This window comes from Chelmon rostratus, chromosome 11 (assembly GCF_017976325.1).
Source record: "Chelmon rostratus isolate fCheRos1 chromosome 11, fCheRos1.pri, whole genome shotgun sequence".
Classification (NCBI taxonomy): Eukaryota; Metazoa; Chordata; class Actinopteri; order Chaetodontiformes; family Chaetodontidae; genus Chelmon; species Chelmon rostratus.
Genome location: NC_055668.1, coordinates 5,349,433 through 5,600,880, shown reverse-complemented (window position 1 = coordinate 5,600,880; position 251,448 = coordinate 5,349,433). Strand labels below are relative to the sequence as shown.

At 43.4% G+C, this 251,448-nt stretch overlaps 3 protein-coding genes across 4 annotated transcripts; 1 reads left to right on the top strand and 2 right to left on the bottom strand.

Moving 5' to 3' along the window:
* Positions 1-35,860: 35,860 nt before the first annotated feature.
* On the bottom strand, positions 35,861-52,816 carry valopa (vertebrate ancient long opsin a). The gene is made up of 5 exons (XM_041946814.1): positions 52,450-52,816; positions 49,913-50,123; positions 45,376-45,493; positions 42,622-42,855; positions 35,861-36,097 (listed from the first exon to the last, which is right to left on the bottom strand). Exons 1-5 carry the CDS (start codon positions 52,811-52,813, stop codon positions 35,861-35,863), a joined length of 1,164 nt encoding a protein of 387 aa, XP_041802748.1. The 5' UTR covers positions 52,814-52,816.
* Positions 52,817-85,858: 33,042 nt separating this feature from the next.
* nkx6.2 (NK6 homeobox 2) lies at positions 85,859-87,601 on the top strand. Its single transcript, XM_041948022.1, has 3 exons — positions 85,859-86,288; positions 86,947-87,119; positions 87,353-87,601. Exons 1-3 carry the CDS (start codon positions 85,859-85,861, stop codon positions 87,599-87,601), a joined length of 852 nt encoding a protein of 283 aa, XP_041803956.1.
* A 3,266-nt stretch (positions 87,602-90,867) lies between these two features.
* Positions 90,868-223,157, bottom strand: LOC121614197 (inositol polyphosphate-5-phosphatase A). Of its 2 annotated transcripts, XM_041948004.1 has the most exons (16): positions 222,693-223,157; positions 188,313-188,354; positions 175,388-175,488; positions 174,893-174,980; positions 146,758-146,821; positions 145,173-145,276; positions 138,364-138,416; positions 137,113-137,232; positions 127,595-127,679; positions 112,490-112,585; positions 111,383-111,457; positions 105,780-105,853; positions 96,535-96,646; positions 93,731-93,799; positions 92,808-92,895; positions 90,868-92,474 (listed from the first exon to the last, which is right to left on the bottom strand). In XM_041948004.1, exons 1-15 carry the CDS (start codon positions 222,768-222,770, stop codon positions 92,815-92,817), a joined length of 1,242 nt encoding a protein of 413 aa, XP_041803938.1. In that variant the 5' UTR covers positions 222,771-223,157; the 3' UTR covers positions 90,868-92,474; positions 92,808-92,814. The 2 variants fall into 2 exon arrangements, with proteins under 2 accessions (XP_041803938.1, XP_041803939.1); XM_041948005.1 differs by lacking the exons at positions 188,313-188,354; positions 222,693-223,157 and adding an exon at positions 175,910-175,930.
* Positions 223,158-251,448: the final 28,291 nt, after the last annotated feature.

Sequence of the window (251,448 nt, the reverse complement as noted above, 5' to 3'; positions counted from 1 at the left end):
CAATGAAACACAGATGATGAGCGCCTCCTCTGCAGGCACACAGTCAGTGCAGTGCTGCAGCGGTGCTCACACATGCAGAGAGCTGTACCCTTTGGAACAAATTGCTGATTATCGAATAACATTTAAGAAATTATGGTCTCAGCTCATGAGAGCCTGGACAGCTTGTTCTTCAGCTGATGACATTCAGAGCAAGCTGCTGGATACCACTCTTCTTGTTTCCCTTCCTCTGATGAATAACTGCCGCTTACTGTCTGTCTAAGCAGCTTGTTGTCTTCACCCAGGGACAACTTGGCTGTTCAGCCCTCTGGGCAGCCAACAGATGTCTCTCTCTCAGTCGCTGTTGTGCTCCCAAAGCTCAGCTCATGTAAGTTTAGATCTCAGCTTAAAGAGACCATCCATGTTTAAATAGTGCATGTGTATAGATATTTACAGTATATGTTGTAGACTTGCTTGCTTTTTATCATCAAAGCCAAATCAATTAATGCCTCAGTGCCATCAATCAAGGAATTCGTCAAAATAATCATAATCAAATGGTTTCATGAATGTGCTTGTTGATTGCAGTTCTTTAAATGACTGATGGCCTTATGAATAACTAAATCAGTGGCATGTAGAGCACCCTACTACAACACTATTTTCAGCACATTCTTACTAAAGCATTGGCACTCATGTTATTAATGACGCGTCATTACAGTCTGTTTTGACCACAGGGAAGGAGAACTACAGCCAGGGGATGTTCTTCTGCATCCTGGCGTATGACCTTTGTATACGCTGTATGTATGCAAGTAGGTCAGCGAGAGCACTCCACTGTGCTGCAGACTTATCACGCAATGGATGCAGCAGAGGCCCAAGACATAATGCTGCTACGTCTTTAGGATAAACCCCATCGTCAGAAAGCATCGTGATGATGATGTGATTCTGGATGGAGTCTCACTTGGGTAAGTAGGCATTGATATGTTATGGGACCGTTAAGAAAAAACGTGACTCTACGTTAATCCCTGAGTGATGACGTGCAAAGCATTCACAAAATACTTCACCTTCATCTTGCAAAGCTAAATATCAAGTTGTTACATCTGTCCTCTGGGATGAGTTTTACATTCGTTAAACACAATGTTAATTACAGTGTACAAAAATGGATTTCTGGCATTTGTGAATTGAATCAGAATCATAGAGGATGAGAGTTGTGATTCTCCGGTGGATCGTTTTTGCACTTATGAGGAAAAATTTGCAAAAGATTTCCCTGAACGGCCCCTTTGTCCTTCTCCTCTTGTCTGCTGGTCCAGAAACCTGAAGCAACTCAATTCGCATTAACGTGAAACGCAGAAAAGTAAACCAACGCATCTAAGAAGCTGAAACCTGAAACTGTCTGGCATCTCCGCAGTAAAAACACCCAAGTGATCATTTCTTCACTGGTTGACCAATCAGCGAGTTGACAAGATCATCCAAACCCCAAAGCGAAGTCTGATGTATGACGATCAGCACACAAGAAGGTGCCTGTGAATGTCTCATGGGAAGTAAGCTTCCCTCTCAGTGTTCAGCAGATCTATTGCTCTGAGCGCGAGTCTCTTGAGAGACCGGCTGGAGATATACTTTATTTATCCCAAGCTTGGAAATTGCAGCTCTCCTCCCAGTTCAGAAGAATGAGTCGTTTTCTTGATGAACAGCCTCGAGCCCACATTCATTCTGATATCCCCCTCTGGTTTTTGGCCAAACAGATGCAGCCCGGGCTACATGAAGTAAAACAAACGCTCTGTGACATAAGAGATATATGCACAGAAAGACTTATGGTCACTCACTTTATATAATCATTTAATTAGTCAGGAGTTGAGTTTTATGTGTGACCACAAGGCCTCATGTTTACGAGACAGTGTCACGCAACATATGTCCCCACATTTCCATTTCCTTCGCTCCCATTTCCACACTGGTTGAGCACTTAGTAATATGTAGCACCATACATCACATGAGTGCCCGTCTGCAGAGCGAGGGGGAGAGGTCCAAGAGGAACACACCAGAATTCTCCCACCATGCATTTCAGGGATGGAACAGGGAGATGCACAGAGGAGGAAGCTGTGCCACCCTGAGCCGGATTCTGTAGTGGTGTCCTGGCACTGAAGGCGGGCTCTGAAGCCTTCTGAGCAGGGACTGGAACAAGCGCAGATTCACAATAGCCGCCACCGCGCATGCACCCACGTGTTAATGCATTCACACACAAACAATGTCACATGGCATGAACAGTTAATCAACTGTCCCTTAGCTCATGACCAATCTTTCCACAAAATCTTATGCAAGTCTGCCACTCCCATTATCGCTCCCCCTTTTAGCCAACTGGTATGAACACAAACACACACCTCCAAGAAATAGTCTGGCGCATGTGTTTCCATTAAACCATTACTTTCCATTTTTATACTTTAATTCTTACATGGCTTGATAGCATTAGATGGAAAGTCAAGGGGTCACCAAAATGTGTCAGATTCACCCTCTGGTGACCATCAATATCTGTGCTAAATGTCAGTTGTTGAGATATTTAAATGCTGCATAATCAGAGGCATGCTGCATGTCTCGCAGTGCGTGCAAGAAAAGCGATACAGAGTGAAGACAGTACAGCATCTGATAAGATGCATTACTTTCAGCGTGTGGAATACTGATATCTGAAAGTCTTCATGCTGGATCTAACCAATGCTCAGTGGGCAATCCTGCCCACACTGTGTCCCTATTTTCCCTTCTTCTAATTTAAAGCCATTTTTTTTTTGGCTAATCCTGCTGTGATTGAACCTTTAAGACGTGTGTTTTCTTTACATTTTCAGATTTCCACTTTCTCAACCATGCCACTCAGTCCATGAAAGGTACTTGGGCGCCGGACGCTGCATTAAGGCTAAGTGCAGCAAACAGTGTCGAGCTTCATGACTGTGACACGCAGCCAGTCTGACAAGCGAGGTTGATTGATGTAGCCCTGTGAAGTATCCATGAAACCTCTGCTTCCTTATTCAAGGCCCGACCAGTCTCCTTGCTAACATGGATGCCCAGACAAAGCTCTGATTTATGGTAATGCTTTATCCTTGGCAAGGTTCAGGGATTTGTTGTTTTTCATACTCGAGACTTCTTAAAAGTCACTTGTTTTTCTGTCTGGCTTTGCCGACAGCCGCTTTTAGTCTTTAGAGCTCCCGCTGCAGGCTAACTTCCATCTTCAATCCATTAAAATCTCTAACTGGCTTGTCGCCCTGCAGGGGAATAACTTTCATGTGTTTTGTGGTTGACATCAAGCAAACTGAATACAATATGTGAAAAATTTGGTGGTCCGAGAGAAAAACAAAGGCAGAGCGGCCTTGAGAAAGAGGTGGGTCCTTTGATTTTAACTATGCAGTGATTTATTTATTCATTTGTTTGGTTGCTGAATTACAAAGCAGATCGGAGGATGGCTATGTGTCGCATGATTGTGGTGAGAGCTGGAATGTCATATTGTGCCTTCGGTCTTCTGAAACAAAGCCAATGAGTCACCAGTGATCGCATATAAATCTTATTAGTCATGGCCCTTTCACAAGCTGCTCTCAATTGTTGTGCTCCATTTCTATTGATTATCTTAGTTTACTGATTGCTCAATAGTGCATACCATAAGTCAAGCCGAAAGCTAATTTTATTAGCATCCTCTCTGGGACCACAAGGAAAATGACCTCTTGCGCGGCAGCTTTTGAATTCAAGCAGATCATCACACGTTAAATGTTTCGAACAAAGTTTGATCAGAAGACTCTGCCCTTAACATACAGACAACACAATATATAGCATGACGTTTTGTCTAACTCCACCCATACCTTTCCTATCTCAAAGACCAGATCATGCTCTGGGTATTGTCCCACTGAGGAATGTTCTCCTTTGTGACAATCTATGTCTACATCTATAGAAGATTTAGTCCTAATAGCCCCTCAAACATTACCACCTGTGCTTTATCTTTTCCTGACCTGACCCTATGTGGCCCTGTGAGGCCCACATATCACAACTAAGAGCGGTCTACCTTTTTTTTTTTTTTTTTTTTACCTCTGATCATGCTTAATCTGACATATATTTGATTGATCTGATCATATACCTCAGTGGTTTGGTCAGACTGGATGTCTCACAACTGTGCTTACTAGTAATTTCTGCCATTTCACTCAATACAAATATTACAGGCTAAATGAGGAGACAAATCAAATTGCATGTTAGATGGACATTGAAAGCACCTGCTTTTAATCTAATCAAAAAACACTGTTTATTTCTAACTGGTATGATTTTTACTGCAGTTTTAGGTAGAAACCACCTGAAGAAAGTGGACTGTGACTGCTAATTATTTACACACACACTCATTATGTGTGCACATGTGAAAAGGCTGGAAGTGGAACTCTGAGGTTGAATGATTTTGGGAGGGGGGCTTGGTTCCAGGCGCTCCGTCAAAATAACATAGATTTATTGAATAAAAATCCTTAAGAATTTATTGGTGACATTTCCTGGTACTGTGCTCTGTCAAATAATCCACACCCACCGACACTTTGACCTAAACCTTTTAAAATGTGACCCCTTTTCCATCATGAAGGTGGGGCTAAAAGCTGAGACCAGTTCAAAAACAGGGCAGTTGTTGTTTGTCTCCTCACTTTGAACCAGGATTGGGGCTCTTCACATGTGGTCTCCATAGCCACAATCATATTATCCATGCTAAGAAATGCAATTAGGCAGTATAATCATATCAGAGCAGTTGGTAGCTTGCTTTCTGAACACACAGGCCTTTATTATATTAATAATTGAAAGTGTTGAGAGATGCTGAGCACAGTAAGTCTGTGTCCTGATGTGACTGAAGTAGCTCCATACATGATGTGTAAGATCACATGACGAGCCATTGCAGCACGACGGCAATCAGACTTTTACATGCCAGGAGGCAGCATCGTGGTGCTTCAAGCTTCAGAAATGCTTCAGAAATGACCACAGACAGTAAATCAGCGACAAAGAAAATATCTCATTGGCACAGAGTACACAGGGATGTCATAGCTTTGTAGATTATGTTCAACAGAAAAGGGCCTACTGAGAGCACAGTCAGCTGTTCTATCACAGTGTGTGACATCCTCTGTTCATGGAAGCCTCGAATCAGAAGAACTGTTGAAGCTGCTGGATATCCTGAGAAATGTCATACTCTTACTCACCACAACATTATATATTTGCACATTTTTGGGAGTACACCAAAGCAGCTAAGTTTGCAGTTTACATGTAACATAGTGCAGCTTCTATCTGAGGAAAGGAAAGGAGTAATACTTCATTCTTTGCATTCCTTGACCTTTAGCAGTTACAGGCAAGGAACAAAATGTGGGCAGAACATTTTGTAGTAATACTCAGAGAGATCTTGCAGAGGATGAAACAGTCGCGCTGCCTTACATCTGCCACATATTCATGCACTGCTTTTGCTTATTATATTATCTTAAGTGAGCTGAAAGAAACAGATTAACAGAGACTATTATGAAATTCATTACCATCCCTTTTGTATAATTCAAAATGGTTTTTTTTGTTTGATTAGATTTCTGTTGAGCAAATATGAATATGTACCTTGCAATAGGCACGCATAATATCTGAATTGCAAATCCAAAGTGTGATTTAACAAGCAGAATGAGTGAGAGAAATCATTTAGGAAACACAACGCATAGAAGAAAAGGAAGTGCATCACATAACCAGTACTGACAGCGTTACTCTGTACTGGGCTGGTGAGTTGAGTCTGTGGCTGTCTCTGTATGGCCGCAGGTCTGAGAGCGAAGATCTATTCACGAGGAAGACTGACGAGAAGTGGAAAAGGTCACGTTCTAAAGAGCAAGAAAAATGCAGATGCTTCCTGTGCAGTTCAGACAGGTTTATATTCTCTCAGCCGTCTCTCCTTCTGTGTGTCTCCCTCTACTAAACCACCTCTTCATCTCTTATTGGCTCTTCATCGTTTCACTGTTTGATTGGTCTGTAACGTGTTCTCTTTTATTTCCGCCGCCCTTAATATTCTGAGTGCCCGTCCCTTTTCCTCTTCTAGGCCCTGGCATTTCCACACAACACTGTAGCAAAGCTCAATCCAGTTTGCATCTAATTTAGTTTGTTTGGCCCCAAGAATCTGTAACAAATTTACTGGATTTTAGCCAAATTGTGGGTGTCGTGAAAATTATTATATAAGAAATGAAATACAAGAATGTAAAGAGCAATGATGATGATGTGGTTTAAAGACACTGAGCAACTAGTCAATCCCTTTAGTGGAAAAAAAAAAAAATCGTTTGCGTAAAGCCTGTGGCCGGTGTGCATCATCGCCTTTCCCAGGAAATTGAATGTACAAAGCACTGCCTCTGTTGTTCGACAGTTCAAGGAGAGAACGGCTAATGGCGCTGATGGCTTCTTTGATATTTTTAAGGCCAAAGCTCCTGCTCTTCCTCTTTATTTTCAGTACTGCCGAAGCCTGCGTTGACCTCAAGCTTCCAAGCGCATGTGCCACATCTCATTTAATAACTGACAACAGGCCATTCTGAAGTTCTCACTCTGTTGTATCGAGACATGCTGGAAAGCTCAATCTGTATTCCTGCCGCACTCCTCTCTGCAAGCCTTCTGGCTGAAAGTCTATGGGGAAGTTTATTCTCGTGCTGGGAGGCAGAATGAACAGTAACTGAGTGAAACAATTACCGGGCGTTTGCTGTGCGGATGTTGTTGGGCTTCTCAATGGCCATACTTGCCTTATAAGTTCTGACAGTGAGGAACGTTTTCAGACAGAACGGCGCAATAATCCACCGCACAATAGGCATGTCTGTAAAATGTATTCATAAATAATACAGAAGCTGCTTCACTTCAAATTCCCTTTATGCCACTGCTGTTTACTCTCTATATCAGGCCTCTGAATTATTACACTGTGCATGGCGCAGGAAACAACCAATACTGTATTATATGCATATATTGAATGCAGAGGCTGTTCTAGTCTACTGCATAAAGCCTTAGAAAAAACCTACTGACAAACAAATCTGGATGCTTCCATGCAGGACATGAGGGGTCATTGGACACTTCGATAAGAAATGTCAATTATGAGATTCGGCCGTCACCGCCACCAGATCTCATCTCAAAAGACGAGAGATTCTGAGCAATATACCTACAGCAGAGTTTTAAAGACAATGGTGGCCCAACACCTTTAAGCCCGTTGTTCATTTTTATATGAACTGTTTTCCTGACAAGCAGCCTTGTGCGATTGTGTGAATCAAATCTGTCCTCTCTCAGAAGCTAAGGCAGAAGTGGCACGATATCGCTGTTTCACCGCAAACGTTCTTAGAGGAGACTTTGGGATAGACGGTTGGCCGTATGAAGTGTCTGATTTTGATACTGGAGACGGCAGTTTCACATCCTCTCTCCTATCAACAGTCAGCATTGATTGACCACGAGCTCAACCTTTCCTTAAAGCTGCACTGACATATTTTTTATCAAATAACTATTTGTAATGTGAAAGTCGTTGCTTGCAGTCATGAACCCACACAGAATTACAACCCAACTCTGCAGATAACCTCAGCTCTATGGAGAGCTTTACACCTTTTAAATCATTCTTCTGGTTGTACAGCCTACAGCTCTACTGTTTGGTCCACTCTCATTGCTCTCATTGGCCTTATCCAGGAGCAGCAGGCAGCTGTTTTCAGCCAAAAGGCCTTAATAAAGCAGCTGTACACTTCCTGCAGCACCAAACAGCAACTATCTGGTGGACACAGTGACGAATTTAGCAGCTAACAAACAGATATTTTGTTCTGCAGACAGTGACGACTAAAATGGAACAAAAGGAGAGCAAACATGAACTTAAATTCATCAGATCCCAAGAAATATGACTCCAAACACTTTTATGTGTTTTTTTTGCCTCAACTTAATCAAACCTAAACCAGCAGCGGTTTTGCTTAACTTGGCACAAAACACTGGGAAACAGCAAGCCTGACTTTGTCCAAAGATATCAAAATCTGCCTTCCAGTATCTCTGAAGTTCTGTAATCAACCTGTTGTATCTCGTTTTTTTAGTCCATACAAGTGTAAAAACATCAAATCACTGTTTTACATCAGGTATGGCAGGGCGATTCTTAGACCTCTTTAGAGGAGCTGTTAGATGGGTTCTGGTCCTTTGGACAGAGCTCTGTTTCTCCTGTTTCCAGTATTACTGCTACAGTAGCCAGCCTAGTCTGTGTCTGATAGTAGCTTCATATTTACCATACAGACAGGAGCGAGAAAGAGCTTCTCGTCCAAAAGCATATTTCCCAGATTGTTGAATATTTCTTATTGGAAGGAAGCACGAGGGTCCACCAGGGTCTGCAGGATATAAATGTTGTCATTTGAGGGTGTTTGTGTAGGCTCTGTGCTGACATCCCTGTGGGTCCAATTTTTTGTGAAATGAGTGGAATATGATATACAATCTATTGAGCAAGTGATCTCCAAAAAGTAGCATAAACAGAACTACAGTGTCCTCAACTGTCCATGTCCATTTGATAATATAATACAGGCTTAAAGCAACATAATGCAACTGTTTTACCTTAAAATAACAGCTTCAGAATCAATTTGATGGTACACTGGCTTGTAAAAGGGAGAATGGTGCCTCTTTCAATCCTACTCCATGCCCTGAACACTTGCTCTGGCACTATGTAGCTCAGGTTAGGCTACACCGATCTCCTGCAAGAAGTTCATAACACACTGTACTACGCCACACACCACCAACTACACCAACTATGGGTCCTTGGCTAGATATAAGAGGAAGCTAGCTTGGTATTTTCAGCATGAACATCATGGCAGAGGTGAAGAGACTACAGAGGAAGAGAAAAAGAGTGACCGAGCGAGAGACTGGAGAAGAGTAAATCTCAAAATGGCTTTTAGTCATTGGCTCCGAAACATCAGGGACACGAAAAAATAGCAGTTCTAACATAATGTTACATTAAGTTGCAATAAAGAATGACTTTTACGTCTACTAACCCAGTAAAATCACGCTGTGAGAGGATATTGGGACATTAGAGTGGACTACCATCTTCTGCAGTTTACGACAGTGTATATTGCGCAGCCGTGGAGTGGAGTCATTGTGAGCTTTCTTTTTGTGCAGGAGTCAATGCCCATACAGCAGCACAAGAGGACTGTACTGGATGAAGCCATGGGATACGCTGATATGTGGTAAAACCCTTTCTATGCATCCCCCCTTTCCGCCCTCTCCCGCCTCGATTTGGTTTCCTCAGCAATTAAACACTTATATCGACATTTCAGGGTCTCATCTGTAGCGCCTCAGTCTGGATGAGGCTTGGACTTCAGTTTCACCTTTCAGTCATGCTTTGTATGCTGCTGAGGTCTCACGAGGGTATGTCGAAGGCAGCTAGCACACACTGGTCCTCGAAGCAAGGCATTAGTGTCAGGACTGCTCATATATAAGAAGCAACTCTGACGTTCTTCCTGCCCTCCGCTCATAGTAAGAGGGATCATATAGGAGCACTGCCAGCACATGATCAGTGCTAAAAAGACCTCCTGCTGGAGAAAACACCATGCAGGAGGTTTCCTCAGTAACGCTTACAGTGCCCCTCATCCCACTGTTAGACAGCATCCCAGCTGCCTCTGCATCCAAAACACTTTTATGTTATTCTCAGGACTGTTAAAGTTTGGAATAAAACATGTAGACAGGCAGAGCCTGGATGTGTCCACCCTACACATCCAGTCTAGTTAAGTCAGCTTTAGGTATCTATTTTTAGGCATCTATGTAGCCCTGGTGTTCCTTTCTGGGACTGGTATATTGTTTGAGCCTTCTATGGCTGACATATACAGGAGAAAAGAGGCACAGGTGTTAACCTGCAACCTTACTGATGGGTGTGTCTGCAAAAACACACACAAAAAAACTACAGTATAAGTTCTTTGTGAGGGCCTGATTTGTTACCCCCTTATTCCATAGCTTCACATCTTGTTCCACAGTACCTATGTGTTTTGGTTCACACTGTACTGGTACACCTTTAACACTGTAAAAAAGGATTAGATGGCAACCCCTCAGTAATTACGCTGTACTTTGCGGCCTGTAATCTAAAACATTGCTGTTTCCTCAAATACTGCATTTGCCATTTTCATCCAGCCTACAGAGCCACAATAAGCCACAGCACATTATTTCATACAGTATGTCAATGTGACTTGATGGATTTCTTAATCTTCAAAAATAGGAGTGCAGTCACATGATTCGTGATGATATGGCCTGCAATACGTCTTGTTAATTCACATGAGGGAAGCTTATCTTCATTCTCCCTGTAGACCTGTGCATTAACTGAACCGTTTGATTTGGAACAGATGCTCTAATGTCTTAGCCTCAAGGCTTCTGTCCCGTGCAGTCACCTTAGACAAAATCCTCCCTCTCCTGATTGCCTCCATCAGCGACCTTCAGACCTGCTCACCATTGTGTTCCTGCCTTGTGTTTCTTATTACTGTGGGTGTGTTCAGGAAATTAATATTCTGACTGAGAGGGCTGAGCTAAAAAGAGTCCACCAGTCTTTCACTAGTAGTGTGAAATAGCTCCTTAGTCAAGCAGAAGAATTTAATTTACTGACAGCTGACTGTGTTTCTGTGCCCGGTGCGGTGATTGCTTTCTCATTTTGTTAAGTGTTCCCCATTGGCTGCGGGGGTCCACTGTGTTTTTCCCTCCCTTTTATCTGTTTGATCTCTTGATTGCTGGTGCACATCCTAATGGCTGCAGGTGTATTATTGCTGATGTAAAGACATCACTTCTTTTCCGTCCATTCAAACACATGCTGACTTGCAGGGAGCGCTCTAGACTTGTACTACCACAGCAGTAAAAATGAACAGTTAGCATTCATATCGGAAGCCATTTAGCTACATCGCACCTCAGCGCTGAAGAAGCTGCACTAAAAAACACTGAGGAGATTGTTGAACACAGTAAGAAGGGCCAGGCCTGTAGCACACACAGATGAGATCTCAGCAAAGACGTTTAATCCATCGCCTCATGAGTGTCTGACATTTAGGTTTTTGGATTACACGTTTGTTGTGTGCACAGCACCTTTGCAGTGCAGTGACCAGTGAAAGGTGTACAGGCAATTTAGACATTTACACTTCAGTCAGCAAAGCGTGTCAGTTCGCCTTCACGTTGTCAGCTGTGCTTTTATGCATTTTCTTAAAAAAGTCAGTAAATCAGTAAATAACAAAATACACATAAGTACATAAGTATAACATACATAGGGCTCATTTGTGCATGCATATTCATGTGTGTGTGTGTGTGTGTGTGTGTGTGTGTGTGTGTGTGTGTGTGTATATTCATTTATTTTATCTTATTTTTCACTTCCAAACCAATGATCTACATAATATACCTTTAAGGAATTAAAGATTCAGAGAGGTATCTCAAGGCCAGAACATTCAGTGCCTTAACAGTAATGAATAATTTCTTAAAATGAATTCTAAAAGGCAACTAAATGAATGATGAAATGAAATGAAGCTAAAATGTAGGTGAATTATCTATGCAGTTCTTAACATGTGAAACATGTCCAGAGTCTGATAACAGGGCTTAACTGAAATGCACATCTATGAAAAGAAATGGTATGAGTATTTATGTGTGTATTTATGTTGGTATATGGCAGACATGTGGTACTCCTCATGTAATAAAAGACTGAAAAGAGGTAAACCTATCTATCGCGACCAATCAGACACAAATAAAAAGAGAACAGATCTTTTTTTTATTGCATGCAGTTCACTAATAAGAACAATATAATGTACACAGTATTAAAAAAAATAAATAAAATCTCATTAAGCAGTTGACCAAACGGTGAATAAGAGGGACAGTTTGGATTAATCACACAGTGGACATGCCACTCATTGACAGGAAATCAGAATTCATTTTTTCATTGAAAGAATCTGTAAACTTTGTCACTTTCAAACAAGTCAGGAAGTGGGATGGCAGCAACACATATGTAGAGAGGAGAGAATAATCATCAAAATTTTGTCATTTTGTCGACCCTTTCTGCTATTGTGTGGAAAAGAGGAACGTACCCAGAGACAGCAAGGAGCCCAGTGCATCAGCGCGGTGATGAAGGCCCGCAGGCAGTGCTGACTGGCGGCCTGGGTCAGCCTCACTGATTAACCAGCAGCATGTCAGTCATGGCTGTGGAGAGACACGCTGATGGATTGTGGTCGACACTATGCGGATGGAGGAGCGGCCCTCAGGCAAGGATCTGCACTTGTGTCACCCCTCTGGTGCTTTAGTCTCCAGGTGCTGGCAAGCAGGCCGGCTCCTTCCTCCTCCAGGCAGGGAGGCAGGGAGGAGGACAAGTAATGGATCACTACTGGTATGTAATGTGAATGGTAAATGGACTGCATGGACTAGCTTTTCTAGTCCCAACCACTCAAAGTGCTTTACAGCACAAGTCGGCATTCAGCCATTCATCAATCATTATGTGCAGTGGTAGTGTCACACCTACACATTTCCAGACTTTGCGGATGTCCAGATGGAAAGGCTCGAGCGATCCAGGTTTTCCAACGTGCAGTGAAGCCAACCAAACATGACACGAAAAGTCAGAGGATCACCAAAGTTATGACAATTTATCCTGTAGGGAGCATGAATGATACTGTCCCAGATTAATCCACCTGGTACTTGTGGAGACTCGTCACTCTGAACCAGAGAAATGTCAGCTTGCTATTGGTGCTAGAGGAAAGTCAGGGATTCACCAAAGTCTGTAGTAACGATTCTTTGGGGACCATGAAAGTGCGTCTGGGCCAAACTGATGGTGGACTGACGATGAGTATATGTCACGAGCAGGCCTAAAAACAGTTTGGAAGTCCATTCTTGCAAAAATGGAAGCAACAACGTGCAATGCTGCCTGTGGTGAAGAAACAAACGTATAACACCACTTTTGTACTACTCCCTGTTATATGATCCTAAACAGAAGGTGGCAGCAGAGAGCACAGGGGGTGAGCCTCCCTGCCTCCAGGACTACATGAGGAAGAGGAGGAGGGGATGCTGTAAAGTCAGCATGGAGAGAGGTGTCCACACACACACACACACACACACACACACCACATCTTGTATGCAGGACTCAAATACAGGTTCAGAAATAAAATAGCATTTGACTGCTGGTGATTCAGAAAACATCATGCCTTTCTAGTAAAGGGACCGAACAGGCTCCTGGAGCATCTCTATGCTGTAGTCTGAGGCTTTATTAGTCCTGCTCCCAGCCTGTCACAGGTGTATTATGAGGATTACTGGGTTTATGTTTATTCAGTCGCAGCACAATGCACACACAGCGTGTAGGTTGTAAAGACATTCCCTGTGGTGTCAGGTGCGATGAAGGCGGCTTTCGTGTGCAGTGTGTAACAAATGTTAATCACCATAAAAACAAGATGCCCCATCACAGGTGGATTTTGTTTGGTGTTGGTTTTCACAGTCAATAATAATTACTGGGATCACAGTCAGTTTGAATTATTAAAGCCATGATGCATGTAAGAATATATCAAAGGTAAATCATGTGTCTTTTAACAAAGTTTCATGTTGCAGATATGATGGACAAAATTGACACTGTTACACTGTTGACAGTTCATCAGTCCATCTCTTCTTCTCTTCCTTTATTTTTCTCTATTACCCATTGCATTGCTTGTTGCAATCATTGATCGATGTAACTGTACGTCTGTTTACATTGTCAAACTCAGGTCTGCTTTCTCACAATCTGAGCCAGAGATGATCATTCATGCTTTTATTTCATCATATAAACTGCTGTCATCCGCAGCTGGAGAAATTTGGTGTTACAGGCAGCATCAATAAAAATAGCAATGAGCAAAGGGAATACAAAACAAAATATACAAAATGCAAAATCAGAAAATACAAAATAAAAAGTTGACAATGTATATACATTTTATACAAAAGACTATAGAAAATATATTGCCAATGGAAAGTACTTGAGAGATATTGAACTGCACAGGGATTGAAACACAAATTGCACGTGATTATGGATAAATTGATCACTTGCTCTATTGTACAATAGATAAATTTATATATATACATGTCACAGTGAAAATAAAAATATATATGCATAGTGTAGTATTTAAGGAAAAAGGAATGTAATATTGCACAGGTTACAGCCTGGATAAGATAGAAGGATGTTTTACAGTAGTGCAAAGAAAAACAGTATGTATGTGAACACAGTGCTACATTATACAATGCTGGAGCTGAATAGCCTGACGGCTGCTGAGATGAATGACCTGCGGTAGTGTTTCTTCTTGCAAGGTGGATGCAGCAGTCTGTTGCTGAAGGAGCTGCTGAAGGCCACCACTGTGTCATGCAGGGGGTGAGAGGGGATTTCAATGATGGATTTCAGCTTGGCTAACATCCTCCTCTCGCCTACATTCTCAATGGAGTCCAGAGGGCAGTCCAGGACCGAGCCAGCTCTCCTGACCAGTCTGTTCAGTCTCTTTCTGTCCCTCTCAGATCTTCCACAGCCCCAGCAGACCACTGCGTAAAAAGTTGCAGATGCAACCACAGAGTCAGTCCTTCATACTCCAAAGGACCTCAGTCTTCTCAGCAGATGGAGATGACTTTGGCCCTTCCTGTACAGGGCATCTGTGTTCTGGACCAGTCCAGTTTGTTGTTTAGGTGTACACCCAGGTATTTGTACTCCTCCACGATCTCAATGTCCAAACCCTGGATGCTCACTGGTTTAATCTGTGACCCCTTCCTGTGGAAGTCAATCACCATCTCCTTTGTCTTGCCGGCACTGATGTGCAGGTGGTTTAGTCCACACCAGTCGACAAAGTTAGTGATGACTTTTCCAAATCGTTCCCCTGTGATACACATCCAACGATGGCTGTATCGTCTGAGAACTTCTGAAGGTGGCTGCTGGATGTGTTGTGTCTGAAGTCCGATGTGTAGAGGGTGAAGAGGAAAGGAGAGAGCACAGTACCCTGCAGAGTGCTGCAAGTGCTCCCGCTGCTGCAAACTGCCGCATTGGACACAAAGTCGCAAAGCCTCACATACTGCGGTCTGTTGGTGAGGTAGTCGGTGGTCCATGCAGCCAGGTGACAGTCTACTCCGGAACTTTCCAGCTTCCCCCTCAGCAGTGATGGCTGGATAGTGTTGAAAGCACTGGAGAAGTCAAAAAACATAATCCTCACTGTGCTTCCAGTGCTCTCCAGGTGGGAAAGAGATCTGTGCAGCAGGAAGATGATTGCGTCTTCCACACCAATGCCCGGTCGGTATGCGAACCGTAGGAGTTCATAAATTAATTTAGCCTATCCTCCAAGTCGCAAAACATTAGATACTGAAGACATCTAAAAAAATGTTCCCTGACAACATATTTCATTCTTTTTTTTCTCTTGCAATCTGATACCTGCTTTGAGCAACAGGCTTTTTTATGGTTATGTCTAGGCGACTAAAAGTGCTGGATTAACTTTAGAGAATGACGGTATTGGCTGAATATTAAAAAGTGAGTTACAGTACGAGACACAGCACGTCTACTGTACTAACATTTAGATAAAACCACAGCCTTCCATCAACCTTACAGTGCTTGTGTTGCTGAAGGACTGCCGCATGCTTCTTCCACTAGCCCCCTTAAACCTATGGGTCTGTGGGACCCAGTCCCAATCGCTTCCTTTACACCTGCTTCCAAATCAGTCAAAAGTCCTGACTTTGCCTGACCTTTATGTCTGTACTGTAGTTTCTCCTAAACCTTGTTCAAGGGCACTTTGAAAGTAACTGTTAATGAAATAAAAGGAGGAGTATTTTTCATTCACTTCCCCCACCCACATTTTCGCAGTCAGTCCACTTCAAATTATCGACCCTCCAGTCTTTAAGTCATTAGCCCAATTGTCTACCCTTCCTCCAGGCTACAAATACCCCTATAATTACATATATTCTATTCAAACAAGAAGTGTATTACTTAAAGGAGAATGCAGGGTTGTTCAGATCGCAGCAGTGAGTATAATAATAATAATATCCTCAATAATAATTATATATACCTGCATTTTCACAAGAATGTGGAACATCTATATGAACACGAGCTTTGACGCCAGTCTTTCTTTGTTTCCAGCAAAACAGGTGCAGGTGGAAAAACTGAGCACCAGAGACAATGCTGTCAACTTTGCTCTTCCAGCCAGCAGCAGTACAAAAGCTCAGCCCCGTGTGTTTCCATTTCTGTACAGTATCAAGCACGTGTGCAGACAGCCCCGGGCATTATGAATTCAAGGACAGAGGTTGCTCATTTAGCTGCAGCACTATATGCACTTGAGAAATGTACACCTTGAATTGGAGAGTGAACACAATAGATGGAGATGGTGAAACCAAACTACCGCAACTCTCGACCACCCTGAGCCCTCAATTTAATATAAACCCGCAAGCAGCGACGTTACCTGTTTACATTTACATTTTTACTTAGATATTTATGGGGTCCTGGCCAAGAAATGTAGGCCATTCGGGATGCAATCATTTCCAAGGGCTGCACACGATAATGAGGTCATGATTTCTCCTCGAAATGAGGTCCCACGCTCAATGGCCGTAGTGCTGATCAAATCAAATCATTACATTATATTTAGAGGAGGAGTTAAAATAAAAAACATAAAGTAACAGATAGAGGACTTAAAAAGGAGGATTTACAGAGTGTGGTGTTCTCCCTTTTCCCACTTTATTCATTATTTTTGATGATTAATCACCTGGTGGCCTGTTTGGCTGCAGTCACATTGGCACTAGAGGAATTAAACTAATCTAATCTAATCAGTCTAATTGGATTTATATTTACACCCTCAGTCTACGTTGTTCTGTCAACATGATTTTTCTTTTTTCTCCTACACCCATGACATTACTTTACACGAATACTGTACAGAAAAAGTTACACAGCCCCTGAAATCTGATTAAATATGGAGCCAACCATAATGCTGCGAGTCACAAGCTTTCTGCTTCACCACGTGAAAGCAGGATCAGTGTGTGTGCGTGTGTGTGTGTGTGTGTGTGTGTGCATGTGTGTGCGTGTGCGGGTGGGAGAAGGATAAAGGTAAAGTCTTAGCTTGTAGGCACATAAAGTGTGCATTTCACAAGCCTGCTCAAGCATACTTTAAAGTTCTAATGTAGGATTTAGGGAATTACTCGTGTACTTACATGTGCATAATATGCATAACCATGACAACAGAGACAAAGAGCCACTGATCTGTTGACTCAGAGCTACTGGCTCATGTGGTAAGGTATGAACTGGGTCAGGGTCATCCTGGGACTGCTGGCTGCCCACCTTTACCTCTCTCTCTCTCACACACACACACACATGAATGATCACTGCACTAAAACGGAATTTCCATAACATCATTTGCTAAGGGATCAATATACTTATTGATTAAACTATTTTAAAGCTGCACTAATCTCCTTTTATTTAGTAAAAGGAGCCGCTCAGAGTTGTACCTGCAGAGAATCAGCCAGCGGTAGTGCTTCAGCATCTTTCAGCTCAGTGTTTCAGTGTCCAGCCACGCCAGGCAGCTACAAACATCTTCATCATATCGCCTTGCAACCTTTTTAAGGCCGTATTACGACAAATGTGATTAGAGATAATCAGCTTGCTGTGGAGTTCTGCACCAAAGTGGCCGAAAATGATGCCGCTTTAACGTTGTTACCATATGTAGAATTAAATAGTAATAATAAAAAAATGTCCTGACAGAGACGAGACACCATTTGACTACAGATGGTACATTCAGTTGCTCAGACATAACTTCGATCAAAGAAGATAAAAGTGACATCTTATTCTTCCTTGTCTTTGTCATATCTTTCTTTTTATTATTTTGCTGACTCACTTTTAAAACTGTGAGACTTTGATCTAATCATCCGTACATTTATAATGACAATACTTTTTCATCGTCACATAAAATGATTCAGAAAAGGACTCAGTTTGAGTGTTTTTACCGCCGTGCTGTCCTCTTCCACTAGCTCTGGCTTGTTGACCATGGTTCTGTTCCTGCGTCTGCTGGCGAGAAGAGAGATGATGAAATCTCATCACCTCTTCTGAGTTTCCGTTCAGTCTTTTAATTGGTGTTCAAGAATAAACCTCGGCAGCATCACAAACAAAGCAGACTATGATTAGAATCTCCCAGAGTCACTCTTACCGCTGCCTTGCCTTTCATACTTTACCCAATGTTCTCTCTATAATAAGATTCACTTTCAAAGGATCCCGTAATCAATCAATGACATTAGCTAAAGAATCCCATCATGCCACCAAGTCAAACTACATTACAATTAAACATGGGATAAAGGAGTCTGGCCTTGAGCCCGTCGTGTGGAGGTTGCATGGTACACTGTCAGTGTCCCACTCATTACACGCCTCTATCTGCTGATGAGAAATGAACACAGTGTGCAGCAGCAGCCGTTTGGCTCACTGGCCGACCATTTCGCCTCGCCTCGTGCCGTCTTCCCTGCACTTGCCATCTGTCTCGGCGGCGGCGTGGCTCTCTAAATGCTGTGACTCGCTAATGGCTGCATGTCAGAGATCACGCTCCACACCCCTACCCAGCAGCGAGTGTCAGTCTGGGGTCATAACGGGCAGGGCTCACTGGGTTTCTGATTGATCCTCTTATTCTGGAGGGAGTTTGTTTGAGCAAAACAATAAATCAATACTTGTAGGTTTAACAGGCTGGTATATAATGCTGTTCAGGATAAGGATTGGGTGATTGAATTTACATGTAGACTGTGTAATCCATTCTATATAATAACTTTTTTCTAAATGCAGAATGGAGGACAAATGTACTCATTATGCTTACGGCCATCCAATATGGTATTACTGTCAAGCCTATTTGATAAAGAATTTAAGACAGCTCGTCAGTGTAAATGTAAAGTGTCTGTGGGCTTACCCAGACTGCAACTTCACCTATTTTTATTTGTATGATCAGGATGATAGAGCCCAGAGCCTTGTGTCCTAGCATCAGTCCATCAGTGTGTGCACAGCTGAATCTTCCACCTGTGTCTGTAGGCTCTGTAGGATTACCGCTCATACATTTAGACAAGGGTTCAGACAGTGAATCCTAAAATCACCACTACGCAACCACGAGTTCGTGCACTAAGCTTGGCCGATTTGTCATGCTGGCTCACGTCGCCTCCGTGTGATACTCTCTGTGTCTCTGTTGCTGCCCTGTTTGCTTAGCTCCAAGCCTAGCCTCGCCTGCTCGCTTAGCCTGTAGTCACGCACAGCTGGCACAACCATGCAAACTGTGTGATGGTTTGTGTGAACTGTTCCGCCTTTGCAGATCAGGTGTCTCTTCTAGAGATCTATCAGTTATAACAGCTCACCTCAGTGACCTCAGTCCTAGATGTCACAGGAGTCTAAGGGAGCTTTTGAGAGACGGACAGATTTTAGATTCCCCTCATTGGCTCCTTATCCGTCAGATCAAACTTTAAGGTGCTTCTGATGACTTAAAAAATCTCTCAGAACACAAGGCTCCTGTCTGTCGCCAGAGTTTATAAGAGGTCAGCTGGCTGCAGTACCTCTTCCTCAGGAAAAACCCCTGCTGACGTCACACAGTCTGACTCTGTTGTGGCCTTTAAATTCAACTCATTCTTTATTCTTTGATTACTTCTGGCCTTTTACCTGTTGCCATTGTGCTCCCAGTAAGTCAGTGTCAGTCGCAATGAATCCATAAACCACTTATACTCTGGACATGAATGCTGGAAACTTTTTTCTGGCCTCACTGTGGGTCAGTCTCGTCCGCTTAGTGCCTCATTCCAGATGTTTGGATCTGGATCTTCAGGCTCTCCTCTTGTTTCTCTCTCCTTCTGTGTCCCTGTTTCCTACCTCCAATCTGTGAATGGTGTTCTTGAGTTTTGCCTCTTGTATGTTTTCTGTTTTCTGTCCAGGTCTCACTGGTGGAGAGGAGGTTGGTGACTCCACACCTGCAATTTGCTTGGATCCATATTCTTCATGTTATTTTGTCATCCTGATGGTCCATTCTGTAGTTTTACTATATACAGTCAGTATATACTACTTCTGTACATGTGACATACATTGCATGTGTGTCCCTTCTTGGAGAGGGATGCTCTGGTTTATTTCATTTTTCCAGCAATAGAAAGTTTCTTATGCACAGACTGTAAAGCATATTGAGGCAAATTCTTAATTAGTGATATTGGGCTATATAAATAAAATAAATCTGACTTGACACTGAAATGACAGCAAGGAGCCATTAAATGCTTTTTAAACTTGCCTACCTGATACAAGCAAGATTCCTGGCTGACAGAAGGCCTGCAGATAACTCAGTATTAGTGTATTCAGATGGCGATGATAACTGTCAGCCACAGACGTGCACACAGAGAGTGATGGAGTCAAGTTTCCAGCTCAAGCTTTTGCTGTGACTTTATTTGTGATCAAATTGATTACAGAATCATCAGAGGATAGAATTCATTTTGTAATCTGTATTTTCTGCCATATCATATGTTTCCACTAATAAAATAGGTTATAAAAAATAAGAATATTCACAGAAACATCGGAAGAACAGTGTAATTAACTCAGTAGAATAGAGTCAAGGCGCCTCCCAGCAGGTGAATGAGAATATTCATATGATCTCTCAAGACTAATTATTGTAGAGCCCAATTTAGAAAGTATTTAAATTCATTCACCTATTCCAGCCAAAATCTATCACTGACAGTTTGATTTATTTTTAGTTTCCATCTGAATCACCCAAAGATACCAACAACACAGGGCCTTTTCATTCAGGCTCATTTCATCAGGATTCACAATTTTTCTGCCTTTGCTTTTTTTTCCCCCCCGAGATCAAATATTAATGCTGAAGCCTTGACAAAATGATGACATCTTATCAATTAATGATGGGTTTAAAAGTGCAGGGGAAATAGAAAGCCCTAATGTCCTTTTTCATCTAGTAGAAAAAAGACTGATGTTGTGGAATATTTATACACCAGCAATTAGACCTAGCCTTTTAGTGAGTACCAGCTCTGACAAATCTCTAACATCCAGTGAAAACGACGTTGATAGTGTTGTTTTGTACAGCTGGGCTGCCTCCCTTTCTAACTTATGAGAATTGCATAATTTCCAGACAGAGACTCCCATGTTTTTCTGTTTCATCTCTCTTCTTTTTCATCCCACTCACCTCGAATTAGCTTAGATGAACCTCAAATCTCATATCACCCAAAAAGGGAACTTTGACATTATCTGCCCACATTCGTGTAAACTGAGTAGCTGGTGAAGATACATGTGCAAACATGTTTGTCCTACCTTTTTAAGACAATATTAGGTCAGTGCTGTGTTTTCACCTTGTTGCAATGCCCCACATAACTGTGGCAGCTAATTTGATGGGTGTTATGTGGTTCTGGTGTGTTGACACGTGAACATCTTCAGTGTGAGTGAATAGAGCCCAAATTTAAATTGGATGCATGTTTGAGGAATAAAATGAAAACGTCTCTATCTGATTTAACTGGTCAGTCTACCGCCTGCTTGTCCATTCCATAGTTATATTTCCAATATTTCGTTTTTTAATTTACACTGAGACACAGTCATATAGAGTTGACCCTTTATCTCCCCCCTTTACCTAATACTGCTCTATGTATGCATGTAATTTTAGGGGACAGTGATCCCAGACATAATCTACAGGTGGCTGACAGAATAAATGCAAAAATGCAATGGAATATGCATTATAATGCAATACCCCTGGAATAAATACTACCTTTGTGAAGCTCATAATTTTCCAGTTTGTGTCAGAGAGGTATTGAATAAATAGCACTTTTTGCTGTGAGGTGTACATAATAACCGATCGAGGGATGGAGCTGTATGCAAAACAGAAAGGTCATATATTTGTTATACATGTCAGTGCTTGGAAATGTTATGTGAATTGATAGTGTCAGTGTGTGTCTGCCTGAAATGGTTGAAATAAATACCCTTGAGTACATTTAACTCTTTTTAGACTCAATAGTTCTGCATATATTAAACTAAGGAAAGATTTCAGGTCCATTCAGCTCAGCTCATAGCCACATGTACAAAAGAGCAGTGACCTTTGGAGGAGGGATTTTTATTTATTTATTTATTTTTTTGTAATTGAAATGCAATAGCCGATTATCAAAGTGAAGACAGACACATGCTAGACCTTGCTTATCTGAACCAGATCTCAGCTCTCTGACTGTACATTAAATGAGCTGCCTCCAACTCATCTACTGCAGTAATGACTGGCTCCCTGCTTGCTAGTTAACATCAAGGAATCATTTGCTGGGGAACCGTCATCATTCATTCGTCCAGGAGTCCTGTTTCTGGTCAACTGATGAATGTAAGCGTATTCAGTCTATTTTAGCTCTTTTTTAGTCTCTACCAACTCCTGTTAATCTGCTAAATGTTCCACTATGTTCATCAGCTAGTTGCTGACTGTGTGTGTCTGCTGTTTTACAGATTTTGGTGTGAAAACAGCTGCCTGCTGTGGCCAAAAGCTTCACTATGAGAGCAGTGAGAGTGACCTGGAAAACGAAAGTTGTAAGCCAGACAGCTAATCAATGAGCTGAAACTCACGATAAAGCTCTGTAAAGCCGAGAGGAGCTGCTGATTCAGGTAACACGCTGATGTTTAGCAGGTAACTAAACATGTTCATTATGTTTACCTTTTATGTTTAGCATGTTAGCGTGTTAATTAGCACAAAGTACAGCTGGGCCTGATTCAAGATTCAAGATTCTTTATTGTCATTGAGCATGACATGTCAATGAAATTTCATTGCAACCCCCATGTTCCCTGATGAGAATGTTAGTAGTTTAAGGGAATTTGACCATATGCCAAAGTACTGGACACAACAAACAAAGTGTTGGTGTTTGCTTTAACACCAAAGTTTCACTCCATGGAGACTCATAGACAAGAATGCCAATGAAACACAAAGGGGATCATGGGAAATTAAATAATTGCTACTGTATATCACCAAAGATCAAAAACAACATGGGGCATTTTTAACGCTAACACGTGTCACATTATTGCATGCCCGTGTCAAAACAATACAACACAAGATACATTACAAATGTGATGTTTGTGCCTTATTTTGCCTCTCATCTTATCTGCTAGCTGAATATGCTTGCTTGTGAGTCTGAAAAATGCAATTTCAGCATCAGAATGTTCAGATGATACGTGGCTAGTCCGATATTTACTTTGGTGACATTGGGGTGAAAGAATTGATCAGAGTTGGTGCTCACGTTCACTTCACATCTCACTCTTTTTACTTCTTGGAGTGAACAGACTCAGGACCTGCCGCAAGCCCGCTGAAGGGGCGGGACAGTGGCAACACACGTCTGACACAGATGCAGGAAATGACTCTGAAGTGCGCCGCCTCGTTTCTGAATCTCTGACATCACTCATGCGCTTGACATGTACAAAATTTCTTTGACCATGGCAGACTTTGTTAGCAGCTGGGAATGAAACGGATGTCAGGTGGAGGTGGAAAGGAGGTACATTTTCTGGGGCTGGGTTTTGCTCTTCAAAGCAGAAGCGTGACTTTCATCTCTAGTAAATTTTTATTTATGCAGCCATGTCTCATGACACTTTCTGTATAGAGCAGGTCTATACCATACTCTCAAATGTACAGAGACCCAACTGCTAAGCAATGGCAGCAAGGAAACACTCATGCACAGTGAAAGCTTACCATGTCGGAACTGTTCTTACAGTGTGCGGCTCACGTTGTTGGACGAATACATCCGTCTTTTTCATTTTCCCACCAGTGACCTCAGTTCAGCTGCTTTGAGAGCGATGCCCCTCTTGACACGTCGGCAGCACTCTGTCATCGGCAAGACACGGTTTCATTTGGCTGGCAGTGAGGGATCTGTTGTGCTGAGCTTAGTGGGGAGATGCGCATGTGCCAGGAGGGCATGAACGCAGCATCATAACTCCACGAGGCAACCGAGCAGCCGTTGGTTATGAGTTTGATAGGGGCCAACGTTAAGTTTTCAACGATTCTTGTGTAATCAACTGAGAATTCCATTTGGGCACCTGAGAGCCGCAGTGGGAGGAAAAAACAGAGAGCGAAGTGCTTTCACTGCACCAGAAGAGGCAACACGATTCATCCTCTGTCATTCTGTTTAGAGGGTGAGTCTGAACCAACAGGGAACAAAGGGATCCTAAATCACCTGTAGACTGCAGGATTGCAAGAAAGGCTCAGGACAATAGAGCTCAATTGCTCGGTTACATCTTTGCTTCCCGCTGAGAGCATAATGACATCCACATAGACCTTAAATGCAGCTATTAATTCCATTGTTAAAGGCGAGCCCCATAATGAGTGAGAAAAGGACTCTCTATTTTCCCTTCTCCTTAGGCTTGCTGATTGATTTTATTGATTAGTGTCCAGGTTTTAACATGTGTTCTAAGAATAGCCGGGTTTCATCTCATTGACTTATCTTTGCTGTTCAACTGGGTCTTGAGGTCGAGCTCTGGTGGAGAATGATCAATCACAGAGTAGGTAGTGGCTTGTGCGCAGTGGGAGTCCCCTTGATAAACGATGAGGTATTTGATTTTGTGTCTTGACAGCCCCAAGGGTGCACCCAAGGCAGACAGCTATGACAAATGGGATGGTTAGATGTGTCCGAGAAATGAGGGAAAAGTTGGATGTCAAAGTTTTTGACCCATCTGTATTTATTACCAGCAGTAAAACATAGATGGTAAAGTTGTTTGGGCAACGCTGGAGACAGCTGAGCTTACAGTCTTGTACTCGAAGAGGCCAGACAATCCGTGCTTTATTTTAGCCATGTGAACAAGTGTGGCCCTTCAGATGGACTGCCATGAATTTTGGTACAGACATTCATGTCCCCCTCAGGATGAAGTGCAGTTACTTTGGTGAGCGCTTCACTTCTCACATAACGCCATCATCAGGTCAAAATCTGATTGTGTCAAATACTTTTGACACCGACCGTCATCGACCCCAGCTGCATGATGTGCTTAGTGCTAACAGAGCCAGTTCTAGCATGCTAACATACTAAAATAGATTGAGAACTTAGTTAATATTATGACATAAACTTCAGTGTTTTTTTTTCCTTTTTTATTTGTGAGGTTTTTACATAAATGCAAATGATCAGTCGAGACATAAGGCAGGTAGACAAATACAGTCAAAAAGCATAAAAAAGGTCCCTATCCCTTCCTCTCCCTCCCAAAGAGCAACGCAAGAGAAATATAAATTTAAAAAATCACAAGACAAAAAGGATAGAAATGAGAAAGTGCAGATGACATGGCAACACTATGACAAAAGCAAGAGAAAAATAAGTAAATAATAATAATGATGAAAGCAGGAAGAAGGGGCAGTGTTCACAGTGTTTTTTTAGCATCCTCACTGCTGATTTCAGAGACAGTACAGGGGCATGTGGTACTCAGGGGACAGTCCTATTTGTCCGTGGTGTGGTCCAACACCTCATCTTATCACATCTGGATAAGCATAGTGATCTAGGTTTTCCAAAGCTGTGAAATGCCCAAGTAGAGCTGCTTCAGGATCAGGGGCAACTGTTTGAGTTTAGCATAGTAGCTACAGCAAAACTGCAGTGACATGTCATCTGGAAAGAAATAACTTTGAAGGCAAGTAGAAGCTTTAAAATGGATGTTGTGTTTGTCAAGTAAACTGAGGCCTCAGCACATGAGCAGGGTGAGCAACCTTCACTGAAATAACTTGGAACACCGTTAGCACTACAGACAGTTGCTATTTTGCTAAGCACCGTGATCTCACCTTCATCTACCCACTTCTTGTCACTGTATTCACACAGATGATGGACAGCGCCTGTCAGCGTTTTGACGAGACGAGAGTGTGAACACTCACAGTGATTTATGAGATGGTTAAAAAGTTGTCTGTGGGTGAATTATCAAGTGAATGGAGAATGTTTGAGCGTCATCTAGAAGCAAAACACAGACGATAGCGACTGTGTTGACATTTTTACTTGCCCATGTTCATATTTACATGTGGATGGAGTACCTGTCATGTAGTGGCTCTATGTACCTTGTGTCTTTGTGTCTCCACTGTCCCCTCTTCATAAACATTTCAAGCAATAGCAAACACTATGAAAACTACACAAATGGAATATAATATTCATAATGATGTCCTCCTTGTCCTACAATCACCTGAACAAAAGAACTGTTGTGTTTTCTTTAGCTTAGAGTGAGCCCTCCATCTTCACAGGGAGCAGGTCCTTTTCCATTGAGACCGATATGTTGCACTGCCATGTTTCTGCAGATGGCCAAACCAAACACTGGCTCTAGAGAGGGCTTAGCTATTTTACGTTGAAGACCATTGTAGGCCCTCGTTATCCTCATTTATAGCCACAGCACACAGCCATTTTCAATGAAAAGTCTCTGATAAACCCACAGTGTGTTGCCGTGACAACGTTAATGATTCGCTGGTGAACACAGCGGAGCATTTAGCAGATAAAGAAAGAGATATTTCCCTCAGGAGTTGGTTGAGAGTAAAACTGAGTTAAAAAGACAGTGAAAATTTTATAATAATCAACATGGTTGTCACAACAAGTTTATATGTCAGTGTTGTATTTGCAGCGTAGCCCCCAAGAGGCTAAAACAAATTGATCAGCTGCTTTTTAAAAAAAGAGCATTTACCCTTTCACACATAGTGCCCACTGAAGTGGACAGCTCTTCAAAAGCCGTTCTCTTGTTTGCATCAGTTTTTGATTGTATAGCTGCACACCAAACTCCACAGTAGACCTGAGTGCTTTGTCCCATACACTGCCACCCACTGGCCAACTGTTGTAAGTGCAACACACATTTCTCAAACCCAAGATGACGAAAGGCTAGAAAAGCTGAGCTGCTCAGGAATGTCTCGCTAAACCTTCTATAGTGAGAGATCCTTGGAGGTTAATTTGGTAATATGAAGTAATACAATTGTTAAAAAGTATGATTTTGTGTTGAGTGGAAATTAAAATGAATCATCTGGCCACTAAATTGGACATCATGCACTGCTGGCTATATTTCAACTGCAATTCATAGTATTACTACCACTTTGTTATGCTGCAAAATGTGCAGTAGAACCGAGTGCATCTGTATGCAGTGTCTTGTGGCTTTGTGTCTTGGGTGCTCTGCCAATTTTCATAGAAGATTGACTTGCTGAAGTGATGTACAGGTCAGTAAAACTGCGTACTGCATAGTAGAGTACTGATGAATGACATCTGAAAGAGAGTATTTGGAGAGCTATGGGCATTTGTTACGTTTGTCGAAAATGTTCACCGAAAAAAAACAGACAGCTCATCGGGCGGAGAGAAGGAAGGGCTGAGGAGTAGATTCAGACAGGGTACAGGCTCAGGAGCAAGGTTCAATGTTTTTGCATCAAACAATTTTAGAATATGTTAAAACGTGTTTTACCGCAGAAAAAGTTATATACAATTTTATAGTTTTCACAATTTTCAGTTCCAAATCAGCAGTGGGCTGGGAGGCAGAGAGTAGGAACAGCTGTCTTCATACTGAAGATAGAAAAAATGTGGACTACCTGCATCTCCAACTGAAGACCAACAGCTCTTTTTAGTTACTGGAAAGTGATGAGCCGAGTTTAAGAAAATGAATACTGTACAGCAGCAGCGCGTCTGTACTTATGGAATTAAATTTTAGTGGGTAATGACTCGCAAAAAAACTTCAAAAGAGAAATTGTAATTCACTTTGTGTGCAGTGCAGGATTCAATTTAAAGCTCTAATCTACTTTACGAGAGTCAAATGTTAATTTACGTATAGTATGTACACAAGAAGAGCTTGAAAAGCTACACCTATGCATTACTTACAGTACAGTACATTCAGTGCGTCAGAGACATAATCTACCCTCAAATCATCCACTAACAACTGGAAAGCCCCCTGATGTTGCTTCTGCTGGACCTTTCAGTTTTCACACCGGGGACCACAACCTCTGCTGCTACATTTCATGTCATCTTCTTCTCCATCTTTGCAGACACTGACACTTTCATCTCAGCTGTCATCTGTGGTTTGACAATCTTTGTAAATATTTACTATGTCTTCTGCATGACAGATATGGAGTCACTGGTGTCACTGTTGCTACAAAGGATCTTCCAGTGGGTCAGCAGAGATGCTGATCAACAAAGATCTTTGAGCAAGGCACTGAATCTCAACTACTTCCACAGAGCATCTCACACTGTGCTCCCACAGAGCATCCCTTTCATCCGTGCACCAGTCGACAAACCAAAAAGAGACTCCACCATGACGTCTGTGAAGATTCTCAGTCATCCAGGTCATGGTCATCAAAGGGGGGTTGACGCTCTCATCCAACGGGCTTGAAGTGTTCTCAGTTCAGTTACCCTTGATTCAACCCTCCCTGGAAGATTCAATCAATAATTACTTGTAACAAGAGAAGCACAAAACTACAAACTCTTTTCATTTTCATCCTCCTGTTTCTGGAGTAAATTCTGATTCTTGATGGCAGAAATGTTGAGCTCTGAGACTCCCTTGTACGGAAGCCCATTTCTGCCAAGAAAAGAAAAGATGAAAAGTTATGAATGACAAAAGATAAAAATGAATACGGTGTGCTCAGGGTAAGTCAAAAGTTTGACTTACTTATGCAAAAAATGGGACGATGCAAGAAATGTGAGTGAAAATTATGAAATGGTAAAACAGAGTGTTGAGATTATAAATCAAAATGATTTATGAATCTGTCTATACATCAGTGTATACACTGCACAAGTATTATTTATGATAACATAACTTTTGAAAGAATTTAAGATGTTAATTAATAATGCTTTCAGAGATTTACATGAATACATAGACTTTAAATGAAAAAGGCACAAAAGGTAAAATCATTTACCATGTAAACACACCCTGTTATAGTTGTATTTTTACACCTGTGGGCTGAGATTTAAAAATCTATTTTTCGACTCCTGAGTAATTTGATTTCTGTCACATCGAACTTTTTGTCTTTTTTGTCATACCGGAAATGAGTTTCCACACTCTTAAGAAAACTCTTAAGAAACAGAGGAAGCTCTGCTCTTTCTCCTTTCGAGAAATAAATCTTCAATTAACAGCCCACTGTCCACAGTATATTACATGCTGCTCCAAACATCACCCTTTACTTATATTTTCGGACAGGAAAGAAGGTCACATGTCGATTGTTGCCATTTGTATTCACACTGGCTCCGGCCGTGGGGGTAGAGAAAAGAGGAAGGAAATGGAGAAGAGGGATGACATGCCTGCCTTCACATCTGTATTGGATGTAATACCCTTAAATCTACAACAATTTGGACAGTGTATTAAGGACACTTCCTAATAATGTCACCATATTAGATGAATAATGGGGTTTGGAGACAGTCCTGCTGCTCCACAGTACCTGCTGTATTACAGGGTCTGTTAGTACAGTTCATGACGTATGGCACATGCATGTGGACAAATATCCATCATCACAAGTAGGTTTCAAATATTGATCGCTTCAATGTGTAAGCCGGATAAGACCTTGAAAACACCAATTTATGAAAAGAGTGATCTTCGGGGGGAATGAAGATAGAAAATCCCGGTTAGGTTTCAAAGCAGCAACACTGTCATTTAGTTTTCTGCAACATTTCTGGCAGAAGCTGGATGAGTTCCATAGTGGAAACACTGTGCTCACACAGTTCAAATTTTCTGTTTTCTTCTATCCATGATTGATGCTTTACAACCTTGTAATGCACTGTACAAAGAGTACAGTGTTCAATTCAGGCCAATGAAATGTGAAAGGAAAAAAGCATTCATAAAGAATATATATATATAGTCAGTACCAGTTCTAGTACTATAGTTCTATCTAATATATATAGTACATAATGAGAAATTAAAGTAACTTCAGCAGTGGTCAGCTATAGTATCTTTGATGCATTCTTGCAGTTTGCCAACATTTAAGCTAACTTAATGAGGTTAACTGAGGACACAAGTTTACCTGGTTTATGTCAAAGAGGCATGTCTAGGTTGCTACAACGTGGAAAAAATGTTTGGCCTTGGCCACATTCTGCTTGTCAAACGCTGTATCAATGCATTTATCATACTGTCGGCCCCCATGGTCACTCCAAACCTTCCTTTTATGATTTCATTGCATTTTAAACTGCTCACCTCAGACTAACTTTAGAAAACTCCACACAAAATCCTATAAGGAATACTCACCTTCTCAGGAGCAGGCAATGTGAACTTACACAATGCAAAGCCTTCTGTCTGTCTCTGCTGCCTCATACCACCATGCTACGGCCCAAACGCAGGACGCGAACAGGTTGGTTTTGGTCAGGTAAGAGTAAAGGAGGGATGAGGGGCTGATGGCGGGGGATGGGATACAATGGCAGCAGGGGTGAGGGGGGATGATGGAGGAGTTCAGCTGGATATGCGCATGGAGGGAATGAGAGGAAGAGTGGCAGGCAGGGGTAGCTTGGAGGCTTGGAAGTTCAGGGGCCAGCAGGAGCAGGCAGGTGGGTCATGATCCTGGGGCACAGGAGAAGCACGTTCGTTCCACGAAACAGAAAGATACATGGTCGCTCGGAGCACAAACTAAGCTGGCCTTGAAGTGTAGCTATCACTGAGCTTCTAACAACAACCTGGCAAAGAGTGGTTGAAGAGCCGAGGCAGATATACTGCAAGTTGATGAGCTGATGAGGGGCAGATGAGCGTACTGGGAAGGCTGCTGAGCCGTTTGCAGACAGGTCTGCGGGATGAGCAGAGCCGAGTGTCAGCAGAACAAGGAAGGAAGAACACGGAACTCAGGAGAGGGGAAAACACAAGGAAACACTCGGGAAACGACAGCCCTAACAGGACGCCCCCTCAGCAGGCGCCTCCAGGCGACCTACCAGGCCTGTCAGGCTCGTTCAAGATGTTCTGACTCTCCGCAAGTCCAACTTCCCAATCCACCAAGCACCGGTAGCCTTGGCGACACACATACAGCAAGTGCCAGACGGTGTAGGCCAAGTGATCGGCATTGATGCAGGGTGATGGGGAGGCCGCAGCTGGAGGAGAGAGTGGGCTAGTGGAGGTTTCAGATGAAAGACATGAAATGAATCTCAATGTGAGGAGGGAGCAGCGGCGTTGATGGCAGATTCAGTCTCATGTGGGCCAGCATAACGGGGTGTGAGTTTCTTGGAATCAGTTTTTAAAGAGAGATACTTTCTGACCTGGTTGATAGTCAGCAGTGATTCAGTCGTGGTCAGTACCACCTCTTGCTGGTTTGTTCCACTCTGCCACCAGCTGGATCTCTTCAGGGTCTGTCTTGCCTGCCCACATTTAATCATGCACTCCAGGAAGGAAACCGAATTGACGTGGAACTCACATTTTTCTGCTTCCACAAAGAGTAGCACATCATTCATAAGGGCCTGAAAGTTGGTGGGGCTGTTGGTTAGGCCAAAGGGCATGACAATGTTGTTGGGCGTTACAGTTGGTGACATGCAATGGTCAAAATGAGTTACTTCAACCAATATTAAAAATAAATAATATTGTCGTCTGCAGCTTTAAGGAAATGTACATGAGTGTATAATGAGGCCACTCATTAATTCCCAAGAGTATGAATTCTTAAAAAAAGTCAGTACAGTAGATGACTTCAGCATTTTCAGTCAGCTCACTTGGCAATTCAGCAGAAAGGCGTCAAAAATGCCAAACTTCTGAAAGCACCTTCTGTCTTATTAGAGACATGTTCAGCTTGCAGAGACATGCTAAAAATAGTAGTAGGCAAAAAACAGATATGTGTAGTGATCCGCAGAGGGCTTTTCTTTCCTGTTTGTGTTGTCCACCTTTGTTTCACACAGCTTTAATTAAAAAAAAAAGCAACTAAATCAAGTTCTGAGGATACTATTTTACTAAACAGGAGCTGCAGTGATTCCACAGAAACATGCAGACTGTTGAATAAGAGCATAAAAGGCTACTTTTTTTTTTCTTATTATTGAGTCTTATTTTTGTGTTCTTTTGGATCGACTTTGGTGAAAACATATTTTTAAAATTGTTGTCATCATTGGACACAAAGCTCCAAACAGCGCTTGTGGGTGAGCTATGTGACGTACATAGAAGTAACAGCTTTTCATGTGTTTTTTATCTCTGTAGCTGGTGGTTCTGGGTTCCTCTGCCAAGCCTGTGTGGATTGAGGACTTATATACAGGTGTGCAGACCTCAGTAATCTATTGAATTCACAAGCACTTGCCAATACAGTGAGATTTAGTGGGAATGCATCATCTGTGAGGATGAGTACTTGGCCTCACCTCAAAATGTCCGATGCTTAATGAGTACAGGAAGAAGTGGAGTAAGTCCTATCCAGAAGCTCTAATCACACCATCAATCAAAGCAGTTCCCATTTTAATCATTAGTTGTGTAAAAAGTACCAACAGGACAACACAGTGCATAATTGCTTTTCATAAAATACATTTTAATACAGACATTTTTATAACCAGCATGCATCTATGACCTGTAAACTCATGTAAATCAAGCTCAAGATAAAAGTACTCATGACACAAAAAACATACAACAGAACAAGTACTGACATGCCTTGGTAAGTACAACACAACAAACAAGTGGAGCAGCTTGATATTCAGGGTTGGGAAGTGAGAAATAGGAGCTTTAATCCATCTATACATGTGGGAAGTGTTCAGTCCCCTTATCAGCATGCAGCGCCGTACGTAATCCTTGCACCAAAATGTAACACTGGCAGGTTTGTTTGATTTATATCCTGCCTGATATTCAAGGTGAAGTCAGTGCTTCCTGTACACACCTACTGTATCAACGCCCGTAGAGTCTATGTGTGTGCGTGTGTGTGTGTCAGTCGTGGCGAGGCTTGGGAAAGGTTAAATAAACTGGCACTGTCCGGTAAAGACGGTGTGTGTGGACATTTAAACAGAACATTTGGATTTTGTTGACACACCAGTAGACAGTCCAGCACGAGTCACCGACGAATGGATGTCAGCGTACGTAGGCAGCGCTGTGGTTGAAGATCTGCCAGCGAGACATGGCTGTGTCATCCAGAAATACGTAACCAAACATTTCAAGCCACAATATGAAACAGCATGAAAGAACGAAAACCTCTGTTGGATATCTGCTTCTCTTAGACTTCTCAGTGTCTTGAAACATTTCTTCTTAGAAACCAGTGTATTACTACACATGGAACCATGATGGACCATGAAGCATTCACATATATTTGTTGGCAGCTGCATGATGTTGTTCATTTTTGGATGCAGCCCCTGTGTCACTGGGCTGCTTATGTCCACAGTATTGATAGAAATGAAAATATCTGAACTATCCACGTGAAAAGTAATGTAAGACATGTCCAACATGGCACTTGTTTGCAATTTACAGCAGCACCAAGACACATTGGGGGGAAAAAACTTTAGGTTTAAATATTTTACCCAAACCAAGCAACCAAGTTGTAATCGCCTGATTTTTGTCCCTTGATGCTGCTGTATAAGCCTATTCGCAAGACAATTTGAGAGTGTTTGAATGTAATACGTATTAATGCCAAGACACACACATAAAAAAAATAATAGAATTTGAGAGGGAAAATATTGCTATACAACATGGCTATACTGGAACTACTCACAATGAGACTCGTGTTTCCTCTTTTACTTTCGCAAACAGTAACAGCTTATTCTGACAGACCTGAGATATGGCTTGAATATTTTAACATCAATTGGAATACGCTGGTATAATCACCACAAAAAAAAGGCCATCTTTGAGAAATCTCTACTGGCAGCTAATCCACATTTTACGTCATTGTTTACGATGTAAAAAATCTGGATTTCCTTATGGCACAGTCTTTGTGGCAGATGAAAGCTTAATATAAAGAAGAAAAAATAATAAATAAAGCTGCATTCATCAATATTTGTCCACTTGGGTTGCAAAGAAGCTGGTGGACACACAACAACCACCATATAAAACTGCTATGGCTAATGTGTTAGCAAACAGTTGCCTACTTGCATTCACATGCGGAAACGAGGAGGAATATTGGCATTTGTTTGAAATCCTGTTTCATCATTAAAGTAAGTGTAAAACTGACTCTCCTTTCATGTCTCTTTTGATCTCTACCAAGTGATGAAAAAAAATATCTGGGTCTTGGTGTTGAACTCTCTTCGCTGGCTAGTCGCTAGCTTTGTCTGTCCGCCACTTGCTGCCGGGCGGGTAGCATACAGTTTGCTCCCTTGCTAGCTACCTGCTGCTGAAATGGGGTTGAGGGGAGCAGTACGTCAGATTCCAGCATGCAGTCAGCGCGCCGCTGTACAAACAAAACTATCGAGTAAAGAAACTAAAAAGGGTTCAGCTGCTGAGGTGGGTGATTATTCTCAGTGATTGTAGCGCTGAGGGCAACTCGATCACAACACACGGAGGCACCGACTTCTAACACAGAAAATATTGATTAATGCAGGTTTAAGTTCCACAGAGGTCATCTGAAAAGTGTAGCTGTCATATGTGGCCACAAAGCAGACAGTTTCATGATAAACAAGTTGTTGACTCTTGGGAACACGTGTGATATAGAAGCTGACTTGCCATGGTCTTCACCATAGTCTCATGTGTTATGCTAGTTATATCAAGGCATCACAGTTAAGTTGGCACAGATGCACTGATGCTTTAAGATGCTAAATGTTACTCCTACCAGACTGGCCAAACGTGACTGGAACACACACTCAGTACATTGCAAACAGACACCATACTGTTACTTTTTTAACATTGTGAATCGCTGTGCAGCATAGAGAATACAACAGTGTTTTGACAAATATCCAATAATAGTGAACAAACATGCACCACAAAGTCAAGTAGAGGACATTTTAACACTCACCGCTACATCTACTGTAGCTAACACTGAAGTGTTCAACTGTGTGACAGTAATTACCTTTAATATTGCTGTTGACCTGTGCTTATAATGGGATGCTCATTGCTTTTGTACATGGTTGCTCAGGTAAGCCACTCTTGTGCTAGGATACTTATTGGTGCATTGTATCATCCTCACAGTGCCTATTGAGGGCTTATTCTTATACAGGCAGTGAACAGCAATCTGTCCGTGTGTGTGCTTATGCTGTATGTGTGTGTGTGTGTGTGTGTGCATGTGTGGTGTGTGTATACGTGCTGCTTGCAGCTGTGTGCACTTTTGCGTGTTTGTTGATCTGCTGGCACTTCATGAATATGTCGCCCTTCTGCATCCGCAGCAGAGGCAACAGGAGGCTGGCGTCTCCGAGTCCCATTGACCATCTTCACTAAAGATGAAAGCTTCGACCCAAACTAGTCTATGCGGAATAAACTAAAGTAAAAGTATCCAAATTCAGAAGACCGCTCCGTCCTCTCGACGAGTGGAGTTGAATGAAGATGCGCTGCCAAAGCAAAGTACTGAAACAGCATAGAAAAACAACACTTTCTCTGTAGGCGCCATCACAGGGCTTCAAAGGAGAAGTCGAGGACAAGATGAAAGGCTGGCTGCATTGTGGTATTTGAAAAACACTGGCGAGCCCTCAACTAACTGATGTCAAGGTTTGTGGTTTTAGCAGTCTCTTTTTTCACTGGAGGCAGACACTATCAAGTGGAATCAAGTGCCCTCTAATGTGACACACGAGCAGGTGGGCAATGATGGTCAGGAGAACATCCAAGACATCCTCCAATGATAAGACAGAATGTATTTACAAGATATCTAGCTCTGAGTATTTCAGTCCGTACAGGTCCTTCTTGTCCCCTCTGTTCTTTTTTTTATTCGATAATAAACAAACTACGGAAACATGCAGGAGCCCAAAGCTTTTTCTCGTTTTCAAGAGATTTTTGTGTGTCTTAATTTCTTTTGCAAGTGAAATATGAAGCGCTAGAGCCATCACCTGTGAAGACCCTCCAAAAGTCGACTCTCAGCTCTTCACGTTGCATCTCCGCAAGAAATGAACAAAAGATTTAAAGCTCTGTCCTTGTCCAAACAGGCTCTGAAACACACTGGATCTAGATAATTGAAGGTTATTATGGACTCTGGCGGTCAGAGAAGGCCTATTGGGATTAGTTTTACGGCTACATCGGACACACTTTGTTTTCTGGGATAGGCAGCTGAGCAAATGAGCCACAGTCGGTTGGAGAATCGTCAGACCTGGGTGACGCAGTGCCACCCACAGGGATGCGCGCCGCAATGGCCGACATTTCTCCTGTTTGACTCTCTGCAGTAATCCCAGGTCGCTCGGAGGTCTGGTTCAAGTTGCTGTCTGGGATGGTCCCCATGCCGGTGAAGAGCTGGATTAGGCACTTCCGAAACTGGACAGAAAACAACAACAACATTATTTGCAATGACAGTATTTTAGGGAGCACATATATAGGATGGATACAACTCTCAGTTGAGCTTAGCTTAGCTTAAAGACTGGAAGAACTGGAGAACAGCTAGCTGTCTGAAGTTTAAAAATACGACCACCACCCCTAAAGATAACTAATCAACACCTTGTATCATATTTACTTAATCTGTACACAAACTTAAATGTAATAGTTTAGAGTTTTAGTAGTGTTGCATAGTGTAACAAGTCTACAAAGCACGAGTAGCCAAAAGCAACACATTAAAATTTTCGGTTTGACAATTGCAGTTTGTATATGGAATACAAAAGTGAAATGCAGCATAAAAATTAGCACGTTTTAAAGGTGTTGGTGGGTATTTTTTATCTTTAGACAGAGCCAGGCTAGCTACTTCCCCAAGCTTCCAGACTTTATGCTAAGCTAAAGTAGCTGTCTACAAGCTCTCGCTCCACAGACATGATCAATCATCTCATCTAACTCTCAGCAAGATAGTGAAATGTCGAAATGAACTACTCCTTTAATAGATTCAACAAGTAAATGACTTGCATTCTCATTCTTACTTGCTCACTGTTAGCTTGCATGCCCACTTATGACCTTTAGGAAGCACAGCAGCGTCAACAGATACACATGACACACTGAAACAGTATCATTTAAAAACTTTTTTGTGCTGTCTCTGCTTTGATGTGCAAAAATCAGTAGTTACAGACTAATTTTTATAGTGGTCAAACACATTTCACTGCTGATGTTCAGAGAGGATCAGTCATTACATTACACAACATTTAGCTGTGTCTGCATTGGCCTCTCAGACACAGTGGTAGTGACAATGATGTCCTGTCAATTGGCTGTTCTTGGAAGAACATAGCCATTTTCAACCGGTCCTCCCTAATCGTCCCACAATCATTTGTTTCCACATTACTTTGAATCTAAAAACACTAATTGATCTCCAGTGTTACCGCTGCCACTCTGTGATGCCCCGGGGAGGAATCAGGACCATTCCTGACCCTTAATGGCCTGTCTAACACGCAAGCATCCTAACTGCTCCCCTCAAACCTGTGATGCTTTCAAAGCGTGGTGGTAACGCTCTGAGGTCATAAAAAGGAAAAGGATTTTTGTTCACTTTGGGACTTTAAATATGCTGTTAAATCCCTTACGTGTACTACTTGTACAACACTTCCCTCCACTTTGAACGATATAGATTTTAAAACACTTGCACACAGAAAATAAGGTAATAAAATGTCATCTTGGCAAAAGGAATAGCCTGAAACACATTTACCCTGAACATCTGCAGCAGATCCATCCGCTTCTTTAAAGCAGTTCAACACTGAATTCTAGGGTCACAAATGGCGATGGTGCATTTTCAGTCATATGTAGTCTGATTGCACCATTAATTATATCACTGCAATACCTGCACTGTAGGAATGGATATTGACAAAATAACTAATTGTCACGTGGTGTCATTGTCAGCTCTGTTTTGGACTCCTGAGGGTCATTTTTGGCTCTTCCATTCTTCAATATGTGCTCCAGCTCCAGTTTCTAACTTTGTCTGCTGTCTGGTGCCGGGTAGCTGTAGTTGTGAGCGCAGCACTCCATGTGATACTCTGTGATTTGGTCCCACAGCTTTCCCTGTGCTAGCCTTATGTTTACCTGTTATCCATCAGCGGCTTGCATCTTCAAAGTCATTTTCATTATCTCACTGACTTCCTGCCTGAAAGGATAAAATGTTTCTCTGGGGCAAAAGTATTCATCGACTGCACCGGGCTCTGCCCCGGCTTGCTATGTCTAACGCAGTGGCAGAGAAGAAATGCAGGGTGCGGAAATAGTCTTTGGAAATATTGGATTTAAATATTGGTTTACTGTCAGGCAGACAGTAAACATCTGTGGGATCATGAAAAGACCTTTGATGATGCAACCTGCTGCTGGATAATAGTCAGAAAATTTTGCTTTGTTTTTTTCCCCCTAAGGTTTGTGACCAAATCAGGGAGTGACGTATGGAGTGCTCCGGTTTATCAGAGCCTTTACGTTGAGGAAAGCTGTCTGATGCATGCCAAGAGGAGGCTGATTCAGAGAGTGAGTCACGACATCATAAAGTTCCGGGCCATGAAACACAATGATTGGAGCTGCAGAGTCAGGTGATTATTCTTTGTAGGTTTTTCACTATGAACAACACTTTTCATATTTCACATTATCATCTTTTCCATTATTGATGCAAAAACAGTATAGCGACAGCAGCTTCAGGACTCTTTTTGGGCTACAAATCCACCTTGATGCTGTACTTCCTAAGCACCATAAACATTATACAATTTTCCGGCTTCATTTCATTCCACAGACCACAGACATGCTCTGACAACCTGTGCTTGTCTCTGTGATCTTGCAGCTCTTCAGGTTCATTGAGTGCAGGCTGAGAAAAAGTGGCGACAACATGTACCTTCTATAGGCTGCATTTGAATTCAGCTGTCAGGCGTAACGGCAGTATCATTTTTCTTTCTGAATGAAGATAAGTGAATTGGACAGCGCTGAGCATGAGTGCTGTACCTTTTCATCACATGAAAAATAGTAAGGACGCAGCCCATATGTGTTCAGCTTTTAACATTTCTACAGCAGCCATACAGTCATTGACGCTGTTATTAAATACAGGTTTGGGATTTGATGGGACAATAAATATTTCCCTCTTGACAGACGCTTTCAGTGAGGCCTTTGAGCTCTCTAACAGCATCGCTTATCCACAGTAAGCACAGCAGTGATCTTGAAAAGGCTTGTGTTCCCACAGTCTGCAGGTTAAGCCCATGTGTGACCCCACAGGTCACTTTAATTACCTAAATCATCTGAAAAAATGTGAGCACGAGAAGTGAGAGAGTAACGGTTTCGCTCCTGACGCCTTGACTCCACCAGGCGCAGCTCTGTGGCGTCCACCCTCAACACAGCTTCACATCCAACTGCATGCTTCAGAAGAGGAGCCTGCCTGGTTTGCTGACTTGCTCAGATTTTTTGGTCATTTTTCCTTGATTTGTGCTTTTACTGTGGGTGAGTGGCCTGCATAGTTAAAATTGTTTCTTTTTCCTTTTTCGTCTTGTGTTTACACGATCAGGAATTTGCACATTGACCAGATGCTCCATGTAGGGCCCTATCAAACCCAAAATTTTGTTCAGAATTCGTTTTACATTTTGTCATCAGAAAGAGTGTCTAATCATTGGGTGGATGGATAAAATTTCAACAATTCAGTAAGGAAATGTAAAAAATATAACGAATATCAACAAATTTGGTGCAACACGACACTGCAGTATTCTTTATCAAACAGATCTTTTGCAGGACAGCTTCCATATGCAGCTCGAACACACCAGGTAAGTGGGTCTGACGGGGGCTACTCTCCCATTCAGGCAACGCTCCTCCATGTTTACTGTGCTTGACCAGAACAGCTGACCCCACTCATGCAGCCATAAAGTTTTTAACAAACTCCCATCTTGCATCTGCTGATGTCGTTGCATTTCTGAGTTTGTTGATGGGATGAGCTCTTGCTAGTTTACCCCCTCTCTCTTCCTCTCTCTTCCTCTCTCTCTCTCACTGTGTGTCTGTGTGTGACACTAAAACATACCAGCATAGTTTTTTCCCTATTCATTCTACTCAGGCACTGTGAAAACGCGTACAACGGTAGGGAAAACCTACCCTCGATCTTCCATGTTTTACAGTTGATTCCATTTCTTTTATTCCGTCCATGTTTTCTGCATCGTGGAACACAGGGCTAGAATAGAGTAGGCACGTATTTAAAGTGGAGCAGAGCGCAGAGCTCCTTCTGGGACGCTTCTCAAACACTCTGCAACACATCTGGTGGAATCACAAGCCATTAGAGTGAGAGCGGCCGTCACCCGGACCAGGACACAGGCGTGCCCGGTGGAATGAAGACGTATAGGTGACCATGGTTCTACTCCAGGATTGCGTTTGTGCTTGGAGTTTTGCAAAACTCTTTGTCTACGGCAGCAGGAGTAAAAGGAGAACAAAGTATATTTTCTAAAGACGTAATGTCTTTCTATGCTTCTGTTTTAAATCCCTGCTTTGTTTGTCCATATTGATCATGCAGTGTGCCTTTGAGAGATCGCAGCCTGTGTAAGCCTAACATGAAATGGATTTTGAACACTAATACTTGAGGTGATAAATGTACATCTTTAGAATGTTTTTTTCACCTTCAACCTTTTGACTTCAGACATAACAGGAGGCTGTCTCCCTCTGAAATAGTAACTCCAAGTAGCAGGAGTCATACATCACGGCAATCCCCTGAGCCTCTGGATCACCTTTCCTTGTTATGTAACTCAGAGCGACAGAAATAGAGAAAGAGAGGGGGAGAGAGAGAGGGAGATCACAATCAAGTGCTCGCAGCCAGCTGATTTCTATTAGAACTAGCAATTTGCTTGAAGCCACAGGAGCTCTGCCCAAACCAGGATAGGCGTGCTTGCTGTCCTTATTTACATCCCGACGATGTCTTAGCGGAGACACTGACCGACCCATTTCAACAGCGAGTGCAGCTCAGAACCGGGGCAATCAGATGGACATGCAGACTGCATGCAGCTCCCTGGCAATATAGGGATCGTGCCAAGCATGATATAGTTGGACTAGTGTTCTGCTATCTAAAAATAGAGGTTTCTCATAACTGATCTTGACAGTTTTAATGTTCACTTTACCGGCTGGACTGTAAAGAATCATATTGAAAAAAATAAAACCTGTCATGTCCAATAAAAACTCGGAACAGACAATGGAGCAATGTGAAAACAGCGAGGACTGCATGTTAACATGAAACGGTTGTTAAAGAGCTTTAGGGTTTCAGTTTTATATGAAGTGTGACTAGAGCTTCACTGGACCACTTTGTACAGCAGCAACTTCAAATTGCAAGAGGCAAGGACAACTGATGTGGCATCAGGAAACTGGACAAAGCAAACTCACACAAGAGCTAAAGTTGGTGAGTCCAGCATTTTTGGAGCAGGCAGCTCTGCAGGGCATCGTTGTTTGGCTAAGAACACTGGTCTACTGAAGGTTTATTACACCACTGCATGAGCTTTTCATTCAATACTGGAAAAATGGTGTCCCCATCTGTCACTTCCACACAGAAACAGGGCTCCATAAACACAAAAATATTTCAGGACACTTAAATCTACCAGGACACGTGGGTGTGGAGCAGAAACTCAGATGCATGTCACAAAGTGCCACACATTTCAACTGCATTTCAAATTTGATTTGGTTATGGAAGAACTTTTCGATCAACATTTTGAAATGGTTCTTATACGCAACATTTCTCCGGACGATGTTTAACATTAGTGATTAAATTGTGCTCAACTTTGACATGTTTTCTTACTTTTAGACTAGTCAACTACTCTAAGTTTCAACTTCCCTTCAAGCATCTGGGAAATTAGTCACGAGCAGTAACCTGGTTGTTCAAACCAGAAGCCAGTTCAGCAAGTCTGCTCCTCTGCTCTTTTCTATTCACACATAGAGCTGATCTTTATAATAACCTCATAAATTACATATGTTACATAAAGCTTTTCAACTGCAGGGAGGCGTTTACTGCCTGAGAGTGTGTGTGTGTGTGTGTGTGTGTGTGTGTCCTATTTAGACAAAATGTATTATTATTATATATATATATATTATATATTATATATAAAGTATGTAATTTAAACAACCACATTACAAACAGCAGTGACACTGTTTCAAATACATATAGGGCAGGTTGGATGGGCATATTTTGATATTTCATCAAGCGTGCACATATGTTCCTTCATTTCTAAAAATCAGATAATTTATATCATACGTACAGAATAATATATCTCGTTGCCTGAACAACCCAATTGGTTAACATGGGCACCGAAAGGCGCGTTGCATTAGCATTTGCATTATGCTGTTATATTTGCCAATTACTAGGATCGCTAGGCCTTAAATCCAGTTATGCAGATCTTCGGTGCACACTATAAATCACTCAGTAATCATCACAGGAGGAAAAAAAAACAAAAAAAAACATAACAAACAAACTATTACTTGAATAAAATAGATCTGTTTTAGAATGAGAAAGACAGAGAAACAGTTTAAGAATAGCTTGAAAAGGAATTGGAAACTTTTCTTATGGCTCCTGTCATATAGTCAACATCTGCACAGTCAATAATGATCACTCAGAGAGTCTGTGTCTCACTTACACTGAGAAAAGGAGCTAGAAAGCGCAATGTAAAATTAAACAAGGTAAATGGCATGAAAAAATGTCAGCACTGGTCCGTTCACAACTGCAAGACTCACAAGCATACCATAGGTGGCTAATGTATTTTTTAACAGAGCCACGCGTGGACAATTGCACTCTCTGGATTTCATGTTTCTTTTATTCATACGCCATGCATTATTGAGAGACAGGCTAACACCCAACAACAATAGAAAAAACATCTCAGTGCTGCAGCTCTCCTCTGCTGCTGCTCCCCTCTGCACTGCTGTAACCAGTGTTCCTTTGCAACATGTAAACTCTCAGTTACCTGCTTGTTCATGAAGACGTAGATGATTGGGTTGTAGACAGCAGCTGTCTTGGAAAAGAAGGCAGGGATGGAAGCCAGCCTGGGGTCAAGTTCAATGGTTGGATGAGCTGTGACCAGGATGGAGAAGGCCGCGTATGGCGTCCAGCCCACCATGAACGCCACGATCATCACCACCACCATACGGGTCACCTGGCGCTCAGGCTTCCTGGCGGTGGCCAGACGACCATGAGATACCTGCAGGAAACAGAGATTCATGACTAGCTGCACAGGGCTTCGTAATTTAACAAACACTTCATCTACTAGGATATGAACAAAATAGAAATATTCAGTGTGTGTCTCACATAAGTCTGAGTCTTTGGAACGTCTCAGACTACCATAAGGTGTGAACAGCTCCATTTTAGCCATACTAATGAGTTTCTGTTTTTTGGGCAGCTCACCAGCCGCTCCTATTTATTGGCATGAAGTCCCCCAGATGCATAGCTGTCTTCCTATCATGAAGCATAAGCCATTGAACTCAGTCTCCCACAATCCACCAGGTATTCACACCTATGTATGAACTTTCTCTTTGCCTATTGGACGGCTCTCTAGCCATTGCGTGGCCTGCGCAGAGCGGACGCACGGAGGAATCGGTCTGAACACACCGAACAAACTCCAGCTGGTGGGTGACGTAGTGCGAGCTGTGCGGTACGTGGTTTTAGCTCATCTGTTTTGAACACAGCGGTCACAAGCTTTCTCTCATTATAGCTTAAGAGCAAACTAAAATATGTCTCTGAAAATCCTTTCGGCAATGCAATAACAGAATCCTGATCAGCGCTGCCGAGTTTGACAGTTCAATTTGATTTTTGCAGTGGTGATTCTACTCTTATGCAACCTGTCACCGTTATCCTAAACGGATCACACACATACGCAGAATTGGTCTTTAACATAACCACGTACATGGAGAGAAAACTCAAACCTCCCACTTCACACACTTTCTTTGTTTCGTGTTACGTGTGTTCATCAGAAATAAATGCTTTTCAAACCCTTCAACCTTTACTGGCTGCTGTGGTCATTTTGGTTGGACTTGCTAATTTAATACTTAATCAGTGTTCCAAACTGATATTTTCGTATATTTGATGAGAATTAACTAATCATTTTTTTCATTTTGAATGGTGGTGCATGGTGGTGAAGTTAACTTCTACTGTTCGATAAAAACACTGATGCCATTTAAGCCAATTTTCCCCACAGTGCCTTGATTTCACTTCATCTGCACAGCTTAATTGTTGCTTATCGCACCTTGCCTTCCACTTAATGCACTATGGGTGCATTTACAGAAAATGGCCAAAACTTAGGACTGTTTTTTCCTCACAAGCAGTACTTTTACTTTTGATACTCTAAGTACATTTTGCTAATAACTCTTACTACATACTTGTACTTAAGTAGGTTTTGATTGCATACTTGTGCAGGACATGAATACTTCTTCTGCCACCAAAATTTAGGGAAATATTGCTTAATCACTTTTTTGCCAAGAGTTAGATGGGAAGATCGATACTGTGGTCACACCAGGATGGTAAGCGTAAGGCTGGTTAGCTTAGCTTAGCACAGGGACTGAAAACAGGGAGAACAGCTAGCTTGACTCTGTCCAAACGCAACAAAATCTGCATTTGTAAAGTTCACTAATTAAGCTGCTCACACATTCCTTGTGTTGTTGAGTAAAACGCAAATAAAACAGAATGTGATAACTTGCTAATCCTTTTTGACATATACTCAATTGAAAATAGTACAAACACAATATATTTTATTTTTTACCTCATCAGTTTTGTTGACTTTTATAAATATATGATTATGAATTTGATGCCAGCACCACGTTTCAATAGGCTCATTGGTATCAGGTGATGGTATCATGAAAGTCCTCGAAAGGCTCAGTCGTTCACAAGCAAGGATGGAGCGCGCTGCACCACTTCTAACGTTTCTCGACGCCAGGTTAAAAGGAATTTAAGGTTTTCACCGAAAACCAACATTGAATTCCTGTGACCTTCGATCCCTCTGGAGACACTGCTTTAAAAACCAACATGACTGTATGAAGAATATTACGACATGGGCTCAGGAACACTTCAGAAAACTATTGTCAGTAAACAGTTTGTCGCTGCATCTACAAATGCAGGATCAGACTCTACTATACAAAGTGAAAGCCAAATATTAATAACATCCAGAAACGCTGTTGACTTCTCTGGACCCAAACTCATGTGAGGCTGACTGACACAATGTGGAACAGTGATCTGTCATCTGACAAGTCCACATTTCAAACTTTTTTTTTGGGGGGGGGGGGATTTTGGACTTTGTGTTCTCCAGGTTATCCAGACTGTTACCAGCACAACGTTGGCAAGCCAGATTCTGTGATGGTCGGCGGGTGTGTTAGTGCCCATGGCAGGAGTCACTTGTTTGGATTCATTTGGGTTTTGGAGCAACATATGCTGACACCCAGACGACGTCTCTTTCAGGGACGTCCCTGCTGACTTCAGCAAGACAACACAAAGCCACATTCTGCACGTGTTCCAACAGCGTGGCTTCATAGTAAAAGACGTCTCCCACTGAAAATGTGCCTCGCATTATGAAGCACACAACACAAAGACTGAAGTATATCAGGCAGGAATGGGAAAGAATTCCACTTTCAAACAAATCTCAACATGACTGAAAGGCTGACCTATATTTATGAAGTACATTTTACAATAATTAATAAGAATGAATGATTTCCATGTGTGGGTTCATACTGACCTTCCTGAGCTTCCGCAGGAGCTTTCCATAGCAGAAAAATATAACTCCAAGAGGCAGAATGAAACAGGTGGCGAAGAAAGTGATGATGTAGCTGTGATCTATCATGTTGGTTGAACACCTGTTCAGAAGTGGAGAAGAAAAATGTTTACATTGATATTTTATGAGCTTTAAACTGGGTCAAAACACAATAGATGTAAACGTACAGAACCATTTGACAAAGTTTAATAAAGGTTTTTTTTTTTTGCTAATATAATGGCATGTATTGTAATGACCTATTAATAGCAATAGATAGAGATTCTTCAGTGGATTGATGCATACAGCCAAAAACATGCCAAACCATTAGTTTGATAACACTTGTGTCGCTAAGTGGTTAACAATCCCATAATTTCCCAGCTTTGAGCAGCCTGTGAAATGTCATTTTGACATTCAGAGGCTTTTATCTGGCTGGAGAGAAAGACAACAGTTTTGCACCTCATTTGAGCGTCAGCTGAAAGGGAAATTTCACAGCTGAGACAAATCTCTGTGACACAACTGGGGGCCTGGAGGCCACTAATTTAGTCTAATTATGTCATTTGCATGAGAATACCTGCCACGGTCAAATGAAACAAGTTCCAGATTAATGTGCAGGGAACTACCTGGCAGACAGAGATTTGATTGTGCGCTTGTGCGTTTGGTGAAGTGTTTGTATGCATGCATCTGAATCCAAGTTGACCCACAGACATTTGTGATGGGGCGATTCACACCTCACTCCTCATGAATTCATTGCCATGTGACACGTGCTGCGTAGCGATTCATGCTCCAAAAAGATTTGTTCGCTTCGTTTAATTTGCTTCTTTTTTTTTCACCAAAACAAGTCATTCGATTGAAGAGGCACAGCAGAATTGTGAGGGATTTGTTAGATGTATGCGCACAAAATAACTGTGAGGAAGCAGAAATTCTGGGCACCGTGAAAGCAGCTCACTTGATGCACTGACACTGTAAATATGTCATTTGGTTTCTTTCTACAGTCCCTTCCACATACAGAAAAAAAACATTACAGCTTAGAGGTTAGCCCCTCCAAGCTGTAATGGTAGATGCCCTAGATGCACATAGTTTGTTCATCCATTTCAGTATGTCACCAAATGTATCACTAAACCACCTGGGTATCTGCACTGAACTAAAATGTATTAATTTGTGAAACGAAGATCTGAACCAATCACTCAACCGGTGCACTCGACCAAATGATGCATTCGGTTTCCCCAGCAGCTCCATCTTCCGGTCAAGAGATTCAGTGACTTAATGAGCCACTTCTGTCTATCAGTCAGCCAGCATTTAAATCATCTCCAACAGAGCTGTCGCCAGTCATTTCTGATGAGGGGAACCACGTGACCTGGTCTAGCCGATTCTGTCAAACGATCCCCAAAAATCCCATTATTTACGAGAATCAGCCTGCTTGACTGCCAGCGTGATCAACTCATTTCAGCTGGGGAGCTCACTCTTGCTTCACATTTAACACAACTTAAGGCGACAGTTTTTGAGAGGTCTTTCTTTAAGCTGCCACAGGGGGACACAAATAAATGACGTTTAAATCCTACACACAGGGACTTTAAAAATTATGTTTATTTTGTATGTTTTCGATGAACAAGATTGTATTTATTCCCTTTAATGCTGTTTAGCTGCAAAAAATCTCACAACAGCCTCTCACTTCTTCAAGAGACAGAGTGAATATATATATTTCCATGTACATTTACAAACTTCCTACACACGACTGCAGTTTTCTTGCAATTTCAACAACAAAAAAACTGATTAAAACACATTAGCCGGAAACCTTTCAACAGCAACAATAACAACTAAATAAAAGTAACTGATGATAACAACAGTAACATTAAGGTTTAATCTATATACTCGTATGTGTGTGATATAAGTAGGATGATAATGTGAAAGCCAAATTAACTACGTTACTTTATTTTTGCATGTGTTTGTGGACACACATTGACTTGTGAGACATTATCTTCTTTGGCCCAAAACACCTCTTCTTCAAAAGTTCATTTTGCTGTCTGTGAGCGTGGCAGTTGTGCACGTCAAAGATGGCGACAGCTGCAGCCTCAGAATGCTCAGACGACAAAAATGAAAAACTAGACGAGACTACAACCGACAATAATTAAAAAAAAACACATTTTGACCAAAAGACTGCAAATAAATCAAAATCATGTGTCAAAATTCACACTGCTTAGCTGCTAGACTTAGCTAAGCTATTTACCATCTATGTTTACAGATGTTGCCACTTTTCATCTCCTCACTTTTGTGATAATGCAAGTCATATACCTAATGTTTGATAGTGTCTATGCACTTAACAGAGAAGCTAACCTCCCAAAAAATGATAATGACAGTCTAATGAGGGCGGAGTAGAAGGTCACTGATTTGTTCTATGTGTATTTGTTCCCAGCAGGTCCAGGAATTTGGATTAGCAACCTCCCTCTATATGTGTCTTTGTTACACCTAAATGTCTGACACAACACCTTTGCACTGCAAGGGATTTGAAAGAAAGCCAGAAGACTGGCGGTACATTGTATTCCAACCCCTCTCCAAGGACACAGCCACCTACTGACATCAACGTCTCCCGCACAGTCCTTCAAAACCTTGAATGTACGCTTTTTAACATTCAGAAGCCGTCCAGTGCAGCATATCTGCGTGTATCCGGAGATAAAAAGATGCACATAAATGAGGCTTTTAAAATGCATTAGGTTGTGCATGTGGCAGCATGGTGGACCTCGAACACCTGTGCTGTTTGCGCTCCTGCTGCTAACCAAATGTTTTCTGACAGAACTCATGCTGCATGCAGCCAGGGGTGGATTGGGTCATCAGTGCGCCGGGTATCTCCATAAGGTGACGTCTTAATTGCATTGTCTGAACCATTCATTCCCCCTGTGCTTCATCTAAGCAATGGTTCCGTTACAGGGCTTGAGGCAAACACTCAGCCCCCTATCTACACGCCTCTGATCAAAGCAGCTAAACAGCATTACCCAGATGGCACCCTGAGGGCCAAGGTCAGAGACGACCTCTTCCTTGACTTTTTCCACGAGACACGCTCACACAGTGTGAGCTGATACAGCTGAAGCCACAGGCCTGAGTGTGGAATGCCTATCATCTTTAACTGCGTGTGAGGTGTGTGGTAAGAAAAATAGAGGGTTATTTCTGGCTGAAGCATTGGGCTGAATCATAGGGGCGGTATTAAAGGTAGGTAAAAAGTTACTAGTTCAGTTCTGTATTGTCCCATTTGGGGAAATCCATCATGCAGCAGAGCACGGGAGCAAGATAACGATTACCTTTTGTGCAACTTAAGCACGCTTATTGTCGTCACTCATAGTGACGAACCCACAGAGAATAACCCCCCCAACCCTGCAGCTCCCCTCGGCTCTATGGAGCATTTCAGACTCCTCAGCTCACTGCTTTGGTTCAGCCTCACTGCTCTCACCGGCCTCACTGGCAGCCGCAGCAGGCAGCATGGATAAACTCACTGTGCACTACCTACCAAACACCAAACAGCAGACAAAGTTAGCGAGTAGCTGGAGAACATGGTTGAGCATTTAGAGACATTTCTCTCAAGAGTTGGTGGAGCTCAACACAGAACTAAAAGGAGAGTGCATATTGGACTTATATTGATAAGGTGGCAAGAAACATGACTCCAAATGAATGCTCACAATGCTCCTTCTCTGCTGAATGTTTAAGTGGACAAACTGTTAACACATTATTCATATCAGCTTTATTGGTGATAATATGTCAGTTTTGGTGGCACTTATAGATGCAGCAGCAGACTAGATCCTTCAGACTTTACTACACGTTTGTTGTTGTTGCTTTTTTGCCGTAAATACAGAAGAACATAAGACATATGACAGACTAACACTCATCAACATTGGAAAAGGAGGCGCAGGCATTGCATTAAGTGCTGCAGGTTTTAAGCCGATCACTGCTTACAGCATATAGCCTAACCATTGAGACCTACCAAACACACTGGCAAGCAGCACGACCACCCCAGGAAGAGGCAGGAGAGAGCCGGGCTGAGAGCTGAGCTTTCTGATTCTTGCCTGCTCCTTGTCGGGTTTGTTGCCTGTTTGGACGGACTTCTCTGGTGTTGACCTTTGCCTACCTCACCATCCCACAGGCCTTTTGTGCCTTTGATTCTGTGCATTAAATCACTGCACTGCTTCAGCTCTGCCTCTGGAATCAGCATTTGGGTCCAATCTCTTGTTTAACTGTTACCCTGCTTGCACAGCCACAACGCTGATTTTGTCACTCTTAAAAATCATAAGGAAAAATTTGTATGTGAGCATGCACATGTTGTGAGAAACAGACAGTAGGCTGCAGCTGTGACTCACAAACCACCAACAGAAATTATATGAACCAAAAGAATTAATTACAGTCTTTAGTATTCAGTGTTCACTTCATCCAAATCACACAAAAAATGTTTCTCACTTGCTCCTCTTAGTATTTATACTAAGCCTCTGACAGTTTAAAGAGAGGTAGCGCTTTGTGAGATAATAAAATGCTCATTCCTCACCAGTCAGGTTCACAGGTGGTTCCGATCCTGCTTACAGTGTATCTGTTCCAGCCTAGCACGGGAGGGAAGGTCCAGATGAAGGAGAAGGTCCACACAAACAGCAGACCCAGGATCGCATGCTTCGCTTGCAGGCGGATGTTCCCCAGAGGCCGGCAGATCACAAAGAATCGTTCGAAGGACAGAACGGCAAGGGACCACAGGGCCACGATACCTGAAGCGAACAGCAGGAGGTCAGTGTGTCGGAGCTGAGTGGGACGACAGAAACAAGCACCACAAAGTCCAAGAATTTGCTCTTGGTGACTATAGAAATCACAGCTGTGTTCTTCACTTATCTGACACAGTGGTAAACCTACAAAAAGCGTTTTCTGAAATGTCACAATATTTGAGTTCATAATGTGTGTATTTGCATCTCTTTTAGAGTGCTACCCTCTCTAACCAGAGTGTGAAATCTACTTAGTTTCTTTATATCTGTGCTTTTGGAACTTGTCCAACTGGGATCCCCTGGTGAAGACGTCTCCCCATATCCTATCCATGTTTCTTAATTTTTGACAAAGTATCTCATTTCTGCACTGTGCAGAAGTAAAAGTGATGGCACTGTTGCTAGAAATAGTTTAATGATCCAGGTAAGTGCATGAGGCAGCCTCCTAATGGGCTAAAAAAAGCCAACTATAATTATGGTAATAAGTCACTCTCACAGACCGGTTTAATTACAGATCTCTGCACAGCCAGGTACTCCTGGTGTCTGGGTACCAGGCTCACTGGAGAGGACGAGAGACAGAGAGGTGGAGACCCGGGCATTCAGTTATTTCACACATATTGTCTCTCTGTGAAGGTTCACTAATAAAATGAACACCAGTAGTTCAGTGCTGTTTTTGCAGCTTTTTTTTTTTTTTTTAAACTGACCATCAAAGGGTGTTTTTCTAGAAAATCTGCTTTTACCCAGTAAGTTTTAAAGTATTTATCTGCAAAGCACAAGTGGAGTAAAAATACATAGAAAATATTGTCACCCTGAGCAGAATATGAAGCGGGGCATCCATCCTGATCATCAGCAAGAACTACAGCAGCTTAATCTTTCTAATTTACTCAAACACACACGCCTGCACTCTCACACACAGGTAGTGATGGAGCACAGCCGTCAATCACTGAAACTGCTGTCAAGACTCCACTACAAAAGCCCCTTGAAGATGTAAGCCTCACTTCAGCGGGCTATTGATTATACATCAGCATGGCATCCTTGATCCTAATTTTGTATGTCAAACCATTTCTTTTCACACCATGCCGGCTCCTCATCCTACAAACAGACCATGTTTTCATGTTGCTGTGTGTTAGAGTGCTCTTTGCCCTGCAATATTTGTTTTCACATGCAGAAAAATTACTCTTTTGTATGGTAATTAGTGCATAAAAACACCAACACACCAGGATCCGCCATGTAATACTGTCCATAAACAGTCATACCCATACGCCATGAATTAATTGTCTTGGGGATTTCACTGTTATTTAGTATCATTAGCAGTATGTAGAGTCTATTTCCAAGGTGATATGAATTCAGCTAACACACAAGATAATGCAGATCCATGTGGGATATTATAGCTCAAAGCAATGTCCAAAACTGTCTCATTAAAGCCCCACAAGTTAAACTATTTGTGAAAGTAATTTCATAACAATCAATCGATCATCATTTCAATGATCACATCCTGTGACTTCCTGTGTCGCTGCTCTATAAGTGTCCAAGCTTCTAAAATGGGTGTGCAAACCTTGTTAGGAAACCCAGTAAGGACTCTTTGCCTGAACTAAATTATTCTCTTTTCTCTTGATTTCCTGTACTGCAGGATACTTGCCAGATGCCCTGGATCTCACTTTGGGAAGCGTCTTGTCTTGAACAATGCAGACAGAAACCAAGATGCCAATCCACTGACTTAGTTAAATGTCCTTGGTGGTCACAACGTTGGTAACCTGCTTATGGCAAGTCATGCACTGCAGTATGTGAGGAGGCTCCTGAGTGTGGCTTTGAATTCTGCCTTATTACTAGAGCTGACTGGATGAGAAAGTTTTCTTTATACAAATTTAATACAAAATAAAATCATTCATATGTGGTCAATAAGGTTTTTACTCTGTACTTAATGTTACTGCTGTATTGATTCAGTATCTACATATCAATACAGCAAGTAGTATGTTTCTCTGACATACGAAAAGATTGATTATTTTGCATAAAGAAGCTTTTCAAGGGATGAACTGTCACAGAAACTGACTGAAGTCGCTGACATCCTGCTCCCCATTCAGCTTTTCCATTTTGGCAGCAGCTGCAGTGGAATTGATTTTTACCTCCCAGATGCTCGGATTCCTGAGCAGATGTTGAAGTCAGTGCTGATGGATGAGGACGCGCCACGTGGAGCTGTTTTACAGCCATCACACCACTTTTGCCACAAATGCATAAAATGCTCCAACACTGACACCTGCAGTTATGGAAGTCATCTGATGAAGCCCTGCAATTATTAGTATTAGGGGACAAAAAAAAAAGCAAAGACAGGTAAACCTACCGAAAAAAGTAACAGCAAACCCTTCCAAGACGCAAGCCCACTTCCCAAGGAAGAAATAACCCCTGGCGTTGGTCAGGAAACTTATTACTCCACCGGTGAGGGAGACCAGAAAGTCAGCGATGGCCAAGTTAACTATTATATAGTTCAGGGGCTGTCTGAGTTGTTTGAACTTGAAAGTGACAAACATGACAAGGAAATTTTCGCTCAGAGACAGCGAGGTGACCACAAACATAAGCACGGCCAGGACGGTGAAGTTCCACGGCGCGATGTTCTTGATGGGTCCATTGAACGGGTCATCGGTAGTGGAGAGTTCAGCTGCCACCGTGTAGGACACCGCGTTCACCGACAGACTTAAAGTATCCATTGTCCATGCCCAGGGTGTGCTACTACGTGCTTGGTGAGCCTAACAGAGAGAGGAAATCCCGTAGTTTCTCTTTTTCTCACACTCACAACTTCATGCGGAGTCGCTCCTGGTCTGCGTTAGACGCTGCGCCCGCGCCGCGGAGCATCCTGCGCGCCCTGACGCTCTCCTCTGGCAAACTTCTTGTGTTGAAGTCCTCGGCTGATGGGCATGGTTGGACCGCGGCTGAGAGAAACCCGCCGGTAACGGAGATTTTTGAAAGCGCGGGTCTACATGTGGGAGCGAAGTAGCGGCGGAGCACGCGTTGCACGCTGCGGGCAGAGGGAGGCGAAGAAAGGCGCTGGCAGCAAGTACATGAATGACCGACCAGTGGCATCTTGGAAGCTCTTATATAGGCGGCTCCGGCATCACTGCTGCCCTCCAGGAGAGGCGACAGGACGCGTCCTCCTCCTGTGCGCTTCTTTGCGCGCTGCGTCCGCTGATGAGCGTAGCGATCGATTCCACAGACCTTTTACCACAAACTAATAATCACAATCAGTCAGGACTGATACACCAAGACGCGTTCCGGATTTCATTAATAGGCTCATTTTAATTCAATTCAGTTCGTTAATAATGCTTAATTAGGCCCCCAGCAGGCTGATTGTGGATATTGTTCTGTTAATCACAATTAAGGTACGCGTGCTCACTTTTCACACATTACATGCAGAACTACAATGTACTGCACGCAGGCAGCTGACACACCTGTGGCCAATTAACCTGGATGGATTCACTTCTGTGCTTTGTGCAGGTCTTTCCAGTGTAGTTATGACATACAAGTCTAAAAATGCCCTGTCTGCCTGCCGCATGATAATTACAATCAATAGCACTCCTTGCTGCAGCTAAATGTGGCACCAAGAGGTCAAGTCACCAAGAGGTCAAGTCACACAATAGGCCGGGCTTTATATATATCTTCAAAAAGTCTAATAGTGTGAATGACAATAATTTGTTGATGTGCTGCAAGCAGACTGATAAGACCTGCAGAGTAATCCTTCGTTCACCACTGTTCAGAAAGCTCAATAAGCACACATGAACAGTGAATGACATTGGTGTGCTGAACGGACGATCAATGTGCTTGTTTTTAAAGCTATTGAATGGCTGACTGAGTGCACAGTGTATTACTCTGAGTGCACCTCACAACTCGCGGCTGCACAATATAACCACAACAGTAACAGTAAAGAACAGTAACAGAAATCATTTGGGGATCTTTTGAGTCTGCCTGAAAAGAGGCCTAACACGGATACAGCTTATCATCTGTTAAACAGTTAACAGTTACATTTGGAAAAACACAGTTTGAGAGTAGAGGTTTATGCAGCTATAGTTGGTCAGGGAAGGGTTGTGGGAAACACTGTGAACAGTGAATCTTAGTGTAAATCCACCCATCTGCCTTCACATCTTTCAGCATGTTAATTCAGTGGCTGACCGCTGTGTGTTAGGATTTCATCGAAGGAGAAGAAATCATGCAGGTTAATGAGCATCACCTGCATTTCAGGTGTCATTTAAGTGCACGTCTGTTTCACTCAAGCATCTACAGTAAATTTGGGTTGTTCAGGGTAAAGGGGAGAATTTCTCATTTAGACGCCTGCCAGCATTTCCCAAATCTCCCTATCTGACGTTACAGCTACTGCTGTCCAAAATAGCTTCTTTCAAAGCAGAAAGGAAAATGCAGTGCTGGTGGAATAGGTTATGACCCTGAGACATTATTAGTTACTCAGAGGTTGGAGAAAACAGCTCCTGGGCCAGTTCAGCACAACAGTGTTGCGGTGATCGGTGCATGATCCAGTTGCACTTAAGAGCTGCTGACATGAGGCCGATATCGACCAGATGTATTTCAGTCATCATGCTTCACACTTTAAGTGACAGCGTGAAGATTCAAAAGGATCAGCTGTTTCAAAAAGGATTAGGAATTAAGGATTTGTTTCAAATGTATTCCAGTTTTTTCAGTAGTTTGTTTTCAGTTCCACTTCCATGTTAACTTTGAGCCAGAGTTTGAAGGTCAGGTCCATGTTTGCACAAAACTCTTCCTCAGAGGTGAATCACCTTCCCGCTGTCTCCCCCTCTGCCCAGCCTTTGATCTAGTTCCGTCTTGTGGAAGCCAGCTTGTCACACCTCAGTGACCATCACGTAAATGAGGATTTATTGCCTACGATGTCTGTCCAGACCTCTGTATGGCTGCTTTTTGTTTGGCAGGTGTTCTTAAGTGTCATTGCCAAGTTCAACCTTGTGCTTTGCTCAAGAAGAGTCAAAGAGCAAATCCAATTAGTTTCACTCCAAACTTCACTTTTTGCCAGAATACTTTCCACGATTTTCTTTAAACATGGCATCATTCGCTCTGAAGCAGCATTGATTTGTATTACACTTGACAAAATGGTTTTGCATGACATGGTAATTCTGACACAGTGCAATAATTTAAACCCCAAGTAAACCTAAACGCTAACAATACTGAAGCAGTCACTTTAGGTTATAACGTTATATCACCGTGGTGCATGCGGTTTGCGGCACTGATGTTTCCAACCTTGTTCTGTTGACTGACAACAGCACCTCATCTCATCCCACCTCTCTATTACATGTTTACCAGGCTTCCACCAGGGCAGTGACCTGTAGGATTGGCTGGTCTAGCTGTTTCACCGAAGGCTTCAGATTGAATGGGGATACAAGCCCGTGGGGGAAGCGCCGGCAGCTCCTAAAATTGACTAGTTAGTGGTCATTCCCACAGCACTGTTACAGTGTGGAGGTGGTGAAAATGAGAGAAACCCTTACACTTGCTGGCGGTGCATGCTTTCAATGAAAAACTGTAACTAGAAGAGAAGACTTCCAATAACTTGTTATTTGAGCTAGTGTTACGTTCACCAAACACATTGGTTCTTCCTCATCCTAAAAGCCTTTTTTCTTGTAGTGTTACAAGTGTAACACACTATTTGAAAAACAGACACCAAAGCATAAATATAACCTTATATAAGGTTATATTTATATAATATAACCTCCTATAGCTGCATCTGAAAGTATGAAAGCAGCCAAACAGGGTTATGTTACAACAAACAGTCTGAACTTTCTTTTTTCCTTATCATGCTTATAAATAATTGTAGTAAAATATCGAATAATGATCATAATATCTTAATAATCTGTTTCAAGCGCCATAACACATTCAAGTTGCTGAATGTGTGCTGTCATGTTCTCCTTTCATGGGACGGCCTTTCCACTTTGTGATCTGTGTGAACCTCTTGTGAGGTTCCTGTGTTCCCCTGGTGGACAGGAAACACAGCTGACCTTGTTTCTTTCACTTCCCATGCACCACATCACCTGCACAAACACCCTCCAGCTCTGAAGCTTTCGTGTTGGTGTGTGTGATTGCAGTCGGGATAACATCCTTTGATTTATTTAGGCGAGTTTGGACCCGTGCGCTACAGTCCGGTCTCCTACTTCATGATGTAGTAAAATATACGAAGCAGCTTAAAGATTGGCAGGGAATTGTATATCTAAAGCTTTCTAAATCTACTGTCGGACAGACTGATGATACAGTCTCATCCTGGGATCTGAAATGAAATATTAGACTATATACAGGCCCTCACACATTCATACAAATGCATACACCTTGCTTTTGAGAATTGTGAATTCAAGGAGCATCGATGGTGTATTTAAAGTTCTCTCACAAACCTGTCTGGTTATCAGAAGTTGAATAAAAAATAAAAAAGGGATTTTGTGTACTGAGATTTCAAAGCACAGGGTTATATGCAGTAACTACCAAACAAGCAAACATTTCAGCCTCTCCTCTGAGCAAAATTCCAATACCATCCACATCAGACATTTTAGACCACATACCCACTTTGAACATGCGCCTAAACAGACGGGTATACTGTATGTGGCACTGGAGCTACGAGTGTGTCTCAAATGCTGATAGTCGAGGCTCTTCACCTAGCATTTTAACATCAAATGGTGCCACGAGCGCCAACCTGAGGGTCCGTGCCAGTAATTACAACCATTGGGAGCATAAATGTTTTACATGATCTCACAGTATCTAAACAAAAAACAATGTGTTTGTATAACTACATGCACTGACCACAACGTGTGCCACATTTCTCTAGTTCATTTTGGATTTAGCAGCATGACGCCCAATTTCAGTAAATGAGCTAAAGGCTAATAAGTGAACTCATAGGCACCCTAAGGCCTATCTGTTTAATTGAGGGTTGTAACAGTTGAAAATTCTCCTGTGGCTCTGCCATCACAGGCTGTTGCCAGGTGACATGTATTGGCAGATCACACCTTTGTTATTAAGGAGACCAGAAATGATGTGTTCACAAAAGGACATTATCATACGAATGCAAAGCATGTGAGAAGATCCATGTGTGGACACTGACTGGGAATGTGTACCAAAAGGAGCCACACATCTGATCTGTCGTGTTCCTCTGTGCCATAGAGCTCCATTGTTGTCCACAAACTATTAAAAAGGCACCAGTGAGCTACAGAGCGCCACTGGGTGACACGTTCCTTCCCCACCATGAACACACACTGTCATTTATTTTCTGTCAATCCCACATTCACTGTCCTGCTGCTGAAAGTAAAGCACCCTAATTTTGTGTTATTACACGATACACCACCCAAAACACAACAATTATTTAGCCTTTTTTAAAATAAACGATACCTGAATTTGTAATGGGTTTTAAATATTTCCATCCTTTGGTAGGAACCAATGGGCTCAGAGGATATACTCTCAAACACTGGTGGCTAAGTCAGAAAGATTTGCGAATCAAACTACACAGCCCAGAGCAGCAGCATACTCACAGAACATAATTTACCCGATTGTTGGAGAGTTTCTCATACATTATTTATAATATTTCCATATCCGTATATTTTGGCTCTAACAAGAGCTTAGGAGGCTCTGTATGCAAAGGTGCTACATCATTTGCTGTTTATTGAGAACAATCACAAAGGCACCATTTTTCTAGTGAATAGCAGAACTGCAAAATTTATCCTTATGGTAAAAAAACAAAGAAACAAAAGATATCATTGGAAAAAAAAAGGCATGAACACAAATCTTCCAGTGTCACAAACAGGCAGCTGCAATGCTTGAGAAGAGAAAAAGAGGTTGAAGCTCACTTTAGGCGGGTGTGGAGTTAACCTCCTCAACAAACGCATGTATGATACTCAAAAACACTACAGGCCTCCACAGACCATCCAGAACTTCTAGACTTCCAAAAGTCAAATGGTTGGCCGAGCACTCCAGTGTCACATGTGCATGCATATCACACAATTTATTGAAAGAGTAAGACATGTATTATCATAGTCTACATGGCAAAAGCTCATCATGTCATTGATGAGAGAATTGTTTTGAGACAGAAATCTTGCCTGGTTGTGTACCTGAGGGGCTCACTTCATAATTCTGAGCTGGCTGCTTTGTTTTTTAGACTTGGTGGAACTTGGATCAACTAATGCAAAAGGTGTTACTGAGGCTCTTTTGAACTATTTAGTAAGTCGAGGCCTTGATGATTCCTTTCTCAATGGCTGTTTGGTCGGGTTTTGCTCCGATGGAGCTTCTGTGATGTTGGGTTTAAACCAATAGTAGAAATTAATAGTTTTTTGAGTGTTGTGGACATATTACTGTATATAGTCTGTACCAGCAGTCCTCCAAACATTTGAGAGAACTGAGCCTCAGAAACAGGCATTCGGATTAAAAGACTGCTTGAGTCCTCGTGTGAGATTTGTGGCCTCGCCGTGTTGTTTGGACAATGCATGGTGCTCTTTATTCTCGTTTGTGCAGGGCCCAAGAGGATAGTGGACGCAATTCAAATGACAGATGCATGTTTGAGGGACTTGCTACAAAGCCGTCTTCGGGCGACTTCGTAAAGGACACGGGTCAAAGATTTGTCTGAAAGTTTGCAGGCAAGGGACATGACATCATATCATGCTGTGAGCATGATTAAGAGCCAAATTGATGTTTTTCTGGCCAGACAACACAACCCTGGACCACACCACAGGCAGGCTGTTGAACTTCCAGTCCAAAATGACTCAAGGGAGAGCCCCAGGAAATTTTAAATTTCAGATCAACGTTCTTATGGCAAAAGTACGGCCATCACCTTTACCTAATGTTTTATGGGGAGCAGCATGTAAGCCAGATCTTTGACCTTTCTCACGTCAGCTTTTCTGGTGTCAGACCGAGATACAGAGATTTCGAAGAGCATCCAGATATTCCTGTGACTGACAGGCTGCCGAAACTGCAGCGATCAGTAAAAATGACTTGCTGTTTGCAGTGCTGATTGTGAAAGAGGTTATTCTGAAATAACAACGCCGCTGTGGACACAACAGCAAATCAACAAGGTCTGAGCACTGATCTTCAGTTCTTAGGTCGGGCCTCCTTTGGATCAGCGGGATCCATAAAAATATGTCAAAACCTTGCTTAAAAGAAGGTCAACTGATCACACAGCCTGTCCACAAAGAAAACAAGAGCTCACAGTACAATTCATTCTGGGTGTTATTTTGCAGAGAGTAAATTTAAGTCGATCTCAGGTTTCCTCCACCTGCCACATCCCACGTTAATACCTGCTTGTAGACAGTACTGAACTGTGTTGTTGGTGCTTTATTTACTGTACCTCAATGATCTGCTTCCACCACTGCAAAACACTACCATGAAAGCTTCTGGCAATAGCAGATAGGGAAACAAATGGAGTGAGTCCATCTTTTTTCAGCGCAGCCAAAGAAAGAGCAAACAAAAAATAACAACTTCCTCTTTGTGACAAGAAGCGTCAGGGCTTACACAAAATGTGGTTTAAGTTCTGAGAAATGGAAGAAGCACCCGAGGGTACCAATCATCTCACCACTGCTCTCGTCTGTTTATGGACTCAACACTAGACGTATGTGAGTCTTGAGGTGCTGCATGTACCTTCTTCAAGAAGTTCTGATTATTCATGATGAATCCATTCTTTTCCCCTCGAGAGGCAGATTAATCCTATGTGACAAATACAATGTTTCTATTGCTGGCATTCAGCTGTCAAACGGAGGTCGTGCTACTCAGTCTTTGTGAAATGAAAATCAGGCAGATCAATAGTCCCCACCAGCATCTGTGGACTCGAGGAGATGACCTGTGCCATTCTCCTCGCAGCTCTGCACTTTTCCAAGAATGCAGCTGTAAACCGACTTTTGAGTAATGACTTAGTGAAAGGTCTTACGCTGATTACTCTTGAGGCTCTGCTGGATGGTTGGCTCTGTAAACTAAAAGCAGCAGACCATCTGCAGGTCACTGGGGAATTGCATTACCCCCCCCCCCCCCCCCCAGACACAAGAAAACACAATGATTACGTACAAATCCCCAAAGCAATCCCTCCCGGGCTACCTGTTTTCTTTAGACACAAATATCATTAAGTGCATCAGGTGACACCATTTAGAAGAGGGATGATGCACACTCTGGACACTATATGCCCATGTTTGGGTGTGACTGTTCATGCATCTAACCTTGGTAAATATGTGTTCATCTTGACAAAAAAAAAAATCAATTACAGCCCAGAGAAAAGATCTGTGTAATTACAGGTCACCTACAGGCATTGATTTTTAGATTAGGCCTTACTGATTTGAAATGAGTGAGGACTAACCTGATAATCAGCAGCTGTTAGTTAGATGTGTCCTTTGCGATGCTATTGTTGCGTTATTAGCCTACTACCCCCCTTCCCAAGTTGGGAAGGAAATGCTCTCCAGTGGGGGTTCAGGTTCGAAGCTGGTGAGTCTGAGTATTTACAGTTCATACGCTGGGAAATACAGGAAATATCCAGGAATCAAAACTAATCTCTTGATGGATCCTTGAATAACTTATTTTCTATTAAATTTCACACAACCCCAAGAACTTCAATAACAGCTTCAAAAGAGGAAACTTGAAGAGTTTGAAAAACTGCCAGAAAGTGAGGATTTATGTATCCCCTCTCTGCCCCTCTGTTTGGAAAAAATAAAATGTTTTCCAAAAGAAATCTGACAGGCTGCAGCTGTACATAAAACTACAGTTAAAAGCAAGATTAACAACGTACAATAAAAAGACACAAACAGAGGAGAAAGGCTCCAGGAATGATTAATAACGTGTGTAATGTTCGGTTTATCTTGACCTAATAGATCATGTAAACTGAAAGAGTCAGCGGAGCGTTATCTAAATTTATCCTCTCTGTCATCACGTAACAATGTGTGTGTGTGTGTGTGTGTTTGTGTGTGTGTGTGTGTGTGTGTGTGTGTGTGTGTGTGTGTGTGTGTCGTACGTTGTGGGGACATAATTCTGTATACACAGTCACATTCTGGGGACTCCCTGCATTATGGGGACAAATACAAGTCTGCATGATGTCAATCCTTGAATTTCAGAGTGGAGACTTGGATTAAGGTTAGGCTAAGGTTAGTTTTACGCTAAGGTTAAGCTAAGGTTAGGGTACGCAGGTAGTGGTTAATATTTAGGGTAAGTGTCCAGGCTATGAACATGAGTCTACATATTGTCCCCCAAAGTGCCCAAAGACAAAGTGTGTGTATGTGTTTGTGTGCGTGTCTGTGTGTGTGTTCCTTTGTGTGTTCTTGAGTACTTACCATATAACACGTACTTCACAGGCCACGTCCTCTGTATTTTTTTCTGGAAATTTGGCGATTTTAGCAACACTTAAGGATTTCATATTGTACAAATAAAAACATACACAGATGTTTTACAACATGATTTCAGTACATTGAACACTGAACACCCCTGAGCTCTCCCCAATGGACCAGTGAAAGCGCATACAAGTCTAAACTTTGCCTAGAGATAAAATCATTGCCATCTCAGAGGAAGGTTTGAGAAATAATTACTTATTTGTGGTTTTCTGCTTAAGTCATACTTCAGGTCATAAATGAGGCCCCAGACATTTTGGAAAATGCACTTATTTGTTTTCTTGCCAAGAGTTTAAAGACAAGATCAATACCATTGTGCTATCTATACATGTATACATGTATACATATATCTAGACATGAGGCTACCTCTTGCAGGCAGCCAACTTAGTTTAAAAGAGGGGAAAACAGCTAGCCATGGTCTGCCCAACAAAATCCAAAAAACTGTTCACTAATTAACATGTTTTATCTTTGTTATAGGAGGTCTTGCGATGGTGTTGATAGGTGGACTTGCTACCTACAGTATGAACAAAGCCAGGCTAGCTGTTTCCTCCCATTTCTAGTCTTCTAGCTAAGCTAAGCTAACCAGCGGTTGGCTGTAGCTTCATTCTTAATGGACAAATATGAGTGTAGAAGTAATATCCTCATCTAAATTTTGGCAAAGCAAATAAGCGTATTTCACAAAATGTCAAAGTAAAACCATTGTAGTTGGTCTACTTTAACAACAACAAAAGCTAGTCCTAAAGAACTAGAGCTGTGTATTGACACTGATGCCTATATGATGCTGTACTTTGGGGAACAACGAAGCTATTTTTAATAAATAAAATATATCAAACTGCTCATAGCAGTCATGGTGAATAAAAAACATGTGCACGATATAGTTCAAAGTTAGAGACATTTTCTTATTTAAATAAGAAAATATCTGCTCAAAGAGTCAGACTGAGAATGTGATCGAGCAAGCTGAGAGTTGCATTATGGGTTTTCTGTAGCCTCACTGTTGCTAGGCTATCAGGTTTCTTAACTGTTTGTGGTGTGGTGTGTTTTCTGATGGCCTTTGAGGAATTCCAGACGAACGTCACAGCGTCAGTGATACAGTCTGAAAAATGCTAACTGCTGGGCAAATCTTCCACTTTCCTACAAAGGAAGAATTACATTTTTCACTTTTTCATGATAAAATGGATTCAGGATGAGAGCTCCATGTTAGAAAATGTCCCAACGAAACTAGGAATGATGCATGCTAACAGCTTAATTTCAACTCTAAGCGAGCTCATTAGACACCGATTGTCAGTCTGGTGGACAGTGTGCACGCAGATTGGCTAACACTGACCTGAAAACCTTGAAAACAGACCAAATAAACAATGTGACTCAATATTTGTCCTGAGTCTGAAAGTTTGGGCAGACTTAGAGGGAACTTCAACTTGGCTCAGCCCCTGCAGATCAACCAAAGGGAGTCGCTCACATCAAATTTGCTTTGTAGTCCTCACTCTGATTTCCCTCCTTTTGAATGAACACCTATTGACTTTGCAGGCCTCCAGTGCGTGAAGCAGAGATGACCTATGACAGGGTGTCAGTATCATTTCTGCACCATCAGCCTCAGCTAATTTCTTCCCACCCTGTGGACCTTTTAGAGATCAAACAGCCACGGCCCTGACCGTGTGTACGTCTAGTCTGGGAAGGCAGGGGGAGGAGGGAGTGACGGAATAAGATTTTGGCGACTTGTTTTGATGACACTCATCCTGGGACCTTTCTTCATATGCCAGTCCGCCGAATGGCATTACACGTTTCTCTCTCCCAGTTTATTTGCCTGCTCTCTTATCTGCTACATGAGAGGCCCAGACAACCCCCCATCAGGAGACGAATGATAATTGCCAGCGCCTTTCCAGGAAGATGCAGGTAAGGGAAATGGACTGGCATTTATCCCCCCATTAGTGTACTGGTCAAGCCGGAGAAGAAATCGAATGGAGTTGAGGCTACGGGCGGCTGGGACCAATCTGATTATGCCCCTCTTGCATGTCGCAGTGTAAATCACACCTCGGTAACGACGTTTCTTTCATGAATAAGAAATGAAAAGCTGTGAAAGTTCAAATTCTTTCCTTCATCTAATATTCATTCTAAACTATCAGATGTCATGTTCAGCAACATGTGTTAATTGGTCTGTGAAGCATGAAAGCAAATGGGACATAAATGAACGTTCTCATTAAGTCGCTCGTATCAGTGGTAATTAGACCTCAGCCTTCGCCCCTCCTGTAGTTATCTTAATCATATTCCATTGCCATACTTGGAACCTATATAAATGCTAATTGCTCTTTTGTAATTGTACACAATGCCAGATGGTCCCTGCACATGTTAATAATGTGCAACAGTCCCACGAAGCTGCAACAACCTTTGTGATTTGCACAGATAAATGACTTTGGTGTTAAACTGTTCATTTGTTATAACCTTTCAGCACTGTGCTGAATCAGAGAGCGCTGTTCATTTGCTGTAATGTGACACTCACGCAGGCGGGCCTCCACTGGTGTTGCAGTGGCTTGACCTTTCCAAACTACTCTCCGGGGGCATGTCTGTAAATGTCGGATCACTTCCTATTATGAGGAAAAAGTTACTCATGTCTCACTTCTTGTTATCCCTCTTTGTACAGACCAGGCACAGTGTATGCTACATGTTACAGTGTGGCAGAATTATGTGCACAAAGAAGTTATTACCTTTCTATGTAGTAGTTTTTATACGTAGTGTCCACCATTCCCTCACTAAGACTTGCCTATCTAAGCACAAGGGTTCCGAAAAGAAAACGATGCATGTAATAGGTAGAGAAAAGGTCATGCCAGAGATAACAGTAGTAATGTAATGTTGTCTGTTCTCTCTCTTTACACTGTATCACAGCTTTATTAGGTTACTGCTCATGCAAACGGAGCAGCCTACAGTCTCTGCCTCACATTCAAAACGGGTGAAACACGGGGTAACTTTGATGGTGAAGCAGCCACAGGAAATACAGTCAGTCTGTGTGTGCAGTTAACAACCGGTTACTATGGAAAGTTGGTTGTTCTTAAAGCAATAGTTAGATGTCTTGAGAAATATGCTTATTTGCTTTCTTCTTTCTTCTGACCAGAGTTGGATGTTGATACGGCTCTTCTGCTTGTACGGTTCATATGATGCTACAGACAGAAGCCAGTTAGATCAGCTTACTATAAAGACCGGGACACAGTGGAAACGGCTGGCACATAACCGACACAACCTACAAGGCTAGATATCCTCACATGTTTCCTGTCTTTATGCTAAGCTAAGCTAACTGGCTGCTAACATAAGCCTCATTTTTAACGTACAGATATGAGAGTTATGATCCCCTCGTCAAACTCTTTGCAAGATAGTGAATAAGCGTATTTTCAAATAAACAATTCACTGAGGACTGAGTCTGGACTGTCAGTCCTTTAATATTGAGCAGCCTATCTGCAGGCGAGTGTGGCTCTGCTGTGGCAGGAAATATTGGTACAGGAGTTAGATGATCTCTTTAGCACTATCTCTTTCATTAATAATATGTTTAGGTGCAGTTTTCAGCCAAGAACAGCACTTTACAGTTGTTTGGAAATGACACTGAAGCTAACTATTCCTCACCATTTTATTGACTCTGTGCATCATTTTATACACATTTCCCCACAGTTCTGACTGACACATTTGGTATATTTAGTATTTAGGATTCAGGATCTCCACTAGAATATCAAATAAGGATCTGTGGGTTTAGCAGCACAGCATGAGTTTGTAATAATTGGCCCACAGATGTGTCAGCGAGGTTTAAGTGAAGACTTAAGAATAGCTTTCACTAATACCTGAGCTTTCTTTTCCAAATAATGACTTCATGACTTCTTCACTCCATGGCGGGGTCAGAGTCGGGCAGTAAAGGCGAAAGCACCAATGAGGGGGATGTTAGCACCCCGTGTGGCCAGTTACTGTATGTCAGTGTTGCTAAATGTGTGTGGCCTCAGGTGAGGAGTGTGACGGAGCAGCTGGCCGTCTGTTGAGGCCTTCAGGGCCGCTGAAAATTCAGACTGGATGCCCCTGATGCACGTCTCAGGCCTCAGACACTTCTAAGAAAGTCGACCAGATTTATCCCCCACCCACCCCTGCTGCACGTGCGCGCGCGTGTCTGTGTATGTGCTAGTTCACGCTCTTGCACGAGAACATACATCGATGTTCTGCTTCCTGCATAAGCATATGGTGTACATGCGTAGACTGGCATTTCTAGGTTTCGAAGCTGACTGAAATGTGCTGAAAAAAAATCTGCAACTTCTACAGGGAGACTGAAGAGATATTTCTTCATGTCTTCCACTTCATGTTCTGGCCAGTATGAGTCCTTTCATGTGTGATGTGATGTAAAACATCAGAATTCCCCAGAACTGAATTTGTTTTATTAGATTAAATCTGGCAGGAGACTGTTGCTATATTTTGACTAGTTTCAAATGTACAGTAAAAGGAAAAATTAGCAGAAATATGAGAACATCATGTGACTAAGAAAAATCTAATAAAACCTTCCAGATGAATAAAATTCTTCAAGAGTTATTGCCTTAATACTCCTCAAAAGGTGCCAGGGATACAGTTGGAGCACTGTAATTCCAAGGTCACCAGTTTCTCCATTCCTCTAATGAGTCATGCTGCAAATTTGAGATCACACACAAATCACGTTGAGAGGGCAGCGGGGAAGGGCGAGGCGGGCGAAGACGGAGCTCCAGAAACGAGTCCAGTCTCAGCTGTTCGCCCGGAGACTCGACAAGGCCAGAGAGATGTTGATCTGTCTGCGCTGAGAAAAACCATGTGTCACCTCAAAAACACAGCCCTCCTCCCCCTTCATCCCACTGCGACCACATGGGGACCGGGCACACATGATGTTCTTCCTTCGTCCGTATTACACAACGCGACCCACTTTGTTGTGGTCGTCCAGATAAAGATAAGGTCATGCTGGCAACAGGCTGCGCGCTGGACATAAAACGACGGATAACATGAATTAGCTTATGATCTCTCTCAAAAGAAAAAAAAAAATCACATATATTGAGGATTTTTCAGCTATTTGAGGAACAAACATATGTACCAATCATTGTACTTCTGTGAGCTTACCTCTGTCAGATATCTCTTTAATTGTATGTTTTTCAACTGACCACGCAGTTTGTTCGTTTTTTATTATGGGCCTCTTTCAAACAGTCTATAGATGTCCATTAAAGAGGTAATCCATATGCCACTTTGATGAAGTTTGGGGGCATGTGAAAGACAGAAACAGAGGCAGAGATATCCTGACTTTCAGTCTCTGAAATCACTGGATCCTACATTTCCCATGTGGCAACTCCATCGCATTTTTACGTCCCTTTCATTCCCATAAAAGTTGCTCATCGGGCATATAAAGCTGCTTCAATCTCATTTTATGGACAAACAATATGTAAATCTTGGGCAATAAAACATCTCACATAGACCTGAAACAAACAGAAATATAAAAACAACAAAAAGCCATGTAACCTGAAACAGGTGAGAAGACCAGTAAAGGGTTAATGTTGGTCCTTTTTTCCATGTTGTAGAGAGCTGTTTTCTATGTGCACATCACTACATTCAGCCTGCAGAATAACATTAGATCATTTCCCGCTGAACAAGGCTATCTTCAGAAAAAGATGTTCTCCTCTAATCCACCAGGACACATCAGGTAGCTTTTAGAAAAAAAAATGTTGGCCTCTATTCATTCTACCGCAAAACCACTGTAGGAAAATAAAGACACATCAGCAGTCAGCAGCCGAACAGATTGGTAGGACGGGCGAGTGTCCAAGTTAGGAGTTGAAGAGAACAGCTTGAAGGCTAATGGGCCAGTCAAGTGTATATCCTCTAGAAAAATATGCAGGAGCTGCTCTCATCTCGGCAATGTGCTCAGCCGAGCTGTGGCTTAATTCCTCTTTAGAGACACAGGCCCTTCTTGGAATCTTTAGACTAACGAAGCAGAATAAACCTATTAACCTGTTGGACAACATGTGAAAAATACCACATCACTACGTTCAGCATCTATCAAACTCAGGAAAATCCCTGTAAAAACAGGAGCAGTCAGGTGTGCAAGAATTTAGAGGAAAAGTAAAGCAGGAAATATGAAATCATGACTCGTCAGTGGTACAGGAGCAGACTGGAAGGCTTGTGGCTCGACTGCTCATCGACCATTTTGATCGATTCAGTTTTTAGCGTGTCAATTTCTAAAATAAGGAGAACAAAAAGCTTTGTTGTTTATCTTTGCGTTACTGTTTCACATGACATCTTCCATTGATTGAACTGACAGCAAGCAGATCATGCTGGCCCCGTCTTGCAGATAAGTGAACAGGAAAGATGTAAACTACCCATAGTTCCTTCTGTTTGTCATCTGTGCACTCAGCGGAGGTTACAACCTGCTCTGGAGAGGACAAGAGGAAGTCTACCAATTTGACTGGCGGGCAGCGCCTCAGTCTGTGACACACGAGACGGCATATGGAAGAAAATGTCACATGACCACCTTCAATGTTCCACATCTTACAGGGTGGTTCATTTTTTTTTTTTTTTCAAGTCTATCTCAAAACAATACTCATGTCCTAATCTTGAAGCAGTTTTTGGTCACTTAAATTGTTCCTCCTGTACTAACTCTGTCTCTTTGAATTACACTGATATAGTAATAATTTGTTTTCCCAGATTATGTCCTTGGTCTTTTGGCCATCAGGAAGCAGTACATATCATTGCAGCACTTAAGCAAGAAAGAGGTGGCCGGTGTAGAAAGTGCAGGACTTTATGTCCTGATATGATTTAGGCAACAAAAACACTTCGGTTAAGGTTGAGGAAAGATCTTTGCTTCCATTAAATGGTAATAAAGTGAACATGCATGTCATGCGTTAAGCCCCTGGAGCCTTTCGGTATTCATCCTATTTCCCTGACTTGAAGGATTATTCCAGTTTATTTGAACCTGCCATATTTCGCATAAATGTGGCCCCTGTTATTCAATGGGTCGAGCCTCCTTCAGTTTTCTAAATAAGCATGATCTTTCCATGAATCCTTTCAAACCTGTCTCTGAGTCTGACCCAAAGTAAACACAGAAAGCAGGGGCCCAGAGCGTCCATCATGGCTAACAGCAGAGGGATCTACTTGCCCAGAGTCAGGTTAACATTTTAGTTCAGCATATGAGCGCAGCACTCTGCTCTGTCAGTGAATATTCCACTGATTTGTTCAGAGTCAGCATTTTGCGACGTGCCAGATATGCTAACCAACAACCTGTCCTCGTTCTGGTGACAAAATGTAAGCTGCATGGCATCATTTCATCCAAAATCTACTTGCTCTTAATTTGTAGCAAATAAATGTAATTTGTAGGGGACAGCGCACTGTTGCCACTGTCCCTGAAGAGACCCCTTCCTCAGATGAGTCCAGTGGAAGCAATGGGGGACTAAATCCACGTGCCTCGTTCTGCGCTGAATGCATTTTAAAGTTAAACTTAAGTTATAATGAGACTTCAGGGAACTGACTTCAATAAATATATTCTTTGGCACTGTCTTTTCTGTGCCAAATCCCCCCTTTGTGTTTCCACGGGCAGCGTCTCCTTCTGACTTACAGTAGATTTGCACCTGATTTGCTCTAGAATTCTAGAATTATTAGATTTATCCAAAAACTACATTTATTATTAACCATCCAGGGCTGAAATTGCGTTATTACTTCCTTGTTTATTATCAGTCTGTCAAATAAGGGATTCAGTCTTTTGCCGAGTCAGTGAGATTTTTAAGGAGTTGGAGTACTGTGGAGGCAAACTCCTCGCACTGCTCTGTGTCTGATGAATATAGTCAGTGTTCCCTAAGCAGACTCAGGCACACCGGTCTTCTCATGTGAATTCATGAGGGCAGAGGAGTGGGAGTGACTCCTCGTGGTGACAGCTCTCCTGGAGTGAATCGCTAAATGGGCCGTGAGCTCCCCGGGGAGAGTGCTCACCGAGGGGCTGCTGAAACACATCCACGACTCCCGGCAGAGGGTCACCTGGATGCGGAAATTCAATCTGAATCCTGACATTGTTTTATAGTAAAGCGGGGATAGGCAGTATAACTCTTCATGTCAGTATCAACCCAGATAGCAGCACTTGTAAAGAAAAACCTCAAGGGGGCTGAGGGAGAGGGAGAATGTCGAGGTTAATAGAGGTTCTGCATCAGAAACTTTTAGGGCTCTCTGAGCTTTCTGCTGAGGACTGTTACCTGCTCTCCTGCACTGCATCCACATGGTCAGTCAAAGCTACAACCTTGGTTTATCTCACTGTGTTTATGAGGGGACAAACAGCAGCATTTTATTTTCTTTTGTTCTCTCCCATGATTTGAAACGTGGTGCCAAGGAAAATCGTAACACTGAAGTTTAGGTGAAAGACCTAACAAGGCAACACAGATCTAGTGGCATCTAGTGGTGAGGTTGCATATTGCAATCAATTAAATACTCCTCGCCCCACCGCTCCCGTTTTCACGTGTGTAATAATGAAAACATAGTTAAGAATATATATCATATTCTGCCAATACATCCCCCATAAACCCTACACATGGGGCAAAAATGGCAGACCTACTCAGTATAAAGAGCTCCCACACACTCTCACTGCCTCCATTCTGAGGTAGCTGCAGTTGTCTGGTACAACTCACAATGATTAAGCCTGACTTGAAGTTGTTTCATGGGATCAACACTTCTCGTTCATATTAAATATGTTTTGATGGAGTCAGTGTTTGAGCTCAGTGAGTCAGGTGTGCTGAATAGCCTATGTGGCGTGGTCGACGTACAGCTGATAGCGTCAATGTCACTGACGCTATCAGCATATTTTCAGGAAGTGTCAGTGACACTGACACTTACTGAAAATATGGTGTTATTTTGACTTGATGTCGTCCACAGCTGCAGGCAAGCAGCATATCATCCTTTTGTCAGGTAATATCGGGTAGCATAATCATGCATCTGCTGTCTCTGCACTGTCTTCTTGTCCTTTCACTATGTAGCATTGCAGTGTGTTCACCACTCCATGTCCTTCCTCAGTACTCAAGCACTTTGAGAATATTGTGACTTATTCCTTCCAACTGACACTGAGACATAATATACAGTGTGGACTTTACACTTACCAGTCTCTGAAACAGTGATAGTTCAAGAAAGTTGCACTTTGTTTAAACTGGTGATTCACAGCGTCACACTGTCTCAGTCACTGAGCATCGCTCTCTGTTTATTGCTCTGATTTGTCAAATTTGGACAGCGGATGAGCGAAGATATTGTCGTAATCGTGAGTCATGTTTTGTTCTCAGCGCTGTACTGATGCCTCGCTGTGCATGATTGTCCTGTGCCTGTGCCGCTTGACTCACAGGCTTATTGTAAATTCCTCTTTATTACACTGATAATCTGAAACAAAATGAGTTTCTGATATTTGTCCACGCTGCCTTTTTTTTTTTGAATTTCCATGAAGCACTGTGTTTACCCTCGGTTTAAAAGGATATATTGTGGTATTTCTTATAGACAGCTTGAATGATTTCTTTGTCTGGATTTGTGTAAGTCACACATATTACCTCAATTTAGTCACTTTGAAAAAAGTGAACAAGTAGTGTGTATTGCATTCTAGGCTGTATTCATTCATTTTTATTTGCAAATGCTTTGAGGTAGAGACTTCATTCACAATATAGCTGAGTTAAAAACACAGGCAAAATATCCAAGAGACCAAGAAACACATGTAGGAAGCTCAGTCAATGGCAATTATAAGTGCAAATAATAAAGAAAGCCAAATCGGTAAATATCTAGGTCCAGTAAAAGCAGCCGACAGCTGCAACGTAATTCGATCATTTGAGCGTGTCCCGCGAGGTTCCCTCGTTAAAAGACAGCAAATAAAACCAAAGTGTGAGAATGACAAGTTGTGGTTTTATGGAGGCTCCACAGGTTCATATGAGGTCATTATCTTCTCATCTAACTCGATAAGAAAGCAAGGACAGTGATCAAATGCTCACAAGTAGAAGAAACCAACCACAACATTATATTGATATTTAGACATAAACAATAAAGATTATAGTGAAACTATCTAACTGGTGCTGTGATGGGGTATTTTATGAACTGGCTCCCTTCACTCTGAGCTGCTCTCTGTCACTGTTGAGGTTGAGGCTGAGTCTTTTCCAACAGGGAATCTCAAAGGGACAAACTCATTTGATGCCTGAAGCCTCTGTGTTCATGTGTGTTCTTCAGTCCATGTCGCTGCTGAATGCTGCGGTAGCCATGCTGGTAAAGCCTGCCTTGAATTTTTTCACCTTTTCCTCATCTCACAAAGACTCATCAGACCAAAGTACAGATTACCACTGGTCTATTGTCCATTCCTCGTGTTTTTTGGCCCAAACAAGTTTGTTTTTCTTGTTGTTCTTCCTCAGTCATGGTTTCTTTGCAGCTATTTGACCACGAAGGCCTGATTCACGCAGTCTCCTCCGAACAGTTGATGTTGAGATGTGCCTGCTACTTGAACTCTGTGAAGCATTTCTGTGGGCTCTAATCTGAGGTGCTGTTTACAGTTTCTGGAACTCATCCTCTAAAGCAGACGGTCTTCCTTTCCTGAACCTAACCCTCATGAGAGCCAGTTTCATCGTAGCGTTTGATGGTTTTTGCGACTGCACTTGGGGATACATTCAAAGTTCTTGAAATCTTGCGGATGGACTGACCTTTATTTCTTAGAGTAATGACTGACTGTCATTTTGTCATTTCTTTACTTAGCTGAGTGGTTCTTGCCATAATATTGATTGTAACTGTAGTCAAATAGGGCTGTTAATTGTGTACCAACCCGACTTCTGCACAACACAACTGATGGTCTCAAACACATTAAGAAGGCAACTTCTACAAACCTGTTAATTGAAAACCATGTCAGGTGGCTGCCTCATGAAGCTGATGCAGAGAGCGTGCAAAGCTGCCATCAAAGCAAACAGTGGCTACTTCGAAAAATCTAAAATATAAAACAGGTCAGGTGGTTAGTCACTACGAGCGACCCCTTTCACATACAAGTAGTCGTGTGATCCACTGTTAAATCAATTCCAAAAGCAGTCGGGACGCTGTGGAAACCGAGTGTGATGGTTGGTTTTGAGATGTACTCCAAAAAGCAGTTAAAAAAAAATGTGTTGAACGTTTTACCTTATCAATGTCATTGATTTTTGTAAATCTATGCTTATTCTGAATTTGATTTGAGGTCCACCCCTTTGTCAAACACATGCTTATATAAAGGACATTAATGCATGGACACATAGAATATTGAACAGAGCAATTTGGATTTGGTGGGAGGTGGGATGTTGTGATTTTGCTAAATTAACTCTTTACAATGATGCTGAACTCTGGGTATATATATGTATATACATAACTACGGCAAGAAAGTCTGTAGAAAAGCAGACAGAGGTATGGACTTGGAGGGAACAACATCTTTAATCGCTACAATGGATGCATTAGAGTCGGGCAATGCTTCATTATCAGCTGCACAGTAATGGCAGTTCATTGTTCTCAGATGTCCTTGAATGTATATGCTGACTGGCATAAATCATTAGGTGAATCTGATTTCTGCTTTTGAGGTTTTTGAGGTTCATCACAGTGAAATAATAATCAGTGCTCTAAAAGGCGATGATGTGTTCTGGCTCTGTGAGGGAAACTCATCTCCCTTCTTTGCCGTCACCTAGAAACATGTATTTTCATGATTATATTAGTCTCTGTGTATATTCTGAATGCGCCGTATGAATAGCAGCACTTCCATTGGTAGCGTCAAGCAGGATCTTATTAAAATATTGCAGCTTATTTCAGTCTGGACGGTTTTCATGCAGGCACATACTGACAATGCAAGTCATTCACAGCAAAGCTCAATGAAAAATAATAGTTTCACTGCTGCACCAGAGGCTGAAAGGAAGCCAGGTCACAGTGTGGCTAGAATCTAATCCAACCACAAAATCAGGTCTGAATCAAACTGAGGCTATTAATTGGTCTGAATGAGCGCGCAGTCAGTAGCTGTGAACAATACTTTTGTTCCCTCGTCTGTGTGGAAGGATGTTTACCTGTCTGATATGGTTGCGGTCTAATTACAGTCCCCATTTATACACGATCAAGCCAATCTGCTGCTTCTCTGTTCCTTTGCAGCTGGATTACCCAACGAGGCATCTACCTGAGCTCAGTGGTAATGAGAGCATATCAGCCTTTATCCTGGACCACACAGACCTCTTTCAGGCTGGCTTCTGTAATCAGCCATGACGCTGTGTGAAAGCTCATCACATTACAAAGAAAAACAATTAGTGCTGATGGCGGTCATCGTATTGATTTGTATGTTTTATGCGCAGCTGCCCAGCACATGTTTGCACACCAGCATCAGTTTTAACCACACAGGTATTGGACGTGGATGGAGATGGAAGAGTTTGGCAAGTTCTTTTTTTGCCCTGCCAGCTAATATGTCTTCATTTGAAGGCTGACATGGGTACACTAGCCAGGCAGCAGCTTTATACAGTACTGAAAGGTGCTGCGACATGCTGTGATGAATGTAATCAATTACAGTGGTGATGGTGGGCAACCTGCGGCAGTGTCCCTCCTCCTGTTACCCCTCCTGCCTGGAGAAAGCAGCATCTCCCTCTCCCTTGGACAATTCCCTCCAGTTCATCTCTATTAGGGAGCAAATGAGCTGTCGAGCTGCCCGCAGAAATGCTCAGACAAAGGAGAATGGGACTCTGGAAAGGCTCCTGTCACCCCGACGTGGGCATCTACTTTCTCCTCCACCGAGGCTACTGATCGATCAGTAACCTGGACTTTAATTGCTTCTTTAAAAGAAGTCTTTACAAGCCACTTAAGCACACTAAAAATGTAGTTCCGCAAACTTGCTCTGAATTGATGGCTTTGGTGATAGCAGTGGGCATTGCGCAAGAAAAATCCCCAATGTCTGAGTAATTGTAAATTCTGACCCAGAAACAAAAGCTTAGAAACAGACAGTGCCGCCAAGCCCGGCCACTCATTTGTCTCAATCCGGATAAACTCCTTATCCTTCATCTGCCTTTAATTCTCTCACTCCTCATTCGCTCTGTCATCAATACCTGCAACAGCCGAAGCGAGCTGCCAAGGAGAGCGGACATTAACGCCCCAGCCCTGACAAATGTCCTCAAGGACACAAAACGCTAAATGTTTTCAGGAGAGCGGAGAAAACCTGAGCAGCGGCGGCCGCTGAGGCCTTCAGGCTGCGTCAGAGGCAGGAGAACCCTAGCAGTGCTGACCTTTGGGTGTCGGAGCGATCAATCAGCCTGACCCTGTGGGCGCTCCGGCTCTCCTAAACAGCCCCGTCAGAGCCCTTGATATTTGCCTAACAGGAGGCATTACATTAATCTCACTGGCAACGGTTACGAGAGCAGCAGACGCCGCGTGGAGCTTCCTGTGTGTCCGCCGTGCAACTTCTTACCTCAAATCACTCCTCGGCTCATCTTGACAGCCAGACAACTTTTTTTTTAGCCGCACAGGCCCACGTGATTTCCATCCTTTTATTAGTGTAGAGCCAGTTCCTTACTGAAGAGCAGCCTGCTTCTTTTAGATCAATAAAATCATCAGAGTGAAGAAATGTTTTTCTTCCCAGCTGGGTTTGTTGAAACACTGTGACTCACCAAAAGGACACAGACATCATTTGTTTGAAATCGCTGACAAATGAACTTTCAGAATACTCTAAACCATGCTTTTTTTTCAAGGCGTTAACATTTCAGGAAAAGGTTAATGTTTCGTGATTGACAGATATTTCATTTGAATGCTCAACAACCAAAAAAAGCTAAATCAAGTCGGCCTGTATCCAGACACCTCGAGGGAACCTGTGTTGTAATCGTCTGACTGTTCTGACGAAGTCATTGCTGCCTCATAGCTGTATGGACATTTAAATAAGGGCTGGTGTGAATCACAGCTGTTGGTGTTCATTTGCTGGCTGTCATTCAAACAGGATGTTGCAGACAAATTTATCTCACCATGTTCGTGCCTGTGACCTCTTCCTGGTCACGTCTGCTGCACTGTTGTCTCACTGACCATATTTCCATGACCGTTTGCATGATGTTCTCCAAAAAACACACCTCTCGGCGTGATGTCGTACAAAGTGTGACATCACATTAATTTAGCTGGTGCTTTTATCCAAAAAGACTGTCAGCAAGTGCATTCAGCCATGTGGCTACAACCCAGCTACTGCTAGAATCATGCATATGCTGAATCACTTCGATGATTCGCAGCAAACTGTAACAACAAATCTGTATTTTCGTTTTGACACAAAAGTGATACTCCCTCTGTCTTTCCATTCTTCCAACAAGCATTCACAGTCTGTTACATTTATTATGTGCAGAAGCTGTATGTCATAAATGCATCTCAGTTGGCACTAGAGTGAAACAACATTCAAATGCTAAACACTGTGGCTTTAAAGCTGCACTAATCAGTATTTTGATGTTCGAAATCGTTGCCTGGGTGCAAGCGTATAATGTGGAAGGAGTCGCTTTAGTAGCGACAAACCCACAGAGAGTTATCGCCCAATTTTGCAGCTCTCCACAGTTCTACGAAATGTTTTAGCCTCTTTTAGCTTTTTCATTATTATAGCTATAACTTTGTGTTGAATCATTGTTCTGGTTCTCTGCCCCACAGCTCCACTCTCATCACCCTGGTGTGCCAGCAGCAGCACTTTTCTGCCAGAAAGGTTTGATAAACCCACTTTGTTCTGCATGCCCAGCACCAAGCTGCAGGCGGACACAGTTAGAGACTTGCTGATGGACAGAACGGAGAAACTGGCAGCTAAAGAGGGCGATATTTTTCTCGAGAGCCGGTGGAGACCAAAAAAGAGCTTAAACAACAGTGAATATTGAGCCTACATTCGTCAAGTGAACACAAACAGAGCTCCAAATGAATGCTAATGTTCAGGTCTGTTGGATGTTCAAATAGACAATAAACACATTAGCCATAGCAACTTTATGAGGGGATAAAATGTCAAAGTATCTCCTCTCCTCTATTAATGCAGCCTGTAGGCCAATCTTCCTAGTATGGGATGAGGTTATTCATGGTTCTGAGACAGCATCCGTAACTGCATCACTGCTCACATGAACAGTCCAGATTAGTTGAATCACTTTAATCTGGCCTCCAGTCTCAGCACGATTGGTCTTACTACCTTCGTTAAACAGCCATTACATACAAAGGTGGTGAAGAACTTCCTTTCTGCCCTCAGCTACTCCCTCCGTCCAGGTGCTGTTCGATCGTACTGCCACTCTCACTACAGCTGATCACAGTGCACTCATGAACCATTTAGGAAAACAGGCTGGACGTTCCGGACCAGCACTGTCTTGGCTCATTTCTCACCAATCTGATAAAATGCACTGTGTGGCTCTCTATCTGAACACTCCAAAGTTAACAAATCATCTTCATGCTGTATTTTTATCCAAATCCTACATAGCAGCCACATTCATTTTCAATGCAAAAGTATTTTGGAGACCATGAGCAAATGAAAAAAAATGTCTTCTGCAGTGACCATCATAAGCAGCATTTAGTTCTGAAGCAGATTAATCTGGTGTCCTCACCGACACAGACAGCACTGATATACTCTAAGGAAGTGCAGGTGGGACCATGGCGAAAGACCCTGTCCTTGCAGTTTTACGTCTATACTCATTCTCTGTTTGCCATCAGATCATATTCAGCCTGGTCCCTGTGTGAGCATGCACTGAAGTGACACTTTACACGATTATATGCGTGTGTGAGGGAGAGGGAGGGAGAGATCACAGTGAGGGGATGGAGGATCTTTGCAGCAGTGGCTCCCCCTGCAGATGAATGCACATCCTGGCACTGGTCCAGCTGCTACCAATCCACCAGATTAAGTGTCCCATGCGTTTATCTGTCACTGTGCTTTTTTACTGTTTCAGCGCTGCATGCTCAGCCATCCAGGTAACAGATCTCTCTAAATGTCAGGCAGATTTTTATGTCACCACACCAGCGACAGCCGCAGCCGTAGGTATTATGTTTTCATGTTGTCTGTCTGTGCGGACGTACCTGCGTCCCGTTCTCATGAGCACAACATCTCGGGAACGCCTTGAGGGAGTTTCTTCTATTTTCCATAACTGAAGACAATAGCAAAAGTTCACACAAAGGACAAAATAATGAAGTGATGACATTTTATGTCCAAAAGGTCAAAGGTGGTCTTCACTGTGAGATCATAATGTCCTGCAAAACCACTTTTGCCATCGCTTCGCTTTGTGTGAAGCTTCCACGTTTTACAATTTGTAGCTGCTTTGCAGTGAAATCCATATTTGAAGCATTGTAGTCCAGCACAAGTTCCTTTGTTCTGCTGATATTGAGCTTCAGGTGATTGTTGGTGCACCATGTGACAGTCCTCTGTGCTCCTCTGGAAAAAGCCTCTATTTCACCAAAAAAAATACACTTAGTATCTTTTATTAAACGCCTTTGATTGAGTCAGTGAGTCTGGACAGACATGACTTGGTGGAGGCAAACAACTGCCAGGTCGTAATTCAGGTCTTTTGCTTTTCTTTCCTTTCCTTTTTTCCTCACCCACACAGGTGTTTTTAATTACTCTGCCAAATAAGACCTCCAGTCAGGCTGAAGTTGGGTGGAGCCAAGGCGGGAATTACGTGATTTCAGCAAACTCTATAAACTAATAACAATAAGGGTGTAAACAGTCCTGCCTTAACACGTGCAGCACAACACACAATAACTGGGGAGCGAGGCAGCTGATAGTCATTCAGTCCTTACACGCCCACACAGTCCTGAGAGGTCTAACCTAACCTGGGGGGAGTATGGATATGAAAGGGCTTTAGGTGAGTTCTCCAGCCCAGAGTTAAGCAAACAGTGAGCACATTCTTGAACTTGTCATTTTCATGGTTTTCAGGTGAATGAGAGGTAAAACTAATACTATTGTAGTATGTTAGCATTGGTCTCAGTGTGATCTTCATCAGAGAAGCACCTGATTCAGAAGGTCTGCAAAGAACCCCTTTCACAAACCAAATACTGAGTTGGTGCTAACATGATCCAAACCTTTACAGGGGAGATCTGCAATTCACCAAATAGCAGCCATTCACATAATCAGCCATAATAACTATAATCAGTGCTTTTAGCGTTCCAAACTGTATGATCAAGTGTGCGTTGTAGAACTCTAACAGCAGCGACTGGACTCAACTAGGACACTTTTAGCAGGAAATCGACTGTGTCCTTGTTGTTTCATCCATCAATCACAGCCTGCATCACAATATGTTCCTGGAAATGTATCTTGAATTTTCTATACATCCTTAATTTTGCATAGAGCTCAAACAAACTTGATAAGCCACAGGAAGATCTGCCATAGGCTGTTGGTCAGTGCACCTCAAGTGCACACAAACGGCCAAACAGACAAAAAGATGCCCTGAACGTGCAAGAATCATAACTCTAACTTCAAGCCACGACCCCTCTGTTTCCAAACATCATTTATTCCACCACAGAGCCAATTACTGGTGGAGTTAAACCTCAATGCTTGAAGCCAAGGAAAACCTCCACCTTTTATTCTGATTAGTGAGAATGAAGTCATCTAAACTGTCATTTTAGCACATCAAGATCCTTCAGATTATTAAAGAGCAAAAAAAGAAGAAGAAGAAGAAGCTGTCAGTGGACTAGACCCCTCACACTGACCTCTTTTCAGCTCATGGCATGGTGTTGCTATTTCTGCAGAACAGCCACATCTTCAGTCATTAAACTGCATTCAGAGATGAACAGTGTGAAAAATGGACATGGGTCGCTGTATCCATGACTCCCCACCTGATTAGATCTTTGCGCAGATGACTTGGGGCAGCTGGGATGCATCGGGCTGCAGGCAGCGTATGTGTCTTATCTCAGGACCTCAAGGCGGCTGGCTTTCCCTTCATCTCGCAGGGGAATTGAATCAAACACAGATCTGTAAGGTCGGCCACAACATCTCCATTAGTGCCGTGAAATACAGCCTGCAAATGTTATTCAGACATCATTAATTTGATGCTCTTTCCCATCAGATACAATCGATTGTGTCAACTATGCGTGCAGTACATTCAGAAACACGATGGAAAGGGGAAGAGTCACGTCTGCATTGTGACCACATCACGCTGTCCATTATAGTTTTCATGAAGCTGTTTTCCTCCTCCTTGCTTGTGTTGCAAACACAAAGCAATAAACTTACCATGTGGCCTTTGTTAAGCCAGCGTTCACTGGGGTATCCAGGGGGAATTTAAAGAGATGATATTCCAAAATCCTCAAGTATCCTTGAAGGTATGGCTCCCTGCCGTCCAGCCCTGCCCGGCCTGAACAAATAGGCTGCCTGAGAGTTTGGCCAAAAACAATGTTTTTCTAAGCTACGGTCAATCAAAGGCGAAATGCACCACCCAGCGCTTTCATCCCCCCACCAAGCCCCCCAAGTTATTGCTCCCTGATCTGCGCTGTAATGCAGCTTTCCCTCTCTGACTTCTAAATGGCCACATAACACGGAACAAAGCAAACACACTGGATCAGAAACTGTTGTGCTGACAGAATGACGGTAGAGTGTCACACTGCAGAAAGCTAAATCTGAGCAAGATGAAATATCTAAAATCCAGGTGATACATGCTTCTTCTTTTTTTGTCTGGCAAGATAAATTCTCTTACCATTCAGTTCTTATGGTAGAGCTACTTGTTTCAAGCCTTTTTGTCCTTAATTGTCTTAATCAGATATCATAACTTCTTGCTGAGGTTTTTTTTTTGTGGTTCTGAGTAACTTAATGTTTGAAACTAGAATTTCCAAGATCATAAAGTTGACAAGTACAAAACTGCTTTATTAAGGTCAGAATTCTTGTATCCACACAAATGTACATGTTCTTGTCTGGTCGCACTTGCTAAGTGAAATTTTCCTGATCTAATTGTGCACTCATCACACCACAGTTCACACTAGTTACACCAGGCTAATGTAAAATTACAGTGCACACTTCACTAATGGAAAACTCATCTCACTTGACTTTTTGACCTTTGGGACAAAACTAGAGCAACCAGAGGAGACAGACCATGGTCAGGCCATGTACATATGAACCTACTTCCTGGTTCAGGGTCCTGGATGAACACAGCAGCTAGTAGCAAACACTGAGCTGTCTTATAGAGATCAAGAATTAAGTACTTGCTGGTGAATTATTATTTTGGCATAATATTTTTCAATATAACCACAAATGGTTCATAGTCAGTAAATCACACAAATGATTCAGATGGGTAAAATGTAAACCTTAAAGCATCATTCAGATGATTGATGAGAAATAAGAGACTTCTAATGAAAAAGAGTGCAGTATGTGTTTGTTTCAGATACAACCACTGGGGGGCGCTAAAGTCATATGTTCAAATTCTACACATGGTGGCCTAATGGAAAGAAGTTCTCCTTCATTGTTCTATATGGTTCTGATGACTAACCCGAGCCTAAAACTAAGCAACACATGAAATGTATGTGGCCTGTGTTTCAAATCATTGTAAATCTGTTGACTTCTTTATTGCCACTTTGTGGTAAGTTAACACTCAAGTATACAAATACAGTGCAACCAGAACATGTATACATGTAACTGTGACCAAGTGTTTTCAGCAACTACAGTCAAGTTACACCATCAGCTCCTTTATACACAATGAGCCTTTAATTTACTGCCTCAGTGCACCAGTGATGGCTGCTGGACTCCCCTCGTCCACTCAGGGCAGGAGGCTGTGCAGTTTCTGCTCCTTCTTCTTGATGCAGGTTGCCATCTAGTGGTTTTACTGGGTTAGTAGCCTTCCTCTGGTGTCTTAATGCCTCTCAGGAGAGAGAGGTTTCACAGCACACATTTGAACCATTACAGGGGAAATACTGAGTAAAATTTGCAAATAGTTTTCCTATGAATTAAAATCTTGTTACTATTTAGATAAAGACCAGCTCACTCCAATACATACAGTACAACTACTTCAATGGTTCCCAAGAGAACCAAAGCCATCATTTCCATTCATTAGTTTCCCCGGTGCTGCCCTGCTGTGACACACCAAAGTGGCAACGACTCAGGTTGCCAAGACTCAGCAAAGAAGAAACTGGCGACATTCCAGATATGAGGAGTTTACTGACGTTAAAGCAGGAGGGTGTGTGTGAAAACTCTGCCACGCTGGACAAAGATTAACCTCCCACTGCTGTTACCCATCAGCTGGATATGGTCACTCAGTCCACTGTGTCCCTCCGTGATTTGTCCATTTCTCAGAGATCTGAGAGCAGCTGCCATGTTTGGAGGATTGAACATCTTTTTACACTTAAATTCACAACCTGAGTTTTGGTTCTTAGACTATCAGCAGGCCTGTGTCATATTTGTGGAATTAAAGGATAAATTAACACATTCATGGAATTTTCACATGCAGCATTTTGAGTCCTTAGATTTATAGATGAAACATAATCCATTTGTGTTTCTCAGCTAACTCAAAAGAAGAGCGTGGACTTTATGGACATGTTGAGAGCGACATCAAACCAGCTGTGTTTGTTGCTCTAACATGCTGGATAATAGAAGTACAACCAAAGGAGCTGACATGATCCACAATTGTTATTGCTAAAGACAGTCCCTAATACAGCAAGTGTCTAATGATAACTATTAAATCATGAGTTTAAAAGCAAAGCATTAGCCAAGCAAGCATTAAATTGCATGTTTAAAAGCAGAATAAATGGGTCACATCACAGCTCAGACAATCAGGTGTCTTGTTGGATTTAAAAGAAACATATCTACATATCTGTGTGTGTGTGTGTGTGTGTACGTGCGTGTGTGTATGTGTGTGTGTGTGTGTGTGTTTTGATGAGGAACACACACACACAACTCGTCAGCAGCAGGGTTAGCCCTCATACTGTTGCTGATTTTTGTTTCACTTCACACTTTTTTATTAACCCTCCACTCTGAATGTAGGAGAATTCAGCAGATCACATGTGTTTTCAGGAACAGAAGCTTTTCCTGACAGTCTTCATCTTTCTGATAATAGAGACTGTCCTCTCGCATATCAGCACAGACACACTGGATGTCTGATGATGACTGCTGTTGCCCCTGCAGACACTGAGCTCCTCTCAGCTTCCGGGTGAGTTTCAGGTTGCGCCACTAGAGGGCGGTCCTGACCAAATTATACAGGTTTCATTCAGCTGTCCTGAGCACTAATTTCCATGTAATCACATGTTGGTAAAGGGGTCCACTCCTTTCCTTCCATTTGACTGCCCACTGGGTGTTTAAGTGACAGACTGTTGGTGTACTGAGAACAGTAGATAAATGTTTTACATTATTGCATTAAAGTGTATGATTGCTTTGAAAAGAGGCTATACTGATATTTTTAATTGTTTTTTGTCTTTGTCCGTTTCCTGTAATTCAGACTGGGCTTGTGTGTGCGTTGTATGATGATTGTGCTCATTGTTTGAAGCCAGGCACTGAAGCTGCTGCTGAAGCAGCCGAACGCCTCGGTGACTGAGCAGATCTACTGACCGCAACAAGCGTCTTTTTGTACCAACATCTGCTTATCTTTCCTGTCACTGTCGTGTCAATTCCCATTTGTGTCGGAGGTTACACTCAGATAAGATTATCTTTGCGCTGTTTATTAACCTGTTTCCCTTCAATAGCGGAACAAAGGCCTGCGGTGCGCGCCATCAGCAGGCCAACAAGCCATTATTAGAAATGACAATAGAATTTACCACATAAATCAGGCGGATACTCACCTGGACTGCAGTGTAACAGCTTACTGCTGTGAGCAACAGGTTCACATTTTACTGCAAATGTTTCAACATAGAATAATAAAATCAACATTTCCTAGAAGAAGAGAAGATATTGTAAAGGTTGACTCTTTTATTCTGGCTGTTATCATCGTTAGGCCATAATATTACTACTACTACTACTACTACTACTACTAATAATAATAATAATAATAATAATAATAATAACAGTAATAATAATAGTAATAATAATAATAATATATATTATGTATGTAGCTCTCAGTCTGTATCTTGGTGTTTCATCGCCGAAATCAATGTTATTTTTATTGGTTTAATAATTTTTCCAATAATTATCAATCAAGATTTTTACGCTCCATGGGTTTAGAGAGCGCCACGTCTATTTTTGTAACAGATTCGAGTTTAACTTTAAATTACTGTTGAATTTAGGAGATAAAAAAAAAAAGAATACAACCATTCATTATGTTAACTTGCTATTATGGTTGTCCGGTGACGGGCTGTTTGGCAGCTCTCGTCTTTGGCTGCAGATGAACTGGAAAAAGTGCCAATCTTTCTGTCACTGATCTGACACCGGGTCAGCCAGGAGCTGCTTCCTTTAACTCTGTGACATTGCACAAAAGCGTAGAGACTGACTGCTGTCAGCTTCGCTCTTTAAATATCATGGGACGATATTTATTTGTTCAATAGCTTCTCCTAGTGATCATTTTAGAAAGATTCGCAAACAAGGCAATAAAATCAATGTTCAGGGGAAATATACGGATATAGATTAGAAATAGAGGGCCATTTGCAGAATTAGAAAGCGTGTGTGCCGCATCCCTCCAACTTGAAGAAATACAGTCAAAATTGTGAATCACCTCGCGTTGAAAACCTTTTAAAATCCACAATCTTTCCCCGGTGAGCAAATGGGCAGCAAGGTGCATTTGCTGAAGCCTTTCAAACGCTAACGCGGCCATATTTCACTCTTACAACCTCCTCACATCTCCATAAAATATTGCAGCACTCAGAGTGATGACTGGAGCCTGGCGCTTTTTCTCACACACTTTCTCCGTGATAACGCAGTTTGTCTCAAAAACACACTGATTATCTCAGTCATATAAAAGCTTGCAAAGAGTTTATATCCTGTTCAGTTTGATCCGAAAGGCCACTGACTGCTAGGTTTGTCCACCTCTTTCAGATATTTGATGAAAAACATGAAGTGACACGAGACGCTGCTTTAAAGTGAGTGCAACCGAAATCTTTAACGAAGGCAGATTACATCAAGAGCAGGAATAACTCAGTTTACCCAACCTCATTCTGCAGAGTACAAAATATTGTGCAAAGGAAATAAAAAGCACGCTGACTAGTTGAAAAGTCTTAACCGCATTGCAAATTAAATTTGTCAAGAAAAACAATTTCAATTTGTAAAAATAAAATAAAATAAAATAAAATAAAAGTCAAGATGAATAGGTTTATTTGCCTGTGGACTTTAACATTTAATCTCCAGTCTCCGTCAGTTTCTCTATAAACATTAGGAGTCCATCCTTTCTCACCCGTCGAGTCCCGTTTCTACTTTGATGTACTCACAGAGTCTGCGGGAACAGCTTATCATGTAAATGTATATTCTTTGGCATATGTGGAAACAATGATTTCCACGGTGTGAAACGCATCATTAACAGCGCCACTAAAGATCTTAATAGAGTGTGGCTGCTGATGCATTCAAGTGTCCTCCGACATCCTGCTGTCCTCTATTTCATAGTCTTTAATACGGCTTTTAGCAACAATCAAGTGGTAGAAGTAGTAGTCGAGGATAAAAAAAAAAATCTAGTCTATTGGCTATAGTGGAGCTATTTGCTCCTGCACAGAAAATTCGGAAAACTGTAGCCTGCATCTGGCATGGCTGTTTAAAACACATTCAAAGTGTCGAGCACAAATGTGTTACAGCAATGCTATTAAAAAAATAATTTAAAAAATATGGAAATAATGTTTTATATCGGCCTAAAATAATAACGTATGCTACATAAGCCTACTTTTTTCGGCTGTGCACCCGCTCTGAAACGTCACTTGTCTGCAACATGGATCATCAGCTATCACAAATAAATCCAGTCACTCTTAATAAGCAGTGAGCAGCGTCGTTCACATGCAACTTCACTGGAAACTTCCATTTCCGACAGCACGTCAAGGCAGCACCCATCCAGCGAGGAAGCACATGTGAAGCAGCCGAGTTTCTGTCTCCTCCAATCAGGGCGCTGCCTCACTCAGCCCTGTCCAATGGGAATAGCGCGCGTGCAGGTGGCTGCGCTATTATCAGCGGCTCCCGCTTCGGCCCTAGCCTAGAGCGAGTCAATTTATGGAAAGACAAGTCGAGCCCTTAATGGTTCCCATCAAAACAACTAAAAACATCATCAGACCGTCCGACTTCCGCGAGGATTCCTGTGGCGGGCGCGTGCAGCCGTCTCCCAGCTGACAGACTCCGACCAAAACAAACGCACGGAGAGACGTTTTTGGGAGTTTGACCAAGCTGTTCCCGTCCCAAGAGAAAGGGGAAGTTCGGTTTCGCTCAAGTTTCCAACATTTCCAGAGTCTGCTTCTTCCTCATCCAGGATACTTTTGGCGAAGGTGGCAGAAGTGGCCTGGCTCCTGAATATCACCGGTCCGCTCTGCGCCTTTATTTACTCTTATTCGTTTGGTTTTTGTTTTTTTTTTTTCATTTCCCGTTTTTATCCAAGCGACTTTGGTGGTTCATGTTCTCAAATGTTAGCGGTCGGGCAAATGGAGGCTAACCGGCAGAGTGCTTTCGTCCTGGGCAGCACCCCGCTGGCGGCGTTGCACAACATGACCGAGATGAAGACGTCCCTGTTCCCGTATGCGCTGCAGCAGAGCCCGGCGGGCTTCAAGGCGCCCCCGCTCTCCAACCTCAGCTCCCAGCTCTCCATGGGGACTCCGCACGGAATAAGCGACATCCTGGGGAGACCTATCACCACGGCCGGACAGCTGCTCTCCGGGTTCCCCCGGATAAACGGCCTGGCCACCACCGCGGCCGCCGCAGCGGCGGGGATGTACTTCAGCCCGGCGGTGTCGCGGTACCCGAAGCCCCTGGCTGAGCTGCCGGGGAGAGCGCCCATCTTCTGGCCCGGGGTGATGCAGGGGTCTCCCTGGAGGGACCCGCGGGTTCCCTGTCCCAGTAAGTGCTGTCTGTGTGTCTGCCTGTTTGCACACTTTTAGGGTTAGCTCATGAATTATATAAACCCAGAAAAGAAAACACCTGTGTGCGGCTGCAGAATGTTGTGGTAGAGATGTGTTGCTGGTCGTGTGATTTTAGATATTACCGAGGCCTGTTAGAGGCCTGTCACAGAACAAACACACCAAGAAAAATATTATATTACATTATATTTTACAAAGCCACCACAGATCATCTAAATCTGTTCGTACGAATATTACAGCTGAACCAAAGGGATAAGATATTATTAAGCACTACGGTCACCATAAAGATTTTACTTTTGAGCATGACAGACCATGGAAGTTCTTGATAGAACATAAAATTTTAATGAGATACTTGGCAGGCTTTCAAGTTTGTAAAATAATAAGAAAACCAGCAAATATAACAGAAGCCTACAATCAGAAATAATCGGTCAGTAAACGCATCATGGAGCTCAGACACACTTCGAGTTTTTTTTTTTTTTTTTAATCTTTTGAGGCTCGTTTTGACTCAGAAGTTGCATGAATGTGTCAACTCGCAGGATCATCACATTTAAAACAGAATGTGGGCATGAGTATAAGATGCTGTTTAAACTTTGGCTCTATGGTTTATAAAACCGTACCTCCCTGTGTTTCTTTTGCAGCTCAGTCTAATATGATGATGGACAAGGACGGCAAGAAGAAACACTCCAGACCGACTTTTTCAGGACAGCAAATTTTTGCACTGGAAAAAACTTTCGAGCAGACGAAATACCTGGCCGGCCCAGAGAGAGCCCGCCTGGCTTACTCTTTAGGAATGACCGAGAGTCAAGTGAAGGTAACATCCGTCAATTCCTGCTTTTTGGAAAATGAAATAATATTTGTGGATATTTGAATACCACCTGCATATATTATCCAACTCAAAATCATTATTTTACTGATGTTGTTGCTATTCTGCCAGATTATTTCTACCTGCTGTGATTACTTTACAATAATGGGCCATTTCGGTTTTCTGCCTTTGATTGCTTGTTCATTTCTGGACCTGTTGAGCATCTGTGCGTCTCTCAACAGGTTTGGTTTCAGAACAGAAGAACCAAATGGCGGAAGAGGCACGCAGCAGAAATGGCCACGGCCAAGAAGAAGCACGACTCGGAGACGGAGAAGATGAAGGAGAGTTCGGATAACGAGGACGACGACGAGTACAACAAGCCACTGGACCCAAACTCAGACGACGAGAAAATCACGAGACTGTTGAAAAAGCACAAGGCCTCCAACCTGGCGCTGATCAGCCCCTGCAGTAACAGCTCGGACACCTTGTGATGCCCACAGCTGGGGGCCAAAGTGGGTGGCCGAAGGGTCCAACAGAGACATGTCGCACTCTTTCTCACCCCCTTTCCACCTGACATTACGAACGTGGGCCTGAGGGGATCGCATTTTGCTCAGACAGAACGAGCAAATGTGTAAAATAATAATAATAATAATAAAATAAAAATAAAAACAACCGAGCGTGTACCAAGACGCACGGAAAGACGCGCTCACCAAAACGTGGCCAGAGACGCATTTGGCTGCATCCAAACTCACTTCCAGACACTGTATGTGCGGAGATATGACTCCTGTCAGCACTGGACTTCAAGGAGACTCACGATGCCAAGTTCTTGTCAGTTGAAAGGACAAAAATAAGAGGACAGGAAATTGTTTTGGCGGCGCAAATCACTTTTTACGCATACAACTGGAGTTTTAACAACAGGTGTAAATGTAAACAAAATATATATACACACAATCCGGATCAGTGTTGGACTCATTAGTGTGACTCAGTCATTTTATTCCAGAAGCTGCTTTACTTTAGCCATGCAGTGTAACTTCTGACACGTTATTTTGCGTTGCACCTCTATCCAAAATTAACAGCCTGAGTCAGCTTTAAGCGTCAGGAAGGCAGTTCCTTTCGCTCTGAATGAGCCCGTTGAATGCTCTCATTAATTGGTGATATAATTTTCAGCAGCCATAATATTTTCATGTGCGGGAAAATGACCAGTCTTTCTTCATTCTGGAGCAATGAAGCATACACATTTTTTTATTTTCAGACAATTCAGCTTTAATATCCTTTTTAGTTTTATCAAAAGCAACAAGCTTCTAATAGAAGTGGTTTATGAGCAGCCAACACTGATCCGGATCCCAGACGCATGTTAAAAATGGCAGGTGTAATCGGGGCCTGTGATGCTTCTAAAGCTCAGTTTAACCAGGGTATCCACTGTCCTAAAAGGCGAGAGAATAAAATGTTTTGAGGGGGCGCTGGTTCGAGATGAATGAATGATTTGTGCTGTAGCCTAAAGATGAAAATGTACGTGAGATTGTATATATTTTTTACTGAATAACTTATGTTGTTTCAAGCAGTGGAAACGTGGCAGCCTTCCTCCCTCCGCAGCCCGGACGCGCTTATTCCCTCACATATTCCCGCTGCTTCCTTTTTATTCCTGCAGAATAATGTCGCCCCTTTTCTCCACGTTTTACAATTCTCAATTCACTATGGGCACACAAATGTATAGAGGCAAAATGCTGTAAATAATCACTGTAAAAAAAAAAAAAAACCCAGCTTGTTTTAACGACATCAGTACACACTTTTCCTTTGCTTTCATTTGAGAAAGTTTCTGTTTTACCTCATCATCACACAGCGGAGTAGAAATCTGGACCGTCGTTTTTGTTGGAATTAAAAAGAGTATTATTGCTTCCGGGAAGGTTACAGGAAGAAAAAAACACTTTGTATTATGAATAAATTATTTAACAAGCATTTTTGTTTTATTATGACTTTTGTTTGAATGTATGGGCTTAATATAAATTAAAGATAAATTCATGACTATCAATAACTGAATTTCATTATTGGCAACAACGATTTTAGAGGATTGGTGCTGATTTAACATGAGAATTATTTATATTGTAAAGCCTGAAGTTACAGCTGAAAAAAAGGATCTCTTAATAATAATACAAATAGTAATAATAAGGACATAATCAATTGGATTTAGTCAGCATTGTTTACCAAAAAGAAAAATGCATTTATTCATTTTATTTATTTTTGGCCACAGCTTAACTTCTATTTTTCAGTAAGGCATCCAAACAAGTTAGCTGCATCAAGGAAACGTTAGCCTACTCAAACATTATTATTACTCTTATTATCATATTGATGATGATAATAATAATACTGATAATAAGAATAATAATATTCAAAGGTTTGTCGGTCTGATCTGTCTCAGCGGATGTTTCATTTTTCAGGATTAATGAACTCTTTTGGACCTTTGGTGGTTTCCTGTGGAGCTACCCGGCAAAGTGACCCCTTAGTTTAGACCATTATTCTCTAAAGGCAATTGTTGCTCACGGGTTTCTATTCGTTGATGTTTGGTGTTGTTTCTGTTGAAATCATAGTGCTCGTCAGAAGTGCGCCCCCTCTGTCTCTCCTGTGGTACTGCACCTTTTCGTTCCTCCACATCGCTGGAATCAATGGGAGCTCTCTGCGCCGGCTCCTCTGGACTCAGCCAATCAGAAAAGAGCAGCCATAAAAATCAAACCCCACTAATGAATGTCTGACGGAGCACGGCTGAAGTGAACACCTGCTGCCACATGAAGTGGAACAGAATGAAGAAAACGAAAAATAGGCTACTTTGATCAACAATTTGTAAAAAATAGCTATTTTAATGTCCGTCTAACAGTCAACACACTGTAGCTTGAGTGTCATCCATAATAATGGGTTTACAGTGACTTTTTTGTACAAAAGCATTATTTTACTTTTTAAAACTTTCTTTTGGTGTGACTTATAGGCTTTTATAGATTTGGAAGTGTGTTTGTGTAAAACCCTCCTGAAGGTATGACATTCTGAATAGTTCCGAAGTTTCTTTTTTTGTTTTTTGTTTTTAATGAAATAAGCCACACAGGGCGGCGTTTTCGCTACATTGCGGACTTCCACACCACTTTCACCGTGTTGAAATGGATTTTCATGCTGTATTTCTACAGGAGAGCCTCTGACAACTAACCGCCTTCATTTACCTCAGTTTAGATAAAACTGTCCGTTAATGGGTTTTTTTAAAAAACGCACATTTCACAGCAGCAAGTGACCAACATTATAAAATAAAACATCCTGTGGGAATATAAGTCAATGTGGCGATACCAAAATAAATATCTGCATGAAGTCAATACTTTAAAGCTCCAGGAATGTTATTCTTCAGTGGGGCCGTCGCGGAGGCTCCTCTTCAGCCAATTAAAGCTGCTGTCAGAGCGCAGGAAATGTGTGCGTCTCATCCCCAATGGTAAGCCCTATCACTCTATAACACCGCCCTAATAATGCACTAATAATACACTGATGATGGCGTGAGGGCTAATTGGCAGAGACCTTTCCACGGAGCGCTCTTGTTGTGCAGCAAAGAGGTAAAAGCAGAGGTAATGAGGACAAACAGCCGTGGAGCTCTAATGGTTTTTATTGCTTGAGAACTGCATCACCTACAGTAGAGGCCAGGCCGTCCAGAAGGGGCTAGAATAAAATCTCTATCTGCTTTTATAAGATGGAGTGAAGAAAAACTGCGGCTTATACTCCTACAGTATACTCACAATGACCAGCAGGAACAAAAACAAGCAGGCTTTTTTTTTTTTCTCTCTTTTTTGTTTTTAGCTTTTTGCCTACGAACCAAATCACACAAGACAACATAAATTCTGCGGCAGGCACAAAATCATTTCCACTTGCGGTGATTTAGATTAAAAAAAAAAATCACGGAGGACCAATCAGACGGCTTCACACCGTCTGAAATCTGTAGTGTAGTAAATGAAATCGATAAAAGGAAACGCGGTCGTCTCCTGTTCGCCTCTTTAATGCTCAAATTATTTGCAATGAACGCTGCTGAAGGCTACATACTAAACAAATAAAAAGCCAGTCTTCCTGCTCTTCCCCCGCCTTTAGAGTTTCTCTCTTTTTACAGTTCAGAATCAATACGTCTGACTTAAGTATTTATAACTCTTACACTTCATTTCTGTGTAGGATACTTGGCACCATAATGCAGTAACAAAAATGGACAAAAAAAATCAGTTTACATTTTAAGGATACCCAAGCCTATCTAAAATATCACATTCAGAACCATAATATTATAGAAATAAGTTAGAGTAAGAATAATAATGAAATAATGTGAGAGTGCTATATATGAAACATTATCTTATATACTTGCATGGTCTATGGCACTGCTTAAAACATTCTTGGATAGGCAATAAATCACTGAACAGTATCTGTTTCTCTCCTCTTGTACTGACGATTCAAAGGTCACCGTGGCTGCAGGAACCCCCACGCAGCCGCTCCGTCTGCGCACGCTTCAGCATAAACATTTTGGTAAGAATTATAAATTATCTCTTTAAAAAGTACAGTATATAAAATGAGACTCAACCGACGTGTCAGGCATGGCAGTGTGTTGTGCACACAACGACAACTCAAAAACAACGACGACAAAAAGTAAAATAAAATAGAGAGAGGATTTGTTGAAATAAAGTGAAAAGTTCTATCTATTCCAACAAAGGGACCACAAAGTTTGGTCAGAAAAGAAAACGGCACTAAAACCATCAACAACTCTATGTTATACTGTCCAATGTACAAATAACCCTAACAATATAGATATACAACTTTTTTTGCATTGCACTTTTCTTTTTTTAAAACACCTTACATACTGTGTGAAAGTAGCTTCTATACATAGAGGCATACCTAAAAATGGCAAGTACGGTGTCTAAAAGGATGTAGTAGGGCTGATTTCAATTAGAGTTTTGGCAACGAGGCTGTGGCATGGAAAAGAGTCGTCCGTCCGTCCGTCTGTCCGACCGTACTTTTTTTTTTCTTCTCTGGGGAATGGGGTTGCATGGCAACAGTGAGGTCAGCGATGTGTGTCTTGTCTGGAGCCGGGCCCTCGGGTGCTCGTCCACGTCCACAACAAGTGTTTTATGGAGAGAAAACGGCTGTGTTTTCGTATGGATGAGGTGTCAGGACAACTGCAACTGGTCAGCACTGCTGAAAAACTTTGTCTAGGTTCTTCAGTGTATGCTTGTGCAAAGTGTGTGTGTGCATTTGTGTGTTTGTGTGCATGTGTGCATGTGTGTGTGTTGGTGTCCTGTTTGTTTCTGTGGTGTTCTCACAGAGGCGCTTCACGGAATATCTTCTCCCCCCTTTGGCAACACTTTCCTGCGGAGAGACAAAAGGAAAAGTTTGATTCCTAAACACAGAGCAGTCGTTTCAACCCAAGAAAAAATGTCCACACAATGATGTCCACTTTTTTTACTTAAAGTTAAAATACAAGATGCAGCTCTGAGCTTGTAAGTAAATGTCTTAAAATGACGGAGGCATTTTAAGCAATCATGTCACATTTTTTGCACTGATGATGTTTTATTCTGGAATAAAACTCTTCAAACGGGCGTAATTTAGAACCACGTGTGCAAAGTCATGAAAAATCAAGCAAATCAAAGCAAACAATGGCAACAATGGGGAGAATTATAATAAAGAAAAATTAATATTTACCACGACATCACTGCACCACACAACACTTGTGCTTATTTGCATTAGGTTTACCTGCCCCCGCTGTTATTCGGAAGGACAGGAAGACAGGCTGGCAGGGGGACAGAGACAGAGCACAGTTAGAGAACACAAGTTGAAGACTTTCTTGAGTCCCTCTCCGAGCAGCCGTGACACACAGGTTAAACTCACATGGCAGTGCCGTGCATTTTTGGGCCCGCGTGCTAACGACATCGGACATTTTTTAAACATAGCCAGCTGTGATTTTGGCAGCAGTGTGTGGCTGGGAGGTGAGGGCCGCTGCAGTATCTCTCAGTGTGCTCAGGTCACCTCGCACACACACACTACTGTCTACGACACACTAAGTATTGATGAAAGACCTGACTTAAGGCGCCTCTCTTTCTGTCTGACACCGCAGAGACTGAAGCAACAGTGTGTAACACCTTCTACACGGTCAGCTTTAAAAAGTGCTCTCTGTGAGGCCCTGACCTCTCTCCCACTTCTCCTTCAGCTTTAAGTGGCCGTTTTAGGGCAGACAGACATTTTTGGAAAGAAAATTTAGTAGCAAGATTGAATATATTTGTTTCATTTTTTTTTTTAATTCTTGACAGTAAAGATGTTCTTCCTGCATATCTGGTTCAGCAGCTGGAACAGCATTTACACTACTGGAAACTTTAAACTTAAACTGGGGAGAACATCAAGATCAGTGCAGATGAAAGCTAGTCTGGCACACCTAAATCAAATCTTAGAGCCTTTAAGAACATTATCAGGCCTGTGCAGTTGCAACACATTCATATCCAGATGTAGAGTGTGTAGTGTAGTCCTCTTCCACTCCTGGCTCAGGCTCACAGCCTCAGTTTACAGTGAACAGTTTAATCACAACACAGTCACACACACAGTAGAGAGGTGGGCAGAGCCCCTGTCGTTACCTTGTGGTCCCCCATGCAGACATTGGGCCCGATGTTATCATAGACTATAGACTTCTCTTCATTTTCAGGCTGCAGACACACAGAATCACATGTTTTGGGGATGAAAATGTGGTGAACAGCACGTTTCGTCCACTACATGAAACGACCGTCACCGCAGCAGCGCAGCTTCGGTCACACAGTAAACACACAGAGGATGCAGAGTCAGCAGCACCGAGCTCGTGTTTGCACAGTACAATCATTACAAGCTTGTGTCATGTTTTATAACACATTCATGGATGAGCAGTCAATGTGCCGCTCCATTAAACGCAATTAGCGGGATTACCGTGTTGATTTCAAAATAAAAGCCCCTGAGAACGTTGCAGTGGAGAGATTAAAACATTACCAGCAGTGTTTAGGAGCTTCACTCTCTGTGCACAGTTTGGACATTGAAATTAATTGTAAAAATCTGCCAGGACAATAACAATTTGTTTGAGTGCCAATAAAATCTTAATTATGTCACCAGTGCAGTCACTCTGTGCAGATCATTTTCCATTTGCATATGATTTCTGCTTAATATATTTTCATTCTGACTGAGCCCTTCAGCGTGCAACTTTATATAAACAGTTGGTGGAAATGCCGGGGACAAATTCAAAATGAGCACCAGCTGTAAGTGCTAAGCAATGAAGGTTTATTATGTGCTTGGACACTTGGTTCAGAGGATTGTAAGGGACAGCCATTAGTACAATTACGAGGATTTACAGGCACAGAAAACAAAGTGAGCGATGGACAGAAAGTGAAGGGAATATATTTGTCTCAATTACGTCGGACAAACGCTGAAGTTCACTTTTAAGATGCTGGATTTATCATTTCTGACCAACTCAGGAAACATTGCAAAGATCAGAAGTTTGCTTTTGCTCTTTAAAATCAAAGTGTTATTACAGGCTGTCGCAGAGCAGCGGCACAGCAGATTTATGATTAACACAAGCGCGCACTGAACTGGATGCACCTTTAGGGACTCGGCACAGTTTTAACTTTGAAACCTGTGCACAGCGCGGTGGAGAGAAAAGGAAAGCAGGAGTAATTTACCAGGAGGACGTTTGCCTCTCTCAGTGTAATCTAAGTGCCTATCTGAGGGAATCATGTTTCAATATCACTTTCTGCACACAAAGAAGCTGTTACCCACTCACACATGAATCTGCAGACTGGAGTATAAATCACACTTGTCTGGTTGAACTAAAGACTTTTTAAACAGCCAGCCCCAACCCCCACATACACACACACACGCGCACACACACACACAGGCTGGTGGGTGCTACCAGTTGTGACTCGGTGAGCTGCACTGGCGCCTCAGAAGAAAGAGACAGAGAGCTTGAGAATGAACCATAAAGCGAAATCCAAATTAACTTCAGACCAATCCTGCGGTGGAGCGGGGTCAGCACACGGCGTGCCTCCACCTCACTCTACCTTTTTCTAGCGGGCCACGCACTGGCACCTCTCTATTTGTCTGGCAGCCGGCCCCGAGCCGCTGCCTCCCAAAGCCTGAGATACATTCATCAAACACACACTTGATAATTTACAAAGGCAGCATAAAATTGTGGATTTTCGGGCTGCATAATCTTTAGACAGATAAACAAATTACCCGGGGCCCTCCGGCAGAGAGGGTGCGCTCGCTCGGCTAAACATTCATTACCGGCGCTCCCGGAGCTGGTGCCGCGCCGCACAGCCAGCGGGCAACCTTTGCCGTGTTAGGGCTCGGCAAGCAGAAAATAACATGATGGCGAGTTAACCGACCGTGCCATGATAGATGACGCCACACGCCGGGCTGTTTACGGGCCTATGTCTCAACAATCTGTAATGCTGGGAGCCAGAGAGTGTGTGCTCAGTGAATCATCAGCCAATCTGCGAACACACTAACTGTTCCACTCTGTCCCTGCATTACAAGCAATTAGCCTGTGCTTGAGGGGAAGAAAAGCAAACAACAACCCAGCTGTGCGAGTGTGTGTGTGTGAATCCCCTTTAACATAATTCTGACACATTAAGTGGGTGAAACAAACTGGGTGTTATCATTTTAAAAAGCTTTACGGCCCTTGCTACTTACTGTAATACAGTGATCGGAGTTATTGTTCTAGTGCAGCTTCAGTCAGTAAAGAAGAAAGATCAGGAAGGAATTTCTCAATTGTGGTGGACAAAAGAAAGCCAAACTTCCTGAGCAGCCCCCTGCTGTGGCCTGTACCTGTACAATACACTGCTGCATCTCTTTCACACACATTAACACATGAAAGCCTGCGTGTTCCAGCGCTGCACGGACTCACAAGTTCAACCTGCGTTTGGGAATCTAAAATGTTAGAAAACCTGGCAGAGCCGCATGGTGGATCTCTAAGTAATCCAGCAAACAGGCTAAGGGGAGAGGATAGGGGTGGCAGATTGGCTGGAGTTTACAATGCTGGGATGGATTTGAGGCTGAGCGGGGGGCTGCAGGGTTCCACTCTCAGAGGGAGGAGGCAGATCCGTGGCTTTATGAAGAAGATGGGGCTCATTGGGGTGAAGTGCTGGGATATATATACTCTCTGGGTGGACCAATGGCTTGGCGCTCCAAATTAATATTCACAGACACCTCATCCTTCCATCTGTGAAGTGACAGAGGGCGGGGAGGGTACTGTGGATCAAGGACGATGGAGTTGTGGAAATAAAGGGTGAGACATTTAGAAAGACGCCTGTGTTTTAGTTGAGGGAGGAGCAGTGACATTTTGGAATATAAAGGAGTGTGACTTTTAAAGCAATAAAAAGCCCCTGAATTGGATCAAAAGAGGCATGTTTAGGCTCACCTTTAAGACCAGGTCTCTGGCAGAGGCAGACAGGAGGATTCGGTCACACCAGGCGGGGCATCTGGTGTTCATGTACTCCTTCCCCTGATTGCTGTCTTCACTGTACGGATAACTGAAGAGACACACAAGCAAAGCACAAACAGTAAATAGAAAAACATGGACCCACATGACAAGCTTTTATGGTAATTTACACACATTTAAGTGCTATCCAAGTTCTAATGAACTGCATTTTCTTGTAAAGTGCTGCAGAAAGAACAAGACAACAGGGGAAAAGCAATACGGAAAGCAATAAATATGATTTGTACGAATCAACAGGGCTCCAGAGGAGTAATAAATATGAGACATCATGTCATCTGCTTTATCTCAGAGAAAGAGATCAAAATGTTTTGAAAACAGGAGGCCCAGAAGTATGACCAATCATCTGAGTAATCTCTTGAATCAACACACACGGACGGCTCAATCAAAGCAATCTCGACTTGCCAACTGTACAGGTTGTCTGTGTTTGCGAGCGAGAGAGAGAGAGAGAGGGAGGGAAAATAAAAAAAAAAAGGAGGAATGAGAGTGATTTAGGCAGAGCGAGCAGAGGGAGGTCCGGTTGCCCATATGTATAGCTACATCCCTACAGGGTCATCAAAAACAGATTAGGTGCCGCAGCAAATGGCCAAGAGAGATTGTATCTTGGAACAGCAGGGAACAATCGCATGATTTAAGCGGCGGCAGGGCTGGAGTCGGGCGGAGAGCCATCGAGCTGATACAGATTTACATTGTTGAGAATTCAATTTTGCCCTTCCGCTCATCAAACTGCTTCAGATTTACACGCCACCAATCCAATTTGTTTGTAGGCGCTCATCAGGATGTAAGAGCGGGCTTACGTACTGTAATACCAATCCAATTTGCTCCTTCAGTGCCACGCGTGCTAAGCGTAGCATAACACAAAGTGCCTCTTCTCAGAGGATGCTGATATCCTAATGATAAAATAAACACACACATCTGGTCTGCGATTCATCACACTCGCAGAGCTCCGATAGCTTGATTGGACTTTGTGCTCGGGCAGAATACATTTAATAAGCATTTGGTTGCGGTTGCTTTGTGATGTGTATGTGCGCGTTCAAAACGCTATGTGGTTGTTACTGCTGCAGCTGCAGCTACCACTGGTACTAACACTGCTACAGCTACTGGGACCAGTACCGGTGGAGTGCTACACCTTCTCTATGTGCTCGCAGCTGTCCCACAGGATTTCACCTCTGCTGACGGGACATGCACTGATGCAGAGGGCACAGTTAGCTTCGGGTTGTGTGCATATGTGTCTCTTCAGATGCCACTGGAAGGGCAAAAACCCACCAGTGCTGCTAGATTTGAATGTGTCATGTGCACAGGAATGATCTGTCTTCTCTCTCTGTTGCTGCCTTGTGTCTTATTCCTTTTCCTTGCATGTTATTCATACTTATCTCCACTGAACTGTAGATAACCACTGTGTGTTTCACTGTGGCATTATTTATTGCACTGATGTGCACAGCGCTGTATATTTTGTGCATATGCATTTTGTCATGTATCTGGATTTTAAAATCTATGTTGTTTTATTCTATTTTTGGGAGCCACACACGCACACGCACATGCACACGCACACACACAGCCAGCCCCCCCACCAGGTGTACAAACAGACCTGCAGAGAGCTACTTAGAGAAGTTCCCTGCCTCCAATTAGCATTAATAGCAGTTAAACCGTGGGGGAAATGCATGGGGGTTTTGGTATGCTAATCAAAGGGCTAAAGAAGTGATCCCGGGATAAAAGAGAGCATGAAGAATAGGATGAGTGAAACAGAGATAGACAGGGAGGCAGAGGAGAGGGGATAAAGACGGATCAGACAGAAAGAGGCAAAGTGAGGGTGGAAAAGAGCAAAGTCTTCAAAGGGCTTGCGGAGCTGCTCAACTTCAGGGTGGCCTGAATACTGCTGCTTCCTGAGGGACGGTCCCTGGCCTTAAAGAGCCTGTGAACAATCCTCCTATCGGGGACTCTGTTATAGCTTTATTGACTAACAAGCCCGGGGTCATTTCGGTGTTAAAGAGATTGAGAGAAAATCAAGTTTTCCCCCTCACCTCCTTCAAACAATGAACTCCTGCCTGATAGCAAACTTCCCCAAGCACTTCAACAACAAAACTTTGCTATCGTTCAGTCATTTCTGATGACAGCCAGCCATTGTAAACGCTGATTAAAAATACCCAACAATGGCCATTAAAGGGCAATTCTGCTTCCCTGTGTGTGCAGGTATAGGTTGTTCCCCTTTCTGTTTTACCACACCCTCCGTTGGCTCCAATGGAGATAACAAGTCTTAATGCAACAGCAAACAGTCGAATGGCGCGCTGGGGCCAAAGTGATTAATGTGTCCGATTAGCGAGCTCACAAACTTATCGGGGAAGGTAAACGGCCCGAGAGGGCGTGAGGGCTGGAGGCCGTCAGCTCATATCAGAGCCTTATTGCCCGCAGCAAGACTAATTACGCTAATTAATGGGCCAAGCTGATAACTCCGACCATTGTGTACCTGTGTAGGAGGGGCTGCACTTCAAGGTATCCACACATACACACACAGACATACATTGAAACAGCCACACACACAGCTGCACCAACTCTGGTGGCTGGGCTAATATGTTGCACTAACAGTAATGATAACATCTGCAGAATGCAAATTACTGACAGTTATAAAATATAAGGAAAAGAAGAGAAATAATCACAAAACACAGCGATGAATGACTTTTAGTTGGGGACAGAAACAGATTAAAGAACAGTTCTATGTTTTAAGATAGATTAATTTGGTGACGGTCATTCAATCAAAAGTAACAGCTGCCAAATTGTGAAAATCTATGGAGTTCCTATACAGCATGTCACATGTAGAGCTTTGTTTTTACAGCTGCAACCAATGACTACAATGGCAGAGAAAACACAGATTTGTCTTGAACAGTCTGAGACATGTGACCATCGTCACATCACATCGTGCTGACGTGTGACGGATGAAATATCGGCCTGCCAGGTGTCTTCTTCTTGGTTACTGGTGTTTACAGCAATCGCCTCTTGTGTAATGTTGATATAAGAATACTGTTCTCCTGCTCGCTCTTTCGTTCTTCTGTGTTGCTGACCACATCTCGGGCGATACGTGTGTGTGTGTGTGTGTGTGTGAGACCCTCCAGCACGCACTGAGCGCTCATTCGTTCATGCTCGGCTTGGGGTTTAATGTTTGACCCGGCCGCCGACGCATCACTCACACGTGTTCCGCTGGTGTCAGCTTGTTTATCTTGCAACAGTAAAAAATGTCCAGGTGAGCGCAGGCCCTACCTGTAGTGTGTCACTCAGCCTCGCCCATCAGAGGGAGAGGCTGCCGTCATATACATTGCTGTATTATACAAGCTGCTGTGTCTACACATGCTTTGTTTGAAGAACACTTCGGTACAAAACACATAAAGCGGTGTCTAAAATGTTTTTCAGATTTTGTTTGTAGGCCAGGCTATCAACCTGCAGGCCCGGGACTGGAAACTCAGTCCCGGCATGGGTTGCTCCAGGACAGACTTCCTTGTCCCACGTTCTCTTATCTCCCTATCAAAAGCTATTACACTGTACACAATGACAAATAAACGACAGGCCAAACAGTGGGCTATTTGGGTGCTCTGTATTTAATGAGGGCAATATAAACTTGGGAATATAGGTAGGGCAGGAAGCCAAAGATAAGAGTCATAGTATCAAGTGACATGGGGTCAAGGCTGGTAAAGAGCATCATGGGATGTGGCCACTGCTGGCTGGGATTGGCTGAAAAGTCAGAAAGTGTGGGTTTCAAACGAGCTGCCTCCTCCACAGCTTTGTTTGTTTGCCGTAGTCAGGGGAGGCTTGGCAAAACACAACACACACATACACATACACGGATTCAAAAAGATCAGCCAAACGCTATCAATAAAGCTGAATGTTTGCTTCAGTTTGTAGAGCTGGGAGGCTCGCAGGCACAACATTGGCATAGTGCAGTACAAACAGAGTGAAATGCCATCAGTAGCTCATGGCTCACAGCCTGCTGGGGTTCAGCTATGACATGTTCTGCCTTTAGCCGCTCTAAATGAAGACAAGAAGACACAGATGGCATCCGTTTAATCTTCTTCGCCTAAGATTGTTTTGAACAAAGCCTCCCTCTCAGTGGCATCATCTCGGACGAGAGGCAATGACACAAGACAGTGGACAATCTTCGGCTATTACCGCAACAATGGCCCCTCATCATTTTCACGGGCCCTCCAGTCGTTAGAATGATGGATGCGCTGATCGTTGTGAAACAATGTTGCTCTTCAGCAGATTAGCCCGTGAGGCTCAATCCCGCGGCCGTGCTCGGCCGCCACCAGCCGCACGCTCGCGGAGGCTCGGACGCGGCGCTTTAACCGAACGTTGTTGTTTAAGTACATCATCCACAAACGGAGCCACGTGGCGCTACTCCAGCGCAGCGTGGCCGCTCACAGGACAGAGAACAAGAGGCCTTGTTCGTGCGGGACGCGAACAGCGGAGCAGTCGGGCTAATGCGTTCACAGTCAAATACACAAACACACATGCGGAGAGTGACATCATTCTTAAGGGCCTTCAGAGGCCAGGGGTGCTGTGTGAAGAGTGTTATTCACAGAACAATGGCAGTCGCTGTATACAGGACAGCCATCTGTGCGAGCACTTCCTATGAGCTCAAAACGAGTCTCGAGGAATTCGCCGCTGCTCTGACAATTCTCTCATATGTGCTTATTAACAGTGATTGAGGAACTGGCAGGTAGCCATTTGTGTCACTTTTCTCTCATCTGAAGGGCAAAGTCGCTCTGTATGGCATCAGCGTTCAGACCTCCTCCTTCCTCTTTTTCATGACGGTGTGAATGTTGTAGCTTTCCCCAGCAGGCGAGTCACTTTTTGGCCCGTCCTCATAGACCCGCAGCTTTGGGAAACGTACGCTAACGTGCCAAGGTTGGTCCCACGGTGCTTCCCGAACAGTGAGGACACCACTGTTTATCGGCTTCTGCCTCCTCACCGGCCTCACCTCCTGACCCCCGGGGCCACGCTCTGCCTCTTTCCATGTCTAGACTTGACAAACAGAGACGCACGGGACTGGAGCCTTCCCATCGTCCTCTCTACATGTGTTTGACGAGAGGATCGCCTAAGCGTTGGAGTAAATGGAAAAAATACATGCCAGAGAGATACGCATGTTTGCACTGTGCTGGTGAATTCCCAACCTGTGCATTTTCAGGTTGCAGGCAGTCAAACAGGTCAACTGCTCTTGTCCAGCTCAAATTATACTTTGTGTCCGTGTAGCCACACGAGTAAGTATTGGATGGATTGCTATGACATTTTCTACAGACTGTCAGGTCCCCAGAAGATGAATCTTATTGACTTTGGTGGCTTTCCCTGTGTTAGCATTGTCATTGGGAGCATGCTGACATTAGCATTTAGCTCTAAGCACCACCAAGTACGACCTGACAGAACTGCAAGCACGGCTGCAGACTCGTACACCTGGGGCACACTACAAGTGTCATGGAGCCTCTTGCTTTTCATTTCGGCGCCCATGTTAACAGGTTAGAGTAGCCAACACAGCTGCAGCTCGCGCATGGCTGCAAGAGTGTGAGTCCCGCCTGTTTTTTCCATGTGATGCATGCGGTTCCCAGCAGAAACAGGCTGTGAAAATGATCCGTTTATAGTCAAATCGACATCATACCAGCCTTTCACTGCATCAACGTCTGTATCTGCAGAATATGTCACAGACGTGAAAAATTATCATGTGGAGGGCAGTATTTTTTTCCAGCACGCTCTGCTCTCTCTCCAAATAAAAATCATGTCACCTTCATAATTGATGGCCATTATCAAAGGCAAACTCACTGTAGAGAGATAGGGCCGGCAGTAGCGGTGCTGTGTGGACACCACATGTGTGTGAGCTGCAGCAGTTCAGAGAGGCAGCCGTCACACACAGGTAGAGGTAGGCAGCGTGTCCCAGGCCTGAGTCTTGTCCGGTTTAGTTAGCACGGACGTGGTTTTGGTTTAATCTTTTTTATTTGTCTTAACATCTTGCTTAAAATAAGTGTTCTCACTTCAACATGTCATTCCTTTGATTGGTGTGTGTGTGTGTTTGAAGAGGCATAAATAAATCAAAAGACTGAATTTCGTCATTTGACCAAGCAAGGACTGTTTATGTGGACTGCACAATATCACTCCAGTAGTTGATGAGGGACGAAAGACAACGGCTATCATGTAATGTGCACACATTTTTGTAGCTGGCCAAGAAACCCAAATTTTCAAGCTCTTCTTCCAAAGACCCACATTTAGACATGTGAACATGCATTAATAGCACCCTGTAGTGTTTCCAGGACCACTAGCTGTACCTGGATGTTATGTGCTGAATATACTTTACACTCCCACTCTACAACCAGAGCCACGGGACGGCAGCTATCTTTTCCACTCCTGACTTTCTCCATCTTTTTTCCCCACCAACGTTGCAAAAACTTCCACACCATCTCCCTCCTCTGAAATCACTCATGATTTGTCCACTGATGGAGTTGCGCCACTGGTCTGATGTCACTCAAAATCTCCCTCAAGGCCTATTCTCAGTAACCATGTTACAGGCAGATTACATTCTTCCACTGCTCCCTCATTGTCCACTGCATTTCCTCCTGAAGCTGGGGTCCCGATTCAATTTTTGCATCGATCTCGTGCAAAAAAAGGGCAAAGAAATCAGATCAGAGGAGTACTAAAAGCTTTCCCCTAAATCAATCAAAATACATGAATAAGTTACTGGTGCCTTAGTATGTTTTAGGGGATATTACCATAGTTATGCCATTCCTAATATGAAATCAAAAGTTCAATAATGTATAGTAAGGCTTACCATTATTCTCAGTCAAATGGCCATGCTGCAGCCTAAGCAAAGATAATGACCTAATGGCTTGTTGCAGTCTCATGCACTGAGCGCAGGAGAAGCTGTGTCTAAATAAATGATTGGTTTCTGATTATCAGACTCATCTATTCTCTCCCATGCACCGGTTGAGAAAACTCGTAACCACACACGGGCTCCTGTGTACGGGTGCGTATGAGTCGTCCCGCAGCAGCCGGCTGGCTCCAGGTCCGACTGTGACGAGGCCCGGGCAAATTCCTCACCCCGGTGCCCGAGCACTTAGCCTTGTCACGGCCAACTTTGACAGACGACTTTTTGAAAGTGAAGAGATGTGCGTTTTACAGCTCGCGGCCTCTGCAGCGACGCAGGGGGAAGAATTCATGCGTGCATGTGCGGGGACAGAGATCTATGTCTGATACAACTGGAAGTCTATTCCAAAAAATGAAAGGGAGCCAATGGCCAGCAGTGCTTCAGCTGTAGTTACCTGGTTAAAATAGAAAGCTGGAGATACAATGTTCTGCACTGTGGCTATGACGACGCATCAGTCACTTTGTGTTATCCAATCTTTAGTTCACCCTTGACAGCATGTCTCATTTTGTGACAACTTTTTATCCACCACGGGACAACACACAGAATTAACTTGCAGATTAAATGTTTGTGACTGGTATTGATTTATAGATCTGGACAAAAGTGAGCCGTGTGCGTGCATGAGTGTGTGTGTCAGCGAGGGTGTGTTCTGATGGCCTGCATTAAAAAGAGTAATAACCGCACAGATGGCGAGGGGCTGGTCCGGAGCAGGCTATGCGATGGAGAACAATCGCTGAGGCTTGATTGCTCAAGGAGCACAAGGCAGACCTGACAGGGGGAGGGGTGCCGGTGTATGTGTGTGGGGTGTGTGTGTGTGTGAAGTGGGAGGAGGGGGTTGTTTAAGTTTAACTAGGCCACTGCTACCCATTACAAGGCTGACAATGATGTGGTTTGTCGCGCGCGCCGAGTAGATCAAATTAAATTTCATATGCTGCTCCCGGGTTTCATCTATTTGATTCATCATCACCTCAAGTATGTGGAAATCATTTGTATTCTTCCACAGCAGCACACTCATTCCTCCCTGTGGAGAGATGATTCAGTATTATATGGATAGGTGCAAAAGTCAGCCAGTGTAAAAGGACAATAAATCCACCTGTCACTTATGCAAAGTGATGTAAATGGGGTCCCTGATTAAGACACAGAGTCATTTAAAAAACAGGGACTGGCAGAACCTTGACACATGCACTCACACACACACACACACACAGAGTCTCTCACACTCTGAGCCTCTCACACATACACACACACACACGCTTTGATAGCTCTATGTATCTCAAGCCTTCCCTCTCACACACACACTAAAATCCCCCGCCGCCCCGCGCCTGCCACTAGAGCAGTTTATCAAGTAATTATTGTTTGATTACAGCGTTTCATTATCTGCACTGATTGAGTCACAACCGGCGGCAAAGGTCAAGCGCCATTAACGCGCTGCTCCCGAAACATATTTCCACGCCGGCCGCGTGTTTGCCCTCCCTCTCCTCTGAAAGGGCTAATTGCAAATGCATTTGTTTGAGGAAGAGGAGAGGAGACCACCCGCTCCAGTCTCCCCCAAGTCCCACTGAGACGGAATATCAATGCTGCCCAAAGCGTTCGCTCTGCGACACACACACACACACGCACACACACACGAAAAGACATGCACATGGGAGCAGTTTGGGACCACATCCAATCATACTTAGCGACTGATACCCATCAAACTCAGATCCAGCAGCTTTTATAAAACCATTTTGGACAATAAGGGGGTGATTGGCTCCTTGTGATTTTACATATTAATAATGAGTCCTGATGGCCAAGATCTGATCAGCATAGTTACTGCACTTACCAACATGTGGCCCCTCCTGTGGGTTAAACCTAAGCCTTGGGGGGTTCCTCTATCTCTGTTATCTTTATTCTTATAGTTTTGTGTTTTTTTTGCTGTCCAGTGAAAACCATGAATCTCTGAACTTGGTGTTTTTCATTTTATCAATAAACTGAAGGCTTAAGTCTTCCTTTAATATTATAGAATAGAATCTTAGGATACATGAACTATTTTAAAAAACCCTGATAACTTATTTTAAAAAATGCTTTGTAACAAATCTAGCAAGTTGAGCTGCATCCTTCACCGTAAAATTTCAGAAAGATCATGAATGTCTGCACAACACTTCATGCCGATCCATTCAACAGTCAGAACATAAGACAGCAGCAGAAAATCGAGAGAAGCTTTGTGCTGCTGCTGCTGTCAGTGTTTAAATGCGCAGGCGTCAGACTTGGTTGCGTGTGATGGAAAATGGCTCCATACCTGGGCGGGAAAGAGATCTCCAGTTCATGCAGCCGATCCTTGAACACTGACAGCTCTTTGTCATACTCTAAAAGCTGTGAAAAGATAAAAAAAGAGGATGGGAATGAGGAGAGACAGATGTTTAATATAGTTTTATTTTTATTTGATTAAGGGAAAGTCAGCTGAGTCTGAATGCTTTTATAAGCTCTGCTATGCTTTAAATCCATACAGTGCACACATTCCTCTCTAAATGTTGGCTGGCACAAACACTGTAGACCGCTCATCAGCTCTACGTCCTGCTGAACAGTTTTTGTGAACACAAAATGGTACAAATGGTGTGTGTTTAGGCTTCAAACTTCAGATCTGTCCTCTGAAAAGAGACACGTGCTAAGACAATTCAAAGACCGTTTGACACCTCTTGTGATTCGGAGATATGAGTTCGATGTTACCGTCAATCATCAGGCCTCACAGGTGGGTAAGAATAAGCCAAGTGTGAGTTTGGGAGATACAATGTTTGAGTATATTTACTTAATTTGATGTTCCCCATGTTGGCAAAACCTGACAGCAGTTGACCAGTGGTGTGTGTGTGTGTGTGTTCCTAGCCCTGTCCTGCTGGGGGTCTATCTTTCCACACTGACAGTGCATCCACACACTCTTCATCAATCATGTCTCCTCACCCAGCTGTACTCACTCACCAGAGTGTACACACACACGTCCCCCAATTTCCCCCCTTTCACAAAACCCATAAATCATTAGTGAAAAGTGCAATTAGCGGCTTCTTGTACACATTAATTATCTGGGAGATGAACAGGTAGCTTTGGGCACCTGCATGACTGCCTCCCTGAGAGACTGACAGCGACGTTTCTCAGCAACCCCGGGAGGACCTGGCGCTAGCCCCACCCCTTTCCTTTCAGACAGGAAGACATGGCGATGAAGCCGAGACACGTTTGTTCGGTGGTAAATTGGGCTATTGTACATGTTTCAAACACCGGGCTACAATAACGGCCCGGCGCAGACCTCATTCTAGACGGTGTGAGCCTGACAGCACTTGTACAGGCAGCTTGATGTTAATGACATTACATTGGTGTATTACATGCAGCGATATGTTGATGGCTACATGATGAAATATCAGCGGCGATGACGCGCTGCAGACGGGTAATATTTGGAAGGACATTCTCACAAAGTGGAGACAAGGGAGGAGGGAGGTGGATGTCACATGAATATTATTATATCAGCAGAAGGTAACTACAGTCTTCCATCTACGCTGACATATTTATGTTGTGCGTGTCTGAGCGCGGATGCATTGTTTGTCTTCGCAGCTTGAGGCAAAGCGCAGCGTGCGCCTTCGCGCTGACGCTCTCAGTGTTTGTGTGTATGTGTGATTATGTGTCAGTGGTGTAGAACAGTGGCCATTACTTCCAGGCAGAGAGGCCTCCCAGACGGAGTCTCAGTGGTTCAGGAGGGCAGATGTGCTGCATTCATCAAACTCACAGTGCCGGGGTCACAGGAGAGACTCACACACTGTGGATGAGGGATGGCTGAGCAGGGGATGCAACCCCACGCTCCACTGTACACCCCCGATCCCCCCACCGATTCCTCCCCCCAGTGTGTGTGTGCGTGTGTTATAGCCTGACCGATACTGGATTTTTTTAGGCCAACAGCAACATCGATAATTTAGAGATAAAGACATCTGGTAATGATAGTGAATCTGGTAATCTGCTACAGTTACAAGCTTTCTATTCTTGCACATAACATAAGCAGTTTAAATAAAAGTGGCAGATTAACCACTTGAAAATCTTTGGATTCCTGATTTCAGGAAAAAAGCAGGCTACTCATCTGTAGCCACTTTGCAAGATGAAAAGGTGGCAGAATTTATTAGCTGTAGCTAGGTAGCTAAGATAACATTACAGGTATAATGATGAATGCTCAAATCAATAATTGACACTTTCCTACAGGTACACATGTGCATCTTGTTCGCAGGTGTGATTGACTGTTTGAGGTAAAACACGTCAGATAAGTGGGTGACACAGTTTAAACAGCAGGGGATGAGCAACATATGGCTGTGTGTATCTACGGTGCGCCTTAAGTGAATGCTGAGCAATTCATTCAGGTGGATGAAAAACCCTGCGGCTACAAATTTCACACTACATTTCATCCCAGATCAATTAAGCAGAATTCGCTGCAGCTCCGCTAGGTCGGTGGTTTAAAAAAAGAACGGCGTGTATTGGTTCAAGGCCCCACGACATTATAAAGCCAGGAGTAGTTTGTCAACCAGAAGTGACCTTGGGAGTTGTGGAGGAGGTGGTGCGAGATGATGCAGCTCCGCCAATATCACAGAGGGAAAAAGATGAGGAAGTGTCTGGGTAAAAACTACCCTGTCATGGGCTCAAATTTCTGACTTTGCTTGGATGATCAGCACGCTCTTAAATCAGAGATGCGGTGATAGTTAAGAGGCAGGAAGTTGAGCGGGGCGAAAAAAAAAAGGGAATACGAGGTCTTTGGCCCCCAACTGTCCCTATCACTGTCCCTCACACCTGTAATTGTGCTTTGATTTACGCGTTGTCAAATATCCCCTGTGACAACACCTGCTGCCATTAAAACCCATCAATAAATGTTGGGGTGAAAGGTCATTTAATTTGATTTTTACACCACACACTTGGCTTTCATTGCAGGGGCCATATTTTTCCTTCTTTTTATGGGATCTTCATTATTTTGTGTGGAAAAGCGATAAACTATCACTGACAGGGGGGGATGTTCGATTGGTGTTGGGAGGGGCCAATCCAAACAAAACACAACAGCACAGTGCAGCTCTGAACTCTCATTTCCATGTTCATTAAATTATGCAGAGAGGAAGGAAATTAGACAAGGACTGATATTTAATACAAGGATGAGAAATGTCAGAAAGAAGGAAACTGACTTGTGCAATAAGGCAAAATTTGACTTTTCTCCAGGCTATCTATGACTGTGAAAAACTCAGTAGCCATAAACACACAGTAAATAATCCCCCCTGTTTATGTATGCTATCTATTCAGATCAATACTTTCCTGAAGCATGCAAAACAGAGGCGAGCTAAACAAAGACACAACCAGGGACCCAATACAGCGTCAGTTTATATAAATCCTATAAAGTCAGATTTCATTTAGCATGGCTTCTGTATTGGCACTTAAGAGCTTAGACAGGGAAAAACTTCAGGCCGGGGGGCATTAGTTCTTTATTTTTTAATGTCCTTTCATGTTTGAAACGTCTCGGGGCTTTTGAGTAATGCTGAGGGCTACGCTGCCGGCATGACAAGGAGAGGCACGCCAGACAGAAAGGTTCATCACTTACTACAGCTAGTACACAAACACACCCTCCTCTCCTGGTCCCCCATCTGCCGACACCACGCTGATAAAGTTACAATAAAGAGATACTGAAACAAAATCAATGGGGATGGAGGAGGGGGACGGCCCCGCGGGCGTGTGCTCCGGGAGAGGAAGAAACTGCGCTGATCTACAGATGCACAGCACAAACATGCACAATACGCATGCGTTCACACACACATGAACACACACACACCGCTCCTCCCATCTCTCCACCGGAGCAAGGCCCCGCGGTGCCCCTTGACGCCACGAGCGCCCGGAAAATTTAATCTTCCCAAATACTCATCAGGGCTCTCCATCGTCCCGCCGTGACAGCGCCGGGGATAATTAATTATACAATTTCGATGGGAATATCGACTAAACAAACCTATTAATCATAGCAAAAGTCAATAGGCATGGACACATTCAATCATGTCCCGGCCAATGATTACTCCTCTCAAAATACAATAATTATTTTCAAGAGCTGCCTCGAATTAAATTTCTGTCAAGCTGGTACAAGTCTTGCAGTTGATGAAGGATGCAATGGATTTTTTTCCCCTCTCCCCTTCCCCAGTGGAGGAGTGTGAGGAGGGACATTTATCCTTTTGGAAAGGTAGTTTGTTTTATAAGGATCATAACATGGTGTGTTTAACTAGACCATGACCATCAGATTATCTCTGATGCCCCCATTATGTCATCCATCTTGTCTGACTGGGTGAGGAGGAGGAGAGGGAGGAGGAAACTGGGGGGGCTCCTGCGCCTCCAACAGCTACTGTTACACAGTTTACACATTTCTGCTGATCAGATTGAATGATTCTCAGGTGTCGGATGGTACTGTGTGTAAGGTCAATCAGCCAGAGCCATTCAAGTTCCACCTCTGCTTAAACAGCCCAATGATGCCCTTCTGTGCTACAGAACACAGATCATCTGTGATATGATCTCACAGTGCAGAAACCTTTTCCTCCTCAAATGTAAAGAAACCTGAGGGGGAGGAAGTATTGGAGCACATTCCACTACCTTTCCACATTTCAGCAAACCCACCCTGCATAAATACACACGACTTCTTTGCTTAGGAGAGCGGGGTCTGTCACATTAAGAACTGGTTCCTGTTCTAAACCTTCTGGCGTACAATAACAGGAAAGTAACCGAGGGGCCCTTTTCTGTGAGTGAAATTTCACTTTGCACCGTCAGTGTTGCAGTAACACCCCACAAACCCACCAGTCTATCAGTTTGGTTCAAGATGTGACAGAAATGTACGTCATATCACATATAAACCACTTTAATCTGCACTGTGAGAGCTCCATTTTTATTCTATTTTATGTTTTTATCTTGTGCAGTAGTTTCTATGCACATGTGCATATATTTTTAAATATATTTTCTGACATACCTTGGGTCATCTTAGTATGAGTAATGTGTGTTTTGTGATATGTGACTTGCTGCTGCAACATTGCAATTTCCCTTTGGAGATCAATAAAGTACTCTATCTATCCAGCTGTACAGTGCACTATAATTTACATTCATTTTCACCAAATGACTCGTTAGACCATGCTGGATGAAATTATGACTGGGGATCTGGATAAAATCAATATAATGATGAATTTAAGTTCATAACTACATAATACTGAATTATCCGAACTCATGTGTGTACATTATGGGGCCAATAACATAAACTCTGTGCTTTCAGTCTGGCCAGACAAGTGGCTTCACAGTCCATTCTGCTGATGTGCAAGTCTGTGTGTGTGTGTGTGCGTGCATCCTTCATGGGGTTTTTTAACAAGGTGCAACTTTGAACTGCTTAATGTAATATACAGCCATATAAAAGCAGACGTGTGTACCGGGTGTTTTTCTCCTGCAGACACTTAACGCACACCTCATCTACAATCAGTCTCATTTAAAAGTTATTCCAAAGACATTTGGGCCCCCAGAGACAAAGAGAGTGTGTGTTAGGCCCAAGTGGTGCAAGTGCATCTACTAAAGCATCTGCATGACTCAGGTCAGCGATGACTTGTTGGCGCGTGAGCTTATTTACCATTACACTACCCTTTCTGTGCTTTGCATTGGAATCAAGTTTTGAAGCTGCAATCAATCTTTTGACTGTCAGTCCCTTGTTCTCTGTCCCTTCCACAGATAATCTGAAGGGCAGCAAATGGCCTTTGTTACAACACAGTGGAAAAGACAGTCTATGAAGTTGATACAAATCATTACATCTGCAATAAATATGCTGAAGTGGGGAAAAGAGAGAGTAGATGAATGAATGAAAGGTTAGGAAGCGAAGGGGTGACTTACTGAGGTCCCATTGTTTTCCCGGAAAACGTCCTGGTTGAAATAATTAAAAAGCTTCTTTTCAAGTTGAAGAACAACCTGAATCAGTGGCGAGAGAGAAACGGTGCTCTGATTAATACCAATCCTAATGTGGACTGCACTTTGTAATTAGAGCAGTAATGAACAGCAGTGTGGTGCACAGGCAGACAGCACTGCTCACTCTACACATGTCTCACTGAGGCATGACATCACTTCACACTGCATTTTAACCTGTTATACCTCAGGGCAAGGTGTATGGCGCATAGAGTAGTAGAGAATCATGAGTATTTCAAGGTTACATTATTATTAAGTCCAGAAGTGCAATTATCATAATCTTATCAAGGCCTAGTCACACCAGCATTTCAAACAGAGGAAATGCATGATTTTTACACACTTATGAGACAGAAGTCAATGGTGCAAATACTTTTCTTGATCATTCTAAGCAAACTTATTGCTTGATCAAACTGTTTTATTTTCCCTGTAGAATAACTCTTACTAAATGAAATGAAGAGGAAGTGGCAGTACAAATAAAATAGAAAGAAGCTCTGAGCGCTAATGCGACAGACCAGTGGCTGTAAATAAAGATGGCCGACACCTCTCCACTTCCTCCAACTATTCAAAAATAAAGTCAAAAAATGTTCTGGATACAGGCGCTGCCATCTTGCGCTGGTGACGTCATTTGGGATGGTGCCACAGTATCGAGGTCCCACCCGGCTGCCGGTTAGCTGTCAATCATGATGTGAGACCCCCTTTTTATAGCATCAAATAACGAATTCAAACCACACTCCTCAGAAACATGGAACATACATTAAAAAAAAATCTTTGGGAAAAATCTACCTGACATGTACTTTTTTTTAGTTTGGCCCATGTCCCACCTGCTAACCTGGAGGGGGCGGGATTTATGAGCTACTTTCTGGTGTGACTAGGCGTTAAGCCAATTTCATTTTTACTGATATTTGACAAAAAGATGTTGTTATTTTGTTTTTTTGTAGGATAACAGAATGATTTATATGTAGTTATAAATCTGATCATTTTAATGAGGTTATGACAAGTCAGTATTGCGGCAGGCAGAATTAATGTGGTACAGCTTACCTTTCGGTCATTGTCACTTTCTCGGAATATTAGCTTGTCGACCTCATTGGTGTCTGCGGCTCTGACCGTCTGCATGGTGGCAGTGGAGCAGAGACTCTGGAGGGGAGAGAGGAAGAGAATGAGCGATCACAAAGACAGAAAGAAGGAGGAAAACACTGTCAAGGTCAAATCCTGACAGGAAGACATGCTGCAGTAGATGTGTGTTTGTAAGAAAAAAGATGGATGGAAATCAGTGATTGATTTCACTTTGTTACCCAGGTGTACATAAGAACAGCTACCCACCACAGAATCTCACACACACAAGCACACACACACACACACACACACACACACACACACACACACTTTATAATGCTCTTAGAGCAAACTATTACAGCAGCCATTGTACCTAAGAGCTTGCACTACACTGTGCCGCATTTGAATGATTTTTAAAGAACCGCCCCACAAACTACCACCTCACTGTCCCCTCTCTTTATCTGGGTCTATGTACTGACCCCATGGACTGTGTGCATGGTTAAATTCCGCTTTGTGGACTCTTTTAACAATTAGTTAAACATTCGACCATCTGTGTTTGAAGACAGTTGAATGAGGTAATCCCTCAGCCAGTGGTTCCCATACCACACGGCGGCGACTGGGCGACCTGATTGAAATTCAAAGCACAGATTAGATAATCGGGTCAAGCCAATATAGCGGGAAGAAAAAAGCCCTTTAGACTGAAATGTCACAAATCAGTCCTGCTTCGGCCACGAAGAAACGGCACACCAGATTAGAACAAACACCATGCCCTGAGAGAAAGTGGAACAACTCTCTGCAGCCCCCCCACCCCTGCCACAGCCCCATTCCTCCATGCTCACCCCCCCCCTCCCCAAAAGCAACTTTCTAAAGCCCTAACAAATCGCTCCATCTTTCACTCATTTAGGCCATCCAAATGCAGGGTCAATATGGTCCCCTGGCAGCCAAATGCTAATGCGCTTAAGTGCGCTTAAGCAGCTTTGAGCAATGAATGGGCCAAAGAAGGAGCTAGTGAGAAGGGCAGGAGATACTTTCCCTGTCAAAAAGTCATTGTAGCCACAACGAGCAAGGACAACCACACAAAGTCACTTTTTGCCATCTTTCATTAGCGCCAACTCCACCAAACGTGATCATGTGGTACACTTTCTGCACAATGCAATTTCTTCATTAACTTCAGACAGAAGTGACAAAAACTACAACCTTTCCTGACAGTCTAGTGACAGCTGTGATTAATAAATATTTTTCTTAAATTGATCTTCATGTTTGTGGATCCTTTAAGCATCGGGATCTTTTTAATTCCACCAAGCGAGGCCCCTTCTGTCGTCCGCTTTGCAAATCCAAAACTCGGTCGAGCAGAAATCCCCGGACACTTCACAGCTACCTCTGAGGCTGGGACACAAGAGGCATCAATCTCTGAAGGACAGACGTAGCCCCCCCACTCATGTTCAAATGATTCTGATTTAAACACATCATCACTGAACACGAGCGTGTCCTCTACATTTGGTAGTGGTACACCTACATAAGTACATGGGTACAGACAGATGGAAGACCTTGCATAGGTTTGCAGGATAGGAGAGGGTGACATCAGTCTCAGTGAGATAACTGAATCACAGGTTTTGTATTCATGTTAGCTTATGTCTTGTGCCAAGAGTGTCCCTGCAAGGAAGGTTCAATTAGAAAAAAAAGACAATTAGCTAATGCTGCCTTTTCTTGCGGGAAATTGTCTTTTCCTATAACTATTAAATTCTGGACCCCATGGGTGATTGTAACTATTTCAGCTTCAGGGAAACGAATGATTCCAAATGCAGATGTGGCCCCAAAGAAATTGAAGACACTTGGCTTATTTCATATGTGTTTTACATAGAGCCGAGTGTCTAACTGAACGGAATAAAGCTGTTTTTTCTCCATTATATTTGAAACAAACTAAAGTTGTGGAGTGCAGCAGATCACCACCGGTGCACACAGTGCTTTAGGTATCTTGGGCGGGACTGTTGCATACTGTTGGATGCTGACATGTTGCAGATTGATCTATTCACAAGTTCATTGACTGACCAATCAGTATGTGAGTGCAGCAGGAGGTGGCTGATTGCACCCGATTGATCACAGCTCTCCAACTGTCATCCTTCGTGAAAAACACCCCGGCTAGCCAACACACACACACACACACACACCCCTGGACAGCCATGCAAACACAAAGATGGGGAAAATGAGAACCCCGTGCTGTCACTTAAGGCCATGCAGCGATGTCCCCTTCTCCTGCCAGCAGAGCCCAGGTGCTTGTGAACAGTTGTGCCTTCAACGTTCCTGCCTCCTAACCACATTAAATGCAGACACGCGCTCACTGGCCACCCTAAATGATGTTACCATGATTCATTTGGTTGCAATTGGCTCCTTATTTAATACATGACAATTAGTCTGAGCGGAGGAAGAGAAGAAACCAGGCAGTGGGAAAATATGAACAGACAGCTGCCCTGAATGGCAGCGGCAGTCCACAGGACAGTAAGGATGTCTTCACTCCTCTGGGCTCTTTAACTGATCTTGCAAAGTGACTTGGCATCACATCTCTGCATTATGGGTCACAGGTCAACACTGAGTGTTTGTAGAGGGCAAGAGGCCGGGGGGCTGGGATGAGAGGTTGCCGAGGAAGGCGCTGCCTTTGTGCATCAATGGAGGATAATCTCATGACTGTCGAAGGAGGAAGCGGCTGTTTAAAGGAGCTCTCTATTCCAGCTGCTCTTCTTAGAAGAGAGGTTAAAGCAATCTGTCCCACTTCAAAGACCAAAGACACACACACATTCAAGCCTTCTGTCTCTGCTTCTGCCAACAGATGGAGGCCATCCACTATGCCCAACTTAAACACTGAGAAACCCGCACACAGCACCGCCGCATTCCTGACTGTGCATGTCACACACAGGGGCGTTTTAATTGTCATCATTCAGAAAAGAAAGAGACGAATGGGAAAGGTACACAGAAAAGAACATTCAATTAAAATGACACAGCGAAGACTGAAAAAACAATAAATATTCAATGTAACTACTTGCTTCCTACTGTAGATGTGAATTTTTAAAATCAGGTCACACATACACCTTTTAATAGAGTACTTCTACTTAATTTCAGGAACAATCAACAGCTGGGTGCTGCAGTTCTTGACAAATGCTATTGAAACAGGAGTAAATGGTGCACGATGAATACACGACTGGAAAACTCATGATTATTTGCAGCAGCAGGGCGATGGATGTGAGACTGACTCAAATGACAGTGTGTTAATGGTAATGCAGAAAATGTTTGGCTTATTGATGTGTTATTACAGAACAATGGAGCTCTGCATCACAGTGGAATAAGACATCAGGTTGTAGATACACACAAAAACAGTGCATTTCATTACAGCGTATGGCTTAAGCCACTTGCGCACTGGACCTAGCAACTCCAGCCCTTTGAACCAGGGCGCATATATGAGATCCTTTTTAACTTACTATTGACTGATAGAGTCACAGTGCTGATGCTGCTGATGCTGTATTTTCAATACAATCAGAATAACAATCTGCCAAACAAGTAGCAGAAATTCGTGACATAACAGCGTACCAGCCAATGCACAATTCATCCCAACTCCTCTGGGGTTTATACTGCTCCCTCCCTCACCCCAATCCCATACAATAATTCACACTATTCACTAAACTGTCATTCCACCCATATAGTCATCCATTGAGCGCATTTAGAGCTGAGTGATTAAACCTCAATTAGGTAGAGAGAGTGTAAGACTGTGTGCAGAGAGAGACGGAGGATGAGTGGACAATGAGCTAACTATTCATTCTTCATTACCAGAGGCAGGGGACAGGGGCTCCCCTATGTGTCAGCAGGGGCAGTGGCATTGTCAGAATGCGCCATTATTTTCTCGCTGCCATGCAAAGCGGGGCTGCCAGCTGAGTTAAGGTGTGCCAGCGGGGCTGGCAGGTTCAGTGTGAATCGCTTAGCGCTCCGATCACTTTTCTTCCGTTCGCCACCGTTCATCACGCCCATCCTGCATGCATGATTGCGACATCTGCCCGAGCTGGGGAAAAGGGGGCATCCAAAGGAGGCAACAACAAATTCGGCCTCCGGCTTTCCTGCCAGCTATTACACAGGAAAGCCAGTAAATCAGCTGTGACCCTCCCCACCCGATCTGACTGGACACAAGCCAGAGTTATCCACTCCTCTCTCCCGGTGGCTGGCTAATTTAATGCTTCCAAACACTGTGGATTCATCACTGACACACACAGCAGGACGGGGATTCAACATGGAGGAGAGGTGAGAGTGGACACATTATCATCCGCAAAGTTAGCCTGTGTGTGACCCGCTGGTCAACAACTGACCCTAGTAAACCTGGCCTATGTCACCCCCAACTGCAAGCAACACACACACAAACCCTCACCCCTTCCCATGAACTCGTTGAGCTGTGTGAGAGCTGACACTAAGGGTTGACGGCAGTGTGTGCTTCGTAGGAGGTCTCCTAACCTGCCACGCCCTCGCCAAAAATGAGCTTGGAGAGGTAAGAGGGCGTGCAAGGTAGTGATAATGTGCCCTATTTATCTTGAGCATTATAACATCTGGGAAACTTCTCTAAAAACAATGGCGCGCATTGAGGGCTGCCATTCTGGCTTTACCTTCAGAAACTGGCCAAAAGCATTTGTCCCCTCGGAAAGGATAATGGACAGGCCACAAATCATTCAGGACAACAGGACGGAGGGGTGTGTGTGTGTGTGTGTGAGAGAGAGAGAGAAACTGAATGTATGTGTATGTTTTGTGTGTGTGTGTGTGTGTGTGTGTGTGTGTGTGTGTGTGTGTGTGTTCCCCCCTGGTATTTAACTTCTCTGCTGGCCCATTCTGCAGGGCCCCGCAGGACAAATTGCCCTGCATGGTTGTCTTTGAGAGGCAGTGCAGCGCGCAGAGAAAGGGACAGGGCTGAAACACAGGGAACAGGCCTATAAAAATTCATCACTTTGACCCCTGCGACCTCCCACTGCTGGGGGGTTGCAAGCACACACACACACACGCACACACACACACGCACACACACGCACACATGCAAACTAAAAGTCAAAGCTGGGAGTAAACATTCAGAAATTATTCTAGTATTAATTAGTTAATTAATAAGAGAAACATGCAGTGACAGAAACAAGTTGAGCCTCAGAATTGTACTAAGCCTCCTGATCTCTCTGCCTCTTTCCCTCACACATGCACACTAGCAGACACAATGGCCATGGAAAAGCCTTCCACACAGGAAAAGGCCACCAGATGCTTCATTGTGACTGTGTCTCTGTGTAAAGTAGTGGCAGTAAAAGGAGGGTGGGTTCTCCTGAGGCGTATTAGTCCCAGTAGGAGGAGGACATTGTCTCAGGCCGGGCTCTTGACACATTACTGCCACCTGTACAAAGAAAACCTAATGGGAGATTTAATCGGAGAAACCTCCCCTGCCACTTTCAGTCAGCACTTTGAAACCAACCGCGGCAGATGTCTGCAAGACTGTTTAACGCACCGGCTTCTCTTAACCTCTCAATAAGGCCGTGCATGCTTAAATAGCCATCTTAATGTGGCATTCATTTGAATGTTGTTAGCTGCAGTTGTTATGTTTCCAAAAGGAGGCTTTGTGATGTGAAGGAGCAGCCAGCACCGCTGCGGCCATTCATGTTTTCTTTTAACACTGCAGACTTCAAAAGAGCATTTATCCTGTTAATGAGGAAACAAATTCACATCCAACCTTGAAACAATCGCTGTAGCACATTTAAACATGGCCAACAGAAGAGCTATTGGTATAGAGTATAAACACTTACTAAGCACCTGAAAACATTGCACTCTTGTTTAATTTACCTATCCCACCGTAGCTCTAGCTGGGAATCCATTACAGGAAACAGACAGTGAGGTAATTTGTCGTTGCTGAGTCAATTACAGGCTATCGAAGACCAAATCAGCGATTGGTGATTAGTGATGGTCCAACAGGAGTGCAGAGTCTGTTGAGTTCATTACTCTGGCATCCGATAAAGCCTGGTTAGCACTCTGAACAAGACAAACTAAAACTGTGCAACTGAGATTCTTTCATATGTTCCCAGACTCAGATTCAATCAATGAGCTGCTGATTTCACCATTATAACAAAGGTTTTTTCTTTTTCGTCTCTGTAGCAACAGCTGAGCTACCAAAGCGCTTGATGGCTTTTTCAGGCAGGCAGGTGACCAGCTATCATCCTCCCAGTGTGCACTGGGAGGAGAAGACCCTGGTGAGGCACAAAACCCTCCTCACACACAAAGAACATTGATTCATTTGGAGCACCACCCTTTAATTTGTTTGCACCATTTCATCTAAATGATGTGCTTGTCCGCCAGGGTGAGAGAGAGAGGTGTAATTCAGCCAAGGAAAAGGGGAAGAGGAAGGTACAGGGGGGGAGGAGGGTCTTGAAACCCCACCACAGGGCGCTAGGCAACCATCTAGTGGGTGGGCTTTGTGATACATTTTACCAATTTTTCATGCCCATCCCTCTTGATGTGACCCCACTCAGGGCCTTTTATGCCCCTGACAGCTCTGCGCAGGAAAACATGCTGCCGCTCTGATAGCATGAAATCGGGAACAAAGACCCCCAGGGAGAGGAGAAGGGGGCCACCGAGGCACGCTGTGCTCCGGTCCCGCCTGGCTCTGGACACAAACAGATGTTAGGCCAGCCCCGGCTCTCTCTGCCCCCTGAAAGAGGAGGCCCTGTCGGAGGAATGGGCCCAAAATGCATTGTTTTGGGCCTCCTCTAAGACAAAAACTGGAGCCACTCCTTCTGAAAGGGCCTGGCAATATGGCCGTCACAGATAAATCACACAAGGGGGAGTGAGAGAAAGGCCCATGAATTCTCAATGTGGCCCTTAATGGGCCCTCTTAAATATGATGGGATATTTGTGTGCGGATGTGAAAAGAGCCCAGCGACTTTTAATGTCAGAGGGCAGAGTTGTTTAAAGGCCCACGGTGCCAACACTGGGTTTACAGCAGAGTTACAATGAGCCTTTCTGTAGGAACATCACTCTGCTGCTGACAGTAAAGATCACACTGGGAAGCCTGAAGGCCAAGTTGTTTAAATAATCCCAGCACTCTGACTTGGCTTCCTTAACAACAGCAAATCTTCTTCATCATCACTTGTCTGTTGTTCTTTGTGCAAAGGAATGAGCCCGGGCAAACGAACACCACGAGTTAAGGTATCGCCTGATTCGAGCAGGAACTGCGGCCGACCTGTTGAGCCGGCAGTGAATTCAGCCATGTGCAGCCTAGAGACTGCTTCTTTGCATAGGCATCACTAACTGTAATGATTAAAATAGCAATGGAGACGGTGGGTGTGCGTGTCTGCGCACAACCCCCAGAAACGACATGCGTTATCTTGACAACCGCGCCATCCTTCAGAGGGAAAGAAAAAAAAAAAACAATTATTGTGCTCTGTTCTGCAAAGGCCGAGAACTGCATTAGTCAAAAATAGACTGACATCATACAAGCTGGACACTATGTACCAGGCACAAAGAGATGCCTATCCTTCACAGTTTATGCCACATTTCATCTGGACTAAATAATAGCATCACTGTTAGCTGTTGCTGTTCCTCCTTGTGATTTCAAAGGCAGGGAGACAACAGAAGACAAGACAAACCATCAATAAAGCAAGAGATAAAGAAAGACTGAGCTGGAAGCCAAAGTTGATTATTCATGATTTATAGAGAGATTACATTGTTTCGAAAAAGTGGTGGATTAAATAAAAAAGACACAGATAGAGTATTAAACCCATTTGAATTGACAGACTGATCGGATTATTTACTGATTCGATTGAAAAAATATTTATGTTTGCATAATCCTTGCAAGCGAATCGCGGTTACTGAAATGTACGACCCGCACAGACATATCTCGATCATTTTAAGCAAACTGTAAACAGTTTAAATGGCATTATATAAAACAGCTTCCTCGCAGTATGTGAAGGGTCTGGTATTCTTAGACAGATAAAAGGCTCAGGGATATTTCAGGAGGCATCATCCTCCAACATGCCTCTACTAGTGCAGCGTCCATGGGTTTGCAACACACCACGAGGGTCTGGCTAATGTACAGCACATAATCTGAGTTACAGAACCAAGTCAAGACAAGAGGGGTTTCTGTGAGAAACAATGGAAATGGAATGGAAAGTTAATCAGCAACAATTTTGCTAATTACATCTTTAAGCAAACCTGCCAAACATTTCCTGATTGCAGCTTCAGATATACAAATACTTGCTGGTTTTCTTAGTTTTCTGTGATTGCTGGATGACAAAAACAAGCAATTTACAGGCATCTAGACCAAATGACTAATTTAGAAAATAATTGGCAGATTAATTGACAATGAAAATAATAACATTTGTTGCAGCCCTATTTTGCTGATATATGCTTTGGAAGGCTAGGAGACATTTCTGGATAAAGAGGACATAGCTGGAGAGAGAATGTTAGACAAAGTTTTGGGGGAAAACAAGGTAAAGACAGGACAAAGTAAAAGAGGAGATTGAACATGGGAGAGTGAGCGGGAAGCACTGGAAAATTGTATTTTAGCATTTTTAAGCTACTAAGTTCTGTGTTAAGTACTTTTCTTTTTTATTTGCACATTACAGACTTGGCTTTCAGCAGAACCTCACTAACCAAAAATCAAAGAGGAAAAAAGAGCCTGATAGAAATGCTTTATAACACTTAGACACGTATGCATGGAAGAAATCTCCAAGGTCACGATAAAACTCTTCTGGGAGAAGGAGTGACGGTACAACAATAGTACCCCACTGAAGGGTAACTCAGGTTACATCCCTGGGCGGGACCAACCCCAGGGCCCTACAAGGCAACGTGTCCTTCAAGGCCCTGTTAGTGCCAGGCTCTGCGCTCATCCTTGGCTTGGTTTGTCACGCCATCCCACCATTGGCATGGTGTTCCCAGCTGCCAGTCACAGCGCCCACCCCCCCCACTCCTCCAAGTACACAATGGCAATAGCATGGCTGGCGCCGGGCTCAAACGGCCTGTTGTTAATGAGCAGGACCAACAGAAGCCACTGCTTGTTCTTCATTTGCCAGCGTTTTAATTATATGGACAGCGCTCCCATCAAAGCTGCATCGCTCAAGTTACGCCCTCATAGCTGAACTCTTTTTTCCTCTGTGTCTTCAGCGTTGTATTCATTAGCATGGAAAGCAAACAGAGAGTAGAGAGAGAGAGGCGCTGTTGTCTAGAGGGAATAGTCTCCCTCTATATCCAGATGGGGTATCTGTGATATAATAGGCCCTCATTGTGATAGATTGGTCTCTTCTAGCCAGATAATATGCTTTTATTATATGGTAAGGAAACACTGCAGGCCTCACCTGTGTGGGCATAAACAGGCGTGGGTCAAACAGAAGGTGCTAATAATAACTCTGTTTTAACTTCCATGGTGCGTAAATGGGTGGGATTTACTGCATCAGAACAATTAAGACAGTATCAGTTCAGAAAAGTATATTGATTTAGTAAGCTACAACAAACTATGCACAGGATTTGTCAATACAATTTGGTCCAGTCATAAAACAGCAAAATACAACTGCTCTCAGTAAGTAGAGCCTTGCTTTATAATACTTTATTCAACAATAAATTACGGAAAGATGGAGAATGGAACATTATTACAACACTGTCCTGAAGAATTAAGACATAAAACTGTCAAATTTATTGAAACAAGCTTCCCTTTTTAGTCAAAATCTGATTAAGCACATGCGAGCTGGGATATGTATACATATACCTACATGCACATCTGTGGCTCTCAGTTTAAATGCAAGCGTGTGTCTGGGAAAGTGAAGGCAGCCAAGGAGGGTCGTAGTCCCTAGTGTCAGGGGTTCCACAGAACAGAGGCCCAATCAGTGCTGGCCCGCTGGTTAATGGATGGATGGCCCCCAAAATTAATTAGCCTGACTAATGTAGTGTACACTTAATTACACTGGCCGCCTTTTGATTTATTGCTGGCCAGATACACACATGCTAGTCAAAGTAGGGCTAAAAAGGGAAAATTGTTTACCCTTTACTGGTGCATATTATTTATCAAGACTGGGTTCAGCAGCCAGGACAGTGGCCATCGACTATGTAATGAACGCTTGTTGGTTTCAACTAGAGGGCCAACGCAAAGACTGCAGGTGACATGTACAGACAACATATTTAGTGTTTCCTTCCACTACTTACAGCTGTGAAACCTGCAGTATAAATATCAAATTATTGAGGCAAATTACGGTGCAAATTTAGCATAAATAGAGGATCTGAAATGTACAGAACAATGCTCTCAGACCTTTACGTATAAAAGCTTGCACATACATGCAGCACCACACACAAATAAAGAAAAGATGGCATTCATGACGTAATTCATCTTAAATGTCTTTCTGTCTGTGCTGTCATGAGTGTGTGCATTGAGTAACTCCAGAGTGTGAAAAATGAATGATCTATCATGCTGGCCTGTCATTACTGAGCATTTTACAGCATTCATTAGGAGTAGGGCTAGTCCAGGGCCCCACCTTTAATTTCATGCTGCTCAAGCGAGAGAAAGGACACAGGACAAAGGAAGGAAGATTGATGCCTGGGCCGGCCCTCTGCACTTCCTGCAGACGCAGACAGGGGGTGCTAATCCAAACCTCTCTCGGTCCGTGAGAGGCCAGCTAGCCTAATGAAATCTGTCCATAGCAGCAGATCAGGCCCAATTAAAACAGCCCCACACCGTGTCACAGGGACAGTAGATCAAGTCAGCAATTAACCTTCCTGCTGGCCTCTATCAATCCTTAAATTGGAGCGGGCCGGCCAGCAGCATACAATCTCTGCAGATATTAAATTTACATTCTATTAAGTTTAATTAGGAGGGATTTTAAATATACTAGGAGTCCAGGCACGGCGCCCTGAGCCTGTCATCGACACCGCTGATTCACGGCCACCGGCCACCTCTAGGCACGCGCACACACTCTCTCACACACACCGCTATACACCTTATACCACCTTCTGACTGAAGCATGAAACCAAAAATCCTGTGTTTGCTGTGCATGTCAGTGGGTCAACAAGGGCTATGTGACCGGGCATCATGACTAAGCTCCCAGCCTGGGGGGTGACACTGCTCATCCTCAGTCTGAAAGGCTGAACATGGGCTTCAATAATAAGATTTTTTTTTTAGGGGCTTTATTAGGGGGCTTATTTTGACTATAAACATGATAGTGTTCGTGTGGCGCTATTTCTTAGATCACCTGTCTGATCCAGCAGGATTTCTGGCCATTCAACAGATTCACTGTCTAACTCCTGCTTGCTGCCACTGATTCTGATCACTTACACCTGCAACAATGACGTCTACTGTACATCTGTCCAGTTGCACTGATTTAAGTTCACCTCAAGACAGCTTTCGCTTGAGGCAGTGGGGAACAAAAGTGTATACAAAGGTTAATAAATGAAGAAATGTTAATGCTATTGTAGCAGCTACAAACCAGATGCTGCAGGGTCACACTTCAGAGCAGCGGTGACATTGTTACTTTACAAAACAAAGCTTAAGTCTTAAAAGAGAGACCAACAAAAGGACAGAATGGAAGTGGGTGAGAGAGAAGAGATCAAGGAAAGTGGAGCGTCTTTCTGTTGATTGAGGCATACAGTTTAGTTTACTGGAAGGAAATGGATTCACATGTGTGATTGAGATCGATAAAAACAACCCCTTAAATTTATGCTTAAAACATCGTCCCGCACCAAACGTACTGCTCGCTGCCCGCATCCATCTTCATCATGTTAACATTTGTCCTGAACATTTGTGATGAGGCCTGCAGGATCCCAAACCCCTCAGCCTTTTAACACTGACTTGTATTATATCTTCACTTACATGGAATTCTTTTTGACTATAAAGATGATTATGAAACAGTAAATGTAATGCAAACATTGTATTTCATGTATAGTATTTTTAACTAGCTTCTTGCTAGTGCAGGATCCTCTTTGCTTCTGTAACACTTCTGTAAATGTCCCTGCTGTGGGATTAATAAAGGATTAACTTATTTTATCTAATAAAGTGACCAAAGAAAACGACAGACAAACCCTGTCCAGTCAGACTTTGGGATGCCAACTGTCTGGAGGTGTTTGGGCCCACCTTGAAAACTTGAGAATCGGGTCTCAAGTAGGTAGGTAGGTTTTGGGGTGTCTTTTATTGCTACAGCTCTCCAGTCGCAGAAAATCGCAGGCAGCACATCAACAAGTGGACTGTGAAGCATCTGACCCGCCAGACCAAATCTTCAAAACCATTCCTTTGCGGTTTTCTGTTTTATCAGCACCGATGCAAAGCATGATCAAGCCAAAGCATGATCAGACCCATGGGAGAGGAGAGAGAAGGTTGGCGGGGACTGGGACCACCTCCAGGCTGCTCAGCCCTAGCATTAGTCTCCACGTGGCTGTGTCCTTTGTCTGCCAGTCAAAGGGCTGCTGAATGGGGGTCAATTGAAACCAATTCCCTCTGTCGGACACAATTAATGGGGTTGCCCGGATCGGGCAGAAGGGGGCTGCCGCAGGCCTTTGGTTACTGATCCTGCCGCGCAAGCATGCCAGGAATTTGCCACCTGGAATTTCCCCTGTGACAATAACAAACCCGCCCCCTTCCAAACCCACCTCCTTTTCTGTACACACATGGATACATCCTAAAATAACCCCTGTCCCATCCACCCACCCACAAGGCAGGATGGGTGACAGGGGAGTGGCTAGTGGTTGTCCACAGTCTAGTCACCCACAATGGACCAGAGACAGAGAAGAAGAGAGAAGTGGTGTAGCGTGCAACTGTAGAGAAATGTACTGGAGTATTTTCTGATCCAGTGACCCCCAAAGTGGGCCTAGTGATCCCCACGGGTGCTTGAAGGTTGTCCCTGGTGTTCAACAAATTAAAAGGCAGGTAGCTTCATTTTGCGATTATTTCATTCACTCAGCGCAGCAAAAATTCCATTCATCTACACAGCTTTTTGGGTCCTTTCCCATCCATTTAAAAGGGGAGAGAGAAGAGTGAGAAAGCACAAACATCAGAGTCTCAGACAGCGAGGGTGAGAGCCGGCCTCTCCGTGTCTGAATCAATCTTCGGATAAGTATGGACGATCGATCCACCAACGGCCCATCTACAGTTAAGCACTTCAGTGGATGTGCACTAATTGTCCTGTTGACATTAATTGTCATTAAAGGGCTTGAAACAGCCTCCCGGCTGTGAGTTACATCCCGTGCTAAGGTTGCAACCCATTTGTTTATTGGTGATATCACAGCTCTCTCCGCCGCTGACGCACAGGTCACTGTTAAATCGGGCAGGTTGACCACTGCACAGGACGGGTTTATACGAAGCAGTGCTGCCCCTCCAACGATGCATTTCACTCAGATGACATCATCACCCTTTTCTGTTGTCCCCATTAAACGCTCGGTATGTTTGAGGACCCCTCATTAAGCGGGAGGGAAAATGTCTATGTGTGTGTGTGTGTGTGTGTGGTTTATGCGCCAGCCAACAGCTCTAACTTCCTCAGGGGAAGTCTAAAAGGCCCCCCTGCATTGCTGCCACACCCCTTATAATGGGGTGAATCAATCAGATTCATTTTGCCTAACAAATTGGTTGGTGTGTGTGTGTGTGTGTGTAGCCGAATGTGTATGTGAATGGGGGCCAAGGTGCATAAGAAAGGAGCCGTGTGGAGGGGAGAGGGGGCAGAGATGGACACACACCGATGCAAGCCTAACACATCCCTGGAAAAGGGGTCACGACCCCTCCTGCACTCAAACAGCATTTCAGAGTGGTAGAGACACGGAGAGGGTGAGTGCTTACCCACCACAGAGCAGCAGAGACAAGACAGGAAACATGAGGAGAGAGTTATCTAGATTAGCTTTACAGGAGAAACACAGACAGGCTCTAAACCATCTCATCTGACTCTGTTTGATAAGATGCTTTCCTTTCAGATAAATGCATCCATGCTGCCTGTCAGACCGTTCTTATAAAACAAGCAACATTATAATATAAGTATAATTTGCAGAACACACGGTTTTCTATCACAAAAATGCTGACAAGATATGAAACGTCCTATCATATGATGTGATGATATAAAATCTGTGTGGAGAGCTAAATGTGTGTCAGGTGACGTTCAATTGCGAAAGTTTCCTCATGAATAGCCTCAGTGTTTGCACATCTGCTGTTGTGGACTTGGATTTATTATCTCCAAAGCGATCTGCATGTTCACATGATCAGGCGGTTAATGTGACCCAATTACGCATCCAAAATCAAATGTCCTGCACAAACTTTGAGGCAATCAATCAATGCCCCTGATAGATTGCTGATCCCATTTAGCAGGCCATTCTGGAGCGGTTGGTGATTTACTGCCCCCCTAGTGGCTGGATGACTAAACTAAAGGTTTCTTCTTGCGCGCCACACAGAGTGAAGTCCTTCCTAAGTCATTTGAGCAAAACCCCTCCATTCAGAAAGCCTTCCCTCCTCTTCCCTTCTCCCCTGAATGGGGTTCTGGTCGGAGTGAACAATGCCCACACCTTGAACAGGCCCACTGATTCGAGGGCCATTGTGCCAGAGAGGAGGGAGAGGATCGGCCAACAAGTGGCTCTCCCACTCTGTTATCACAGGACGCCACTGTCTGCGGTGGGCCTTTATGACTTGTTATGCCGCTAAGCCCCCCATCTCCTCACGGAGAATGCTGAATGACTGCACTACCTTGGCTCTCGCCGGCCTCATTTGCACCAAGAAAAGGAGGGGAGGAGGAAGAAAGAGGGGAGGGAGGGCGCAGGAGAGGAAGGGAGAGAGAAAGAGCAGTGAATGGCACCACAACATAACAATGCACTTGGAGGCTCAGTTGGCAAACACAGCTGGGCCAGCAACAGTGAAGCGTTTAATGAGTCATAACTCTAAAGAGACAGTGGGCTACTAAAACCACTTTTACTATATTGCAGTCTCTCTCTAATACACACAAACACAGGCACGCACACACTTTATATTACTGTACTTAACCGCATATGTTTATAGTATATGAGCAGTTGTGCATAAACTTCGCACGGATAATCTATACAATTAGCCTTCCGTCACTAATTTGTCAGGTGTAATAGAAAAACACTCACCTCAATAACCTGCTTCGAGTCCAGCCTGAAGTTAAAGTCCCCAAAGACAAAATATGGCATCCTCTCATACCGCTGGTCCGTGATCCTGAAAAACATTACAACCGGTCGTCAGTGAGAATGTTTTGAGCCACCATGGAAACCTCAGAGCTGAAAATCAGCTCATAATAAACATACACTGTAAATAGCAGTAAAGATCCTGAAAACCACGATCATGACAAGCGTCACCACGGGTTGACTTTTCAAGCTGTCATTTAATGATTCCCCTGACCTCAGGCTATTTAGTTCTTGAGGGTCACAGCACCACCTGGTGGTCTGAGCACTCTGATTAGGACATGTTCACCTTTACAGGGCAGAGACTTTCTTCTTTTAAATGCTTTATGACATATTTTCCTCACACAATGTTTTGGTCCATGAGTTTTTACAGCGTTCGTGATCTATCACAGACCACACAAGGATGGGGCAGATAGGAGAGAATTTTAGAAACATGGAATCTGAAATGCACATTTTCAAGAAAAACAGGAGATGAGGATGTATGAGTGAGGAGGGTCATACAGGTGGCTAAACAGCTTGCTTTTCGAAAAAAAACAACCCATTCTGGACAAATGATGTGCAATGACTGAGATTAAAACCTGAAACACACATGTCCCAACTATATTATCCTAATATTACTGTATTTGCCTTCTGGAAACCACATATTATGCATGTCCAGCAATATGTTCAACGTGTTTGAAACTTCCTGTGTGAAACATGTGCAACTATTTACTTACTTACTAAATCAATGAGAGCTTGAAGCAGCTCAGAGACCACACCATCCTCCTCTGGGATTTATCTGCTCTGCGTGTATCTGAATGCATGCCAGCGGTCCAAGTAAATATGCCTTCAGTACAAACTGTTCATTCTCAGCTGACACCACAATTAAATCAATAAATCTTGATAATTTCCTTTGATGATCTGCTTTGATGGCAAAGCAAATTCACTTAACTGAATTAATCAAAGGCAGACTGAACCAGGCCCAAGCCTGAGGAGATGAATCTGGAAGATATTCTCCATGTCGGTGCCGTAACCAGCGGTGACCCGGTGGCAGCTGCCTCAGAGAAAGATAACATCAACTGACTCTGTAGATTAGTTTGTGGGCGTATGGGTTTAGGCTGTGAGTGAGAAACAAACTTGCACATCCATCCACCCATGCTGCCACAGGCTCTGCTTCAGCGAGTATAACTCAAGCGACTCTGATGGTTTCCACATTTTAGTGTTTTTAATGCACTGCATGCATGCATTGCTTTTTAAAGTAAGAGTATGATATCAGAGGATTCATAGAGTATAGACCCTCTCTGGCATGGACAACTTCCAGATCTCCAGAACCTCGCCACAGCAAAAGCATCCCAGTGCTTATTAAAAAAAAAAAAAAAAACGCACCTAAGCGACATATAATTAACTCCTATGCCTCATCACCTACTTAAAAGTGGCTCTCTACAGAGCAGAGATAGGAAATTAAGGTGGACGTAGCGCAGCCTCTTGTGTAATTAATGATTCAGGATGCTTGGCTCGCTATCTCCACTAACCGTGCGGATAAATCTCGCCGTGGACTTCCCAGGCCCAGATAACAATATATTTATGGGGCTGTAAAGAGAGGAGAAGCCTCTTCTTAGTGGTGGGTCTCGGCTCTGGGCGGCTGTCGTAAAGCATAGCCACTTCTTCTCTACGAGGCAGGGACAGGGAATGGCAGGGAGGCGAAGGTGACTGGAGTAAGGAGGCGGGGAACACAGCTATTATATTAAATAGAGAGTATGTAACGTTGACATCCCATTATATTAAACAGGAACTAGATCATCTCTGTGCCCCATAGGATTTTCAAGATGGGTCAACAGAAAGATGAGAACGGCATCTAGAAGTTCATATCTTCACATCTGCTTCATTCTTTCCTTGATGGAGGTATCATCAGCTTGCAGTAACAGACTAAAGAGGTGGGACCAAATACAAATAATGAGATGCTTGGGTTACGTGTGCAAGATGTGCCTTGATAGACTCCACACAGGCAAGTGTTGTGGTTGTGCATATGGACACTTGTGGCTGATGTGACACATGTCATGCAGACCCTCGCGAACGAAGGAACGTTGAAATGGGATTTTCCTTAAGGTATTGGCATCATAAGCCTTCATCGCAGCTTAAGACAAAACAACATCCACACAATTCCTCACTGTGCATCACTGTGGACAAGATTCTGAACTGAACACTTCATGAAGAAACACTGGTGATCACATGCAAAAGTATATGCGGACTATACTGTATATGTTTGCTGTGGCTCACTTATACGCTCAAGCTGGGACGCGTGTGATTGACGACTTTACATCCCGGTGCTAAGAGACTCAGCTCTATTCAAACAGGGTTAGTGGCCAGTTTATCCCATTGGCTTGAATGGAGGGCAGTAAAATGGCTGTACACAGGCGTCAATGCAGTTGTTACAGGCGTGGGAACTCGTGTATTCTTTGTGCTAATAGACAATTTACCACATCTGCTGCTGTGAGCGAGCAACATACGCAAAGGTAAATGAAGCTCGGTTTTACTTTGCTTCGGTCGGTGATCTGCACATGTGCAGCTCAGACAACGGCACAAAAAACATAAAGTGCAAAAAAAGATAAGAGGATGGGTCAAAAGATGAATGAGAGGAAGGGAAGAGTGAGGAAGTCTCCTCAAAGACAAAAGAGCGAATGAAAAGTGAGACACGGAGATAGACAGCAAGAGTGTAAGAGTGTTTCTCCAGAGCCTGGAGGTCTTCCTCCTCTGTGTCCTGTAGCTTTATCCCTCTAACAGCCATGTCTAATACGCAGCCTGGCTGTTTTGTCTGCTGCTCCAAGGTATCAGCCACAGGTCAGAAGGTAACGCTCTGTTTACACGATCATTTCCTAAAGCACTCATGGTGACCCGCTGGTGTGAAAGTTGACTTTTCTCTTGGCCTTTGTGGGGGGAACGAAGAATTGCAACATTAGCTACAGCTACTGGGCGTGAAAGGCGCCTGAGGGTGGGGGGTCCCGAGCTTGGGGGGGGGGCCCCCCTCGCTGACCCTCACCCTCAGCGGGGGCCCCATTAGCCTCGTCATCACAGTTCATTCAAGCAAACTGTAACAGTGTCAGTGACATTCTCCCACAAAGACGCACTCCTTTACACAGTCTATAAACATGCTTCTCCTGGCCAATTCATCGCGCAGTGACACCCCTGAAAGAGCCTCTTCACAAGGGCCGTTCTCACTGAGGTTTGGGCTGGGGCCTTCCTCGGGCCTTCCTCCGGGCCGCACAAAGACAGGGGTCAGACGCTAATTTATAACATGGCCCCCAACTCTGCTCCCAGGCTCCTTAAACCACCAGCACAAAGCAACCGCAGCACATTCTCTCATTCTGATCGCACTATTTCTCTCACACACAAACACACCGAGTCAACAACAAACATGGAAAAAAAAAATCTGTGCCAAGGACTCTGAAAATCCGGACAGTCTCCCAGATAACGCTCATGTGCACCAAAATAACACATACAACACCTGCCTGCTTATAAATCCTTTCCCTTCGCCGCAGCCTCAATCCCTCACTGACTCCTCGGCAGATTACACGCCGTGATTGACAGCTAAACTGAGCCATAATAGACAGTCTATATAGGATTATGAGGGTGCAACGGGGGGCCATGTCATGATTATATTGACACGATGACTTACCATAAGTTGGCCGTTCAGATTCGACTTTGCACACAATAGCTGGGCTGAGCGCAGTCATCCATTGTAAGTAAATGTTGAGAATTCGGGAGAATGTTAACATTGTGAAGAATGTGCTGGGTGACGTCTTTCTGAATAGGCCAGGGGTGGCCGCTGACAGGACCTCTGACACCGCGGGACAGCCTTCCCCTCGTCCCCCTGTTAGCGCCCCAGCCCCTCAGTGACGCCCAGCCCACCAAGAAACACCATGCAGGAAAGATAGGGCGGCGGGGGTGGGGTGGGGGGGGGTGCAAGGATGCTGCTGCGGTCACACAGAGGTTAACAGATAAGTCAGCTTGAGCCAACAGCACTGTCAACTCCAACTCAAGATGTGGAAGATGCCTTCGAGTAAAGGTGGAGCTGACATGTTGACATAAAGTGAGGAGCAGATCTGAATCTGTGAATCTTCACTCCTTGGAAATGTGTCTAAGTGGGAGTGTGTCATTTCTGTAATTTCAGACCACCTGTACTCAAGACTGGATTACCAGAACTACATGAAAAGACAAAGATGATCAGCAAACCAGCACCAAACTCTGCCCACATGCTCTTAGAAGACACTGCTTTGTGTTGGTTGTTACTGTATTACTGAATCTAGCTTCATACAGTAGATGTAAAACTCTTAAGCAGTTTTGGCTTTGTGGCAACACTAATGAACAGAAACTGTGAGGATAAGCTACAGGTGGAAAATGTAATTGCATGAACTCTTACCACCATCTACAGTGTATGTAATGGATATGCAGTATTAGATGATCAGTAGAGTATTGACATCTCACGGGTTGTTTTCATTTTCTGGCCAACATCGGGATTTCATGTCAATTTTGCTTGTCTGCACGGTCAAAAAAAGTCAAAAAGAACAGCTGATATCCAGAGTTGAGACGGACTGGTGGCGAAGCTGTACCCGACAAACATCTCTCAATGGCCCGAGACGATCTATAAAAAGGGGGAAAAGGGGGGAGGGGAACATTCAAAGTTCTTTTCAGGTGCTGGAGAGAGATTTCTGTGTATCCCCCACCCTCTCTCAGAGTGACTGCTGGAGCTCAGGGTGTGTGTGTGTGTGTGTGTGTGTGTGTGTGAGAAATAAACAGGTTCACTATGAGCAAAGAGACACTGGGGAAGATTAACCTCTGGTCCTGCAGGCCTCCCAGGGTGAGAAGGCAGTTCAGAGTCACACAGTGACACCACATACACCCACATGGTCACATGCACGCACACACACCAAACAGTGACACTGTCACACACTGCAGTTGGTGTACGGCTGCTGCGGTGTAAGCACACTGAGGACGAACAAAACATGTGTCTGCTTGTCATTTGAAACGGACTCACTGGACACGGACATGTATGACATGGAAGTGGGGGAAGTTGCATTGAGAAATATGAACACTGAGCATAATATCTGGACACACACGCACACACAGACGCGCACACACACATGCACACACACATGCACGCGCGCGCGCACGCGCGCGCACACACACACACACACACACACACACACACACACACACACACACACACACACACACACACACACACACACACACACTAATAAATTCATTCTGGCTTTATGGAGGATCTCCCTGTGATTATCCAGTCCTCCCTCTTGCAGCTCAACATGTCTATTGGCTGGAAACTAGCCGGCCTTTCTCTGCTCTTTCAGCCTGTTGTTCTGGGAAAAGCCTAAAGGGAAACATTTAGATTGGAGGGCTCTTTGAGACGCTCTGACAGTTGACTGATGACCGTCCATAAAATGACAAAGCGTCGCTGTGTGGTGGCCAGTGCGGCCCACTGCCTCCCCATGGGAAACTAATTGCTTTGAATTGTTAACGGCAACATTATTTTTCTGCCAATCATTGCTTTTCAATGCCCCGAAAATGAGCATGAAACAAGTCTTTTCAGCGAACAAAACAGTTAAATGTCCCCAATGTTGATCAAATTAACTTCAGCACTGTGACAATGGACTATATTTGTGTGAAAATAATGGCGCGCCACAAAGGACGCCTTTATGCCAGGATTTCACAGTTGTAATGTAAAACTGTTCTCCCCTGAACCGGACCAGCCACTCTGAAAGGGGGTTGGAAAAAAAGAAACAAACTCCAATACACAAAAGGGATTTTTTTTTCTTTAAGGAAGAGGGGAAAAAAACCTGTTGATTTTATCTCATGCTATCATTTCATGGGCTCATTGAGCAGCCATGTATTCCATCCTCCAGGGAGGCCAGGGGTTTCAGCATCACTTTCATCACATCAGCTGTCTGCTGCAGAAACAAGCAAACCAGCTGAATTTTTTACTACATACAAATTTATAGCATCTTGCTCCTTTATGGCAGTTAGAGGCAGATGCTTTAACATTAATTACTTAAATTTAATTAAAATGTTCTAATTAAATTATTCTTAAAATGTTTTTTACACTGTGTGCACAAAACTGTGAAACCTTGATATAATTACAAAACAATGATTCTCCACATCAAGGCGTAGTTGAGTCAACAAGGTAAATAATGCTTGATGCAGCCCTGAACATATATGAGCTGTTTCAAAGGACAGGAAAACAAGCCGGGGATGCATTTCAAGCAGAGCTTTGCTTTGCTCTCATGGAAGTGGCCCACACATCAGCGCAGACTATAGAGCAGTGCTTTTTTGATGTGACTCAATAGTGAGGTCTGGCTGGCTAAACGCTGTTCCTTCTCAGCATTGTTCCCCCGAGGCCTTGAAGCACTTTGGAGATAAACACCGTTTAGCAGTTAAAAGGGCCACAGAGGAAAAGGCTTATCAGATGTCTTCTCAATGGGCCATAAGCTGCATTATGAGGCCTGGGCCCCAGATAAGGTGGAGGCTGAAGTTTGATGCCCTGCTGGAGAGCTCTGTCCCCAGCGCTGCTGTGTGATCAGGCTCCTGTGCCGGCTGCCTCATGGAACTCAGCTGGTGGTGTGTTCGGGAGCCCCCCTCCTCTGCTCTCCCATCCCGCAATGAGAGATTAGAGCTCAGAGACGGAGAGAGGAGAGAGAAGAGGGAAGGAGGGGGAGTTTGGCTTTAGATATTCCCCCTGTCCCTTTTCCTGCTCTGCTTTCTGGGGGTAGGAGTCAGAGTTAGGACAATGGCCAAAAAGATGGTTCCCAACCAGCCGCTGAATGGGAACACTGTTGGTGGTAGCGCTTCATTCAAAGCCCGGCCCGGGCACATTGTCCTCCCAGATCGGCAGAGGAGAATGGAGTTTGCTGGTGGCTGCCAAAAGGTTAGCAGCCTCTGTGAAAGGACCAACCCATTATTCACTGCCCTTTACAGAGCCCAAGCACCCTTTGTGCTCCTCCTCCCTTCCCTCTGCACCGCCAGCTTTTTCTCACTCCGGTGCTCCGGATCTGCACCCGATGGTTTCCCCCAAAGCGAGCGACTGAGGCGCGATGCCACCACTATCCCACCCCTATACCCCCTAGCAAGGAATACCGGGGCTGCCGGAACATACAGCGACCTCCCCACCACCACCTTGCCTCGCACCACTTTCCCCTCATCCCCACCCCTGTCAAAAAAGAAGCTTTAAATGATATGGCCCAGAAGTAACAACAGGGTTACCATTCACGACACAAGGGGATTTATAAAGCGGGAGCGTGGAAACTGCCACTCAGCCAACACAACTTCTATTCAACCCCCTCAGCCACACAACTGAACCCCAGAGATTCCTCTATTTTGGTATATTTAGAAGGGAACCTTTAAAAATTAATCAACTTAAAAAGGACAACGAAAGACGAGGAAATAAAACAAATATTCCAAAAAAACGCTGCTTTCTGTGTGAATCATCAATGAAACAGAATGTGAAAATTCACGTATAAATATCTGCTTATTCTGATGCTAGCAGCACTTCTAAAGCAAGTGGGGACAGGGGCAACAAAAGCGTCCTCGAAGGGCTCAGTCATTCACATGCAAGGATGGGACGCTCGGGACCACTTTGTAAAACCGCTGTCAATAAACACAGTTCGTTTGCATCATTTTTATTCCTGTTTAACACAGCAACAACAACTTCTTGAAATCAGGGTTGTGTGGTGAAAACACTAAAAAGAAACTCCCTTATGGCAGTAAATCCAGGTAAGTTACAATGCAATAAAAAATCCAAAAGCTGCCATATTCTTAAACACTCCAACTTCCCTGTCCATTAAAGGCAGACCATTCTTTCATCAAATCAAGAATGAAGTACAGGTAAAATATGACCTCGTAGAGAATACTTTAAAAAGGGCCTCATAATTCATGCACATCGGAAAGCCTGGTGATAATGTATGCCATCCATATATGCATGTAGTTATTCAAAGTGGAGGCGGCAGGGAGCCACGCTGTGCATTCTGATGCCGTCTGAATGGGAGGTCACCTGTTGTGAGGCTGCTTCCGGGCTTTTATTCTGTGTTAGCATGACCAGGTAGGGAGCAGGGGTTGCACTCTCTCATTCTGCTCTGCTGCAAATGGATATCCTATAAATCACATTAGCGTGGCCTATGAATGGACAGCCTGCCCTGTTTGTATAGAGGCTGGCTTTACTCAGTCCAGAGAGAAGAAATCTTTATCAGTGCTATTAAGACTCCCAGAGCCTTGCCAGCACAATTACAAATGCTAAAATTATTCTAAAAGTTGATCCCCTCGGGAGCACGAATGTGCAAATGGAATGGCAGTCTGCCTGTTGTATTATAACACATCGAGTACAGAAGTGAATGAACATAAGTTGACAAGTAGACCTGGGAGCTGAGCTCATGGAGCGTCCAAAACAGAAAGGGTTTTTCCTCTGGAGAGCATGACCGTGACCAAATTAGGATGCAGCCTTTGGGGACCAATATAATCCATTGCAAATGTAAATCAAACTAATTTCAAAATACTTGTAACTGTACGTACTGCAACGTAACATAAGTGTTTTTTTCAAGGGAAAATTTTGACCTGATGGCAGCGTTTGAGGTCACGATCGCCAGACTCATTCCTTGTGTTGGAGAATTTTGATATCACGGCAATCTGACCAGGATTTTGCACTGGACAGACCAGGCTCTGTAAAATACTTCGGTCACAAGTGGCCAATCGACAAATAGCTGCATCCGTTTGCCCACCAGCAGTTGGACAAAAACGGAGATGAATGTAGGATTACACTACAAAAAAAAGAAAAAAAAAGAAAAAAGAAAATGCTGAACAGTAAGGAGGAGCCAGAGAGAGGGACAGAAAAAGAACAGATAAAGAGTTGGGAGTTCACAGACCGTGTAGTGAGTAAGACCCCCACTTTTACAGAAAGATGTAATCCTGCTGGTCTCGGACTGAAATCTTCTCCGCTGTACCTCCACTGCTCGGTCTCACTCTAAGCCTCCATTTCAATATCAATACAGGTTTTTCGATGCCGAGCAGGACCAGACTGTGGACAGTATCTACTACATTTTTCCACATAGTTTTAAACATTGTAAAAAAACAATTTTTATATTTAAATTTGTCTTTATCTTTTGACAGCAATAATATGTAAATCATCTTAAGTATAAGGCTTCATACCTGAAACACTCATTTCTCATTTGAATTTGAGTAAATGCTTCTCAGTTAAGAAATGACATTCTCATAGAGAATAGAGAAACACTGTAAACTGTGATGAAGTCTGGCTACATCTAAGTCACAGTGGACACAGGTGTGTCCACAGCGAGGGGGCGGCTTCAACTTGCCTCTTTATGGTCGTATCTAAATAAAAAGACAACTATGATGGCTGGAGAACGTCGTCGTTCCTTGATCTAATCAAGAATACAGAGAGAAACAGAGGTGTTGGCCGGTGTGTACAGTACCTGTCTAGAACGTAGCCCAGCGCCTTCTGCCTGGTCCCAGAGTAGACAGACGGGCTTTTCTCCCAGGCCACCAAGTTGGAAGCATCGTGGAAAAGGTGGATGTTGACCAGATCAAAGGCACTGGGATGAAAGAACACAGTCTGAGTGACCTTCTTCAAACTGAACATTTGCTGGTCTGTAAATAAATTACTCATCAACTGCATTAAGCTCACTGCATGTATTTTTAATGAGAGTCTGGAATCAAACTCGTGCATACAAAACGTGTATTGACTATTGCTTTACGGCTGACCTATAATTGAATGCGTTGAGAATTAATCCCCAGATATATTTGTGAATTGAGGCATTAGATGAGCTTTTGATTAAGAGCGTAACAATTAGACAATAATAAGCCTTTTCCATCACTTCTAGACATTATCGGATATTTCCTGATGGTATGAAACACTCCTTGTAAGGGGGATAAAATAAACGCCACATACAAGAGCAGATATCCCTGCGAACAAACAGTAATCTGCTTTCTTTCAGTTAGTCCTGTCAAGGAAAAGCAAGACAGCTCAATGTACAGTGATGAACACCTCCCTGCTGATCCTATCAATCTGGGCTGTTTTGTTAGCATGGTGTCAGGCAGGGTGACCCAGAGGAATTGGTCTTATCTCAAGAGGTTTTATTCTGCAGTGACATCCTGAACAAATGAATACATGCATGGCTTTGGCTATCTCTGTCTACTCTATCTCTGATCTGATCTCCCTATTCTTCACCAGCCTCTCTCGCTCTCTCTCTCTCTCTCTGCCGCTCTTGTCAAACGCCATGCCCCTATTAAATGCTTACTGTTTCAGCTCTTCATGTCAGCCTTATATTAGATTACAATCCCCGTCTTCCACCCCTCAGCCATCCCCTCCCTCCCCGATCCCCTGCTCTGCACGCTGGAAGCCAGCGTTTGTATTCATTCCGCACAGGTTCAATTGCATGTAATGTTTTTTGTCATCTGTCATATGCAACTGCTTGACTAACGCGATTACGTCTAATCAAATCCCTGCTTGCTTCCGTGGCACACTGTCCAGAGAGGGTTCAGCTATGCAGCTCACTCTCCGTCTGTGCGGTCTATGATAACCACTGAGGCTTATGGGTAAAGCCAGACATGACTGACATGGTTAGATCTTCATCTCTAATCGTGAGACAGTAGTAATGACTCAGGGGAGGGCTGAGGTGATGAGGTGGCATGTGTCATTGCAGGGACTTATTAATAAAACTTACCAGTCAGCCAGGGCCCATCGAGTTCTGATGAATCCCTTTCTGGACCACTTGCACTGCAAAACACAGAGACTCAATTTAGCATGACAACGGCAGGGTTAGACATAGGGAAGGACTCGCCTGTCATCAGCAGGCAAATGAAGGATATAATGTCAAATGTTTCACAATAAAGTAATTGAGAGTCCATCATGTGGGAGCACAATCTCTTTTCACAACATAAAGATGAGCTGAATTTCCATCCAAAACAAGTACTTTCACTTTTGATATCTTAAATATATCAATACACACATGGCCCTACTGCTTTTAACTAAGTAAAGGATCTAAGTACTTCTTCTGCCACTGTAGGTTAGACAATCAACAACATAATTGCTTGCCAACTACTGTATGTTCATAATCAATTACATTTTTCAGTCAAAAATGCCAAACAATCCTAATTCCAGGTCCTCAGCTGTGAATATTTGCTGCTTTCCTTCTTATTGTGTGTTAATAAATAAAATATTCTTCTGTCTTGGCTGGTTGGTCAAATTTAGCAATTTAATAACATTAAGTTGGACTTGTGGTGGGGATCACTATTTTCTAACGTGTTATACCCCAAAACAATAACAGCTAAATTGAGAAAATAAATTCCCTTTTTAATTGATAATGTAAATAAATGTTAGGTGCAGCCCTAAACCAGTGGAACACACCTATCATAAATTACATGTAAAGATTCTTCATCTCAGCAGGAAGCCTTTATATTTAAAGCCAGCTAACAGAAATGTGCACATTCTTCTCCTCACACAGATTAACTTTGTCAGTGCTTTGCAACATGTCTGATAAACACTGCAGAGACATTTTTTATGGATGGCTTTTTTATACAGAACCTACGGTGACAGTCGTACAACATGCACAGCAGCATGGAACTCAGTGTGTGAACGCTGTGGACGGCTAGTATACATCTGCTTGATCAGCTCCCACCAGCCTCGAGTTAATTATCCAATCACAAGTCCAAAGATCTTTCTCAAACAGCACATGATTCACCATGAAGCTGGTTATTAAATGAGAGACAAATTGATGTTGCGAGTGTTCTCATTCTGAATAGATAAATAAGTCTCTTTCCTTCAGCCTCTCTTTTTCTGTCTGTCTCTCTCTGATACTCCTAATGGGGAGTTAACTGCAGTGATGAATAAACTAATTATGGGCCAGGTCACATAATTACAAATTGACTAATTTTATTTTAAAAACTCAGATGCAAATTAAAAGGCTAAGAGGTATTTGATTGCGTCTCACATCCTTCAATCTGCATTAGTACGAGATTAACTGTATCAAATTGAATTACATTAGCATACTTGAATTAATCCATACTGCCTCGGCAGGATGTATGGGCCCAATTATAACTCGCTGTCCAAATATTGTGACTTTGAATCGGGCAAATGGAATTAGATGTGAGTGTCACACTGCAGCATAGCAGATGGACCTCACACTTAAACAATTACAGCAATATGTTTTAAACAAACTGAACGGGAATATACCGAGAAGATCAACAAAGGCAACAAGGGCCGAGTGTTTAAGATAAGTAACCACACTAATATGTTTATGTGCACAAAATGTACATTTATATTCAACACAGTAACTATATTGCATAGAAAAGTGCACCACACTCCACATGTTTGTTGATGTAAAGTTGAGGAAAGAGAGTGAGGAGGATGAGGAGGGACAAGATGAAGAGTGAGTGTTTGGGGGTGGGGGTGGGGGGGGGTGGACTTGCTCAGTGCCCATACAAGCTCTGACTGCAGCCAGAGACATTTAATCTCGATTTAATTTAAAGAGCCATTAACTACAATCGCAGCATTAAAATCCATCACTTCCTTGACACCCGGCCCCAGATTGCCCCATTTCCCCCACGTATGACTGATTGACCCCCCGCTTCATCGCTTGCTTATAAACACGCTCACAGCACACAGCGAACACGCAGCGGCCATCCCAGTCGAGAGGAACAAGCATCTACATGCCAGAAAGTTTTAAAAAAAATACACCCCGCTATCTATTTCACCCAATTGAAGTGCTTTTATTTTGTAATAGGAGTCCAGTTAAGATGATTATCTCACACAATGAATCAAAGTGCAGAAGAAGAAAAGTGTCTGTTTCTATTGGCTGACATGATGACATCATGATTTGGTTGCTGCAGCTGATATTGGAGCAGAAATGATGACACAGATGCTGTCCAGCCCCATTTAATCTCCTGCTGAAACACCATCATCATCGCCCCTCCCTCCACACACACACACACACACACACACACACACACACACACACACACACACAAATGAATTTAGCCAATATACTCTTTGATATGTTATGTCACAGTTATTTAGAATAGAAGACATACTTGGATTAAATGGATAGGTGACATGTAATCATATCATAGATCAGGTCTGGTGGCCATAAAGACTCAGAGGGAGGGGAGGCGGGTGGGAGTCAAAGGGCAACGGTAAAAGGTCACAAGGCTCGAGGTGACCTTGGCTGACCTTCCACAGGTCAGCGATGGCGTCTCCGCCCATGACAGTGATGAACGGCGGCTACACACTGGGTCACGTCCAGGGGTGTCAGGCAATACATTTACGGGCTGACCACAGCACAAACACACACAGAGCAAGAGACAGACACAGGAAATGAGGGGAAAAAAAGACGCCATGGGGTGATGGAGGGAAGAAGAACCATTAGATTCACTGGAAACTGGAAACCACTGCATAAAACTCCCCAGTTGTGACCAATGGAAAATTACGCTCCTATAAAATGTCAGACGTGACACACACAACCCCAGTCCCAGCCCTTCTCCAAAACACCCTCCCGCCACCGTTTCCCAGTCCATCCCGTTTGATTCCCTGACCTTTCTTATATTTCAGCTCAAAGTCCGACCCCCATATATAATATTATGGCGGGGTGATGTTTGGAGGGGGGTGACAAGAGGAGTGCAGGACAGGGAGGGAGGCGAGGAGGGGGTTAAACAAAAGCCCTGTGACAGAAATGCACTGTGAGTAATAAGTAATACACACAAACGCTGATTGATTTGAGCCCTGGTAGACAGTCACATTTATCTTTATTCCATCATCCAGGGGGGCCCATCAAATAAGAGGGGGCAGCACATGGATGCACGTGTGTGTGTGTGTGTGTGTGAGTGTGTGAGTGTGTGTGTGTGTGTGTGTGTGAGTGTGTGTGTGTGTGTGTGTGTGTGTGCTCGGATAAAGATGCACCCCATGTACAGACAGCAGTGTCTGTCATTGTCACCACTCAAATACTGCAGGGAGCACAATGTAGGAATGCCAATTGCTTCAAGAATTCACAGGGTAAATTCAAGAGGACGGAAGAAAAGTGGTGGATTTAAGCAGCCAATCAGGAGCCTGAATTGGATTTTACAGTAGAGTTCAGCTGTAAAAAAAAAAAAAAAAAAAAAAAGCAAATTTTTCTGAAACTTCGACATGCAAAAAAATGAGGGTAGAACGCCTTCATTTAGCTTTCATTTCGACATTATCCCCTCGTTTATGAGCTCCTGGAAGTCTCGTGGATCACGCCTGTCACGGAGAACAGCATCTGTGTCACAGGTGTCTTGTCTGGTGATAAATGCGGGGAGCATTTTACAAGCAACGCCAGTTTAAATGACTTCATCTCCTTAACGCACGCATCCCATCTATGAATCACGTGTGGCGTTTAAATCAAAGGAGAAAAACATGAGGCAAGTTAACTTTCATCGGGGGCAGGACTTGAAGGTAATCACGGCCCCGTATCAGAGCTTACTACAGAGGGCACTAAAAGGGTATGAAAAGTCAATGCTTTTATGGACACGCTCATGGTGCCAAACAACAAATACAAACTCATATGGATGTTGATCTACAGCCTGTCCGCTATTTCCTTCCATTCTCTCTCGCTCTCTTTTTTTCCCATGGCTGTGTAAAACAATCAATAGCAAGGGCACATTAAGGTCTGGGTCGTATACTTTATTTATATAAGGCAATGACAAATCCTTATGATGCAATGGTTTTTGGAGGCATGTATTACCGCGCCAAACAAATAAATATATTAATGCCCACTGGGGAGGTGGAGAGATTGACGGAACAACGGGAAACGACAAGCCGCCAAATCCATCACGTCGACCTTTCAAAAGAAATGCGCCCACAATTTTGTCCACTTCCTTCTTATTCAGCATTTCAATTAATGTCCCGGCTTCTCTCTCCTTCACTTACAGCTATAACTCAAGGCGGGATTACGGAAAGAACCGGTGTTTTGCATATGGAGGGGTTGTCACTTAAATCAGAATCAAACTGCTGTAGGGGCAGAGAGGGCCACAAGCAGGAAGTGTGACGGTTAAGTGATTTTGCCCAATATTTTATGTTATGACACTGAGCTTTGCCACTTTTAAGAGCTGAAGCAGGAGGTTAAATGAAAATGGTTCTTATCGAAGCGGTAATTTGTGTTATTCAGAAGAAAAAGACTTGTTTGCTTTAATTTCTGATTGCTGTCTTTCTGCACTGCTTGGACATTAAGCAGCACGCGCTGCAATAGAGCTGGAGCAATTAGTAGATTAAGCGATGACAGAAAATTAACTATTCAATAATCAAGAAATTTACTTTTCAAGTAATCAAGTAACTTCAGTATTTTCTACTTTTCTCTGTTTTATAGGAGTGGAAATCTTGAGTTGTGGACAAAAGGAGCACCTTGGGTGCTGGGAAACTGTGGTGGACGCTTTTCACAATGATTTATTCTTGAATTTTTAAAATAGTTTGCAGATGAATCCATAATTAAAATAAGTGATTGTTTCAGCTCCACTCTGCACACAGAACCTTTTGGGGATTTGCACATATGGACGCACGCTTCACGTGCCTGAACCACCTCGCACCACTCAAGAGGAGCGAAATGGACTGAGTGACATTTGGTTTCTCTTTTATACACACTAACCAACACACACACACGCACACACACCAAGCCCTACCAGCATGATGTCATCAACAGCTCGCTCAGTGACACTTTATTAATGGCCGACCGTAAAGGTAAGATACAAGCAGAGAAACACACACATCCGTCTCCCGGCGGCCACCTGAGCTGTCTGCTGTCACCTTCCTCACAGGATCCCGTCTGACAAACTGCATGAATTTCACATACAAATTAGTTATTTTGTTTGTTTGTTTTTTTTTGCATTCATTACTTATGAGCATGTGAAAAAGATACCTGCCCTCTGTGTCTTTTGTTTGAGTATCTTTGCACCTTTGTTACAACAATTGCTCCACACATGCATGATCCAAAACCGAGAGCTGGGACTCAAGCAACTGGTTTGGGACTCTGTGTGACGTCCTGTCCGGTCCAAGATCCCTGTGTAATAGGATTCCTCAAAGCTGCAGATGGATGGCAAATCTAGGCGGTTTCATCTACTAAAAGAGGGCATAAATCACTAGCGGAGGAAGCGGGGACGAGGCAGGGGTTATCACCAGTCTGCCTCCCTCATGAGAGCTTTGCATTAAAGCATTAGTGAAATTAATTCATCTTTCATAAGAGGTTTGAGCAGTATCTGTGATCTATGATAACAACCAATTTCTCACTACGGAGGGGCTGGGGGAGGGGGAGGAGGAGAAAAAAAAATACTCGGCGACCCTGATAGACTACACAAATCTGCTCTTTTTAAATGGGCTAACATTATCTGGAGTGCTGCTCTCCGGAGCATCATCCCAGATTCATATCCCAGCCGGGAAAGAGGCATAAATCACGGGGCAAAACTTTTCTCATCTGCCCCCCCTGCCTCCACAGCACCTCCTTTCTCTCTACATCACGCCCCTCATCCCTCTCGCGCTGTGCCACGCCAGGTTTGTTTTGTGGTTTTCTCTGCTTGTCCTGTTAAACGCAGAACAATGCTTTTCGCTCTAATCATTTTAAATGGCTTTGCGCCTCAATCAGTGTAATTGGTTTTAGATCATCTCCGGAATGGGAAAGTGGGAAACCTGAGACGCGAAGCTGTTCGGGTGTGTGTGGATGGTTCTGTTTGTGTGTATGCCTATACGGAGGCTCAGGGTGGGCAGGGTGGGGAGTCCTGCAGTGTGTGAAAGAGACGGAAATTGGGGGGAAGTGTGTGAAGGGGCCGTATCCATCTGTTTTGCATATATTTGCAGAGGCGGCCGTCGGAGCATGGTTGACAGATGAGTGGGGAGTGCGGGGATGACACACGGGCGGTCGTGCTCTTTATTACTATATCAGCACAGCTATGCTCGGCGCTCAGCTCCCCTCTCATGGCCCAGCACGCCGGGAGCAGAAAGGCGAACACGGCGGAGTGAGCAGAGGATTGCTCCACGGGACGCGGCAGACACAACGAGGACTTTCTCCGTTTCATGATTTGAATTTGTTTCACTGATTTGCCTTGAAATCAGCCATGTGTCAGCTGGACTTCCCCCGGAGCGGAAAAAAAGACTTCAGAAGAAACAATAAAGAAAACACAGAACACTGAAAATGAAATGGCCTTTGAAAAACAAATAAAAAGTAGAGGAAAGGAAATCTATTTTGTTGTATAAATTATTATCTGAAGACTCAATATTTTATAAGATTTATCAATCTTATTCAGGCAAAAATAGCTGAAAATTCATTCTTTCTTCCCATTTTCTATAACACTAAAAGATGTGTGTGACTAAAGGCAAAGAATATGTATGTATTGACTACTTTTTCAGCTCAGCAGCTTTAATAAACCTGCATACTGTATGAAATGTAAAAAAAAGCTGAGTGTTCATTCATCAGGACACATTTCCACCTCTCATTAGGTGACACCGCCATCAGTCAGTGCTCACGACATTACCCACCTCAGGAAAGTAGTCCTGTGGAAACTTCTCCTTCTCCAGCGAGGGTGTGCTTTCTAGTGTCTCTGAGTAGGTTTCCTTCCCGACCACCTTCTTGAATTTCTTGGCTGGAGAGGAGATGGAGGGAAGGCGGGCCGAAATGGAAGGAAAAGTGGGGGAGGTAGAGAAACAGAGCGGGGAAAAGGCAGACAGACAGTTTATTGTTACAAACAGGGTAGGTTAATTCGTGGAGACCCCGTGTGTGAGTTTGAATCCCCTAATACAATTAGAGCTCACTGAGAGCCAGAGCAACTCTGGCTTCCTCAGACAACTGCACCACCTGCTGGTCAGAGCGAGGAACATCCGCATTCAGCCAGAGGGGTGAGTGTGAGAGGTCACAACGTGGGTGCAATGAAAATGCCCAGAGTCTAAGGATGGAGGGTGTTGCATGGTCTGCGTCAGTCTGCTGGGGCATGATGCTGGTTTGTGATTTTGGGCTACATAAATAAACTTGACAACAACAGCACCAAATGTGACCACAAAGTCCACATTTGAGCTCACGCACGAGCACTGCTGCCAAGAGCCACTTGGTTAAATGTCTGTGAGGGAGAAGTGGAGTCAATTAAAGGTGTAACAACAAAATCTTATGACAGTATGAACAATGTCATCGCAATATTAACCAAAACTGATCAATTTTATTCTGTTATTCGTTGAGCATTAAGGTCATCTCATGGAAAAGCTAAGTTTTTATGCCTAATGAGGAAATAATAGGAAATGTGTCGAGTCTGTTTTAGCCCAGAGTTAGTAAACTTTGTTTTTATTACAGTGTTGTTTTGGACTGAACTGTAAAAGGTGACTATTGGCTGGTCTGAATTTGTCTAAAACCAACCGGAAGAGTAAAAGTCTCTCTTAATGAGCACCCAATGAGCCTTTATCATGGAATTACGTCTGACTGGGACACTTGAATAGAACAGAGCCAATGATAATGCTGTTAGTGGCATCTGTGCTTTTTCCACTGTGACAAGTCAAAATGTCTGCTTAGAAAAAAGCCGACGACAAAAACACCAACAGAGCTGCACAGCGTGTGCGGTACTTTATGTAATTCTGACTTGAAATCAAATCTTTAAATACGTGTGTGTACATGAGGAGTGGTCCTCTCCCCCCTGACCCCTCCCCTGCCTTCGCCCTGTCCTTCACTGGGGTAACTGGTGCTAATGCTGACTTGGGTCTAATAGGAAGCGAGGCGCCTCCACATCTATATCCCTTCTTTAATTAGCGTGGCCGCCGGACCCCGGGGCCCTCTGACACCGCAGCCTGATGGGACCGCCGTAACTGTCCAATAACCCGCCACACACCATTACTGTAGGCCTGAAATCTTATGAATTAAATCCTAATATTAATAAACATTACCATTCTGTCCCCCTCCCTTTACATTAGCCTCAAAGCCAATCTTAGCTCGCTAGTTTTGATGGAAGCGGGAATAGCCTGCAAATGGTTGCGTGTGATATGCGGGGGTGGGATGAGGGGGCACCGTGTGAGGATTTCATTTCGCGACAGTGGTGATGATGTACGTATGTGGAGGTGTGTGCTGGAGTAGGGGGGGGCTCACCTTTGAAATCAAACTGGTGGATGTTTTTCAAAGACTCGTGGATAAAGTAGAAACTTCCGAGAGCCTGCAAGAGGAAAAGCGATCGTGAGATTGAACACATTTTCCAGAGAGGATTCATTCAAGACATTCATTTCTTTACTGGATCTGGATCCAGTCGAGATTTGTCACTTCACACAGCGAAACTCAAACATTCCCCACACACTTTTGCTAAATGTCCAACCAATGAAGAGCTACATTTGGCACATTATTTCTCCGGTTTCCATGAACCCTGCTCATAACCTTTTCACAACGTTGAGTGAGCTAACGTGAGAATGCTTGGCTAATAAACTGGGCTTAAAGTGGAGCCTCACTCTTTAACACACTCCAGAGCACACTTCCCATAGCTGGGCTCAATGGGACGCCACAAACACTGCACACCATCGGCTACACAACAACAGGTGCAGCGTGCTCTCAGTACAGTACGCTCGGCGCCGTCCCTGGACACCCCATTCTCGGGCTCAGAGTCTTCTAATGTGGCGAGTCAACAATTTGGGCTTTGAAAGGACACATTCAGATGGACTTTTGAATGAGCACAGATCAACTTCAATAGGCTTAAAATCTTAATTTTCCCTGTGAACAATCAGGAAACTTTCCCAGTCGGGGAACAAGCCAATCTAAGTCTGTGGGAAGAAGTGAGAGTCGTGCAGAGGGGGATTTGACGCGGTTCACAGTCCACTACACTGCTTTCTGTTGCCCTCTTTACATTTAGGGCAAATGGAGGCAAAGCTCAGGCTCAATCCTCTGTGTCTTTGAGATAGCAGACCTTTGGGTCGGGATAATTCTCCTTTCTGCCCTCAAAGAGACAGGCAGGCGGCGGCGACTAACTTTCACTACAAAGAGCAGAACGAGCAAATTAAACGTAAGCGAGCAGAGAGAAAGGATGGAGAAAGACAATGAGAGTTAGGCAGAATACAGTGAGGCTGCGAGACAACAGACGACGGGAGGTAAGATTCTCATCATCATGTAGAGTCAAAGAAAGAGGAGTGATGAAGAGAGGTTGGAGGGCTGCGATCGAAAGGAGGAGGAGACACCTGCAGAGGAAAAGGCTGCGGGCTTGAAGAGGGTTTTCCTGCGTTCTCCTATTGAGGCCGGGCGCCGACGCCTCTCCCCGGCACGCTGGGAGAGAGTTTGGGCCCGGCCTCTGCATTATTTATGAGCGCCGGCACATCTTGAGATTAAACATTTGCTGATTTGTCAAAAGCACAAACATGAGGTCCTGCCCATCTCCTTGACATATAAGTTCAGCCGACGGAAAACACTGTCGCACATTTAATTGATGAGAACAGCGGCTGGTGACCCGAACCCCGCGCTCCCCTCCCTCCCTCGTTCCCTCTCCCCTGCTCTGACGGAGGACAGGGAAGAAGGGAAGGGGGAGGCGGGGGTGCCTGTATGAGAGGGGACGGCGTTGGGCGAAGGCAGGACTCAAGGTCACAGATTCCCATTGCGAGAGGACGGCTTCCAGGAAGGCCCCCCGCACTTATTTGTGCTCACTCGTCTTTATGTTCTCTTTCACCTTAAAGTGCCAACAACAGACGCCGAGACAGAGATGGATCGGAAAACAGGCCGAGGGAGGGAAAACCACGCTATTTGTCAAAACGGTGCCACTATGCTAACTGCTGCTGTGTGTGTGTGAATATTTCAGCGGGCAGTCAAGCAAAAATGACAATTTTGAAATATGACACAGTGGAAATTATGGAGAAAAAGGGACATATTTCACTCGATTAGAAATTAAACTGCAGGGGCACAGTTTGTCTGGAAAGTCAACACGCTACTGCTGAAACAATTATGATCTGTCAATGGAAAGACAATAAAAAGTTTTAATAACTGGTGAATGGTTTGAATAAATGTATAAATGGTTAATCAAGAAAAAAAATGCTCACTTTTCACCAGATTCACTGGTTCCAGCTGCTTGAATATGAGCATTATTATAAGTCTCTGTCAGTTCAGCATTGTAAATTGTGGGTGAACTAACAATATAAAGATTTCATTGCATTGAGTATTTTTCATTACTTTTGCACTTTTTTGAGACTCATCAATCAATTAACTGGAAAACTACAGATTAATCAAGCATGAAAAGAATTATCAGCTGCAGCCCCTGAACTCTACACTCTCACTAGATTAAAGAAGAGTCAACAACTCCTGTCTGCAAATGAAAATCAAGAACCAACTAAAGGAATAAATGATTAAACTGTCTCTCTTTCAGTACGAGCTGGACCCCGTGCAGGCCCTCAATGCCCAGGAGCACGAAAAAAATAACATTAATATGACATCAAACAAATCGGCATTGAGTCAATTTTCAAATAAATGATAAACAACTATGCTTAAGTGGCTATCCGTGTAATCGCAAAAAATCTACTTAACCCTCAACCCTAATAAATATTTATTTGACATCGGGGTTCAGAAGCTAGCAGCTGCTCTGCTCTCTCTCCTCTCCTCTGCCTCCCTCCTGCACTCTTCATGAAGAAGCTATTATATTAGCAGGGCGCAATTAATCCATTTGTCTCCCTGCATGACAGCCTCAAAATATTCATTAGGGCTGGACTGCGCTGACAGGCCATGCTTATCTTTTACCAGTAGCTTTACAATGGCCTGTGTCAAACGTATGTTTGTCACGTCCCTCTTTATTGATTAGCTGCCAGATTCACTTGAAATAATTAAAAGTATATTTTACATATTTATAAACCCCACTGCCACGGCGGCTACTTAATTTTCCATTAGTAAAATGCACTCTATTAAGTGCACCGTGAGGGCCGCGGGGGAGGTAAGGGGAAATGAGTAATCACCATAATTGTAGACAGAAAGACAATAACCACGCCATAAAAGCCGGGGTTTTATGACTCGTTCTGGCAATGCTATCTCTTATCACGAGTTGTATTGGCTACAGCGCTCTCAGATAAGGGCACACTGACACAACGGCGGCTGAACTCGCAGGCCGTGTGCGTGCGTCTCTGTGTGTGCGTGTGTGTGTGTGCTGTGTGCAGTTGACATTTCCAAAACCCCAGCAGACACGGGCTGAACAAGTCCCAATAGACTGGCTGCTGGAAAATAGAGACTTGAGAGCTGCAGTACATAGCCTGCATACTTTGCTCCGCTGAATGCTTTATCGATACCGAGGGCTGCAAAAATTAGTTCTGGCCGACGAGGAGAAGCAGGAATTCTGTGACCTCTGAATAGATTTTCTGCGTTTAATGTGAAAAATGAGCCATAAAGCAAACATAAAAGTAATAATTTTTCTTCAAGGTCTCACCTCCAATCTGTGCTAAAGGAGAGTGGCCAGTCCCGGGAGAGCTGACACATACACACTCCAGTGTCATCGCGGTGTCACTGTACAACTTCCGAGGGTAATGTTCTGCTGTCCCCCCGACGCCGGCAGAGTGCGGGCTTATGGGATTGTGAAGCACAGGGATGTGCGGCCAATGAGCGACGAGGGAGGCTTACTGACTAACATGTTAACTGATGCTGAACATGATTGTTTTCACTGAGATATTATTTTTTTTAAACTGTGTGCAGGCTGTATGCCCGCAGTTAATAATAATAATAACTTTAATTATATAGCACCTTTCAAAACCCCTGTTACACAGTGCTTCACAACCAAAGACAAAACAGGAAAACAGTGAAATACATCGTCCCAGTCGCTGAGCAAAAAATAACAAATGAAACAGCCAAAAGCAAAAAATAAAATAATGGATAAAAGCAACACATAAAACAGCAGTTAAATTAAGTAGCAGAAAAATAATTAAGGGAAAGCCAAACGGTAAAAGTAGGTGTTGAGAGAAGATTTAAAAGAAGGCAGTGAAGTTTGTAGTCTAGATTTTCAGGCAGACGGTAAAAAGTTAGTGCCTCCCTGCACACCTGGGGATGAGCAGTAATTCTCTGTTAAAAAAAAAATGGAGGGTAAAATTTTTTGGTCAATGTTGCACCTTATTCTATCTGCTTTCTGAGAGCACCGCTGGTCCTGGCGGTGCTTGGCGAACCTTTAAGCATAATTATGGTTCGTTACAACTTGTGCTCTGTTTTCACAGTTTTGGACGTCATTCATGTCCACACTTGGCTCGTCCTGGAAACCCGACGGCACGGTGAAAAACACCAGCGGGGAAAGTACACAAGCAGTGAGACGGTCACTCAGGCTGTAAACAAGCCAGCATTTAACCCGGATTAACCAAACCACTTTATCTGAAGGAAGAACTGAAACGCTGGTGACAATCCCTCGTTGTACAGGAAGACTGTGTACGTGCTAGAGCTGATTTCATTAGTCAACAGAAAAACATGGAAAAACGGCAACAATTTTGGAAATTGATTTATTGTTTTAGTCTTTTTTTGTTTTAGCAAAAATCCCCCAAATTCCTTTTTGAATGGGAATATTTGCTGGCTTTTTTAGTCTTCTATGATACTAAATCGAAAATCTCTTTTTCTCTCTTTCTAGTTTTGGACTGTTCGAGCGGCGAAACGAGGAATCTGAAGATGCTTGCCATTGCTATTTTTGGCATTTTATAGACCGAACGATTTATCTAAAAAATAATCAGCAGTTTACTTGATTAGAAAAATAAAATTTAGTTGCAGCCACAGTGTGCATACAACGATGGGATGTCAGAGCTGAAACAAGAAGTCTGTGTAAAATGTGACGGATGTTTACAACAGGCAGTTTGATCATTAACTCTTCTTTTTTGTTTGTTGTTTGTTTACAACCTGTTTCATCATCTGGGCTTCTTTGAAAAAATCTTTCAAGACCTCAGAAATTGACTTGGTGGTGGAGTGTCATTATCACTGACATACAGGACGCCCAAAACTACCGAAATAAGACAAAACCAGAATTACCCTTTAACAGCACTTCCTTTAAAGTGATACAGCACTCCCTGCGTGATCAGGGTCATCTCAGCGTGCAGGCTACAGGCTTGTTACAGCCACCTCAGAGAAATATCTCCTCTGGGTTTTCTGTGGCATTTTGCCCTCCAGACAGCAGAGACAAAATGGGCTGTTTTCCAGTTTATATCTCATTGCTCAGAAATCCCTGGAGTCCCCTCATCTGTCAAATCGCGAGTGATGCCACACTTCCACATAAACCTGTACATAGAAACGCAACTGCAAGAAACAACTCACAAATGCGCACGCACGCAGGCTGACACACACAAGGTCTTATCGGAAAGGTCAATCAGATATGCTGTCGTGAAGAAATGGTGTTGCGATATATCAGTGATACACGCTATGTCAAAACAGCTTAGAGGAGGAGGCAGAGACTAATACGTGCATAATATCCTCATTAGTCACTAAGAATGAGCATTCATACATGACTAACTTCTACACATACTCAGAGTCAGACTGTAAAGGGTGAATCCTTCAGCAGACAATAGAGCAGCAGGCTATGTGCTCTGACAGCTGCTGGATGTAAGAATCCACATATCTATCTCAAGATCAGCTCTCTGTGTCCCAGCAAGGGACCCATTGATATGCAGGATCTGGGGCTGAAAGAGCACCTTCACAGGAGCCTCTCTGCACAAATCTCCAATACTGCACAAACAGCCTGTTTGTCATCCCCGGCAAGGAAAACACCCCGGCACAAAAGTGAGCAGCATCAATAGAGATGGCTTGCTTTTTTCAGCCCAGAGATACAGATGGAGAAGCCTTCGTATTTTCTACCCCTCCTGAGCCCACCGCCCACCCCGGGCTGCCATATGTGTTTGCCAAGGCCCTCTCCCAGTGCCATTGATTGAGTATTCAGAGTATTGAGCCACAGTGTCTATTATTCATCGGCTGCCTGGAAAGCCTGACTGGATACACAGACAAAACTCTCATTAAAACTTCCTCTGTCACTTCCTGTGATTTGAAAGCGGCCTGAGTGTTGGAGCCATCCGTCACGTCCTGAAGGAGCCCTTGTCTCTGGGGTTTGTGTTTGTGTGTGTGTGTGTGTTGGGGGCCACAGGTATGGGACAGAGAAGAGATTAGACTGTACAAAAATATACTGAAAGGAAACAGGTTAGCATAAATTTACTCATTTATTTCACAGTAACTAAGATTTAAGGTAAGCTTACTCTGCTTAATGCTCTTCCACAGTCCCCATGAGGGACCTCATGAGCAAACCCTAGGAGGAAATTGGTTTACATGGCAAAGCGGGACTAGTATTGATCCCTTACAATTAAAACAGGAGCAGCAGATCCAGACCACCTGAACCTCATTTTGACTGGTATTGCGGCTACAGTGGATAATACTGACCTGCAGCATCAAAATATGGTCAGATGAGGCCCTTTACATCTACATATTGCTTTCATCTGTAACGTATGCTTACAAAACCAACACGACTGAGAGTCTACAGCAGCTCTGCGAGGCGCTAATGGTCACTGCAAATAACACCGAACAGATAATTAAGTTTGACAGATAAACCAAAGTATTGAGATCAGTATGATGATGATCACCAAAAGTTCACAAACACCATGAACGTCTGCATCAAAACTCATCAAGCAGTCTACTCTAAACTACAAACGTCAACCTGCTGGTTTCAGTATAGAGGAAAAGTCACCAAAATCATTATGTTCCAGGAACCACTAATTGTCTATACCTAATTTGGTACTTATGTATCTTGTACATGTAGAGATATTTCACTTTCTACATGAAGTCAGGTGATCACCAGAATAAAATATGAATGTCTGTACAGAATTTCATGCCAATCTATATCTAAATCTATATCTAAATCTAGACCAAAGTGATGGACCGAGCGACCACCCATGGAAGATTGTGGATCTTCCCTAGATCCACAATCAGAGACCACTGTATTTGCTACATTTCCCAAACCCAGCCTCCGTCCATCCATCTATTGATCGTCTATTTCAAGTAAACCCCCACCGCCGTACGGATCAGTAATGATACCTGGATTTTAGCTCCGCAGACCCGTTTTGGCAGAGTGTTTCCGGGCTTCCACTTCATTATTCTAAAATCTCCCAGAATGCAGAGCGACATGCGCTCATGATTGATCTCAAAACCACTGATTTTATTTTCCTTTGAGGAAAATATTACGGATGGGTCTAAACAAGGCATAATTGGCCAAACCTACGGCAGCGCCTGACCTGCCAACAATCCAGACCCACTCCCAAGGTTGGCTGCCTCCCTGGGAAATATTGTGCATTAATTTCATTTAGTCTCCCCTCCGACATTCAATGGTAGAAGTTAATTAAATTGCTTGTCCATTGTGTTCATCCACTTACAAAGTTAATGATATTGTGCCGGGAAATTAAAGAGCGTTTTATAAAGCGCACGGGATGGGAGCTGGCAGGCACTACATTGCCCAGTTGAACCCTGTCAGTCGGCGGGCTTCTGGACCCCCTAATTAGCGGTGAAATGGATGCTTCCATCTGCCAATTTCCTGCCACGCTCATCAGTCGTGCAGTCACTCCTCTAACCTGCCCGGCAGAAGGGTCTAAAGCAATAAAACCATCACAGCAATGACATTCAACAAAAAAAAAAAGAAAAGTGAACACACGTATCATGATATGACTCAGACTTTAAAGGAGCTGCTTTATAATGCTTGGCCTTTTTTTTTTTCACTCTAGACCACATCGTTGGCTTCTGCAGCATAATCCAGATGGAAGAGTTTGATAACTTTGCTAAAAATGTTCGATGCACACAGCAACAGCACCTCGTTTCTTTTTTCAGAGAGGGTGGTTTGAATAAACATCTTCTGATAAAGCAGTAAGAAAGAAATGTGGTGGTGCACGTTCTGATGTGATGCTTGCTGTGCGGTGCATAACCCCAGCCCTAATTAAAGCATAACTATCTAAATTCAATTCAACGCATCATTTCTGCACACTCCTCAATTTCCAGTAAGGTAGCAGTGCCCCGTTCACTACAGAGAATGATTAATGCTTATATATATTCCAGCTGCGTTTTTACTAATACTGTGTTGCTACTTCAGCAGCTTTTAACGAGGACATAAAAACAGAGGATCAAAGTAAATGGGATTACACCTGTGGGGCCTGTGCTGCTGTTGACCTCGTAAGGAGGCTGAGCAAGATGCCCTTTGCATGGCAGAGCGGTCTGTAAATTCATAGTGAAAATGAATTAAATGAAGCCATGGCGAGAGCGTTTTGCTTGCAGCTTGACAGACGTACAGCTTCCCTATAAGACGCAGGCTCGAAAAGCAGCAATCAGACAGAGCCGGTGGTGACGCAGGTTAGCCAGATTAGGATGTCGTTCCTTCTGGTGTCAGTCAAGTATCAGGTGACAAAAAGGAAATGTCCAACAAAGGACCGAATGCATATTTGCTTTATTCGTGTGAATGATGTGACTTTGAACCTGATTTTAGCCTAAATGCAATCTTCAGGGCACTCCACCAAATACCTAATGAAGCTCAGTTTACGCGTCACAAGAAGGAAGCCAGATGATCTCATCAGGGTTATCTCTTCTTAATCTGTAACACAATGCCTGGATTACAAATTGGAGGTGTGGAGTTGGAAGAAAGAGTGCATTTAGAAGGTGTGTGTGTGTGTGTGTGTGTGTGTGGGGGGGGGTCTAATAAGGGATGCTCTTGAGTTGCATTGTGGGAAGTGTAGGATCCAGTGTTTCTGGAGCTAGACCAACACCAGAGACTAAAAGCAAGGATAGCTTGGCCTCTGCTGCTTCAATTTTGACCATTCTGTTTTAAATATGTCTTGTGAGTCCTCCAACATTGTGTGTGTGTGTGTGTGTGTGTATCCCACACCCCTGATTCCAAAAAAGTTGTGCCACCGTGTAAAGCATAAATAAAACAGAATGTAATAGTTGGCTAATCTTTTTTGCCATATACTCAGTTGAAAACACAATAAATGTATGTTCAACCTCATCAACTTCATTGATTTTTGTATTGTTCTATTTAAGTTGGGCCAGGAGCAACAAAAGATTGGGAAAGTTGTGGAACGCTCCAGAAACACCTGTTTGGATCATTCCACAGGTAAACAGGTTGATTGGTAACAGGTGATGGTGTCATGATTGGGTATGAAGGTCGCTCAAGAGCAAGGGTGGAGCGAGCTTCACCACTTTGTGAACACATGACTGTATAAAGGATGCTACTACATGGACTCTTCGTTGAACCGCTGTCTGTAAAGACAGTCAGTTTGCAAATGATTGCATTTTGTTTTTATGATCATTTTACACAACGTCCCAACATTTTTGGAAACAGGATTGTAGTTAAAGAGCAGTGTCAGACACGACTCTGCAGTGTCTCATGCTCCGCTGAATTGCTGTCGACTGCAGCAGTATAACACAGCAAGCAGGGCACTTTTAAGGTCACTCAACCCCATGATTTACACACAGCTATGTTAAGATTGTTCTGTAGCTTCATAATAAAGCTCAGGTCAAAACACTGCACTGTATAATTCAATCACGACACAGCCACAACTAATACTATAACAGGATGTAACATTCATCCAATGACAAACAGTGAGGAGCAATATGTGGGACAATTATAGTTCAGAAGGGAAATTTTACATCTGTCCCTGCTAACAAGGTCAACTTCTTAACCCTAAGTGTATCAGACATCTGCAATTGGGCATGAAAAGACCTTTCTTCTTTCTTCACGGGAAAAATAATCTTCGGAAAGCAATCCTCAAATAAACCGTTGATCTTAGAGGCCAGCGTTGTAAATGGCCACTTTCTTTTTATAACTGAGCTGTCTGGGCTTGATAAAATCATCGTTTTAAAAGGGGATATGAAGATGATGAATATTTGCCTTATTAGATTGTTCCCAAAGATGAAAAATCAAAGTCTGAACAATTGAGGTATCCATTAGTAATTAAAGTGACATTACCTCCTCTCTATTTTCTCAGGCCACTGCTTGGTTGCCAGAGCCATTATTCAATTGTTTCGGATGCTGGGGGATAAAATGCCTTTAATATACTTATGCTCATTAATGTAAATCATATTTGGCTATGGATGTCCAATAATCAAAAAGAATATTTCAACTTGTAATTCCCCATCTGTAAAAGTATTCCCATTAAGGGAAGAGGCCCATGCAAATGACAGGTCTTTGAGCTCATTGATTTTTCTTTTTTTTTCATCTCTGCATTTTGGAAAGGCTGCTAATGTTGTCATGGACTGTTCATCAATCTATATTATTATCTGATTTAATATTACGCCTATTCATGTGGCCTCATTTGTGAAAGAATTGATTGAATTAGGATCATACAGGCTGTAGGGAAGATGGAAGCAATGCAATTTGAACTGATCACCGTGGTCGAATGACGACTGTGAAGAAGTTTGAAAAGTTTGTTTTTATCATGGCTGATTGCATAACTCGCCTTTAATGAGCGCTTTCTTTTTGTACTTCAAACATTTTACTGCATTTGTAAAGGTGAAGAGCGCACACACACACATATCTGAGGTAGAGTGACTTGTGACATAAGCAACTTTCAATGTCAAATAATCAGTATTGAGCAAACTCAACTCTCCCTAAGGATGCTGGGATAGCTGTCAGAGCTGTGATGTCAGCTGGAAAAGTAATCAGTCTGCTTGTGTCCAGAGGCAGCTTTGATTCTGCCCCTGTCTCACACTGCCTGTGGTTCGCTCATGTGGCCTTGTAATGACAAGGTGGCATCCTTGGCTGCCCAATGAGATACAGCTCTATTGCCGGGCCCCATAATGAAATATATTAGTTTGCTGCATCTTAGTGGCATTACTTTGTCACTTGTGAGAAGAATTTATCAGGAAGGTCCTCATTTCTCTATATCAAGAGCCCTTCCTCCTCCCTTAGTACAAACACAACTCTTCCGAAATGAAGGCAACATCGTCTAGATCATGAGCCATCTTGTGAAACATCTATAAAATACGACAGCTTCCACGGCACAGGGACAATCGATGGCGGTCTACAGTATCTCTCCCTGGGCCCGGAGGCTCGAGGGCGCTCGTCTGAAGATCAGGCCGAGAAGTCACCCCATCAGAGCAGAGGGTTCAGTTTTGAGGTCGAGTTCAGAAAAATAATTTTTCCTCCCGAGAAGTATAAAAAAAATAAGCAGCTTTCTATGAGCAGAGGCGTTCTCTGAGCACAACAGTGACCACAGGACCGTGAAGCTTTAGAGGAGTCTGCAAAAACACACGCAGCGGCTCGTCTCAGGCTAAGACGCCCGTCCGGTGGCTCTTTGTGGCCGTCTTTGTCTTTATGTAAAAACCAATGCTCACCAATGATGTGTTATGTAAAATTCCCAGAGGCTTGATTTAAATGGTTGGATATCCTCCATGCTAGCTTAGTTATACTCCAGTGCATCGCCCCTAAGAGCACATGGACGCTGCATGAAAAGCAAATGTAAATGCAGCCTCAGCTTCTTAGATAACAAGAAATTATGTCATGGGTTTTTTTCCCTCTTATTGTATTATTATAATAATAAATAAAAAAGAGTGAACAACGGGGGACTTTTCTTGCGCAGATGTTTCTTTTTATGCGTACAATCGCAGCATCCGGCCTTTCCCATGGCCCCTCCTAAACACAGCTTTAAGATGTGAGTGAGCAGAGGTCCTGTGCCAGGGGCAAGAGTGGCAGCAAACCCACGTCTGCTCTCCTGTAAACACCACACCCACAGAAATGTGGGAAGAAAAGAGGATTTGGAGGGGCCCTTGCAGGTCTCCGACAAGGCTCCTGGGTCGCCCCTTTGAGTGCTCGACAGATGACCAGGTGGTACTGTATTGTGTCATTGGGTCACGTGTCAGTGGAGAAGAATACGTAATGTACAGTGCATCTGCTGCATCTGAGAGCACATTTGAGCCAATACTAGACCTGACTGTGGCTTTGCAGGTGCCATCATCGTGCACAAACAAGGGCTAAAAATCAACAACCAAGCTTTCTTTCCTGTTTCACATGTAAATATCGTTGTGGTGAGGTGTGGATGAATTACATAGTGATCCATGGGAAGCTGTAAAGCGCCTTCTTCAGAACAGATGTCTTCAAATATTCCATGGATCAAGATGTGGAAGTCCTTAGCACCAGAACTCAAGGTGGATCACAGATGGGATCATTTTAAACACAAAGCTGAAACAGTTTTGAAGAGTGATCAGACATGCACTGTAATCATAGATGATCTCCTTTTAATAAACACAAATGTTTTTATGGTATTTTGACTGTATCACTGTTTCTGTATTGTGTTGCTTTGCGCTAGTTTAGGCTGTAAATGCTGTACTGACCCTAGGCCTTATTGGCTTAAAAGTAAATAATGTAAAAATGTGAATAGTCTGCCTGTAGCCCTCGTATCAATGCTAAAACGTAGAGCCTGAGCGGTTGAGCTAGCTCGCTAAGCGCTGGTTTTAGGGTTTTCGGCTGACTAGCACTAGCATCCTGCAAAGCATCTGGTGTCAAATCAGCTCCCAACTACAACCCACTGCTGACGATGGCTTTTATCTGATTTGATAGCTAGTGCACAGCTGAACTACAAAATAGTTATCAGTGGCGAGCTGACTTAATACTATAAAAAGGTTAAAAGGGCTAAATCAAATTCACAGACTGTCTTTCACTGCAGATACTCTGACTTGTCATGGCAGGAAAAGCACAGGTGGAACCAATAAGAAGTTATGGCTCGTTCCAACAATTAACGCAATTAATGAATTGATTAGTCATACCTGTTCGACAAGCATAAATATCTGCTGTCAAACAAGAAAGATCTGTATCAGTATATCAGCTGAAAGTACTCAATTGGATCCTCAACAATAATCCATAGACGAGAAGATTCTGTTTCCTGAAATGTGTGGGGTTTTTTTTCCTTTTCAGAAATGTAATTAGGCAGTTAAAATTAAGAGCCCAAATTTAACTGAAAGAGCATAAGATCCAATCTAATTAGAGGGCGCTTTAATGAGTTGGTAATTAGCTACAGCATGGTGCACACAGGGTGCCATTGTGGCTTGAACTTGTGCAGGGACCCTGCTGACTGGGGCAGCCTTCATGTTAGGCTGGGTCCCACTTGGGAAGCGTTATTCACTGAAATATGGTTGTGCTTTGCTTAGAGGACGCCCCTCGGATATGCTCTGGAGCGAAGTTGTCCTTTTACCGAAAGTGTTTCTCTGCCATTAAGCCACGGTCGGGACAAGAAACAGAAGACGATGCAACATAAAACAAGGGCAGCAAACCCAACACGGGGGTGAATGAGTGTCAGTGCAGCATATGGGCCTGTATATTTGCTTGATCAATCATAGGATGATGAAACAGAGCAGAGACAATACATTTGAAGATACTGCACGCTCCGCCCTCACACAAACCCACAGTAAGCTTCATCAGGCAGACTCTGGAGATCCCGCAGCAGCAGGCAGCCTTTCCGTTTGCCCGGCACCGCCCCTCATCTGCTGAAGCCTGTCTACCTCTGACCTCCAGCACCTTTCGGCGACTGCATTAATTTTCCTAACAAAAATCAATCGGCCGAGGAATGGGACAAGGAGGAAGGTCCTCGTTATTGCACCGGGCAGGACACACCCTCTGACTGGGAGTGTACGGCTGTTTTTATAGTTAATAGTTTAACGGGGGGTGGCGGCTAGGGGACAAAGGGATTGCTCATTTCCCCTGACCCCATATATGAGTCATTCCAAATAAACTTATATGTTTAATGTCGTTACAAAATGAGGCCTTAAGATAATTTTGGGTTTATCTGATGGGAATTTGTTTTCTGTGTTAATCACAAGGGGGGAAGCATATGAGACCAATTTGAAAAGATGGCACTGGAGTGTTGATGTTCGAGACGGAAAATAATGCATTCAGTCAAGGGCAAGAGAGGGCATATGACTGCAAATTCCCAGCCATGTGGCCGTTTCATTTTTGCTTTTCTATTTATAAGCCGGCTAGCCGAGCAGACTCACAAACATTCCCCAAAATCGGATTAGGAAATTATGAGCCCGATAATTAACTGGCTGTTTCAGTCGTGAGCTTCGGCTTCCTATTTCCTAATGAAGAGCGAGTGAAAAATGATTCAATAACGCAACAAATGTGCTTTTATGAGCTATTAATATGTGCTACATAACTTAAACATGAAACAATATTGGCTAGACGTTTAAAGATGTGAATAAAGTGTCCACGGTGGGCTGAGTATAGAGTTATGACAGTTGAAGAGGAAAGGCAGGCGCTGCATGGAGAGCTTGAGATGCCATTACTCTGACAGCAAGTGGGGGATCATCAGCCCAGGAGGGGAGGTGGAGTGACTGAGTGCGCGTGTTTAAAATGGCCTATGTGTTTAAAATGTGCTGCACAATACCTGCTAATTCTATTAAGTGCTGCCGCTGTGGTGTGGCCGTGTGGTTACGGGTTGATGTAAATGGACGGCTGGTTGACTAAACAATGCAATAGCATTAGAATAAGGTGATTGGATGACAGAGCGGAGTAGAAGGGCCCAGGCCCAGCCACCCAGGTCTTGCCAAGTCCATTACGTGTATTGGAGACATCTTGATATCCGTCATGGGGAGTTGGCGGCCAAGAGAGAGAAGAGGTTGTTGTTTTGTTTAGCCTTCATTGTCAAGATGGCTTCCACCTCGCAGCATCCAGGCGCAGGTAATGCAATCAAATGAGGACCTCACCAACGATCCCCCTCCTCTTTCAATCTGCTCCGAGACCTTTGGGCTCTTTTCGGAGTCACTGGTAGTCCACTGGCTCAAGGACAAGCATAGACTTGAGTTTGGGTTTGACTTTGCCACCGAGCCATCACTGTCTGATTTCATGACGTGTGCCTGTTTCCATAAATCATCTCTGAGGCTCTTGACAGCCCAGAGTGGAGAACAACTAGAAAGTTGGAGATGAAGAGGAGAGCGTGGCAACAACTTACTGCTGCCATAATATATGAGGGTTGATAGAGTCACCACCATGGTGTTGTATAATATATCAATATATATTCATATAATGGTCACTGAAAATTCTCAGCTCTTACTTGCTAGCAGGTGTCCATTTAGTTCTAGTTGGCAGGGAGAGCAACGATATAATGACTCAATATCACTGGCTGAATGTTGACTCATTTTTTCAATTAAATCCTGCATTTTAAAATGTAGTTAACTTAAACACAATACTTGTGCTCAAAAAGAGGATTCATTCTCAGTGAAGAACCTTGGAGCTCTAATCTGCCTCTATACATGCCAAAGAGCAGTGATTCCTAACACGTCTCTGGGGGTCATCAGGTGGATACCTCCCTTCAACAGTGTTTCGCCTATTTCGTCCGACTACACCTCCAGGAGGTTAGGCAGTGAACTCCGGCGTCCCAGAGTCACCCCCCCTAGTGCCAGTTCACACTGCTCCTACACAATCCAAACAGCACCGCCACGTTCAACTGACCCAGAGATGCTCCAGGTAGTGGCCAGTACCGATGCTATCATTTACCTATTGCTAATGCTAATGCTAACCGCTAAGAAGAACAGAAGAAGACAATACAGTTCCGATAGCTAATGTTAAGCGCTGACCGCTACCTGCTAAGAGGAACAGAAGAAGACAATAAAGCTAGATTCACCTATACTGTCAATGTTAACTGCTAGCTACCAATACTAACTGCTAAGATACTATCATACTACCACCGCTTTAGCTATTGTTAGCTGCTACAATGCAGAATTTGTAATAAAACTTTCACATCTAACAGTGCACTGGTGAAATCATTTCACCTGACGGGCAGGTTTTAAAATCCAACGCCATAAAGACATGTGACTCGTGACATATCAACAAACTGAGCTCGACACGACTGCATCTTCAATAACAGCTGCAACCGTTGTCTCACAAAATGAAGCCTGACGTAACGAAGTGGTTTCAGTGTCAGACACAGCTCATGAGCGGGGTGTTCTTCCTTCCCGTGTCTGCACACGGCCCTGGCTTCCTTCTTATCGGGCCCCCCCTCGCTCTAAGAGCCGGCCATTAAAAGCACTTGTGTGGAGTGTGATTGTTTGAGTGTGTTCACCGGAGACAGGTGTCAAAAGGTTGTTTCCACCGCTGTAATTACTCCACAACACAGCGCTCGCCACGGGAGCCACAGGCCGTCTTCAAACTGGGGAGGAACTGCTGGGATTTAATGTAACGACCCCCCCCCCCCCGATATCAACCAGCTGTGCGTGACACTGGGCTCCAGCGCCGAGATCAATTCCCCGGGAAAGTGTCGTCTTCTTTAGACGGGCTGGTGAGCCAGGATGAGAGGGAGGATCACGGACCGGCACTTTCACCACTGGGGGGGGTGTTTGGATTAGAGGCTGCTGGCTCGCTGTAGGTGTCTCACCCTTGCTCCCACTCCCACCCAAACAACCACCACCACCCACAATGCCACTCTCTCCTTCTGTACATGATACCAGGTATGGGGCAAGGTGCTCCTGGAGGAGGGAGGGGGGATATATATATACACTTAGGCGGGAGAAAGGTCAGGCGGGCTGAATGTGGCAGGCAAACAGGCAGTGGGGGTCTGGGGGCCTGGGGATGAATCACAGGAGAATTGGTGCATGGCAGTGAATGAATAACCCGCCATGGCTCCCCAAACCCCATTATTTCCCTCCTTCTCCAGCGGGGCCTGAAATTCATGTCTGCGCATGCTGCCAGTTCATTAGGGGGAGGATGTCATTCCTCTTCTGGCAGCGGCAGGACAGGCCAGGCGGGCCCCAGGAGAACCTGGCCCTGTTTAATTCCACATCAACCGCTCCACTGAGGGCCTTAATCTCTGCTTGTGTGATCAATACTATATCAGTGTAAATTAAAATGACAATTTTAAAGTAATTAAGCCTGTTAATGCTCGATTCAAATGTCATTATTTGCACGAGGAGAAGCAGATGGCTGGATTTGTACACTGTGTGTGTGTGTGTGTGTCTGAGGGAGCATTTTTTTTTTTTTTTTTCCCCCTTTTTGAAGAGGGGGGTAAATTATGAGCCATGTCCACAGTGACAGGTAAAACGCTTTAACTGGCACAGCCGCAGCCACCAAAGGGAGGGCTTAACAAAAGCAGATTAACTCTCCACCCATGCCAGCCCAGAGACCTCTCCAATTTCAGAGGAGGATAACCCAATTGCTGAAATCTGATTTGTACAACCAAACCCAATTATGGCCATATTAGATGAGAAGTGGCAGGGAGAGAACGCTTGCCGAGGGAGGCAGGAAAAATAGAGGGGGTGGAAGAGGTGGGAGAGGGCGCGGGGGAAAAAAGAAACGTTACACAATAAAAATGCACTTAACTATAGAATGAAGCCCAGCAGTAATTGTGTGATTCGATTATTTTTGTCTCCCTCCTCACTCGCTTTTGAAAGGCTATTTAGAGTCATTGTTAGAGTGAAATAAATGGGGCCCAACGTTAACCTTGTCCCCATGTCTGTGCGTGCGTGGCTGTGCGCGCTGTCTCATGTGAAGTGAGGTGATGTGTAAGTGAAAAGGAAATGAAATGATCACATTGTTGGTTGTTATTTTGACAGGCTCACGGCCTACAGCCGGCGACCCCGCGCTCCTCTTAGACCAGACTCACCAATTACACCCAATCACACCGGCCAGGGGCCACGCGGGGGCCAGACGACCACGCTTCCTACTGCAACTGTTGCCGAGGCAGGACCTAACGTGATTAAGAATTAGACCCGCTTCCACTTTGCGTTTTCTCGTTTTCCTTAACTCTCTGACGCGCACGCCAACGACGACGAAACACACAGCAAACGCTGAAACTGCCAGGCCATTTTGTCCTGAGTCAGTCTACTGAAGCAACCAACAGCTTTTTGCTCTGCGGAAAACGCCCATGGCTCACAATTAGCGGCTAACGAGTCACGTGGTGACAAAACAAGAGGAAGTGCAGTGATTCGGAGAGAGTGGACGAGCAGCATTGATCAGTCACGGCCGCGTCGGTCGCTGCTCCGCTTATTTAGCAAAAAAGCAGACAGCTGTCGCCAGACAGAACAACTGTGTGACACTGATGCTGAACAACCTCGGTGATTTCCTTAAGGCGTACGACCCCGTTCCCAAAGAATTTGGGATGCTATGTAAAATGTTAACAAAACAGCATGTGATAATCTGCTGAACACAGTTTCTTTGCAAATGACTGCCCTCTCCTTTAATTTACGTTTTACACAGCGTCCCGACTTTGTTGAAATCGGGATGGCAGTTATTTGGCAGTCCTGCAGCAGATGTCCCACAGCGCTGTGGTTGCTTGTTCAGATGAATGCTACGAATTCTCTGAATGCTAATTCTTATTAATATGGACCATTGTCCTCCTACATGATCAGCATTAAGGAGGTGCCGGTTTAGAAACATTTAATCAGAAAGCAAATACTGAAATGTTCAAGTTCATTTTCCCTAAATGAAGTGAACACTATGCATTATGTTGTGAGCTGTTAAACCTCTGGAATCTGACTGACTTTATCAGAAAGTCTGCAGCAGTACAGCACGGACCCTAAGCGCCGGCCTCAGTGGTGCAGACCCATGAATTATTAAATGCATGCCAATAGCGAACAGATAGAAAGCATCCCTGCTGAAAAACAAGGGCAACCTGTGGGTATTTAATTAGCAGGGTGGGTGCTCCTCTGCATGCCTGATCACGCAGGGTAAAGGACACCCGGGGGCCGGAGAAAAGCTTGGCATTGTATTGGTTTGCATCCAAGCTGTCCGATCCATCATGCTGTCTGTTGACTGGTGTTTGCGGAGCCAGCCCTTATTAATTATCAGCTCATTTGGAGAGGAGGGGGTGTCAAGGGTGGAGTGTGGGCGGTAGGTGGTAGGTCCTCTTTGATCAATGTAAGCTATCGCTCCAAGAGAACTCTACTGAGGGTGAATAAGGTCAATCCGGCCCAGCGCGCTGAGCAGAGGATGAGTGGACGCCCCTGGGATGGAGGTGTGGGAGGTGAAAGTGTCAGCTGTAGGTAGCTGGTCCACATGGCAAGCATTACTGACAGCACCAGGCATCAGCTTTCAGCACAGAGGGTTAAACACACTCACAGCGTGAGCTTGTTTAGGCGATGCCTGGCGTTAAGACCAGGTTAGGGTGTGGGTGACTTGTCATTCTCAGTACAGATCTGCATGTAGGTTGCTAGCTCAAAGGCTGCTGCTGCTTCCTGGAGCAACAGGGATTTTGAAAATGGTGACACGCAGATAGCGTGATGGGAGGAGAAAGCCACCTGACATAGCGAGGCCACTGGCAGACTTACACCCACAGTCTACATCTGGTGAGTCTGACTACAGCGTAACAGACACTCCCACTCAGTAAATCAGATTACTGTTGCCTGTTTAATGGTGATCCACTCTGAATATTTAGATCTCACAGCCTTCAAGACATAAAACTGCTAATAATTGAGTGTATAAATGTAGCAGGCATGAAGAGATTCGTGCCGCTCGAAGCAGTGCCGCTCCCTCCATCATGTTCAACAGGTAAACCTGCGGCTGTGCTGGAAACCTTTCAACAAATTAAATTTCTCTATTAAAAAAAGGTTATTGTCAATACACATATGATGGTATGGTGTATGATCATGTCACTTGTGTTGTACCTTGACACTCTGTAAATAAAAGGTGCTTTTAAAGAGACACCAAGTGCTATTTAAAGGATAGGTTGACATTTGTTCAGAGCTATAGTAGTGAAATACTCACTTGGCCATTGGTACAGTGCAAAAAACAGTCACTGTAATCATCCCTCCTGTCCATACTGGAGGTAAAAAGATCCTTTCCTGACTTGATTTATATGTGAGTGATGGAAGACAACGTCCACATCTGTACAAATCTGAATTCTGAAGTTCAGCCAAAGCCAATACAAAGCTTCAACAGTCTGAATTAGTCAAATCAAGATGGTATCTTCCAAAGTTCCTCTTATTTAGTATGTTTTCCCCTGGGCAGCGTTTCCTTAATGAGCTGCAGTGCAGGGACTGTAACACAAAGGGGCAGTTTCGTGCAAAAGAAGTAAAATTCTGACAGCTGACAGTCCTCTCCTGACACTTCAGCCCTCGCGTCACCAGCACTCGTCTCGACACGCGACAAACGCCTCCAACACAAACAAGCTGACATGCGCTGAGAGGATGTGTCGTTTTGGAAGAAGCCGTGTGGTTTGCATGATATTTCAGTTCAGATTACAGGGAAACTTCAGCACCAACGCCAGCTCTTCTAATCGTGTGGCGGAAAGTACTAAGAAGCTACTTTTCTCTCATTACCTTCAAATGGAGTTTACATTCAAAACGTGATTATTTTATAAAATGTGATGCAATGTTGTAGATGTAATTGCCCAATAAAGTAGTTTAAATTATCTCCACAGTGACCAGATTCACAAACATTAAAATGCTGCTTACATTTTAATGCATCATTAATAATCCAAGTATACAAATACAGCATATAGTAATATAAGACTGTGACAGAAAGCATTCAGCACACTTTTCCTTTAGAGGCTGAAGTACATTTTGTAGATTATAATTCTGTACTTTTACTAAAGTAAACTTTTTCATGCTGGATTTTTATTTGTGATTATTCCACTGTGGTATTGCAACTGTTACTTCAGTAAAAGTTCTGTATACTCACACCAGTGGAAATAAATATAAACACAATAATATAGCATAATAGGGTATAATATTACACATGCATGCATGTGTATATGATCCATGTTGCCGTGCCAGTGTTTGGAGAGTAAAGTCGCTAGGCTGGGTTGGTTGGGGGCCTTTTTTCTCCTTGGAGAGCAGGACTGTGAGAGCTGTGAGGGCTCTCAATAGACAGAGGATTATGGAAATCAAAGCTGAGAGATTAGCTAATGGGAATATAATGGCCACTGACTGCCTGGGTCAGATGGGCCATGCAAATGAAGCAGCTATAGTCAGAAGGAGGATTGATATGTATGGACAAAGTGCTGGCCAAAGATGGCCCTGTATCAGTAATGCTACACAGACATACATGCATATGCATGCAAACACACACACGCACACACTGAGGGCCTGAAGCCCGCAGACAGGAGTGAGCTTTCAGCAAGAGGACCCAGCTCAAGTGGGGAACCGGAGATATCGCCAGCTCCGGCCCCGCTCCCTCTCACTGATGTCAACAGGCAGCACGTGATCCTCCCCGACGCCTGGCTCTCATCCCCACCGACACAGCACTGAGATGCAGATGCTGGTCCAGCCCCGCTCTCCACGCTCCATCAAATATCTATTCATCCCGCCTTGGACCCAAAACAGAACAAACGTCCTTGTGGACAATCAATAATGCCGTGACCAGGACAGCCAAGTATTACGACAGCATTTAAATACACTAAGTAGTTTATTTTCCTACAGACTCTGGACAATCTGACATCCGCCATTTAGGATGTGCGGATATTAACCTTCTTCGGACGCACGAGGTAAAGTGGGTGTCGTAAAATGCAATTGACTGGGACACATGGCGGCTTTCATCATCAAACTAAATGGAACATCGACTCTCTTATATATCAGAATACCAATTTTGAGCATGTCAGAAAAATCTCAATTTCAGGTGGGAGCGGCGGGACTCCGGCTCCCCGTGCCTGGCCTCTCCCCTCTCATTTTCATTCCGGCCCGCTCGTTGCAGCCATTCATCAGGACCCGGGCAGAGGACACCTCCCGCCTGCTCACAAATGCATGGAGCAGGCAATAAAATTAACCTTGTGGCAATTGTTTTCCCACCCGTTTGATGGCCCCGTGTCAGCTCATCCGTTACAGCGGGAAGGTATAAAAAAGTCAAGCTCAGATGTGCAAAAAATTATGACTCTGGGTGGGGGGGGGGCTGGCAGGGGGTGTACCTGAATGGAGCCGAGCTAATGCCAGATTATGGAGTCAAAACCCGATCAATCAGTGTTAGAGAGTAGCTGAAAAGATGGTTGCTTGTTGATTTGTGTCTGGAAACAATAAAGAGCATCAAGAGCCTGGTAGGTGGTGGTGATGAAGACGACGGAGCAGCAAGACGGCGGTGCTTCTGCACTTCAGCCACCATCCCTGACCCGGCCCTTTCACTGTGCGGGGAGGAACAAGATGGAGGAGGGAGGAGGGCGAGGGGGGTGGGGATAAAAATCCTTCAGAGGGTGTTTATTTGCTCTCAACACCTCCTAAGCGATCAATATTTTTAATTTGGGTCCGAGTTATTATTTTTCACATCACTGCGCCGGGGAGCAGAGTAAAGTGGCTCATATTTTAGCACTAAAAAGATCGATATGACAGGCTCACCTTCACTCTGCCCCCTCGGTGGCTGGGGGCCGCACATCATAATGGACGGTGGCGAGGTACACCCGGCCCGCCTCATGCTGGAATCACATCATTATCTGTGGCTGGAGACCCCCCCCTCCGCAACAAACCCCTACACCCCACCTTCCGCCGCAGGACAACAACGCCTCCACCTCCAGCACGACTGATTTACTCCCCTCGGCCGGATCCCGTCCCGCCACGCCTGCACACAGGTGAACACTCTATCAGGGTTTATGGGGAGAAGCACGGCGAGAGCGGCCGTGCCCGTGCCCGCTGCGGCGATGATCCGGGAGGGCAGGAGGCTCGCTTCCCCCAGATCTGACTCCTTGTAATAAATGCATCAATTTCTCCACCTCTTTACACAATCTATTAATTATATCTACATTTTCAGTCAAAATATTATCACACTGGGAATGCCCACTCTCTCTGCCTCATAACTCACGTCTGATGGCAGATTCATTGATTGTCGCTCAACCTATGTCCTGAGTGTGTGTGTGTGTGTGTGTGTTTCTTGCATCAGTGTTTATTCAGCTCCGTCACTATATATGTGTGTGTCTGCACTTATGTCTGCCCTGAGAGTATGAGTGATGGCCGCGGAGAGTTATGGCCCGGCGATATTACCGTGCTGACATCTACTCCATTCAAGTGGCCTCAGTCGGTGCCGTACTTCTCACCATATTGAAATAAGAGCTCTCTTAGATTTAGTTAGCAATATTTTAACCTGCTTATATGCCTGCTGCGGTCTTTTTAAACACGGAGCTGAGAGGTGGAGGGGAGGAGGGAGGTGGGGGGGGGGTCTGCTCCTGCTAGTTAACCTCTGTGTGTAAAACCAACAGACTGTACACAGAGACCCTTCCTCTATGACCCCACTTTCTCTGGAAAGTATATAATCTCTATATGCAACCTGGTTTTGTTTCATCATAAAAAGGTGGAATCGGGGGTGATATAGGATGCAGTAAAGAAAAAAAATAAGGGGGGGGGGGGGATAAATGCAAGTGACACGCATTTCTGGGCAATACCGTAAACAGACTCGCGCTGAGGCCCTGTCAGCACGGAGGGACACTAAGTGTTCATAAATTCCTGGCCGAGCAGAGCGGTACTGATGATTGCATTACAGCACGCTGCCTGGAGGAGAATTAAGGACTCACCTCTGGAGCAGAGCGAGGCAGAGCTGCTGGCAGCTACTGACAGGGCTGCTCCACTGACCCGAGATCAGACGGCAGCGTGGGCAGGAAAGACACAAATTAGGCATCTGGCTGATGCCGCTGATGATTTTCTCTTAAATTTACAATGTGACACTTCTGTAAGAGGCAGCCTCTATATACTGGGCCGCCTCAGTGAAGACTTGGGTTTCGGCGGCAGCATTTGTTTAACCTGATCGGCTCTGCTCTGCACTACACTTTCTGACTTTATGGATTTTGACATGGAAGCCCGTCTGTTTCATCGAGAGCTTGTTCTTAATCTGGTCTGATTGCATTCAGTATTTATGCTCCAAAAGTATGGAACAGCTTATCTGCTGATCACATCTGAAGACACTTGTATTCAGTTAAGCATCCAGCTAACTTCATTGTATATCATTGTTACTTTATGTAATTTGGTTGCTTTTATTCCTGTCTCACGGCAAACATCTGGCTCGTCCCACGTGGGATTACAAGACACAGCTCTTCATCAAACCAAAATCCACAAAATACCACCTAAAACATAACAAATAAATAACACCAGTTCCAACACGATGTATGTCGTCCTTGTGTATACCTTTAGATAACATATACTAATGGGAAGCATTTCAAATAAACAGGAGAAGAAAGAAGAGAAATGCTACAAACCTAAAGTTTAGTTTTAGTTTTCCTCATCTCCCAGACTGAATCATTTAAATGTTGCATATGTGAACAGCCAACTCAGTATTTGTGAATCACCCTTATTTATTGTTGTGTGTTTCTACTATTTTTGGTTCTTTTGCCCTTTTCCATTTGCTTTTTTTTTTTTTTTTTTTTTTTTTTGTCCCGGATAGATTTGCTTTTGATTTCCCCTATAAAGCACTTCAAATGCAATTTGTATGAAACTGGATGCCATACAAATTAGGAATTTGACCTCGGGCTTCCACTGTGTGTCATCCTGTCCTTCTCCAATCTGATCATCTCAGAGGAGCTCATTCACTGTAAATGCATGTTTGGTAAAATCCTGCTTTACTTAAAGACAAAGCCTAGGTGGTCTTATTATAGTTTTTTTGAAGTGCCACTTACTTAATATTAACGTAATGCATTTGACATCATACCTCTCTGATTCCAAATAATATGAAACTCTCAGCAACCACACTAAAATCCAGTCAAATCTAAACTTCTTTTTCAACCTGGGATTTATGCTACGCCGCCGTCCGCTTTTCATTAGAAGTCCATTGCCATTTGCAGTTTGTGTACACTCTAACATAAGACACTGACTCCATGATAATGAAATCAAAAACTGCAAACAGCTTGCTCTGAACTCGCTCTGAGTGTTTTAGAGCCATGACACAAATTGGTCAGGACAAAGTGCTTACACACTATCACACTGTGTCCTAGGGTGGAAGCAGTGCAAGTACAAACACACACACACACACCCATGCATGCATGCATACGCGCACACACACACACACACACACACAACGGTGGGGTAAAAGGAGACAGCGGCGTCCTGTCAAGCCACGGAGCCTGATTTATCCTCTGCCGCTGCTCTCATTCCTGTCCTGCAGACCACAGACATGAGGGATGCCTTTAATTTCCCATTAAAATGCCCTGGAACAACTGAGGGCTGAGGAGGCAGAGTGTGCTGCTGTGTGTCACTGTCTGTGTGTGCGGATAGCTTGATTAGACTGTGTGACGGTGGTGTGTGTGCGTTTGTGCGTGCGGGTTTGCAGGCGTTTCCGTGAAGCCGTGCAGACATCAGAGTAGGAGCGCGTGTCAGGAAGCGGTAACATTAACGCACGTCATTGCAGATGACACGGGCTGCAGCTCCAGGGCCGGGCCCACGATAAATATTAATGGCCAAGAACAAGTGGATTGGGAGTTGAGTTATCAGGGCGGGCCTTCCTAATTGACATTTTACCTGCTGTATACCTTAACAGGGCTGTAAAACACCGGGCCCGGGCTCAGCCGTAGGGGGGACGTGTCAGTCAAGCTTTTCCTCATCACTGCCGCCTTCCTCTGGGAGGAGAGGAGGAGCTCCAGCCCGCCTGGACTTCTCACTGTTCACATTCAGCATCAAGGTGGTACATTTTAACATCAAGACACGATTAGAGTTTGATTTAGAGACATGGAGATGCAGGCGTACAGGATGAACTCTGCATTTCAGATGGTGCATCCGCAGGTGGAGTTTGGAAATCTAACTTATATTGCAAAAACATTCATTGTTTTTTGCTCAACAAATATTACAAAAGTTCATTTCACTTTTCTGACTAAATTAGTAAAAAAAATTTTTCAACTTCAATTTCAAACTTTGAAAATCTTAAAGGGGATTGGCTTATTTAGTTCTACAGAGCTTAAAATAATAATAATAATAATAATAATAATAATAGCATTCAAAGACAGCAAAATCCACTTATTAAATAGAAAACTATGTGTGTTTTTTTATTTCTTCAGATTTAAGCAGAGCTGGGGCTTTAACTAATGATTGATTTCAAAACTCTGTACTTTCTCGATGAATCTTTTAGTCCATAAAATGTTAGAAAAAAAAACAAAACAGCTATCATATCAATTCCCAGAGAGGATCATTTTGAGCTGCAACAATTAATCGACTGGTTATTAACACTATTAAATTAATCAACAACTATTGTGAGAATTAATTGACCAGGTTGAGTCATTTCTGAAGACAAAAAAGGCAAAGCTCTGTGATTCCACCTTCTTTGAAGTGAATATTTTCTGGTTTCCTGACTCCCCTATGACAGTAAACTGAATATCTTCGGGTTGTGGACAAAACAAGACATTTAAGGACGTCATCTTGGGCTTTGGGAAACACTGATCGACGTTTTTCACCATTTTCTGACATTTTATAGACCAAACAACTCACTGATTAACCAAGAAATAACCAGGAGATTAATCAGCAATGAAAATAATTTACTATCATAGAGGACTAAGAAAAATAGCAAAAGATCACATCTGAGACACCGGAACCAGTGATTCTTGGGGCATTTGTGCAAAATGGTTGAGTTTGTGTCCATTGTCTAATTGATTTATACACAGCAGGTAAAAAAAAACACACACATTCATTTATCAGTCATCCTCTCTTCCAGTTCAAACACACTCACACTGGGCAGGCATGTAAACGATCTCACTGGTCTTTACCATACACTCGCCACATTACTACACTCACACTCATCCAAAACATTCACTGGAAACTGCACACACACACACACACAGCTGCCTACGAAAACACAACAAAACACACATTAATACAAAGAGGAGGCTCTGGACCCAGAAAAGTGTTCCCACTTACATTATCTGAAAATTGACAGGCGGGGCAGACAACAAACAATTATCCCCGGAGCACGGGGGGGAAAAAAATCGAAGATTGAGAAAACAAATATGGGTGATGTCATCAAAGCTAAATGGCAAGCCCTGTGTGAGAAAGACTGCAGAGTCTATTCATATTTACTGTTGCCAGGATTTCAATATCAACATCATAGAAAGCACATCAGATGTTTCCCTTTCCACTGACTGATTCACAAAGAGAAGCACAAACTGCCATCTCTATTTGATGAAAAGGAAAATACAACAAAAAGGTTAATCTATAGACAAACACCATTAAATAAACAGCTCATAATGCCGGGATATTAGCGGCGCTTATATGAAATGGCAGATAATTATATTTTCTAAAGGCCAGTGTTAGTAATATTTTTTTGAAAAGAGCAAATGTGACTCAGTGGGTGCTGTGATTTATGAGCGTTTGTGGAGGTGCAGTGTAGCGTGGCGATAACGCCGAAAACATGGAGGGAAACCAAGACACACAACTCAGTGATCACAGACGAACTGGGACCAAAGTCCATGTCTGGACCCATGTCAATATGTTATTCTGTAGTGCTTTGTTCCACAGAATCTCCTGGGAACGCAGAGACGATCGTCTGACATACCTGTAGTCTCTCAATTAAGCATTGGACATAAAACTGCACTTAAAACCACGTTTCCTTGCAAACCACATGACGGTTACAGAACACTGGGCTGAAGTCCTCTGCTACTGCTGGTAGGTTTGAGTCTTTGGCTCCACCAAGAGGCCAAATAAAAAACATCTATTCAGCTGTGCAACAAATAAATGAATGAAAAGGCTCATTCGCCATGATAAAAGGTTCTGTCACAAGTACTATTACATACTTGGCCAAATTGTACTCATACATGTTAGTTGCATTTATTGATGCACCAAATAAACAGGAAACTTATGAAGATGATGGTATATTAATATGTATGATCCAGAGGGCACACGTTACCCACTATTGAACTGAATACTTAAAAAAAACTGGACAAATTCAAATATTGACTTTTTGTTTGATTATTGAGGTTAAGCTGTTTTTTACCTGTGCATCTACTTCTTTAAAATCAACTTTATCAGAACTTACTGAACTGAACTTTTGACTGAAAATAACAATGATAATATTAATGAATTCATGGTTTTCCAATAAGAAATTAAAATCAATATAGACGCAGGCCCAAAACATTTAACAAGTTTTTAACCTGAGCGCCATCAACAAAATTATTTCCAAATATCTACTGCCATCTGGTGGCAGCCTGCCATTACTACACACTGAGAGAAAAGATGCAGGCAGCAGTTAAGCCTATTGTTATAGGTTTATATTAAGATTTAGATTTACTCAAGAAAGAAAGCTAATAATCTTGAACTGAATTGACAATTTGAAAAATCTAACTGCATCAAATCACTGAGCCTGTGATTCATCCCTAATCCATCATGCGTACAGTCATCTTAAATAGAACCACTGCAAATTCCAAGAGTTTGCGGGTACTTCCTGATAAAATGTGGACGCAACATCAGCGTATGGAATAGCACTTACTGTGAAATGCTCCTGGGATTTGTAGTTCTCATCGAGGTAGACGCGGGCTCTGCTGTACTCCTTCATGGCATCACTGGACAACAGCTCTCTGAGGGACCACACACACACACACACACACACACACAAACACACAAACACACAAACACACAAACACACACAAACAGAGAGAGAGTTGGATCAGGAAATGTCAACATATCCCAAATCATCCAGAGTTCCTTTAAGTTCAAGCAAATTTAAAATAACTCAGTATTAATTCAATCAAGTCATTATGTTTCCTCATCCAGGTCTTTCACTAAAAGGTATTTTCTGTGCAAAGACATCATCATATTTAGCTGTGCAGATGCACGGCTGTGATGCGACCAGTGGGGGGAGTAGTCCGTTCAGGTTAAAGCACTCCTGCATGTGGGTGTTTCCTGGTCATAAAAAAATGCTCAACTGTTACCAGTATAATCAAAGCAAATCGACAAATGACCACATCCTGAGCACCATACTTACTTTACAAAACTATCCACGTGTGACATGGACGCCTCATAATTCTTCCCGCCCACTTCTTGACAGTGCACTGCCAAGAAGTGAGGCTTGTGTGAGTGGACTGTCTGCAGGGAGAGGGAGAAAAAACACACGTCAGAAAGGAGGGAAAGGGGGCAAGCAGTTCCACAGCACTTCATGTTTCAGCGCCAGTGCATCCATAACGGCTGTAACAACACTGCAGCAAGCCCATTTGCTCACAATAAACAAACCTTAAGTTGAATTATTCAGTGGAGCGCAAAACCTGTATGAGCGTGGCGCCCGGGCCCCTACAATTCTTCCTAACTCGGCTCTGTGACATGCTACTGTATTTACACAAGACAAAGTGCCTCGCTAATGTAGGCAGAGGGCACTTAGTGAGCTTGTTCCACAAGCGTAACGTCGGCCCCTCTTCATCTAGCACCGGGGACGTGCCTGCAGCAGAGTGTGCACGTACAGCGGGTGTGACAGATGCTCACACGCCACCGCTCGCGCAGACACATCACTCACTATAACTCCGCCGCTGCAGGAATACGTCAGGAATGCTCGTTGGGACGTGGAAAACGCTCCAGCCGACACAGGCTGCCACAGAAAAAAGAGGGTGTCGTGAAATTAGCACAAACCAGCATGTTCTGCAGCTAATACACACTGGTTACTTGCTGTATATAAAGTGAAAGTGCTGAGACTCACTTCCTGCACGCTATCCCATCCAGAGTCACGTGACCTCATGTTGCCTTCCTTTAACATTCCCTCTTACACGTGGCGAGGTGTTTGTGAGCACCCTGTCAGAGGTGTTCAGAGCGGCTGACCTCTAATGGAAAATCAATACCACAGAGTGATTTAGAGCACTCACAGGTCGGGCCTATAGATGGCAGGCAGGGGACATACATCAACGTCACTGGGTATCGAGGAGGGGGGGTTGCAAATGGTCCCCGGACCTGAACGGAGCCCTGCTACTTCACCAGCACCCCACCTCCGTGTTACATTATGCTCACTACAGGTCCAATCAAATAAAAGTAATGTATGGCAATAACACTATGGATTTTCCATCAACCTATGGCTTGTCACTTAGCCCGATGACCCAGGAGCGGGGGCCCTACGGCAGCTCAAACTTGCAAAGATTAGTGGACCTATCAACTCACGACGGAAAAGGTCACCCTCTCAAGGAGCTCGCGACTAATGTCAGGCTCGAATGTGACAGGTGGGAGGCGTGTGTGTGTGTGCGCGCGCGCACACTAACACGCACGTGCGTCTGCTAATCGACCACATTGTATTTGTCTTTCCAGGCTGTAAATTCAGGTCTACGTCGGCAAACAGACAGCGTGCGCGTGGTAATTTCATTAGCAGAAACACCGATACTATCAAAAAAAACAAACAGCGTCAGCGAGTGACCTGACTTTACTTTGACTAAGAGCAAACCTGCGACCGATATCCAATTAAATCTGCCACCGTTAGCAGGAAATTCTGTTGACATTTGAGTTGAGCAGCGACCGAAATATTGACATGCCAAATACTGTACCTATAAAACCTGATTTTATGATAGGCAACACCAGTAGTGGCCTCTCCAAACAGCGCTCAGACGGTGACAGCTGCTGTGCCAGCGGTGAGGAAGCCTGTCTGCCGGTGACTGACATGACTAACAGAGCGCTGCCATATGGGACCATTTCTCAACCTAACAAGGATGTCAGACACTGATATGTTTGATATGGAGGTGTGTCATCTCCTCTCATCTCTCCATCTCACTGTGACCCAATTGTTGACAGCATCTGAATTCAGAGGAGGATCTCATTTGTCTCGGTTACATATTTGCCAAACTGTGCGTGTATTTTCCTGGAGGCAGAGGAGGCCTGTCAGAGTCTGCAGCGTCCTTCTAAAATCTAATCAGTCTAATCTACTCTTCCAAAGTTACAATCTGTTACACAGTGATGGCAGCAAACATCCAGAATACTCCTGGTGTGTATTATCATGTTCTTTATTACGGCTTTCATACACGTGACACATGTATGAAAAGACACATAACGTATGTGTGCTTGCTGCTGAAAATGTGCAGCTGAAACATCTCAAATATTCCAACCAGGTGAATACTGTACAGAGGATACCTTATTTTTTAACTTTTTTTAATTTTTGAAATTCTTGTGGTTTGCAGTTGTAATTTATTGCTCCTTTTGTTCTTATTTGCACCTTTATTCTTCTTATTGTTCTTATTTGCACCTTTATTCTTCTTATTTGGACCTCCATTTGCTGTTTGCTCCCCCTTCGTGTGTTCTGAAGAGCTTCTGTGAGAGTAAATTTCTCCATTGTGAGATTAATAAAGTCTCATCTATCTATCTGTGTGTAGTGGCACAAATTAAAATAAAATTGAATTTGTTGAATTTGCAATTAAAAAAGGAAGCACTGACAGAAGCAGAAGTTTCAGTTTAAGTGCAAGCGATGAATGAAGTTGACGTGTCAATTGAGGCGCAACCGCTGAGTGAAGTGTCGGCTGAAGTGAAAGTGGCGAAAGGATTTGAAGTTTCAGGGTGAGCACTGAAAGGAGTCGAGGTGCCTGAACCTGGGGGTGTCGTCAGTGCCGGATGAGCTGAGACAAGCTGTCGGCCACATTGTGAGCACTGAAGGTGGCTGTACAGTGGTAAACTGTGCGTGAACGCTGAAAGCTGGTGGACATACAAGAGCTGAAGAAGGCTATTTTTTTAAATTTCCAAGGTGAAGATGAACTGAAAGCACTTGAAATGTCAGTAGGTCGAAGTTTCAGCTGAAGTGGAAGCTCTGAAGGCAGTTCAAGCAGGTGCACTGAATTAAAATGGCACACAGAAGGCTTTCTGTAGACTTTTAACCTGAATATAACGTACGCTGGGAAGTATGCTAATAAGCTAACAGTGTTTCTAAAGCAGTTGATGGGTCGAGTGAACGATCGGCTCAGCATTAGAGCTCAGTACAAGTGAAACATCTCGAGAACACACAGCTAGGGATTAAGAGTTATCAAGAGAGGCTTTCATGGTGGTGGTGCCACAACTGACATTTTTACACTGATGATTCATATTCATGCGTCCTGACAACTCTTAATCCAGTTTATGATGAAGAACACAAGTTGGTGTTTTAACAGTTTTCTTCATCTTCATAAACTAGGTCAAAGGCGGCACTGTGCACCAGATATCGTCTACGAGACAGAGGGCGCCTTTGATGAGGATAATCAGGAGGGCCTGAGTCCTATTTCATGGTTCCCATACAGAGGTTAAAAGAAATCACAGGGATCTGAAGAGTTCGTGAGTTGATGCTTTACTGACCACTCAACAGATTCTGTGAACATCGGGACAATCTGGAGTTCATCAAGAGACTGTTTCTATGAAGGGATATGACTCATTAAATCAAAAGGTTTTAATTCCAATATATGGCTCTGTCAGGCAGGCCAGTGGTTTCAACATGAGCCATAATCTGATCACAGATTGGGCATTTAAATCAAACATCAAAACAATGAACTCTCTGATGACCTTCAACTTCGCAATTTACAGATCACAAGACTGGATGTGGGGACCTGACGCGATCACCGGCCCGTGACGGCCCGGGGAAGTTTCCAATGCAAATTGCCTGTGGGATCGTTCAATTCAGTGTGGCGCGATGCAAAGCGCTGTTTACACTGCCACAGCAGCACTGCCGGATTCCCATTCAACCCAGTCCAGGGCACACACGCGGGGCACGCAAATGACCCTACTTTGCTTAGGTGTAAATGACTGGGATATCCTGAGATACAGGATCTGATTCGACGCGAATCCCACGAGAAGTAAGGAAATGAGAAGCAAAGCCTTCAAAAAGCCTTCACCGTTGCAAGTATCGCCGGCCTCCCAGATAATACTAGTTAATAGTTCTGCTTTTTCGCTTCATTTAGTTTCACACGGTCCAGTAAAATTCAACCAAACTAAACCCAAGAACTCAGCCACAGCCTGTTCACTGAACACAGTTGTCAACTTGTAATCGCAACAATTATTATTATTTTTATTTTTTTTGCAGTGAGAGAAGTCAAAAATAGCTGTCCCTTTCCACTGTAACTAAGCCTATTGGATGTTTCTCCACCCTTTCCTGTAATTTACTGTCTGATACTCACACTACACCAGTAAAGACCACATAAAGAAAACACTGAGTGAGTAATAGCACAAACTTTCATTTTGTTTCATCTCCCTTTGCATGTATGAGTGTGTGCTAACTGCCAGATGTTAATATAAAGATGTTTCTCCACACCCTGAGAGCCTTTCACTCAGAAGTAGATTCCTATAAACGGCTGAGATCGCATGCTTACTTGCAGAAATGCGTTGCAGTTCTCTTAAAAGAGAGACCTACTGTATATTTGCAGTTATCGTGGTGCACTTCTCAGCCGCTCAGATAAACTGAACTAAGTTAACACTGCTGCAAACGTGCAGATTGGTATGAAGAGGCCCTGCCGGAAAGCACGAAGAGTCAAAGAGTAAGGAAGCTAGATGGAGTCAGAAGAGGAGGGAGAGTGAGAACTGCAGCAGGTTTTGTGATAGCTGGCGCAAACACGTCAATAAACTGTGACCAAAGTGCATCATAAAATGAAAGCATTTCATTTCTTCAAGGCCGTCCACTTTGCTTGCAGCTGAAGGCAACAGCGTGCGACAGATAGAAGACACACATATACATACACATGTATAAAGATACGCAGCAAGAGTGCAGGCACAAACAGGCAACCTCTGACAATGCCTTCTGCTGGAGTCGCGCCTCTATAAAAGCCAGTTTAACCGCTTTTATTGTTTATTTTCCAGGATGTTAGAGTGGAACTTCTGGGGTGATCGGGTTTGAGAAAATAAGACAGCTCTTTCCTCACAGGTCAGCATCAGTCGACAGTGAGCGTGGAATGCATACAGCCGCGGCGGAGCAGCAGCGCACGTGGCATTTTCGGGGGCGTTACCGTGTGAATCGGCAACGCCAGCTTCAAGTCTTCTTAAATGCTTCCTGAAGACGAGATGTGCCTATATGATTAATCCGATTCAATCTATTGGGTGTGAGAGCAAACCTTTCCTGTGTGAAACAGCCTTTCAATTCTTTCCAAGTCGTCTCAAAGCAGAAGTCGTGACATTTTACTGTATTAAACATACAATGTGCTTTTCTTTTTCATGTCCGCTGAGGTTTTTTCTGGGAAAAAAAGAAAAAAAGTCATCGCAGTCGGAGGAGTTCATGGCCAAACAGCAGGCGATGGACCAGAAGACACAGTGAGGGTATTGTGTGTGGACAGGGGTCACGATGAGCCAGCGCAGCGTGGCTGATTGCAGTTAACTGCAGCCCTCACGGCCGGTTGTTCCCAGCCGCGCCGAGTTCAGAGTCTGACGCTTCTTTCCATGACGTCAGCCGGCAGCGGCGCAGAGCTGGCATGAGGCTACAGGCCTGCCTGGTTCACGCAGGGGCACACCTCTCTCCTCCTCCCTCCCCCTCCATGCTTTTCTTTCCCGCTTTCTCACTGCACACATGCGAGCAGATACGATACCTTCCTCCGAAGTGCACAAGTCTGCACAATGCAAACAGAATTCCTCAACAGCCATAAACAGGATGTGCTTCTGCACACACACACACACACACACACACACACACACACACACACACACACACACACACACACGTACATGATATCCAATCACCTCAGTGCTAAAAAAACAGAGGCTGGAATCACCCGGCATTCATGTTCTGACACGCCTGTGACAGTAATAATTACAAGGAGGAGTAAAGCAAAGTTGACAAAAGCCTGAGAGACTTGAAGGGGTCACATAGCTGAGCAGATGTTCATATTTCTGTACTTTCCAACCTCTGTGAACAGCTGAGGTTCAATTCCTGTGGCATAATGGGGCCCATTTAAGAGATTTAGATTAGTCTGCGATTATAAAAACTACTAAAACTGGAGGTAACAAACCAGTTTGAAAGATCAGTGTCAGAGCCAGTTGAGACATATTTGAGACATATTTGAAAGGGCTGGTGTTGGATATATTAAGCCTGAAGCAATTCAGATTTTTTTTATTGCGACCAATCAGGTTCAAGGCATGTTCCATTAAAGTGTACACATACCAGCAGTTTCTGTGAAGATATAACACTGACACTGACCCTAGAGAGCATCTAATTTTGTGATATTCCGCAGTTGTACGATACACCTTTCGGGTTAATGAACTGCATTTGAACTTCAGTATTTAGTTTCAGAGATGCTGTCCCGTCCAAACCATCAGCCTCAACAGCTTCAAACGGACATTCCTCGTTCCACACTCCCCTATCTGCTGCATGAGACAACACACAGAAGACCACAGGAAACCTGACTGCTGTCAAGCAGGCTAGACTTCCTTAATGCAGAGCCGCAAACGTTTTACTGGAAAACACACTCCAACAGAGATATTCTGAATATAAAAAGGTCAGAAAAGAGAGAAAAACACACAATTAAAGCCAGCTCATCTCACTGGTTAGTAAATGCAATATAGAGGAAGCTTAAGGACTAAATTGGGTTTGAGATTTGAAATTCAATTGCACAATTTAAACACCACATAAAACGTTTTTAGAAAAGGAAATTGTTTAAATCAGCAGCAGTGAGTCTGGAGGACAGGTAGCATCTGTCCACGTCTACAGTTTTAAACAGAGACAAGATGAAAACTTTACAGCCAAGATGTCTGAACAAACAAGGTACCCGATCACTTGTGGTGATGTGAGGCATGTTTAACATAAAGAACAAGAGTAAAGCTACTTAATCACACAGTGACCTGAATATAAAAGTTTTTTGACACATCCAGCTTCTTAAATTAGATTTTTGTAACAAATTTCATTATAAGTGAATACACACATGCAAATATTAACATTAATGCATCTAGAAGCACATGTGAAATTTGCTTCATGTGTCCAAAAATGACAGATGCTTCGAATCTGATCCCAGGTGAAGATGTTGCTTAAAGCCACAACCAATTATCATCTGTATTATTTCCAGCTTTAACACACGGGCACTAAAGAGAAATGTTAGAATTGGCAATAACAGAGAAAAACTAGCATACAGAGAATGAGGAGTTGTATTACACTGTACAAAATATCTATAAAAATCATATTACTACACACACACACACACATATATATAGTATGTGTGTGTGTATATATATATATATACATATATAGGTATGCAGGTATATACAGTACATGATATGTATTATACTGTAAAATATATTGAGATCTAATGTCTGTTCATACTAATGGTTTGAATTAAATTTCTTAGAATTTAAACTATGGTACTTCTTCTAATATTCAGTAAAGGGTTTGAGCAGCTCTTTCAGCTCAGCTTACAGTTTTCCAGTGTTTGTGTTTCTCCACTAGATTTGTGATTCAAGTAACACGTACAAACAAGCAGAGAACATGGACCAAATCTCCAGCTCTCCTGTTTTCTCCATAAAGTCAGTGACCACAGACATCATCAACAGCTCCGTCTCAATCATCATCAACCAAAGTGATGCAGATCTCGTCCCAGGTGGTGAGAATGTCAGGCAGATGATTTTGGAGAACAAGAGGAACTGTCAACCACCGAGACGGGACCAACCTCCAGACTTGCTATTGAGCCAGAAGGGAGTCCCGCGCACCTTCCTCCTCCACCAACACAGCCAGCGTTAAAGCAGAAGAAGAGCTCGTCTCCCAGGTGGCTGAAGAGGCTGTCAGGGCACTGCAATCCACTGAGGCTGAGGCAGACTCTGGCCTGTCGGCGGCCACACAAGCCTCTGTGGATGGCCAGTCCTCCAGCATCACCGCTGCTGCCAGCTGCCTGTCGCTGGTACAGGGCTGAGCCAGGGACCCGTATTTTCTACGTGAATCCACTTCACTTCTCAAGTGTGGCTTGAGACAGGCATTAGTTAGCCAACACCCCATAACGAGGCAAGATCTTTAATATTCTGCCCTGATAAAACACACTCATACCACTATAAGAACAATACAACTATGACCGAAGATAGCGTTAAATACAAAGCGTCTTTAAACCTCTCCCCTCTAATAACACACAGCCTGCAACATTCAGAGAGACTTTAAAACCAAGAGCAGCTGATATTTAGAAGAAGAACAGCAGAACAGCTTCTGGCGTTTTTTTAATACCAGGGTATATATTTCTCAGAACATCAGATGCACATCACTGTGACTCCAAAGTAACAGATGGGACGTGCTTAAATGAAGCAGCGAGTGTCAGCTCGCTCACAGCATTAAATTAGCTTTAGTGGCTCTAACCTGAGTTTACCATGTGTGATTTCACTTTGGTGTCAACAAACCAAACAGGCTTTCAGAGCCATTTTCATATTGAGGCTCAACGGCAGCAGTGGGGGGCTGCAGGTTTTAATTAGCGGTGATGGTCCAGGTGCGGCCAGCGCTGAGAGGTTTAAGGCATGTTTGTCCCCTCTGCAAGTCTGAGTCTTCTCCAACTTCCAAAGCGCTGTTTAACCGGATGTCAGAATTACTGCTGGACGGACAGACAGCAAAACAAGCAAAGCAGGCCACTGCCCAGGGGTCCCAGACCTCATAGGGTTAGAGTTTGTATTACTAACAAATTACTACTGCTTATTTTAACTAAGGCCTGTCATGTAGAGGAGTCCTGTGCTCACATGAAACATGTTCCCAGAAAAAACGGTTAAATAAAACTACCACAAAATGGCCCAACAGCAAACTTTGATCATTTTTCAAAACAGGTCAATCCAGCTGTGAAGCTAGCAAACGTCACACTTCGGCACCACTGTATCTGTCTCTCAGTTGTCTTCCCATCATTCCTGGGGACACACACTAAGCTCACTACCTTCTGCTTTCTGGTGGAAACTACTTAGCTTAACTTGATCGCTTTCATTTTCCATCTGGAATACAAACCTCCAGAATGTTGAATGTCATAAAGGGGCAAACATTTCAAAGTGATAACCAACGCTATTTGGGCTTGTAGCTAAAGGGGAAACCGTCTTGTACCAGTGTTTGTAGACTACACACAGCTACGACGCTCTCTCGTCAGCAGCACACCACCACGCCGCCCGTTCTCAGAACCCATCGACTGATAAGTTGAGCTGTGAACAGTCTAATTGTCTAAATAGCATCTCTTCGGGCTTTAAGTGGACATTTTTATGTCCTTTCAACAATATTTCAATATGTGACAAAATGTTTTTGTATACGCTTGAGGCTAAACAGAATGACGACAATCAGGCTCTGTGTGTGTGTGTGTGTGTGTGTGTGTGTGTTTTCAGGGTGAGTCTGGAAAATATTCTGTCACAACCACTGGATCAGTGTTTCGTGGGAATAGTAAATAAGAGTGTGTGTTTTTGTCAGAGGTGTCGGAGGTGTCATTTACTCTCTTGTCTTACGTACTCATCTGATCTGACCTCCTTCTCTCCAACCGCTGTCACACCGTCTAAACTACGGCGCAGGAATCGGCTTCTTTTATGCACATCATGTGCTCGAATGCAGACACCAAGAGGCAACGGGGACGCAGAAAAGCTTGGACAGGCAGCAGCTCCTCGTGTAGCGCCGATGCTGCTTTTGTACACATATTGAGCACATTAAAATCTATTTTTCACTTCTCTGCATTGAAGGGCTCCGGCCTTTATATTTAGAACACTTGAAACAAAAAGTGTCTTTGACTCGTGCCCACAGAAACACATTTCCTCAAAAAAAACAACAAAAACCTATTGCATTATGAATGAAGTGTGGAAAAACAAGCTAATGCAACATCCTCAAATAGAAGAGCTCTCATATGAGATATTCTTCCCTTCCTGCCACTGTGTAATATGCAGTATCTACACCATCAGGATAGTTATTTGACTTTTTACCTTCTTTTTTTTCCTTTTCACCTTCACTCTACACCATCACAGATCATTACAGATCATTTTCCAGGACATTGTTATTGATGATCTAGCTGGTACGACAGACAGGTATCGCACCACACACTAATATGTTCCTCTCTGTGGGAATATGATGAACAACCTTTGAATATTTTAATGTCATTCTTTTACCACAATCTCTTCATACTGTTTTTTCCTTTATTCTGGATTTTATTTTGGAAGCCCTTTGCGCTCTGTGCTTGGCAAATGCTGTCTAAATAAAAATCACCATTAGCATAATATTAAGCATTGCTGTGAACCATTTCCTGTCAAGTCACAGTCTGTTTTACTTTAATAATAGAGCACTGCAACTGAAGAGACAAGGCTAGCAAAATAAAAAGCACTATTGTCCAGCATTTAGCCAGTGTTTGACTCACATACAGTCAGCTGCCATGCATTGTTTTGACCTCTGCTTTCCATTTACTACCATCCAAGTTCAATCACAAACCTTAAACCTTTGCAAGGAACACAAACTTGCAAGCACGGGTTAGTAACTTAAGCAACTGAGACAAACATGCTAACAAATCGGGAAGAAAACAACCTTAATCTATAAGCCTCATTAAAAACTACCACAGTGATCAGCCAGCAGTGACTGATATTTACATTCGAAGGATAATGTCACTGACATCAATTGAGAGTCTGAGCCGCTTGAGTTGTAATGTCACCCATACTGCATGTACATAACCCAGATCAGCCTATTTAATCGAGCCTATTTTCATCTACTTTTTGAATATTAACATGATCCTGAACACAACTAAATCCTTTAAGAGGGCAATTCCACTCTGAGCTGAAGGAAAATAGGAGAATGTTGAAAAAGATTCTCCAGGACATTTTTACTTTTTCTCTCATTTTCAAATTATAATAATTATAATAATCCAACATTTTATGATTAATACTAAAATAATTATAATTACAGTATTGTAATAGTTTTATGAAATAACCACGTTGCTTAAGTGTTTTGTTTTAGAAGGAAAATGCATCTCCCTAACCTCACATCACCCTCCTCACACTGAGTGTTGTTAGCTCGGTGTAGCTGCATGCGTGTGTACCTGGACGCCGCCCAGGTAGGATCCTCCTCCCGTTTGGCCTGTCTCACCGTATGGCTGAGACACTGGCACTACATCATCAAGCTACAGAAATTCATGGCTTTAAAGCCACTATCACTGACACACAAATCAATACTGGGCTATTCAGCCTGACAGCAGTGTTGAGTAACGCTGTAGGAATTGCTCGATTCCAGGCATCCTTCCTGATGAATTTAGAGATAGAGCTAATTTCATTCTGCGTCTCCTCTTTTCTTTCCGTGTCAGCGTGTTTCTCCTTGGGCGTCTTTCATCTTCTCTCTTCTTTTTCAGCGTTTCTATTCCACTTTCCTAATGTGTCATTCTGTCTGTTTTTCATCAAGTGCTTCCACTTTGACTCTGACAGCTTTGTACCAACCTCTGCATGGAGGTTTTGATACTGGTGGAGGCACATTGGTGGACTTCTTTGTCAGGAAATAAAACAATAATGCATGTTTTTCCATTTTTCAAAATAGGATGCATTAGTGTAAACAGTGCTCCAGGCCTCTGCATAGGCCTGTCCCATGGCTGCCGTTTCCTGACACTTGAGGGCTGCCGTTGCTACAATGTGCACTGTCAAGACAAAGTTGCTGTCCTATCACCTAAAAACGCTTGCCCTTTTGCAATAGGCACACACTGCACTAGCTTTGCCTTTGTTCAACATGAGGAAGGACCCACCATGCTGTTAAGCTTGCACTACGCTCAGAAAGTGGAAGCTAGGAAGCTAACTTAAGCTAACTAGCCGAGCTTGGTAACATTAGCACTGAGTTGCACGAGATATTTCAACGCCTGGCGAGTCATCAGAACCTCCCCCACAGCTGTGTTTCTTTGGTGGGTCCAGTTGTGGTGATGGCAAATGCCAAAGCTGTCAAAACTCATAGCAACAGAAGTCCTGTGAGGTCAGCACTCAAATGACCCCATGATTCAAAATTATAACACACATGACCTCATTTACAATTCATTAATTATAAGTGCAAATTAAATAAAACAATTTTGACCAAGTAAGCACACAAGCCAAAACAAACACCGACTCGACTTCAGCTGCTCCAATCTGCATAAATCCACACTCTTTTATAAAAAAAAAAATGCAGAGTGCATTTATTTCCCGAATTTTACCTTTCACAACCACAACAGAGTTGTGCAGAAAAATGCTGGTTATCATAGCAAAAGTGTCTGGCTCGCTCCCCCTCTCCTCTCTGCGTCTGTCACTTTCAGACAGCAGTTAAGAGTTCTAGCTGCCTCACTTCCCTTACCCCGGTGGAAAGAGTTGTGGTTAGTCAGGGGTTCCTATGCAGATGAAAAGGTAAGATATGAAACATGACCGAGCTCGAGCTTTTGCTTTCTGAAAAAAAAAAAAAAAAAAAAAAAAAAAGCGCATTTAGAGGGGTGAAAACAAGGTGAGAAAGATCACAGCGGCTTCACCCAACATTAGTCTGCAAGATTTTTGTTTTTAAAGCTTCCCAAACGGGGTCAGTTGATGATGAAAAGATACGCTCAGAAAGCTTTTGATCATGTGCATCACAGGTTGGATCTCGATTTAGAACAAACAAGTCTAAAATTTAAACGGGGACACTACAGGAAGCACATGCCTTCACTCTAATGAGATTAGATCAGACTTTAGAATTATTTAGAATTAATCTACAGTGCTTCAACTGAAAGAGAAAATCACATGGTATAGCCTTAAGGTTTGTGGTCACGGTCCCATGACAACACTGGAAACACATAACAGGCCTGCTGGGTCCATAGCACATCCACAGTGCTACTACTGCATCGAATCAGGAAGGGATGATGTGGAAAAATAAATAGATTACAATTAATTATACAAATTACACTAAAATATGTTGCGATGGTAAAAGCTGTAGTTTTAATATCCCGATGCAATATACTAATAATATTCTGTCATATCAAATACAATGAATCATTTTTACATTTATTCAGACAATTTCTAACGCACTTCCTCACTACATATTTGAGGCTGGATACTGCATCACTTACCTGGTAAAACTCCCTCAGCCATGTTTTCTGTAGATTTTCAGGCTGGAAAGAGAAAAAAGACAAGATGTTAGTGACGTCATTGAGAGTGTTTCCTGACATCGTCACAGATCCAGCGTGGTTCAAAGTGTGTTATGAACTCGTTTCAGACGTCGGATGGCTTGTGCTGGATCACGCAATTTGGCAATGAGAAGTAAACACACCAAACTGAAATCTGGCTACTGTCTCTCTCATGTACAACCATGTGTTTGCGTCTGTGCATCCACTGACAGGAAGCCGCCTTCCCCCAGTTGAACAATTCATCTTTCTCTCGGGGTCACGAATCGTGTCCGCCGCTGCATCGACAAGGCTTTCCTCATCTTTCTCTCTCTCACCTTCTTTTGCTCTGCCTGCATCGGTCTTTCCCTCCCTCGCTCTCCTCCACTTTAAAAGGCTATTCCCAGACCTGGACTCCATTTGGTTTGTGCAGTGGAAACAGAGACAGGGCCCTCGGCAGTCTACCATTTAAGGAGAGATCTCCCTATGTCGATAACTAGGTCTGATGAACAGCTCCGCGTGTTTGTGTGTATGTGTGTGTTGGAAAGTTTGTCCTAACAAGACTAGTCTAAAATAAGAATACACAAGGGATCTGCAGGCTCTGTTGGTATCTGTAACAAAGCCCTAATATATTACTGAAGTAGGTGCACTATCCTTGGATGGTATGAGGGCACAAAGCACACAAATACCTCATCGCCATGACAACCCTATCAGAAAACATTTCACTCATTTGACAAAACAATCTTAGTAAACTTAATATTACTAATGTTCTCTCTGAAAAAAACTGTTCCACTTTAAATACTTGCTATTTGTTACTGAATCAAATCGAGTGTGAGAGTCTTTGAGAACACGATCACCTCTTCAGACAACAGAACTACTTTTTTTCACTGATTTTCTCTGGAAATAACTTCTGTTGCAATAAACCCTATAAAATGGAGCTAGGATCACTAGATAGTGTAACAAAGTGACAGTGACAGTGTAGTTTATTAAACAAAAAGGGAGGATACGGTCTTAAGTGTTATGACTGGAAGCAGGGGAAAAAGCTAGACTGGCTCTCACAGGAAGTCACGGCACCCGGCTGTTGGTCGGCAAGAAATAGTTAAACCATGTGATTCCTGATTAAACCAAAAAATGTGGTTTTTTTTACATTGACACGTACAGACCAATCAAACAAGACACAAGTATTAATTTGTGAGGACTAATAAACCAGCTCAGAGGATGACCAGCTGGCGAGCAGCTGGATTCACGAGTGGCATTGCTGCACAGCCTGACCCGAATATACAGAGACACGAAGGGATAGCTCCCAAGGTGGAGACACTACTGCCGAATCTCTACTGGTGGACACGTTTGTACCATTGCACCCTCATATTGTCCAACTGTACACGAAAGTGACAACCCAAGATTAAGATGAGAAGATTGGTAGCCTTTGATAGTCTTTTCAGTCTTTGACAGTCGAAAGGAAGCATGAGCAAATACAAATAAGTGCAAATAACTGAGTTAATACATTTGACATCACTGAATGACTGGTAACCACAGGAGCTCTGGTGGTAGACGAATGCTGACTGATGTGTGATCTTGTACCAAAACAAACGTGCACAGCAAGCGGCAGCTTGCACTGTTTACATGATGTGACAAAGGTGCTGAGAAGACCCACAAAAGGAGGACAAGAGTGGGTTTGGGTGGGATATTGGACAGAGAGGTGTGAAGGACTGTGCATCCTGCAGAAGAAAGTGCAGGTTAGTGAACTTCGTAACACAAAGCTAACTTCAGGTAAAGCTTTTTATTTACTGGTGTCACTACCTCGGGCCACACACGTGGTGTCATCAGTCACCGGTGTCACTCACAGAAATCCAACAAAAAGATCTTTGTGATGACTGGTAACGACTGAATCTGAAGACCTAAGATTAGAATCTTTACATATAACACGGAACAGACTCGCTCCAAAGAGGTCCAATCAGTAGTCATGTCCAAATCATGCTCACTGTCCCGGCTTTAACTCTCAGAAAGAAACCCAACGAATGTACTTTGTGAAATGAACTATTCCTGTATCAGCAAGACACTAACAAACTAAGAGACACATTAATGTAGCCAACAGCTCGTGCATGATGCATGCTGACATTTCCAAGGGCACCTAAATGCCTCAAGACAGAACAAATGTGTGTGTGTGTGTGCGCACCATCGTCCCAGCCTCAGCCAGATCAGACAGAGCATAGGTCTATATAAGGACATAAACACTGGACCTTGTCATTAGTCACATGGATGGAGGAAGAGAAAAAGAGAGCGAGACAGAGAGAGGCAGACAGAGGAACAGAAAGGTTCAGCCCAGAGCTGCCACCTGACCGTCCTTCAGCGCTGCAAAGGGCCGCATACGCTCACAACTTTACATTGACTACACTGGTCAGAGTCTTTTTCCTCGCAATGTGCACGCCTCTCAGGGTTTTAGTACATCGGCAGCACATGCTTGAGTTGCTGGTGGCTTATTTGCACATGTTGCACCAAAACCACACACAAAAGACGTTTGCATGTGTTTCCCAAGTTTAGATAGTGAAGTGCGGGATCCTGGCGATAGCGCCATCCAGTAAAATAACAGGCGTTGACGAATCATCTAGATATTTTTAGCTCTTTCCATTGGTCATTTGTCCCGAGACCACTGTTAGCTGAGCTCTCTGCAATTTCAAAGGTGTCGGGTGTATCGCGCTTGTATCACACAGACACCCAGCGGCGCGCACTGCGATGAATTCCTTCTGTCAAAGATTTCTCTCCGGGTACACAAGCGGCCTTTGCCTGAAACAACGCAGCTGACACCAACTTGATGGAGGGGTGACCGTGGCGATGAGGCAATAAAACCATGCGGTTGACAGTTTTACAAACAAGGTTAAAAGTATCTCATCTGGGGAATATGTGTCCTAGATCAACTTGACATGGAGCAGAGAGTGGAAAGAAAACAGCTACAGCAGCTTGGCTCATCTAGAGCCTTCTGGAGAGCTCAGATTTAGGCTGACCCATCTCTGATGTGACCGTTCAGGGGAACAGATGTTGGCCTTGCCGGGGTGGCTCGTTGGGCCCTGGAGAGAAAGTGGGCTAATAGCGGGAGGGAAGGAAGGACAAACTGAGTCTATATCTGTAGCCGCGGCACGTCGCCACCCGCCCTCAGCTTATCAGAAGTTAATTTGCGCTTAATTAGAAAGTGGGGCTACACTGGCCGAGAGGTAAAAATAAACCCATACCCTCCTGAGCCTCTCTTCCACGTACACCTCCTCTTCCTCCGCTGGCTCTTTCACTCGCTTAGTCCTCTCCACCTCCTCTCTCTTCTATGCCTATGCCTCTGTTTCAGTCGATGGCCTACTTTTGAGACAGCGTGGGGAACTAAGAGACTCTGCTTGGGTTTTTAAGTGGAAATCTATTAAAAATCTCATCCATTAAAAAGGTAGAGAAAAGGTGATCTTTTTTTAACACTTGCATTCCGTTTGCACAACAGCGGGAAACACTGGACAGCAACGTGACTTTCAATATGACAATACATCTCTTCCTTTTCAGTTTGAACTGGCAATAAAGCTTCACAACGTTCAGCGAATCAGCTCGACGTCACAACACTTCCCGCTGCCACTGAGTGTAGGTATTACTATCTTGTGACCAGATATTTGCCGATTGCAAATGCCAGGTCTTTGAATTTAACAAATACAATGCAAAGCACTGTAGCCGGGCACGTGTGGTGTCCCACTGAGACGAGAAGCACAATCTGAAATACTACAATGTGAATGATCTCATGCTGATATTTCAAGCTATCAAAGTTGAACCAGGCAGCATTTTTGAGTATGCCACAGTTTTCTCAAGAGTAATATTAATATGATATGTAAGATGAACTTACCCTCAGTAGTTTTTCTTTTTTTTGACAGTCATGCTGTAATTTTGTTAGTTTTGTAAGTTTAGAAATAAAGACTTAATTCATAAAACATGACAAATACTAAAGATAATAGATCAATTACATTTCTAACAGGCTTCACAATTCTTAGAGTGAAATATTCACATTCCCCTAATTTACATTAGCAACAAACAGGATTTGGCAGAGTTGCAGCTACATATTCTCATAAACTTACAGTTTTGTACAACTGAAAATACAGTAAATGAGCTAGGGTTGCATGTTTATACAACAGAGATGAATAAGACAAATGCAGCTCTGACCTCATATAAATGTATAAAAAGGTGGCTGATGGTTGATAATATCATTTTCAGCATCTTACTGATTTCTAACTATTACACAAATCAACTTATTTTTTTTCTTCATCTGCCATGAGGTAGCTGAGCATAGTAACATGACAGTCTGTCACAGTTTTATCTTAAAATAAGGATCAATTCAACAAATTTGTAACAGTAAAACACTGTATAATATCTCTGCACTCGACATGTTACCCCTTGTTGTTTGGTTTTGCCAGTTCTTTCATCAAGACATCTAAAAGCAGCACAAAAGTTGGGCTGGGTCAGAGCCTGCTGCAACATGGTGACGGCAGAGATGCACTTCACCAGCTTGATGCATCATCTACTCTATATTGCTACGTATGAGCAAGTTGGGCTCAATGACCTGAGAAAATGAAGCAGTTTTTAATTTTCAAGTTATCAACCAAAACCAAAATCCAGAACGAGCTTGCAAGGAAGAACTTTAACTTCATGCCTGCTCACAGACCCTGGTTGTGCCTAATGAATTGAATTTCTTCACAGATTTATACTGCATGATCGATATGAATTTAACATAAATTACATCATATGTATAATGATAGAAAGTCACTGAGATCTGTACTGCTCATTTGGAGGGTAATATATGGAAGCTTTGTATAGGAAGATGTGTTATGTCCCTGCAATTTACCACTATGGGCAAATAAAGAAAATGCTTGAGTTATAACATTTGTTGTTATGGTTTTTATGCAACAATAATGTCCTTTGGTTAGTCACATGGCTGTTTAAGTGAGCTGCGCTTCTTGTGGTTGTTTTTAGAGATGGTAACAGACGTTTGTACTGGCACTATAATTTCGTGGCCTGTGCGACAAAAATGTCACCCTCTGTAGCACCAGTGCTATGTGGAAAAACAGTTGCCATACAGCCCAGTGGCCACAAGAGCATCTCGAAGGGTGCATTTACACAAATTACACAAAATGTACACCAAAAGGTTTCAAGGACGCAGGTGCTTTTAGTTTCATGTGATATCACAATGCTGTAAGAAACATGTACTGCACAATGCAGTATCAGTCACAGGCCTTCCAGTAAACCATTTTTAATTGAACTACTTTCTACGCAATAAATAGTCGTCAAGCAAAACCTTCACAGGCAAGAACAATAACAAAAGTATCTCTATGACTAAACGCGTCTCGATGTCTGTGTGAGAAATGACGCTACTTTTTGTGATTCCAGCGAACGCACTTGAACCACAACCCGAGGTTGCAACAGAAAACATGCCATCATCACTGCAGCACTGTGTCAATTGTCATTACACTGGAATGAATTTTGCAAAAAAATAAATTCCAGTGTAATGTGTGGTGATGTCTCAATAATGAGAAGTAGGAAGTGATTAACCAACACCTGCCCGCTCACGCTTTGAGAAGTTAACTCACGAGATTATTCCCACAACTGCTACTACAGAAGACGAGTAGGCCTGCAATCAGCGTGTCAGCAATCCAAATGTTGCAGTTTAATGTTGGTGAAAATACTGACCAATGCCCTCTTGCTTTACATCTGGCAGACCATGTGTGGCTCTGTTAGCTGTCAGTAACATGAAGCTCTATGAGCCGAACAGAGGTCACAACCTTCAGACTGCCACAGAGCCTCGGAGGTTGGGACCTCAGGCCCACACAGTGCTGTCCCCCCTGCGGCTTCTGCGTGAGGCATTCTTTAGCTCGTAGTGTAGTAGCATTCCTCAGGCCGCCTTGGTGTTACAGCACACCGTTTAAACTGAAGCTGGCAGGGAAATTACGTCAAGGCCTGTCCTGTTAAAGACCCCTATGGCGATCTGCTGGGAACACATGGTCACCGCATGAGTATCACCCTTCTCCACCTAGTCCTCATACTCCCAAGCAATCCTCACGCTGTTTCCTCTTGGCCTCAATTTCAACTATAATATTATTATTTCCTTGAGGTCTGTAGGTTTGTCCATCCTCTCGTCCTCGCTGGCTGTTATTTTGCTTCATCCTTCTCAACAACTGTGCTTCTTCCATTCCAGACAAACATGCCCAGCTCTCTCTCACCTTCTCGGACCAGACCGGCATGGGGCAATATAAATACAGCCAAAAAAACGTAGCTCTGTAGCACACAACCTCCATAATTGAGAAGAAGACAGTGGAGACGTGGAATCTTAAAAAAAGCAACGGTTGCTTGGTTACACCTGGCACTGACATCAGACACACACAGGTCTACCACAGCAGAAAAGCTGCATTTGAGGAACAACTTACACACAAAGGTACGGTAAAGTAAGCTCTAATGCGGCTGTCTCTTCCCATCTCCGTCTCTAAGATACAAACAAGTGGACTTCTCTGGGAAGCAAATCAGGCAAATGACTGCATATAGAACAAGCTTGTGCACAGGTGTTCACGATTCCTTGAAGGAAACCTTAAAACGTAGAGCAACATGCATGAGTGGCACGAGGTGGATGCTTTTATGTGAAGGGCCTGACACGTCGGTTTGAACGACGTGGGCTGATGAAGAACATTTCTCAATGGAGGCACAAGACACAGCAACAAGGAGGAAAACATTCAGGCATGTTTGTGTACGATGAATATCACCATATCACTGAAGATTAGAGGGGCTGTCCACTGATTTTACACTTGAAGTTCTGTTTACTGGTCACAAAGAGTACTAATCAGCCTTTGAAAACAGGGAGAGAACAACAGAGGAGGTGTAGGGTCCAGTGTTTTTGGATACTGACAAATACTACAGATTAAAAATTGGTGCTTTGACTCTTTCTTCTTTTTTTTTTTTTAAATCTGCCTCTTGCAAGTCCCACTGAACACTAAATATCTGGAAAAACTCTTTCCAGACAATCCATGTAGCAAATGATCAATTCTAAAATCAGATTTATGGAGGACAACCCTGACCCTGTTCAGACAAACAGACAGTCAGTTATGCCAGTAGTTACGTTTTTGAGAGCTATAAAAAAGTACTTTTCAGAGTTTTAAAAAAAAATGTGATTTCACACACTTAAATGTCAAGCTTTGAAAGTTAGCACAGTCACACTCAACTCATCCCCTTAGCATCCTCTGCATTTAAGCTGCAGGGTATTTCTGATATACAACTGTTATAATTGTCTGAGCCCAATCTTTAATGCGTACATTGGCATGTATTGATTTCTTTGGCCACATGGGGGCAGCACAACAAGCTGTGCCATACTATCACTTTATAAAGTCGATGTGGTGAACGTGTTGGTCATTTACACAACCAGCAGACAGGTTAGCATTGGTCTGGGAGGAGTTGGCAGCATTGGCAGGATTCAGAGCTGTGTTTTCATCCACCTGATGAATGCAAATCCACTAGTCACTCGCCCTCTAGCTCAGTTTTTGTCTCCAGCACGGGTGGCTCCAAGGTAGCCATCCACAAAATGGCAGCTTCGTCACACTCCAGCTTAGTCTTCTTGTTTGTTTTGAAGCAGTCTATCTTACCTCCTGTCCTCAAAACATCTAAAACGCCTTGTGACTCAGTCAGAATGCCTTTCAGGGAGCCAAACAAAAATCACAAGTCACGTCCAATGCGAGTTGACAAACTCAGCGTGATACTGGGCATGATACAAAAAGATCCTTTTTCACCATTTCATTTGCCATGCAAAATCAGAGAATCAATCAGTGACAGCTTTTAATAGCAAGAAGGCTTGGAATGTTTCCCCAAACGACCACAACTTGATAAAAACATCTTTTCAAAGATGCTTTAATAGCTTAATGCTTCTTAATAACAGGAATTCATTTCCTCTCATCCAAGGTCATCAACCTAATTAACAACAACAAAAAGCTGCTTATTCCCACACAAAAATCAAAATGAAGATGTCCAAATGTAGAGCAGTGGCAGGGGGCATGCCACGGAGGCCCTGCACGTCAAAGCCTTGCTTTTTTTTCCGGCCTTGGCGTTGCACAGCTCCTTGTGCATGGGCAGTTTCTGTAAGTGTGTGTTGACAGACAGAAAGGAGGTTATTGGCTTTCAGGGGAGCGGGCAACTGACTAAAAATACCCTGCCGAGATGGAGGCCATTGACTGAGGGAGGGGATCTGAGGAGGAAAGGCAGCTGGAGAATCAGCAGGGGAATCAGTTGATTGGCTGGCCATGTGTCCTTCAACAGGTTGCCGCTGATGTCACTTTCCCTAACAACTCTCTGTCACAGTTGCTCGGTGGAGGCCGGATGCTGCGGAGGAGTGTCCCCCCAGTGTTTTATTTAACTCCACATCAAAGAGGCTCATTATGGAATTAATTAGAGCAAACCCACTCAGAGGAAACGTTAAATTAGACCTAAGCTGACTCCTGAGAGATGTCTTCATCCTTCAAGAGGATAAGGTGCGGAGGAGGAAGAGGGTGTCAGTGCGCTTCAAACAAAGTGCCAGGCAAATCATCTGATAGCGCTTGAAACCCCCGTTGGCCCACATCTTTTCTACATCCGACTCAGAGGGGCTTGCATCCGGCAGTTTTTAAAACTTTCAGAGACAGACGATCTCAACGCTCACCCACTCATGCAGCGGTTAGAAAGCACGCAGGATTTGAACTTCTCTTTCATGTTTTTTTTTCTTCCGTGCACACCTACTTCCGTCAGGTGTGCAAAGCGGTGCGATCCCACGAATGCCCAGAAAACGTCCAGAAAATGTATTCTATCTAGAATGTGTTTCCAACCGCTCGTGTTGTTAGGTGTTGGTTCATTGAGATAAACAGCTGCGGGCGCTAATTCTCCAGTCAGCTGCAAACAAACCATCTAATTATTTTATATTTAGCAAGTAACCACAACTAAATAAGGACCAGATAATATTTGTTTCAGTTTCAGTATACTTGTGCCGTCATGTTGGCTGCGTATTCTCTCGTGCGTTTTTGCTGGCTCTCTAGCGCTTATGAGCTCTTCAGGGTGTTTTCCTGCCTTTTACCCAATGCATGATGGGACAGGTTTCAGCCTACCTTGACCTTGAACTGAGAGACGCCTGTAGAAAGAATGAATGATTCTTAAAGACGTTGAAAAGTGGCCCAAACTATGAGCATGGTATGAAGAAGCTGCAGAGGATGAGTTCTTCAGAATGTAACTTCTGAGAGCAGCAGGCTGAGAGTGGAGCAGCAACAGGCACTGCTGTAGGTAACTGTGCATGCTAACTACTGTTGCATCTATAATATAGCAAACATAGTGAGAATAGCAGCCGCAGGGTGAATGCAGTAGCGCTATAGTGTACAAAGGAAAACAGAAAAACAGCGTTCGTACATATTTGCGCACTGCATCCCCTCTTAGTGTGCATCCACTTTGCAATCAGCTGGAATTTGTGTAGATTTAGTGTCATCAGAAACAGGAAATTACAACACTCAGAGCAACCACAGCTGTGTAGTTTGAAAGCCTTTTCCTCACTGCATGAGAACGCAGCGCACTCTCACAGCACCATTCAAAACACCTCCTAGATAGACGGTACAGTGTCTGTTGAGGGTGACGCTGCATGGTTGAGGCAACACTGCAGAGCATCAGCTGTGCAGTACAGACTAAAACCTTGGTCCATCACGGCTGTAAAAAATGCCATCAAAAAGCATTTCGTTACATATTTCTGAAGAAATTCACAGATGTCTAAAGTAGAAATTCAGGACATTTATAATCATCTGGGAAATCGCTTTCACTGTAAAATCTCAACGATGAGGTCTGCATTGTGCAATAGGCACTAGGCCGAAAGGGAGCCCAGCAACTGTCGGAGCTTTGCTACTATCTGAATAGTGTGAGCTCTCCCACTCACACCTCTGCCATGTGTTACTCAACACACACAGCAAACTCCCTTCAACAATATGATGCACAGAGCTCCTGTACTGTACTCAAACACCTTGTTAGTGAGAAGCCATATACATGGCAATGTCTTCACTCAATGTGATTTGGGAATTAATTTTGTAATTTAATTTATTGATTTCATTCAATACTGACACGTCATACAACATTATGGAAACAAACTGTTCTTTTAAAAGCCAAACGCAAACAGTTAAGGTTGTTGCAGAGTTCCAAAGCAATAACCTAGATCTGTAATACAATACATGCATCTTGCATGTTATTTTTCCTTTAAAGTCAGACATATTTAAATTTTTCCCGGACATAACATCTGGTCAAATTAATTCCTGAGTTATATGTGAAAGCATTCTGCCTCTACACGCTGTACACTACACCCTGTTGTGCTTCTCTGATGTCTGCCCTCTTTCTCCCCTCCTGCTATTTTCATATCTAACTCTGTGAATTAAGGGTTTATTTTGACCCAACCAGAGTTGGCGGTGATTGTTGGAACAGTAAAAAGACAAATCAAGAAGGTGAGTTTTACTACTTTCTGTTGAGTTTGAATGAAGTGTTTTTACGATGATAAAATTACTGTTTCTGTTAATGGAGTCTGGTGGCATTGGTGAGAGCAATATAGCGGCTGTTTCTGGTTAAACAAAAAGGATCTTACTCTAAACAAAAAGACCTGTATCTGTAGGGATCCTGCAACAATTGTTTCTAACAGAAACTCTGATTGACACGTATAATTTCAGTGGATAATGTCCAGTGAGAAATATGCCGTCTTCACTTACCGACTGTTCTTACAGAGGAGCACAGAGGACTGATAGAGAGCCTCATCACATAGTGCAACAACAATCACCTGACGCTCAATATTGTGTTGGACTACAATATTACAGATATGGATGTTACTGCAAAGATGCAAATTAAAAAACATGGATGCCTCACACACACCTTCAAGCCGGCAGAGCAGAAGATCTCTACAATCAGCACAGTTTCAAGGTGGACGCCGAAGATCAGTGTCACCAATTGAGTATCTGACCAATGGTCACAATCTGCCTTCTGTTTCTGTTGAATGATGGCCAGAAAAGTGGTTTTGCAGAACATTATGATGTCACAGTTAAATTGACCTTTGACCTTTTCAAAAAGGAAATGTCCCAATTTCACATTTGTGTGATCTTTTGTCATAATTGGCGTACAGTATGAAATCTTGAGTTAAGGCCAAAAATGTGTTTTGTGTGGTCACTGTGATCTTTGACCACCAAAATAAGATCAGTTCATCCGTTTAATCCAAGTGGACGTTTGTGTCTCATGTGTATGTGTATGCGTGTGTGTGTGTGTGTGTGTGTGTGTGTGTGTGTAATAAAAACTGAACTGGGGGTTTGTCAAGCCTTGGGATTGGCCACTGGTAAACACTTACTTATGGTGGCTGAATTGTTTACTGTATAGGGAACAGGCTGTGGTCTAACTGGATTTACAGTGATTACTATTCATTTTAATAGAATAACACACCCAAACAGTTTTTGCTAATGAGGCTAAACACACTGCTTTTGTCTTAATGCTCACACCAAACCCTCAAACTGACATGGAGGCACAATAATTAAAAAAAAAAATCACTTTCTCTAAAGGGGAACTCCAGAGACTTCCCACATCAATCAACTGTTTCCAGGTGTTCAGGCACTACGGTATATTTGAGAAAAGCTGTAAAAAGCCTTTTGTGGATGCTTGATGAATGTCTGCAACTTCTTCAGCCCCAGCGAAGACCACAAGATTGAAAAAGAAAGCTAGAATTGGAGGCGTGGAGTTAGAAAGTGAGATCACCAGACCCCTGGAGCCCGCTCCTCATCTGTGCTTGAGACTAGAGGCACCAGGCTACGTTAGCCGTTACTAGCATCACACACCGGAATCTCTCGAACAAAATGCTCCACATTCAAGTTGCATCATGGGTAATGTAGGCATTGTAAGAGAATAGGAATGGGTTGAACAAAACGGAAGAAATCTCTTGTCTTGATGCATCAGCTTTGATCCATGTTTTAACTGTCTAACAGTGTTATAGGAATGCAGGACTAAATGCTCAGTCAAGTGCAGTACAATATACGATTACACCCCGATTATAAAACATGTAGGCCCTCTGGACAATAACTAGTCACAGCTTAATGTCGGAATCATTTTCTTCTATGCTTGTCACCTGTACACAGTAATTACGTTTGACCGTCTTAGTCAAGTTTAGCTCTTTCCACAATGATCTAAACAACACGAGGGAATCTATGAATCACCAAATCTGTCCCCCAAAAGCCCCGCATCTGTGTCTACAAATAACAGCTGTGGGCCAGAATAACAGGGAAATACTGTACACCATCACCGAGAGGGGAAGGGAGTGCCTGGTGTGTCAGATGCCACCCAGACTCACCACACTGTAATTATGAGTCACTAATCAAGCATAGATAAACACTATGCATACACTGATCCACACCAAGTCTTGTTCATATTCAGCTACCTGTGATTAGAGAGCTGAACGCTGCTGAGAGTGTCTCTGCTTTTCAACAGTGCGACAGGACAATCGTTTTTGTAGTGAACATGACCAAGAACAAATGACAAACTGGTGTTATTCAATCTGGCTCCTTATGAAGCACTCAACAACATCTCTTGTGGTGGTCACAGAGGATAACGATGACCAGTGATTTCCTGACTCAATACATTTTGCGGACGTTGATTTCTTGGCTGACAAACTTAATCTTGGGTGTTGCCCTGTACGGCTTGTTGTGGGCCTAGTTAAAACCAATAAAAATGTAACTCATGGAGATAAGACGAATCTTACATCTACAGCTTTTCCAGTCAGTGGAAAGAGGGCTCACTGAAAACTAGCTGGCCTCGCTCTAGTGCCAAAACAAGGAACTGTATGGTGTAGAAAACAAGGCCAAATCAATTCTGCTGAGTTCATTTATTGCTTTACTTTAATTGTTTGATAACTTGGTGCCTGGAGTTCAGGGCAAAGGTTACAGTGGGAGCTTCAAGTAAATTGCATCGTTCCTTAGCAACTGCAAAACTGTCTTTCATAATAAGAGACGTCACAATGGAAATGTCAGCACATTGAATGACAACACTGGAATTTTGGAGACATGGAAATTTAATTATTTCCCAATATTTTTCCAGACTTTCCAGATGTGTGTATTTTTTACATAAGTATTAAATAATCCTGAGCAACTAGTCCACACAGCACTAACCAATATACTGCATTTCCAATAAAACAAATAGTCACTAGATTTGCTTTCGGACAAAAGTGCTTCCACTTGTAGGAGCAAATATGCACATCAGCTGGACCACTGAGGGAAAAAAAGATGGAGTAAAGCAGTGTCACACTTTCAGTGAAGCCGTACTGAAAAACATCCATGTGCGAATCAGTGCAACTTCACTGGAAAAGAAATAAAAACGCTCAACTTTTACAAGCACCAGACTCTTTCCTGAAGAACCAAACATGTTCCGCATTGGCATCAGTAATTGGAAGATCTAATAAAACGTTGGCCTGGTTACTGTCACTGTACGTAGAATGTCTTGTTAACTCAAGTTTACAGGTTATTGCAAAGCATCTCAAGCAAAAGGGCATGGAAGCATTATGCACTATTGGGAAATGAGCAAATGTACTAAGATAAGGCTCTCGACACAAACATTAACAGATCGGTAGGGCAGCCAATAAGAAAAGCACTTCTTATTGTTGTGAGCTGAAAATTCATTCTGTCTGAGATTTAACAGCTATGTCAGATGCAGTGCAGAAGGTTAATCCTTGTGTTTACTTTGCTCCCGCCGGGGTAATTCAACAGCCGAGGCCCCGGAGCCGGGGCCTATGCTTCACAGTCAGTCACATGACCAAGAAACCCAACTAAGAATCTATCCGCACAATATTTATGATGCACAGAATCTTGCCAATGTTTTTTTCCAAAAATAACTTTGTTGCCATCATCTGTTCTTTTCCCAAGAATCTTTGGGGCTTTCCTAGAAAGCTACATGACAAATATATCTACGTCTTTGGCTGCTTGACTCATTTATGACCCCACAAAACTGACTACTTCATCTTTTGGTCAAAGTTTAAGTTTAGGGGTTCCAGCATAACTTTGCACATTTGCAAGATACTTAAGTCTTGAAGGATGAAACACCAGCGACACATGCAACATTGAGAACAGCTTAATTACGAGGCCTCCATGTTTTGGTCGATGCCTCACCGCCTTAAAATGTGCACTGACACTAACAGTTTTTGACTTTCTGATCTGCAAAGCCAATTTCTGGACATTTCCAAACATCTTAGCTGAGTCACACTACCTGCGTAAGTGTCCACCTCAGAAAGACCATGTTTACTGCCATATTAACCACAGCTCCAATGCATTTCCCTCTCAATATGCAAATTCATTCAGCAGTGAATTTGACAATTGCCACATGTTCCAATAAACATTACAATACAGTATCACTGCACAGCTGCTCTTCTGTCAACCAAACCTCAAAAAGTACAGGTGCTGCCTTAAACAACCTGTGAGGTGCTCGATTCTCGGATGGTGTGAGGACATCCTGAGGGACGTGATCGGACTGGTTCTGCTCACTCTTTCAAAAGGAGGATCCAATGTGCAAAAAGGACATACTTAGAAACATGTATGCATAATTTAGCAACAGAAGAACGGGACAGAGAATTAGGCTGTCACAGATTCAACATAAAAAGCCTGCTCTACTTTTACAAGCTTTGAAAAGTCACTTCACATCTCTGGAGGCATCTGCACAGACATGTTTGATGAGGCTTTTTGACTTCTGGTGTGTGTTTGTGTGTATGTTTACAAGTCTAAAATTGATTCTGATATTGATCCTGGAGTTTGTGTCTCGGTGTCAGGGCCCATTACTTCTATCGATTCAACAAAACTAACAAAGAGAGCCACTTTTGGTGTTCATCTTGAGTGACTAAAAAAGACAAATGTCACAGCAACAGCAAAATGAAACCTAAGAAAAGCCTTTACACTGCTGAAATGAATGGCTGACAGATTATCAATGTCTTTGCAAAAAACGCTGTTCCAGAATATTGCTCTCACAGCAGTTTTTATGTCTTCTGTATCTTGTCAAAGGTGCGTCTAGGGGGGCGAAGACTACATGTAAATGAGGCGGGACATATCCAGACGTCCATAAATCAATGTTAACCCAGACAGGTGTGGTGGGGTTATTCAGCGTGAAAAAGTTCAAACACCCTACTGTAATAAGGATCTTAATCAAACAAAATAATGAAAGGTTGTGTCATGACAAAGTGTAGCATGTCACTGGAGTCAAGCCAAAAAACTGTTCAAGCTGTTGAATATACAGGGAGTCCCTGTTGAGCATAAATAAGTCTCATTTTTCAACGCTTGCCGTGAAGGTGACACAACCCACATTTTGATCCTGAATTAGTATCTTAATGCCAGCGTGATAGGCACAGTGAGCTCTTTCAATCAGTCCGCAGAAAGCGAGAATAATCTTTGGCTTAGTGGAAAAAAGAAGATATAATCACTGTGTAATCTGTTTCTGTGGGACAATGGCATGTGATTACACCTACAATGCAAAACCCTGTGGCCAGTGTCTGCGCGCAGAGCGTGTGATTTGCCAAAGCCGTGTTCGATCATGATGGTAAATTAAGTCCTTGTGAACTACTACTGAGCAAGGAAGCAACAGGAAATGGTTGTGAGTAGGAGGAGGAGGAGAGACAACACACTGTCTGTACTACAAGTTGGGTTTCCTTCAGGTGGCGGCACACAATCTACTTCCTGTACAAGAATCGCGCCATTCTAGTGATACTGTAACTGTACCGTTGCTCTGCTTCTGTCTCTCTTAGAGTCATCAGATCATCTCTACATCATCAGTCTCCCAGATGTTTTTCGTCTCTCTGTCCATGCTGTCCTCTGCCCCCTTGGTTGGCTTTTCTTTTCTTTTTTTTCTCTTGCCGTTGTCTGTTCTTATCTCGCGACGCTCTCCTGCACACAGCATCCTGTTTGCACTGGGGCAGGACAAACATTGTCTCTGTGTGACGCCTAAGACATTTCACAGGCTATCACGTTTTCAGCATGGGCCCGATATCTCTATAATTGGGTTCTTCCTGCTGTGGGAGTGCTTTAGAGAGAGTGAGAATGGAAAGAAAAAAAAGAGCGGAGGAAAAAGAGTGAGCAACAGGAGGGGGGCCAAAGAAAGGTCAGTTTCTATTTCCACCAGGACCCCATTAAAATGTCCCCGAGAAGCCCCGCAACAACTCTTTCTGTCATGTTTCTTCTACTATGTAGAGCAGAAAGATCAACGTGGGGAACCGCGTCACACAAAAAATAGGTTAAATCCATCATAGCTCATCAGGCAAGCCCAAAAGTGGACAAAGCAGACTCTCCCCCGCTCTTCCAACTGAAAACATGTCCAAAATATGTCCAAATCAAGAAAACATCCCCAAGTAGACCTCTCATTTAATGGGTCCCCTCAGTATTGACCTTCACAGAGTGCCAGAAAACCAGACTTCCAAAATAAACACTGGAGAGGGTGCTGGATTTCCACAACACAGTGCCCAGGCCCAGACCCAGAGTGGTTGAGTCACGCCTCAGAAACCCCACAACAGGCCTCAGTGGTTAAAACCTGGGCTGGACGCAGACAGTGGACACACGACAAGCTTGTTAAAGATGGCTGACCATCTGCTGAAGCAGCTGAAATGCACGAGCGAAGGCCCCAGCTGTGTCTAGAATCTGCATGTGAAGGGTTGGGTGGTGGTATTTAGACTGCACATGACCTGGCCCTGCAGCTGAACTCTGTGAATCCTTCTCTTCTTTCAGTTTCACCTCTTCTCTCTTCCTGCATTAAATATTCTCCGCAGCTCCTCCCTGGATATTTTAAGAAATTTGCATTTGCTCTCACAAACATCAGAACACAACTCATGCAACTCACCCACAGGATGAGTGACATGAGTTACCCTCCGCAACAATAATCTGTATTAATCTGTAACAATTTCACAATCCAGTTTCGCAACTCTTTCATGAACTGCCGTCACAGTAGAGTAGCAGAGTTGGGAAAGTGATGAGGCCAGCCTACATTTCAGAGGACATTTCAAGTGTGTCATACATTTGGCAGCGTGAGGAGTTAATAACTTATTTTAGAGTTAGAGAACTAACCTAGTCGCAATGTAGGTCATTCGAAAGACAGAAGGAGAGGGGACGCGATGAGATATGAGGCATCTTTGCCTGGCCGTGGCACTAAAAGATGAGTAAGTATCGCGCCATGTGAGTTATGTCATTGGTGTTCAGAGGAATATAACATGTCACTCAGTTCAGCTATTTAAACAGATTTTTCTCTGCACAGTGAAGCCACAGGCACTGTTAAACTGTTTGATCTTTGGCTCATGCTTTACTGTGGCCGGACAATCTTATATCTGTACAAGTCCGCAGCCATGATAGCCGCTCTGTGCGGCTGTAATTAGGCTGGCAGATGCTAGATGCTGCAGAATAGGTCGGGTGGTCACCAAAGTGAGTAGAATTCATCATCTGACGACCAGAAATGCCTGTACCAAAATGAGATGGTGCATCTTGGAGATGTTGAGATATTTTACTGGATAAGAAAAAAAAACAACCTACCATTGGTGTTAAATGGAAAGTCAGAGAATCACCAGAGTCATCTGGATTTATCCTCCGGGCACAACGAATGTCATGGCTGTCCAACAGCTGTTGAGATATTTCTGTGTGGACCAAAGCGGCAGACCAACCAACCAACAATGCCATTCATAGAGCCATAGTAAATGATCTAATATCCAGTCTAAACTAAAAATATATGCTGTATGTTTTGTACTGTAACCTTCTGTACATCTGCTACGTTACATTATTGTTGAAGCAGCAGCAAAACAATCAATCTGATTTACTGTCATCCAAAGCGTGAGTTAGTATTCATGCATCTAGTCAGATGCTGAGAAATGAGAGCAGTCCACGAATGGAACAACCCGAACACACACGCTGCTACAGATCGTACAGATGAGTGGGAGCCGTGATGCGGGCAGACGCTGAAAACAACAACGATCCCCTGAACAAAGGTAAACAGCAGAAAGCAAAAAGTGAATGCTGCCCTGCCTGAGATCCATCCCCATCCTCAAAGCGATGAACTGTTTTCAGGCCTTTTCTGCAACAGCGTCCTTGTTGTCTGTCGAGCGGCATCTCCCTTTGGAGTGCAGTGGGTCTCAACAAGCACCTCATCAGTTTCACAGATGCAACCAGCCGGATCCCTGTTTGCTTCAGCCTGTTCCCATTCATCATCTGATACATCTAATCACGTCTCCCGGGCAGTCCTGTCACTCCCCGGTGACCTTCCAGCAGAATAAGGTCCTACAATAAGACAGGATGAAACAGGGAAAATTCACACAGTCAGACTGCTGCGCGCGCGCGCACACACACACACACACACACACACACACACACACACACACACACACACACACACACACACACACACACACACACACACACACACACACACACACACACACACACACACACACACACACACAGGCTGGTCATCATGAGAGACGCGTAAACAGGAATTGAGAGACACAGTTCTATGTAATCTCTCTGTTCCAGATGCAAAAATTCATATACACTCACAAACACAGTTTGCCTCGACGCACACCACACACTATTTTCTTGAACAAAAACTAAACCGTTTGGACAAACTCAAGCACATTGACTCACACAGACAGGTGCGAAACATTCACATTCACACAAAAACACACACTGGGCCTGGCCAGGCACACATGCATGTGAAGACACGTACATTTTTTGATATGAGGGGGCTCAGCCATGACCCCGTTCTCCAGACACGTTGCAGATTTCATATGAAAAAAATTAGAAAACAACATTCCTCTGTGGTAAAAAAACAAAATTTTCTCCTACACAAACGTGTATAAAGGGGACGGTTTACCTGCAAACTAACAGCTAACTTGCGTCTAGCTACCTGAACACCAGGAAAACTGCCAGTGTTAATCTGCCATGTCAGGTGCTGGCACAGTTTCAGTGTCACCAAATGTGCTGAGATTTCTGTTTGTTTTGCTCGCCAAGAACAGGGAAGATGAAGTGTGATGAACGATGAAGTACAACGGACTGGAAAGGCCAGAACCAGACCAGCATCCCCAGCCACCTATTTCCTTAAGTGTCCCTTCACACAAAACTTTACCTCTGCCGGCAGCCAATCAGATAAGACACTCACTCGGACTCTCGTGTCTCACTGTCACTGTGTTTGAATCCGTGTGTGCAAACATGGATGTGTGAGCACAAAGGACAGAAAAACCCAATGTGTTTGGCTTACTGCTGATAATGCAAGCATTATCCACTTAACCACCATTTTATCCACGGATGCTTTTTCAGCATATTTAAACAAAAGAAAAAAAGAAAAAACACACACACAGATAACAACAGCCCAAACCTGGACAAGTGAACAAAGAGGTCTGCTGCACAACTAGAGCTCTGACTAGAGATGTAGCTATTCAGACCAACAGGACACACAGGCTCAAGATTCCCTCTGCTACCATCTCTGCTCATTTCAGTATGTGCCCTGAGCCCCCAGCGCCTTTTGAAGCCATATGTTTAACCTGGCTGCATTGCACAGACAGGTGCATCACTAGGACCATGTCACTGTAGTTCCTCAAATTAAATACTTGAAGTGAACTGAAATACTACAGTTACAGTTTGTTTAGTTTTGATTACTACCGGGAAGTAAGATCCATGTGAAGATGAGTGCAACAGGAGGAGACATAACTAGGCCAGGGGCGTAAGGGTCAACAGCACACTGCATGTAAAACAGCTTAATGTTCTAAAATTCCCATCTTTATCTCTACATATAAAGATTATGAAGCTGTGCCACATGAAGAAGCAGCCAGGCATAGTTTTTTAACTCAGTTTACAAGACAGGAGCACAAACCAGATGCCAGATCTTGTAAACCCTTCTACTACTTTGTGTCTGACAGTTTTATGTCTATTGGATAGCTTTAAATAAGGACATCAATTTTTGTGCCATACTGCTTCAGTGGTACAGTAAAGCTGGAATGTTTCTACAACCCAACTGACTCACTAAGCGGGGCTTATGCAGGAACTTAAGATTTTTACTTAGACTTCTAACACAATTTCCATCTGTCGTACAGACAAAGCAAATACCTGTAAAAGCCAAATGATGAGCATTAGCAGTTTTATAAATCTGGTCCTTTTTCACAAGGCTTGGGTCTTACCTCTCTAACTAGCCTCTAGCTGGCCAAATTGGGTCATAAAAACCTGTGAAGCAGTCAAGTTGGAGCTGGTACCATCTGTTCAGCTGCTATGTGGACTAGCATCTCAGGGCTGGTCTGTCCAATGGAGCCCGAGACACAAATGGACACTTGTCTAAAGGGGCGCTGACAGGCTGCAGGCAAATGGCCACGACAACCCTTCAGACAAGTGTGTGTGTGTGTGTGTGTGAGTGGCAAGTGTGAACTTGCCCTCCTTTTATCTACTGCCTGTCAAATGAGCACTTAAATCACCGTTAGACTGTCCACCTTTCAGTTCAAATCCATGTTCTTTCATCAGTGACGCCCACTGAAGCACAGACAGGCCTACTGCCTGACACACCGCTGTGCAGAGCTGTAGATGTGTCGCTACTGAAACAAAGCACAAGTGCAATTTGGAAAGCTGTCGCTGAGTGAACCTCGTAACGAAAAGCACCAGAGCATCACAACTTGACCCTTAAAATACACAACACCTGCCTGATTTATTGTCTCCTTTGCTAACTTTCTCACCGTTTGCCACTGAAGGATTAAATTTGGGTGAGGCTAAATACCTAACTGTCACAGTTTCCCAGGCCTGAGACCAAGGGACCTTTTTTCCGGCAACACCAGAAAGAAATAATAGGATGTCTTAGACAAAGATATACTTGTGGTTGACGTCTATATATAGCTACCAGAGGAGAGGCACAAGTGTTGGGCGAGACGAGGGAGGGTCTGCATTGTTCGAGCTGTCTGCAGTGGAAACTTTACTGTCGGTAGTGGAAGACCAAGTGATAACCTTCTGCAAAGGCCAGGGATGATAAGGCAGTGAGGGGACCACACACACACACACACACACACACACACACACACACACACACACACACACACACACACACACACACACACACACACACACACACACACACACACACACACGACTGTATGAATGCACACGTATGCACTGGAAAACTGGCAAAGGCCCAGTGACAATTTCAGAAACAAAGGGGAAATCAGCAGGGAGTGGTCATACTCCCACTCAGCTGTTCACCGCTCAGGCGCATCAGCACGTCGACCAGACCCCTGACACTAATCGTGCTTTTTACTAGGAACTGTGATCAATATTACTGTAACAAACACAATGTTCTGTCTCAGCTTTGGAGGACATTTTTTTACCATTACATGAAGCTCCAATTCCCTTGTTTCAAGCATATTTAGCTTATTTACAAAATTGATTGAAGATAGATTTCCATAGGCCTTTTTTCACTGAAGACAGTTTAACACACCACAGGTGTAAATAATGACGCTAAAGGTGGCTGAATTCCATTTAGCTGGTTCAGCTTCAGGGTTCTAATATGCACATACTGGCTCACTGTCACACTGCCATGGCTTACTGGCACACTTGAATAGGACGGAGACAGCGTTAATGTGATTAGTCACACCTGCACTTTGCAGTTTTCAGATGAGATTTAATGCTGTCAAGAGCCAAAAGTGAGAAGCCTCGTAGCTGATTTCACTTTTGTTGCAGCGGTGCACATGTGCTCCTTTGAGCCACAGCGATTACACACTTCAACAAAAAGGACAGTACGTTTCCTTAAGATGCTACCTCAAGCTAGTTACATGGCCTATGAATGCAATGCACAGAGCAAGAGGCAATGTGACGGGCCTTCTCATCACCACGCACATTTGAAACTTTGCAACACAAAGTTTTGGGGTCTAAATGAAAAGAAGAAGGGCTTTTAAATCTGTTTATACATGTGATCAAAACTCATGAAGACATGTCAAGTTTAAAAGTTAATTCCTGACCTTAGAAATAGTAAATTATAACAGTAAATTCTTCACTGAAGGCACACTTATTAGATTTCTTCCAGTGCTTTCTGCTAATGGCCTTCACCAGCAAATTGGAGTTTGTTCCATTGTATTTATAAATGAATAGTTAATTCACAAATGTAATACATAGAACTGTTAAAAGTACTTAACAAATAAGGACTGCATATTTCACATTTATAAAATACGTGTGTCACCTTATGGAATAACGACGGCGTTATAAGGCAATCATATAATAAATACAAGGTGTTCATGAAAACTAAGGATTATGTTATTGCGATAGATAACTAAAAATGCTGTGCACTTGCATTTTCCCACGTCTCCTTACATGGAGCATGTCGCACATTCTTGCTGGCGCAAAGACGGCAGGAGACAGTTCAACTTCACAGTTCAGTGTTATGGTGCCTCACTGTACCACTGGTTTTTTGCTAAAGGAGATTTTACTGTCTTAGAATATAGTACATTCAAGATCTTTAAGTGTTCTGGGCCTTCATTTGGACCAGAAGTGAGGCTCAGAGTGGGAGGACTAATGATGCAGTAATTAAAGCAGGCGCCAAGCTCCAACACCACAGCAGCTTGCTGAGGAGTAACACTCAATATCACCCCCCCAATGCGCCCCCCCCTGTGCAGCTGGCCCTCTATTTGCATCTGAGGGAAGAAAACAACATGAGCATTCTGGATGCAGCACGACAAGTGACCAGCAATAGCCACAAAACAAATATTCCCATGTACAAGTATAATAAATACAAAGCTGAAACTCTTTGGAGTGCCATGTGACATATAACAGGAGCTATCAAGCTATTTCAGTAGTGATGGAGTGCCAGCAGTGTGTGTGTGCGTGTGTGTGTGTGTTGTATTGCTCTATCAGTGTACATCTTGGCTTGCCTTAAATGGGAACCGGAGGATGTCAAACAGTCAAATACTGATGTTCATTGGGAGGGAGTTTTCCATTATGGCCTAACAAGTTGTTGAGAGAAACCAGACGTAGATCAGAGCAATGGAAGATATAAGTTTGAGCAATGTAACACAGAAAAAGTAATGCAGCATGTACACGCTTTTTAATTCATCAAGAAAGCATATTCATGACCACATCTTTTTTATAGAAGCACGGCATACAGTAATACCATCCAGGTGTTCTGACCGACTGCATGACTCCAGGCCGGGAAACTTGAAAAAAAGCTACAGGAAAAGCATAGTCATAAGCATAGTCAGTACCAGGCTCTGCTTAATGACTTGGCCAGACCAGCCAGTACTTTTTCAGGCTGGGGCCATGGTGGAAAAAAACACAATGGCCTTAACTGGGAAATATTCACCCACCGACTGTACGTGGACCAGAGACAATAAGCACTCTCCATCAAAGGCTTGGGGTTAAATAAACACCCGTCCTGCAGGGAATGTGTGGCAGAGTGTGTATGGGAAAAAGATAAAGGGAGCTGGTGAGTGTGGAGGTCTCTGTGGGAGATTAAGGGGGTGAGAAGAGAGAAGGAGTACAACCCAGCTGGGGAGCCTTTTTTCTCTAAATGAAGAAGCCTGTACAGCAACACGGTAGATGCAACGAATCTCGACACTGAGAGACTACAGCTTGTGAGCTCTAGCCTGCAGGAAAGCTTGCAAATGGAGATCTTCCCCAAGTGTCCAAAATGTACGCTTTTGTCTAACCTGCAAAACAAGTCGATCACAGTATGAGTCAGGCGACTTTGCAGAGGAGGACCTGACATGTGACGCTCATAATATGCATGCCCTTCAGTTATGTTAGCAGATGCTTCTTTGAGAGATGTGGCTGCGCAAGGACAGCCAGATAATGAAGGTGGGGATGTTTAATGGCAAAGGCAAAGAGAGAGTCATTCACAAGAAAGACTTGACCAGAGGCTGCAAGAGGGCAGGGCTCTATGGACCGTAAGCCAGTTAGATGGTTCAAACCAACAGCTGGGTTTAAGAAGCAATTTCACCATTCACAATTGAAATTTAAGCTGATGAATGTGAAGTGGTCAGCAAAGATAACTGCTTATGGGTTTTACTGTAAACCAAGAAGCTTTCAACATTATACCGACCCACTGATGCACCTGCTGTAACCGTAACAGGATTGATACCCCTCTCCCCCTCCTGTACACTAAATATGAAGCCACAGCCAGCAGCCGGTTAGCTTAGCTTAGCCTGGACAGAAGGGAAACAGCTAGCATGGCTGTGTCCCAAGGTTTCCAAGCTTCCAAGTGTCCAAGTAACATCTTCTATCAACCCAACTGTAACAACAACTTCACAGTTTAGCTATCACTGGTGTTAGCACAACAGGCACTGTCTGACTTGATTTCCCTGGAGCCAGAGAGTTTCTATCGCAGTGACTGAAACTTTGAGAACAGACAAACAGAGCTATGAATAATCAACACATTCAAATCATGCCAGCTCAAAAAAGGTGATCTTCATTCTGGACCTTGCCTCGATCAAGTCAGCCATGGCTAAGGGGCCGGTGTAATGTGGAGCAGAGCAGGGAGGACGGATATCTAAAGATCCTGCTTCTGCGACAGCACGGGCAGGCAGCGAGCCATGGCTCCTTTACTTCACAAGTTTGGCTTCTATGGAGATGAAAGAGGTATGAGCGCCTCTGCAATCATTCAGCTTGTGAGTCTCCCCGGCAGACTATGGTTGCTTAGAGAAAGCACAGCAGGACGGAGAGGGAAGCATGTGCATGTGTTCATGTGAGCGTGTGACTACAACAACCAGGAGGAGGTGTAAAGCTGACATCACCACAGCCGAGCATATGCGAGTGAAGAGGACGTGGATCATAGAGAAAAACATAAGTGGACCGAAGGCCTGCTGTTGCTAAGCGAGCACTTTAAAACACACACTTTGGGTTTACAAGATGAAAGTGAGCCAAATTCCTTTGATAAACAGCACTGACGCAAAGCTTAAGGAGAGCATGTAAACTGTGCACAGAATTCCAGGTATAAATACCAACAGTTTCACCACACGCCATTAAAAACATAAAAACCCAGCCTCTCTGCAAACTATCCGACATCAGCTGCCTCTGGAAGATTATTATAAGTCCAGTGTTCTTAGAAAAAAATCATAGCTGTTGTTCTTACCAAGTATTGAAAGTCACACGGTCAGCCTCAACCAGAGAGTTTGGTTGAAAAAAAAAAAAAAAAACTGAGAGGTAAGCAAGAAGCTGTGAACTTTCCAACCGTCTCAATATGTGAACAGAGGATAAAACATCATGATTCAACAACACCTACATCAAATGACTTTCAGAGGAGTTGCAACAGGGTTCCACTCAAAACTGCTCCACAAAACTGCAAGACCATCAAAACACAAGACAAACTTTCCATACGTTCCGTTAAATGAGCATATACAAGATTTTCCCTGCAAATCACAAATTAAAACGACATTTTCGTCTCAGCGCTAGTGGCGCCATGCAGATACTTTTGATTTGTGACGTGAGGTTTTACAATATCTGCCTTTGAAGCTTCAGTGGTGGCAGAAGATGTTCACCTCAGCTGATAAAGACAGAAGCTGAGAACAGAATGTGATGTGGCACCGCGAAATAACTAAACCTCAGCAACATATCAGTAATAACACCCAGCTCTAAGTATAACCCTTACTTTCACTCTCTCTTAGTTTACACGTGGCACAGGAGACAGGGAGCTGTATATATATGAGAAAGGAGAAAGAGTCACTGACATTTTTCTGCATATGACGCAGCGTCAAAAAATGCATGAACGTTTGATCTGAAAACACCGTTAAGCACACTCAGCGTTCACGACACAAGACTTACACCCTCAAACACTATGAATAACTTCACAGCCAGGCGTGTCTGGACAAGGAGGTGTAGCCTGGGAAGTCCACAGTGTGTACTCTGGCTGGAGACAAAGACGTGGAGACCTCCTTCAGGTAACTCCTCTCTGCATGTCAACATTCAGCATGTGCAGATGGGAGACGGCTGCTGCTGAGGCCTCATGGCCCCCAGGCTGCAGGGCATCACAACACCATGGTGACATTAGTGCACTGTGTCTGAGATATTACCACCTAATCAGCCCTATTTATAATATGTTAACCTGGTTTTGTAGTGATGCATGTAAATGTCATGCCATGGCTAGAATAACCCAGTTATAGCTTATGCATGAGAAACCTTCCTAACATGCCACGTCTATTGAACACATTAATGTTGGCTTGGAAACGTCTGGCACTGCGTGGTTGTCTGTGAAAGTCAGACCTGCACCACACAACATTTTGATGTGGCAGCACAGGTAGTATGAATCAAATGATGCACTTAATAACTAGTTTGAGGCTCTTAAACGTCTCCTGTCTTTTGCTGCCGACTTTAATGAGCCTTGTTTATTACTACGGCTACTGCGACGATCGCTGGAGGTGACTTTTACCTCTTGTACTGAAAGCGAAGATCCAAGGGGATCAAAATAAATGTCTCAGATAAAACTGACCAAAGAAATGCGTCCTCTGAAGCTGACAACCTACAGAACATGACCGAACACGGGCAGAAACAAGAACTTGATACCGACTAAGCTGAAGTTGCATCAGTTCCATTGTATTACTGTATGTGAATTTTTATGGGGACTGAACCCCCACTGCTGACTCTTTAGGGAATCTTCTGAATGAGTCCTTTCCTCATCAGCAGAATGGGTGGGGGGGGGGTGTCCCTCTCTGGCTTTCCCATCCTGGATAATTATGGCTTTTGGAGAGAAACCAAACTTCCCTTGCTTGGCGTCGACACTCCCACCCTTATCCCAGTTCCTTATCTGGGTCCAATGGGGCCTGGCTATTCATTGTCCCGCTCTGCTCGCGCACACATTATCAAATCCTCTTGAGCGGGGTCAATGAACTCTGGAAAAAACTGGCAGTGTCGACCAACCGTAAATTCCCTGTCTCATGCTATATATAACTGAGAGTTGGTGTGTCTGCCTATCTCCACATTCACATATACATCTATGAGTTCCTCATTTCCCCTGAGAGACCCCCCCCCCCCACTATAAACTCTCCTGTCTGGTCGAGTGAGTGGCTGCTTATTTTGCTTGGTAAGATCAACAGCTCAGGCCAGCCAGAGGAGACAGATCGTCCTCCACATCAGCAACATGATCGTGTCCACACCTCTGCCAGTTTGGGCCCGAGCAGACTCTGCTGCTCTGCTTGGGGGGCATGGTGACCTGACTCAGCCACCGGGAAATACAGCTCAGAAAAACAGCCGGATAAGCTCAATGTTAGCGCCGGTCGGTGACAACAGCTTACTAGCTTCTTTCTATTTCCCCTGTGCTGTGCTGTTCACTCCCGTTCTGCTCTCAGGATTGTGCATCACTCCATTCCATTAAGAGTTACCAAAAGCTTTCCAAGATAGACAGCTTCAATTAGAAATCGGGTCGGCTCAGTTGCTAATGGGACAAAAAGTTCCCAGTTTATTCAAAAGATGTATTTGTTTGACTCTGGTCTGCAGACCATTCTTTGTTTTTGAATGGGTTTACACTCTTCCAGAGGAACGCTAAATAAAACTGGAGTCCTACATTTAGGACTCTCTGTTCCCTCAACAGGCGGCGCTTATTAAGACAGCTTCCTATTGGTCACTGGCGTGAATTTGTGTGTCAGAGCGACCCAAAGTTGAACAACGCCCTTGCTATCTAATCCCCTGATTATGGATTTCACTGGGAAATCTTGCTGTTTTAAACAATATCTTTTTCTAAGTCTAAAATCCCAATGACCACCACTCCATGGAATGACTGTATCTGAATCACACAATGAATGTGGTTTCCCCAAATGATATTAAAATAAATACTGAAAATAAAGGAACCAAAACAGCCATTGCTAAATAGCTGGTACCGGAAGTGGAGACATCTAAGCTACCCCTTCGTTATGTTACCTCATTATTTTGTATGACATTTTGGGGGAGATCAGCTTCTGACTGATGTCCAGCGATCACAGCGATAGGGCTGAAACAAGTCAGCCAGTCTGGCACACATTCCAGCATGAGAGCGACCGACCGGCTGAGTGAAGACAGACAACGGGGCTTACCTCTCATAACAGACAAAAAAAAATGGCCTTCAACTTTTACCCCCAGTGAACGGCTGGAGTGGCTGTGGGAGTCAGAGTGGCCTCGAGCTGCAGGGCTTCCCTTAAAGGCTCAAACACCATCATCATCAGCATCTTTCCACTTCCAAAATGAGGAGTCAGTGCAAGGGAAATTACTGTACGTGCAACAGCACATAACACGTAAAACACACACTTTAGAGTGTGTGTTCGACTGACAACAACAAGACTGGAGCATTCACACCACATTCATGAGGCCATCCCTGTGAATTCTGATCTTCTAGCATCTTCAATAATAAGGATGTTTTTTTCTGTGCTCTGAAAATGATTCTAATTAACTATTAGATATATATTACGACTGTCAGTAGTGGTGAGAAGAAATGCGACTTCTCGTTGCCTGCTGGTGGCAACGTTCAGCTCTCTCCAACATCTTTCCCTTTTGAAATTCTAATTCCGTGTTATGACAGGATGGAGGAGGGCAGAGCAGGGAGAACACCAAAATAGCATCATCTGATCTTTCTTTCATAAACTTTTCCACTCCTGCAGCAACACGCGGGAACAGACTCTGGCAGAGGAAGAAACGCGAAAATCAAGCTGTCAGATGAAGTATTTAGTCACAGTCCCCGCCGCTGAGTGCGTCCTCATAAAACTCGGGCGCAGAAATCTGCAGAAAACACCGAGAGCTGGAGAGAAAGTAAAGACTGGGTGTGAAGGATAAAGCTATTTTCACATTGTCAGCTTCCTCTACTTCAGCCCCTTATCAACACCGCCTCACGTCTGGTATCACACATTTGCACTACTATTGCCAACACTATAAATACACATCCTGAATGCTCAATTACATTATTCAGTTAGGGAATTCACTACCATCGGCCATGTGACTGGAGGCTAAATATAGTTTCCTGAGTCTATGCTGGCTGCAGTAACATCTTCACTGTTTACCAGGAAAATACTTTCTAACCACACTGCTCCTTACCACTAATGACATGTAGAGAAGTAGGTATGACAAAGGCCTTCCCAACCCCTCCCCACACACACACACACACACACACACACACACACACACACACACACACACACACACACACAATGTATAATAGTCATTGAGGACACAATACTGAGAGCAGCGTATGCATAGCTTCCAGGTTTGAGACAGGAATTTCTTCCTGCTCTGTTCTATCTTTGGCGGTGTAAATATGCCAGCTCAGTGGGGTCCGGCCTGCGATAGCCTGAGCTAATGAGCTGTCAGCGGACAGGAGAGGAGAGAGGGAGAAACACAGAGACATGATGAAAAATAAGTTGGAAGCCCAAACCCACAAGGGGAGCTATTCATGGCAATCTATTGCATCACCATATGGTCATCTTGGCTTGGCAAACAAGAGGTGTATGTAATCAAAAACAGAGTAGCTGTATTCAAAAGAAATCCACAGCCAGTGCCCGGTGTTTACTGCAATGAGAGCACTTAAGGAGAATGCAGGCGCCATCATTAGGATAATATGAGCAGAGAGGAGGTCTAGCCGCATAGCACTCGCAAGCAGGGCAGCACATCATCTTACATCCTCAGCGATAAAAGCTAGCTGGAGAGAGTTGGCATCTGCCTGTCAGATTTTAATCATTTGGATTAATCCAACCAAGCTTTCCACTGGAAAGTCTCCAAAAGTCATGATATGATCTCTCAGTTACTGTCAGCAGGCCAGATTACCACCAGAGATCACATAACGGACGAGGCCGCTCGGATCACATCTATAGTTTGTTTTCTCTGCACCGAACCGAAGCTGATACTGCTCGCTTTTCTGGTCGGCTCCAACTCACAAATGCAAGCAAACCCAGGCCTGCAACTGACAGAGACTTTTGTGAGCGATATGAGTTTTTGGGTGGTGAAAGACATCAAATCAACTGGATTCCAGTCCTTGCAACTTAAGCGAAGCATGGTGGACATGTCCACACAGTCTTGTCTGAAATGTATTTTCTCAGACGTTAATGTCAGGTAAGGAAAACATGAATTATAGGTGGTAGCATGCATGAATTTCAGCGTCCTGCGTTCCATTTCGGAGCTGTTGCCTGTAACTGTAACTTTATTGGTTTAGTAGATTTTACTTCAAAATTTTACACCTCCGTCTTCTTTCAAAACAAAACGTGCACCGCAGGCGTCACGGCACTTGTATTTGGTGACACCCAAGTCCAGCCACCATGGTGTCCACCTGTTTAAACATGCCAGTACTCAAAGGAAAACACTCCAGAGCTCTCCAAACATGTTAGATATGAACATGCCCACATACCGGCCTGAGTTTCCAGAGTTCAACCAGAGTGACGGCTAACTGATGCAATGACTCTGCTCCATCACCAGCTTCAGGTTGATGCATCAGGACAGCTATAGTGTGCATTGCTTGCAATGCTAAGCTACGTATTCATTCATTCATTCAATCACTCTCTTTGTGGCTACTTTCCCATACTGGCCATTAGCAGGCATGACAACTGACACAGCTGACACGAAGCAAAATCTTTCATTAGCTTCATCCATGAACTGTGTTCTACAGGCTGACTTTGGATCAGTAATCTCACCGGGCCCCTGGGAAACCCGCAGTGGCTTCCCGCTGTGTCTTTAGGATGGGAAAGGATAATAAAACCAAGCGTGGGGACTAGATGTCCTCAGGCTTGCGGGGACTTAATATATAATGTAGTATCACGTGGGTTAAAGCTTCATCATGCTAACGATGCCCTAACTGTTGCAGCACAATGCCAACGTCTAACATGCTTTGCTCAACATATATTAAGAAAAGACTGATGATGGATGAGAAAAAAAGAGCAAAAACATTACAGTTTAGCGTCTACTGTGTGTGGTGTTTCACGTGTACCACCCTGTGTCTCCCTGTTGTCTTACGCGCACATCTGAGTGGCTGTCGCTGCTCTATTTGACCGCGTCACCTTTAAAAACTGAACCCTGCTGTTTTTTAGCCTGACTGGTTAACTTACTGAAAAAGCAAACCAGCAAACAAGACAATCCGGCTCTCAGCTGGAGGGGGGCTTTACCTTGGAAACACAGAGAGAGCATGTGAGACTCAACAAAAAGCAAATAATGGCTAACTGTTGACTGTGGCCCTTTTTAAAAATATGGGAAGAAAGCGATGTTTGCCGTCATGATTAGATTCACTGAGGATGGCTCAGAGGGCCAACGATGGGAAAGGAAAATGACTTGAGCTTGAGAACGACTGTTTGTCTTTTGCTTTAGATGTTCAAACACATAACTGGAGTCAGAGAAACTTCAAATGGAGTAAATGACACAAAGAGGCTGACCGGCAGATGGGACATATCAACATCAAGGCACCGGTTTTAATCACCATGTGCAGGCCACGGGTGTATTTAAAAAGCAGCACGATTGATGTGAGACTCACTCTCACCCAGGCCGCGGCATGTTTAGATCCGCTCACTGCGGTCAAGTGAGCCATCGTTTGCAAAAACCCGGTCAAGAGCTGCCGCTTGGACTTTGATGCGCGGTTATCCGTGCCGGTACGGTACCGGTGCTTGGAGCGGCCAAAAAGCACGAGAGCCCCATTTCAGCAACCCTTTCTCACATTTTATATAACAAAAAAAAGAGATCTCAACATCGACCAAAATAATCAGGGTTATGATTTTTTGCCATTATCGAGCAGCCCCAGTTAAAGGCAAGTCGGACAATTAGCCTGTAAGACAGCGTCTTAGACCAACAGTGCTGTGTGACTCGTAGAGCTGCGGGTTGTCTTCCCGTTGGGCCACCTTCAGCATCCAGCTTGCAGGCACAGTCGTGGTGCTGCATCCACTGTCTAAGACGCCGCACTTTGTGGTGAGATGCTTTAAACTGCTCTATGGCAAATGTAGCTCCTGAGCTCTATTCTGTGGGAGGTCCTCCGTCACTTGACACGAAGCAATTAACAGCAATGAATCTTTAAATGATAAATGCTTAACTTATACTTGCGTTTTATATATAATTAGCTTTTTGCTTATTAAACAAATCTCACTGTTTTTATTTAAAGTAAGAGTTTTCAAATACATAGACATATACTTTTTTCAGTAATTTGCCATTTGAAATTTCCGTACCACTTCAAACTGTGCAGATAAATAGTTCAAAATGCAAGTGAAACCTGGGCACTACGAGTGAGAGTACAGGCGGCTGTTCTTCACTAACAGCAATACAGTGTAATGTTACCTGTGTGTAATTCCTACAGTTGCTATATCCTGGAGACGTCTCAAGTTCACACAAAGAACGCAGAATTAAATCGAGCGTATGTATGAGTCATAAAGTCAGCCAAGCGGCACAGTAATAATGGTTACGCAGCAATATCTAATGAAATGAATTAGCAAACATTAGCCACCACGAGATACTGGCCAGACCAGACCAAGTAAGGCTATAGCAGCAAACCCCTGAGTGTACTGACTTGTGACGGGTGGTTGGTGTTTTATCATTTATGAATTCAACTTTTCCATTGTGAAATACTCAATGTGCCATTTCTGCTTTCAAAATATACAGACTTCCTTTGTACAAGCACTCACATCACTGCCAAAATAACATTTACCACCAGTTTCCCACGAGGCCATCGGCTTCAGAACGGACAGAACATAGCATATAATAACAGAACCAGCACCAGCCGATCTTAAACTTATTGATCGAGTCTTGACATCTGGTGCCTCTCTCTCCTACACCTTTAATGAACAAGGAAACAAAATCTGTGTATATCTTACATTAAAGGCTTTAATCAATACTTGCAGAGTGACACTCCCTGTTCAAACACACCACAACTGCATGTTGAGGCTGTTAAATTTGTGTTTACATTTGTAATGGCTGTAAACACAGGAGCCTGAGGTGATGTGGGAATGCACCTCCAACACAGAGGCCCTGATGCCTTTCATATTGTACCTTGAAACTTCTCATCTACAACAAACTTAAAAATGAAAAAAACACAAAAGGCAGCCCACAAAGATCTCATTCAACTCATATATGCATCATAAGGAGTGCCAAAACACTGTAGATAGTCTCATATATGACTAGCGCACTCACTCATGGAAGGAAACATGCTCTAATGTGCATCTTGGCTCAGTCTGTTGGAAGTCTGGTGGAGAAAAAAAAAAATCCACAAGACAAGCAAAGCATGCTGCTTGTGAGAGGCAGGCTATTTATAGGCTTACTCCAGTGAGGGAGACCGCTCTTCCCTCATGTTTGGGATCAGCTCTTCACATGGGTGAAAGGAGGGAGGAAGAGGGGGACTCTCTATTGACACAACATCGAAAGTGACACAAAGTGTTTCAACTTCAAGCAGTTACAATTTCCGCCGTAATTAAGCGCCAACACACACCGAGCTACGGCCTAACATAGAAACAGCTACGAGTCCAAAACATAATAACAGCCATGGATATCACTGAAGAGCCTGCACGGACAATCCTTAGACGCCACACAGAGCATGCTTTTGCTGTCTTCAGACAAGCAATCAAGCTGTTTCATCTGGGGTGAACATTTGGAAGCTGCTTGTTCCCGTAATGATGCAAACAGGAGGTTGGTGAGTCCACACTCTTGATTGGCATCAGTGTTATTTACAGCCCTGCCTCATGTGCAATGAGACACTGCAGGGCAGCCCTGATAAGAAGGAGCTAGAAAACACTAGGTAAAGCACTGAATGTTGCAGAAAAACTTACATCGTTGGCATCTCCAGTGATGCACTGGTTGACTACATAAAAAATATATTAAAAAAATACTGATTTTGCCCACAAGGCAAGCAACCACAAATACCAGTAAACTTCTAGTACACTTTCATAGATGTGTGTGGTTTGTCCATCCTACAAAAACAGACCTTATTTAAGTTAACATAAGTTAACACAGAAGCAGATTCACATCAGAACTTAAATGTTGGTGTGCTCTGCAAAGGTAGACTGCCACCGCACGCCTCATTACACAAGTTCCAGGTTGGATAATAGAAAATAGCCATTACGGTGGTGTCAGTGCAGCAGCAGCAGCAGCACACATGTTGTGACCAATCTTCAGATTCATACAGAACAGGCAGAAGACATGAAAGAGAAAGGGGGTCAGTGCACGTGTAGAACGCGTAACCCCTAACGCACGGGGCTAGCATGGGTCTTCACGGTCATGAGAGGCCCATGTGTTTCTGCGCAAGAGCATAGGTGCAACCGCACGCGACTTGACACGCACGAGTCGTGACCAGCTGAGACGTCGCTTAGCATGACACGAAGACGGAGTTGGCATTGCGGGCAAAACGCGAGTGTGAATACGGCGCCGGCACTGACAGACAGCGTTTATCAGCGGACAAACTCACATCTTCGAACAGGGATCCAACGTTGGCTGTCACCAGCAGTATTCCTGCGCCTTGCGCTGCTGTCAGCTTCCCTGCCATAACGCTCTCTCGCAGGTGGGTCGGGGACTTGCACAGCGGACTTTGGAGGTGAGAAGCGGAATAAACAAACAAAACAGGAGCCGGCGAATGTCTCACGAAGCTGGTTATAAGGCTGGGAATCTGCCACTGAAGCCGGGGTTGAGGCGGCTCGGCTGGAGCATATTTTTCAGCAGTGGCCGTGCATCTACTAGGAGTTGCTTTGCAGTGGAAGGTCCGTTGGCGGCGGCGGTTGGCGTGCTGCTTCTCGTGCTACTTTTTCACGTTGAGAGCCATCGCAAAAGTTTCCGCTTTAATCCACGGCGACCGCCCGAGGGCTCTGGTTCATTTCAGCGACGGGTGTTTGCCCAGCTTTTGTGCGGTGTAAAAGTCTCCCTCCGAAAGCAGGACTCTCTGCCAGGACCATTGCCTTCACTGTTTGGAGCGGATTGGCTGGAGTCCTTCACCGCTCTGACGTCACCGTGCCAATGGAAACACGGGGCTGTCTTAAAGGGCCAGCGCACCGTAAACACAACGTCTCTGGCCCAAACGGCGCGGGGTCCATTATCGGACACAGCTGGACTGCACGATGGTGAGTGTTGAGTTCAGTTTGTCCACCTATGTACCACAACTGCAACTTCAATTTGCTTTTAATATCTAGTAACGGCTTTTGTTTGCGCACACTATTTCCATTTTTCACGATCTTACATGTCTTACAGTGAAATCTGCACGTTCATGGCATGGATTGATGGAGTGTTTTGCAGGAAAATATTGCAAGGGTGAATCTTTCTCAACCGGACAGCTTCAAGTGTCAGAGTTAACGCCTACAACAATGCAGCTTCCTCGTCTGTGAGAATGCTACAGGTATGTTCATATTTGGCACAGGTACTCATACCCTGTGCTTGTTCATGCTTCAAGCTGAAACAACAGAACAAATGCAGTCCACTGGCTAAGGTCACAGACCACCTGAAGGTACCAACCTCACGAATTCCTTTTTTTTAACTTTTAGGGTGCACAGAGGTAAAGGACAACATACAGAAAGTTGCAAATGTTACCTTCAGAGCTGCCCTGAGTGATTTTCAATCATTGCAGGCACATTCAGCAAAAACAGAGAAACATGACATGCCTTTTGCAGTCTTGCAGGTAATGTAATGCAACTGAGCCTGAAGTGATGATCTATAGTGGACTTGGCAGTACGCGAAAAAAATTGCTGTGTAACTGGAATGAATGATGTGGAGTGAATAATTTAAAGAGGTGTCAATGCTGTCTGATTCAATTCATTCAAAACAGCAATCATAATAAGGGTTTAAGACAACGTGGTGCGATTTTTAGAACTCTCGATACGTCACCATCATATCCCACCTATGATTAGCCCTGACAAGAAGCTCTGCGACCGAGTGAATGATGAACAGCAGATAGTTATCCTACTAATCTACATAAAACTGGGCTTGATCAGCAGCAAACAGCTAAAATGGTCCTGACCTGACAACACATGTCCTTGCTTGTTGTGCTACAGAAATTAGACTATAATTGGCCCTTTCCATTACGTGTGTGATCATTGCATAGACCGAGACACCCTTTGCCAATGTGGACACGCACTCTTTGATCTAAAGATTTCCTGTTTAGCTTTTGGCTGGAAGGTCTTGGAAATTTTCATATTAAAATCCATCTGCATGATTCGATTTCGCCAAGGGTACTCAGAGACACAGCCAAACCAATGTGTAATGGATTATTATGTGAATGAGAACAGATTAAATCAGCCTTTTCCCAGCTTCACAAAACCTGTTTGCTGACAGCAGATTGCTCATCCAGCATTAGTTCACCTGTTTTCTGACACATTCAAAAAAACCGACTGTTGAATGCAAACTTGAATGCAAAAAGGCTGAAGGGTACACCTGATGATGGTAAGCATAGCAAACATGTGTTCAAAGTAGGATCATGTGCACCTGTTTGAATGCAGTGGGCTGGCAGTTGTGATCATCAGCCAAATTTGGGGAAGAAAAATGATCAGTGACCTTGCTTTCTGTCACCTTTTAGTCTCTGAAACCTAACATCTGGCAGAAACGCAGTGTGACTCTTCTGCATCATTCACAGGTCATCATCTATTAATTACAGACATGCTTTTCATGCACCATGATGTGATCTCCCCTGATGATTTTGAGGGAGCTCAGGACCATAAATAGCCCACTCCAGTCAAAGGTAGTTTGAGGTCGACAGCGCGGGGCAGGCATATGACACACTGGATAACAGCGCAATGAGCTCCTGTTCCTAAGAAGAAAGATGAGGTGACTGAATCAGACAGACAGCTAATTTGAATGAGTAAGTGAAATCAACCTTTAGGCCTAATCAGTGTTGCTATGTTGTATTATGTGTGCATCGTACGGTATGTCACCACATTCAGTGAGTGTCCGGCTGTGCTGGGATGACAGGAGGGAACGGTGGCAATTCTCAAATGGCTAACGGATGGCTCATGTAGCTATTACGTTAACAGCACCAGACTAGTGTGTGTGTGTGCGTGTGTGTGTTTAGAGAGGGGGGACCACGGTCATGGCTCACTAAGAGTCTTTGAAGAGAGCTGAGAGATTATCGCCAAAACTAGAGTGCTCACAGCTGTGTCTGGCATGGTGTGTGTGTGTGTGTGTGTGTGTGTGTGTGGGTGTGTTTGCGACTCCCATGTCATGGTTGTGTTTGTTTATTTATGTGGTGCTTTGCCACGTTCTGTATGTGTGAACATGATATCCCACAGAATATCAGTCATTCAGACACATGAAGAGGTTAATGATAACATTCAAAGGGTAGAAATCAGTGCCAGTACTATTGTGTGTGTATACATGTACAGAGCTTTAATTAAAAACGTATCAGAACACCCTTGAAAACAATCCAAACTAGATGATATCTCCTGTGCAGCATGTTATACTGACCACAACCACAGTAAATGTGTCATTGGAGCTCTGTAAACTGTGTGGACTGTACTGGAACATTGACTGACCCATCTTTATCATAACGTTATTTTGTTGCATGATGTTGTCGTATATGCCGGGTTTGGATGACTGAGAGTTAATAGATTCTCCAAAAGAAGACAAAGCTAAAAAAAACAAAACAAAAAAAACATTAGCTGTGTCCTTAATAGGCATAAGAAGAGGGAAAGGAGAGATGGAGGATGAGGAAGACGAGGAGGGGAAAATGAAGGTGGTGCCTCATTACACGCAGAGCTCGACAAGCCAAGCATGAAAGAACGAAAGAACCCGGTCTCCAGAGGAGTAGTGCAATGTTTTGGGAAAAACCAGAAAGTGGCATATTGAAATGAATCCGTGTGTTGACATAATGACAACTCACAGGACTAGCAAACTATTCTAGCTCGTTAGGTAACCACTGACATGCTAGCCTGCCTGGACATGCTAGCACTAACCTCTGTCTGTTTTCTCTGGGCTGGGCTGTGTGCTTCCCCCAAGTATTTTGTTCTCGGGATTGTACATAATTTTATTCAATAATGAATTTTATCGAAGAGGGAAAACATGCTCACTGTGCAAACCAACTTGCTAGCTGCTTTCTAACTTTCTATATTTGTACCATCAACAGTGTTATGAACTATTCTTTTTGTGGAACAGCAACTCAGGAATAGTTCAACATTTTGATAAATAAGGTTGTTCGCTTTCTTGCTGAGAGATAGCTGAGAATATTCATACCACTCTCATTTGATAAATACGTAGCTGGGGCCATCTGGCCGTTATCTTAATGTAGCATAGAGAGTGGAAGTGAGGGGAAAAGGCTAGCCGTGCTCTGTCCGAAGGTAACAAAATTCACCTCCCTATCCGTACATATGTTATGTCTTACAAAAGCCTAAATGCTAACTGCCAAGTTAGGTTTTTACAGTGGTTACATGAGTCTTCGTCTAGTAAATTTCTCCATTGTGAGATTAATAAAGTCTTATCTTATCTTTGCTGGGTGCCTAGCAACCTTGCGGTGACAAGACAATAGCAATGTCATGGGTCTCAGCAAAAAAAAGTTACAACATCTGACCCCAAGTACAACCACATTTTGTTATTTTTACATTTGTGTTTTTCTACGGATTAAAGACACACAGACATTAGAGAAGCATCGATATCCTCATTGAACCCTAAGCCAGAAAGCAAATAAGCACGTTTTATAAGATGTACAATTGTTCCCTCAAAACTATATTCCTGATAAACCATCAGTTCCCAGGCAACTGTATCCCAGCTGCCGTCTTGTACGGTGAGATAGTTAGTGCTTACGAGACTTGCATGCCTCCGACACTTTTCTTCCTGCTAATCAAACAGCTTGGGGGGAGAGCAAGTGGAAATGGCCCTAAAAATAACAGGCAAACATGTGGACGTCTGTGTGCACACAGATAACAGCTCAGGTAATGTGTTCCATGAGAGTCAGTAAATACTACACCGTTAGCTCTAGGCAGGATATCCCACAGGGGGAACGCAAGGAAGGTGTAATGAAGTGTGTGTGTGTGTGTGTGTGTGCGTGTGTGTGCGTGTGTGTGTGTGTGTCTATGTGTTTGTTCACTGCTGATAAAGAAGTTCTACGCGCTGACCAGAAGCCCCTCCTCCTGCACTCTGGGTAATGGAAAAAATTATGTTGGAATTCCAGACTGCAAGCAAGTATGTGCACTTTGACCCCGATCTCTCTACTGCTTAAATTCACTTATCTAAAAATAGTCAAACCTGGAATTAATCAGGCTTTCTCATGTCTCCAAAGGAGCAGGGATTCAGCCATGTAATGATGTATTCAGACTTTAAGTTTATCTCCAGCCTCACTCAGGAATCAGTCATGGAGACCTGATGTATGTATCCCTAGGGAGCCGGCTTTGTTAGCATGGGAATTTAGCATGAGAAAACTGTTTCACTGGTGGAAGTGAGGTCTGTGTGCACTTTTGTGCTGCAGTGGGAGAAAGTGTGTGTGCGTGTGTGTGTGCGTGTGTGTGTGTGTGTGTGGATAGAGGTTTATCTGAGTCATTCCAGGGACATGTATGTCTCTCTGACGTATTTCCATATCATTTGACTAAAATGTTTGCCCACAGTACTTTAAGGTTGTTCAGGCAAAACTATTATGTTTTCTTTAGTGAACTCTAATTTGTATTACCTGAGGATTATCTAGTTGAAAATTCTCATTCACTGACAGCAATCAAGCCCTACTGCTACATGTTGCTACATATAGCAGTATGGCTGCTGATTCAACCTGAGAAGACCCATATTGATTCAACCTGACAAGACCCATACAAACATGTGAAGACTTGTAACCTCCCGTGCATAAACATATATACACTGAGAACTGGACTTTCCAATGAAGCAGGAGATATCTCGTGTCTAGCAATTAAGATGTGGAAATTTAAAATATTTGCATTCATAGCTTTTGGATTTTTTTTAGTGAGGGAATGAGTAGATGTGATCGAAAATAATTTTCAACTAAGTATCTGGGCTTTTTTTGTGGAAAAACCCATAGCAGACGCTAATTTGAGGTAGAGCAGTTTTATATGTCTTCAAACATATCTACATGTGGTCATTCATTTCATGATGAAAAAGATTCTGCGATTTGTGGCTCACCATCAGCATTATTTTCATGGAGGGAACAACTGTTACGAAGCAAACAGAGTTTCACTGCTGTATTTCCATGTTTTTAAGTGAAAAAAAAAAATACCCTTTATCATATAGTTTCCCATTTCCTTCCCCCAAGTAGCTTTCAGCCTGCAATAACTGATGGCTGGACCGCAGCAAAGCAACAGAGTGATGAAGTTAACCCATCTGTTAGTAGGAGCACCTTTGTAAGAGTTTCTCCATTGGACATAGTTTTTTTAAAAATTACTAAGTGCAGATGTTTGTTACACCCCATGAATCCAGTTTCTACACATACAGAGGCAGCCCTCTAAGGCTATCACTAGTGGATTCATTTCTTTCGCACAGCACTGAGTACTTTGAGTCTATGTTCACTCACTACATGGGCTGAGTCTGGAAAATTGTCTCCCAAAAACAGCTTTTTCTTTGGCTGGTTAAAGGAGCCAGTGGGGTCCATAACACAAAGGGCTGTTCCTATACTCACAGAATCCAGAGTTACAGTATGTAACTAACATTCTATTTCGTACAGCCTTCGCCCTCTAAGGCTATTTGGCGCTGAGCAAGTAGCGTACAGTGTGTTTTTAAAGCTTTTCACTGAAAACAGCTGCCTTCTGTAGCCAAAAACAAAGCTATGAGAACAGTGAGAGCAAACTAAACCAGTAAAGTTATGGGCCAGACAGCTAAACAATGAGTTGAATCTGACGATAAAGCTCTGTGAAGTCCGAGGGGAGCTGCAGATTCAGATGATAATTGTCACCTCATTACAACAAGCAATCCCTTTGACAATGTCATTCATACATTCTTAGAAAAATAGTGATTAAGTTTGTTAAAATAATTGTAGCAGCTACTCTAAATATCAAGCCTGTAAGTTCATCTTACCTTTTGCATGTGAAAAGAGTTGAGACACACACATACACACACACACACAGACACAAACACACTCTTTTTTCCAGAGAATGCAGCTTGATTTGTTAAATGAACCAAACAAATCTATCCAGGCTCTGCAGGGGGCTCTGTGACAACGTCTTTCGCGACAGCAACAACGACAATGGCAACAACACAGGCAATGACTCACTAACATAGTAAATATGCAACACACACACAAAAAGATCTAATTTGGAAAGTCTGTGACACTAAAAGCTAGAGCCCCTTACCATTCCAACAGGATGTCCACGGGCCATAGGGGAATTTACTGTTGTTTATTGTCCTTCTTCTCTATTGACAAAAATGCTACTTCACGTTGATACTCATATTATACACCGTTAGAAAGCTAAGATTCTCGTGAATCAATTGATGCAAACCATACAAAGATACAATCAAACAGGAGGCACAAGAAACACCAGCAGTAGACAAACAGCCATTTTTAAAAATTGACGCAACATTGAAGTTACTCACCCATTATGTCTCTCGATGATCCACAGACCAATAACACTCCAACAAAATGGTCCAGCAACATCGGCAAAGCTCCAGATGGTCAACTGCAGTAAAAATATTAAGTCCAAAACATAATAATAATCCACATGAAGATGTTTTCTTCTTTCGAATTAGCAAGCAATGTACTAGTCTTCCGCTTGTCTTCTGTGTTTTCGCCGTTCCATCGTCCAAAAACATATACAGAAAGGAGCCATCTTATCTCCAGCTACTCTTTGGAGTCCCAGGTTTCAAATGACACCTCACTTGACCAATCATGATCTGCCATATGAAGCCAATGACAGGCTGAGTTGAAAAGAAGGGCCTCTTTTTCCTCTTGAGCCAGTCGTAACTTATTTTGCTGATGACTGACACTTCGACTAGCCAGTGAAATTCTGCAAATTCCAATATGCCACTTCAGTGACATCAAGGAATTCTGTGCTTATAGGGATATTGCACACAGTTTGAAGAGATAAGCATAATAAATAGCCTCAATATGAAGATATATACCCAAAATGTAGGTATAGATACCTTAAGTATGAATATAGATGACCAGATATTAGATTTCATAATGTAAATATAGAAATGCTTCATGAAGTGGTCCTATTGTGTTTTCCAGCTAATAAGTCCCAGATATAGTCATCTGCAAGCATATATTTGCAATAAAATATTCAGGCGGAAAAAATACCCTTCTTCTTCACTGTGTTCAAACTTCTATTACCCAATGCCAGGAGCACTTACAGGGTACAGTAAAGTTACTGACTGTAGTAGCATTAAAGCTGCAATTATCAAAAGTTTTAAATAAATCAAATTAACATTTATGATATAAAAGGGATTTCTGAAAGAGGCCATATTGTGCTTTATGAAGCCTATCCCAGTATACACTGGGCGAGAGGCAGGGTACATCCTACCTTGTGAGGCAGCTCGATTCTTGAGATCATGAGCACGTCAGGTCAGGGTAGACCCTGAACAGGCCACCAATCTAACACAGGACTAACACAAAATTATGTTATCACATTTATGGCTCTTACATTTAAGAAAATAATGTGGATGCTAAGGTTGGTTACAGCACATACTGTCTTTCCAGTAAATCCAGACGACTGTGATCAGTGAAGCTAAAATGAGTTTCAGAAATAGTTAATGTTAAAAAGATGAGCGAAAAAAGTATAAACTGTTTGAAACAGAATATTAAAGCTTTTAGGATCACACATTCAAAGCCCTGTAAAGACAAAGTCGACAGTGACACAGGGGGTGATTTCTTTCTCATAACTTTGCTCACAATGCCTCAGGATGAATTTCTTGATCTGGACTATTTTTTTTACAATGTAAATCTATCTTTTACAGACTGACTGCAAAAAAAGTGAAGTGACTCATAAAAAGTAACCAAAACTCCCAAATTTCACCTGTGCTTGATTCCCCAACCATATTGAAATTAATGCACTGAAATATGGGGAAAACATATTGTCCTCCACACAAAAACCCAAACCCAAAAAGTTGAAATGCAGCACCATTAAAAGCCGGTGGCTTCACTTAACCCCGTCATATCATTTCAGTTAGATCAGTTCACAGTAGGCTTTTCTGCCTGCACTGTAGCCTTAAATCTCTGGCATATTTCTCCACCTCTCTCTTGGCCAGAGTGGATCCCACTGCATGAAACCTATTTTGGAGCTCCCACTGGGTGCTTTATAATATCGCCCCATACTAATTTATCCTCCCTTACCAATTAATTTGGAGCATGTTATTCTGCTGGGACAGAGGTCAGTTATTTTCTGAAAGAGGCTGCTGATGGCCTCAATCATTTTTAGTTCAAGGGGGACTGACTGGTAAGACTGTCCCCACTTCAACTCATTGCTCATGCTATTTTCAGAACATTTAATCATGAAACTTTGAAATTCTACGGAAATCTAATACTTCAAACGAAAGAAAATAAATACAAAAGCCTTGAAAAGGTGTTTTAAGCTGTTCAAGGCCAGTGGAAACAAGCTGTAAGCAATAACATGTGATGACAAATTGGTTAGCAGACGGTTATTTACACATTCACATTCATTTAGAGTTCTGTTTGTGTCCACCTGATGAACGTTAGTCCAATATTCACTCTTCCTTTTAGCTCTGCTTTTGTCTCCACCAACTCCTGAGAAGAGTATCTGCCTGCTAAATGCTCCACGTTCTACCTGCTGAACTTGACTGCCATTTGGTACTGAGCATCTAGTGGACATTGGGTTTATCACACTTTCTTCCTGCTGCCTGCTGCTGGAATCAGAGCTGATGAGAATGATGAGTGAATCACAACCGTAAAGTTACAAGAATATTAATTATAGCAGCTTTAAACATGCACGAATGAATATTTTTGCATTAACATGAATGAAATTATAATGCGCAACGAATAATGATAGTGACAAAGACAGAATATTTTAACCCGACCCCACAGTTCCCCTCGATCTACAGAGTGTTTTCTCGTCTTTGAGTTCATTGTTTGGACTTCGCCTCCTGCAAATTGAATGTTTTGAATCAGTCTCACGGCCCTCACCAAACTTGTTCCGAGCAGCAGCAGGCAGCATGCACAGTATACAGCTAGCATGTGAACACAGTGAAGCATTAAGCAACCAAAGCGAAAGAAATTTCCTCGAGAAATTGGTGGAGGTCAAAACAGAGCTAAAGCATGACTGCAAATAAATGCTAAACAGACAGTTATTTGGCAGCACATTTGGTGGATGTATGTCACTGTTTCTTGTCCACAAAAAGCAGCGGCTGCATCTTTGAATGACGTGTTGTCTGTTTGACCTTTCCTTGGATAGAATATATATTTCCCTTCTTCTGCTTTACTGCTTTACATACTGCTTGTCTTGCATGATCCTTTTGGGGTCATTTATTAAGCTGTTCAACCCTGAACTAAATCTTATTTTACACCATTTATGTAACTGAACCTCTTCTCTTCTCTCCTCTCCTCTTCTCTTCTCTTCTCTTCTCTTCTCTTCTCTTCTCTTCTCTTCTCTTCTCTTCTCTTCTCTTCTCTTCTGTCCATCTTGGAACTATTATTTGCTTTAACAGGAACGTGTCTGTATTACTGCCATCTAGAGGTGAGCCACTAAGCATCCACGAAGTTTCATCCCGTGTCTTACTTAACAGCAAAACCTAGCGAGTGACGACATCCTCAGTTACAAAGCAGCTTTGTATCAAAGGCAGGCTTTTTTTTTTTTTTCAGTAAATAAAATCTACCCAGAAATACTTGTGCGTCACAGGCCTGAAGCCATTCACCCAACTACAGCCATTTTAGCAGCAGCAGCCTATACAAAACACAAGTTACCTTTCTGCTCAGGGCCAAGATCACCTCTCCCACTCATTCCTCCATTCATTCAAACCATAACTGGCAATAAATCAAGCCAACGACCCCGTGATTCAGACTTCTTGTAATGAGAGGACTGTACTAAATATAAACCGAGCGGATTAGGCCTTTTTTCTTTTTTCTTTTTCTTTTTTTTTTTTTGCTGCTTGTCAAACACAAAGCTCCTGAAGGTGCTGAAAACAGGCCTGTGTGTATCTAGGAAACGGCCGCTGCCAAAATGGGAAACAAACCGCGCTCTGTGCTGCTCTCCAGAGCCTTATGTAAATGTCCCGGGCGAGTGGGGCTTAATTGACATCAACTGGTGGCCCCGGCCAGACTGAAAATGATGAAATTGTTCCACCTTGTGACCAACATACGTACGCTTTCAGGATCATGACTGAGCTTCCTTGTCTGACCTGTTTGCATATGTTTTGGCAGTGCAGTAATGTTAGAGTGTAAACCATTTACCAGAAATTGGATTTTCCGGGAAACACACACATTAAAACTGGTTTGAAAACAGACCTAAATGAGACTATGATTCTCCTTTTCACACAAGTATCAAGAGCAGGAGCTGAAATGATTATCATTTTAAATACAGGATCATGGCTGCATGATAACAGAGGAGAGTCTCTCAAGGAATCCTGATAAAAAAAATGTAGCACATGCATTCTTGCTTCTTTCCAGGAAGTGGCGGTAGAGATAAACTCTGTTAAAACATATTGCAGCATTGATCCATCCATCCATTATCTATACACCGCTGAATCCTTTGCAGGGTCACGGGGGGGCTGGAGCCTATCCCAGCCGTCTCTCGGGCGAAGGCAGGGGACACCCTGGGCAGGTCGGCAGCATTGATTTGTTTCCAAAATCTGCAAATGAGGCCACACAAAGTAGCTAACACAAATTAGATAAGAACAAACCGATAAAAAGTGCAGAGAAAATACCACCCAAATGCAACAAACAGGGCTCAGCACAATTTCACAGTAAATTTGAACATTTCCTCATTAAGTTTTGTTCTTAACAACTTGGTGGTAGGAGACACCTTCCCCAACGGATAACTTTTGCTAATTTGTTGCAAAAAAGGAGACACAAAAGAAAATCTAAATCAACTTTAAATAAACAAAAGTGCTGAGTCATTTTTTTAGTGTGTGTGTGTGTGTGTGTGCTTAACAAGGTGTAGAAAATCATCTGTGTATAATTTAGAAGTGTTTAAATTTGCTCACTGCAATTTTAACTGGCCAGCCGGCAGTGAAACCTTTTCCATATATCTTCTCCTGTGTTTGAATTCTGTTTCCTTCCCCTGAGCTTTGTGACTGTCCAGAGTATTTGCCATAATCTTACAAAATATTGAGATGGAGCATGCGCTGCTCGGTAAATTAAGACTAATATTTTGTTCACCTTTTCACTTCATATAATCTGGTAAAACAACGTCGTCTTTTGAAAAATTTAAAAATATTTACTCCATGCAAATCACCAACTTTCTCAATTTAAGTAAATTCTTATGTAAGATAAGTGCAGTTCAGCACTGTCAAAGTTATTGTCGTATTATGGCAGCGTTAGCTGTAATACCAGCAGAGCTTTACTGAGCCAGCAGAGGGAAATGTTTTCAGCACAGCCAGAACATGAAGCATAAAGCTGCAGAATGGCCAGTGAGGCCACTGAAGTTACAGCCGACACTTGAGCATTTGCTTCATTTGTGTGTCCAAAAATCAAGCAATTATTTTATTTACACACTGTCATTTAGCTCTGAAGACAACACTACAGGTGAAAACAATGTTTCTTCATAAGCCGGTCAGTTTTGGATTTAGGCTTCTCTTTAGTCTTTAGTCTTCCCTCAGACTAGTGGAAAGAAAATAACCAAAATATACATTTAGGTGTTTATTTTAGTTCAGATTTATCTTTGTAAATCTATGTAAAAAGCAAATATGTATTTGCATATTTGAACATAAAATGTCAGAAAAATAATTATATTAAAAATGAGTCTCTTAATTAAGTAATCAACTTGGGAAGTTTCATCTTGATACCTGTTTGTTCTTTTTTTTTTATCCTTTTCACCTGTAGTGTGTAGTGGATGGAATCTTACTACACATACCTTACAAGGCTGTTTTCTCAAATGGGTTTTTTCTCATATTCTGAGTCATTTACTTTCTGAAGGTTTTTACAGAGGAGTTTGTTCATATGCCATTTATTGACTGATTTATGTAACATTTTATTCCTAAAAACATGGCAAAAATGTTTTTTTTTGTGTGTTTTTATGGTTGTCAGCAGTATTTTCTTGCTCCATAAACAGTATTTATAGAGCAATAAGTAGACATATCCAAAGTTTCCTCTGTAAAAACTTTTGACTCTAATATATCAATGCAGTAAAACAAGGATTTGGGACCATCCAATATTCAGATTTCTGTTCTTGAAATGTGTGCAAAGTAGCATATATTTAATTAGATAATGCATCATTTGCATGTTTACACCTACAGTTTCATAAAACATTATTGTCTTAATGGAACTGATCAACTGGGGAAGTTTCATGGTGATACTTATTGGTTAAAATCTCTCCCCTGTTCACTTGTAGTGAGTACCACTGAGTACCACTGGGTGGCAGTGTTGGACTTGCTTTGCCTTCATTCACTGGCTAATAAAGGACCTTTGCTTGTAATTGTGAAGCCTTTCATTGAGTCGAATACTACTCTGCCAGTTTGTATTATTTGAATACTTTAATCAGTCTGACATTATCTGATCTTGTGATCCTACAGTCCAGACAGACACACGTGGTGGTTGAGTCCTGAAAGTCACTCACTTGTTAGTTTAACACTAATAACTCCCAAGGCAGCTTCACAGTCTTTAGTGAATTTTCATTTAATTCAACTTAAACAGCTTTTGAAGGACATCACTCCAGAGTTGTGGGTGGTATCCAGGAGTCACCGTGGAGGTGTCTGGCCGATGCCCACAATGACCAGAAGCCCTTTTATCCAGTCCAGATGAGGGGGCACGATAACATCCTGAGTGACAAGTCTGTGGCAGCTGTGTGGTGAGGGAGGTCCCCCCCACCCCACCTCTCGTCTCTGAGTGTCCGTTCACAGAGGGAGGCGTTTGTTACTGTGTGACAGCTGTCACGGCCCCCCCTCACCCTCACCCCTTCCTCCAGCACAGATTTCCACATCATTACCTCTCCCCACAACCTGCTGTCCCCTGAAACCCGTCAGCGAGAGGGGAAACCTCCGCATGTGAAGAAGGAATTTGGTGCAGTGATTAAAAATCGGTCAATTTATGAGTCATCAATGATTCTGAACAAAAAGCTGAAGCCTTCAAATGAATGCACTTAGTTTGGAATGAACAAAAAAGCAATGACAGGTAAAGGGTGCCGGAAAAAAAAAAAGACCATGAAAAAAGCAACAACTACAGAAGTTCAAACCTTATCACAAGATGTCACTCTGCACGCACTTAGTCTGATTGACAGGTGGCATTTGGTAAGTGGAGTCCAAAAAGACCCCAGCAGTAAGCACTCACAAACAAGTGACAAGAAAAACACGTGGAGGTGTGCAGGAAAACATTCAAATGAACTGACACGGTTCTTCACCAGAAAGTGCACTTCCCTCCTTCTGCAAATAAAAATGTACATTTTAAGGCCAATGGAAAAATCAACACTTTTTCTTTGCCTCAGTAGTCCAAAGATCGGATGCAGATCAGCTGTATGCATCTGACCGACAGTAGTGAACGGTCATCATACTGTGGACCAGTGCTCCTAAAGCCAAATGATTAGCTGGACTGCAGCCATGCTTGCAGCTCTGTGGCGCTGTGCGGTGCTTTGAGCTAAATGCTAACCTCAGCATGCTAACAAAACAACATTAACACACTATTTTTTAGCAGGTATGATGCTCTCTGTGTTCATCATCATAAGCTCCAGCAAGCCTGAGTTATTCCTCATGGCGAGTTCTGGTCATTTTAACTTTACCTGTCCTGTTCGGTGATTTTAATTTACACTTATGTGCTGTTTCGGGTGACTGGTCCTCCTGTAATTTGAATCCTGTATGGATCATCATCCTTGTGCTTCTAAGTGGATCTCTGAGCTTTCCCATGGAAGGATCTGTTTGTCCCTCTACTTTTTTCTTCTTTATCAGCTCAGTGTGAAATTTGACTTCTGTGTGAATACGGACGAAGCCAAAAATCTCCTAACACCAACATATGGGCCTATGTGGGAACCAGTGTGACAGCAGAAAAAAACAAAGCTACCAGGAGAGCAAGACCGCATAAAATTTCATCAAACGTGTTGTTGTAACGTCAGCTACATGTAGGCACTGGTATTGTCTTTAGAGCCCTGTTTTTAGCCAGTAGCTGTTTACACTTTGGCAAACTGGCACCACTAAAAATATGCCGAATTAGCTCTGAATAGTTCCTGTCTGCAGTGTGTCTGTGCACGTACAGACGGTCACTTTTTTTTCGTTCTGAAGCATTTTTGTCTGATATCTAAGTGGATTTATGGACGTTTATTTGCGATGGACGCTGGAGATAATGACAGTGTAAGTCAAACGCAGTTATATCAACATGTGTTTTATGTCTGTGTGTTCAGATTTGGCTCCAATAAAGAGTTCGACATTTGACTCAGATTCACCTCACGCAGCACTTCGCCTCTCCCACGCCCCCTTGGGGAGGTTTTTGGCTCTCTTTTTTGGCCTCGTCTCTTGGAATGTCTAAGTGTATCACAAAACACATCCTGTAATTTCCCAGAGGTTAAGAAGTCGTCTGGGACATTGAGTTGAATTACTGAGGAACACAACATTTCATTACCCACCTCCCCCTGTAATGTCAATCCTGTCCAAATGCAGCTTCGGTTTAGTGTCTTAGCATGCTAACATTTGCTAGTAAGCATTAAACACAAAGTGCACCTGAAGCTGATGGGAATTCCTTTAGATTTGCAGCCATTTGCACAAAACAAACAAGCATTGGACAAAAATAAAATGCTGATCTGATGATGTGCAGATGAAAAGTCAGGGGGTCGCCATAGTTATTACAATTCATGCAGAGGGATACATGAATGTCACTCAAAACCACAACTGTGAACCTCATGGTGGTGCTAGAGGAGGACCACCAAAGTCGGAGGAATGCATCGCTTAAGATGTCCCTAAATCTTGTGCCTGTCCATAAAGGAGATGTTGAGATGTTCATATTTGACTGGATAAGTATGAATGTGGACCAGCTGGTGTCACTACATGGAAAGCAGTCACCGTCATTGTGTCGTTAGTCGTTAGGAGTCATCCTCTGGCCATCATCAGTGTCTGTACAGAATTTCATGGCAATCCGTCCAATAGTTGTCAACATATTTCATTCTAGGCCAATCTGGGTCTGACTAACCAGCCAACTGACAACGCCACCCCTTCAGGTTACTGTTGTTAGCATGGCTAGTAAAAAGACGAGAAAGAAAAAATCCTTACATGTTAGGCAAAATTTGAGATTTTTTCTTGTAAAGTCTGGATAATTCAACCTATTGAGACTGATAACCTCTGCAGGCACCATCGTTAAGCCAGTATCTGTGATCGGGGGGGTTATAAGTATAGATTGCTTCATCTGTAGAGGTCACAAGCCAAACCAGTTAGAGGCAAGTGCAGCGGGTTTTAGTCAGTGTGTCATGTCCACTTTAGGCAGCTGTACAGTTTAAATACCACACTTAGAAGAAGGCAGGGTCATACCCGAGGCCTCAACAAAGGTGGTCGATGGATTGAATTGCATCCATGTGGTGTTATATGACATAAAGAGAGAAGAAGATCTCTGAGGTGGAGGTGAAGAAGCACAGAGACAGTAAAGGCGTGGGGCTGAGCTGGCAACTCAGTGAACACAGATGTGTTTTTTATTACAGGGTGAGTCATGCACAAGCCCATAGACACGTCACTTCTTCTGCATACATATAGCATGGCTGCATTTCATAACAGCTATTCAGGGTTGGACAGTACTGGCTGATATTTAAAAAAACAAATATCTTCCTGTTATTGTCATGCATTCCCGATGTGATGACTACGGCACAGCTGGATTTGGCAACACTGGAACCATTTCGCTTCATCTGGGCTGGCTAAATTTACTTATCTAATGAAAACAGTCCAACAGTATAAGTATTGCAACTGGCTTTCAATAACCTGCTCCTCTGCTGTGAATAAAGTTTAATCTTTAATCTAAAAGTCAGCAGTGAGACAGTTTTATAAGCGAATAAACATCTCCACCCAAGGCTATAAAAGCTGTGTGGGATTCTTTGCTGTAAATGTATAATGACGTTCTGATTGCCGGCTCAGACTCCTGCTGTACTGTGCTGCGCCACTCTATTGTAGAGTCGAATGCAGAACAAACTAATATAGTCCAGAATACACTGTGAACCACATTATGAGTTCCTGATTCAGCACAGCGTGGAAGACCATTTAATCAGATATTAAATCTGCCTCTCTTCCAGTAACCAAACTCATCTCTTCCAGGTGTGAATTCAGCGATATGTGCTATATGAGAACCATCCACCGCTTCATTCGAAGGCGATTTAGGAAAGAGCCGGCAAAACTCCTTTTCCTCACCTGAGCAGGTTTGTCGTTGATTTTATCAACGGGAAATGAAAGCTTTTAAAAGCTGCAGGTGAGAGCTTTTTCATTGAGTGAAACAATCCTCGGGAGTACAGAATAATCCAGCCTGTCCGTCGGATGAGTCACAGGTTGTGCTGCTAATTCAGGGAGGAGGTTAATCCAATGACGGTAATGACACAGTCCTTCCTGCGTACCAGCGTCCTGTTGATTCATGGCCTGCTTTCCGCAAAATCCCTGGCACTGTCACTTATACCACACAAACACACACACACATACAGAGGACTCATAGAGGTGTAAAAATTGACATGGTTTCTGAGTCACCACTTACTGTTTGTCCAAAAATGTACTGTATTTCATGTCATCTAATTGCATCTGAGCATGAATAAGGAGTGCAAGGAGTGGAGAAAACAAAACTCACAAATGTTGCTTAGCTGACATGAACCTGAAAGCCAAACGCTGAGCTCCTTAGCCTGCTTGCATTTGTCAAGGTTAAGCTCACCTGCTAGCTGAGAAGCTAATTACAAGAGTTAAGTCCTAAACATTTATTTCAATAAAGCTTCAGGTGAGCTCTAATTAACTTTTGTTTGAATAGATTGTATGACCAGCGACTTGACTTCCATCATACTAAAAATATTCCATAAGGAATATTTGGTCGTCTTTATTGTTCACCACTAAGTTAAATGTTGACTGGTTCCTTGTAAGAGAGCAAACTTTTACTTTAAAGGACCTCCATTCTTTCTGCTTATGTGAACAACACCAAACTTAAATGAACACATTCACACACACACAGTGTGAGATAAAACCATTTTCTTTATGCAGGTTAATGGAAAACCAGATCCACTCCTCTCTTTCAACCATTCACCTGTTGTGGGAAAGCAGGTGTGAAGAAGCCACAGATTAACAAAGGTGCTCGTCAGCCAGGCCACTCTTCTTCCACCAAATCACAAACCACTTGGTTGATCCCAGTCACTTCACTACAAAGATTCATAGTCACAGCTTGTGCAGTACATTCACTTCTTTTTCTGAAGTACTGCAGTTGCATCACCCTGCAGCTGCACCCCAGCATGTACAACAGTCCATGAATGCATCACTGTTCACACCGCCCCAACGCCGAGCGCTGGTCCACACTGTTTTCACCTCAGCAGCACACCGAGTTTGGTGCCAAGCTGTTACGTATGTTCGGCTGAGGACAAAACTAGCCAGCAGATGAGAGAGCTCAGCAGCCTGTATATCAACAACAGTTATCAGATTCTGATGGCTGATCTGCAATCTGATCGGCTTCTGTTGCTTTCTTGGTCTTTTAATAGGCTTTTAATGAGGCAGTAAATACTGTGCATCATGGCTGAGCTGACAGCAGTGCTCTCAGTCACCAGTGGGGAGCTCCACCTCTCTGAAAGCTGCAGGTTCGGCGATTCAGTGGAGTCAGATCAGTTTAAAGATTCGTCTTTAAAGATTTGCTGTTAAAGATGCATTCATCCATTTGCTGAGCACTTCTGTCTCCTCCTGGTGGACCCATTCTAAACCATGCCAAACCTGAAAGCTAATGGCAGCACTATAGTGGAGCTTATGGATTTGAGACTTGGTTCATTGCCTCTTATGTTGAACAGAACAGAAAACAACTGAACGGCACCATTTGGGCCACAGAATGAGAACACAGCACGGCGCTCTTCAACAGACAGCATGTTTGAAAGCTGCTGACATGGAGCGTCACGCAGCTGAGGGTTGAGTCTGTGCCTGGGTCCACTGGATGTTTTGTCTCTCTTTGTCGTTTCTTTCACCTCGGTTCGACATGCCTCTGCCCTGTATAATTCCACTGTGCGTGACTCACCGAGCTGGCATCAAGGTAGTCTGGCACTGATTCTGTCTAAAAGGTTACAGCATCGTGATTCAGAGTCTGGATAACCTAACCCTTACAAGCTTGTGATGTCTCGCGCATGTGGTGTGCACGAGACATCACAATGTGCACTCACTTACATGTTCTTTGTGTGTCCTGTGAGAGCAGCAGCCTGTGAATATCTTCACATGAAGATATTCTGTTTCACTGCAGGGATGATAATTATTTCAGATCTTATATCAAATTAAACACAGATTGTGCAAGATTTAATTAGGGGGTAATTAATTGCTGCTCTGATTAAGGGTGAATCACAGATGCATTCATTCTGGCTGATTCGTTTAAAACACACGAAGCATGATGTGTTACGGTTGAGCTGCAGAGCTGCAGCGCTCTGATCTTTTCTGCCAGAGAAATCCATTGATTTCTTCCCTGCCGATAACCCTGTGTGTGTGTGTGGGTGTGTGTGGGTGTGCGTGTATATATATGTGTGTATGTGAGTCAGTCATCTCTGAGCCTGGCTGTGAGATGTCAGTGTGATGAGTGGAAAACCTGTCAGAGAGTGAGGTGGCAGTTCGACACCACCATGGCTCGAGGGAATTGTGGGTGAGAAATGTGTTGCCTCTCCACTGATTCTCACCGTCCTTCTAAAACCAGATAAAGGCAGAGTGAGCAAAAGGGGCCTGTTTACATTCAGACTGGCTTCTACTTCCACTAGCCTCCAATAATGTATTTCAGCGTAGAGTTTTTATGATAAGATAAGATCAACTTTACTATGTCAAGTATCATGGCACTTGTAAATCCAGTTTCAGCTTGCAAACAGACATCTTTAAAGAAACATGTGCAGGTACAAATGTTTCAGTTTCAGTCAAGACATCCAAAATTCCATTAAAGGTTGTCGTGTCCGCAGTTCCCAAAGGCTTACTGAGTGTGATGTAACGCAGTGGTAAACAGGCTCCTGTCCCAACTTGTTTGAAACGTGTTCAACAACATCAAATTCAGAATAAGCATGCATTTACAAAAATCAATAAAGCTTAACAGTTTGAACCTTGAATATCTCGTCTTTGTGCTGTTTTCAATTGAGTACATGTTGAAAAGCATTTGCCAATCATTGCAGTGTGTTTTTATGCGTCACACAGTGTCAATTTTTCTTTGGAATCTGGGTTGTGATCACAATCCCAATCTGACCTTCATCCAAAGTGACTGTAAACATGTCCTTGACCGCCCTGAGGCACAAAGCGGCAATTACAAACAAAAATTACACTTGTTATCAGAAAAGTCCACTTCGCCTTTCCTTTGACTTAATTCATGTTGATGTTCCACCCAAGTGAGAGTCCTTGATGAGGCAGTGATACCGAACCCTCTTTAAAATGCCCGGGCGCTTCACAGGGAGAGACAGCGATAATGACTGTGCAGCTATGGGTATGAATGCACACACTGGCATTTCCTCCCTCTGGGAACACAGCCCGCAATCAAGGCCTGAAACCCTGACTCATCACGGCACATACTGTAGGGGGGGTGGGGGGCAGAGAAAGGAGGAGAGCAGAGAACCAGAACTTGTAATTTGTTCTGAACATTTATTTCTTCAGTGTCAGATGTTCCTTTAATGAGAGCGCGGGGAACGTTTCAAAGGGTCCAGCGTGGTCCCTGGTGCAGATGTCAGCGTGCTTTTCCAGCTGCGGGGCCCAATACGAAGCGAGAGCTGTGGAATGACATGAGCAGCCTCTCTCGCCTGCTGTGGAGAGGGCGGTGGCGTGCAGAACTTAGCGAGCTGCGGTTATTATTCTCCTCCGGAGCACCAGCTGATGCTGATCTGCCATACAAGGCCAAAGAATGTCAGATATGAGGGAGGGCGGGGAGTGGATGAAACAAGCCTGCTCGCTTCCACTACCTTACGTGCACGGCGGTGAGGTGCGTGGAGGCCAACCCAGACATCTGCATGTTCACACACACGCAGAAATATTGAAGAATCAACAGTTCCCAGGCCTCAGGAGGTGGAAGCTATGCAAACTCAGCTGCTCTGACTTACAGTAAGCAAGTAAGCTCCTCGGCTTAACCACAACCTGAGTACAGATCTGTTTTCTTTTCTTCCGGAGAGCTGAGCTCAGACCATTTGCACAGACCCCCAAGCACTGGAGGTGAATTCTCTTGTGCTTGTACCATGTCTTATTATGTGATTCTTATCTACATGAGCTATTTGTGTGTGCAGTGATACCACAGGCTTCCAGGACTTGAGGCAAAGCTATTCATATCAATGCCAATATGAACTGACGGAGCTGTTGAGGAGAGCAGTGAATGCAGAATAAGCTCTTGGACACAGCAGAGTTAATAACAGCTGGATTTGAGAGTTAAAGTTCATTTCAAAGGAATTGATCAGTGGATCTCTTGCAGGTGCATTAACATACATCTGCCTTGCACTGTGGTGACCTTTGACGTGTCCTTTTATGACACTGACCAATTGGAAGCCTCGGAAGTGCTTTGAGCGAACTGTTAGACCTTGAGAGTCAAAAATGCTCATATTAGCTGTATCACACCATCCACCTTTCAATTCTTCTGCTCTGCTGGAGTATTAACTGCTCTGCATGATCTGCAATCGTGGGGTAAAAGTGGATGACACAACTGTGTTCCCTTGAATTAAAGGCCAGGGTCCTCACAACACGTCCACCAAGCCTGAAGGCGACTGAATGAACGGTTGTCGGGAGAGTGATTCCTTCCATTTTAGTTAGATGCAAGAGTCACATGCTCACATGTCTGTTGAAACAGTTTTTGGTTGCTGTAGTAACTGTCCTTCTGTCCATACTGTCCATGAATAGATCCCTTCCAAGTGTGACACCAGTGTAAGAGACAACATCCACAGTCCTGGCTCCCTGTTCCCCAAGGACACACAAATAAATGTGACGGTGCCACCAACTAGTGCGACGGAACAATAACATCAAGAAGAATGTGTTCATCATTTTTCAGATAGCTTTGACTTTGGTTACTGAGCCTTCAAATCTTGGGCAGAACTGAATTGGCCTTTCCTCCCATTGTTACGTCCCCTTGTCCCGTATGCTGCAGCTGGATTAAGCAACCTTCACTGCATCACTGACATAGTTATACACCACACCTACAGTATATCCACAAATTCACCTCTAACCAGACCAAATACATTAAGTAGGTCATTTTAGTTGAAGTAAAGTCAAACTCAGCAACGCTGTCCTTAAGATACTTGACTTGTTGGTCGCTCTCGTGTTTATCGGATGTGTAATCTTATTTTGTGTGATTTCATTCTGCACCACAAAGGTCGTCGAGTTAGAAGACGGAGGCATTTTAATACTCCAGCATGGAACAAAACAAAAGTCTCAAGTTTCAAGTTGGCCTTGCACAAATAAACTGCTTCCTGTTGGCTCCAGCACTGTTTTTCCAGGCATGAATCTGATAATCAAACACATCATCGATAATCAAACGGGTTAAACGGGTTCTTCATATAAATCCCTGCCAGCTGTGTGATAGTGTTGGATGTTGGATGTGAACAACAGCACACGGGCAGACACTCTGATGTAGAGTGTGAACATAATGTGGTGATCCTGATTTAGGCCTTTTTCATTTTGGCACCTGTAGCAGCCCAGTCTCACCCCATTATCAAAAGGCGCTAATCCACTGGATCCTGTTAACCTCACACACGCACACACACACACCCTCTCAAACACATTACACCCCTTTACCGCCCCTCCCCCCCTTCCCAAGTTAATTATGCTGCAGTCTGTCCAGAGGAGAGAGTTTTGGGAGCTATCCGGGTCCTCAGTAAGAGCCTGTTGTGGTGCTGCAATGTTAATAGTCCTGGATTAGTGAGACAATGGAGGTGGTGCTGGGATCAAGCTGTGAGGAGGCAGGGTCCACAGATGGGATCAGCATAGCTGCAGGGCCAGGCTGCACGCGCACACACACACACAGGACGGGGGAGTCGACGCAAATCTGCAAAAACCTACAAATGTGTGTCCAGTTATGCTACACAAAAGCACACATATACACAGATTACACACACACACACACACACACAATGCTGGCTTTCGCATGTTTTTCACATTTACGCCACCGTTAAGTATCACATTATCACATTGCAGTGTCACAGATGAACACATTCCAGCCTCAAATCTGAACACACACACACGCACAGACACACACATAAATAACCTAATGCACTTTTACAGGCATCTCCATTGTCAGAAATCACATTATCACTTTGCACAGCCATACATATGTATATACATATATGTATGTATGTATATACAGTTTATATAAAGCAGATTCTCATCCCTAGTTCGCAGAGGGACACACTGCGTGTGAGTCGATGATCTTAGAACGTGCCTGGTTCTTCTGATGTTGGCAACATGCTGTGATTCAAAATAACAGACAGATACAGAAGGAGGGCACACGTGGACCGGAGGATAACTTTGAAAAGCCAAACAGAAAGAGAGAGCAGCAGATAAGCGACGTCGTAAATACCACCACATGCAAGAAATGTGTGACTGCAGACGGAGAGCAGAGAGACGAGCGATGACAGATGGTGTGATAGGTTACATGTTAAGATACAGTGTATTAACAAGAACCATCCCCCTCTAATGTACACAGCGCCCTCTCACAGTGACGGTTAAACAGTTGCAATGCTCGTCTAGTTCTCCACAGAATAACTTGATTGGCACTCACACCTCAGAAGAGGTTTAGGGGGAGAGTAAATGTCACCCGGTTAAGATGTGAATACATAATCAAATGCAGAGCTGGGTTAGAATCTATTTACAAGTGAGCCTTAGGGTTGGGGTCTGTCCCGTCTCAGAGAACATACACTCTTCTGTTTTATCAAATGCTTCAGTGCACACGAGTCACTCCAGGACCCTTGCGTTTTTTTTTTACGCTTCAAGTCTATTTTTATTTCTCGGGCACGATTAGTGAAGCTTAATCTCCGCAGACGGCTGATTAATTCACACAAATCCTCAGCTGTTCACATTGTCACAGCCATGACAAAATGTCAGAACAAGTCATTCATTTACCAGAAGCAGATGAGTTAAATACATACAACGTGCTGCCAACGGTGCGAGGAGATCGAGAGAGAGGCCCTGAGGAGCAGGACCTCGCTGTTAGAGGCTGGGAGCACCGGGTCCAGGTGTCACCAGGAGGCATTAGTCAACATCCTGCCCAACAAAGAAACGCAGCTCAAGGAAATACAAAGACACTGCTGACTAATAACAGCAGGAGTCGTTGTGATGTTCTGAACTTACTAATGATATCAAGGCTCCCACTGTTGCTATGAGCATGACTGTTTCACTGTAACAGAGGGCAGGGAGATGAAATGAAGGGGCCTTATCAAAAAAACAGAAACACAGCTGATTTGTTCCTGTGGAGCCGACATGAAGTCAGAACAATAACTCTCACATCTCCTTTTTAATGAATGAAAACGCTCTTCAGTGGCGATGTGCCTCTTCGTCGCTCAGTGTGTGCGACTGCTCTGGCTCCTGGTGACAGGGGAGCTTAGCAAACACAGAGGTGTGGTGAACACAATGTCTCCTTGAATTTCCTGTTCCAAGAATACACTCATATAACATTCAAGAGTGTGTTCTTGTGTAAATGATGTCGTAACCACACTTGGGTGTTGACTTGACTGGGCGATGGGACAAATGGAGAGAAGTGGTCACCAGTAGCGTGACATATATTTAGGATTGTAATACATGCAGTCTATCTCTGTGTTTTATGTATCTGCAGTATCTTTGTCCAGGGTTTAGTTTACAGCCTGCATTTTTTACAGTGTAGGATAAACCTTTGTGTTGGAATGTGATAAAGTACATTTACTAAGTACAATGGAAGTACAAACTAGAGGTATTGACAGCTTTTGTTACTGGTTACTTTACAAATTAAGATTTTGAACACAAAACATATGAAGAGCTTGTAAAACTGGGTGCTTTGTTATTGATTAGTAGAGCTGAAGCAAATAGTTGATGATTCAATTGGTAGAAAATTTAATGGCAACCAAACGAGCATCGTGGAGGTGTCACTTTGGGCTCTGGTTAAGTGGAACAGGCATTTATCACTATTCCATGAACCTTTACAAACCAAAGTTTGATTATTATTACACGTGGGATACACTTCCATGCTTTTACTGAAGTAACAGTTTCAATGCAGAGCTCTTACTTGTAATAGAGTATTTTTACAGTGTGGTATTAATACCCATGATTTTACCATCATACACATAACTGCTTTATAGACACAGCTGACGACCTGCTTTCCCAGTCACAATAACAATACCAAATATTAGAAGTATTCACTATTTCAGGACTTTTAAGAATTTAATTTCTGGAAGCATTTGTTTTGTAAGCATATCATTACTGTTGATGAATTATAGCTAATTTCATTGTAGTATTGGTGGTTTATTGGTTTATTTATCCTATTTATCCTATTTCTTTTTACAGTCACGATATAGCTCTAGCCTGTGTCCATTAAATAGTTTCTCAGTGTTTAAATCATACTGTAATGCATTTGCTGTGTCTTCAGCACAAAGTTGTTACCCCCCTTACTCGCAAACCTCTTGGCTTCTTTCTTTGAATTGAATAACAGTATGTGTCTCTGTGCACAGTGAGAACTTTATCGATACCCCATTTGCACTGAATAAATACACTGTAGCATGTGGGCTGTAATCTGAAGTGTCACTGCGTCCTCAGTTCAAATATGACTCATCCCTCATCTTTTTGCACCTTTTCACGTCTTCTCAGGCTTTCACTGCATCTAACAAAGCAATTATGTAAAGTAGCCTTAAAGAAAAGAATCGCAGACAGACTTGTTGACCGAGGATAATTTAGGATGGCTGACTGAAAGATTGTACACAACGAAAAGATTTTAGAGGAAGCTCGAGCTTCTGTGTCTGAACCTCGAAAAGTCAAACGCAGCCTTATTTCTGCTTGTCTCCATTCCAGGTCAGACATCACTAATGCTTGATCCTTTAGCGTTTTAACATTTAAGATGCAGCTCGCTATCTATAAATCCAGCCTGACCTCTTCACTGCTCTACTCTTCATGCCGCATTTCCTTAACAAAATACCGAAGTATTCTCGGTCCACGCAGCTGCTACAATGGACTCTTACGCGATCATTAGTCAGCCTAATCCACATTATCCTGTCATTCTGTCTTTCACGCAGACCTTCTTCCTTCCTACGTGGACACTGGCACGCTGGTGTTTAAAAACCTTTAAGGATGTTTCGCCTGGCTGTGGCTTCAGTAGAGAACGCCGCTACAGTCAGAGGACAATGGAGGAGGTGGTAAACAGGAGGTTGAGAAAGAGAAGAAAGAGGAGGACAGATGGGGAGACACATGAGACTGAGACAAAGGCTTCAATAGACCGTCTACTGTTAAAACCATTTGGGGAAAGACAATAAATCAACGCAATGATTCAAACACGTCCACATGTTTAAATCTAACCATGGAGAGATGCTGAGGAATTGCTTGTGATTTCTCCATGTTGCATGTGTCTGCATGGGAGCCCATCCCCCTTTAGTCCCTGCAGTGAGAGCAGGCAGGCTGGTGAAGTTGGGGGCAGGGCGACTCTCTTTCTTTCAGTCTCTGGAGCCTGCTGACAGCTGCTCGGTGAGGCCTGGGGCTGCTGCCTTACTGCTGGGCACAACCGCAGCCACATCCTGGACGATTCAGCGAGGACCTCATGCATGCTCACGGCCACGAACAACCACCAACCGGAGCAACCTGAAATAAAGGCGGCCTTGACAAAGAAGTCCCAGTGTTTACTCAATCTGTCCACTTGTGTTAATATTTGAGGAATCCCTGTGTGGCTGCACGGGGTGGGAGGGAGACATGACTCACAAACGCACACCGTTTAACGGTTTAAAGTCCATCATAGCGGACAGCTGCTTCCTGTCGGGGCCCAAGCTGTGATCCCCCAGGTCACATGGCTTGACCCACACTGGCTGTCATGTAAACTGTCATGTTGACCACACCCAGATCCTTGAGATATGTACCTAGTCTCTTCCTGGAATTGCGTGGGGTGAGTTTGGGAAAGGCTGCACATTTGGCAACCATATAAGAAATTCAGAAGTTGCATAATGTGGCTGTTGCTGAGGAACATCTTAACGCTGAAATGGCCTTAATCTGAAATAGAGTCACTTTTATGGCCAGTGAGGACACACACATTACAGCACACGCTTCAACACCACCATAATAATCAAACAGATGAAGGAAAATGAGCTATAGGACAAGTGATTATTATCCTTATTACATTATGAATGCAAAGAGAAAGAGGTGGAGGCTGGCTGCTAGTGAATGTAAATGAGGGACTGAAGTAATCAAAATCCAAATGATTACCTCGGATCAATAAAACGACCCAATTTTAAAAAGCCTGGCCAGCAAACTTAGGATGTCAATACAGATGACAGCAGTGAGAAATGACTCGGAGGCATCAAGGACAAAGGAGGAAGCGGCTCTCCCATGCACGGCTCTGGAGGGGCGCCAAGGCCTGTTTTTTGAAGCCGCCATGCCATTTGCCTAGCAACCCCAGGGACAGGTGGAACACGTCCAGCACGCAGACACGTCAGGCTGGATGGTTGTCATTTTCTTCATGACTGCAAAGCGTTTTCACACACAGAGAAACACACGTATCCTCTGTGGTAAACAAAGAGGAAGATACAGCTGCATTGTATAGATTGCGCAAAATAATAATAGTAAATAATAGTTTCTGTCGGTTTCTCGCCTTTGGGAGCCTATTTCTGCATGGAATGAAAAAAAGATAAAAAAAGCAAAAATCTTCTCATGCTGAGTCAAATTTGATTGATTAATTATTGATAAAATTCCCATGGTGTGTCAGAAATTTCACCTACTACGTCATTTTGAGTCTTAATAAAAAAGAAATGGTTGATGCACTGAATCAAAAGTGATAATTTCCACAAAGTCAAAATGCTGTCTTACCATGAATATTTTGTATATTTTAAAGATGACTTAACTTTTACTAACTTAAACTTTCCTTGCAGAGCTGAGCATCCACTTTTGTCAATATCCAGTTATACAGTAACTTGCTGACCTCCAGTTCAACCATCCTGCTTCACCACACCCTCTTGAGTAAGCCAGAGTTTTAGCTAAGTTCCGGAGGACAATTCCATTAACATCCACATCATGTTACTCCCAACACGGGACCACCCAGCATGTCTAATCTGGGGTAGCAGACATGCCGTCTGAATAATGTCAAGGCAGGTTTGCTTTCTTAGCCTTGGCTCTCAGCGCTGCGCCTCTTCCTGCGAGCATCCCCTCACACAGAGCTCAGATAGGCCAGGCTTCCTCCAAAGTTAATTACGGCCACAGCTTGCATGGAGGCATATCATTAGCAGTAATTGCACACAGCATCCCACTGCCATGTGCCTCCCTTTTTTTGTCCCAGATTTACGCTGCACTGATCCATGAAGGAGCGGTGCACCCTTCCGCATGCTGCGAATTGGAAATGCGGCGGATGGAGGGCAGGCGGCGACGCATGTGCGAGCATCTATCAGGTCTGAGTCTGGGGCCGGCTTTCAAAGAGGCCGCGGAAAAGCAGCACATGTGGATGGATCGTGCGGTTCTGCGTCAACTCCAGGAAATGCAGGGATTACTGCGAAGCAGAGCGTGTTTGTTGTGTAAGCACGTGCATGTGTATAGGTGTACGTGTTTTCACATCAACAGTGGAACACTTGTTTACTCCTGCTTGGTTGTGGAACTGGTTGGTACACGTTGAACCGTGAACTGTAGATTTTTCCAATCTAAACGCAATTAGCCTGTTTCATCTCCGCAGTCTGGGCAGGCAGATGGCTGAGGCCCACTTTGGAGAGTTCCACTTGTGAAGTAGGCTGCTGCAGTGCGCCACCACACTCCACCTGTATGGAGATGAAACTCTGGGCTTATGCAACCTCTAGTGGGGCTCTGTTCTAGTATTACACATGCTACTCCACAGTGGCCCTGATCGCTCCATGCACTGCTGTTTAAGAAAACACATACAAATAGATCAAAGACAA

Coding starts and splice junctions, on each gene's coding strand:
- valopa (XM_041946814.1), bottom strand. CDS start 52,813: ATGGATACTTTAAGTCTGTCGGTGAACGCGGTGTCCTACACGGTGGCA. Junction 42,856..45,375: donor TCCTGCGGAAGCTCAGGAAG/GTCAGTATGAAC, acceptor TGTTTCCTGCAG/GTATCTCATGGTCGTCTGGC. Junction 36,098..42,621: donor ACGTCTTCATGAACAAGCAG/GTAACTGAGAGT, acceptor TTTTCTGTCCAG/TTTCGGAAGTGCCTAATCCA.
- nkx6.2 (XM_041948022.1), top strand. CDS start 85,859: ATGTTAGCGGTCGGGCAAATGGAGGCTAACCGGCAGAGTGCTTTCGTC. Junction 86,289..86,946: donor CCCGCGGGTTCCCTGTCCCA/GTAAGTGCTGTC, acceptor TTTCTTTTGCAG/CTCAGTCTAATATGATGATG. Junction 87,120..87,352: donor TGACCGAGAGTCAAGTGAAG/GTAACATCCGTC, acceptor GTCTCTCAACAG/GTTTGGTTTCAGAACAGAAG.
- LOC121614197 (XM_041948004.1), bottom strand. CDS start 222,770: ATGGCAGGGAAGCTGACAGCAGCGCAAGGCGCAGGAATACTGCTGGTG. Junction 174,981..175,387: donor CACGTGGATAGTTTTGTAAA/GTAAGTATGGTG, acceptor GTGGTCCCTCAG/AGAGCTGTTGTCCAGTGATG. Junction 145,277..146,757: donor CCACCAGTTTGATTTCAAAG/GTGAGCCCCCCC, acceptor TCTCCTCTCCAG/CCAAGAAATTCAAGAAGGTG.